Raw genomic sequence first — 287,396 nt, forward strand, 5'->3', positions numbered from 1 at the left:
TGAATCTTGACCCTCCCAGCCCTCCAAACTCTCTTTCTCTGCTCTGATCATGTTGCTACACAGCAAAACAACAGCCTGAGTCCATGAGTACAGCGTCTGATTTACTATCATGAAGCTAATCAGATGTTTCAAGTTTTTATTTGGATAAAAGTTAATGTAAAACTCGAGACCTTGAATCCTGAAGTTAGATTTTATTTTAATGCCAAAATGATGAAACCAGGATGTGTGGCCTCTTTAGGATCTATAGGCCAAAGGTTGGACTTCTATCTTCTCACTAATACTAGTTTTGGAATTTTCTAGATAGGTGGTCCCTATAGAAATACATTTATCTAAAATACTAAATGCTTAACATAATATTTTCTAGAAATGTGCCTTGTCCTACTTCAGGATATTCCTCAATACATTTCTCCTTAAATATATTTCAAGGGGTGGAGCCAAGATGGCAGCTTGGTAGCAGCAAAAGCTGGAAACTCTCCAAGGAAATCCTCTCTCTTTCTCTCTCTCTCTCCCTCTCCCTCCCTCTCTCTCTCTCTTTCTCTCTCTCTCCCACTCTCTCTCCCTCCCTATCTCTCTCTTTCTCTCTCTCTCTATCTCTCTCTCTGTCTCTCTCTCCCTCCCTCTCTGTCTCTTTCTCTGTCTCTGTCTCTGTCTCTCTTTCTCTCTCTCTGTCTCTCTCTGTCTCTCTCTCCCTCCCTCTCTCTCCCTCTCCCTCTCTGTCTCTCTCTCTCCCTCTCCCTCGCTCTCTCTCTCTTTCTCCCACTCTCTCTCTCCCTCCCTATCTCTCTCTCCCTCCCTCTCTGTCTCTCTGTCTCTCTCTCTGTCCATCTCTACATATATATATGGATATTTTAAAAATTATGTTTCCATATTTCATTTTCTCTCCCTCCCTTCTTCCCTCTCCTCTCCTGGAGCTGACAAGCAATTCCACTGGGTTATACATGTATTATCACTTGATACCTATTTCCATATTATTCATTTTTGCAATAAAGCAATCATTTCAAAACAAAACCCCAAATCACATACCCATATAAATAAAGAAGTCATGTGCTTTTCTTCTACATTTCTACTTCCACAGTTCTTTCTCTACATGTGGATAGAATTCTTTCTCATAATTCCCTTGGGATTGTCTTGCAGTAGCAAAGTCCATTACATTTGATTGTACCACAATGTATCAGTCTCTGTGTTCTCCTGGTTCTGCTCCTTTCACTCTGCATCAGTTCCTGGAGGTTCTTCCATTTCACATGGAATTCCTCCACTTTATTATTCCTTTGAGCACAATAGTATTCCATCACCAACAGATAACACAATGGGTTTATCCATTCCCCAATTGAGGAACATCCCCCCAGTTTCCAATTTTTGCCACCACAAGGAGTGCAGCTATGACTATTTTTGTACAAACATTTTCCCTTATAATCTCTCTCTCTTTTTTTTAAAAGCTTCTGTCTTGGAACCAATACCAAAGAATGGTAAGGACTAGGCAATAGGGGGCAAGTCAATTGCCCAGGGTCACATAGCTAGGAAGTGTCTGAGGCCAGATTTGAACCCAGGACCTCCTGTCTCTAGGCCTGGCTCTCAATCCATTGAGCTACCCAGCTACCCAGGTCCCCCCCCCCCTTATTATCTCTTTAGAGTACAAACCTAATAGTGGTATGGCTGGATCAAAGGTCAAGCATTCTTTTAAAGCCCTTTGGGCATAATTCCAAATTGCCTAAAAGAATGATTGGATTAATTCACAGCTCCACCAGCAGTGTATTCGTGTCCCAATTTTGCCACATCCCTTCCAACATTTATTATTTTCCTTTACTGTCATATTGGCCAATTTTCTCCTCTAAATATATTTCAAGAGATGATTATATGTCTTAGCATCCTGTTCCATCAGTGATATTGATTCTTAAAAATTTACATTGGTAGGGGCAGCCAGGTGAATGCCAGGTCACTTAAACCCCCATTGCCCAGTCCTTATTACTCTTCTGTCTTGGAACCAGTACTTAGCATTATTGATTCTAAAACAGTGTTTAAAAAAAAGGTTGTCTTGGTCTTGGGAGGAAGAATATAAGCAAGGAAATAGTAAGCCATGATTTTAAAGGCTTCTCTGGCCAGATTCTCTGAAGGGCTAAAGTATTTCCAAGGGCAGTCAGCAAGGGTCAAGATTGGCATTCTTCCTTTAGAATCGAATTGACAGCCCTAAGGAAGACATGGCTAAGAAGGGCCTCAGTCCCTTTTTTCTTTTGGTTCCAACCTGTGATTTCATCTGTTTAGGGAGCTCCTTATGTGGAAGGTCCAGCAATCCAGTAACATCATTTGAGACCATTGCCTGGGGCCATGATGGGCTGCCTTGTCCATAGTCACACAGCAAGAGCTCATCAAAGGATGAACTTCAAAATACATCTTTTCCACTCTTAGCCTGGCCCTCTCCTAATGCTAGTGTCTTCCCTGTGTTGGTTATCTCCAATTTATCCTGTACTGATCTTTTAACAGTTGTTTGCACATTGTCATTAAACTGAAAATTCCTTGATGGCAGGGACCATCTTGACTTTCTTTGTATAGAAGGAACACAGCACAGTAAATAGTACCTGATATATTTGTTGTGGTGGGTCAGTCGTGTTTCATTCTTTGAAACCCCATTTGGGGTGTTCATGGCAGAGATCTGAGGGGTTTGCCTTTCCTTCTCCAACTCATTTTGCAGATGAGGAATCTGAGATCAACAGGGTTAAATGATTGGCCCAGAATCACATGAGGATACATTTGAACTCGGGAAGACAAGTGGTTATGAAGGCCTGCAGTAGGGTAAAGTGGTGGCAATGAAGTTCTTGATGAATGCCCCATGAAGAGGAACATCTGGAGTGCCTCTTCTTTTTGTAACTTTCAAAGGACCCATTTCTTGGTATCTGAACACTGTGAATCTTAAAAATTCTCAGACTTGTGAATGTTAAAAATTCTCAGACTCCACCTTAGAACATTTGGTTAAGACCATTCCCCATTTTAAAGAATGAAGGTACTTGATCAGGAATGTGAGAATTCTAACATTACTCCACCCATACTTAAGCATACTTTAGGGGAAGATAAAGTTGTGAACTCCTTACTGAACAGTGAAAAGTATTTAACCCATACTTAAAGTGAAATAAAACCCTTAAGCTAAGTCTATTTTTAGATCTAATACAAAAAGGTGATAAGTACCTATGAAGGTCAAATTAATCACTAAAAGGTCAGTCAACTTGCAAACTTGCAAGGGACAAGCTTAACAAAAGAGGTGTGAAGTTTTCGTCTACCCAGAGAAGTTGAGAACTAAAGAAGATGTGAATTAAGAATGGTCAGTCCTGTGAAAACATCTACTGTGATTGGTAGATGTGAGAACTTAGGGGAGGTGACATAGGAGAAAATTCTCTTTAAAAGGAGGTCAAAAAGGCCTCTGAGGGTCAGCTTGCCAAAGCTGGATTGAAGGGCTCAGTGGCTGATATCAGAAGAAACCAGATCTCTCTCTTTCTCTCTCTCTCTCCTTTTCTTTCTTCCTTAATAGCTTCCTTCTTTGTAAGTAAATTACCATAAATTCCATTTACTTTAGTAATTCATTTTGGGATTTAGAAATTAAGTCCTCAGTGACCACCTATATAAATATTCAGAGTCCAACCACAATTAAATTTAACAGTATAAATATAACAATTAGTATATTGCTAGAGCCTCTTTGTTATTATTTTATTATTTTATTGCATCAATATAGAGAGACATGGGTTTGATTTGGTTTTGTTTTGTTCTGTTTGTTTTCTCTCTTTGGTTTGGGTATCAGGACAATCTTTGTCTCAGATAGTTTGGTAGCATCTTTTTTATCCTATTTTTATAAACAATTTATAAAAAATTGGAATTGTTCTTTGGATATTTAGTAAGATTCACTTATAAATCCATCTAGTCTTGTTAATTTACTTTTTAGGGTTATTTTAAGTTTTTTTTCTAAGCCTGGATTAATTATCTATTTCCTGATCTCTTAATCTGAGTATTTTAATACTCATAAATATTCATCTATTCCATCTATCATTTTTAGCATATAGTTGCATGAAAGTTTCCAATAATTTTCTTTGTTACAATTTTTTGTTTTTAATTTTTTATAGTGGCAATTTAGTTTTCCTGTCTTTTTCAGATGAGCTAAAGGTTTATCTATTAGTTTTCTTAAGGTCCTTATTTTATTTACCAATTCAACAGGATTATTGTTTTAAGTAGCCCTGATTTTCAAAATGTCTATTTTTTCATTTGGTTGAGTTTTTTGACTTGTTGTTTTTCTACTTTTTTTAATTACATGCCCAATTTATTGATCATGCTTTCTCTTTTGTAGATGAAACTGTTTAGACTGGTAAAATTTCTCCTAATGATTGATTGATCTGCATGCCCCAAATTCTACTGTGCTGTCTCATTTAGAAATATTTTCTTTAATGCATTATTTAGTTATTAAATTATAATTATTATTGGTTATTAGCTTATAATTAAACTATTTGGTTGCTATATGAATTTGAGTCCTCTCTTCAAAAATTCTTTGAGTATAATTTTATTGCTCTGCAGGCAATAAAAGACATTTAAAATACTTTTGTATTTGTTTGAGGTTTCTGTTGTCTAGTGTATTATCTTTTTTTTTTTGGTAGAGGGGCCAAACTCAGAAGAGAATTCTGTTTATTTCCTTTTAATAATTTTCACAAATGTCTTTTCCAACTTTTCTAAAATTTTATTCAAATCATTAACTTAAAAAAATTGTGTTAGATTTGTCTAGTCTGGAGGGGACAAATTGATATCAATAACTAAATTTTCCTTGTAATTAATTAGCTTTTCTTTCAAGTTCTTTGATGCTACACCATTCGGTGCACACATTAATTATTGCTATTTCATTATGGAACCCTTAAATTAATGTAGTTTCCTTGCTTATCTCTTTTAACCATATGTTTTTACTTTTGCCTTGATGATACATAGGACTACTACCTCTGGGTTTTGTTTTTGTGACTTGCATATAGCATTGATTCTACTAAAATCCATTCACTGCCTTCACCACTCCCATCCTCTCTTTATTTACTCAGCTATTTTTGTCTTTCATTTTTTGTCTTCTGTAATATTTAGTTCCAAGATTTTCTTTCCTTAAAGATAGTAGCTTGTGGAGCCTGACTGTGATTCTATGGTACTTGAACTCTTTCTGGTTGATTGCAGTATTTTTTTTTCTTTGACTAAGAACACTTTGGATTTTGACTGTACCATTCTTGGTTGTTTTCATTTTCAGGTTTCTTGCAGAAGGTTATCAATGGATTCTATTTTCTCTTTGCCCTCTAGTTCTAATGGACCTGAGTAGCCTTTCTTTTATAATTTCTTAAACTATGATGTCCAACTTTTTTCACTGATTACAGTTTTTAAGAAGTATAACAATTCTTAAATTATCTTTTACCTCTTTTTCAGGTCAGTTGTTTTTGATAGTTGTTATCTTATGTTTAAAATTTTTATTTCAGCCTTTTATCTTTGTTCTAATATTTCTTGTTGTGTCATGAATCACTAAGTTCTGATTACTTTGTTATATTTTTCAAGGAGTCTACTACTGGGTGAAGTTTTCTATCTTCTATTCTAAGCTATTTATTTTCCTTAAAAAAATGTTCCCCCATTTGTAATTTCATTATTTATCTTTTGCTTAAGTTCTTCCAAAAATTTTACCAGTCCTTGTGGTCAATGAATCTTACTTTTTAAAAGTTTTTTTTTTAATTTTTGTTGTTCAAGATTATATGTTGGTATAAATTTCAATAATTGTTTGCTTACATTTAGTGATCTATGCTCTCTCCCTTCCTTCCTCTATGCCAAGATGGCAGGTAAGATAGGTTGCACATGTAAAGATCTACATATCATTTACACCACAGGAAAATTCATGGAGGAAATAAAGTGAAGAATGGCATACTTCAGTCTACATTTAGACTTTGTCAGTTCCTTCGGTAGCCTTTTTGGTAATGAGTCCCTTGGAATTGTCCTGGATCCTTGCATTGCTAATAATAGTTAAGTCAGTCACAGTTAATCATTGTTCTTTATTTCTGTTACCGAGTACAACATTCTTTTGTATCTGTTCATTTCACTTTGCATCACTTCATAAGTCTTTTCCAGATTTTATTATTATTATTTTTTTGGTGATCATCCTGCTTGTCATTTCTCATGGTGCAAAAGTATTCCATTATAATCATATACCACAACTTGTTTGGCTATTTCCCAAATGATAGACACACCTTCAGTTTCCAATTCTTTGATACTACAAAAAGCTGCTATAAATATATTTGTTCAAATAGGTCCTTTCCCCCATATTTGATCTCTTTGATATATAGACATAGTAGAATTAGTGGGTCAAAAAGCATGCACAGTTTGATGGCACTTTTGGGCATGGTTTCAAATTGTTTTCCAGAATGGGTGTATTAGTTCACAGTTCCATCAACAGTATATTAGCATCCCAATTTCTCCACATCCCCTCCAACGTGAATCATTTTCCCTTTTTTTTTTGTCATATTAGCCAGTCTGATAGTAGATTCTTTTCTAGCTCTTTATCTTTACTTTGTGTGTCTCTATGCTTTAAATATTTTTCTTATTAATAGCATATTGTGGGATTTGGGCTTTTAATTGCCTCTGCTATCATTTTATGTTTTATGGATGAGTTCATCTCAGTCACATTCACAGTTTTCATGATTGTGCATCCCTCCATTTTATTCCCTTTCCCCCTCCATTTTTCCTTCTCTTTCTCTACTTTCCTCCTCTCCCTATTAAAAAATATTTTTGGTTCTGACTTCTGTCTATCCAAATTCTCCTACATTTTGTCCATCTCCCCACCTCTCTGCTGTTCTTGTTCTCTCTCCCCTTACTTCTGTATAGGTTACGATGGAAGTCTATAGATATATGGATGTATTCCTGCTTTGCATCATTTTTACTAAGAGTAAAATTCAAGCATTGCCTGCCAGCCCATCTTCCCTTCCATTGATTCTTATTTGTCCCTTCATATCATATAATTTATCTCCAATTTTCACTCCTTTCCCTAGTTGTAAGGAATTCAAATGAAGAGTTTGACTAAATATATGAGAATTCTAAAATAGTACTGTGGTCGCCGATTTAAAAATATCATAGCTCAAGTCAAATTGACTTTTAGTAGCTTTATTTATAAAGAGGTGGAAAGAAAGTAGAGAAATGTAAAAGAGGGTAGAGTAAAAAGTCTAGCCTATCACCCCAAGTGTTGCTCCGGTCCCTGGCTTCAACCCAGGCAGGGCTTGTTAACCCATCAGAGGATTCAGTGGTGAATTAAACAAGGGTTCAATCCACCTGGCCTCCTCAAAGAAGGGGAAGCCTTTCTGAAACTAATCTCTCCAGAAGCCAGGAAAGGAGTGTCAGCTTCTCACTCATCCAAGCCAAAGCTCCAAAGAAGCTCCAAAGTTACAGGACAGTCTTACCAAAACAGTCCAAGAGCCAGAGTCCCAGGTTGAAATCCCAAATCATAACTCCAAGCCACAGTTCCAGTTCAAGATCCTCCAAGCCCAAAATTCAAGCCAAAGACCTCTTGGACAGGAAGTTCAGGACTTTTTATAGTCCTTTTATCATGTCACTTCCTGTCCCTCCCCCAATTTACGGGGACCAATTACAGCTTCCAAATTGCCTAGCACATCCTGGGAAGGGGGGGGGGAGTATCTATGGGATCTACCTCTCGTCTTCTGAGGGTGTAAACTCTTATCAAAAATTCACACATTTCTGAAGTTGTCACCCATTTTAGTAAGTGGCTTGCAGACCTCCCCTATTTAGTGTAAAGTAGGGGTGTTTTCAGTTTTTGTTGATTAATTTAAAAATAGGCATGGGGAGAGTTATTCCTATCTTCACATAGTGTATTCTTTTATTATCCCTTGGCTTTGTTTTGTTTTGCTTTTGGGGGGGGGGCTACCATCCCATCATATTCAACTTAAATCCCTGCTATGTATGCTTATATTTATTGCCTTGATAGTGATAAAGTTCTTAAGTATCTTTCATAACAAGTATCCAAAGTAAGTTAGGTGCCTAAGGTACTTCAAGTATTAAAGACATCTTAACAATTTTAGTTATCACCTTATGTAGTAAATCATTTTAACCCCATTGTTTCTCTTGATTACTTTAAGTATCTCAAGAACCTTAAATATCTCTTATATTGTAGATATTTTAAGTATCTTAATTATTGCCTTATGTAATAATACCATCAGTTTAACCCCATTGTTTCTTTTGATTACCTTAAGTATTTTAAGTATCACTTGTAATCATAGATATTTTAAATATCTTAGTGAACACTTTTACATGTTGGAATATGATCAATATAACCCATTGAGTCCCTTGAGTTTTATACTGTTGTATGTCAAGTTTGATCATTCAATTTTCTTTCCAGTTCTGATCATTTCACTAGGAATGCCTGGAAATGATTAATTTTATTAAATGTGTATTTTTTCCACTGGAGTAATATGCTCAGGTTCATGGGGTAAGTGATTCTCAGTTGTCATAGATCCTCTGCCTTTTGGAATATCATATTCCATACCTTTCAGTCTTTTTATGTTGAAGCTGCTAAGTCCTGTGTAATCTTGATTATGACTCCACAATATCAGAATTGTTTTTGTTGGGGTTTTTTTCTGTTTGCAGTATTTCCTCTTTGGCCTGGGAGTTCTGGAATTTGGCCATAACAGTCCTGAATCATTAAATTTGGGATCTCTTTCAGGTGGTGATTGATGAATTCTTTCCATTTCTATTTTTCCCTCTTGTTTGAGAACATTAGGTCAGTTCTCCTTGATAATTTCTTACAATGTGGTTTCCAGGCTCTTCTTTTGCCCAAACCCTTGTCACTAAATTCATTGAAGATCACATGTTGCCTTACAAGTCTTTTCTGCCTTTTTGCCTTCATTAATTGTCACATAGATGATGATGGATGGACTTCATCAAAACTTGTTACAATTGTATACAACCTTTAGAGAATTTAATGAGCTAAGAATTTAAATTGTAATTTTAAGGGGTCTTCAGAAATAATTTTAGATAACTAGCAGTTTCTGAATGGATGATATTTATATATCTATATATCTGTATCTATATCTATATCTATCTATCTACATATGTTAGATATAGAATGATGTATTTAAGGTAGAGAACCAAATAGAAGTTCCTGCCAGAGAAAAAGTGTTTATATAAAAGCAGGAAGCCAAAAAGAGCTTCTGCATAACTCTTCAGTTTAAATTTACTTCCACCAGAACAATCTAGATTTCTTGGTGATATTATAGACCCCAAATAGATTTCCCTCAACAATAAAGAGGTTTGGTTTTTTTCTAGACTCTTCTGTCAAATTTTGAGATAATGGATAATGGCAGGGATATACTTTCTTTAAAAATATATATTTGCCAAGATTGAAAGAATTGCTACATCTGTAAAAATTGTGACAAATATCCATCAGTTCATAGGTTTTTAAGAATGTCACACAGAAACTCCTGTGAAATATGATAGTGGGTTTGTTTGCTATTGTAATTAACTGGGTTATGGGGAATTGTGGGAATTTTGGTACAGTCTTTGAATGTGTATTATCTACTGTATTACTGTTTTACTGTGAAAATCATGTGCACTCACACTGTAGTTCTTGACCAAGTTAAAAAGGAAATGGATCTCATTTTTGGGTGAGAAACCTTTGTATTCTATCTCTCCTTGGTTGACACAGTGTGTCATTGATTGTAAGCTATATATTTTTGGTTTTTAAAACATTTTTATTATTGTTTTTTCTTGCATGTTGTTACATTTAAAAGAGTGGTTGGCATAAACCGTGACCGCGGAAATATGGTTTCAAATCAAAAATATAGTGGTCGCCATGGGAAAATTCCCAAATATGAAATACCCAAGTCAGCTGGGTTTTTATGGAGATTTTAATTAATACAAATTAAGGAATTAATGAAAGGGAGAGAGTAAGAGGAAATAATGAGAAAAGGGCTAGGCCAGACTAGGCCAGCCTAGGCTTAAGCCTTAAGAGAGAGATCAGGCAGTCTTTTATCAACTCACCACAAGATCCTTCCAAGCAAAACTCTAGTGTTTAGAGAGACCCTCCAGTATAGCTCCTGAGCTCCACATCAGCTTCCAAGGCTGAATTACCTTTCAGCCACCGAGATAGAGACAAGCCTCCAATTCAGCTCCATAGATGAATATCCTTCAGAGGCCTTTTTGACCTTCTTTTAAAGAGAATTTTCTCCTATGTCACGTCTCCTAAGTTTTCACATGCAGCAATCACAGTAGACATTTTCACAGGACTGACCATTCTTAATCCACACCTTGTTATCACCTTCTCTGGGTAGACTAAAACCTCACACCTCTTGCTAAGCTTGTTTTAACTTTTAGTGATTAATTTGACCTTCATAGGTACTTAGCACCTTTTTGTATTAGATCTAAAAATAGACTTAGCTTAAGGGTTTTAGCTTTACTTTAAGTATGGGTTAAGTACTTTTCATTGTTCAGTAAGGAGTTTACAACTTTATCTTCCCCTAAAGTATGCTTAAGTATGGGTGGAGTAATGTTAGAGTTCTCACATTCCTGATCAAGTACCTTCATTGTTTAAAATGGGTTTAGCTTAATCAAATCTTCTCAAGTAGAGTCTGAGAATTTTTAAGATTCACAATTCTGAGAAATTTTAAGATTCATAATCCCCCTGATGATCATTGGGAGACTAGTCTCCCTATTGATCATTTAACATAGTCCTAAACACACTTCTAACTACAGATTCATACAATATTCAATTTTCTAAGAGGAAATTACAGTAGTGAGGGAGGAATAGAAAAGAAAGAAAACAAAACCAATGTTTTGCTAGGCGCATTGACAGAAAGCCAAATTAGGGGCAGACCCTTTTGGCATAAATGTGTACATTTACAATAAATTTTCAATCAAACTTCAGTTCAATCAACCACACTCAAAGTTCATTCTTGATACTCTTGATGTAGTGTGGATTTTCTGGCTTCTTTCTGCAACAGTTAATTCTCTGGATTCAGGAGTTAGTAAGCTTTTTCCTTGAAGATCTTTTCTCAAACAAAATCAAAATCTTGGATTTTTATAAAAATACAATCTCAAACAAAAAATAAAAAATCTTGCATTTTAAATTAAAATACAATGTGGAATATAGTATTTAAGTTTTTTCTCTCCTTTTTGTATTTGAAACACATGTAAACAGTATTGAGATTTTAACTTTTTAAAAATTTTGCAGTAATGTAAGTTTAAAATACATTTGTTCTAATATTAATGCATACCCCCCCCCCAAGCTTTAGACTATAAAATGATTGTTTAAAAAATTATGGGACTTTGCTTAATGATTCTATCTGATTCCAGAAGAAGGGAATACAAAGAGAGCCACTGTACAGTGCTAACGAAGCACAAAACTACCTGCATAATGCCTATCGAGCACAAGGTCAAAGAGACCAATCCCAGTGGGTTGATGTAATTTTGAGCCAAGACAAGAGGACTTGAACTTGTTTGGGGTTCAAGGTTGAGGCTGTTTTGACATATGCAGAGGCCAAACTTTCTCTGAACCACATTCTATAAAGTATCTCACTTTGGCTCCTATAATCTGGTTCCAGTTCCGGTTCCTTTCTGTCTTTCATAGCGTGGCAAACTTTCTGTGGTCCTAGCTACTGATTGGGTTAAGTGCATAATTGCTTAAATCATTTTAATTGGGCCCTGATTCAAGGATCTGTTATAGATTTGTTTTTCCTTTCCTTAGAATTTTTTAGACCTAAGTCTTTGATATTTTGTTTTTTATCCACAAGTTATTTTTTCTCTTTTATTTGGATTTTTTGATGTTTTTGATTTTCTTTTGCAAATTGATTCATATACCTCATGGCTCAGTCATGCATCCCAGAGTGATCCCTATGTTTGTTATTATCCACCTCAGGGAGGACTATGTTATTGTTGTGAACTCTGATTTGAATTTGAGCACTTTTAGGATAAGAAACTTGCTACTTTCCAGAATCCAGAATGCCCCATGAAGATAGATGCCTGCAGAGACCACATGCTGCATCAAAAGATCCAGAGTGAACTTTGGGATGTGAATTCAACTATGGGGGATTAAAATGCTTTTGTTTTATGCCAAAGGGGGCTGCCCCCAAATTGGCTCTTTGTCAACCTAGTAATCATTGGTTTTGTTCTCTTTTCCTTTTATCCACAAATTATTGCAATTTATAAATTAGTTTTGTTTCCATGATCCTTTTGGGGAGACTGGTCTCCCTATAGGATCACAGGGGGAAATGTATAGTTGGAAATTCTTGAACCCCTAAAAACATTAACCAAAATTCCATTCTGTATTACCTAGAATCCTTTTCCCTTTCCATGTGTCCTCACATTTGCGTGCTTGGTTATAAGTTGGTTGTAACTCCTCCCTCTTTCTCTTTTTTTTCTTGTGACCAGGCTGGGTTCAGGTAGTTCTTTTACTTTAATTAGTATTAATAAAACTTTAAAAATATACTTAGTTACGGATATTAATTTTAATCTTTACACACATTAACTAGAAATGAAATCAAAGTGTGGATGAGCAGAACTACCTCCAAATTGATCACAGGGCTTTTCATTTATTTAGCTGTGTGAAGTGTAGTTGGCATAAACCCTACCTCTGAATGATTATACATGCATACCCAAGACTTCTACAATTTTGGTGGGGGTGGGAAGCACCTCCGATGTTGGTTGCAAATCTTCTAAAATTTCTACTTTAGAATTCTTCTCATGGACCAGAGCGGTTAAGAGACTTGCATGTGCTTATGCCAAAGGCCATGTCTGAAGGTGTGAGGTCATTTGGTCCAGCATTCTTTCCATTACAATGCATCTCACCGCACAGAAAGATTTTTTTAAGTCAGTGCTGAATCGTTGGGCTGTGGTCTACACAGAAAATGACATTTTTAGTTTCTTACTATATTCTTTATATAGGTTATAAACATTAAGTAAAATGAAAGATGAAACTATGGGAACTGGCATTTTTAATGATCTTTTGCCTTGTTCCTTTTCCATAAGACGTAGGTATTATTTTTATTGATTTTTTTAAGTTTGCAAAACATCATCATTTTATTTTTATTTTGACAATTTCTTCTCTTTTGGATCGATGCGGCTCTCTTGTTGTTTCCATAGGTTGGGATGAACTTCTCCTAACCCACAAAAATCTAAAGCTATATTTTCTTACCACACCAAGAAATCTTTCCTTATGCAGTAGGTATACCCATCCTTATTTTACAGATGTCAAAATCGAAGTCAACAAAAGTTGATTGATTTGTTTGGGGCCCTCAACTAGTCAGTTATAGAGACAGAAGTAGGATCCATGTCTCCTGAGCCCCAGGTCCGAATCAACAATTTATTCATCCATTTTACAGATGTCTAAACTGCATAACAACAATTAAATGACCTTTCAAGAAGTAAGCACAAGCACATCTTGTATGTAAAAATAATTAAGAGTTCCATAACGGTATTCCTATTTCACAGCTGACATTTACCGGCCTCGTATTCTATTACAGAAGACTGTAATAGAGTTCTGCCGTACTAGTTGATAAATATAGTTTTTCAAGGACCAGTGCTGCCCTATTAAACTAGGTTGAATATATTTAATGCCTGTTTTAAATAAAAGTACCTTTTAAATATGTACCTATTTATAAGTTTTAAGCAAATCTACAGATAAGTTATAGTTGGTAAACCTATCCAATATTTCAAAATTCTGTTTTATATTCTATTTTATAGAGATATAAAATTATCTTTATTATTGTCTTATTAACATTAATTTAAGCATTAATATATTATATATTTTTGCATAAGCATATGTTCATAGAATGTATATAGTCTCATTTTATTTTATACATAACATATTATTGCTTTTCTTTCTCTCTGGTTCCTGTAATATAAAAATAAATGCCAAATATTGCTTTAAAGGTCTTTCTGATTCAAAAATTATTTCAATATCTAGACTAATGATATTTTTACATTTTAAGAATACTGCTTTTTTTTTTTGTAACCCACACCTTCTGTCTTAGAATCAATACTAAGTACTGGTTCCAAGGCAGAACAGCAGTAAAGGTTAGGCCATGCGGGTGAAGTGACTTGCCCTGGGTCACACGGCTAGGACGTGTATCAGGTCACATTTGAACCCAGGACCTCCCTTCTCTAGGGCTGGCTTTCCATCCACTGAGCCACCTAACGACGCCCTGCCCCCGCCATTCGAATTTTTTAATTGATTAAGAAAAACTAAATACTGTGATGTTTTATAGAAATCATTTAATGTTGCTATAGCAAAGGCTTATTTACAATTGCTTGATGTTATTACAAATTGGGAAGAAAATATTATCTAATTTTAAAATGGAAACTATGCCCTAGTCTACTCCCCAAATAAGACCAATCGCCCTATTTAAATATATTACATACACACATAAATATATTTAAACCAACAATATACAGTAGCTAAAAGGGAGCTTGAACCAGAGAAGTGATTTGTTGCTTGGCAGACATTCACAGTGACTCATCGGCCGAGCTCGGCGCTTCCCAGGCTGGCCCTCAGGACATGAGCGAGTACACGCAGTTGTAGATCCACTCCTGCCGCTCGTTCAGAGGCATCACGTGCTGGCAGACCTGCAAGGGGGCGGCCGACAATCAGAACTGGGCTCAGGCCTTCTTTCTGGGCCACTGGAGGAGCCGAGAGCCAGGAAGGGGTGGAGAACAGGCGCTTCTGTGCGCCGACTCCCAATGAACTAAGCCCGCTCCAGTGGGGCCGTGCCCTGAGCCCTGGGAGAAGGCAAGAGAGGGGAGAAGCCACCCTCGCCTCCCCTTCCTCCTCGAGGCTGGCGCTGCACGGATCGAGGAAGCCCTGAGAAAGTGGGGCCAGGGAGGGGGGATCGGTGAACCCCATTCTTTTTTCTCTTTCCCTGGCCACAATCATGGAGGGTCAGCCTGGCTCCGGGCCTCAACTTCCATCTGAATCTGAATCCAGGACCCTGCTTGGGCTGGAGCTGGGACCCAGACCTCGGCAGACTTCAGGAACCCTGAAATCACAGGTTTCTGGATGAAAGATACCTGACAGATGACCTTGTGTAGTCAAAAGAGGGAAGGCTTTGGGACAAGAGGTGAGTTTGGATGGAAATTGTAAAAGATTAAAATTTGGGGGATACTGAGGCATGTAGAAATTAGTTTCTCTCTGCAAAGAGTATTATATTTTTAGAGGCTTATTAAAGGTTGAGACTTTAAGAAAAATACAAGCAAGAGAAGCACATGCTAGGTGGGCCATGAGGCCCACCCAAATTTCACTCACATCATGAGATGCGTCTGTTTGCCAGCAGAGCCAGGAAGAGAAGCGGCCCACCGTGGCGGAGACACTTTAAATAATGATTTTGTTCTCGACCCAGGTGAGAATTCAGTGATATTACAAAGCATTTTGGGAAAGTGGAGCAAGGACTTCTGGGGATTGAAGTCCTGGATTTGAGGCCATTTTTACATAACTTTGAAGGGGCAAATGGGTGGCTCAGCAAACTGAGAGCCAGGCCTAAAGACATGCGGTCCTGGGTTAAAATCTGGCCTCAGATACTTCCCAGCTGTGGGGCCCTGGATGGGTCCTTTAACCCCCATTGCTTAGCCCTTACCACTCTGCCTTCCAACAATAGGCATCTAAATGGATAATTAATAATTAAAAAAACACACCTAAGGAACTTTAAAGACTGATGGTTATATATTTTAAGGGATTTCAGACTCCAATGGTTTATTAAAAAAAAATCTCTGTATTTCTATTGCATTTTCCTGATTCTTTTGTTTAAGATATAACTTTGTGATTTTAAGTTCATATATTACTGGATTCAATATTATTCTGTTATACTGTTCATTTAATGTACTGAGTTTTAAAATTCTGTTGCTTTTCCCCTATAACCATATATTGAAAAAAATATCATTGTAATTAATCCCATATATGGAAAAACAGCTTTTCTATTTTTGCCTTTGTAAATTGTCACATAGAGGATAGATGGACTTCAGAACTGGTTACAATTACTATAACAACCTTTGGAAAATTTACTGTGCTAAATATCTCAACTGATTTAAGGGTTTTTTAAACATGATTTTTGGAATTTTTTTTAACAATCTCTGGTCATTTTTGCCTGCCCCTACCACGAGGTGTAAGGCCAATTCTAGCTGAAGTGAAATACATTTTATAACCCCCAACCTTCCCACATTTCTAAATATGTGAATGGAAGTTGGGGCAGTAAATCTCAGGGCATTTGTACCCCTAAAAAGCCTCCAAAATAGGAGCATCTCTCATTTATACCCTTCAGCTCACTATTTTACTTACACCAGAATGATAGATTTCTTCATGATGTTGTAAACCCAAAATGAGTTTTACTTTGTTTTAAAAATATGTTTATTCGCCAAGGTTGAAAGATTGCTACATTTGTAAAAACTTGTGACAAATATCCATCAGTTCATAGGTTTTAAAAAATGCCATACAGCAACTTATGTGAAATATGATAGTGTGGTTGTTTGCTATTGTAATTAATTGGGCTATTGAGAATTTGGGGGATATTGATATCTACATGTTTGTACTACTGTTCTTTAAGAATGAAAAATGTGGACTTCCAGTCAAGATGGTGGCTTAGAGAAAGCTAAAGTTCAGATCTCCAGAAACCCTTCCCTACTGAACTCAAACTATATGTTCCTAGGGCACCGAAATTCAAAACAATCAACAGCATAGACCTCGGGAATCCTCCTCCTGGACCTGGATCAAAAGGCAGGGCCCCCCCAAAAGCCAGAACCCGAGATCACTCGGACCTAAGGGATAGGCAGAAGGAAGGTCCCAGGATCCATCCCCCCCAACCCAGAGCACCGAATCCAAGGCAGCAGAGGAAACCTCAGAGTCTCAGGGCCAGCTATTCTGAAGGCCGCTTCCTGAAAACAACCTGACCTAGTCGCGGGGACACCCAGACAGCAGGGAAACAGAGAGAGACGGGGGGATCCTGTAACCCCCTGGCTGGATCCTTCCATCTGAGTCTCACGGAAGGGCCCTGCCTCAGGGCATACTCAGTTCAACCCAGCGAAAGCTAATTTTATCAGGAGCCCTTGGAGCTCCAGGAAGCCATGGCCCCTCCCCCTCAGAGTGCAGCCTCGGCTGGCCGGCAAAGGCAGTGAAACACCTTGCAGAGAGTGCCAAGCCAGGCTCAAAGCGTGGAAGTAAGGCAACGGAGAAGCATCGGGAGGGAACCGAGAAGGGCAGTAACATGGAAACACTAGCAATTCCTGGCTTCCCCGGGAAGACAGAACAACAACTGCATAGAACAGACAATCTGCCTAGGGCTAAAACCTCTGAACACCAGACAGAAATAAGAAAAGCTAGTCCTCCCCACTCAGATAGAGATGGCAAACTCCACAGAAACACAAAAGCCCCAAAATTCCAAGAAAAACAAGAAGAAGGGGGTGACTTTGGATACATTTTATGGAGCAAAAATACAAAATACAGAGGGGATAGAAGAGGAAACACAAGCAAATGCTCTGAAACCTTCCAAAGGAAATGGAAACTCTCCACAAACCCATGAAGAATTTAATCGGAAAGGATCAAAAAGATGGAAGCCCTCTGGGAGGAAAAGTGGGAAATAATGCAAAAGAAATTCACACATCTACAAAACCAGTTTTACCAAAGTGAAAAGGAAAACCAGGCTTTAAAAGTCAGAATCAGACAACTCGAAGACAACGAGCAAGAATTAATAAAGCAAAGCCAAAAGACCAAGAAATTAGAAGAGAACATAAAATATCTCACTGACAAGGTGACAGACTTGGAAAATAGAGGAAGAAGAGATAATTTAAGAATAATTGGACTTCCAGAAAAGCCAGAAATAAACCGCAAACTCGACATTGTAATACAAGATATAATCAAAGAAAATTGCCCAGAGATTCTAGATCAAGGGGGCAATACAGCCACTGACAGAGCTCACAGAACACCCTCTACACTAAATCCCCAAAAGACAACTCCCAGGAATGTAACTGCCAAATTCCAAAGCTTTCAAACAAAAGAAAAAATCCTACAAGAAGCTAGAAAAAGACAATTTAGATATAAAGGAATGCCAATCGGGGTCACACAAGACCTTGCAAGTTCCACTCTGAATGATCTTAAGGCATGGAACATGATTTTCAGAAAGGCAAGAGAGCTGGGTCTTCAACCAAGAATCAGCTATCCATCAAAACTGACTATATACTTCCAAGGAAAAGTATGGGCATTCAACAAAATAGAAGATTTCCAAGTTTTTGCAAAGAAAAGACCAGAGCTCTGTGGAAAGTTCGATATCAAAAAACAAAGAGCATGGAACACCTGAAAAGGTAAATATGAAGGAAAGGGAAAAGGAGAAAAATGTTATCTTTTTCTTTTACCCAAACTCTCTTCTATAAGGACTACATTTATAGCAATCTATGTATACTAACATGTGGGGAAAATGTAATGTGTAAATAGGGGGAAAAGAAAGACCAAATAGAATAATCTTTCTCACACAAAGATTCACACGGGAAGGGGAGGGGAAGAAAAATCCTGTAAGAAGGAGAGGAAGAGAGTTTTTACTTAAACCTTACTCTCAGGGAAATCAACTCTGAGAGGGAAGAACATCCAGATCCATTGGGATCTTGAATTCTATCTTACCCAACAAGGGAAGGGAGAAGGGGGGTTGGGGGGAGGGAACACAAAAAAGGGAGGGAAGAAGAGGGGGAGGGGGAGGGAACAAAAAGGGAGGGACTAGAAAGGGAAACATATCAAGGGAGGGGACAAGGGGGACTGATTTAAAGTAAATCACTGGACTAAAAGGGAAAGCTGAAGAAGAAAGGTTAGAATTAGGTAAGGATATCAAAATGCCAGGGAGTACACAAGTGACAGTCATAACTTTGAACGTGAATGGGATGAACTCACCCATAAAACGTAGACGAATAGCAGAATGGATTAGAATCTAAAAATGAAAAATGTTACCTTGTTCAATTCATTTGCTCATACTTATGAAGAGGAAATGGACCTCATTTTTGGTAAGAAAGCCTTGCATTCTATATTTTCTTAGCTGACACAGAGTGTCAATGATTATAAGCTATATTTTTGAATTTTTTAAAGACTTTTATTATTATATTTTTCTTGCATGTGCAATACACTTTTTCAGGTTTTTTAATTTTTCTCTCCTTTTTTATAATAGAAGCACATGTCACCAGCATTAAGATTTTCTTTAACCTTTTGATTTTTCAGTACTATAAGTTTAAGATACATTTGTCAATGCATACCCCAAAAGCTAGAGACTATAAGAATGATGCCACTTATTTAAAAAATTATGGGACTTTGCTTAATGATTCTGTCTGATTCCAGGACAAGATATACAGAAAAGAGCCATTGCACAGTGCCAAAGAAGCACAAAGCTAACTGCATAGAGCCAATCGAGCACAAGGTCAAAGAGACCAACCAATCCTGGTGGGATTGATGTAATTTTGAGCCTAGACAAAGAGGACTTGAATGTGTTTGGGGTTCGAGATTGCAGCTGTTTAACATGTGTTAAAGGCAGGTCTTCCTTGTTCCACATTCTACCAAGTATCTCAACTTGGCTCCTATAATCTGGTCCCTTTTCTGCCTTTCATAGTGTGGTACCTTTCTGGAGTCCTGGCTACTGACTGGGTAAATGCATCATTGCTTAGATCATTTTAATTGGGTCCTGATTCAAGGACCTGTTATATATTTATTTTTCCTTTACTTAGAATTTTTACCCATAAGATACCAAGTGGAATTGCACGTCAGCTGTGGGAGAGGTTGTGGGAGGGGGGGAGGGAAGAAAAGAAAATGATCTTTGTTTCCAATGAATAATGTTTGGAAATGACCAAATAAAAATTAAAGAAAAAAGAATTTTTACACATAAGACTTTGATAGTCTATATTTTCATCCAGTATTTTCTTTTTTATTTGGATTTTTCTGATATCTTTTTAATATCTCTTGCCAATTGATTCATATGCCTCATACCTCAGCCATGCATCCCTAAGTGATCCTGTATTTTCAATCACCCTCTTAACAGGGGAATATAGAAAATATCATTATTTAAATTACAAAGTTTAAATTCCTTTTGAGAAGAATTTTAGGTAAAGAAAGATGATACCTCTCTGAATCCAGAAACTGAACTGTTGGAGAAGACACCATGAAGATGCCTCCAGACCACAAGCTGCACAAAAATGAACTTTGGGTGTGGTTGATTGAACATTTATTTGTATGTATACTTTCATGCCAAAAGGGACTGCCCCCTAACTGGCTTTTTGTCAATGAGTCCAGCAATTATTGGTTTTGTTTTTTTTCCTCTTATCCTCAAATTATTGTAATCTTTAAATTGATTATGTTTTTATGATCCTTTGGGGAAGTCCTTCTTCCCAAGAGGATCAAATGGAGGGATGTAAAAATGGCCTCGAATCCAGGACTTCAATCCCCAGAAGTCCTTGCTCTATTTCCCCAAAATGCTTTGTAATATCACTGAATTCTCACCTGGGCCGAGAGCAAAATCATTATTTAAAGTGTCTCCACCCACAGCGGGCCGCTTCTCTTCCTGGCTCCGCTGGCAAACAGACACGTCTCATGATGTGAGTGAAATTTGGGTGGGCCTCATGACCCACCTAGCACGTGCTTCTCTTGCTTGTATTTTTCTTAAATTCTCAACCTTTAATAAACCTCTAAAAATATAATACTCCTTGCAGAGAGAAACTAATTTCTACATGCCTCAGTATCCCCCAAATTTTAATCTTTACAAAGCTTCACCCCCTCCTTGTATACAAGGCACTTCCCTCGAGGGGCCTCAGTTTCCCCATCTGCCATGAGGACATCCTCAAACCCGCGCTATTTATTTCATAGCGTTGTAGTGAGGGGAAGGTCGTAAGACGAGGGACTGATATTGACTTCATCTATTGTGAGTTTCCAGGCTGGCCAATGAGGGCTGGGTTAGGTTTGACCTGTTTTACAAATTACAAAAGGGGTGGAGAGGACGGCGGAGTCTTGCCTTGCGTGTTACACACCAGACTGCTGGCAGAGCAGAGGGGCGTTAATTGTTGGGATTATAATAGGAAGTCTTTTCTTTCCAGTCTGCGTGTTTACTAGAACACAGCAGGATTAAGACACCCTGAAACGTTTTTGAGAAAAGAGCATCAACAGAGGCAGCTCGCTGGCACCGTGGATAGAACACGTCGTCTAGAGATGGGAGGTCCTGGGTTCAAATGTGGTCTCACACACTTCCTAGCTGTGTGGCCCTGGGCAAGTCACTGAACCCCCACTGCCTGGCCCTAGCTCTTCTGCTTAGCACGGATCCTGAGGCCAGTAAAGGGGTTTTTAAGAAAGAAAGGAGCAGCAATTACCATGGTCGACTTGGGAGCCACTTCCACAGCAAAGATGTTGAGACTTCGATTGTTGACACAGTTTTTACTCAGTTCGTTGTTGACATGAATAATCACTTTGTTTTCTGACTATAAAAAAAATAACATTTTTAGTCCGTACTTGTAAGTCATAAACTCGGGGACGACCATGAAATCTGGGGCCCCACAGCCTAGTCCCAGCAGGCTCCTTCGGCCTCTTTCCCTTCCCGGCTCCCCTAACACCAGCCCTTCCATCCTTGCAGTCTCCCACGCAGGGCTTCCCTGGCCCGCCCTGTGCTTTCTTCTCCATTGAACCAAATCTACTCATTCCTTCAGGCCGCCCCGACTCCTCGTCCACCCGGCCCTGTTCCTGCCGTCCTAATGCTCTTCGCAGAAATACCTTCCATCCAAGGAGACTGCTGGATGCCCCTCCTGTGACCCCACCAAGTCCAGCACATTCCAGAGGAACATCTGGAGACCCAAATGAATGTGTGACTGACCAGTTACTGTTGTAAATCATTTACGAATTTAGGACAAAAAGCTACGTTCGAGCAAGGCCACCCAAGAACCTAAAGCAATCAGCCAATAGGCCAGAGTTCGATCCATCATCTCCGCAGAACACAGCCAAAGTCCTCGAAAGTGGTTTGAAAAGCACACGTTTTCCACTGAAAAACAGTGGCTGGGGGGGAGGTGTAGAGTGGGGGGTGAGGAGGGGCAGAGAAAACTCGTCCTCTAGATCAGTGAAGGGCGATGAGTCCTCGCAGGAGATGAGATACAAGAAAAGGGGCAGAAGGCGGACTGGTGGCTTGAGATGCTTAGACCGCCATATGCAGAGTACAGAGAACCAGAATAAAGCAGAGAGCAGGGAAACTCAACTTCACCGAGACACGGATGTCCGTCCAAGTCAGGCCTGCTCATTGTAGGTTCCCCTCGGGGCTCTGCTCTGGGTCCTCTTCTCTCTTCCCTCTAGACTGCTTTCCTTGGGGACCTCATCCGCTCCCATGGACTGAACGGCCACATCTATGCTCTCACATCTGCCTTTTCTGCCCCAATCTCTCTGCTGACCTCCCATCACATCTCCACCTGCTATCCAGAATCTCAAACTGGATATCTGGTAGATATCTGGGACTCAGTATGTACAAAGCAGAGCTCTTTATCCTTCCTCTACCCCCGCCCCCCCCCCCCCAAGCTTCCTCATTACTACCCAGGGTAGTACTCAGCACTCAGCCTGGCCATCGTCCTAGATTCTCACTGTTCCTCACCCTCTATAATTTCCAAGCTGCTGCCAAGGTCTGTCTCTTTACTTTTGCAACATCTCTCCAATACCCCCTTTTTCCCCCTTTACTGCCCCCACCCTGGTGCAGACCCCCATCACCTCATACCTTCCTCGACTCCCACTAGTCTTTCACTCAGCCACTGGAGTAACTTTCCTAAAATACAGACTACATCCCCCCCCCCCAATAAATTCCCATAGCTCTCTATCCTCTCAGGATTGGCCTTCAAAGCTCCTCTATAGCCTTGTACCCAGCTTCTCAGAATTCTAAACACCTCACCCTTGACCTATCCCTCTTTGCCCCTGTAAAATTGAAAATCTGTTACCCTAAAAAAAAAACTACATTTCCCAGGAGCCCCCTGACTTCCTGTCATTACATACTTCCTGTAGATAGGGGATATTAGGCAGGGATGCGGAAGGTCCCACTTCTTTACTTCCTGTCTCAAGTTTGGTGGTGGTAAGGCGAGCATTTGAACTGACTGATCAGCCATGGGCACATTGTCTTTATTTTGTATCTTTATTCCTTGATTTCTAATGATCATTTAATAAGCCTCTAAAATAGGCAAATTGAAAGACTGTGATTGGTTCCTGTAAAGTGGGGAAGGGACAGGAAGCAACGTGGAAAAAGAACTATGACAAGTCCTGAACTTTCTGTCCAAGGGGCTTCTCCTTTGAACTTCTTCTCCTTGGGAGTTCATCTTTGGACACTGCTGGACTGAAGGAGGAGACACTCCCCAGATCCTGTGTCGGCTTGTTGGGGGAGTGGCTGGCCTTCCTTTCGTGGAAGAGGCTTGTGTTGGTGGAACCCTGGCTGAAGAGAGACCACCGCGACTCCCCGAGGAGATCAGGGACGGGAGAGCCCTTGCCGGGTGGGCATCTAGCCAGGCAATACTTCCTGCTTCCCTCCTACATTTCTCTCTTTTACTCTGTCTCTACTAAACTAAACTGTTAAGAGTGGCTAACAGACTCGTGACTTCAGTTATTTTTTAAATCAGTGACCACAACATTACTTTAGAACTTTCATATTTAGCATAAAAACTTAAATTTCATTTCTGACAATAGAGCGCTCACTCCTGAAGCAGGCCACCCTGCTTTGATAGAGGGAGGCTTCCTTCTTTTTATAATGAAGAGGGTTGGATGATTGGCTCCCTGGTTGGGATGTAGTACCAGTGGAGGGCCAAGTGGTCAGGGAAATATTTAGGTAAACCCTGTTGACGGAGGGAAGATGGCAGGATCTCTCCTTTCCTCGGGTGAAATGGAGCAGGGGTTGGAGACAAGCTCCAGAGACAAAGAAGGACGGCTTTCCCTCTCTCCTTTCTCAAGGGATATGTGGCAGACTAAAGCCCTCGAGTTGCTCAGAGACAAAAGCTGAGGGGAAGAGAGTTCCCCCGTCAGCAACTTCTGAGTGAAGTTTTTAATCCACCTCCTCAGTGGAGAATGTGTGGCCGACCTAGTCTGGTCTTGCCACAGAAAGGGCCTGGCCTCAAGCTTGGAGTCCTGTCCCCAATTGCCCAACACTCTTCTTGTTGTAGATCGGCCAAACCCAAATCTGACTTCCAAGGAAGGATTTATTGAAGGGATGGGGAAAAATAAGGTTGAAGGAGAATGAGAGGAGGACGCCCTGTCAAGTTAAACCTGCAGCAGCTGGATCAAGAGGCTGGAGCCAAGCCCAGTGCCTTTCCCAACTGCCTGCTCCCCTATTGATCTCCAAGCTAGTATATCCTAAAAACGAAATCTGACATCAGTTCAGGGAAGGCCAAGAAGAAGAATCAGGAGGGCTGGGCTCTGAGTTTTGGGGTCTGTGAATCTTGGAAACAGGTGGAGGAAACAGTAGAATGGATTTCTTTGGAGAATACAGCTTCAAGAATGAAAGGCAGGACATCTGGGTCTTCTCTCATGGCTTTGGGGTCCCTTCAGCCACTCAGAACTGAACCGATCAGCTTTCAGTCCTGAAAACAAAGACCTAAGGGCTCTTCCCAAAGCCCCCAGCCAACGGTTCTCTCCCATAATCCCTTGCTGTCCAAACTGTCACTCCAGCTCCTGTCCACCAAACGCAGGATTCCAAAGCCTTCCTTGCCAATCCCAACACCGACTTGTATCTAAGAACTACCAGGATTTGGAGCCAGAAGGACCTGAGTGAAAATCCTGTCTCAGACACCGGCTGTGTTGACTCTGGGCAAGTCACTCTATCTCTGTCTCAAGTTTCCTCATCTGAAAAGTGGAGACAAAAGTCAGACCATTCTCCATGAGGCAGACTTGAGGACGGCCATGACAGCTTCCTTCACAAGTTTCCTCCTCTTGTCTCCTTCATCGTCCTGTACAATGGGACAATAGGAGCCTCTCCCTCCCACGGTCAAGTGAGATCATCCTTAATGGCTGCTGATTTAAAGCTGTGTCTGGCACAGGTAGGCGCCATACAAGCACTTCCTCCCTCCCTTTTGAGACAGAGAGCTGGCTGCTGGAATAGCTAAGAACTCTCTTGGGCCTGCTACAACCTGCAGGTCCCCTTTAATTTTCATGTTGACTGGAATAACTTCTAGAAATTCGTCTCTAAATCGACCGAATGATTCTGTTCCAGTCCAGCTGGACAATCTATCAAGTTAAGCATCGAGGAAAGTGGCCAATCCATCCATTGCTCCTCTCTCCAATTTTGGACGATAAGTTTTCTGAACAAGGCAAAAGTAACTCTAAATAACCGAGACCTCAGCATTCCTCGAGACATCGGAGTCCTACAGGATGAATCTCATGGAACAAGAAAGGGGGGAAAGAGCTTTCTTGTTTAGAGGCGTAGCCAGGTGGCTCAGTGGAGCGAGAGCCAGGCCTAGAGCCAAGAGGTTCTGGGCTCCATCTAGCCTTGGATGCTTCCTTGCCGTGTGACCCTGGTTAAGTCACTTCACCCCCATGGCCTAGCCCTTACCACTCTTCTGCCTTGGAGTCAGGACTCAGTATTGATTCTAAGCAAAAGGTGAGTGTCTGTTTGTTTGTTTTTAAATAAAAATCATAAATAAGTCATAAAATAAAAATGAACATACTGAATACCAGAAAGCTTCACTCGTCTGCCCAGCCCATTGAGGAAATGGCACCTAAAGAACACCGCTACGGAGAGCCAAGGCCTAACTAATACCTTATTGTCCAGAACTGACGTGACCCGGAAATCGCTCTTGTAGGTGTGGAGGAAGACATTCTCGTGGCTGTCGATCGCTTTGCTGCTGCCTTTGCTCATGACAGACTTGCAGATGATCTTGTCCAGCTGGCCGTTGTTGGACTCCATCTGGAGAGCCTTAATTTTGGGCCGGCACTTATCGGCGTAGACGTCGATGACGAATGGGCACGCCTGTGGGGAGAACCGTGAGTCCGTGACGTGTCTAGCTTTGTGCACATCACTTCCCTGCCTGGCTCGGTCCATGAAAATTAGGTTGTTTATTCATATTACATTGCTTTGGGGACACATTCCTAGACTTTCCTTTTTGATGACCAACTCCTTGAAAAGGGAAGTCTTGTCCTTATTTGTGCCCAGTGTTTGCTCCTGTCCCCTGCATTTAGTAGATGCTCGATTAAGGCTTTTCAAGGAAATGGGAATATGATAACCCTGAGTAATATAAGCCTTGGACTTTGAGGGGGCAGCTAGGTGGGAAAGTGGATCGAGAGTCACTAGAGACGAGAGGTCCTGGGTTCAAATCTGGCCTCTGACATGTCCTAACGGTGTGACCTTGGACAAGTCACTTAACTCCATCTGCTTAACCCTTGCCTTTCTGTCTTGGAGTTGTTAGTAAAAAAAAAAAAAGCCTTGAATTTTTGGCCTTTTTGAAAGGGTACCTATACAGAGAAGAAGGACAAAGACCAGAATCTGGAGCTCTTGGAGGGAGGAAAGCTTCTTTCCATCACAATACTTGTTTCCTTTGGGTCAAAGGCCATTGTCATAAAATCTCATGACATTTTCTCTTGTAGAAAGATTGGCCACACATCTCTAAACACAATTAAATTTGCCATCTAAAGAGAAGAGGGAGCAGAGGCCAAGAAGGGAGCTCGGGCAGAGGATGCCGAACAGCCGGAGGCTAGAGCTGAGACTACTCGGCAGAGGGCCATGAGCAGGGTCAGGGTCACTGGTGCCCTCCCCTGGGAGGATGGGCCGGACAACACACTGGAGGGCCGAAGGAGAGAGCACAAGGAGGATGCCCGAGGCCCTGCAAGAGAAGGTGGGATGGAGGAAGGAGGGGCTGTTGGTTCATTTGTTTTGAAACCTTTGCCTTCCGTCTTAGAATTCATACTGTGCACTGGTGCCAAAGCAGGGCTGGGCAATGGGGTTAAATGACTTGCCCAGGGTGAGCCAGCTAGGAAGGGTCTGATTTGAATCCAGGACCTCCCATTTCTAGATCTGGCTCCACTGAGCCACCAGTTCAGTTTTGTTTTGCTTTTTTTCCAAGTCTGGGTGGGGAGGGCTCACGAACAGAATTACTCCCCTGACAGATCAATGGAGTCTCACAAAAAGTCTCCCTAGATTTTAACTGAGCTCTCAACAGGCTGCAGCCGTGGAGAAGCCAGGGAGGCGTGGGGTAAGTGAGAGCAGCCAGAACGGTTTGAAGCTTGTTGGTTGGATGGACTCGGGGATCAGTTATTAATGGCTTGGTCTCCGACGAATGCGTTTGGGCACAAGGTGAGAGTCTGGGAGCTCGGTCTGAAATTCGCGCCAATCATAAAAAGCTCCTCTAAGCAGGCTGCTAGTTGTGCAGGCAAAAAGACAGAAGGACGTAAACTAAAGATACAGGCAAAGCTTGAGTGCTTTTTACCTCGACCATTTCCAGGGCTTTATTGTAACCCATCGAGTGCAGAGTTACCCAGAGGTCACTGGGATCTCCATCGCGATCACTGGCTTCCATCAGATTGAGATCCATAAATCCCTGTCTGGTTAGTTCATTCTTCTTTGTATCAAAATTCTCTGTTTTTTAGGGAAAAGAAGGGTTCTGTTATTGGACTAGTTTTCAAATATTTATGTAAACCTGGAGGATATAAATGCGCGTTTGTCAATGGCGTAACTGGCGATTCTGAATGTGCCAAGACTCCCCTGAAAAGCCAGACCAACAGCTCTGGACCACTCTCCCTCCTCAGAGGCAGCTCCCTGCCCATCCTCCCCATCGAGTGGTTTCCTCTTCGTGGGAAGCATCTCTAATGCCTTTAGCCATTCTGCTACCAAATGAACTCAAGGTCTTTCAGCCCCAGAGTCAGTGAACACTTATGAAGGGGTTGCCAGAGGCCAAGCACTGAGCTAAGCACTGGGGCCACAAGTCAGGAAAAGAAAGGCAGTCCTTGCCCTTGAGGAGCCTGTGACGGAAAATGGAAAATTACCTGGAAATGTGTTCTAAGTTCCCCTAAAGGAAGGCTCTGGGCAGGGGGGGGGGGGACACTAATCTGCCGCCCTTCTGTGAGAGGGTTGGGTGCCAGAAGCTGAGTCTATCTGCACGACAAAGAGATTTCAGCCCAGCTCTTCCTTCTACCTTGGGGTTACTTTCTATGGCATCTAACCTGGCACATCGCAGCCTAATTCCTTCCCTTCCCTGTCAGTCCAAAGCTCTTTCATCAGATCTGCAGGAATCCCTGGCAAATACATCCTTACCTCTCTTTGTTAGGCTGCCAGTCATGGCTGGCTAAGAGCTCTCATTCTTAGAGTTAAACGATGGTCTGGAAATCAAAATCTGATTCTCAGACATCTTAATCCCGCTCATTTCCCAAACTGATCTTTCAATCCTGTTTTTGTTTCTGCTTCAGTTAGTCTTCAGTTGGCAGCGATGAAGAAAACAGCCCTCATTGTCAGGCCTTACGGACCTCAGTTTCTTCTGAGATAGTAATTCTCTATTTCTTCTGGGTGTCCCCATTTGAATCATCAGACACGAGAGGGTCCTTCTCTGCCCTGGGAAGGTAGCAGATCTCCCCATTGTTGTTTCCATGCCAAAGAGCTCTGTCAGCATCCGTCAGGAGTAGTCACCAACTATCCGCACCAGGAAGCACTAAAGGAAACAGACTGCTGAGCCTGGAGTCTGAAAGATCGAGCCTCAGAGCCTTTCTTAACTGTGTGACCCTGGATGAGTCACTTAACCTCTGTCCACTTCAGTTTCTTCAGCTGTAAAATGGGAATAATGATAGCACCCAGGTCACCGTTTGTTGTGCCATCAAAGGAAGGAGTCTTCGTAAAGGGCTTCGCACAGAGCCTGGTACGTAGTGGTGGCTTAAATGCCATCCTTGTTCCTTTCCCCTCCATCCCTTTCTTCTAGCCCTTTCGGGGTGATCTCTCACAATGAAGCCAGAATGACTTTTGCCACTAACAGGTCTAACAGCTGCCATTAATTCTATATCAACGTAATCAGAAGTTGCCATTATTAATTAAGCGCTAAGAAACTGTCATTTCTAAAAGGATGACCCTGAGCAATCTGTGCCTACTACCTTGCTCCTTCCACCCCATGGTTATGTAGAGAAACCCCAATGGGATCTGGACAGCTCCGCTGGCTTCCCTCCATCCAGCTGAGGCAGCAAGGACCTGGCCCACATGAGCTGCGTCCCTGTCCATGCTCTCCAGACTTGGCTACACCCTGCCTCCCAATCGTATCAGCGTTCTCCTTCTCATTGCTGCTCTGGCCCCGGGCGCTGCTTCTTCCAACATCTCAGTCTCTGAACTCCTAAAGCTCTATTGAGCTCCATTCCATCACCCGCCTCACAGAAAGAATGTCACCCGCTGGATGACGCCATTAGCCATGAGGGTTCTGCCACTCCACTGACAGAAAACTCTGGCATCCCTCCAGCTGGTGTTAACGTTCTACCGTCCAGCCTCTTCTTGTGCCGCCCCCCCCCCCCCCCATTCTTGGTTCTCAGCCAAATTTGGATTGCTTCTGTCTCTCCATATTCTCACAGCCACGCTCTGACTCGGCGTGTCTGTCTCCCCACTCCTGCCACTCTCATTAGCCACTTCAACTCAAAGCCATCTTCCATTTATCTCCACTCATTCCTTTGCAAAGCCCAATCCTGGATTGTCTCCACAATCTGCCTCCTTCCAACTCCCGTGAGGCCTAATTGTGCAGAACAATGCCTGGGTATAAACAGATAAAGACTCACTGATTAGTTTAAACATAACTAGAACTTCCCCAAACACCTTTTTCACCTCCCTTTGCAGCCAGAGAGCCATTCAGTCTAAAGAGACTAAGAAAAAGGACAAATCAAGGTTTTTTAAGACGCTCAGAGTCCATGGCTGGATAAAGAACAAAAATGTTCTTTTATTTATTTTTGGCTTTTTATTATTTTTTTTAAAATAATTACCTTCCATCTTGGAATCAATACTGTGTATTGGCTCCAAGGCAGAAGAGTGGTAAGGGCTAAGCAACTGGATTAAGTAACTTGTCCAGGGTCACACAGCTGGGAAGTGTCTGCAGCCAGATTTGAACTCAGGACCTCCCATCTCTAGGCCTGGATCTCTTTTTCTGATATGGGGTTGTTTAGGTAATTTATTTCTTCCTCTTTTATTCTAGGCAATTTATATTTTTGTAAGTATTCATCTATATCACCTAGACTGCCATATTTGTTGCCATATAATTAGGCATAGTAGTTTTTAATGATTGCCTTAATTTTCTCTTCATTAGAGGTGAGGTCTCCCATTTCATCTTGGGATACTGTCAATTTGGTTTTTTTCTTTCCTTTTTTTAATTAGACTGACTAATACTTTGTCTATTTTATTTGCTTTTTCAAAGTACCAGCTTCTAGTCTTATTTATTAAATCAATAGTTTTTTGACTTTCAATTTTATTAATTTCTCCTTTGATTTTTAGGATCTCTAATTTAGTCTTCATCTGAGGATTTTTAATTTGTTTGCTTTCTAGTTTTTTAATTTGCATGCCCAATTCACTGACCTCTGCCTTTCTTAATTTGTTAATATATGAACTCAAGGATATAAATTTCCCCGAGTACTGCTTTGGCTGCATTCCATAGGTTTTGAAAGGATGTCTCACCATTGTCATTTTCTTCAATGAAGTTATTAATTGTTTCTATGATTTGTTCTTTAACCGGTTTTTGGAGAATCGTATTGTTTAATTTCCAATTAATTTTTTATTTACCTCTCCATGTACACTTGCTAATTATTATTTTCATTACATTGTGGTCTGAGAAGGTTGTATTTATTATTTCTGTCCTTTTGCACTTGTTTGCAATGTTTTTTATGCCCTAATACATGGTCAATTTTTGTGAATGTACCATGTGCTGCTGAAAAGAAGGTATATTTTTGTCCCTATTTATTTTTCTCCACATGTCTACTAACTCTAATTTTTCTAAGATTTCATTCACTTCTTTACCTCTTGCTTATTTTTTGGTTTGATTTATCTAGTTCTGATAGAGGAAGGTTCAGGTCTCCCACTAGTATAGTTTTTCTATTGATTTCATCCTTGAGCTCCTCTAGTTTCTCCTTTAGAAATTTGGATGCTATGCCATTTGGTGCATACATGTTGAGTACAGATATTTCCTCATTATCTATACTTCCTTTTATCAGTATGTAATTACCTTCCCTATATCTTTTAACTAGATTTATTTTTACTTTGGCTTTGTCAGATATCATGATTGCGACTCCTGCCTTCTTTTTATCATTTGATGCCCAATAGATTTGGCTCCATCCTCTTACTTTCACCCTATGCATATCTACCTTCCTCATGTGTATTTCTTGCAGACAGCATATGGGTTTTGGATTCTAATCCACTCTGCTATTTGCTTGTGTTTTATGGGTGAGTTCATTCCATTCACATTCAGAGTTATGATTACTAGCTGTGCATCTCTCAACATTTTGATTTCTACTCCTGGTCCTGCCTTTTCTTCTTTCACTATTTCCTTCTACACCAATGTTTGTTTTTAATAAGTCCCCCTAGTTCCCACACTTATTTTATTTCCCTTTCTACCCCCCTCCTTTCTTATTCCCCCCCTTATTTTCCCTGTAGTCTTCCTAAAATTACCCCCCCACCCTCTCCCTCCTTTGTACTGCTTCCCTCCCTACCAGCCTATTTGTTACCCTTCTACTCCCCTATAGGGTACAAATCCATTCTCTGCCCCAATGGATTGGATTGTTCTTCCCTCTTTGGGTCAATTTCAAAGCACGTAAGAGTTGAGTATTTCCTATCTCCGACCTCTTTACCCTTCCAGTGTATTGATGTTCTCCCCCCTCCCGCCATGAGCTTCTTTGTGACATATAAATTTACCACCATTTGTTTCTTTTCCCATTTCTTTTAGTATTAACCTCTTTTTTTAGCTCTAGTAGTGTGTATATATATGTAAATAAATATATATATATATACACACACACACGTACATGTATTTATGAATGCATATATCTATATACCTATTTATGTCTTGTCCTTTCATTCTATACAGTTTGTCACTGTTCCCTCTAAGTGTAATTCTTCTAGCTACCCAGGTGATAACAACAGTTTTTTAGAGTTACCAATGACTTTTCTTATAGGGATACATATCATTTTAACCTATTGAGTCTCTTAAAATTTTTTTTGTGTTGTTTTGTTTATCTTTTTTCCCTCTTTTTAAATTACCTTTTGATGATTCTCTTGAGTTCTGTGCTTGGACATCAAATTTTCTGTTCAGGTCTGGTCTTTTCTTTACAAATTCTTGGAATTCTTCTATTTTGTTGAATGACCATACTTTCCCCTGTAAGAATATAGTCAGTTTTGCTGGATAGTTGATTCTTGGTTGTAGACCTAGTTCCCTTGCTTTCCAGAATATCATATTCCATGCCTTTCGGTCTTTCAGTGTGGATGCAGCCAAATCCTGTGTTATCCTCACTGTGGTTCCATGGTATCTGAATGACTTCTTCTTGGCAGCTTGCAATATCTTTTCTTTGGTCTGATAGTTCTTGAATTTGGCTATAACATTCCTGGGTGTTGTCAGTTGGGGATTAAGTACAAGAGGTGATTTGTGGATTCTTTAAATCTCCACTTTTCCCTTTTGTTCTAGGATGTCGGGGCAGTTTTCTTGAATAATTTCCTGTAGTATTATGTCCAGGCTTTTTCCTTTTGTTGTGGTCTTCTGGTAGACCAATGATTCTTAAATTGTCTCTTCTCTAATGATTTTCTAAATCATCTGTTTTATGAATGAGATGCTTCATATTTTCCTCAATTTTTTCATTCTTTTCATTTTGTTTTATAGGGTCCTGCTGCCTTGTGAGGTCACTTAATTCCAGTTGTTGTATTCCGGTTCTTAAAAACTGGATTTCATCCCTGGCTTTTTGGTCATCCTTTTCCTTCTGGTCTGATTTTCTTTGGAGGTTATCTTTCATCCTCTTTACCTCGTCTTTCACCTTAGGCCTGGATCTCAATCCACTGAGTCACCCAGCTGCCCCCCTCCCCAAAATGTTCTTTTAATCCAATTTAACTCTTGACCTGTCACTCTGGAACAAAGGAAAATGCCTGGCTGGTTGGATTTGTGACTAACATTCTACTTTAAGAAGCCAAAAGCATGTTTACCTTTACATATGGCCCACGCTTCATCATCACATTTCTCACCACTGGTCCTCATTTCAAAAAAGTTATATTCTTCCAGGCTAAGAAGCCCATTTCCATCTAGATCAATGATCTCAAATATATCCGACAAAGCAGCTCTGAAACAAATACACAAAAAGAAGAAAGGGAACATCGTCATGTCGTATATCTAAAAAAGTAAACTGAAAAAATTACTTGTAAACTTAAATAGAAAAATCTGGATTTACAACCAAACCTCCAACCTGTTTTCATCAGTTAAACATTTCATCTATTTGCCCCAACCCAGACTCAGAAGCCCTCAGAGCCAGAAGGGCCTCTGAGCTCCCTGAGTGACCTGGGATAACACCCATCTGTAGCACTAAAGCATATTAAAGCGAGCCTTGTTAGGACGACAGCAGACTCGTTTGTCATCGCCAGAAGGGGCTCTAAAAGTGAAAGAACTTGGCCTTCTTAACAGCGGTTTCGGCCGTTCGGAGAGGCACACAAGGAGCCAGGGACACCCGCGCCTGCCCGAGCCCCCAAGCCTCCGTGCCAGGTTCATCGGAGAGGAAGCATCCCGGGGCCTCCCTCCCCACAGCTGGGTCTCGGGCGGCAGAGGCCGTGGCCAGAGAGGCTGCTGGTGAATCTGTCACTGGACGTGTCTGGCTCCATGTTATTGTTCATCAGCAGCCTGTCCTGCACCCGAGGAAGGGAGGAAGGTAAGAATTTGAGGTTTGGGGAAGACTCTGAACTAAGGAAAGCCGCGTAAAGGGGGGCCACGGTACAGAAGGGCTTTGGCCACCCAGGCGCCGTCTGAGGGCCACACGCACGGCCGGGGCGGCCCTCTGCAGCGTGACGGCAAGCCTGGCCCCTTCTCGTGGGAGTCATGGTGGGCATGAGCCGGGGAAGGGACGGACGTTTTCAGACACGGCCTGGGTTTGCCTGCGTGAGGAAGCATGTGGAGGGCTCCCCGGGGATGACAGCCAGGGTGACAAAAGGGTGCATTATCTGTGTCCAGGGAGGGGACTGCCTCACAGTGATGCCAGGCTTCTCCTGGGAGCTGAGGCCCCTCGATCGGCCACCCCCGTCTCCAGGGATGCTCTGGGGCAACAAGGCCAGGAAGCCAGAAGGGAAAGGGGGGTGCAGGTGGGTGTGACTCAGGCTGACCCCCACCTCAGTGAAGGAGTCACAGGAGGAGCCACAGAAGGGGCACTGCCGGCGGGAGCAGACAGAATGCACCCCTCAGGCCCCTCGGCGGGGCTCCGAGCCGGGCCATGGAAGGGAAGGCTGGCCGGGCCCTGGAACGCACGGGCAGCCGAGCAGGTTTGGCCAAAGGGGCCGACAGAGGCGCCCCTGGTTCCGGGAGCTCCGGCCCTGCAGAAACAAGGCTTACCTAAATTTCTTTGTAAGAAACAATTCTCCCTTTTCGCCTCTCCCCACGAGCTTGGCTTCTTCGGTCACGTGCTTTTTGTCCTTCTTCAGACGACAGCCAGTGGTGAAAGGGATCAGACAATAGACTCCCGGGCCCAGCTCGCCGCTCCATCCGTAGATCTATGAGCGAGAAGAGGAGGGAACTGAACGCCTGAGGTCTGCTTCAAACCAGACGCCCCGTCACTTACTGCTTCGTAAAAGGCAGAAGTGGAACCAAGCCCGAATCTCCCAACCCACCCCCTCGTTTTACAGGTAAGAGAACTAGCCGGGGCCCAGGCCGGGGAAGCAGCTTGCCCGGGATCACCCAGGGATCCATTCTGGTAAAGCCACAACTCAGAACCAAGTCCAAAGTTCCCGACTTCGTCACTGCAATGATGCAGATTACAAGCTCCTCAGGAATGGCTATGGCCCCCATCCCAGTCAGCGCCTAGAGTCGACAGTGACAGGATGTTTAGGGATTCATCGAGTCTTCTCCTGCAGTATGTTGGATTTAACCCTCTGGCAAAGGGCCTCTCGGGATCTTCCGAGGCTGATCCCCAGACAACAGATGCAGGGCTCTTAAATGGCCCAGACTCTGCGGCGGCTTTCTTTCTTTCCTCTTTTTCGTTAATTTTATCTTTCCCCACTTACATGCGAAAAGTTTCCAACATTTTTCAAAGAATGATGAGTGTAGAATTCTTCCCTTCCCTCCCTCCACACCCCTCTTGAGATATAGCGTAAGTAATCTCAGAGATGTTATATGTGCCATCATGTAAACCATGCTGCCATAGTCATCCTTTTGTGGAAGGAAACTCAAATAGAAAAAAAATTAAGAAAGTGAAAAAGCTTTACTTTGGTTTGGACTCGGGCTCTATCAGCTCTTTTTCTCTGGAAGCAGGTGGCAGGTTTTATCATGAATCCATTGGGATCGTTTTGGATCATTGTATTGCTGAGAATAGCTAAGTCACTTCCAGTCGTTCGTTGTACCGTATTCCTGTCTCTGTGTTTAATGTTCTCCTGGTTCTGCTTATTTTATTCCGCTTCAGTGAGTCGTTGCAGGTTTTTCGGAGTGCCTCCTGCTTGTCATTTCTTACAGCACAACAGGATTTCCCCAACTGATGGATATCCCTTCACTTTCCAATTCATTGTCCCCACAACAAGAGCTGCTTTACATATTTTTGTTCGTATAAGTTCTTTTTTTTAAATCTCTTTGGGATGCATTAGCAATGGTATTGCCAGGTAAAAAGGTATATACAGTTTTATATTCTTTTGGGCATAGGTCCAAAGTGTTTTCCTGAATGATTCAATCAGTTCCCAACTCCCCCAGCAGTGCATTCATCTCTCAATATCCCCTCCACGTCCCCTCCATTTTCTTTTTTTGTCATAATTTTTGTCATTTTCCTTTTCTGTCTTACTAGCAAATCTGATAGGTGTGGAGTGATACCTCCAAGTTGTTCTAATGTCTATTTCTCTAGTTAATAGAGTACTTTTTTCGTGACTCTAGAAAGTTTTAATTACTTTGTAATTTTTAAAAGATGTACAGTCTAGGGGGCAGCTGGGTGGCTCAGTGGATTGAAAGCCAGGCCTAGAGATGGGAGGTCCTAGGTTCAAATCTGGCCTCAGACACTTCCCAGCTGGGTGACCCTGGGCAAGTCACTTGACCCCCATGGCCTAGCCCTTACCACTCTTCTGCCTTCGAGCCAATACACAGTATTGACTCCAAGACAGAAGGTGAGGGTTTAAAAAAAAAGATGTACATTTTTATATATTCAAATTATTTCTCTATGTTTTTGAGAAATAAGGCCTTTATTAAAGAGATTTTTAAGAAAATTTTTGCACCATTATGATTACTGTGTATTACTCTTTATCCTGTTTTCCTATTTAGTTTCTGATCTTCCCTCTCCCAATTTGCTCTCTTTTCTATGAGCTTCACTCTCCTTCTCTTTTTCCCTTCCTCTCCTACTTTTCCAAAGGGTAAGAAATCTTTCTATATCCTATTGATTGTGTATGTTCTTCCATCATTGAGCCAGTTCTGATGAAAGTAAGGTTCACATCCTCTTCTCCCCGCTCCCACATCTTCTCCCCCTACACTGTAAAAGCTCTTTCATGCCCCTTTCATGTGAGATAATTTACCCCATTCTATTTTTCCCTCCCAATGCATTCCTCTTTCTCATGCCTTGATTTTATTTTATTTTTTATTACCAGTCCATCATATTCAAGTCACATCCTGGCTCTCTGTACATATACTCCTTTTAACTGCCCTAATAATGACAAAGTTCTTGGGACTTACAAAAATCATCTACCTATTTTGGGGTGAACACAGTTTAACCTTATTGAATTTTTTTCTTATTTCTCTTTCTTGTTTACCTTTTGAAGATGCTTTTGAGTCTTATATTTGAGAGTCAAAATTTCCATTCAGCTCTGGTCTTTTCATCAGGAATGTTTGAAAGTCCTCTATTTCATTGAATACCTATTTTCCCCCCTGAAGGATTAAGCTCAGTTTTGCTGAGAAAGTGATTCTTGTTTCTAGATCCTTTGCCCTCTGGAATATCAGATTTCAGGCCTTCTAATCCTTTAATGTAGAAGCTGCTAAATCTTGTGTTATCCTGACTATGGCTCCATGAGAGTTGAATTGTTTCATTTTGGCTACTTGTAATATCTTCTCCTTGGCCTGGGAGTTTAGAAATTTGGCTAAAGTTTCCCTGGCAGTTATCTGTTTGAAATCACTTTCAGGAGGTGATGGTGGTTTCTTTGCATTTCTATTTTGCCTTGTGGTTCTAGAATATCAGGACAGTTTTCCTTGATAATTTCTTTTTTATTTTTTGTCATGCAAAATATATTTTCATATTGGTTATTGTTGTAAGAGTAAACTCATACATAACTGAAACCCAAAAATAAAACCAGAAATATACAGATGTGAAAGAAAATTCCAATTTTTTTCTCTGGAGGTGGATAGCTTCCCCTGTCCATAATAATTTCTTGAAAGATAATGTCTAAGTTCTTTTTTTTTAAATCATGGCTTTCAGGTAGTCCAATAGTTCTTCGGTTATCTCTCCTGGATTTATTTTCTAAGTCAGTTGTTTTCCTAATGATATTGTGATATTTTCTTCTATTTTTTTCAATCTTTTGACTTTGATTGTTTCTTGATATCTTGTGGAGTTAGCTTCCACTTGCCCAGCTCTGATTTTTAAGGCATGGCTTCCTTGAGTGAGCTTTTGGCTAATTTTATTTTGCAAAAGAGTTCTTTTTCTCAGTGAATTTTTGTACCTCTTTTTCCAAAAGGTCAATTCTGCTTTTTTCAAGAAGTTTTTCTCATCAGTGCATTTTTATATATATTTTTCCAATTGGCCAATTCTACTTTTTAAAGAGTTTTTCCTCTTCATTAGATTTTTGTGCCCCTTTTACCAGTTGGCCAGTTCTTCATTTTAAGATATTAATTTCTTCAGAATTTGGCAGGAAGGGCCCTTTACTAAGCTGTTGACTCTTTTTTCATGATTTTTCTGTATCACTCTCATTTCTTTTCCCAATTTTTCTTCTACCCTTCTTATTCAATTTAAAATCCCTTCTGAACTCCTCCATTAATTCTTTTGGGGCTCTAGAGCAATTCATATTTTTCTTTGAGGTTTTGGGTGTAGCAGTATTGACTTACTTGCCTTCTTCTGAGTTTGCATTTTGATCCTGTCTGTTACCAAAATAACTTTTGTTGTTGGCTGATTTTCCAGCCTTTTCCTTTTCTTTTAATTTTAAAAGAACGTCAAAGTTGGGCTCTGTACCTGCGGTGAAAGGCGCATTGCTCCAAGCTTTAGGTTTTTTTGTGCATCTGCCCTTAGAGCTGGCTCTGGGGATCTGCTTTTTGATCTTCCAAGGTGGTATGATATAAGGAGAGATGTGTTTAATATTCTCCCAGCTTGTGCTCTGGTCTATGAATATGAGCAGTCTTCTCCCTCTGGGAACTATGACAAGGGTCCCCTGCTCCCCTGTAGCTATAAGCTTTGGTGTGTTCTGGTGCTTCTTCTCACCCTGAGATCACATCCTGGACTGTGACCTGATTCTGTATATGGGCAATATGTCAAGAAGTCTTGTACCCAGAGCCAGCTAAGGGACCCCTGTAATCTCCCCAACCCCCACTGACTATCTGTAGCTAAGAGATCTGGAAGCCTTTACTACTGTTTCAGCTGCTCCCAAGGCCTGTTGCTGGTTAGGGCCTACCCTGGCATGCTACTTTGCACTCCACTTCCACTCTGGTGCACTAGCTCCCTCTTGCCAGCCTTCTGAGTTGTTTTGGGCTGAAAAATTTTTTCACCTCTTCTTTCTGTGGGTTATGTTACTCCAGAATTCATTTTGAGGCATTATACCATTGTTTTTTGGAGGGTAATTTGGTAGAGATCAAATGGGTCCATTTACCTTCTCCGCCATCTTGGCTCGGCTCTCCACCTGGCAGAGACTCTCTGCCAGAGCTAGCTATTGCTGGGACAGCTTCAAGACCCCAGGTCATCACCATGTGATGTAGGTGAAGTAGGAGGACAACTTTTCTGTGAAGGCCTCCACATTTGCTTCCTTTAAACATGGAACTTCAAGGATGGCATCACTGGAAGGGGTCTTCTCCTCATTTTGGAGACCCATTATATCTATCCCAGGTACAGCACCTCTCTGTCAGAATTGTGGTCAGGTCAAATGAGAGAATGCTCATAAAGTGCTTAGCACAGTGCCTGACACACAGTAGATGATTAATAAATGCTTGTTCTCCTTTCCCACATAACAGAGGAAAAGTTGAGAGGTTTAATCATGCTTGTGGTGCTAATCAAGTGAAGTAGAATGAGCTGTCCTTTCCATAGAGTGCTGATTCTTAAACAAAAAGCTCTATTTTTACTTCACGAATAATCCACATTATTCCTGGAAAAACAGTAAATGCCTTTCTCTTGAGCCTTCCGCTTCTTCTTGTGGTATGTGAAGGTGCTGCCGTAACCCCCAAAGTCCCTCTCCAATGCTCTGCCGAGTCTCTGAGCTGTTCTGTACCAAGTGAGAAGGGCTCCGAGTCACTCCAGCATGGGGATGCAATGTGGTGGCTGCCTATGGTGGAAAGCTGACCAGGAGGGGTTGAATTCTCTGACAACAGAGACCCACAAAGAGGTATCTGGTCCCCCTGGAAGAGGTCCTCCACTGTACACGATCCTATCCTACTACAAGATTTAGAGCTGTTGAGTATTTCAGAGTTTTAGCCTGACCCTCATGGTCTGTGTAGGCACAGAATCCACCTTATATCTTGTACCAAAGTCTCCAATCTGTGTATGGGCTTGATGGCCCCAGACATGGAATATATAACAGGGCACAAGGTGAGAAAGGGACTCTGTGGAGATGAGGCTAATTAGAAACAACAATGAGCAAAAGACAACTCTCTACAGAAGGAACAGACCCAAAGGGATGATGAACAACTATGCTGCTGGTGATACAAAGGTATCTTCCTTCTTGAAAAGAAGAGAAAAGCATAATTAACAGAAGCTCTGGAGCATTACATCCGAGATAATCCTGCCACAATGAGAGGGTGAAGGGTGGTCAGCTTCATGGAGAGTTGAAGAGTGAACCTCTCAGGATGATGGAGAGGCTGATCTGACTTGGGACAAATGGTATTTTTGGGAATAGCCTGGGACAACGTGGTACAGGAGACAGACTTCTGAAACTGGAGTCTGAGGTCCTGGTTTTGAATCTTGGCCGATGTGACACCTTGGGCAAGATGCTTACTTTCTTTGAGATGATCTTCTGCCTCTGCATCTATGATTTGATAATATTTCCTGAAGTAAAGGAGGACAATTCATTAGCCTTGATGAAAATATCCTTTATAAAAATTCACCTCTCCTTTTTCCTGATTCTATACTTACCAAACAACTTTCTGATTTTGTCATTTGACTTCCTGAGTGGGCCTACCCACCAGAAGGAAGGAGCTTCAGCAGATGGGACTGATTGATTGCCTGACCAGCGCCATCTTCCTTTGTCAATGATTAAGTCGGCGTGGTTTGTAAATTGTCTTCTGTTTGCTCTCTTAGTGTGACTTCATTGGTTAGATCGATTCCCACTGAAAATAGCCTTTTTTTTTTGAGCCTACAAAGGTCCTACCACAAAGGTGCTGACGTTCTCCTCTGGGTCTCCTTCCCTTGTGCCTGTACAGCAAAGTAAGAGTGAGGTTCCAGATCAGTTGTACAGCCAGTTTGGAAACCACCTCAACAAAGGATGCCTTGGCCTGAGGGAGGGAAGCTTATTCCTGGGAACTGCTTCCAGCAAGCCCTTGGCTCTCTGGGCATCTCTATGGAGCTGAAGGGTTCTTGGGGGGCCCAGCGTCCCCTGGGCCAGCAGTTGGTATCAGTACCTGCACTCTGTGGCAGTACGCAGGAGCTAAGCTGAGCCCCATCTGTCTTCTGCCCATACTAAGTGTTTCATAAATATGATCTCCTATCAACAACGCTGGGAGGTCAATGATGTTATCATCCCTATTTTGCAGCAGAGGCAACTGAAGCACAAAGTTGGGTCATTTGTCCAGGGCCACACAAGCAAGGCAGGGCCTGGGGCCAAACTTGAACTTGGGTCTTCTTGATTTTAGGCCTCTCACTCTGCCCTCCACCTACCAAAGCCCAGAGAATCTCCATTGGCAGCGTTGGGATTTCTTCCAGTTTGGAAAGATAAACAGTCTGTTCTCAGACCTAAAATAAAGTAAGCTTGACCCTTGAGTTGGGCCCTGGCCAGTCTCACTCATGGAAGCTCTGAGTAACCTCAGCCTCATTTTAGCGGGGATCCTGGATTCGAATGTGGCTCAACAAGGAATTCCAAATTCCCAGGCTCCTTCAGACCAACAAAGGTTGGCCAGGTCTAAGCAGACTTGAGTTTATGGGCAACTGAGAGTGGGAGAAAAGACCTGTGAGCTGCCTCCCTGTCTCGTGGTCTCTATCTTCTCACGGTCTCTCCTCTGTACCCGACCCTCAATGCCATTGTAGAAAGCAACAAGGAAAAAAAAATCAAGTTTCGGAGTTACTAAACTCTCTTCAAAGAAAGTCATTCTGAAACTAAAACTCAAAAAAGCCACCTTTGTAAATATGACAAATGATAGCTCCTTCACACAAACAGCAATGTGGACAATAAAAGGGCAAGCAGAATCTCATTCAAACTTTATTACAGGCTTTCTGATAGACTAACATTTTACAGAGAAGCAATCTCATATGAAAGTCATTTTACCCAAAACAAAATGGAAAAAGCTATTGTTTTGGACGATGCTTTATCTGGAACTTAACTTGGTAGTCAGCTCTGAAGAAGAGTTTGGCCAAAACATTAACTTCCGTCATTTGCTATTTTCCTGTCTAGGACTACACTTGTCTGTGAGGAGGCCTACAATAAAGACTTTTATATAACATTACATCAGGGAAATATTTGCCTGTCGTTGGGCCTATATAAAGATTAAATATGATATTGCAGTAAGTCCTTGAATAGTATTATTTCTGGTATGTAGCAGATGTATTTTGTGGCTCTCATAAAATAAATGGCCACATTTATGTATCTGCCTCACATAGCTGGCCTCTGAGTAAATATATAATTAGAAAAAATCAGGACAATTCCACGAGCAAAACAGAGGTGTTTAAAAACCTGTTTTGTCCGATCAATATCGTTTTGAACCCTGCAAATAGAAATCAAGCCTCAAGAAAATGAATGCAGTATTTTTCTCTTTTTTAGTCAGACAATTGAGAAAAACAGCTGAACTAACTTTTCCAAAGCCTTAGATGCTGTTCATTTACAAAACATTCCCTTCATCAATCATTTTTCCTGGGAGCCCTGAATGTTGTCCACGTGAGAATATTCTAGCACTGCTGCTGTACTAAGGAAGCTTCATACTGATTAAAATTTTATAACACAATCTAATATACCAATATTAGATTAGGTCCCAACGAGACCTAAAGGGAAAAGGTGAAGAAAGAAAGAAAGATAGAGAGAAAGAGAGAGAGAGAGAGAGAGAGAAAGAAAGAGAGAGAGAAAGAAAGAGAGAGAGAGAAGGAAGGAAGGAAGGAAGGAAGGAAGGAAGGAAGGAAGGAAGGAAGGAAGGAAGGAAGGAAGGAAGGAAGGAAGGAAGGAAGGGAGGGAGGGAGGGAGGGAGGGAGGGAGGGAGGGAGGGAGGGAGGGAGGGAGGGAGGGAGGGAGGGAGGGAGGGAGGGAAGGAAGGAAGGAAGGAAGGAAGGAAGGAAGGAAGGAAGGAAGGAAGGAAGGAAGGAAGGAAGGAAGGAAGGAAGGAAGGAAGGAAGGAAGGAAGGAAGGAAGGAAGGAAGGAAGGAAGGAAGGAAGGAAGGAAGGAAGGAAGGAAGGAAGGAAGGAAGGAAGGAAGGAAGGAAGGAAGAAAGAAAGAAAGAAAGAAAGAAAGAAAGAAAGAAAGAAAGAAAGAAAGAAAGAAAGAAAGAAAGAAAGAAAGAAAGAAAGAAAGAAAGAAAGAAAGAAAGAAAGAAAGAAAGAAGCCTTCTGGTATTTGGGCTGTTCCACTGGGAATTTTCACTTTTATTCAATAAGAATTCATTCAATGCCTTGATATGCCTGGTATCATGCTATACCCTGAGCCCTGCCAGAACCTGTCCCTGAAGACGTGGCTCCTAGAGTTCTGCCGAGCTCAAGAATCAACCCCAGGAAAGTCTGAAGCAGCCTCAGTTTGCCCCAAGGACCTGCTCTGCCTCTGGGCTTGGGCCCCTTGTGCTCTGCTTCTTTCTTTCTTCTCTTTGTCCTTTCTTCCACTGTTGCGCTCCACACTTCATCTCACTGTCTCGGACACAGTCATTACTGCTGTTCCCAACCAAAACCTCATTCTGTATTTATTTCTCTCTGTGTGCCCGTGCTGTTCCCCCTTGAAGCTCCCTGTGTGCTTTGTCTTTCTCTCTCTGTCCGAGCACTTGGCACAGTCCCCTGGACGGTGGAGAACGTTCCTGTCTGCTGAATGGAATCTGAATCTTGGAGCTTGGCTTCAGAAACCCTGGACTCTGGACCTTCACTTTCAGAGTTGGGGAAACTGAGGCACAAGACGATTCAGGGTTGGTTGAGAGGCCCATTCAGGCACTCATCCCAGCCTCCTGGTCATCGGTCCATCCCTCATCCTTCTACAAGCTTCTCCATGAGCCTTGGGAGAAGGCTGGCCCCCCTGAAGCACGTTCCCGGGCTCTGGGCGTACTTGAAGCCAGAAAGAAACCGGAAAGGAGGGAAAGGTCTAAAGAAGTGAACGCTGCCACCTGTCCACGGACGGCACTTACAAACTACCAGAGAAATGGAAAGAAAAAGGGTACTTCTCTGTTCCGCAGTTCGGGAAAGCACACGAGCTGCAGGTTCGGTTGACCTTCACTTTCCCTGAGAAGATAGAAAGCCGTATCCACCGTCAGCCAATGGGATAGCAGTCCTGCAAGCAAACAGAGACCCTTCAGTCCTCCTGGGGGGCTGGACTTAGGAGGCTCACTTGAGTGGCCACCCCCCCCCCATGGCCTATCCCACCCCCCATTTCAAAGGGCACCATAAACCAGTGGGTAGAAATTCTGTCCGACTTACCTTCACCAGCCCCAGAGCAGGCTGAATTGTTTCTATAAACCCCGACCTCCCATCTTAGAAGCAGGGCGGAGGAGCGGTAAGGGCTAGGCAATGGGGGCTACGTGACTGGCCCAGGGTCACCCAGCCTCAGTGAGGCTGGCTCTCACGCCACGAGGGCCTCAGAACAGTAGCCTCCTTTCGCAGTGGAGGTCTACCCCTTGAGCGGAGCCCTCAGTGGCCACAGGCAGCCCTGGGAGGCCAGGGGGGGATTCGAATGAGTGTCCTTTAACAGACGAGGAAACTGAGGCAGGCAGAGCGAGTCAGGGTGGGTCACACAGCTTCCCCACGTCTGGGGGTGTTTGGGACTCGGGTCTTCAGGATTCTGGGTCTCGTCCTCTATCTGCTACCATTCTAGCTAGCTGCCATCTTTAATCCTTGCTCAAAATGCCTGAAGAAATATAGGATCCATATTTACCTCAGTTTCCTTATCTGTAAAACAGGGTTGCTGAGAGGATCTGATGAGATCATCAAAGTACCAAGGGCTTAGCTGCGGGGCCTGGCCCACGATGGGCTTTTTAGACCGAGTTCTCCATGGAAGGAGATGCCCGGGAGCCCTCCCCAGCCCTCCTCCTGGCCCTTTTGGCTGCGGTCTCCCTCCCCAGAGATCTGCGAGCGCAGAGGCCACATCTGGCTTTCTTCTTCTTCTTTGTAGCCACAGCCCTTCGCACAGAGCCAGGCCCGGAGTAGGCTTTTATTAATGCTTAATGAATTATCGAATACAGATGCTGGTTCTCTACTTGTCTTATTATTCTCATTTATTGTGCTTAAACAAGCTCAGAAGCTGCGACTGAAAGGTTTCCAGAAGGGGTTTCCTCGAGGTGGGAGGGAGGGGGCACGTGGGGAGCCCTTTCACGGAAGGACCCCGAACTGTAAGTGGCCACAGGGGCCTGGCATGGGCTTTGCGTGGTGAAATCGGGCCGTGGCCTGAGAGTGACCCTGGCTAGCATGTCCACTTTAGGTCTTGGTCACGCGGCCGGGAGGAGACCGGAGCCCCGCCCTGGCCATGTGCCGGCTGTGGGCCAGTCAGGCGGCTGCTCGGGGCCTCTGGGCGATGCTGGAGACCGGAAGTTCCGTAGGTTAGGGTGAGCGGGAACCGGCCGCTTTAGAGTGTCGGAGAGACTTCTCGATGTGCACAAAGTCAAAGCCCACCAAACGTGTGCGCGTGAAATCACTCTAACACACGCACGCGCACCCCCACATACATGCACACCCCCCACACGCACATGCACGCACACACATGCACACACACACCCTTCTCTGCAGTGCTGCTGGACAAGGGAGGGGGCAGGGGGGGGCCCTGCGTGTGCGTGTGTGAGAGGACTGGGGAGGAGCCCACGATCACAGTCACGCCAACGGAGGGGTAACCACAGAGAGCTCTTCCCGACTGCTCTGCTGAAGGCTGTAACGGCTTACTGCGTTCGTCCATTAGACTGGATCGCACGCACCGCCTTCCCCAGGGGCCGCAGTCTCAGCCGGCTGGCCGTGGGAGGTCCCTGCAAACTAGGGAGGACCGAGTGCCCTGGGGCTCCCCCTGGGGAAGGGGGAGGGGGAGGGGGAGAATCGCCACCAGAACACCTGCAGAGGCACGAAGGGGGCATGGCGGTTAGCAAAGTCCTTCCGGGGTCGTCGGGAGGAAGGAACAAGCAGGCGGGTCACTTCCTTTCTGAAATCTGCACGGGCAGACGCTCTCGGGTTCGGGCACAGAGAGGAGGCCCGTTCGCAGGCGGAAATGACTAGCAAGAGGACATTCGTCAATCTGACCCCAGAGGCTGGCAGTCAAAAACACGGCCGTGTCCTTGTTCTGGGGCCGCCTGGGCTCGGAGAAAACATGTGCCCACACCTGTCTTCCCAGAGGCACCGGAGTGGAGGGAACGGTAGGCTTTTCAACGCTTCATGAGACCTCTTCTCAAGTTTATTCAAATGAAAACAATGAGAGGGCAGCTGGGTGGCTCCACGGATAGAGAGCCGGGCCTGGAGCTGCGAGACCCTGGGCAAAGGCACTGAACCCCCATTGCCCAGGCCTTACTGTTTTCTGCGACTCTAGGGCAGGCTTTCAGGGAAGGGCTTCTTAAAAACCGAAGGCCAGAAAACACAAAATCTAAAACGTAGTGCCTCAATACTGACTTTCTGTCCTGTGCTAACAAAGAGGCAGCCGATGTTTCTGAGCTTTTCAAGACTTGCATTTTTTAAAAGATGTCTAAGGTAATTATGCTATCCGTTCCAAGGCTCTCCTCCAGTCTTATGGCTATGGGGGTTGATTTCTCCATGAAATGGGGACATGAAATACACAGACAAACACTTGCAATGACAGCATCTGTTCACCAACCTTCTAAAAGAAAAGATGGAAACTATAAACTTGCCTTCCTCTTGACTCAGGTTCAATGGTTTAATAGTAAGAAAAACCATGGACCTCTGGGTTAGGTGGATCTTGTATTGATGACTAACAATTTCACCATTTTCTTCTAAGAAGAAACAGCCTTTTGTCTGTGCACACTGCCACTCCTGAAAACAGAAAGAAGAAGTGACGTGTGAGCCGGCCCCCGGAGGACTGGTAGAGCTTGGAGGGCCGGCAGGGTCGGGGAATCGCAAAGGGGCATCATTAACCTTGAATGGAGGAGACACGGACGACTGGGAGATTAAGCCAAAAGAGCGGTCTCCCCAGCACCCAGGCCTCAGACTGAGGAGGACTAGAACCCCAAGCTCAAGTCAGTGGGGTGGGACGAGGCTGGGAGGAGCAATGGACGCCAGGCTTGGGGCTTGGCAGGGTAGGTTCCCATAAGTCAGAGCAGGTTTTCAAAGGGAAAGAAAGCAGGGAAGCAAAGGGAGGCAGATAAGGCTGGTGCAGGCTGGATGAGAAAAGGAAGAGAAAGGAAGAGGCTGGGCCTGAGGCAGCGCGAAGGGACCAGAGAGGCGATGTGAGAGACAGACTTAATTACTGATTGGCTACCAGAAAAGGAATGGTGAAAATGATCCGGAGTCTTCAAATCTGCGTACTGAGAATTCTGTGCCCCTGATATGAATTCTTCAGAAGGGGTCTCTGCCCTGAAGAGGCTCTTGGACGGGTGTTCCAGAGTAACGTGGGATTGTGCAGTGAGCAGAAACGAACAGACAAACGCCTTTGACTCGGCACACTTCCAAGTCTGACCAAGTTGGGGCGGCACAGTTTTACCCAACTAGCAGATGGTCTCAAAGACTGGAAGAGTAATAGGGCTTTGCAGCTGCCTTTATAAAGGCCATTTGGGGCAAAAAGGCTCTGTGGGGTTAAGTAACTAAATGATAAGCAGAGGTTTTTATGGTCTTCTAATATCTGCTAAGAAAGCCAGATAACCACAAAAACATTTAACCCAGAATGGTCATTTACTCTGATTTGGACAAAGAAAGGTAAGACCTCAGATAATTGAGGTTAAATTTACTTTCAAATTATTATGGGCAAATTTTTCTAGCTTATGCTTACACATAAATTCTTCATTAGAAAATTAAAAATAGACATGTACAAAATCATGTAGCATTTTACCTTGTCTGAAAAGAACTGAATGAAAAAATGAGCAAATGAAGGTCTTGTTATCAGTAACAAACTATTAGTTTTTTAATAATTTATACTCTTTCACAAAAGGAAGGAAAAATTTAGTTTTAAATACTTAGAAATGGAGGGCAGCTGGGTAGCTCAGTGGATAGAGAGCCAGGCCTAGAGATGGGAGGTCCTAGATTCAAATCTCAGACACTTCCCAGCTGTGTGACCCTGGGCAAGTCACCTGACCCCCATTGCCTAGCCCTTACCACTCCTCTTCTGCCTTGGAGCCAATACACAGTATTGACTCCAAGACAGAAGGTAAGGTCTTAAAATAAATAAATAAATAAATACTTAGAAATGAAATAATAGAAATAATTCATAGGGGCAACTTCATTTAAGTTCTTGGTATCATAGTTCCAGAACTCTAAAGGATCTCAGCATCCAACCTTCTCATGTCCGAGAGGCCTAGGGAGAGGCACTGATTTGCCAAAGTGCTGAGTTTGAAACTGGCCCTTCTTTGCATTGCTCCCCTAGTACCCACAACAACTGTCACTATACAAGATGTGACCACAAATAATGAGGACCTTTTTCCATCTACCACAGAAAGAAATAAGTCTCATTATTTCATTGTCAGATCTTGCAAGGAAGGAAGTCCTTATCTTTCAGTTTCCTCCAAGAGAACTCAAAACACTTTTAGAGCTATCATTTTAGCAATTTTGCAAAACCCCTAGAAGGCAGGGAGAAACATAATGTCAATCACTTTAATAAATTAAAAAACAAACATAAACACTGGTTGAGTGGGTTCTAGGTTTTCAAAGGAGGTGAGAGAAGAATTAGGATTGGATTCCAAGCCTTAAGACTCCCAGAAAAGTACTATTTCCACTTGATCATTCTTCCCCTCCCCATTTTTAATATTTAATTTCCCTCAATTACTTTTTTTAGCATTCATTTAAAAGAATTACTTTGAGATCCAAATTCTCTCCCTCTTTCCTATCCTTCCTCCCATCCCTGTCCCTTTCCTGAGATCTCATAAAGATTTCACATAAATCATGTAAAATATTTTTTCATTTCAGTCATTTTGTGGAAGAGATCTCAAATGGATAAAAAGGAAGGAAGAAAGTGAAATAGAGTATGTTTCCGTCTGTATTCACTTCATCAGTTCTTTCTTGGAGGGCAAATGGCATTTTTCACCACAAGTCTCTGGGATTGGCCAAGATCTCTGGATTGCTGAGAATAACTAGGACATTCATAGTTGTTCATCAAAAATTATTGCTATCACTATATATGATGATGTTTTTCACTTCATTTGCTTTGAATCAGTTCATGTAAGTCTTTCCATCCCTTTCTGAAATCAGCTTGTCATTTCTTTTTCTTTTTTTGTATTTATAAATTGTCTTCTGTGTTTTCATTTTCCAGTTCATTGTCCAGAAGTAACATTCACAATTTATTTTTTTTAAAACCCTTACCTTCCATCTTGGAGTCAATACTGTGTATTGGCTCCAAGGCAGAAGAGTGGTCAGGGCTAGGCCATGGGGGTGAAGTGACTTAACCAGGGTCACACAGCTGGGAAGTGTCTGAGGCCAGATTTGAACCCAGGACCTTCCGTCTCTAGACCTGACTCAATCTACTGAGCCACCCAGCTGCCCCCACACAATTTATTCTTCCAGTATTAAATCTGTAGCTGTGTATACTATTCTGTTGGTTTTACTCATTCTGCTATTCAGTACCCCCTGTAGTTCTTTCCCCGTTTTTAAAAAAATTAGCTTGCTCATCATTTCTTATCTCTACCTTGAGATTTCAACCAAGAAGTTATAGGAGGAAAGGATGGAGAATGTCACAAAAACCTAGAAAGAGGAAAGGGTGACCAACAGAGTCAGATGTAGCAAATAAGTTGAGAAGGCTGAGGAATAAGAAAAGTCTGTCAGATTTGGTGATTACTGACTGTTGGTAACTTTGGAGAGGGCAGGAGAGAGAGAGACAGAGACAGAGGGAGAGACAGGGAGAGAAAGACAGAGACAGACACAGAGAAACAGAGAGAGAGGATGAAAGAGACAGAGGGAGACAGAGAGACAGAGAAGCAGAGGAAGAGAGAGAGACAGAGGGGGAGAGAGAGAGAGAGAGAGAGAGAGAGAGAGAGAGAGAGAGAGAGAGAGAGAGAGAGAGAGAGGGAGAGAGAGGAAGTTGAAGATTGGAGTGGGGGAGATGACTGAGAAGGCAATCTGCTAGAGAATATAGGGAAGGCTGGGATGGAGGGCACCTGAAGGGAGGCTGGCTTTAGTGAAGAGAAGGAACATCTCATTGTCATACTGGGGGGAAAGGAAGAAAGCATTAGGAATGAGACAGGGAGTTCTAAGATGAAGAGATTGGGAGAAAAGGGAGCTGATGTTGAAAGGCCTCAATTTTCTCAAGAAGGTAAGAAACAAGGGCCTTAGAGAAAGGTGAGGGGTTGGGGGATGTGGGAGGAAGGTGGGACAGGAGGTCTGAGGAGGGAAGAGAATGTTTGGAATGGTTTCTGTAGAACAGACAGGGAATCAATAGGGAGGAATAAAAGGATTGCCTTGCTACAGGGGGTCTTGCTAAGGTTGAATAACATGGCTTATCAAGTACCTAATCAGCATGGTTGTGAGACCTCTTCCAGCTCCATTCAGCCTCCTATGAGGAAGAGGGAGATGGTGGGAGTCAATCAGGACTGAGATGAGCTAAAGTATGACTGGTGAAAAGGACAAGGGGGCTAGATTCAAAAGCAGAGGCCAGAGTCGAGTTGAAATGGCTAACCAAAGGCCTGAGATTAAAGAATGGGAGGGGGAAGAGAAGTCAGAGGAGCCATGATGGCCCAGCAAAGGGCTCTATGGAATGAAAGCTTGGATGAGAGGCAAGAAGAAATTTAGGAAGGGGAGGCAGAGAGAGAAAGAGAGAGGAAAGAAATGGGCACATCAAGGAATGTCAGTTTCAAATAAGGAAAGAGGAACACTTGCGGGCAATGGAGAAATGAGACGACTCCTAATGGATGAAACCCTTTAGGCTCCTGATAAAGACAGTTACTGGTTTCTTCCACTCCCTGTTCCTCCCTAAAGTGCCTTCTACAAAGCCATTTCAAGACATAAGCAAGTGATCATGAGAGCAATGCTAGTATTTTTCCAGGAAGCTCTCCTTTGGAGGCTGTTGAAAACTTGGCTACAGTTTCTAGGTCAGAGAGAAGAGCTAGGAAGCTGCTGCAGGCCCTTGGATCCTGAATGTTATTCCAAAAACATTTCCTAGATAAATCTTCCTGAATTAATTTCAGGTCATTTATAATGTGATACTAAGCAATTCTCAGCAAGTACATAAAGCTGACACATCAAAAAGAAGAATAAGATGATTTCTTAAAATCTATTTCAATTCTTAAATCTAAATCCTATTTTAATCCACATTCAAAATTTTTCTTTTCTAAAAAATCATAAAAAAATACTTAGAAGCCTTCCTTCCTTCCTTCTTTCCTTCCTTCCTTCCTTCCTTCCTTCCTTCCTTTCTTTCTTTCTTTCTTTCTTTCTTTCTTTCTTTCTTTCTTTCTTTCTTTCTTTCTTTCTTTCTTTCTTTCTTTCTTTCTTTCTTTCTTTCTTTCTTTCTTTCTTTCTTTCTTTCAACTTCACCTTCCATCTTGGAGTCAATACTGTGTATTGGCTCCAAGGCAGAAGAGTGGTCAGGGCTAGGCAATGGGGGTGAAGTGACTTGCCCAGGGTCACACAGCTGGGAAATGTCTGAGATTCGAACCTAGGACCTCCCGTCTCTAGGCCTGGCTCTCAATCCACTGAGTTACCCACCCGCCCCCTCAGAAGCCTTTCTTAAGAAACTACATATTGAGTGGCCGGGTGGCTCAGTGGATTCAGAGCTAGGCCTAGAGAGGGGAGGTCCTGGGTTGAAATCTGGCCTCAGACACTTCCCAGCTATGTGACCCTAGGCAAGTCATTTGACCAACTTACCACTTTTCTGCCTTGGAACCAATATACGGTAGAGATTCCAAGATGGAAGGTGAGGGTTTTTTTAAAAAAAAAGAAACTACATAACATTTAAATTATAACTCCTTGTATTACTCATAGTTTTGAGTTAAGAGGATCTAATCAAGTTCTTCAAAGAATTTCTCAACTAGTTGATCTACAGTCATTAATATGTTCGTGGTGGTCTTTTGGCAAATATTTATAATAATGCAATATTTGAGGACTAAATATCCTGTGAAAGAATGTTTCTTGTTACCTTTCAATGTAGGATGACACCTCCTCCATCAGCGACTTTCTTTGCCTTGCAGAGAGTACCTTTAAGTCATCCTTCCACTTAGCTACAAGTTTCTTCTTCTGGTTTCATTTGTAAAAAAAGCATATCATTGCTACTCATCTCCAGATAGAGGTGATGGATTCAGGGCGCAGGGTGAGATCAACATTTGTACTTATATCTATTATGGATCCCGCTATTGTGGGAATTTCTTTTGCTTAATTATATATGCTTGTAACCGGTATTTGTTTGATTATTTCTTTTGCTTTCTTAATGAGGGGGAGGTGAGAAGGAAAGAGTTCAGAGCTGACAATAAAACTGAATTCAAAAACAAAGGGAAAAAATGTCAAGAATGATATGATTTCACCGCTTCACTAACAGAAGAATGAGGGGAAAGTTTGAGATAACTGCAATATAATTGAAGTAATTAACCAGTATCTGACAATAAAAAATGGGAAAGGGGCAAAAGAAATCACATCACCCTGGCCTGTGGCCATTTCATCTACCAGTTTAACCACCATAAATTCAGCGCCATAACAAGGAGCCCAGAAAACACCTGGCTTAACAAGCATCTTTACATGTCAATCAGAGAGAGCTACCGCAGGAAATACTATATTAGAACATAAACTTTCTTGTAGAATATTCTAAAGAAGGACGACAGACAATTATGAGCAGAAAGATCTCGTAAAGCGAAAGAAGCAGTTAAGAGAAAACCAGTTTAAAGAACACCTGGCAACACTCCCACGACTCAAAGCCATCTGAGGCGAGGTTGTGGATGAAAATAGTCAGAGGACAACAAAATAAAAAGATAAAAGATTGGCAAAAAATATTTTAATGAAAGTATTCGGATCCAGTGTTGCCCCAAATATGTCTTCTAAATAGTAGGAATGACTCTGGAGAAGAGTCCCACCTCTAATGCTTACTGCCCGTGTGGCCTTGGGCAAGTCACTTAACCTAAATGGGATCCACATTCCCATAAAATGAAAGGAGTTGACTGAGACAGCTTCAGAGCACGAGTGTGTAAGCTGAAGAACACCTGCAGATGTGCACTGGAAGATAGAGTTTCCTCGCACAAATAAAATCACAGGTCTGGACTAAAAAGAAAATTCTTGTTGAGCTGCTAGGGAAAGTATTATCAAACCCATTTTATAAAGGAGGAAAGCGAGGCCAGAGTAAACTACAGTCTCTGACCTTTCCGAGAGTCTCATCTATCTTGGCAAAGTTAGATTTAATAACCAGTCAAGGTCCTCCATTTTGTGCTGAGATCATGACTATAATTACTTTCTTTTTTATTGATATTTTCTATTTCTTACATCGACATAGTTATGCCAAGTATCCTTCTCTCCCCTTCTGGAGAGCTATCTCATATGACAAATAGCATTTTTTAGACAGGAAAAAAAATTCAGCACAACTGATCGATACATTGAGTAAGTCCAAAAGTATAATGACTTTCAAAGCAATCGCATCTCTGGGGTTTCAAGAAAGGAGGAGCATTTCAATGGGCTTGGGGTATTTCTGCAGACAATAGACTCCAGGGGAAAGTTCCTTTGCCAACTTGGTTTGGGGTGGCCTAGAGTTTCAACTTGGGCCCCGTGACAGAGTTTAATTTTAATAGTGGCCCAACAGCACCATCTCTGTTGTCCGAGAATCTGGCTTCTAATCATCGGGAGCTCGTGGGAAAGCCATTCACCATCCTCACATCTCAGACTCGCCGTTTGTGGACTGAGGACGGCAATAGGGCTTTGCAACCTTTAAAGCACCATACAAATGTCCGCCACTATTTCTATCCTAAATGTCATAAAAGCCTTCAGAACTTAAAACTGAAAGACGTCGTTCAGATGAGAAGTGGAGAGACGTGTCGAAATCCCCCAGGGCTAAGCAGGACCACGTTTAGAGGGACGTTACGGGGATCAGGGGAGCTAGGAAGACTCAAGTTCAAATTCAGCCTCCCCCCACAAGGGAGCCGTGTGATCCCTCCTGTTTCATTTTCCCTCCTCTGGAAAAGGAGGGTACCCTGACTGCTAGGGTTCCTGTGAGGATAAAAATGAGATATTTGTGGCTATGGGTGTGGAAGACGGCATGTGATGTTAAACTTTCTCAGAGAGTTGACTAGATGTGCTGATTTTGTTTTTATTTTTTCTTTAAAAAGATGGCTCTGGGTGGGGAGGGGAAAGGAGAGATAACCAGAAAAATGTTGTTGGTATCAAAATGATGTGGCTCAGTGGATAGAGTGAGGCCTAGAGATGAGAGGTCCTGGGTTCAACTCTGGCTTCAGACACTTCCTAGATGTGCATCCCAGGACAAGTCACGTAACTCCCAGTGCCTAGTCTTTACCACTCTTCTCTCTTGGAATCAATACACAGCATTGATTCTAAGATGAAGGGGAAGGGTAAAAACAACAACAATCTGTGCCATCTAACAGTATGATGGCAGAAAAGGGACGCTGTTTCAGACTGGGCACAAAATAAGGGGCAGAGCAACATCAACCACATTTCAAAGGAATACTGAGGCTGCTTTGAATAGATAGGAACGTCTCCACAAAAAGATGGCCTTTGGCCCTCTTCACAGCATCGAATGTCACTTAGATGCCTTTTAATGGTGGAACACTAATGTCTGGTTAAGCTTATGTATCTTTGCCACAAGATAAAATTAATAAGAATTAAATGGTGTGATGGAAAACTAAAATAATGCAAGTTCCCTTTTGAGTCTCCAATTGTATAAGTTATGTAATTATAAAGGCGAGGACTCACAAGGAGATTAAATGGAGCCTCTAATCCTGGATCAAACAATGAGCCAGAATGTTATAGCAAATAAAATGGGATGGATTTTTTGATTCAGTGTTAATAGTAATTTATGATATTGAGCAAGTTGTTTCTAAATCAACATGGAAGAACAAAGCAGTAGCTTGTTTTTCCTTGGAGAGGGCATAAGGTGGTGCTATACACTACCAAATCAAGTGAATTCTATAAACCCAAAGAGAATTGTTATATTATTACTTATAAGCCACAAATATCTTACTGGTCAACCTTAGCAGACAAAGCTGAAAAGAACAAATTACATTAACATAAAACTTAAAATTGTAATTACCCATATGATTAAAGGTATCAATGAGAACCCTTTCTTAGTATTAGCATTAGGACAATGCTAATAAAAGAAGCTTGTTCCTCTGGAAATTAAATTTATGGCAAGTAGCAGGAATAGTAGGTATTGGGACAAGACTAGACACATAGTGTTGCAGCTCAGATCTCAGAAAGGACCCCAATACCACATGCACACACTGAGGTCCACAAGACAACTCCTTGAAATATTTGAGAATTTTTAAAAAGGGGGGCAGCTGAGTAGCTCAGAGGATTGATAATCAGGCCTAGAGATGGGAGGTCCTAGGTTCAAATCTGGCCTCAGACACTTCCCAGCTGTGTGACCCTGGGCAAGTCACTTGACCCCCATTGCCAAGCCCTGACCACTCTTCTGCCTTAGACTCTAAGATGGAAGGTAAGGATTTAAAAAAAAAAAGGAAGAAAAGAAAACAGCTAGTTGTATGTTTGTTAACAGCTCAGGCAGAGTCTGAAAAAATGGATTGGGATTCAGGAGGCTGGGTTCAACTAGCAAGCTCTCCGTGTGCCCCTGAATTCCATTCATTTCATTGTGCCCCAGTTTTGTCATATGTAAGCAGAAGGGGAGGATAACTATTATCTTTAAGGTTCCTCCCCACTAAAAGTTCTGATTCTGTGACTTAAATTGAGGAACATTAGCATATCTTTAATCTATTTGTCAGGCAAAAAAAATCCAGTATAAAATTCTTATTTGTACTCTTCAGGAAGGAGTTACACTGGCTCAATCTGTGTTATTCTGGAGGATCTGTGATCCAGTCAGTGGGGGTATATCCATATACCCCTGCCTCCACTATCCACATTGCCCATCCCTTAGACCACGTCATTTCAACATATTCACCACAGATGGCCCATCCAACATGCCTGGGAGCCATCACCAACAGTATCAGTTGGGAAGCCAATTTTCTGTTAATGTTCTTAAATCAGAAATAAAATAGCTACCTCTTGGGCCGCTACAGAAATCTTACTAACTGATTATCATTCGATTCACCAAAACGTGGTCTCCAGTAGATAACGGACTTACTGGGTAACCTGGGAATCTGCAGCTCTTGAGCTTAATCAGTGACGTTCTTTGGGGCCACGTCCTCGAGTAATTTCTTGCTTAGAATTCTGAACTGGCCCCTGCCCATGCACAGAAACTGGCATTAGAGGTTCAGCCACAGCCCCATGAGGCATGAGGCCTACACAGAGAAAGGGGCGCAGTGGTTCGGGGGCCTCAGGAGAGGGCTTTGCCTGTCCTTAACTGAGCCATATCGACAAGTCTAATGATTACCAGGGGCCGCCCCATCCCCTTTCTGCCTCCCCTTTCCCTGCTGTCTTCCCCATGAGAGTGGAGACCCCCTTGTTTTCCTGCTTCTGGGTTCCCCAAGCTTAACACAGAGCTATAACAGTAGGAGCTTAATAAATGTTCTATTGATCGATAGATTGATCTAATAGTCTGGCTAACCCTGAGAGCAGTCATTTTGTAACCTCCAAAAGGCCACTTTCTCTCTGTCTGAATGACTCATTTCTTTGCTTCAGAAATATCTGCTTGGGGTCAACCAACCAGCCAAACCAATAAGCATTTATTGGGCATCTACGATTTGTTAGGCATTCTGAGAGGCCTTAAAAGATGTGACTCTAAGAGAAACCATTTTGGTGAGGTTCCTCTAGAACAGAACGTTACTGCTATTCTATCTGACTCGTAAACACATTTCAGAAGCCTCTGAAAATGCTGACTGTCCTAAACCCTTGGGGTTTGTGGTCCAGAGGCTTCAAGCTGGACCGGATCCCCTCTCAGGTCTTTCCAACTCAGGAACCCTATTGGTTCAACGGAATTCACTTCTCCCCATCCCAATCTCCTCACTAGTAAAATGTTCATGTTAATAATGTATAAAGATGTGGTTCTCCCTGTTGTGATGAGAACTTAAAAAGCATTTAAAAATAGACACGAAATACTTCATTCTGTTCATTAAGTTACTTAGAAGATTTTTTTGAAATTCTTTTAGCACATCAAAAAATATAGGTAAGACAACGGACACGTGTTTCCTTGTAAATATGAAGGCATTAAAAGGGTCAAAAAGTTTGGGGGTAATAAAAAAGGGGCAGTGAGGAGGAAATGAAGTGAAATGGGAAGTTAGAAGGAGCGACAGATCAAACATGCCAGAATCAATGAAGTGTATGTGAAGGCCACAGAGAATTCAAACAACATCAATAACTTTCAAGTGAACCAGGGCTCTGCTTCAGGAGAGTATTCCATCTGGATCGTTCACTGGATTTGCTGTCCTTTGGCTAAGGTCTAAATCTCAGCCTTGGTGGGCCTCCGTCTCTGCATCTGTATTTTGGGGTCCTGCACTAGGGAAGCACCAAGGCCCAAGCCACCATGACCCCTTCCTGCTCTCTCCTTGCATCCCTAGCACTTAGCACAGGCCTGGGGCAGAGGAAGAGCTTAATAAAGACTTGTGCATAGATGGAGTCATTTGTCAGTCCAGGTCCTTCAGGTGTTCAGGACGTTGAAAGTGCTTTAGACAGTCTCCAAGCATTTATATACTCAGAACTCTCCACTTTTCTGAGCTTCACACAGTTTCAGAAAAAACAAAAACAAAACGAGTTGCACTGAGTAGTCTTACATGGACCTGAGACTCATGGGAAAGCCATCTCAAGAGGGAATAAGGGGCCACAAATAAAATAATTTTGATTTTTCAGTCATGAATGAGCCTGATGAAACATAAGAGGGTAAAACCTTGATAAAAGCAGATGTAGCTACACAGGGAGCTCTCTAATTCTTTCAGATTTACCAGGGCCAAGCTCCAAGATAGAATAACTAATGACCAATATATCAAAAACAAGCACAAAGTTATACAGCCCAGAAAGAACCCAGGCTGGGGAAAAAAGCTGAAAACAACAAAGAGGGCTTGCACAAGTTGGGAAGAGAGAAAAAAAAGAAGAGCTGACAATCCTCAAAACAGAAAAGATGGAATCAAAAGAGTGGAAGGAACTAAGCCCAAGATAAAATGTAACAAGACACCTCCTAGCTGACCTTAACCTTTACTCTGGTTAAAGAAAAATAGTGCATAATGTAGGTTAGGAGAAGTACAAATACTGAGTGGCTGATATGAAAAAGGCGGCAGAACTGCACGGTTGTGTGCTGGGAGTGTTGAATAAAGTTAATGTGCTCTGAGGTTGCATGAACAGAGTCAGAAGGTTCATGGGGAGGCAGGGGAGAGTTCTTTTGATTCATGCCTGGGAAAGCCATTTTAGCCTGTGGCAAGTTGGATGGAGTTGGAAAGCCAGGGTGGGAGAGGATGGGCCATTGTGCCCTGCAAAGACCTCAAGGAGCAGGAGATAGCCTGTAGAAGCTCGGGGATTTGGGCGATTTGTCTTCAAACATTTAGAGTTGTCACATAGAAACATTAGACTTCTGCTTGACCCCGGAGTGACAATTTGGAACAACGGATGGGAGGTGGAGTCAAGATGGAAGCTTAGAAGCAGGAAAAGTTGACTCCTCTGTGAAAACCCTTCCACACCAATCAAAAACAAAGTGCTTTAAGGGGAACAGAAAACCAAATCCAACAAGAAGACAGAGCTGCGGGACCCTCTGCTTGTCAACTTAAAAGATATGCAGAGAAGGTTGAATTCTTGGGTTTAAGGAAAAGAAGGAAGGAAGATCCCAGGGCCCTTCCCTCACCTACTGTGCTGAGACTCGGGCGGTCAGTGGGATCCCAGGGCGAGGGCTCCAGCCGGGACGGAGTGCCTTGCTACGACAGCTGCGCGGGGCCCAGGGCTCTGACCACAGCTGACAAGGAGGCAGCTGGAGGAGAGAAGCAGAGAAGAGGGCAGGCTGGTCTTAGCCTTCAGTCACCACACCTCCACCTTGGGCCTCTGCCTCTGGAAGTTTTGGCCTCAGGGTACAGTCAGCTCTGCAGATCAGCTCAATTGGCTTAATCCAGTTAATAGTGCAGAGAAGAAACCTCTGGAGGGCAGAAAATCCCAAACGCACAGAGCTAACAAAAAACCAGGAGAGCAAGTATACAAAATAGACAGAAAGCCAAACTCAACAACAAGACAGAGCCACAGGTCTCTCCTACACAATTCAAACTGAAAGGTACATAAAGTCGAATTCTCAGGTACAAGAGTACCTGCTCCTCCCCCACCTACTGCACTGAGACCTAGGGTAGGAATCTGACTGCCTGGGATCCTGGGGCAAAGGCTGCAACCGTAACAGTGTACCTTGGTACCACCATGGGAAGCTCAGGGCTCTGACCAGGAAGCTGGCAGGGAGGCAGTGGGAAGAAAGGAGTAGAGAGGAGGAAGAGGGTAACTACCTTCAGCCTCCACACCTTCACTTTCACCTTCAGCCTCTGCTGGCAGCTAGGGAAGATCTGGTCTCAGGGCACATTAATAACAATATCTTAGCTGCATCAGTCTAATCCAGTTAATCTCATCAGAGCAGAGAAGAACCCCCTGTAGGGCAGGAAATCCCAAACTCAAGGACCCAGCAAACAAACAGAAGAGCAAGAACACAGCTCATAAGGAAGAGCAAAGAAGGAAAAAATACAAGTAAGCAACAGAAAAAGAAAAAAGAAATTATAATTGACAGCTTCTATTCAGGTAATGAACAAAGAACAAATGGAACAGAGGAGGACCAAGGAACACCAAGAAAATGCCAGTGACTCAGGCTTTGGAAGAACTCAAAATACAATTCAAAAAACAATTAAGAGAGGTTGAAGAAAATTGGGAAAAGAACTTAAAAACAAAATAGGTCATCTGGAAACAGAGGCACATGAACTAAAACAAGAAAATAGTGTCTCAAAAGCCAGAATTGGCCAGCTTGAAAACGAGGCAAAGAAAATAAAAGATAAAAACAATGACTTACAAAGAAAAATAGATCAAAAGGAAAAGGAGGATCAAAAAGGCAGGGATGCAATTCAGTCTTTAAAAATTAGAACTGAACAATTAGAAGTGAATGACTTCATAAGGCAGCAAGAATCTATAAAATAAAATCAAAGAATGAAAAAATTGAGGAATATATGAAACACCTCATTGATAAAACAATAGACCTGGAAAATAGATCAAGGAGAGACAATTTAAGAATTACTGGACCACCTAAAAATCATGACCAAAGAAAAAGCCTGGACATCATCCTGCAGAAAATTATCCAAGGAAACCCTCCTGATATTCTTGAACAAGAGAGTAAAGTAGAGATTGAAAGAATCCACAGATCACCTCCTGCATTAAATCCCCAATTGACAATGCCCAGGAAAATTATGGCCAAGTTCAAGAATTTTCAGACCATGGAAAAGAAACTACAAGCTGCTAAAAAGAAACAATTTAGATATCATGGAGCCACAGTCAGGATTATGTAGGACCTGGCTGCATCCATACTGAAGGACCAGAAGACATGTAATATGATATTCCAGAAAGAAAGGGAACTGGGTCTACGACCAAGAATCAACTACCCAGCAAAACTGACTATATTCTTGCAATGAAAAGTATGGTCATTTAATAGAATAAAAGATTTCCAACCATTCCTGAAGAAAAGACTGGACTTAAACAGAAAATTTGATGCCCAAATATAGAATTCAAGAGAAATACCAAAAGGTAATTAAGAAAGGGGAAAAATGAACTTTAAGGGACGCAAAAAGTTCAAATGATTTGTATTCCTATATGAAAAGTTGATATTACTAACTCTTAAAAGTGTTATTATCATCGAGGTAATTAGATGAATATCTAGAGGTTGTACAGTGATAAACTGTATAGGATAATATGTCAAAAAACTAGGGGTAAAAATGAGGATAATACTAAGAGAAATGAGAAAAGAGATAAAATGGGGTAAATATATATTTCATAAAGAAACTCATGGGGGAATGGAGGAGAAGATCAATACAATAGAAGGATGGAAGAGGTTGGCAACAGGTAATACTCAAATCTTATGCTCATTGGAATTGGCTCAGAGAGTAAAGAACAGTCAGATCCATTGTGGCAGAGAATTGTAGCGTGCCCTTTAGAGAAGTATATGGGTAATAAATGGTCTGGTGGAGAGGGGAGCAATACAAGGGAGAGAGTGGGGGTCGTTTAAAAGACACTATAGTAAGAGGAGAATAATAAGAAGGGAGGGGGTGGGAAGGGGAGTGACATTAGGGAAGGGAAAGAGGGGAAAGACTGACCAAAAGTGAAAAGTTGGAGGGGAGGGGGTAAGAGGGATAAGAGAAAAGGCAGAATTGAAGAATTAAGTCAAAATGGAGGGGAATACACAGTCAATAATCATAACTGTGAATGTGAATGGGATGAACTCACCAATAAAAAGGAAGCATAATGGATTAAAAACCAGAATCCTACCATGTGTTGTCTATGAGAAACACGCCTGAGGCAGGTAGACATATACAAGGTAAAGATAAGAGGGTGGATCAGAGTTTACTGGGCTGCAACTGAGACAAAGAAGGCAGGAGTAGCAATTATGATCTCAGACAAAGCTACAGCAAAAATAGATCTGATTAAAAGAGGTAAGGAAGGTATTTACATTTTGATGAAAGGCAGTATATAAATAATGGAACAATGGATGTGAGATAAGTAAGCAATTAAGGATTATTGGAAAAGGAATTGGGTAACCCCAGCATGTTGGGTTTTCCTAGCACTGGAGGTCTCAGCTGAATGTGTCATAAGCACCTGCCATGGAAGTTTTACAGGAAAACTATACCTGAAGGAACCCTAACACTGGGATATTGGAATTCTATGGATTCCATGTATTTTAAAGGATCTTTGAATTTTAAAAATTAATTGATAGGGCACCTGGGAGGCTCAATAGATTGCATTTCAGGACCAGAGACAGGAGGTCCTGGGTTCAAATGTGGCCTTAGTCACTTCCTGGCTGTGTGACCCTGGACAAGTCACTTAACCCCCACTGTCCAGCCCTTACATCTCTTTGGAACCAATACACAGTATTGATTCTAGGATGGAAAGTAAGGGTTTAAAAAAATTAGTTGAGTCTAATGGGTTTGCACTATATTAATTTGATGTTTGGGGAGTGGGGTATGGTCTTATCATTTCTGTTTTCCATCCTTCTACAATATCTTAACAAAGTCTGGCATCATAACTTCCTTTCTTTGGTATTTCCCCACAAATATTCAAACAGTATGATGAATAGACAAACTCACTGAATGGATAGAGGTAGCTTCACCACAGGACCACCTACAATGTTGTAGAATCTAGTCTGATCTTGGTCTTTCTTGGTCTCTGTTTGGGAAATGTAGCTAAAACAAGTCCTACATGACTCAATTATGTCACTGGAAAATAGACCCAAATAGCTAGATGACTCAGTGGACAAAGAGCCAGGCCTCGACATAAAGTCCTATATCCAAATATGGTCTCAGGACCTTCTTAGATGTGTGGCCCTGGGCAAGTCATTTAACTCCAACTTCCTGGCCCTTATTGCTTTTGATTAGAATGCGCAGTACTCTGAGACAGAAGGTAATTTTTTTTAAAAAAGTAACTGCAAATAGAGGTAAAGAACATTAGGTTCAAATCCTCGCTCTTTGAAAAGTAAAATCTTCTTTTGAAGGCAATGGATTGTCAACAGTGTGGCCCAGATCATGTTTTTATAACAAAATGACAGAGAGGAAAAATTCTTATTAGTATTTACAAAGGGCATGCTGTCCAGATTTTTTCCATTTCCATGCTGTGACTAATTACAAATTTCGTTATTTATTTATTAGACATAGCTCATCTTTGAGAGTATTAGGACCTCTTTTTTTTAACACTTCAAGTTGGAGAAACAGAAAAAAGCTCCAGTGGTGGAAAAAAATCATCTTGTTGGCCACTAAATATCATGTTTGAACATGGTGGGCATGCACACTAAATTGCTTGGGGGATATGGATTCCTAAACAGACTGAAAACAATTCCCTGGAGATAATGTTTTAAAATTTTAATATAGAACAAATGTCACTGTCTAGCCATTTAAAGATATAAGGGACTTCAGAGTTCAATAACAAATACAGAGTTGTTATTTGAACCAAAATGTAGCTCCGGAGAACAATCAGTTCAGTTTTCTACCAGCGGTTATACTATGTGGTCATAACCATTTTTCCCCCTTTAACAGAGGTCTCAAGGTGCACATTTTTAATGTATCCTAGCAGTTTCCAGTTAATGTTTTATATTTCTGTAGCTATTATTTTCTGTTGAAAGAAAGCTAGTAAAGGTTGAGTCAAGAAAGGGAAAACAAAGGAAAAAGATCAATATTAACACTCTACAAATATTGCCTTAGCAAAGTGACTTTGTTGTCTTTTTCCCATAGGAACTGATATTGAATGAGTGATTTACTTAAAAGAGAGGACTTAGATCAATTATGTGTTAAATAAAATTGAGTATGATAGGGTTAATACTGCATTGATCTAGATAATCAGGTAAAAGAACTCAAAGTAAATCATAACATCCTTAAAGTTCTCATCAAAATATCCCTTTCCATTTCAAACCCAGAAAAGTTGTTTTAAACAGAGGGTGCAAATGCTGATGCCTTTCCAAAACTCTCAGAGAACTAACTTGAATACTTTGCTGAATGACTATGAAACACTGAAAATGGTTCCAATATGACCAAAGATCAGCCCCAAATCTCCCAATTACTGAGTTAAAATCGTCTACCTTTAATGAGTTGGGCTCCAGCAGCTTTGAGGTTCTAAAACTGTTAGCCGGCATGCTGATATTAAAAGAAGTGGATGATCTGTACTTCCGGGGTGCCAATGGTAGAGAATTCCGGCCATCACCTATAACAAATTTTCAATAATTGTTAAAATCTTTTTTTCTCCATGTTACTTAATGGCTATCAAGATTAATCTTATTTCTAATGCACAAATAAAATAAAAGACTCAACTGAGAAATGCCTTCTCCTTGTGGATTCCCTCTAGAAAATAAGCAGAGAATTAGGCAATTACTGTCTAAAGTGGGGTCATGGGACTCTAGACTGCACATGGGACCATAGCATAGGCATAGGAGAAAGGATCTTCAAAACCATCACTTTACAAATGTAGAAACTGAGGCATAGACAGAATAAGTGACTTGCCCAGAAATGTAGAACTGTCTATACAACCAGGCTCCATGGATATTCATCTATGCCTTTGCTAGACTCTCATTTTATAGTCAGTTATTTGGTCCCAAGAGAAACTATTGCAACTTAACTAGGTTCTATCATTAAGTTTACATTTGTGGAATTCTGATTATACCTAATAGTATCTATAAATGGTAGCAACAACAAAGAATCACCTTCAAATTTAATAGAAAACTATTGATGTAATTAATTAAAAAAATTGTATTTGAAGTCCAACCTTCTCTCTTCAGCAGAAGTTGCTGGCCAGAAAAGTAAATACCTCTGTTGAGCATGGTTTCCTGATCAGTCTTCTTAATGATTCTCGGCGATGGTTTGGATAATGGTGTTGTGCCACTCTCTGAAGATCCTTCCAGGTGACTTCCTAATTGCTGAAGCCTCATTTTACTATCAATTTCCAGTTTTTCTAGTGCAGTCTTGAGACACTGCTCATTGGTTGTCACATACAATTTACAAAACTATAGAAAATAAAAAAGTAATCCAGTGGGCAAAATGTTCAGTCATCCATTTTGGCAAGGGGGGAGGGAGAAATGTGCATTAGTAGGCAAGGGATAGACTGATAGATGGAAGACGTTTTCAATGGAACCCGGTTACTCATTTTATTTTCTTGGATCAGATTGACCACCCTCAAGTGACCGGGTGAAATGCAGCCATGATTCAACGAGGAGGTCACACTGAGTGAAAATAAAATGCGGTACACCCTGAGAGAGGTGATTTATTATTTTTTATAAGACATGTGCAGACTCGGGTTTGTTCTAAATAATTCCTATGGTTTTATTTTCTGGAGAAGCTGCATTTCTGATAAGTTTCTGTAGGATTCTAGAATGCTTACTGCTTCTTTTTTAAATACAATTATTGTACCAGAGTATGATTTGAAATAATCTGAAACGGAAGAAATGTTCAACTTCAAACAGATCGGTTGAGAACGTATAGCAGGTTGTTGTAAACTTTCAGAGGCTACCTACCTTTTTACCATATCCTTTTCTCCCCGACACTGCAAGGTTGATATCCAAGTAAGCTTAACACATACCTTATTGTAGTCAAGTTTGCCATCAGCATTGATATCAGCCAAGTTGATTATCACATGCATTTCCTCTGCTGTCATTTTCTCACCTCTCTGTGAAAACAAATTTCATTTCAAAATGCGTACAATTTTTTAAAAATCTAGCTTAAAAGATATCATTTTAAAGCTCTGCTGTGTGTCTAGGTAGCCATACAAAGAAGAGCAATAAAGAATTTGGGGAACTTGTTCGTCAGAGGACAGGAGCCAGTTAGAAGACGTCTTCCACATACAAAGGCTGTTCTGCTGTTAGCAAACACTTAGCAACACTATCGAATTCTCTGCAGTTGTGTTCAATTTCTGTTTACAAATTACAATTGAATATTATAGATCAAATAAAATACAACATTGCACCGAGAGTAATGAGACTTCCTAACACTACAGTCCAGAACAAAATGACTTCTCATTCCCATTTATATGTTCACTGTTTCTCCTTCCCACATGGATCTGTCACTGACGTACGGAGAGCTGTGGCGCAAAGACTTCTCAGGGGCACAAAGCAACCGCGCCGTGGGCCCAAGTGAATACTTTAGCTTTCATTTACAAAACACCTTTCATTCAGAAAGATCCCAAAGCACTTTCGAAATGACAGCTACGTGATTCATTTCTCTTACCGCTCAAGTGTGGTTAGTTCTGATATGGATTGCAAATGGTCAACAAAGCTGAATTTCAAATTTTTTTTCACTAGACAGGGACCTATTTGACCCATTTCTCCTGAAATAAATTAGGGGGGGAATATTTCAGAGGACTTACCTTTGTAAGAATTTTATACAGGTCAGTGTGTAAAATATAGCCATCGTTATTTACATCTATTTTCTTAAATGCTTTTAACAGTTCTGATTTTGAAGTAGGTTTTTCCTTCTTTAAAATTGCACAAAAATCATCAAAATTCAGCTTGGCAGTTTGAGGAGTCCAGTACTTATCAATTGTCTTTTGAGATGGATTTCTTCCTGCCTTTTGAAGTGCTGCCCAGTAAGAAAAAAAATTACACATTTTGTCAACTTTATATTAGGTCTTCAATTAACTTCCCCCTCAAGTTATGTTTACTCTTTTTTTTTAAGCCCTGACCTTCCGTCTTGGAATCAATACTGTGTATTGGTTCCAAGGCAGAAGAGTGGTGAGGGCTAGGCAAGGGGGGTCAAGTGACTTGCCCAGGGTCACACAGCTGGGAAGTGTCTGAGGCCAGATTTGAACCTAGTACTTCCCCTCTCTAGGCCTAGCTCTCAATCCACTGAGCCACAAGCCGCCCCCTGTTTACTCTTTTTTTATATAAAGTTGTACAAATGTATAAACATATATATTTAAAATGTTAAGATAACAACTATTATTATTGCATATTCAATTATTCATTCTTTCAAAAAACACAAATGAAAAATCCCCAAAATTCATGACCGTCCATTAAAATTGTTTAAAAACTAAGCAGATCAATTTTGATATCTCAATTTGCAACATGATGGTTTTTCAAATTTATTGAGGACTCAAACTCAAAAGATACCAGAAAAAAACCTCTGAGCCTTGGAAATAAAAGGGTAGATACATAAAAAGACAGCGTCCTTTTCTTACCAAGTTCAACAAATGCTCTTGACATGTTTAGGATGCCAAATAAGGAGTTAAATTTCTAAATCATTAGATCGAGGATAATAGTGTCAATGTGGGAATAATCTGTTTTCCAGTTACTGTTGGACAAGTCTCCGAAATGTCTTCAGGGGTGACAACGTGTATGCTACATTCTAGCCCATGTACAGAAAAGTGTTCAGCTTTAGAGTTGGAGGTCATGAAGTCTAAAGCATAGACAACCTATTCAAAATTAAAAACCATTAGAGGCTAGTCAGAAACATCTGAAATACGTTAGCCAGATGGCCAAAACACTTTGAAATACGATTAATTATGGCTCTGAGTAGTCTTCAATATAGTCTATGAATGGGCCAACTGATCATGTCCTCATTCTCTGATATGGGCCATATAACACAAACCCCAAAGGGAAATACTGCTGAAAACATTGGGGTCTGATTGTTTAACATAGTCACTATGTTGTATGTCTGATCTTGGTAGCCAGCCTCAGTCAGAAAAAGGAACAGCACACTTGTCCTCCCTCAAGACTCTCCTGTCTAGTATACAATCTCATTTCCAGTTGAATTCAACAAACACCAGATGATCACCCCTATAATTGTGCAGACACAAAAATGAAAAGGAACAGCGCACTAGCTAAGCGAGGCGATCTGGGGAGGTAACTTCACAATTTGCTCTGAGTGACTAAATCTAAAGTGATCTGACATCCCAAGAGATGTTCTCGGTACACATAAGCACACTAGCTAGATTCAGGGTAGCACACCGAGACGGTTATAGGTAACATTTTAATTCTTCACCAATTGTGCAAAATCTCTTATGATATGCTTTGGGGAAATAATAGAAAATGGGAAAAAACAGTGATTTACTATAAGATTCTAGATAAGAGAGAAAGACAAAACAAATATATAAACTTAACACCTACTTCCAGAAACGCTGAGGACAAGGTCTAGCCTGTATTGGATTTGCCTGGATTAAAGGCTTTTTCAGTCACAGGACCAGAAAAAAAACCTAATCTGGCTAATTCACCATTTATTCAGGTACGTTTAATACCTGTCAACAGGCAATCTGGGTATCTGATTGTGGGTGACCCAAATACACACAATTACTAAAGTTAGAGCAGCCCCAACAGTGAATAAAATGGACCACGTGGATAGATAGGAAAGAGAACTCGCCTCTCTTGGAAAGAGGCATATTACAACTACATTACAAGAGGTACACAAAGGTTTAAAAATTACATTTTTACAAAGGTTAAAAAAAAAAAGAGACCAATATAATCAAGAAATTTAGCTGCGAAGTGGCACTATAAATAGAATCCTGGATCTGAAGGCAAGAAAATGAATCTTCCCGAGTCCAAATCTGGCCTCGGAAACTTCCTAGTTAGGTAACCAAATCACTTAACCCTGCTTGCCTCAGTTTCCTCATCTATAAAATGAACTGGAGAAGGAAACAGCAAACCATTCCACTAACTCTGCCAAGAAAACGTTAAATGGGTCATGGAGAATAGGATACAACTGAACAGCAAGAAGTAACTGCACAACTCCTTTGGTATGCATTTAAAAAATAATGGAACTGTTCACTTCCTCTCTTTGAAAATCAGAATATGGGAAAACAGTAATGATAAAACAGAATAGCTAACAAAGTGAATTCTCTCTGTCTTGCTCTTCTTCCTCTTCTCTCTCCACATAGGTCCATATATATATATATCATATATATACACACATTCTTTATTCAAGCATTCCTATTTTTATGAACTAGGTTTTATATAGGTTTTATAACCTATTTTTAAAAATCCATGTTAAAAACTCATTGGAAGGGGTAGCGAGATGGCTCAGGGGATTGAGATCCAGGTCTAGAAATGGGCGATCCTGAGTTCAAATCTGGCCTCAAACACTTCCTAGCTGTGTGACCCTGGGCAAGTCATTGAATCCCTATTGCCTAGCCCTTACTACTCTTCTGCCTTGGGACCAATACATGATATTGGTTCTAAGATGGAAAGGTTAAAAAAAATTCATTGGAGCCTGTTATGTTGGAGGAGTAACTGAAAGAACAACATCATTTAACTAATAATACAAACATAATGTAATTCTAGATACTTAAAGACTGACATCACAGACAGTCACAGTTTACTTTAAGCACTGCCATGAACCTATGGCCATTGTATTATCATAAGTTAAAAAATGTTCACGTCAAGCTCAGATAATTGTTCGTTTTATTTGCTCTTGACATGGAAATGCCAGCGAGCACCTCTGGAACGTGTCAAATGGACAAGATGAAGCCACGGGATACGCAAAAGCATTCCTGCCCGCTCCCTGTCCTCCTGTGTGCATAGTCGGAGGGTCTGAAGTAAGTGGCTGGGAAGTGCAAGGGGGAAGATAAATGAGAAAATGTAACTTTAAATCCCTGCAGGTAGGCCTTTAGAACGGATATCCCAATAGCACACAGTCACTGGTTCGCCAAATAAACGCCCCCAAAAGGGAAGGGTGTATGTAAACGACAAACAGAAGCTCAGTAACTAGGCATCCGAAGAAATACCTGCCCCTATTTATGTAATACCCTGAAATGTGCTCAAGTCTGAGAAATGACAGGGCCAGGCTGGGATCCTCCTCATCGGTGGGATAGAAGAGGCCCTTCGGGAGGTAGCAATGGGCTTGGGCCGCTTTCTGGGAGCTGGGTGCTTGGGGATGTTACCTGGAGGCTGCATCCAAAATGAAGACTGAGTCAGGAGGCTAGGGAAATCAGTCAATAAACATTTATTAAGGGCCTACTGGGCACTGCTTTGGACTTCTGTGGCGGGGAGCCTCCCCGCAGCAATGTTGGCTAAAACTCTAAAGCAGAATAGGGGAGTTTACAATCCTTGAGTTTCCAGCAGGGATGCTGAGATGGCCATTTCTAGCTTTGGAGGCTACCTTGTAAGCTGGAAAGCGCCCAGACTCCTGACTCGGTGCAGGCTGCCCATTGGGAAGGATTTCCCACAAGTGGAGCACTTTTCAGGGAAGACTCATTGATAGGATCATCCTGAACCTCAAGGGACCAAAGCGTCAATCTAGCCAAAAGATCTGGACTCTGGGCATTGCTCAGATGGTAGAAGTCCAGACAAAAGTGAACTGCCTGCTCAGGGGTGCCCCAAAGTTGTCTTTACCTCTCAAGGGAGTAGAGTAAGTATAAGAGGTCATTGTTGTCTGGTTTAAGTAAGTGGTGATGTGCGCTGATGAGTCTTTGTATTTTAAACATCACTTTTGTAGCTGAGGAAATAAAAAGGTGTCCTACAGCCAACATCTATTTTGGATGGTGAATACTTTTTCTAAAAGCTACCTTATTCCCTTCGGGTGAGCCTGTTTTCTAAGAGATTGCACTGATGGATCATACAAACAACTGTTTATAACAGTTTCTAAAGCTTCAATATTGAACAATTCAAAATGGAGGTAACTGGTTGATATCAGAGTTTACTGATCATGTACAAGACATCCTGCGTCGTCTCTCTCAGTGCCTTTGCAGACACTCTCTCCCACGGGAACTCCTCCTCCCCTCATTTCCTAGAGTCCTTGGTTTCCCCTGAAGTGCACATCAGAAGCCACTTCCCAAAGGAAACTGACTCCAATCTTCCCCAATTCCTATTTCCCTTTTCCCCAGAAATTACTTTCTATTTTGTTTATTTCTCTGAGAACCACACTAGAAGAAGAGAATAGTACTGATCCCTTCACTCCCTGGTCAGGTCTGTTAAAATTTCCCAAGGCTTGTCAAGAACTACTACCCATTTCTGGCCATCGAAATTAGCTTCCAAAAGAAGCTAAAAGGCATTGCCAAAGATTAAAGTCTGGGAAGTTAACTAAGTCCAGAGGGAAATGGGTGATATTTTTATTACTGTCTATCAAAGGCAAAAGGCACAGAAGACACAGCAGACTTGGGAGGTGATTTACCAGCTGAAAAGATGGTGTGTGAAAGTGGGATTTGGGTTTCTGGACCACCCATTAAAACACAGAAATGAAAAGTTTCTGAGACAGAATGTATCAAACAAGAGCGAAGAATATATTTACCTGGAGTCGAAGGGAACTTTAAAGTAAAAAAAGGATGGAGAAGAAGAGAGAAAACTCTAAGCATATCCACTAAACTACATCTTGGAGAGAGTTATAATGTGGAAAGCAGGTTAAAGCACCCAGAAATTCAATGGGGAAAAAAAGTCCAAGAAAAAAGACAGTACTCTGCTCCAGGTCCTCCGGTATCCCTATACAAATGCCCACAGTTTAAGCAACAAGCAATAGGAACTAGCGGTTCTAATTGAAGAAGCAAACTTGACCTTATAGGTATCACTGAGCCTTGTTTGGACAGGTTTCGTGACCACCATTTGGCTTGAACAGGTACAACTCATTCAAAAGAAACAGGCTGAGTACAAATGGTAGAAGAGTATCATGTTACGGGCATTTCTCTGTGAGGAAGGAGACATGGTGGAACACGTCTGGGTAAAGACCACGGAGGCGGAACCAGAAATGGTATTGTCGCGGGTGTACACTAGAGAGAGGAAGTAGAAGAGTTCAAGAAATCAGTCGCTAATCTGCTGCAGTCACGAAGAAAGTCGTTGCGGAGACTTCAGCTACAACAGCTAGGTAGCACTGAGACGGAGCTTTGTGGCTTGCAGTTTACATCCGCTCTCCCGGGGGTCCTCACGACCACCCTGGAAGGGAGGTGCTACTAGATCCCCATTCTACAGAGGAGGACACTCAGGCAACAGGCCAGACTAGAAGGTGAGTCTCTCCACCAGACCTCTTTCGCTTCTTCCCAGTGGTCAAGACATGTCACTTGTGTCCATCAAAAGAGGAACTTCAGGAACTTCAACTGAGAATGAACTTTCATTCAGTCAGCCTACAGGAAACGAACAGACTGCCTGTGGATATGACAGAGCAGATTCCAGACTCACCAGCGTGTCCGCAATACTTATTGTATGCGAGACCAAGTGACAGACTCGTCTTCGGCTCACTCCAAAACCCAGAGAAGGGCTGTGGAGGTGGCGCAGCCTCTTTAAGTTGATCTCGGCCTCTCTCCTTCCCTCTCCCCAAGCTGGGCCAGTTGGGTCTAACTGGTACCTCCATTGGGTTGGACATGAGCCCTGGATTTAGGGAAAAGAGATTTCAAAGGGTCCAGAGTGAGATGAGTAGCATCGTATTGACTGAAACTCATCAGAAATTGGTCCAGGAAGGATGAGAAAACTCTCAAGAATGAACTTCTCAAGACACAGAGACAATTCTGAAAATGAAAAAAAAAAAGCTGTCTGAAGAGACCAGCAGGAATGTACACGTAACTTAGCCACTGTCTCATATCTGGGGGGATGGGGGGGAAGAAGATGCGCAGGGGCCAAAGAAAGGGGCTGAATGCCACACTCTGGCCCAAGAATAGGGGGGAAATGTCAAGAGTAGTGGAGCCCCCGAGGAGCTGGAGCTTCTCCAAATGACATGGAAGAGAAGGGGAGGATCGACAGAAAGGCAGGAGCCAGAGACGACTGACAAAACAGAAGGCTGGGCTGCTTGGTTCTTGAACCTGCCCCGAAAAGGATGGAACAAAAGGAACCAACGGGGAGCCGATGCCCAAGATAAGACAGCGAGAGAGTCCTCAGAGACCCGGATGAACTCTGTTCTCGGGCAGATGGGATGGCTTCCCCCTGCTGGAGATGGATCAAAGACCACAGAGAGCTGGAGAGGCACCAAAGGGCAAGAGAAAAGAAAAGAGTCTCATTTTTTAAAAGGGGAATTTAATGAGATTAAAGCAAGAAGCTTAACTTCCATTCTTGGTAAAATTCTTGAATATGAGATGGTTAGCGATCAGAAGGGCCAGCAAACCTTAAGAATGAGTCACAGAGGCAGCTAGGTGGTTCAGTGGATAGAGCCAGGCCTTCTGAGGGAAGGTCCTGGGTTCAAATACAGCCTCAGATACTTCCTAGCTGGGTGTCCCTGGGCAAGTCACTTAATCCTCTTTGCCTAGCCCTCACTGCTCTCCTGCCGTGGAATGGGTACGTAATACTGATTCTACGATGGATAAGGTAAGGGTTTAAAAAAAGAAGCAATCGCCCCGTTCTGATGTCTGCCTCTAACACAGAAGGTAGCTGGCACATCACGGAACAGTGCTGTTTCCTGGACTCTAGCAAAGTCTTCTTGTGGAAGAGGTGGAGACAAGAAGTGAATGAGTCTGGAGGGGATGGAAGCATAACTCCTGCCCAGGAGAGGCTTGACCCAGCCACTGTGATGCCAGCTTGGAGGAGGTCCCTTGGTGAGTTCTGGCGGGCCCTGAGCTCAGCCTGGGCCGAGGGCCCTCTGAGCAGTGCCTCAGACAGAGGGCACAGATGGCACAAAAGTGCCAATGCTACAGGCTGAGAGGCAGAGGCGAGGACCAGGCAACCTCAGGATCCCCGGAGATCTGGATACACGACAGCAACAGTTCGTTATCTTGTGTCCAAGGTCTGGGGAAGCCGACTCAGAAGCAGGTCTTTAAATGCATAAATAAGATAGCCAAGAGGACAAAGGAAGACAATTACAATGAAATGTGGTTATCAAAAGTTCTGTCCCCGGACTCCTGAGGGCCCCCCAAGTTAGGAAGCGACGTGCAGTGTAGCCTTCAAGAAGGTCACTTTAGCAAAGAAATGGAGGATGGCCCGGAGTGGAAAAGAGACCTGAGAAAGGGAGACCAACCAGAAGGGAGGGAGCTAGTGCCATGGATAGAACACTGGGCCTGGAGTCAGAAGACCCGAGTTCAAATCCTGATTCAGACACTCACTAGCTCTATGACCCTGGGCAAGTCAATGAACTTTGATTTCTTCATCTGTAAAATGGGGATTATAATAGTACCAACCTCTCAGGGCGATTGTGAGTCAAATAATATTTGTAAAGTACTCTGTAAAACTTGAATCTCCATAAATGACAGCTATTCTTGTTTTAATTAATAATGATAATGATATGGGGCAGTGTGGTGGCTCGGTGGAGAGCGCACCCTGGAGGTAGAAGGCCCTGCATTCAAATCTGGTCTCAAGACACTTCCTAGCTGTGTGATCCTGGACAAATCACTACACCCACGCTGCCTAGCCCTTACCATCCTTCTTTCTTGGAATTAAAATACAGTATTGAGTCTAAGATGGAAAAAAAGGGATTTAAACATTTTTTTTTAAAGTAACAATAGGGTAGGCATGAGGTAATGAGGGCTGGCACCAGCTGCCCTCTTCTTGCCTGGGGGATCCAGCATGCTCCCTCCTCCCTGGCTCTCTTGGCATGCACACCCATCTCTGAGATGTGCAGTAATTGGCCCCAGAGCCCCAGATATGCTGGCCTCCTGCCTGGTTCTGGTCCTTCTACCTTTCCCCATGGCACCAGCTCCTGCTCCTCTTGACCACCAAGCCTAGAATGACTGCCTTCTTTCCTGGGGGTTCCCTTCCATCCCTGCACAGTTCACACTGTACCACGCTACCCCCAGCCCTCGCCCACCCTCTGATGTGGGGGGTCAAGAGGGCCTGACTGCTGTAGAGTCTTTCACTGACCATCCTCGCAGGATGCCACCACTGAAGGTCTGAGGGCCGGGGCCACGCGTCTTTTCATCTTTCGCGCCCCTGGGACTAGTACAACAGTGTGCGTATAGTGGGCATTTGGGAACTGCTTCAGGAATTTTCACCCCATTTGGCCCCAAAACAGAAATGTATAACCGGAGCTCTTTGAAGGGGAGGACAAGATCCCCTTCCGCAACTCCGGCAATATGCCAGAGTCCTGTCTGAAAGAAATGACTTGTTAAGTCAAGAAAGAGCTTGGTTCCTTTGTTTATCACTTGTCATCATGTCCAAACGATCAGAAATCTTACCAGAACATTAATAACAGTAATGTTGCCACCTTACTGACCACCAGGCACCAGGATGACGGCCTTTTTTTTTCATTTTGACCTAGATGGGGTAGCCCATGTTCTGAGACTTCCTAGGACTAGTCATTAGCGGAATGTAATGAGTGACAAGGGAAAGAAGCAACAACAAAACTAAAATTATCCTTCCTGTTTTTCTTTCCTTTTCTTCTTGTCTTTTCATCCTGCTCTCCATTTTCCCTTCTTTCAGGTCAAGTCCGTACTCATTTACATAACTCTGACTTCATCCTTCCCATCCTGGGGCTCAGCCATCCTAATGATGGAAAATTTCTGGATTTTAAAATTAATTTATTAATTAATAGGCAAGACATGCTAATCTGGTCAAATGAGTCTCTCAGCCAACAAAAGACCCCGACCCCCTTGGCCCAGGTCCCTATATACACACTCATTATTCAGTTCCTCCCTTGAATATCCCAAGACATGTCTAATTGGTAAATAGCTAATTAGGAGGTGGTCTATTAAACTCTCAACTCTTCCCCATGCCCAGAGGTGATAGGGGTCACACAGGCAGGAAGAGAATCATCGTCTCCTTTACCTATTACCCAGGTTTTGTTAAAAGGAAAACATTCAGGGGCAGCTGGGTGGCTCAGTGGATTGAAAGCCAGGTCTAGAAAAATAGGGGGCAACTGGGTAGCTCAGTGGATGGAGAACCAGGCCTAGAGATGGGAGGTCCTAGGTTCAAATTTGGCCTCAGCCACTTCCTAGCTGTGTGACCCTGGGCAAGTCACTTCACCTACATTGCCTAGCTCTTACCACTCTTCTGCCTTGGAGCCAATACACAGTATTGGCTCCAAGACAGAAGGTAAGGGTTTAAAAAAAAAAAAAGGTCCTGGGTTCAAATACTTCCTGGCTGTGTGACCCTGGGCAAGTCACCTAACCTCTATTTCCTACCTGTTAACACTCTTCTACCTTGGAACCAATATATAGACTATACTTTGTCTTCCTATTCTATCCAGTTGCCTACCTAATCCATCTTGCCATTTACTTGCTATGTCTTGCTTCTGTTTACCTGAACCATCGCCCTCTGCACTGGCCTCCAGAATCCAACTCCCCAGTACGTAGGTAAATTCATTCATTCATTTTTGGAAGTCCTGCCCTAGAGTCCAAACATCTTAACTGGTGTCTAAGTGAGTAAACTGAGCTCACCCACTTCATCTAACTGACCTCAGACCCTAGGCCAGATCATCCTTTACCTTCACATTCCACTTGGCTGTCCACCTAAGCCATCTTGGCTGCTGAGAGTTGCGGCCCATCTTTCATCCTCTTTCTCTGGACACAGCCTTCAAGTCAACAAGACCACTGCTTCTGTTTAGGGTGTGCCTATCCATCAAATCTCCATCCCTGTAACATCCCAGGGAACCACTCTCTCATTTGGGTTTGCTAAGTGCTAAATGTCCCAAAGTAAGAGTTAATCAATTCTTTTTCATTCATTACCTAAATTTACTCTACAAATTACTCTAACTCAAACTTACTTAGAATGAAAAAACTCCTACCTACATCACTATGAATTACTAATCCCTACATAATGACAGCTTAAAATATGCTAAAAATAAAACAAAAGTTTTAACTACATGATATTGTTTATATTTTACAATCTTGGAGCTTTATTTTGTAGCATACAGTCATCTAAAAAGAGTATGATTTTTTATTAGTCAAGCTTTATTAAGAAATAAAGGTCATTTAGGATTGAAATACTAAATCTTATCTTTTTGCTTATTTCAATTTACAAATGAAAATAAACACATATGCTAAAAATGAAAAGACTATTTACCTATGCAAAGTTGATCTCTTGACATAATACTTTCTAAACTGCTTTTAAAAACAGTTAGATAGGCAGCTCTACAATTCATATAAAATAGTTCCTCTTCAGTGACCTGTAATTTCTTTGATCGAGAACATTCCCAAAGTGGAGATTTTTGGCTGGATAAAGATGCGTGACCTCCTGGACTGCTGGCCATTCTTCTATTAAAAAAAAATGTTAAAATGGTCAGTTAGATTCCTTAATAATCTAAAGATAATATCTACCTTGCTTCTCAAGTCAGAGGGGCAAAGTAATTTAAGTACATTTAAATGTTCGTATTTATAAGAACATCCACACATAAAGAAAAATGTTATGCACAGTAGGAATGGCAGCAATTAAAATAAAGCAAATAAAACAAAATTAAATAAATCTTTTGTTGGTGTTTCTCCCTCCTCTAAAAAGGAATCCCAATTATGTAATAATCACCGATTTCAGTTAGTAACAGAGGAATTCTTTTATAGAAGCCAAGTATCAAGGAGGGGTAAATGACAAAGTACCCTACTGTGCACTGACTCATTTGTGCGATTTCAGCCTTTTTCTAGATTAATTTTAATGCTACACTGTTCAAAAGGAATATATTCAAAATGTTACCCACTAAAATGTTTACAACTTCATGCTTTGCTCAAAACTTTAGTGGTTAAATTTTGAGACAGAATATTATGATTAAAATGTGGAAACAAATGAGAAATTAGTGATTTTTTAAAAAATGCACATCTTCATGTTGAAAATGAAAATAGATAATTTTATGGTGAACCTAAATTATGTCCTTGAGAAAAGAGAGGTAGTTGTTTGGATAGTAAACAAAACATCACCCATGTTATAAAGTGGATACAGTTTTTTAAGATGATACATGATAGAAGTCCTTGGAGGGGAGAAAATCAGGTCATACCCTCCAACTTCCTAATCCCACCATTAAAAATATCTCCCAGGAAATAAATAATTTAAAAAATTTAAAAAGACACTCTGTACTAAAATATTTATGGTTTGACTATACTTAGTAGTGGAAAAAAACTAAAAAAAAAAACCAGATGCCTAAAGCTGAGAAATGGCTAGGCAGATGGGTGCATGAGATTTGCTGTACAATAGGAGTTAGCACACCAGGGTCCCAACACATCCTACTGCCTGTGAACTAAGACTAGCTTTTACAATTTTAAATGGTTGAAAAAAGATTGAATGGAGACTAAGATACATGAGAGACTAGGAGCTCCTGAGCAGGGAAGATTTCTTTTCTAGCTCTATTTCCCCAGCACCTAGGACAGTTCAGGATCATACTTAATAAATGTGAGTGGATTAAATCAGATTACCATAGAGAATTACAAATTTGAACTGCAGGAAAATATGAAAAGGTCTAGATGAAGACAGCTGAATTGCAGGGTAATGTATACAGATTTCAAATACATAAAATGGGGGTCCACTTAAAGGACAGGAAAGGGTTCGAGTTAACCAGGCATTTTTCAAGTTATGTCAGCTGATATGCTTGCTTTTTATTGAAAAGTTAATTTAACAAATTATATAATCCCAACAAAGGCATGTTGATTATATGAAAACTGCCTTAGCCTATGGAGCAGGAGCCCTGGTTTAGATGGCAAGCTCCATATTGTAGATGGTAAAAGCACTGATTTTGTGGCTGGGACCATGCTGGAGCTGAGTTCAAATCCTAGCTCTATTGCTGTTGTCTGTCCTTTGTTTTCAAAGAGGACTAATGACATCACAGGATGATGTCTGGAATTGGACATGAACTGGATTTAAGTGAGTAGACAAAATTGCCAACCTCACTCTCTTCCAGAGCCCCTGAAGTTCAGTGGCAGGACAAAAGTCAAGATGGCTAGTGATGGCCCAGAATGTAGTGGATGGCCTTGGCATCTTTGATGTCTGACCAAGCTCTAAGCATTCCATAGCACCTGTTTCAGCTGCCTTCTTGGCATTTGTTCTCATCTGCCCAGTGAACTGGGGGAAGTCTTCAGGTACTTGGGGTAGCCTCCCCCTAACTCAATGATGGGTCTGAAGCCTGTTTGGTTACCCTCCTCTGAGATGGTCCATTAGGGCATGGCTGCTGTGCATGCCACTGTCTCTTGGAACCTCAAGGGAGAGATGAGTGCCTGCAGCCCTGAAAAGGTCTCAGTAAGCCTCCTATCGGAGTGCCAGTCCTTCCTGGATACCCCATACACCCCTAATTCTGAGACTGGGCCACCTTAGAAAAATGCCTTAACCTCTCTGGGATAGTTTTCCCATGTAATAAATGAGGGGGGTTGGCTCTTAAGAAAATCTTTCAGTTCTATTTCCTTGCCAAAAAATGAACATGAAAATACTTGTCCTTTAAGAAACTAAAACAAGATGTGTGAAAATCTTTTTCAGCTGTTACAAGGAGAGATGCTATATCAACTCAAAATATTATTAGTAGTAAAAAGCTAGTACACTTTGGCGGTGACTTCCTTCTTTATCATCCCTGATGAAGGCTTTCTGGAAGGCCATCACTGTGGGACACTAAATCTTGCTGTTGCTTTAATAGCTTCCAACATTATTTTATTCAGCATTGACTTGTGCGAATATATTCAACTTAATAAATTGGATATTTCAAGTTCAACAACAAGGCAATACAAGTAGTAGGGTCCCCTTCAGGACTCATTGGATCTTTACTCAGGGGGCCTAAATGATTTGCACCTTCTTGAAGCATATAGGCCTTTTACACTTGGGAAAGAAAGATAATAATCACTTCTCATGGATGAAGTACCCTATTTATAATACATAGACGGCTTGGCTGACACTTTCCTATTACACCAGATTTTGAAGGACCCCATAGGGATGTAGTGTCACAGTCTAGTTACTGCAAATTGGGGTCACTATAATTAAGAGTCTGTGCTTTAAACACAGAGGCTTCTAAATGGTGAAGAGAAACCATGAATACCAAGAAAGAGAGAAAACAAATGTCCAATTCCCAACAAGCAATTACGAGACAGAGCTTGTCCCACTCAATACCAGCATCTTCCTTCTGCTGATTATCCCTCATTGATCCTGTCTGCATTTTGTTTGCTCAGACACCACTGTTCTCATGTTATCTCCATCATAAAACTGTGAGCTCTGTCAGGGAAGACATCATATTTTGCCTCTTTGTACGGTCAATGCTTGGCATAGAACCTGGCACAAAAGTAGGCACTGAAGAAATGCTCAGTGACTAATGCTTCTGCCCTGGGTAGATGGAAATCAGATTTCAGGACATAGAATCACAGAACCTCAGAGGACACCTAGTTCAATCCCCACAATAACACACCCATGTCTTTATTAGTCAGTTAATTCATCAATAGGAACTTATGAAGCACCCACTATGTGCAAGCCCCAGGAAAAAAAGCTGGGGATCTAAAGAAGGGCAAAGGGCAGTCCCTGTCCTCAAGGAGCTTCCAGTTTAAAGGGAGAAGAATGCAGACCAAATAGGACTTCCTCCCAAGAGGGAAGGGGTTAGAATGATGGGGTAAGAGGAAGAGAAAAGCTTCCTCTAGGAGGAGGTAGCTTAGCTTGGGCTTGAAGTAAACCAGGGAAGCAGGAGGCAGAGATGAGGAGAGGGTTCCAGGGAAGGGGCTGAGAGGTGAAGAATCAGAAAGAGGTTGATAGAGAATGTCAAAAGAAAGGACAAGAGGCCTGAGGAAAGGTTACTAGGTTTGACAATCTGACTAGTAATGTTGGGGTTAGCAGTTTGGACTGAATTATGAGGCTGGATGACTATTTTAAGTGGCTAAGAAGATAGTGAAGAGGAGAGAGGGTGGAGGTGTCACCTCTTGGAGGATGGGGAGACGTGTCCATTTTATAAGAGAAGGGAAGCAGTCAGTTGTCAGTGTGAGACCGAAGACTGGTGAGAGATCACACTGTAAACTCCTTGTCCTAGAGTTTCGCCCAGCACCTGGCCCACAGTAGGTGCTTAATACATGTTTACTGGGTCGGTCATCTCCTAGGAGAGAAGAGAATGGGATGGAAGAGGAAAAGAGAAGGGCCACCTCTTCTCTTGAGCCAAGAGAAAGGGCGGAATTAGCAGTATAAGGCTGTGATGATCTAGAAAAAGAGGAGAGAGCTCTTCTAATGGCATCAGGGGCACCAGGCTGTGGGTCCAGAAGAAGGCAAAGGGCGGTCCCTGCCCTCAAGGAGCTCCCTGTCCAATGGGGGAGACAGGACACCAACAGTAGGAACAAATAAGGTGAATACCGGGCGGCAATAACAGCATTTAAGGGGGTGAGGTGAGGCTTCTTGCCCAAGGCAGGATCTTAGCTGAAGGAAGCCAGAGGCATGGGAACCATGGAGGGAGCCAGGGCCCGGACCCGTGGGGGCAGAGGCTGACCAACACCTTTGGCAGCATTGATGCATCACACTGTTCCCGTGACATCTACAAGGGAGGGCCCCAGACAGCGCCTCCAGGGGGGCTTCAGGTTGGCCTTCCCCAGTTACACCCCAGCCTGCAGAGACCAGGCCACGTGCTCCTCTTCTTCCACAACGAAGAGGATTCTTGGAGTGACTCGGGGAATCCCCCGCTGCCATCGCCCTCTCTCTGGGCTGGGAAGTACCCCTGAGTGTGAAACCCACAAAGGAGAAGGATCCGACCTCACCCTCACGACAGCGAAGATAAGGACAGGAAGAACTGCACAAAGCGCGACCCCCGCCCCGGGCCCCGCCCCCGCATACAACAAGCGCCTAATCCAGGCCGATGATTGACAGGAGACCCGCCCCTCCCGGGTCTCAGGCCTGGCAGTCTTTGGAGCTGCGGAAAAAGGGGGGCGTTCTCCTCCCCAATCCAGGGAGACACACCCCCTTCCCTACTCCGGAGGACCCCCGTGCAGGGCGACAGGCAGAGGCTGGCGCCGGCTTCCTACCTAGCTCGAGGTCACAAGCGAGGATGAGGCGCCACAGCCGATTCGTTTCACTTCAGGGTCTCAAGCTTCCCCCTTAGTCCCAGATCCCAAACGCCCCCGGCCTTCTTCCCGTTACCCAGGCAACAGCCGCCACCGGAAGTCGGAAGTGGCCACGGGGTGGGGGGAGGGGGCGTGTAGGCGCATTGATGTTGGTGGCGTAGGGCTGGGCCGGGCTGGGCTGGGCGGGCAGGAGACGGCTGAAGCTCTGTGCGCGCATGCGCCGAACCCTAAAGAAGGAGGCCCTAGTTTCTGGCGCACCAGGAGCCAAAGAATTGCCCAGGCGTGGGGTGGGGCGAGAGCCACCTCGGAGTCGGCGGCGGTTGTTCCGGTTCCGGTGGTGTCGAAATGCCGTACGTATCCCTAGAGTCCCCCAAGGTTTAATCCTGCCCCGATCACCAAGGAGGCCGTTTAGACACCCCCTTTTACAGATGTAGAAACCGAGGCTCAGAGGACGACGCGCTTTGGGCGCCTCAGAGGTCTTGTGGTCAGCCCAACCCGGTCTACCCCCATGTCTATGTACCGTAGCAGCCCGCAGGGATGACGGGCAGCTCTGCTTGGGCGGGACGTGAGATTTGCCCCTCCCCCAGCATCTCCACGTGGGCTCCTTATCCTGTGCTCACAGCCAAGTGATAGGTGGCCATAGCAGTATTTTCCCCTATAGTCTATCCTTTCATCCCCAGGTTAGGCTCCCTCCTGTTTGATTTGACTCAGATTCAGAAAACCTCCAATAATTCTGCATTTCCTGGAAAATGAAATAAAGTTATCAAACTTAATATTTATTTAGTGCTGTAAGGGTTTGTAGAGCACTAGCGAGTCCTGGAAGGTGGAGGCTATTATCCCATTTTACAGATGCGAATACTGAGGCAGACAAGAGTTTCAATGACTTGCCTAGCATCACGCAATAAGTGTCTGAAGTGAGATTTGAACTCCAGGCTTCCCAACTCCAGATCCAGGACTTTCAACCCATTGCGCTACCTAACAGCATTTAGTAGGCGTTTAAATGTTTAAGGAATCCAGGTACCCAGTCACACAAATGATTTATTTCCAAATTCAACATTCTTTCCGCTATGATGCTTATAATGCTGTCTCAGGAAGGAGCTATTAGTTCAGGTTGGTTGGAATGTGGAGAGGAGAATCCAAAAAAAAAACCTGTGGGAAGTAACATTTGATTTGGGCTTTGATGAATGTATGGAGATAATAGATTTGAAGCCATGGATGTTGCTAAGAGATAGAATACATAGAGTTGGATGGTAGGACCAGGGATAAAAATATAATGCCAGTATAAAATTATTTAAGAGACGCCTACTTCAGAGGGAAAGAAGGGGCTGGAATTAATGAACTAGGTGTCCAACCCTATCCTAAAAAACTAACAAATCAATACAAAGCATTTCCCTTTTTAGTCAATTTTTATTGTTCTCTCACAATTCCCTTTTTGTTTCTCGTCTCCTAAATTTATATTTTTTAAGTTCAATGTAGCTCTAGATTTCATGAGAAATGTTTAAAAATTCTCCTTATTTCACTGAGTCTAATTTTTTTAAATTTGTGTAGGATTATATTCAGTTTTGTTGGGTAAATTATTCTTGGTTGTGCTACCTATATCTTTTGCCTTCTGGAATATTGTATTTTAAACTCTCTTACTCCTTTCTAGCAGTGGTTGCTAAATCTTGTATGATAATGACTATCAAATCTCAATCCTTGAATTCTTTTTTCCCTATTGTCTGCCGTATTTTTTCTTTGACCTGGAACCTCTGCATTTGGATATCTTGTTTGTGGGAATTTTCATTTTGAAGTTTCTTTCAGAAGGTGATTGCTGGGTTCTTTCACTTTGTTCAGTGGTTCTAAGAAATTTGGTTAATTTTCTTTTGATTTCTTGGTGTCTAGGCTCTCTCTTTTTGGTCATGGCTTCCAGGTAATATGATGATTCTTAAATTCTTTTTCCATTAGTTTTTCAGCTTAGTTGTTTTCAGTATGAGATATTTTGACTTTCTTCTGTTTTTCTTAGACTTTTAACTAAGTCTTTTGACTTTATTTTATCATTTCTTCTTATTTCACGTATTCATTGACTTCTGTTGGATCCTTGCTACTTTTCAAGGAGTCTCATGCCAAGCTGTTAATTCTTTCTACTTCTTTCTTTATAACTTTCATTTCTTCTTCATATTTTCCCCAGGCCCCTCATTTCATTTCCAATTGTTTCTTCTAGTTCATTTCTTTCATTTATCGAATCTTTTTTTGCTGCTTTTTTATTTTTTAACTCATGTTTCAGATCTTTCAGGAATTGTACTTGAACTTATATTCATTCTATATTTTTCTTTGAGACTTTGCTTAAATGTTTTGGAGTCATTTTCTTCTGTATTTCTGTCTTGAATATTCTGATCCTCATATGGCCCCTTCCTCTAATATACATCCTCCATGGATGCTCCTTTCCCTGCACCACCAGCCCTATCCACTGGCCCCCTCTTCTATCCAAACTGGATATGTGAGCCAGAGCTAGGAGTAAGTTTACTCTTCTCACACACAAAGTCAGGCCCCTTCCACCAGTTCTGGAACCCTTTTCTTCCACTGGTGTTCTCCTTGAGTAGACCTCAGTGTCCAAAGAACTCCCTGTCTGTTTCCCTTTGCTGACTGGTGCTTTATGTCCTGGTGAAGGCTCAGGCTGAAAGGTTTTCCAGATCTTTGTAGGTAGCTGTCTGGGAGAGCTTGACTGGACTCTTTCTGCTGCTCTGGCTTATTTGTCATTTTTTGGCCTATTACTTCAAATCTCTGACTTTTCTGCCCACCTTATTCTCCTACCACACTTAAGATAAACATCCTTATGAGAACTAGCCAGTTTAAAAAAAAATGGTTGAGGCATAATTTTTTGGTTTTGATTGTAAAATACAGATGAATTATGGGTAATTGTAATCCATCTCTTGTTTTAACCTTTAATTACATTGATACTGTCCAATTTCTGCTTTCAGTTCCTGGATCTTGTTAGGAGGGAACTTCTAGATCTGTAATATGTGACCATTTAAGAGACAAACATGACTTAGATATATCCAGAAACAAAGAAAGGATGGTTTAAAGAAGGCTGCATATCCATAATTGGAGTGAATTGTGTTGACTCAATAAGAATGCTGCCTCTGTCATTCTGGAAATTTATTGACCTTGTTAAGGAAATATCTACCAAGCATAGCATGACTTTGCTATGCACTTTGTTCATCTTGATGCTATTTCACCCGTGTTCTTTGGTTTTAGGTAGCATTCTAATTATTCGAGCTATACCTTTAAATCACCATCACCCTATCCCATGCTTTTGTTTCATTTCTTTGTGTTGTTTTTCTTTGATTCATTAATTTTTTAATCTTGGATTTCCATTTTTCCACTTTATGGGTGACTGGGTCAGTTTGCATAAAGCTCTTTACTTCTTTATTCCCACTTTCCCAAGATATGCTCCCTTTACCCCAGAGGTCTCCCCAGCAGTGATTGTATATTAGCTCTTACTGATGGCTTGAGATTCCACATGTGTGAAGCTGAGCTAGGTCCTGCCCTAGTATGAGTCCCGGAGCCTTTTTCTGTGTTGTAGCCTCCTGTCAGCCAGCCTTCTTGAAAGAAGTTGCTCTTGTTTATTATAGATAATGGGAGAGAGTAGATTATAGATTAGAAGAAATCCATTCTCACTGACAAAGAATTCAAAGTCCAGCCCTTCTCGATCATGGATCAAGTAACAAATATCTCTCAGGTACCTCCTTTTGGAAAGGTGAGGTAGTAGAAGATGTAGGAACTATAGAGTATGGGCTCTTAAGTATCAGAGCTCTGACTGGGACATTTCCCTACAATCTTTTATATTTATCAGTATCAAAGGGATCCAGACTGAAAAATAATAGACTGGCTAGACTTTGCTTCATGGCTGGACTAAGATGTGAGCTAGACTTGCAAAGATAATTAGATTCTAGGAAAAGGGAGATATGTTGTCCTTGACTGTGACTTGAAGGACTGCATATGTTTGGGGAATATAGGGTGGGTCTTCAAGTAATCTACCAATTATGTAGTATTTTTCAGTTAGCCAAAATAAGGGAAGTTATTGATTTTAAATGATTGAGTCAGATTTTAAAGGTAGTGAGGTTGCCTTAGGCATTTGTGTTATCTTGAGCTGGGTGATGACCGGCATACACAGGTAGGAAGGAGTATGAAAAAGATCAATTTACATTGTTTCTCTAGTAAACAGCCCCCAAATTACAGAATTAGAAAGGACCTTAGTGGCTATCTAGTCTAACTTGTGTCTGAACGGAGTTTCTATTAAAACATAATTGAAAATTCGGCTTTCAACCTCTTCAAGGGAGACCTCTAGTGAAGGGTAACTCACCACCTTAAAGGACAACTGATTGTTCTTTTGGACAATTCCCATTTCTTTGTACCTTCTACTCAATCAAGAAGCACATTTCACTTGTTATGGTTGCATATCAGAGTATTGGACATTAATTTAAATTCTATAATACCAAAGATCTGCCTTGTAAGAGAAGCTACCATATGAAGTCTTTTTGAAACTCATAACTAAACTTCCTAGAAAGATGTAGCATAGACAGTAATTGATGCATCTATGAGGAAAGATAGTTCTGTTTTGGACATGTTGAGTTAGGGAATCGAATGCACTCAACTTTGGTGGTGTCAAACTCAAATAGATATAGAGGCCGCTAGACCACAAATAAGGTTCTCTGAGGGTGTGTATTGACTTAGAAAGTCACATAATAACATTATCCATGTTTTATTATGTTTCTTTTTTAATATTATATTTAACAAATACGTATTTGTTAAAGAGTCTCCAAATCTGGTTTTGGTTGAATCCAGGAGTATTGCAGGCTACATGTTTGACATTCCTGACCTTGGCACAAAAAAAATGAGAGAAATTCACCTGATCAGGGAAACTCCATTTAGGACAGAAGGCCCCTACAGTGACCTGATAGAGAAAATTAAAGCGTGAGAGGGAGGGAGAAAAGTGCTAATGCCCCAACCAGTGTTGAAAGACCAGGGCATCGCCCTAACCTAGGGGAATTTTAGCTGCAAGGCTCTCGTGGAGGTTTTGAAATTTCCTAGTTCTCTGAGCCCGGAAACACAAGTGAAGTGGAAGCCAGCTTTTACAAGAGTCCAGGAAAGATAGGTGAGGACCATTGAAGAGTATGTGGAATATCTCAGACACTAGGATTCCCAAACCAAGAACAGAAATAAAAGCTAGGAGCAGATAAAATGTTGAACATTTTATGAAGAAAAATGAAGAACTGTGGATCAATAATTATCCAAGAGGAAATCCCAGAAAAAATAACTCCAGAACTACCAACAAAGCCTCAGAGGAAAAAACAGACAAACTTGAAAGTATCATCTATAAAACAGCTGGAAAAAATGAGGCCAAGGATAAAAAATACAAAAGACTTCTGGAGGAGAAAATTGAAGGGAGAATAAATAGCTTAGAACAGAAAATGGGAAACCTTACTCAAGGAGCAGGCACTTTGAATTTTAGAGTAGATCAAACAAAACTTAATGAGACTATAAGAAATGTTGGAACAAAATTCAAATATTAAAAAAAATTAAAGAAAATGTAAGACATCTATTCTAAAAGAAAATTGATATGGAAAACAAGCCCAGAGGGGAGAGTCTTTGTACTCCTTGAGAATTATAATACTCCTTACCCCCAGACTCTTAGAAAAGTAAGTTTCAAGAAGTAATAAAACCTCTCAGAAGCCTAAATGAAAATAGAATTCACTGATCACTTCCTGAAAGTATGACATGAAAACACTCAGGAATGTCATAGCCAAAATCCAGAGTTCACAGATCAAAGGGAAAGTACCACAAGCAGCCAGAAAGAAAAGATTCAAGTACCAAGGTGTCACACAAGACCTAGTAGCCACTACTGGAAATACATAATCTGGGAATATCCCACATTTCAATAAAAATCTTACAACTAAAATAACTTACCCTGAAAGATATATTCTAATCCTCCAGGGGGAACAAATGACTATTTAGTAAAATAGGGGGCTTTCAGTGTTTCTGTTATAAAGACCAGAGCTTAGTAGAAACTTGTAAATACAAACACAAGTCAAAAGTATCCTAGAAAGATAACTACAGTACGGAAGAAGACTTAACATTCCCTTCAGAATCTCATGACCTCAAGGATTACAGAAGAAATTAAATAAGACAAATGGACTGGGGACAGATTTGTTCTGTTTTGATGATCTTCAGAGAGGAAAGGAAAAGGAATACTTGTAGAAAGAAATGAAGAAGGTGGAGTTCACTTTTTTTTTTAAACTGGGGTGTATGAGAAGAGTGTGCAAAGATGGAGGCAAGGTGTGAGGGCATCAAGTGTCACCTACACTGTGTGCTCTCATCTGAACCACAGAAAGGAGGATTGAAAGCACGGACACACACAAATAGACAAATAAGCACCACATTGGTGAAAGGCAGGTTAGGGAAAGGGGAAGATGGGTTAAGAGGGATGGTAGAGTTGAAGAGAAAATCCAGAGGATGAAAAGCAAAGAAGACCTTTGTAGAAACCAGAAATAGGGGAGGTAGACAGGTGCAGGAGAGTGGGAGCAGATCACTTCAGGGGCAGATTACTAGTCTTGTTTCCCTGGATGGGGGTGAAGGGTGGCAAAGAGGAAAAAATGTAAAGGGATGTGAATGAATAGCAGCTGTCATGCCAGTTAGGAATTTTTTGATGTATATAATTGAGAGTACATGTTAAGCCTGAAACAATTTTATAGTACTTTATTATTTTACTAGTCGCTTAAGTATTGCATTTAAAATTCCCACCCTTTAGAATATATATATTTCTAAACGTGTCCATGTCTACAGTATGTCTTACTATAAATGATGCCTCTGATCACCTTTGGACAAATTTTTGAAAACATAGCAAACAGTAAGCATATTGTGCGAATGGTAAATATTTGTTGGTGCTTTTGCCAGCGTGTGCTGAAGAAAAGTAATCTCAGTGCATGCTGAGAGAGCTGTCATATTGCTGTATGGGATGAGGAGAGATATGAGAGTCCCCTCTCTCCTTCCTACCTGTGTATGCGCCATGCTTTTACATGTTTGGTCATCACCCAGCTCATGTCAAAGGGATATGTGAAGGGATGAAAGGGAGAATGCCGAAGGGATTGATAGAGCCTCTCCTTCCTTCTTTGCTCATTCCCTAGTAAGGATGGAAAATAAATCATTTTTAATATCTTGATTTACATACAAGGAGTCACGTGGGACATGAATTTGGTCATTGCCTTTCATCAAAGGATTTCTAATCATCTCACAAGCACACTCAGTGATCCTCTAAACACCACTGTGCAGTTGGTGGCTGGCAATATTTTCATCCCCATTATAGTAGAGAATAAATGGAAGCATAGAGATACTAAGTGATATTTTTATCTTCCATTCAGAGATTTCATAGTACTTTACAGGCCAGTGTTATTATCAATTCTATGAAGCTTAGTGAGATTATGTGATTTGCCCAACCTTCGGGGAAGAATTTGGCATAGCATAAAGGATCCCAAAGTTGTATCCACTTGACTGCATTTCTTCTTCATGCCACTGTCACCCCCATATTCTATTCCGTGTTCGATCCCTGTTTTTAGAAGTCCCATGACAAAGCCTTTAGTTTGTACATTTTTAGAATACCAGTCTAGGCTTATACCCTCATTAGCTTCAATTCACATTCTTTTCTTAAGCCTCTGTGGAGCATTCCTATCTCATATTAAGTAGCTTGGGAAATGTTCAGAAAGCATGGAGGAGAGCTCAAGCCATGCCCACCATTAGTTCTACTTATTTGGGAATAACTTCTTGAGGTTTATCACTAGTGATATTCTACATTAGTATAGAATCAAACCCCACCTGATTTTTGTGATGTAATGAATCAGATTTTTAAGCAAAATAAGTCAGATTGTGATAGCAAGAGAGAATATTATTGTTAACATCAATGAATTAATAAACTTTTAAAATTACCTACTACATACTAGGCACTTTGAGAGGGCAAATCTAATGGTATTATGGGCCCTGAGGAATCCATTGATGATGTAGTCATTTTTTTTTAACCCCTACTTTCTGTCTTAGAATTGATACTAAATATAGGTTCCAAGGTAGGAGAGCAATAAGAGCTAGGCAGTGGGGGTTGTAACTTGCCCAGGATCACAGGACTAGGAAATGTCTGGGGAAGATTTGAACCCGGGACTCTGGCTCTGTATCCACTGAGCTACCCAGCTATCCCTGTTATCCTCTTGTATATGTGGACTAAACTTCTAAATTTTCAGAATTCAAAGAATTCCATATTTTTACCCCCAGTTAATCTTGAGGCCAGGATCTATGCCTTGTTTCTATCTTTCTGGCCTCGCATTATATCTTGTCTATAATAGACATCCAAGATCTCTGTTATATACATACATAAATACAAGAATTTACTTGAAGATGTTTTTGAGAGTTGTGAATTTTTAGAACATTATACTGTACAATCTGCTTATTTTAAACCAAAGTAAATTGGTTTTTTTTTTATCAGTTTGGGGCTACTCATTGCCATTATTTTCTGAATGCTTGGTTGAGAGTATATAATCATTTGATTTAAAATAAGTTCCGAAGGATCTTTTTTTAATATTTATTTTAAATGACTTCATATATTTCATAAAAATAATTTTGTGGATTAGGATAACATCACATTAACAATGGCAGTAATTGCGTACTGAAGTTGGATATGTCTTTAATTTTGGGATCTCTAATGATTACTCAGGAATTTGTTTTGGTCATCTTGAATCCCTTTCCTGGGGTTGCCAACAACCTTGAGATAAGGCGGGCAGTAACTGAACAAGGATGCATTTTTCTGTCGTTTTCTTTTTGCTTGCAGAAGAGATTTCTCAGAAGCTCCTGCTTCCATGAACTTTTGTAGTGTTTCTAACTTGTTTTCTGCTTTAGTTTTTATGTAACTAGTTTCTATTTTTTTCCAAGGATCAGGGAGATGCTCTAAAGCTACATTTGTCACTGGGAAAACTAGGCCTAATTTATGTTGACCTTTTTCTCCTTGGAGTATTTAGTCTGCATTCAATAAAAATTTGATGACTGCTCTTTAGAAGACAGCTGCACGAAATAAAGTCTTATAAATATTCTGCTTTTCCTTTCTGAGTATTTCCACGAACAGCTGGCCATCCAGTTCAGCAGAGCAGATTTTGCACATGGAGAAATGGGAAGGTGCCTGATTCAGTTTAGTAAAGAAGACCAAAATTTAAAAAAAGAGAGTTTCTTAGGGTTTGGGGACTTGTAAAGCCAAGGAGCATCTGTTCCCTAGTTAAGCCAGAGCCTGGTAACACTGAATCATGGTAAGAGCTCAAAGGATGGAAGGAACAACTTTTTTTCACCTTGCCTCTCACAGTATTTTAATGCTTAATGCATGATTTTTTTCTACTAATGATAAGTTACTTTCAATACCCACATTAAAGGTATGTACGTGATTCTAGTAAAAAGTTAGGTTTGGTAGGGGGATTTTTCTGGGGAGGTAGCAAGTAGGGTATGTTTAGAAGGCTGGTGCATTTAAAAATGCTCTTGTGATTAGTTTGGCATGTCAGGTAGCTGTAAAGTGTTTTTAAAATAGAGACATTTATGGAGCTAATGCCATTTCTGAAGGTGGGCCATCTTTCATATATTATTAAAAACACATAACAAGGTACAATAAACTGCCTCATGTGAGAGTTGCTTCTCCTAATATAGATCATCTTCCAGTTTTGTAAAATACATGAAATTGAGGTGCAAAATTGACTCTAAAAACTTTGCATATGTGTATTGCCTATGAAAATGTGGTTTCTTCAGGCTTGTAAAATTTAAGATCTCTTTCAATATTTTGTTTACAGTGTTAAAAGATCCCTGAAGTTGGATGTCTTGTTACAGGAAAATGTAAGTATCTAATTTGTGTATTTTAACTATATGTGGGAAAATTATATGGATTAGACCTTTGAAAATTCCATTTATTTCTTTAAAAGCTTTCTTACTAAGCAAAGGAGAGAATTTATTTTAGTGATCTGTTATTTTTGGCAAGTCCTTATCTCATGTTGATTACTACTTTTTTGTTAATTTTTTAAAAATAAAGTAGAAATGATTAATCAGTCTTATTAATACCTACTGTTACCTTAGGAGGAAAATGTGAACTACAGACCTTAATGAGACAACGTATTAGAAATTAGTGTATTGCAGAAGTGAATGTTCTGCCACAAAAAGTACAAATAGTTGGAATTATAAGAATATTTTCATCAATATATTGTGTAGATGATTGTGCAAATGTTGAAGAAGAAGCATTAGCATTTTTATGTCAAAGCTCTAATGACCTCTGTCAGCTCATCTGGTTTGATTAAACAATACAATAGCAACACTACCATGAATTTCAGCACCGTTATCACAATAAAAATAGAATTGTACTCTTGCCATCCCTTTTTGTAAATCTACTTGGTACATTCTTAGCGCCAACATGGCAAGACATATGTCACTTTCTTATGTTCTCATACCAACAGTGGGTGTTGCTGTAAACCTTAATGCTGGGACATTCACAGAGGTAGTAAGATGAGAGGGAAGTCGATTCCTGTGGAAGTAAATTAAAACAAAGCCTGGTCAGTAAATGAGCTTCTACTCTTTCCCATATGGCAATGTCATTTTAGAGAAATGTGTTTATGTATAATTCCTCTTTGGATGTCTCTCTGGTATTTAGCAAAACAGAAACTTGAAATTTTTAAAATCTCCGAGATACTTTTCTTTTATTTAAACAAAGGTGGCAAAATACTGCAATGGCACTAAAAAGATCATTAGCAATTTAATTAGCAGTTTAGTGGACCATTATCCAACTTGTTGGGTTCAGGATGCAGCTGTGACTGTAATTCTGCATCTGTTTCTTGAGTTAGAGTAGGATTTTGGAGAGGAGTAGTCCAGCCAGAAATTAAATGCAGTTCTTTTCTGCCCCAAAGCTCTTCTTTGGGAAATAGGAACATAGTTATTTGAGCTGAAAAGAATTGTTTTTGAGTTCATTCTTTTTGTGCAGTACTGTGTACACAGTGGCAAACTTGCTGTCCATTTTCCTTTAGAGTAGGATGGGTCAGAATGGCCAAAAGAGAATGTGACCCTTCAGTACAACCATTAGAGTACCTGATGACTCCTCAGTATAGTTGGAGAACTTTTTGGTAAAATATTTTGTTCAGATTTTTTTTTAGATAATGACGTTATTCATTAAATATTTCTTAAGTCTTGAAGTGGAAATCACCTCATTTTTTTCCTAGAAACACCAGAAATATGGAGAGAAAATAACTCGGGCAGAATAAGAGTCTTGAAAATTACAGTTTTAAAAAGCAGCCTTTAGGATTTCATGATAGTGAATAAAAGGCAAAGTGAAAACAATCAGGAGCTCTTCCCCCAAGTTGAGGAAGGACAGTTAGTTTGCAAATACAAAGGAAGTAACTTGGAGCTATAATAATCTTGTTTACTTTTCCTGTCCAACTTAAAAAGGCCACAGATGCAGCCTTTGACTAAATAATAATTTTTTTAAAACTAGTATGATGATGATGAATAATGTTTTAAAAACTAGTATGATGATGATGATGATGATGATGATGATGATGATGACGATGACGACGACAGCGGCAGCAGCAGCTAGCATTTCTGCAGGACTTGCTAAGGCCAGGCACCATGCTAAGTACTTTACAATGATTATTTCAGTTGATCCTCACAATAACCCTGGAGGATAGATGTTCTTAATATCCCCATTCCACAGAGGAGGGAACTGAAGCAGACAGGAGAAGTGACTTGCCCAAGGTCACACAACTAATATGTCTCTGAGGCCTGATTTCAACTCAAATCTTCCTGAGGTCAGACCCAGTGCTCTAGCCACTGTGCCAGCTAGCTGCCTCAACTAAGGAAGCTTATCCCTTTATACATGCACATCATTATTAAAGATCTGTAAACATTAAATTCCTGTTAAGAGAATTCTTAGTAGAACAAAAAAGAAGCTGGCTTCCATTTCTACCCTTTTGTTGTTTGGGAATCACAGTTTATTTTCAAACTGAAACCAACAATTCAGTGTATTTTGTTGTTGTTTTTAAGATAGCAAAAAATAAATGATAAAAAAAGATATTTTTTGTGGGATAGAAACTCGTATCCAAGGGGAAATGTGTGACATAGTTGTAGTTTAGACACTTGGCAATTGGATAAAATAATTTTTGGTGCAACTAGGAAAACAGATCAACACAATTGTCCATTAGGGAGTAGTGGATTTCATTTCTGGGCCACAGCCTATGAAATAGTTCTGGCCAATCAATTCCTGGAAAAGTAGGGCAGGGACTGGATAAATGTCAGCTTGATGCCTGAACTCAGAGCACCAAGTGAACTCGAAATGGATAGGCCAGAGCATGACTTGGGAGTCAGAACGTTTATTTTCTGATGTGGGAAACTTGGGAGATAGCATTGGGAAGCTAAAATTTGGGATGTTCTCCAATGCTTTAAAAGTTTGAACCACAACTATAAAGAAGGACTTTACTGTAGGGCATTTGGTGTCACAGAGATTCTGGAATGGAGACCAAGATGAGTGGGAAGGGGGCAGTGAATACAGAGCCAGGGCTGGAGACAGGAGATCCTGGGTTCAAATGTGCGAGGCTCAAACACTTACTAGCTGCATGACCCTAAGCAAGTCCTTTCACCTTGATTCTCTAGCCCTCACCTTCTTTCTGCCTTAGAAGCAATACTTCCTTTTGATTCTAAGACAGAATGTGAAGGTTTAAACAAAAAGCTTAGTAGAAAAGTGATCGTGTTTGAGATTTCTGAAACGTGTGCCTAAAACTAAAGAATGGTTCAGCATGAAGCGATTCTTCAAATTGGGGCTCCAGACCGGAGCTGTTGCTCCCCCGCATCTGGCCTCCGTCTTTCCCTGTTCTGGACAGGCGAGCAGAATCTCAGACAGTTGTTGGGGCTAAAGAAAGGCCTGGGGGGACTAGAAGAGATCGCCAAGAGGGACAGCCAAGGAATGGCTGAGGAACCATGAGAGTGCAGCCACAGGGGCCGAGAGGATCAGGACTCACCGGATACTGTCCTGTAGCAGTGGAGGCAGATGGGTACAAAGAGGCCCTTCACAGGCCTCCGATTCCTGCAGGAAGAGAGCAGATTGACTGGAAACAGCCTTGGGGGCCAGGCCATCCCCTGACATCTCTCGTCTCTGGGAGGCTGGCACTGGCCACTAGGGGGAACTTGTGCTCAGGTCTCCTGCTCTCCTCCTCTTCCATTCTGGGATCCCTGGCCTTGGACTAAGCCTCTCTTGGAAAACACTGGGTGACAAGGAGCTCACTCCCTGTTAAAGCAACAGTTCTGCTTTTGGATGCCATTGGCCCCCAGCCTCTTCCGGGCTTCTAACTCACGATTTCCCCCCTTCCAAATACTTGGTATTTCTTCTCTTTGCCTTTTGTCCCTATAGACGGTGATGTGCCTGAGCTCTCCCCTAGGCCTGGCACGCTTGTCGCTTCGTGCTGCCTGACACTGGCCCTCCTTGCCCGGCCAGCCCTGCAGTCTTTCTCTAATAGATTCGGGAGTGACCAGGGTGGCTAGAAGTGGCCGTTCCGTCCGCTTCCCAGAGAAACGTTTAGGTTTACAAACGAGGTGGTCTGGCTTCCAGGATTAAGGCCTGAACACCCTGCTCACCTGCTCAGGCCAGGCTGGGGAGGAGCTGCTGAAGAGGAGCAGCCGGCCCAGTGCTGGGTTCGACGGCAGAACTGCAGCTCCTCAGCATTCTTGAGCTGAGCGGAGATGCCTCGTCAGCCCGGGAGGGAGCGGAGGGAGAGGCTGAGATCCGGAAAGAGCGAGGGAGGGTGGATGCTCGGGACGGATTTGTGCTTCGGTCCCATCTCGGTATTTCTCTGAAAACTGCGATCTCTTCTAGTCCCCCCAGGCCTGCCGGAGCCGAGGGCAGTTGGTGGCATCGTATTCCCCGACCACAGGAACGCGGGAGATCAGCCCCTCATCGTCTCCCCAGACTCATGGCGGCTGGGAGCTCGGGCGCTGCCCTTGGCATGGTGAGTGATGCTGCTTCTCCTCTTCCATAGAATTCTTCTCATTACTGGCTAACCCGAAGCTTCGAACACAGACCCAGCAGTCAGAGTGTGGATGCTGGACGGGAACCTAAACACAGAGCTCTTCTCTCTTCTCTTCAAGTACCATCACAGAATCTGTTCCTTCCCATCCGCCGTGTTAGGTAGAAATGATGCTCTGCTCGCCTTCCACTCCCAACTGAATTATAGCTGATGAGGATGCTGGCAGTGAACAAGCTGCTGGGTTTGCCCGATCCAAGCAAGCGCTGCCATTCCCAGACTTGGGAAGTGCTTCTACATGCTCTCCGCTTTTACCTATGTCATCTACTTCCTGTTAGCTAGACTGCTTGACGTCAAGAGGGCCCGAGTCCCAGTCCAGCCTCAGATAAGTACTTTGCTCTGTAACCTGGGGCATATCACTTAGCCACCCTTTGTGTCAGTGTTCTCCTCTGTAGAATGGGGATGATACGAACACCAACCTCCCAGGATTGTGGTAGGGATCAAGCCTGCTCATTCCTCTAAAGCACTTAGCACAGTGCATTGCCTGGAACATAGTATGGACGAGGTAAATGCTAGCCATTTTTATTATTGCTTCAAAATCACACATTGTATATATTTTGTATTATTTCTACTTTATAACTTATGCCTTGGTCACATCAAATCCCCAAACACTACTTCCCCCTGGAAATTCTCTCTTGTAACAAAGAAAAGTGTTAGCAAAACCCACTGTCCAAGCACTTCTTCTGATCCAATGGTGTGTTTGTATAATTTTGGAGCTGCTTTTAACCTGGCTTAAGTTTCTACCAAAGAAGAACTCGTGTGAAAATGAAAAGGCTTTCTTTTTAGTACTTTGAGTTTGATTTTACTTACACATAGTTTTTACAGTTCTTTTAGAATATATTGGGTTAATATATTGGGTTTTATGTTTGTTTTTAAACTCTTAACCTAGCATCTTGAAATCAATTCTGTTCCCTAGTTCCAAGGCAGAAGAATGGTAAAAGCTAGGCAGTAGGGATTAAGTGACTTGCCCAGGGTCATACAGCTAGGAAGGGTCTGAAGCCAGATTTGAACCTAGAACCTCCCATCTCTGGACCTGGCTCTCAATCCACTGAGTCACCTCTCTGACTCCTTGTCATGCATTTATTTTAACTGCCTAATTAGGTTGCAAATAGAAATTCTTTTTTGCTTTGATTCTAGCCCATTGTCATTTTTATCCTGTAACTATTTTGGGTAGGATTATACTCAAAAAGCATGAAATGGAATATATATTTTTTAAAAGAGTTCAATGGTATTTTGTGCTCATATGATAATCATGTTAAAGTAGACATGAATATCTTACAGGCTGAATATATGTGTGTTTGTGTGTGTACGTATGTATAGGAATGTCTGCTCATCCAGATACACTGAGCTATGAATGGCTCTGAAAGGCACACATGCTGTATTTCCTTACCGAGTGTACACATAAACTCAAAGGAAAGTCCTTTCTGCTCATAAAAAGACTGCTTCCATGCTCACATTTGACATTTAGGTAGATAATTATTCCAATACATAGCCGTGAGCTCTTTTCCTAGACTCCTACAGATTCAAAATGGCGGCACTGATTCTCTACTAGATGATGGCTTTGTCCTTTGTGATCAACCCCAGTCCTCCACTTTTCCTCATTTTAATTCTGCTCATTACAAAATCTGTGAAAACCCAACTGCTGGTTTGAATTATCCATAAATCTATCACATGAATGAATCATTTTCCTTTTTTAATATTAAAGAAAAAGTCTTAAAAGAATTAAAGAAATTGCATTTTAAAAAGTAAGCTCAGGGGCAAAGAGGTGGCTTCAGTGAATATAGAGCCAGAGCTTGAGACAGGAGATCCTAGATTCAAATGTGGCCTCAGATACTTGAGCTGTGTGACCTTGGACAAGTCATATAACCTTGTTTGCATCAATTTCCTCATCTATCAAATGAGCTAGAGAAAGAAATGGCAAACCACTCCAGTATCTTTGCCAGGAAATCCCCAAAAGGGGTCACAGATATTTGGACATGACTGAAAAACAACTGAACAACAACGTCAACAAAAACCTGTGTTTATTTGATGTTGTCACTATCTGACCAAACCTTCCGGGGCAAAGCATCATCCCTGTAGGCTCTGATAGTCTCAAGAGCTAACTGATAGGTACAGGATTTCTAATGAGTATCTTCCACAAGCTACCACTTTAATTTGCAAACAATTTGGCTTTTAAAGAATTTCTTCTTCATCATAAATAGCTACTCTAAATGAGGTTCAAGGAATCTTTGCTGGCCTGGCTCCTTTTTTTAGCCTGTTGAGGTTTAAGACCTCTGGACACAAAGGCAGCCTTCCCCCAGGACCTGAACATGTAAAAGGCTCGGTTTGGCCCTGTCCAGCACGTCTGGGTTCCCAGAGTTCAACATTTGCACATCAGAATCATGTTCTGTGTAGCATGGGCCCTTATTGAGCTCTCCAGTCATCACAAATTGGTACTGATTATGTTGTCTTTAAAATGTGACAAGCACAATACTTTAGAAGAGGTGATTATTTTTATCCCTCATCATTAGGTGATGCTTATAAGAAATAGGGGGATTTTTATCTTGGCATCTGCAAAAATATATTGAACACCTACCTACAGGAGTAAGGTACCGAAACATTTCAGAAACAAGCTTACATCCTAAAATTTAGGATTTTAATATCATTTGGCGTTCGAAATCTGTTAACCAGACTCTGGAAAATAGAATCTTAATTTTAATTCACTTAATTTTTACAAATTGGACAGACATTAATGGTTTAATTACTTATGGCTTATTAATTTGCTTAAGAGCTTATTGCTTTCCTAGTGTGTTCCATGAATATGAATAAAACCCTTAATTTTATATACAATTATATCCCACTTTCCATGTTTACAGAAGGAAGAAAAATTTTCTAACCCTGTCCATTAGTCTCCTTGCTCAGAGTCACTATGGGCCAGGGATAGCCAAGATGGTCAGATTTCTCCAGCATGTCCTGGGGACAGTTCTATAGGGTGGGAGCCGCCTGCCGCGCCCCTCTGCTTTAGAGTAAAGGCCAAGCCTTTTCCTCCCCAGAAAACACATTTCCTAGTTGGGTTTGGTTTTGGGCAGTGCAGATGAATGTCTCGAGAGTGTGCCTTCAGCATCAGTGAGAGGAGAACGGACAATGTCTGTGGAAGTCGCGGGGAGCCATGGTTTCCCTCTTAAAATAGTAACATGTATTTTACTACAAATGTTGTTGACATTGTGTGAAGATTTGAAGGACTAGCATGTGGAGGAGGGACTCAGCCTGTTGTGGTTGCTGCTGGGAGCACTCAGAACTTGGCAAGTGGTAGAAAGGGAGGTTTAGGATTGTAAGGGTCAGAAATATAAGGGGTTAAAAGGAAGGTTTGGACTCGATTTATCTGAGTGTGGTCGCCAGGAATGAATGAATTCCAAATGATTTTTTTTTTGTAATTTATAAACTATAGAAAGAGTGAAAGTAGAAAAATGAAAAAGAGGGCAGAGTAAGAAATCTAGCTTAACAAGCTAGACTATTTGCTCAAGCCCTGGCGTTACTCTGGCAAGGCTCCAGAAGCCCCAGCCGGAGGGCCCAGGGGTCAACTAAACGAGGGTTTTAGTGGAGGCTAGTACCTCTCAGAGCAAGCTAGGGACAGGACTCAGCCTTTCTCACTCACCCACGTGGTAGTCCTAACAGAAGCTGTCCTCAGCCAGAGCTTCTCCACGGTCAAGTTGAAGGCGGACGACCTCGTCACAGGAAGTTCGTGGCATCTTTAAAGACCCCGCCTTGTCGTCACTTCCTGGGCCTTCCTTCCACTTGACATGGACCAATTACAGCTAAAGCTTTGCGTAGGACCGCCCAGGGGGCAGTCAGTGGGTTTTGATTCATCGCCCACTTTCACACACGTGGGTCACAGACCTCCCCCACTTAAGGATAATTGGGATGTCTACACTTCTGGTAATTCATTCTAAAAAATGGGCAGGGGAGAGTTAATCCCATCTTCACAGGATCGGCCAGACAACATGGTGACCGCCCCTTCCATCTTAGGGTCACGACAGAGTGCTGGTTCCAAGCAGCCGAGCAGGAAGGCCTGGCCAGTGTGACCAGCCCGGGGTCCACTAGCTAGGACGTGTCTGCCAGCCTTGAACGCAGCACCTCCCACCTCTGGTCTGGCTCTCCCTCCTCTGAGCCCCCTGCTGCCCCCTTCACGTGTTTGAGTGGGCTTATATTGACGGAAGGTTGTTAGGAAGAGATGGGTTAGATGGTCTCTTGGGAAAAGATTCAATTCTTAAGTGTTTAATAGCCCACAGCTTTGTTCGTGTATTAGACCCCAGTGAGACTAACGTGTGATCTTCACACGGCGCCTCAGTCACCATTGATTAAGCGCCTGCTGTGTGCCGAGTGTTCTGCTAAGCGGCAGGAGATACCAGAAAGACAGTCTGTGCGCTGGAGGAGAGGAGCAGCAGAGGAGCAGGCCCCACCGGTGTGGCGGCCCTGGCTGTGCTGCCCAGCTCGGGGGACAGGGAGCACCAGGCGGTGGAGTCTGAGCCCTGCCAGAGAGGACCGAGGACAGCGGAGGCACTGACGGGCCACCCCACGGCCGACCCTCGGGCCGCAGGAGAGGAAAAGCAACCAGGAGGGGCCCAAGCTGAGGCTCCAGACCCGGCCGAGGCTAGGCGTGGTGTTGGTTTTCTCCTGAGGTTTTTTCTTTTCTGCGAGGGAGAAAGAGAAACAGAAGATCCTCTCTTGGGGCCGCTTTTCCATCATCCGACGTTGGTCAGCACGTGCCATGGGCCCTCGTTGGGCCAAACGCTGTGGGGACGGAAAGACCCAAACAGGAAACACCTCCGCGGCCCTGAGAGCCCTTTGGAGGAGAGGCTTGTCTCCTGCCAAGGCGAAGCAGAGTCAATTAAAACATCAATGGAGGGCTCTGAGAAGGGGTCAGTGCCAGCCAGGGAGGGGGCCTGCCTGGAAAGGCTTCACATGAAGCAGGCAGTTGGCGAGCCCAGGGAGGATGGGGATTCTCCTGGGGGAGGAGCGGGAAGGAGGCCCAGAAGACTGAGCAGAAGGTCCGGGGCTTATCCATCCGTGCTGGGGGGAGCTTAGACAGACCCTTTGGGACTGCTTTACTGTAGAGGCACCCCCTGAACAGGGGACTGACCTCACCAGGCCCATAGTAGGGAAAATCACCTGTGCAGCTCTGTGGAGGGAGACACTTAAAGCATGTGCACGGGTGCGAGAAGGGAGCTTCTACTGGTTGCTTCAGGGGCCCTCAGGAGACCCACTGAGTCCACAAGCCCTGAGAGGGTGTGAGTCCATGTTCCCCTGGAGAGCCTCCTGTGACGAAGTGTCAGAGTCCTAGAAACGGTTAATACTGGCAAATCGGGAGTTAGGACATCTTCCATGGAGGGAGGGTCTTTATCTGTCTGCCCTGCTCAGAAGAGCCCCACAGGTTTATTTTCTTTTCTAAAATGAAGCGAAAGTGATTTTTTTCTGTTACAAAAGTTTTTAGCTAATAAAAATTAATAAATATTGTCTTATATCTTAAGACCTTTTAAAAAAGAAACATTATGGGGGCAGCCGGGTAGCTCAGTGGATGGAGAGCCAGGCCTAGAGATGGGAGGTCTTGGGTTCAAATACAGCCTCAGACACTTCCCAGCTGTGTGACCCTGGACAAGTCACTTGACCCTCATTGCCTAGCCCTTACCACTCTTCTGCCTTGGAACCAATACACAGTATTGATTCTAAGACAGAAGGTGAGGGCTTAAAAAAAATTATAATTTTCAAAATATGGTAAATAAATGCTTGCCTTAAGAAGCCAGCAGTTTGACCTCTGCTCAGCACCAGTTATACCCTGGTTAATCTTGACAACCATCTATTATCAATGCCTCTTTTATTTAATTAAAAATGTCTCTTTTAAAAATTAAAAATAATCCTATCAATATCAAGTTATTCTTTAAAAACAGAATTTGAGAGAAAGCGTATAGGCCAGAGGGCTTAATGGAGAAGTAGGCTTATTGTGACTGACTTCCGTGAGGGAGTTTGAGGGCCCAGCTGTGCTGTTTATTGCTTTTCTGGGCCTTGTTTATAAAGGGTGGGAGCATGTCAGTCTCTCCTCCTTGCCCAGGGACGGAGCAGAGCCCAAGCCGTGGCTGGTGGGGGATGGTGCCTGTGGGAAAACCTGCCTCTTCCTCATCTCCAGCAAGGACCAGTTCCCTGAGGTCTACGTCCCCACCGCCTTTACCTAGCTGGCACGGAAGTGGACAGCAAGCAGGTGGAGCTGCCATTGTGGGACACAGCTGGGCAGGAAGACTACGACCGCCTCCAGCCGTCATCCTCGTGTGCTTCTCCGTCGATAGCCTTGAGAACATCCCTGAGAAGTGGATGCCAGAAGTAGAGCATTTCTGCCCCAAAGTCCCCATCATCCTCGCGGGCGACAAGAAGGACCTGAGGCAGGACGAGCCACGTGCAGAACCCGTGAGGTCAGAGGAGGGCCGGGACACGGCCAATCGGATCAGCACCTTTGGCTACCTTGAGTGTTCTGCCAAGACCAAGGAGGGGGTCTGAGAAGCGTTTGAGATGGCCACTTGGCCTGGCCGCAGGTCCAAAAGAACAAGTAGCGATGGGGCTGCCCTCTGCACCGAGCTCCCCCATCGGAGGCCCACGCACCGGACTCCATGGTGCTAGTTCTTGAACCCTTCCTGCCCAAGGCTGGGTGTGTTCTAATCCTGCCCCCTGCCCTTGGTCCTTCGGGGAAGCTCCTCATGGGGGCTAAAGCTTAGATGGCAGCCTGGGCTTTCCCCAATCATGGAGCAGGGGGAGGGGGGAGGGGGAGAGGTCATGACTGTTTCTCCCGCCCTAGGGGTCGCCCACCAGCATTTTTTATATAACTACTTCTGGAGCCTCCTCTCTCAGATGCCTCCCAGGAAGCGAGGATTCTCCCCCCACCCACTGAAGGTTATTTCTCATCGAGGAAGACACAATACAAGTCTGTGGGGACTCTGAAAAAAAAATGAGGGGAGAGGATGACTCAAGGATCTCTTATGGCCCTGCCTAGTCCTTCAGGATTCTTGGGTGGTCTCGGTCCAGCGCAGTCTATGTGTGCTCCCAAATAGGTTTCTTTGATTTTTCTCTTTAATGAATATCCTAGTGGAAATTTCATAGGAAAGGTCCTTGGTATCTCTTTAAAAGAACAGGTCATTTCGGGCATAAATAAAAGGAGAATGGCGGTCAGGTGAGTTACTGATGCTTAAAAAAGTTCCCCTTCTTCCCTGAGGAAATTTCAACTTCTTTTTGAGAGGTGTTGAAACTCCCAATTTCTCCTGGCATTTCCCTTCCAATTTGTGATCTTTATATTTCCACCTTGTCCCAAAGACAGAATGGAACTTGGTCCTAGCCCGGGATTCCCCAGAAGAGGGCAGCCTCGCGTGGAAAACCAAGATGAGTAAGTCGGCTCTCCCCTCTCTCCTCTCTTTCTCTGGGAAGACTTAATGTTGTTGAAATGGGCATTTAAAAGAAATCGTTTCCTTCCAGGCCTTTCAGTTTTCTTAGCAAAATGTAGTCCTTAGAAAAGAAAAACACCGTGACCGTTCCCTGTCTTGATAGGCTCATACACTAGTGTATAGTATGCTGTACGCGGGAGGTTCACCAAACCCAGATTTCCGTCCCGCGGTGTGTAGGTGTCCACTGGCCCGAGGAAGAGCCTTGGAAGGGAAGGAGCGAATACGCTGTAGAAATAGTGAGGCCCGTCAGTGGGCGGGACAGCTGAGCCGCTGCAGACGGGGGTTCAATCTAGCCTCAGAGACTTCCTTGCTGCTTAGCCCCTACCATTCCTCCGCCTTGGAACCAGTACACAGTATTGATGCTAAGATGGAAGATGAGGGCTTAAAAAAATAAATAAATGAGTGAATGAATGAATGAATGAAGCCTCAATTAAGGTCTTACTCTGTGCAGACCACTGTGTTAAGTGCTGGGGATACAAGTAAAAAAGTAAAGACAGTCTCTGCTCTTAAGGGCCTCTAATCCTCATGAGAGTGACACCACCTACGGAAGGTTTCAGCTGTAAGCCACTGTCAGGTCTCTGCACTCCTGGCATTGCCCCATAAACTCTTTGCAGTCTCCGATGTTGAACCCTTGGCCAGGGCCTTGAGTGTCATGACTTCTGTCCTGGGTCCCCCGCAGCCACGTCAGCCTTCTCAATTGTGTGGTTTGCTCTGTTTGCCAGCTGTTGGGTTTTATCCCTCTTAAGTGGCCTCTTCTTTGGTTCCAGCGCCTGAGGTTCCCCCTTGGCCGGATCTCTTTGGATCTGGATTCAGTCCTCCTGATCCAAAGTGCTGTAAAGAGCCCAGGACCGAGCACCTATCCCTGAAGAATTCCATTAAAGACCTTCTCCTGGCTGGCATTTAACCCTTTGCGACCCACATTGGCCCTTCAGCCACGTCCAAATTCACCTGATTTTCTCCCAAGAATCTCTGTTGGAAGGACAGTGCTCAGGCCGGCCTGCGTTTCCGTTCTTCTCCAGGCTCCCCCCCTGCCCTGCTCCCAAGCAAATACCTTCCCCCTCCCTCCCTCCCTCCCTCGCTTCCCCTCAGCTCCCCACTTTGAGTCTCCTCCTGCTTTCCTCCGCGGGCTGCACGCAGCGTCCCCCGTGAGAACATCTCCCTCTCTGTCGAATTTGTATCTTCAGAGCTTAGCACAGACTCGCCCGTCGGAAGGGCTTACTAAATGCTTGTTCCTTCCTTCAGCAGAGAGACAAGCGGGAATGGGGCGGAGAGGACCAAGTCCAAATCCCACCATGGCGGGTTCCCCAGTAATGGAGGAATGCGGTCACGGGCTAGCCTGACGTGTAGGAAGCGCTTAATAAGTGGTTATTAGCCGATGGCTCAGTGGATAGAGCGCTGGGCCTGGAGTCAGGAAGACCCCAGTTCAAATTTGGCCTCAGACACTTGTTAGCTGTGTGACCCTGGGCAAGTCATTTAACCCATTTGTCTTAATCCACTGGAGAAGAACCCCAGAATTTTTGCCAAGAAAACCTCGTAGATAATATTGGTGTGATACGGTCCTCGGGATCACAGAGTCGGGCACAACTGAACGACTGAACCTGTCTGACTGACTGAATAGGGGAAAATCTTCCGTCTCCGTTGTCCCCAATCTGTTTTCCTCGCTAATCCGGTGTATTTTAGTCATTGAGTACATGACTCCGACTAGGCTTCACCAGGCGAGAGCTCGAGAGCGCCACAACTCCGAGAAGCCTTAAAGCTTCCATGTGAAGCAGGAGCGAAACATTGTTTTGAAAAGATTTCTTCAGCAGAGTGTCTGTCATCCAAATCAAAATTGCCCCAAACTTCAGCCTTTAAGAGCATGACTCTGAGGCTTCCCCAGGCTGCCCAAGCGGGCCTCCTTTTGACTGTAGTGCCGAGCTGGGCAAAGGGGCCTGCAGAGTATACTTGCCAGATTATAGCCAGTGAGAATGAGGGGGTGAGTGATGGGCCCGCATAGGGACCCCCCACCCCCCGGAAGCAGATTGTGCTACCTAATGGAGAAGTGCAATTCTTATTTAGAATGTGAGCTCAGAGAGGGCCGGGGAGCAGAGGTTCATAATGACTCCTGATGGTCAGAGTAAATCCCAAATCAGTCCAGCTGGTTTTACTCAAGAAAATGGATCTCCCTCCTGTTTTAAGTATGGCCCCTAGGTGAGAACGGATCCACGGAGGTCTGAGGAGAGAGAAGGCTCTTTTAGGCCCATTTTATACGTGAGAAAATGAAGGCCGGAGGGAGTTCAGTCTTGCTTGTGGTCGCGTGGCCATCGACGGCTCCATGTCGGAGATGTACTTACTCATGTCACGTCAGAGTGTCGAGGTGGGCCAGCCTGTGCTTCCTTTATTTTCACCTTGAGTTTTCGGGTTCTCTCACATCTCCACGTCCTCTCCCCACTCTCGGTTTCACAGACACGTTGGCTCATGCTTCCTGTGGGCCTTCGAGCCGCTCACACCCGAAGAGTGCGGGGAACAAGCGGTGGCAGGACGGGCCTGGCCGCCCCCATCGTCTTCACACAGAGCGGTCCCAGCCTTGTACTTGTTAGAGGACTGACAGATTTTCCAAAGGCAGGCCTTTAGCTACACGCCAATAAAGCGCATTTACAAACAAACACCTACACACTCATATTTTATGTGATCTTCCATACACTTTATGTTCTGAGAGCAAAATGGATTACGGAACGCGCCACCCCTGGCATTCCTCCTCTGGCACCATCTGCCGCTGCCGCCATCGTCACGGTGACTTTGCATTTTCTCCGACTCGGTTTAATACCGATTTCTGCCACGGTCGGGGCCTTTTGGGGTCTAAAGACTGTCGTCTCACTGACGTCCAGAGGACACAAAGCCCAGCTCTGCAAACCCCCTAGGAGAGATGTGCGGTCACAGGCCAAAGCGGATCTCAGTTGTGCAACGCTCGGCTCAGGGTGCTTCTTTTTCAGTCCTGGGGCAGACGGGTGGTGCCCGAGGGCGGGCAGTGAGGTAGAAGGCCGCCACAGACCTCGGTAGCATTTCAGATTGAAACGGTAACGCCTGGCGCCCTCGGATGGGCTCCGGCGCTCCGGCTTCCTTTGCCAGCCTTTTAGGGGGCTCCTGGGGATGCTCTTGCTGCATCCTCAGAAAAGGTCAGTTTTGCTCTCAGCCTAACGGGCCTCTGTGGCGCCTCTCCCGACCCCTCTTCCTGCCGGGCGTTCCCTGCGCTCAGGGCTTCCTTGTGTAGCTGGCACCGGCGCCAGTCCGTTAGACTGCAAACTGTCTGCGGGCAGCTTTTCTCTGTCCCCCCAGCATGTAGCAGGTGGCCGGCACAGGGCAGGGGCTCGGTCAGTGGGACGAGCACAGGCGCCCCGGAGGCCCTTGCACCCTGTCCAGGGGGACAGCACTTACATCCATAACTAGAGGCAAAATTAATCGGAGGTAAACTTTTAGAGGAAAGCCCCCGGAACCGCAGCGGCCAGGCAGGCTGCTTGGCGGAGCTGGAAAGACGGGCAGGAGGGGGGGGGTCACAGGGGAGGACCCTTGGGAAGGCGGGGGGGGGGGAGCAGGGAGGGTCGAGTTCACTGGGTGAGGGCAGTCCCGCAGCAGCCTCTGTTAGATGGCTGCCGTCCGGTTTGGGGAGGTAGAGACAAAGCAGGCCGGAGGGAAGGAGGGCCTGGCTCAGCAGCTGGCAGCTCAGAGAAGGAAAGAGGCCATGCACAGGCCTTGGGTGACTAGGAGGAGAGGCAGAAATGGGAAGAAGTCAGGGTCTGAGGGGCTGAGTTTGAGATGCTGCAGGGCAGAGTCACAAAGAGCTGGAATTCAGAGAGATGCGCAAGGGAGAGAGACCAGAAAGAGAAGAGCCTGGCTTGGACCAGCCTTGGGGATGCGCCCCAGTTAGGGAACAGGATGAAGAAGCCCGAGGAGGAGGAGGCAGTGAAGTCATCAAGACTACATTGTAGGGGCCACTACAGGGCTCCGTGGATGGAGAGCCGGCCTCACAGATGGGACGTCCTGGGTTCAAATCTGACCTCGGGTACATCTTAGGTGTGTGGCCCTGGCCAAGTCACTTAACCCCCATTGCCTTCCCTTACTCTCCTCTTCCTGGAGTCTTGACATTTTTCATGAAATCCCCCCAAAGCTCTCAGGAGGAGCCTTCAACCATAGTTTTAGCTCTCAGTAGAGTGGGTGGTGCTGGTGATGGCAGCACATCCAGGCTCTGGACCCTCAGCCATCTGCTAAGCATCAGAAGCTTTAGGAGGACGGAATTGCAGATGGCATTGCTGGACTGACTGTGTGAGGGTATTCACAAGAGAGGATGGGGTCTGCATGAAGGCACAGACACAGCCTGAAGCACAAGAGAAAGGAGCCAGAAGGGCCACTGAGCCAGTGTTTAGTCAGTCAGTGAACAGCATTTATTAGGCTCTTACTGTTTTCCAGTTGGCATTCTAAATGCTAGGCAGACAGAGAAAGACAAAACAAGTTCCTGTTAATTAGAGTTCTAATAGAGGAGACAACTTGCAAAAAAATTTACATACAAAATACTGAAAATATTGGCAGTTTTTAAAACCCTGACCTGTTGTCTTAGAACCAATATGAGTAGTGATTCTAAGGGCAGAATAGTGTTAAGGGCTAGGTAGTGAGAGTTAAGTGACTTGCCCAGGATCACACAGCTAGGAAGTATCTGAGGCCATTTGAATCCAGGAGCTCCTGTCTCCAGGTCTGAGTCTATCCCCTGAGCTACCTGACTCCTCCCAAAATATAGGCATTGATTTTTTTTAATTAAATTTTTTTATTTAGAATATTTTTCCGTGGTTCCATGATTCATGTTCTTTCCCTCTCCCCTTCCAGAGCTCGCAAGCAATTCCACGGCATTATACATGTGTCATAAATACACGTATTATTTATGGAGAATGCTGTTACAGGGAAGACCTCTTGCAGAAAGCAGGATTTTTAGCTGAGTTCTGGAGAAACTGAGGGAAGTCAGGAGGTAGAAGGAAGCATTCTAGGCCTGGATGTCAGCCAATGTGGGCAGATTGCAGGGAATGTAGAGGTGGGGAGGACAGGGAGAAAGAGGCCAGGATGAAAAGGGCTTTAAGAGCCAAATTTGGAACCACTTGGGCTTAGGCTCCCAATGAGGCCCTGTGCTTCAAGGTCTAACATGGCTAAAGGCTGAGCAGGGCACCCAAGAAGGGGCAGCCAAATAGGCAGGCCAAGCAGCAGGACCAAGGGGGCCAAGAGATAGGGCAGTGGCAGTGGTGGAGGCCAAAGAGGAGGCCTGAGACACAAGACCTGAAGCAAGACAGTGGATTTGGTCCCTTTGGAGAGAATTCTCCAGCTCTGCTTAGAAGCATTCAGTTAGAGTGGAAGGACTCAAAGTAACCTAAATTTGGCATTTGACAATCATGATTGGCAATTAGACACAGGTGTGAGGGCCTGCAGGGAAAGAGAGGAGCCTAGCCAGAGCCCCAATGTCACCAAAGGGGATCACGAGGAAAGTTGGAATGAAATGATCAGATAAAGGCATTCTGGAGTAGATGAATACCTGTGGGTGATGGCAGTGGGGACAGAAGGGAAGATCACTGAGCTGTCAGACAGAGGGAGGCCTGGAATTTTCTGAGGAAGCAGAGATGTCTAGGAATGACAAGCACTTACGTAGAGACTGCTGTGTGCCAGGCAGGGGCAAAGGGCTTTACAAATGTTTACTTCAGATCCTTACAACAACCTGTGATGTGAAGTTCCCATTTTCCAGTTGGGGAAACTGAAACAAACAGCGGTTCAGTGATTTGCTTAGGGTCACATAACTAGGAGGTGTTGAAGTCTGAACTCAGATCTTCTTGATTCTAGGCTTACTCACAATGCCATCAGGCTTGGCTGCTATCTTACAGAACTTCCAGCATCTTGATGCAGAAAGGGCGAGTGATTAAGAGTAAAAAATAAACTTGAATATGGAGGAATGTGCACACAAAAAAATTAGGAAGCAAAATCTAGTATCATTTCTAAAGATGGATGACTAAAAGTTCTGAAAATGGCTTCAGATGTTTAAATATATAATCCTGCTCCATGTAATTTTTGTGGTTTTGTTTCTCTTTTGCAGCATCATGATGTTACTCTATAAAATTGACAAATCCTTAGAAAAATTCACAGAAACATGGCAAAGTTTAAAACATTTAAAGGTTTGTCTTTTTTTTATTGATTATCACTTTTTCCTATTTCAATTTGATCCTAATGTACTAAGAGCAGAAATCTTATCAGAATTAGAACAAAATCTAGCCGTTTTAGGAATAAGAATTCATATCACTGTTTATATTTCATTATGTTTGATAATGGCAACTTCATTTTATCTTAATTGTATTTTTAAACAATTCTGTTAAACTTATTTCATTTCCTGGATTCCCCCCCCCCTTAAAAATGAACTTTATGAAAATTTAAATGAAATTCAACAACATTTAAACTAGCTTTAGATGGCAGTTTTCTGATCTTTCCTTCTCCTGACCTCCCATAGTTAAATATTTTGCCTTTCTTTTAAGAACTTATTTATATAGATAGGTTTTCTAGTAGTTATTTGTATGTCTATTGTATCCTGCTATAAGATGTGACCGCTGCAGGAACAGGAATTCCACTGTAACATGCATGCATTTATTCCCTTGTGTTTGGCAATGATTACTTGTTTTAAAGCAGCCCTGTGGTTCTGTCAGTGCTGCGAACTCCTGCAGAGCAGAGGCCTTTCTTCATTGCCCATGGTGTCATAGGTCCTAGAGATAGTTCCCTTTTTCACACTGGAGAGCTTAGGCTTTTGTTCTAGAATGTTGGGGCAGTTTTCTTGGATAATTTCCTGTAGGATGATGTCCAGGCTTTTTCTTTTGTCATGGTCTTCTGGTAGACCAATGATTCTTGAGTTGTCTCTCCTGGAACATTTTCTAAATCTTCTGTTTTGTCAATGAGGTGTTTCATATTTTCCTCAATTTTTTCATTCTTTTGACTTTGTTTTATAGTTTCCTGCTGCCTTGTGAAGTCTCTTGCTTCTAATTGTTGTATTCTGGTTTTAAAAGACTGAATTTCATCCCTGGATTTTTGGTCATCCTTCTCCTTCTGGTCTGATTTTCTTTGGAGATCATCTTTCATCTTTTTTTGCCTCATCTTTCATCTTCTTTGCATCATCTCTCATCTCCTTTGCTTCATTTTCAAGCTGATTAATTTTGGCTTTCAAGACACTATTTTCTGTTTTCAGATGACTTATCTTGCTTTTTAAGTTCTTTTCCCAGTTGTCTTCAACCTCTCTTAATTGTGTTTTGAATTGTATTTTGAGTTCTTCCAAAGCCTGTGTCCAATTTGCTGGAGTTTCTGTGTTTTTGCTTGGTGTTCCTTGATCCTCCTCTGTTGCATTTGCTCTTTGTTCATTGCCTGGATAGAAGCTGTCGATTGTAATTTCTTTTTTCTTTTTCTATTGTTTGCTCATATTTGCCCCTTCTTTTCCCCCTGTAGTTGCCTGCACTTTTGCTCCTCTCATTATGTGTTGGATCTGTGTGTTTGGGCTTTTCTGTCAATCCCTTGGAGCAAGGCTCTCAGAGCAGTCTGGGAGGAAGGGGTGTTGGAACTTGGGCTTCCCTACCCATTGAAGGCTTGATAAGATTAAGCCCATGGGAGTTGAACTTGCTGAGCAGGATGTGCCCTGAGGCTAAAACCTCAGGGGCGGGGCAATATGGAGTGTCTGCTGCTGTGACTAGGCTGCCTGCTCTGTGCTTCTTCTCCAACTGCTTCCCCGTCACCTGTGTTCAGAGCCCTGAGCTTGACACAGCTTTGCCTGCAAGGTACTCCCTCCAGACCAGCACCTTTGCCCGCCCAGAGGTTCCAGCCACTGCTGGAGACTCAGAGCCCCTCAGACCCCATTGTTCTCGAATTCAGGCTTTTTGGGGGGGCGAACCTTTTAAGTGGAGTCCAGTAGAAGGGTTCCTTGGCTCTGTCCTGTTGTTAGGAAGGGTTTTCAGAGGTCTGAACTTTTGCTGCCTCTAAGCCACCATCTTGACTCTGCCCCTCAGAGAGCTTAGGCTTTTGAATGAAGAATGGAAAGGGACGTTTTGTTTGGACCAGCATAACATGGGGTATGATGTGTCCCCACACATTGTGTGGGGTGATCGTGATCTTATTAACAGAATTCTAACTTCCGCCCCCTTTGTTTTAGGCTTTGATGGGCCGGCCAGAGCTGGAAAATCTCATTGGTGTTTCCCAGACGTCCCTGGACTTGAAAAGCGAGGTCCAAAAAGCCAGAGAACTGAGTAATGACACTTTAGAAGTTCTCATGAGTATTTTTCATTACACTTTCTGCACTTTTCAAAATTATCTCTTAAGTTTTGCAGTTTGTGCCAAAGAAGTGTTATATGAACTTGCATCTATAATTAGCCATTGGGGGCAAGATTTAATATTTCCTGAACTGATAAAATCCTTAAATGTGTCCAACATGGTTGATGCCGTTACTATGTTATTCGGAATCCAGTTAAAATGAGAGGAAGTCACTTAATGACCTGCTCAGTAGAGGCATGGCATTTCGTAAAAGTAAAACAGAAAACATTGCCCTAGGCTTTTGGGTTGTGAATGTCATTTCTCCTGGAATGGCAACTTGCTAAATGTTTGGAATATTACTCTTTGGGGGGACCACAGCATTTCTGAAACTGTAGGCAGCTCTGAGCATAGAAGACCCCTGGATATTGTCCTGCCTCATGCACATGGGTCACAGAAGCTCTCTGAGCCTCAGTTTCCCTCTCTGTGGGATTGGGAAAGTAACACTCATCTCACAGCATCATTCTGAGGATTAAGGAATAGAATGGGGGACAGCTGGGTGGCTCAGTGGATTGAGACTCAGGCCTAGAGATGGGAGGTCCTACATTCAAATCTGGCCTCAGACTCTTCCCAGCAGGGTGACCCTGGGCAAGTCACTTCACCCACATTGCCTAGCCCTTACCACTCTTCTGCCTTGGAGCCAATACACAGTACTGACTCCAAGACAGAAGGAGAGGGTTAAAAAAAAAGAGAGAGAATAAATATAAAGCAAATTGTAAGCCTGGAGGTGCTTTGTAGATTAATATTGTTCTGTGAATGGGGTTCCATGACAGAATTTCAGTGCCAGGGATGTTTTCCCACCTGAAATACTAAATATGTAGTTATTAGAAATCACTTGTTTCATGCAGCCCTTTTTCAGAATAATTCCCTCAACTCGTCTTCCTCCAGGGAGGATTCCCAAACCACCCAGGGTCTGGGCTCCTCAGGAGGTTCCAATGCCCAGAGGGACCCAGGCTCAGCTCAGTTTAGGGAAGCCTGATGTTACATGGATTAAGGTTACGTAGCTTAGACCTTATGCCTCTAGTTCCATAGGGTTTCTCATTCTTTTCCTCTTGTTTCTGTATGGGGTTACCTGAAAACTGGGGATATTAACTTTGAAATGTGTTTGGTTTTTTTAAGTGATAAAAGTAAGAAAACAGGAACAGCCAAGACAGAAAACACGAGAGCATTCCACGGGAGGTAAGGGCCTTGGGAACGCCCCTCATTGATTGACTCCCAGGGGGGGCCGCTCGCCAGGACTGGCGTGCTTTGGGGTGGGGGGCTTGGGAAGGCCTGTGAACTTCATATACGGGACCGCAGAGAGGCAGAGGCCTGAGACCTGCCCCCTCTGGCGATGCCTTTGGCATTCGAGGTTGTCCTGTTCTTTTTGGAGGCCGATCCGAGCCACCAGGGCCCGTGTCTGTTGGAGTTGGCAAGTCAGCCCCAGGAGAGAGGGGCTCCCCAGAGTCCAGAGAAGCCACTGTGTGAGCAGCGGGGGGGACCTCAGAGTCGGGATGACATTTCATCAACTGGACGCCCCCAGCCTGAGGCAGCGCAACACCGGATTTTCTTAGCTCCCCTCTCACTGTCCCTGCTACCTCAGGGGATCGCAGATTCGGTTTTCTTATAAGTACTGTCTTGGGTCCACTGGTGCCTTTTCTAATGAGCTCGAGTCCGCTTTCTAGTGTGTTAAGTGAGGGTGTCATAGGCTTAGTGGATTCTTTCCCTGAGACGGAGCTGTGCTAGTTGTTCATCGGGGAACGTGGTGGCTTTCAAGCCAGGAGGTCCTGGGTTCAGATTTCTCCTCTACGTACTGGTTTTGCGGCCAGAGGCAAGTCAGTTAGCTCTGCGGATATTTTGTAAGCCTGGAAGTCATCAATTGCTGTCCGCTTGTGGGGAGGATATTTTCACACGTATAAATGACACCCCACAACAGGGCTGCTGAGGAGCCATAATTAAAGATCTCCGTGTGGATTTGTTGTGTAGGACGGGTCCAAAGATCCGTTCTAGGCCCTCCCCTGTAGGCTCTCAAAGAGAAGCAGCCCCTTCCCGTCCGGCGCGCGCACGCCGCCTCTCCCTGCATTGTCAGCTGCTTTCTGCAGGGGCTGCAGGCTTGCTTCTTTCAGCGTGCTGCCCCCTGGGAAACAGTTCATGAAGTACTCCTGGCGATCCCCGCCTCTTTCTTGGGGTGCTCTTGCTGGGAGGTCTTCCCGCTGGAGTGGGGAGCGAAGGAGCAGCTAGCGTGCCCGCCAGGCTTGGTGGCAGCCTTTTCCTGGGCTCTTGGGGTCGGACGTCCGCCCGAACCAAAGAAGGGAGGGGAGGGGAGGCTTCTTCCTTTTCCCTTCTTAAGCCGTCTTAGAAGCGATCGTCAGTATGGCTTCCAAGGCCACAGGGTGGCACGGGCACGAGGCTGCTCCGAGGAGTCATCAGAAGAGTCTCAGCTTGGCCCTTGTTCCAACCTCTTTATTTCCCATGTTTTTCCTATTATGCCCCCTGAGGATGTCAGGGCTCGCACAGGAAACAGCCTCATTTTGTTTTATTCCTCGAGTCTTGGGAGTATTGGCAATTCTTGCGAGACTTGCTGGGTCTTGCCATTTGACATCACTGTGACGTTCCAGATGAGCACGTGATGGTTTTCAGGGTTCAGGACGGTCCGAGAAGGGTCGGGTTTTCATGGGCTTCTGGAGGGCACGTAGAGCACGGACGGAAGTGGCAGCATCTGGGGGCTTCGTGCCCGGCCCCCGACTTCTCCGTTTCAGGGCTGACTTTGCTTTGTTCCGCGGGAGTCGCATTTCTCCCGTCAGCAATAAGCAGACGTGTGGAAATGAGACGCTGCTTCACACTTCGTCCAGCTGAAGCGCATCCACTGGGCAGCGGGAAGGGGCAGCTCCATGGCTCAAGTGGATTCAGTTGGGGCAGAATGGGGGGTGCGGGCAGAGTGCCCAGCGGATGAGGGATTCAGAGGAGAACCTCGTAGCAAAGAAGACTCGTTTCTCTGTCTCTAAAAAGCGAAGTCGTTGGAAGGTTCCCGAAGACTGTGAACTTGGTGGCCGCCGAGTACACCGTGTAATCGAAGGTTCTTTTTCCGTTGGGGATTTTCATCGTTATTTTTAATTCGTTCTGCTGAAGATTTAAAAATGTGGCCATTCTGTGGGTTCGTGCAGATGGAATGTCACATTTTCATCACATGGGAAGACGCGAAATTTATTTACTTTACATAAACAGCCTCGACTTCAGACATCTCGATGGGAAACATTCCTTCGTCAATGGGCAGCATTCTTCGGCATTTGGTATGGTCGGTTTTGTTAGGGACATAAGAAATAGCTTCATTGTTTGTCCATGCCGAGCACTTAGAGGAAACAAAATGTTTTTGATGAAAGTGTAAGCAGAAGGCCCAGGGTGTGCCAAGAGATGAAGTCTAGGTGGAGAGCTTCAGTCCAAAACACATTTTGTCTGTGCTCAGAAGAAGTGTGTAGGTTGGGTTATGCATATCTTAAATAAAAATGTGAGGCCAGACTTTGTGTAGTGACAGCAAACAGTCTTCCAGAAAACTCACTGTTTCAGCTGTTTACTAGAGAAAATATTTCAGAATTTCCAAGTCTATGCTGGAAAACAATTTAAGATGGAACCAAAATTTCTGCATTATTTTTTAACAGTCAGCTATGTTCTTTTTACATATAAAGAGGGGCCTGGTCAAAGGATTTTAAAATGACCAAATTCTTCCCGTTATTCTCAGACTGTATCATAGATTGAATATTGCCTTTTCTTTCCACCACCCACTGGCTTAGGGCTCCCCTGCCCCAACTTAAATATGTGCATCTCTCTCCCACTCAGCCCCTTCCTTGAGGAAAAAAAAAACGGCCTCCGTGCTCTACTTTTATTCCCGTGAGATAACTCTTTGTTTCTTTTTTTTGTGTACATTAGTCTACATCTTTTTTCCGGGGATGTGCTTCAATTGAAAAAAGCCTTGTTTTGAAGTTTCAAAGATGAATTTTGGGGGAATAACCACAAAAAATATCCTGCTCTAATGCTGTTACATTCAGTGCTCTTGGAGTAGAGAAATGAAAGTCTTCCTTTTCTGACACTTAAATATACATTAATGTACATCTGCTGGCCTCCGCCAGACCTGCAGAGAGGCCCAGCTGGCAGCTCCCGTACGGACCACGGACAGTCGAGATTGTTAGGCTTCCAATTTTTGTGCAATTTACCAAGGTTTTTCTAACAGATGTACAGATTATTTTTAAAAATGACCATTTTGGACCTGGCCAAGGATTTAATGAAGTCCTTAAAGTGGCCTGTTAATATTCAGGCCCACTCCATCATTCCTACCGTATTCAAAATGTCCTTACTCCCAAAGGAATAACAGTTGACCATTTAAATAATGAGTAAATAATTTTTAAAAGTACTGTCGGCTCGGAGTCACTTAGCAGCAATTATGTGGGAGAGAGGCCTGAAGCAAGTTCTCCGCAGACATTGCAGAAATCCAGGTGCTCCGTATGTGCTGATGACAACAAAATGAAAAAGAAAGACTGTAATAATTCTGACTGGTTTTCTCTGCAGAAGGTATTGATTATTTGTGTGTGGTGAGAGATTTGGAAAATTCAATTAAAGGACTTGTGCAAAGCTTTCATAAATTCTCCTCCTCGAGCGTGTACACAGACATTGTACGTCTTAAATCAATGCATCACTTCACAATATATTTTCTTTGAAACATAAAAATAAATAACATTTAAACAGTTCTGCTTACTACAGAAACAAATTTGGTTCTGTGAGAAGCATTTCGTCATGTGCAATCACTGACTCACACACATTTGCCAGCGCTAACAAATTTTACAGACATTTTCTCCAGAGACATAGCTCAGATCCTATGAATGTTTAAATGAGCAGATGGGCAAGAAGGGATGTCAGCAATATAAAAATTGATCAGTTAAAAGATAAAAGCATAAGTAAAGAGATTTGTATGGTAGTCTTAATAGGTTTTATTAAATAAAAATACTATAAAAAGACAGTAATGAATAGACCGAAGGCTTTAACTGTGCTTGAGGTGGAGAAAATTATTCTGGTACATTTAGGAGAAGATTGGTTTTATATCACCCGACAGGTGAACATTTTTTTTCCTGTTTTAGCTCTGTAAATGTTATAGAGTACTAGAATTTGGCCTCCCTCTGTCCCCTCCCTCACCTGCCCCTCAGAATAAAAAAAAAGATTCCAGAACTTTTCAGGGTTGGTGCTATATAGATCTATGAAAGGTACGTAATTACACGGGCGGTTTGCATACTAATTACTAGTAGGGAGAGGAACAGAGGAGACAAGATCATTGGTTTCAGGCCTCACATTGAAGAAAAAAATTGTTTTTATTCAGCTCAAGGGAGGGGAATGAATCCAAAGGATACCAGAATGTTCACATTAGTGGTTTTTTAGATTAAATTCAACTATGATGTAGTAGAAAGCAGAGACACAACTTTGCAAGTGGCTGTGCTGTTGTCATTGTTAGGCCGAGTTTAGGGAGGCACCTTCCCCCTTCACCAAAATGAAGATTTCTAAGAAACTCTGAGAAGAGCTTTTTGCTGTGCTTATGCAGAACCCTATTTAATTTGCCATCAGTTCCCATACAAAGAGCTGTCCAGGCGAGGCTTTTCCGTGCCTGGGAGTCATCCCACCAACAGGCCAATGAAGAACTAAGCTTAGACAGAATTGATGGACCTTACATTAAAACCTTCCTCGATGGGGCTGGATCCCCCCAAGTTGTTTCCCTTCCAGGCTGAAGAAGGTGTATTTTCCTGTTTCACGTGTGGGATGAAATGGAATCCCCCAAAAGGCGACGTTAATCATCACTGATTTTTATCATATTAAATGATTATGGAATGTCTGTGTCACAGGCGCTGCCTTAAGCAATACAGCTCTGGAATATAATCAAAAATCTAAACAACCGATTTCAGTTGGTCTTTTGTACTTAAAACAACCTCGTGGGTTCAGAAATCGGATGAGTTTGCAGACCTCTGAAACAGCATTTCCTTGTGATAAAAACAATTCATTTCATTTCAGTGAGCATCTGTATACGCTGACAGTTTATGGCCTTCGTGCTGCTGATTGCACTTATAATACGTATTCCCAATAGCATTACTTTTGGATGTTCAGGCCTTCGGGAGCTTCTTAGTCTAGGCACAGTGTTGTCCTTACCCTGGAAAACAGCTGACGCGCCTGCCTGCCCTCGTTCTGTGCCAGCTCCGCGAGTCAGGTGCGGACAGCAGGAGGCAGGGCTGCCCCCTCCACTGGTTCTCCGGATCCGTGAGCTCCTCATAGGGTGCTGCTTTCTTCTCGTGAGGCCCGCCAGGGGAGGGAGGGACCTCCTGGATACCAGTCATGTCTTGGGGGGTCGTGGTGGCGGGCCATGAGGCGCTGCCCTGGAGCAGTGCCAGCAGAAAGAGGTGAGCTTCCTCTCTGCCTCCCTCTCGGGCTCTCTCCAATCGGTCGTGTCCCTGGTGTTTGTATCACAGTTGTCAGCCCTCCTCCCGCCAGCCTCTTGTTGCTGGGAATAGAAGAGGCACTTAAAGGCTCTTTTCTTTTTTAACCCTTATCTTCCCTCTGAGCCTTGAGACTGAGGAGTGGTTCTGAGGCTGAAGAGGGCTGCACAATTGAGGATAAGGGACTGGCCCAGGGTCATGCAGCTAGGAAGTGCCCAGGCCAGCTTTGACCCTGACGGCCTGGCGCTCTATCCTCTGAGACACCAAACTGTACCTTGATAAATGCTTATTAGCTAATTTACTATCTTACAGTGGACATGTGACGGGTACATTTAGCAGGCCTGGTGGTATAGGTTATTTTCATTGTAATTTAACTCGAAATGTTTGCTTCTGGTGTTTGACAAATCATTTTTAAAGCACTAATTTTTTTTCCCCACAGATTTTGGACATCTCAACAGCTACGAATTCCTCAAATCTATTATGACCTGAGGTAACATTTTGGTTTTATGGCTAAATTCTGCAAAATTTCCTTGTCTTTGGATGAATGGGAAAATGTTTAATTATTTTTGTTTTCTGTTAGAAAATACAAAATTGTCCTTTCATCTATCTAGTGCTAATCTATGGAGATCTGTGTAAGGAATTATGGCAGGGGGTAGCTAGGTGGCTCAGTGGATTGAGGACCAGGCCTACAAGACAGGAGGTCCTGGGTTCAAATCTGGCCTCAGATACTTCCTCGCTGTGTGACCCTGGGCAAGTCACTTAACCCCCATTGCTCAGCCCTGACCAATCTTCTGCCTTGGAGCCAATTTCCAGTATTGGTTTTAAGACAAGGAAAGTGGTTGTTTTTGTTTTGTTCCCAAATTATGGTAGGAGCTCGCCTTTGACAGAGAGAATACCCTTGGGACACCGGAGCAGCTTCAGAAATGCCGCTTTCTCATGAATAATTCTAAAGGGATTCTGGAATTGTTACCAGTCAAATCTTAGTTGTGAGTGGCGAGGGTGCTGGCAGGATCCAGACTAACCAGAGAGGAGGGGAGTGATTGGGGCCATCTGAGGAGGTCCCAGGGCCCCCGGCCTCGAGTGACAACCAACTCTGCGAGAGCTGATGAGATGGCCACAAGCCGTCGTGTAGAGGGGAAGGAGAGGGCCCGAGATGAAGGTCCAGCACGCAACTGAGCAGCAAGCAGTGAGGCCGGAAAACCAAGAAGAGAGCCCACCAAGAGAGAGGAGTCCGCCACGAGAGGGGAGCCCACCATGAGAGGGGAGCCCGCCAAGAGAGGGGAGCCCACCAAGAGAGGGGAGCCCACCACGAGAGGGGCTCACTGCCTCAAGCGGCAGAGACCAGGAAGCAGCAGGACTGAGAAAAGGCTATCTGCTGTGTCCATGGAGGGGCCAAGAATGAAGTAAGAAGCGGACTGTGGAGCACAGGGGGAAGGAAGGACTGTCCCAGGAGGGAGGAGAGATGTGGGGATAAGTCGGGATGGATCGATGGATGAATGGATGGGAGCATCCAGGAGATGGGACAAGAGGGGTGTCTCCTCTGCTGCAGAGGGGATGGAGTGAGATCATTTGTGCAGTCTTGAGCAGGAAGAGGGTCTCCTCTACGTCTGAGACAGAAGGGAAGGAAGAAATCATGGCAGGAGGCATCTGGGCAATGGGGCATGAGGAGGGGAGGAACTCGATGAATGGCCTCCATGTTTTTCAGTAAAACGTGAAGCAACATTCTTAGCCGAGAGGTTATGTGGGCACAAAATTGTTAATGGGCATCCCAATACTAAATAAACAGTTTTTGTCACTAGTAAGGCTGTAGCAGCTACTCCTCTAAGACATGGTGGTGCTCTTGATGCTACTGGGTCCAGTTGGGCAGAATAATAGGCAATTGGGCGCTGAGAAGGTCCCAAAGTCTGAGTTAAAACACTTGAAGCTACCCCTCTTCGCTCATGTACAAAGTAAATGGCTTGTTGTAATCTGGGATGCCTAGAGCGGGGACAGACAGGATAGCCTTTTTTAGATCTGATAGAGCTGACAGGTGTTCTGGTTCTAATTTGAGGGGTTCAGGGACCGAATCCCTTGTTAGTGCTATGAGGGGTTTAGTAATTTCCCCATAGCAAGGAATCCATTGTCTACAAAACCCGGTTGCTCCCAAAATTGCTCTCAACTGTTTCTTAGTGGTAGGAGCACCTAAATTTTGAATATTCTCAATTTGTTTGGGAGAAATCAAGCGGGCACCTGCAGTTAGGATGAACCCCAAATATTCTACTTTAGGGAGGCACCACTGAACCTTATCCTTTGAGATCTTATGACCTCTTTTGTGCAATTCCAAAAGAAGGTGCTTGCTATCTTCCTGACATGTTTCCACATCTGTTGAAGCCAAGAGTAGGTCATCTACATACTTGATTAATTTGCTGTTTTTAAATTTTATATTATCTGTATCTTGGCTCAAAATTTGCTCAAATAAGCTCAGGCTGTCTACGAAACCTTGTGGCAAATGACTCCAGCAGTATTGTCGGCCCTGCCAGGTAAAAGCAAAGATATGCCTCGAGTTCTCATGTATGGGTATGGAAAAGAAGGCTGAGCACAAGTCTACTACTGTAAAGTATGTAGCTGTGCTAGGAATAGAAGAAATAATAGCATTATTATTGGAAACTACGGAGTGTCTCTTTATAACATGATTGTTCACAGCCCTCAAATCCTGCATGAATCTATAGAGATGTTTGCCATCGGGCCCTCTTTTTGGTTTTTTAACAGGCAGGATGGGCGTGTTGTATTCAGATTTACAAGGGATTATGATTCCCTGTGCAATTAATGAGTTAATTACTGGGGTAATTCCCTCAATTGCATCTTTTGAGAGGGGAAACTGAGGAATGGAAGGAGGTGGGCTAGATTTAGTTTTTATCTGCACAGGAACAGCTGACTTAAGTAAGCCTACATCGGAAGAAGATGTGGCCCAAAGAGACTCTGGTATATCTTCAGGTATTGCAAAGGTGGGATGCTCTTTTTTTCTCCTGACTCTCTGAGAGAATTACAGGGAGTAAATTTAAAGATTCCTCCGGTACTTCCAATGATAAAGAACCATCTGGGGAGCAGGTTATTGTGGCTCTGAGTTTGCATAGAAGGTCCCTCCCCAGCAAATTTAAAGGGGAGTCAGGCATCAAAAGGAAGGAATGTTGTACCTCTAGGGGCCTTACAGACACCATTCTAGGAGGAAGTCTTTTAACTCTTTGGGTTATTCCTGATACTCCCATTACATTTTCTGAGCCAACAGAATAACATTGTAAATCAGGTGTTCTCTTTAATACAGACCAGGAAGCTCCAGTATCTAATAGACAATCATAATAGGTGTTACCCACCTTTAAAGTAACATGGGGTTCATTAGTATGGGGGGGTAGTAGATAGGGACAACGGGTAGTAGGACATCAGAGTTTCCTGTGCCCCAGCACCCCCCCTGGACACCTTCATTGTGTTTGGGAAGTTCCTTGGGCACCCCCCTGAAGGGCATCCCCCTGAGGGGCATTTGCGCCTCGAGTATTTTTTGGACGAGCACCATTTTTTATATTTTGTTGTGGAGTTATTTCATTTGAGTTATTTTCCCAATATCCATTCCTATAGTCATCATTCCTAAAGTTGTGGTTTTCATTGTCATAATTATATTTATTTCTATAATTATCACTTTTGTAGTTGTTATTAAACTGAGTATTCCTTCCTATAATCTTGAGAAAAGCTCTACACTGTACCTTATTGTGGCCCTTCTTCCCACAGAAGTGGCAGGTAATGGATTGATAATTAGATTTCTGGAGAGAGGCAAGTGTCGTTGGTTCATTATCATGCCCACTTTCTAATTTAGTTATCCTATCTATTACACATCTCATTTTTTCCTTCATTTCCTCCATGTCATCATTATTTTCTTCCTCCTTTTCTTTGTTTCCCTTTAAAACATATATAGCTGTTTTTCGCAATTCTTCAAGGTCCATATCTGACCGTCTTGGGCATTATGTTCTAGAATAATTCTTAATTGCTTTGCAAGAGTTATTGACAAAGATCCTTCTAACTTGTCTTAAGCTATTCTCTTTAGTTAGGTCCCAATCCAAGTATCTGTCCCCAAACTCGATTATTCTATCCATGAATCTGGAGGGTGTTTCTTCCTCCTTTTGCTTAATTTTTTCAAGTTCCATCCACTTATCTGTACTGTCTGCACATTCCTTCATTGTCATAAGGATGGCCTCTCTACAATGGTATAGTTGTAGATAATCCTCAGGATTGTTATAGTCCCATTCGGGATCCTGAGATGGCCAATGAGCTGCATTACGCCCCCGGGTTTTGTTGACATGAGCAATTATTTTATTTTTCTCACGTTCAGTTAAAAAAGCCTGTAGCAAGTTCTCAACATCCTTGTAAGATGGAATATACTGAAAAAATATGTCTCCCATCTTTTTTGTTACTAGAAAGGGATCTTGTTCATATGTGGGGATATTTCGTATAAATTCATTTATTTCTTGGGGAGTAAACGGTATCCTATGTCTTAAAGTCACCACATCCCCATTCCGTCCTATTTCAGGTACTTCTCTTAGAGGAAACAGGCCTCTAGTTGAATTTTGTATCTATGGGTCAGTTTGACAAGGACAGGTTTCTCTAGGATGAGATCTCCTTTGCATTGGAATTTGGTTTTCGGTTGGAGAGGGAACATGAGAAACTGGGATTGCAGGGGAAGGGTTTTGGGGATGAAATTCAGTCAAAATTTGCACTACATGAGAGAAGCAGTCTGTTAACTGAGCTATAGGGAAGGTTTTTTCCATCTCTATTTCAGGGAAGGAAATTTCCTCATTCAAAGGTTCAGAAACAGGTCTGTTTCTGGTAGAGTGGGTGTTTTCCAATTGATCCTGTAAGAAACATTTTAGATCTTCTAATTGGGCTTGCATTTTATCCTCAATTTTTTTTCATTTTAGCATCTCTAAATACAGTATTGAGGAGTACAAAAATGACATCACATATTAATATAAAATATAAAAAATTGGAGGTATCCTGCATTCCTCAATGCCCCTAATTCTTCAACTGCCATATAAATGTCAAAGAATGTAGTATTCATTTATATATATATATATATATACATATATCTATCTATATCTATCTATCTATCTATCTATCTATATATATATATATATATATATAGTAATTATTTTTCTAACAGTCTTCACAAAACACGTGGGGAGCAGGACAAAGCAAAAAACTTTCCACAGGGTTTTTTGTTTATTTTCTCCTAATCTAGGTAGTTGTTCCTTAAGGGAAAGGATATTTAGAAACAGCTCTCCCAGCCAGGACTTTAGGGTCCTGTTGCTAAGATTTAAAACAGCTGTTTTCTATCTAACTATCAGAGTCACACAGCTGGAAAGTATCTGAGGTCTGATTTGAATCTAGGACCTTCTGTCTCTAGGCCTGGCTCTCAATCCACTGAGCCACCCAGCTGCCCCTTAAGATTAAAGGGAAGAAAAGAAAAAACTGCTGATTCCAATTTAACTTAAAGAGAAGAGAGAAGAAGTTTTTTATACTCACTTGTTCTAAATGCTGTGTCTTTAAGCCGAGTTAGCTGTTAATAAGGACTAAGTGGTGAGAAGGTAGAGTAAAAAGGCAAGAAAATTCAGGAAGTTTATTGAGGGAATTCACTAGACTCCCGTGGTCAGCCACAATGTGATATGGAAATCACTTTAAAAAACTGATATATATTAATTTAAGGTCGCCAAGGAATTCAGCTATGTAATTCCTAAATGAAAACTTAAGTCAGCTGTTAACCTTTTTATGGTGTTTTAATTACAAACAAGAGGAAGAAAAGTATTAGAGAGAGAGAGGGGGGGGGGAAAGGGAGAGAAGGAAATAGGGCTTAAATACCCATTCTGCTTAAGCTGAGCCAAAGGCCCAAGGCCCTAGATAGCCGAGGCAAAGAAAAGAGATCAGTCCCTATCACTCACATGACCGAAATGGAGAAACAGTCTGAGGGCTCCTCCACTCCAAACACCAGGCTCCAACCCCCACCCTCTCCCTCCACACAGGAAGTCCCCAGAACTCCTGAGCTGTCCTCTACCTCACTTCCTGTCTCTCACCTGTGCCAATGGTGGCTCTAGCCTAACCCAGGACCGCCCAGAGGTCTGTCCCCTTTGCACATGTCTGTTGAAGGCCATATTCTCAAATAATTAAATCTTGAGCTTTGCTGCAGCCCTTCCTAAATCCTGTTACCCTGAGTAGGGTGGAGATTGTATAGTTTCCAAGACCTGATTCTGTCATCCCAAGTATCTCTATTGTTATTGATCAGGAAATAGCCAAATCCCATCTTCTAAAGAATGGTTTGAACAGGGTTGAGTAGTTTTGAAATTCACAAGGGGGAGCCATGGAAGGTTCCAGGAGGGAGGAAGAGGTTTGGAAGAGCTGCGGTGGGGATCGAGAGAGTCAATTAGGAAGGTGTCAAAAGACTCCCTTGCAGAAGGGGAGGCCTGTTTAAGGTTCTGTAAGAAATGGACAGTGGATCTAGTCGGTCCAGGTGACGTCAGCCAGAGGATCCTAACATGCTTATTAACAAGCCTATCGACACGATGCCCAAAGCCAAAATGGCAGCATCGTTCCCACCGATGGTGGCCCCTTAGGCAGCAGCTTGTGGAGGGGGAGGCAGAGGCCTTTCCACATTCATCCTCGCACTCTGTTCTGTCCATGCCCCACTTGAGCCTTCCTGGGGTCTCCCGGCTCCACCAGATGATGTGGCCAATTTTCACACCAACCACCGAGGCCCATGACAGCTTCGCTTCTGCTTCTTCACGAGGAACCTCTCTGTAAAGGCCCAGCCCAGAGGAGGCCGGAGCTCCGCATCCCTAAGGGGGCTCGTGGTGGGAGTCTCATGTCCCCCATTTCTGCTCTGTGGGCGCGTTCTCATCGGCCCATGAAAAAGCTGAGCACAGCTGCATCATGGCGGAGCGAAGCACGTTTTCTCCACTTCACTTTGGGATTCGTATCTCGTTTGTATTACGATGTTTGCTTTATAACTGTCTGTTCTCCTGGTTTTAGCTCACTCCAGTTACTGCTATAAGCAATAAAAACTCCTGTGTCTGTCTTTGGAACCCTCCGTCCCTAGGGACCCCCCCCACCTCGGGACCCCCCCACCTCTCGGCCTGGCCTCCCTTCTGGGCCCCCCGAGCCCCCATGGATCTCCTCCACCTTGTTAGCCTGCGGGCCGGTCGGCAGGCTCCTCGGCCTCTCCCGGCTGCCTGGCACCTTGCGGGGAGTCAGCGCTGTGCAGCTGCCCTCCTGGTACTGAGGCTGCCGCTGCTCCCCAAGGCAGCCCCGAGGATGCTGAGTACCCCCGCATGGGAGACGTTCTTCTGGCTTCGACCTCCCGGCTGTGCCCGTGCAGACACTTGGACCTTCCGTTGGCGGCGTCTCAGGGCTTCCCGGGATGGCCTTTCGCTCTGTCCATGTCCTGGACGATCGCGGTGGGAAGGGACCTCCTGAGTCGTTTGGCCTTTCTTCGTGTGGCCTGGAGCCTCACTGGCTCCCTTACGGTCCTCGGGAGGGCCTCCCTCTCCTCTGACCCCGTGCGGAGCTCCTGCCGTCGGTCAGGCCCTCCCGGAGGCCCAGCTTGCTCTGACCTCCTCCACCATTAGCAAAGGGATGTGGATAAGTTGGGGTTCGGTCAGCCAAAGCTGCCGGCTGTCCCCAGGCCTGAGATCCAGGGCCTAGGAGGGGGGGCTGCTGTTTTTAGTCGATAACGCCCGGATTTAGAATCATCGGCGATCTTTGCCTGAAGGTCGGTCCGTGTTCGTGCGGTTTGTCCGGGGTGACGTCAGAGCACCTGTCCGAGGAGAGGTCGGCTGCGCCTCCTGAACCGAAGGCTCTTGGGATGGGGCCAGAACTGGACTTTCCGGGGCCTCAGAGAAATGCTGAGTGCCGGCCCCATGCCTGAACTCCTCTGCTGGCCTGGAAAGGCTATTTGTGAAGTGGAGCCTGGGGGCGGGGGGCGGGGGGCTCAGCCGATGTTCACTTGGGCCCAGTGACTTCCTGACCATCTTTTCTGTCCTGCAGGCATTGGGAGAAACACTCGCTACCCAGAGCAGCTCCGACAGCCGCCCGGCCAGATCTAAAGGGACCCAAGAAACGCTCGTCAGTCAGGCTGGCCGACAAAGACCCGTTCGGGAGGCTCCCGGAACCAGGCCGGTGCACAGGAAGAGCATGTTTCCTGCATCTCATTTAAACTTTACTCCACACACGAGCAGATCATCTCAGTGTAAATAATGCATTTCTTCATGACTCTTTTATGAAAGCTTGTATGCGAGAGGAGCCTGATTTATGATTCTGTAGCACAGACCATTTTTTATACTTTAAGTACAGTTTCCTCTGTGCAGGTTTAATAAAGCAGACAATGGCATACTTGATGGAATTCTATTGTTTTCTGGTTTTAGAAAAGCATTACATTTCCCAAATCGGATCTGATTCCCAGATAAAAAGACAGAAAACAGACTGCTGTGGCCGGGTGGGAATCGCCAACATAACCATTTAATGTATAAAAAAAAAAAATCCTCTTTTAAAAAATGTAACCCACAAGATATTGTCAAGAAGAGGTGCCCGTCGTGCTTGGTTTTTCTTCCTCTTTCTGCATGCGTGCATGGATGCACCTATTAAGGGAACAGGCCTTTGGGTAGGGTCTGCCATGTTCCAGCTCCTATGCTGAGAGTTAGTTCGAAATAACTCAGATAATGTAGATGCAGACACAAGAGAGCCTGGGGTTCTTGTGGACCACAAGCCCAAGAAGGCGAGGATCTCTTCCCAGCAGCCCTGGAGTACTGTAAGGGGAAAAAGGGTTACTTATAAAAAAGTTGGGCTAGATTATTCAAAATTAGGGTCACCAGGAATTTAATTCCAAAAAGATTTATTTACAATTTATTTACAAAATATAGAGTGAAGTTAGAAAATCAGAGAGAGGATAGGGTAAGATATCTAGCCCAAGTACCAAGTATTTTGCTCCAACCCCTGGCTCGGCCCTTGTAGCCAAGGACCTGGGGATGCAAGGTAGGTCTCCTGAGGCTAGTCCCTTCAGAAAATCCAGGAAAGGAGTCAGCCTTTTTCATTCACCTTGTGTCAGTCTAAAGGAAGAGATTCAAGGACAGTCTCACTAGGAAAGGTCTCAGGTTCAGTCAGTGGATTATTCACCAACCTCCAACTCGAACTCAGAACTCCAGAAGAAGCTGAAGTTCTTTCTGAAAATCTTTCCGAAGATCTCTGAAGATCTCCCCACAGGAAGTTGTAACTCCCTTTTAAAGACACTTTCTTTTACATCACTTCCTGTGCCTTCCTCCACTTTCATGTCTACCAATTACAGTTGAAGCTTTGCTTAGGCCTGCCCAGGGAGCAGTCAGTTTGATTCTGATTCGTCACCCACAATTGCACACGTGGGTCACAGACCTTCCCCTACTCAATGATTAAGTGAGATGTTTACACTTTTGGTGATTATATCTAAAAATGGGCAGGGGAGTTAATTTAATCTTCACAATCCAGGGAGAGTTAATTTCATTTTCACAAATCAGGGGAGAGTTAAATTTAATCTTTACAGTACTTTGTGCCACCACAGGGTTCAATGACATCAAGATAAGCCACAGCAACCAGAGAAGGGCTAGGGCAGTTCTGGAGTGTGGAATGGGAGTAAGCTGTGTCCTGGGGGCCCCCCAATGGAGTGGCGATGGGCTCTTCCTTCTTGGAGGCCATGGAGGCTGCCAGGCCCGTGTGGGATGGGCAGAAAGCTTTCTCGGAATATGGGTGGCTCCTCTCGCTCCATGCAAACTCAGATTGTGGTGTGATTGCCAGTAAAGCTTGTGCAGTGCTGGCTGCACCAAGAGGACCCTGTGAGGCTGGTTTGGCCACCCTGGTTTGGGCCTGACAGCTCCTCCTCTGCTCCGCCCCTTTGCCAGTGAAGCTGCCTCCAGTCCCACTTACGCAGCCCTTGCCTCCTGCCTGTCCCCCATTCCTTCAGCCTCGCACATCCCCAGGGGAGCCCAGGAAGGGCTTCATCTCCCCTAGATTGTAGGTGCCTTCTGGGCAGGGGCTGCCTTTGCTGAATCCTGGGATTACCCTCATGCTGGGCAGTGTCAGAGCCCCAGGAGCCGCTTGATAAAAGGATGTGGTACACGTTACAAAGCACTGCAGAGACACAAGCCAGGTTGGCAATGGTGAAAAGGCCTAGAGGGTAAAAGCGAGTATCCCTTGGAGCATTCTCTGCCAAAACAACTCAAGAAACAACACACACATAACTCAGCTTTAAATAATTGGGGAAATACGGTTTGTGGATGGGCAGAGCCAATATAAAAATGCGAAGCTCCCTCATCTCCTTGTTCAGGGTCGCAGGAATGACCACAAGATTATTCTCTTGGGCTAGAAAAAATGAAATTCATTTGGAGAGACAAAAGGTCAAGAATATCAAAAGAATGAATGAATGAATGAATGAATGAATGAATGAATGAATGAATGAATGAATAGAAAATGCAAAGAAAGGAGGTCCAGCAGGAGCAGAGCTTCAGCTCTGTTCTAAAGCAGTTGTTTTCAGCATTATCAGGCACTGGCTAAGAAATAGAAAAGGAGAACAGAGCAGACGTACAATACACAGCAGACATACAGTACACGGCAGTAAATGACTATAGCAATTTTGTTTAACAAATGTAAAGATTGAAGCGTTGGAGTAAGAGTTGTTGGGGAAAGCTAGAACACATTCTGGCAGAAACTAGATGTGGGCCGGACCTCAGACCATTAACCAAGCTAAGATCAAGGAGGCAGGACCTCTAGGCATGAGAAAACTAGAAGAACACAGAACATACCACCTACCACATTTATGGATAGGAGAATGATGAATAAGCAAGAGACAGGGCACTGCCATGTAAAAATAAATTGGATTACATTTAAAAGGTTCTTATATAAATAAAACCAACGTGACCAAGATGAGAAAGAAAGCAGAAAATTGGGGAGGACATTTTATAGACAGTTTCTCAGACGTCTCATATCTAAAATATATAGAAAACTTTGTCAAATGTATAAGATACGAGGTATTCCCCAATTGATAAATAGTCAAAGGATAGGAACAGTTTGGGGATGAAATCAAAGCTATATGTATAGTCATATGAAAAAGTGTTCTGAATAATTATTGATTAGAGAAATGCAAATTAAGGTGTCTCACACAGCTCCGATTGGCTAAAATGAAAGGCACAATGCCAAATGCTGAAGGGGATGGGAACACTCATACACTGCTGGTGGAACAGAACACACCCAACCATTTTGGAGGGCAATCTGGAATTCTGCCCAAAGACTTCTCAAACTGCTTCCTATACTCACAACCCAGCAATAACGCTGTATGATCTGCCTTCCGGATGATCAGGGGAAGGAAAAGAACCCTTGAGGCTCTCCAACAAACAGCTTTTTTTTGGTGGCCACGAATTGGCCATTGAAGGTAAACCCAATTGGGGAATGGCCAAATAGGTGGCCTACAACTGGGATGGAAAGCTAAGCCATAAGAAATGAGAAAAAAAGCTGATTTTAGAAAACCCTGCATGAAATACTGAAGACTGAAACAAGCAGCACCAAGACATTCTATACAGCAACGAAGACGGTTGAGTGACTAAATGTTGTAATTGAAAATTTGTTACCCTAAAAAAGAACCCACTGACTTCCTGTCATTACATACTTCCTGTAGACAGAGGATATTAGCAAGTGGGTGGCCCTCTTGGGCCTCTTTTCTTGGGCTTGTAGCCAGCATGGTGGGGGTGGTAAGCTAGGTGCAGGGATTTTAAATGGGCTAATCAGCCACAGACACATGGTTATTTTGTATCCTCTTTATTCCTTTATTTCTAATGATCATTAATAAATCCCTTAAAATATAATATTTTATTATTGAGATTTAAATTTAATTTTTAAAGTTTTTGTCAACAAGATGAGAAAAACACTCAATTTTTTTTAAGATAACCTAGATAAATTTTTAAGCCACATTTCTCCTGCCAAGGCTTTTTGCCCACCCCACCCACCCACCCATCCAGCCTCGCAAACTCCAAGAGAACTCTGAAGCTCCTGCCTTACTTCTTCAGTCCCTACTTTTTGCCTGGTCACCCTCCCTATGGGCCTGGCTGTTTTCAGTTTGAGGACTCTTGCCCATCTGCTTGAGCCCATGTTCATATTCCTCATTCCTCACTTCTGCCTTTGGTTGCTGCTGCCTATCTTGCTTGCTCCTAGTCCTGCTCCTGCTCCTCTATTCTGACTTTGGCCCCAGACCCAACTTCGTTCCTGCTGGTAACTGCCGCTATATCTTTGGAACTCACAAACTTGGAGCATGCCTCTCAAGGCAACTGGTAAAAACTGGGGTGTATTTTCCTTAGACAACAATTAGCCTAACTCCCTCTCCACATGGCCGGGGAACCAAACTGCTCCCTAGCATTTTTCCTCAGGGGGGAAGGGAAAGGGAAGTTTTTTACTCTTCCAAACAGGAAGTAAAAATTACAAGCATAGGGTATTCTATGAGAGAGTAGTACCTTGCCTATTTCAGCTTCTACTACCACTCGTGAGTGCACTGATCCTTTCACTTATCTTGCCTGAGATCTAGGGGAGAAATTCATCTCCCTACAACCCTTTGACATTTGGACCTGCCCGATCTCTTAAGATTCATCCAGTTTGGGATTCCTCAAACCCATGTTCTCCCTCACTATGGGAGATCCCAGGGAAGGAACTTTTAAAGAGACTGGAAGTGAACATTTTAAGCCTTTTCAGACTCCACTGTTTATGAAAGGCTCTGTATTTTATTGTATTTTGCTGATTGTCTGCTTTAAGATTTAATTCTGTTGTTTTAAGTTCATATATTAATGTGTTCAATACTATTCTGTTACGGAATCAATTTAATCTACTCTGTTTTAACTATTAGTTATATTCTATTACCTTTCCCCTATAACTATACTGAACAAATACTATTGAATAAGCCCATAAAAGCACAGAGGAAGGATGGACTTCATCAAAACTGGTTACAATTGTATAACAACTTTTGGAAAATTTGATGAGCTAATATCTCAAATTGATTTTAAGGGGTTTTCAGACATGAATTTTAGATTTTTTTTTCAACAACTGACTGATCATTTTACCTGCCTCTGAGTTATTTGTAACAAGAGGTAAGGTCCATTTTAGCAGCTGAAGTAAAGTATAATTATAATCCCCACCTCCCACATTTGTAAAAATGTGAATGGATGGAACATAACAGTCTCATACCAAAGGAGCTACGAAGTTGATCCCAGGGCACGGTACCCCTGGATGGCTCCCAAGAGTGAGCATCTCTCATTTGTAACTCTTCTGCTTATTCTACCCTTCCACCAGAATGATCTAGATTCTTGGTGACATTTTCTTAGACCCAACATCAACAGTACAGAGGTTTGGTTTTTCCTAGACTCCTCCCACATTTTTGTAATGATGGCAGTAATAAAAATTTAAATATATCTCAGCCAAGGTGGAAACATTGCTACACCTGAAAAACATGTGACAAGTACCCATTAGTTTTAAATGTCACACAGCATTCTCATGTGAATCCTGATGATAGTGGGTTTGTTTGCTATTGTCATTAAATGGGCTATTATAACTTTGGGGATTTTGATACTTCTTGAATCTGCATTATCTGTTGTACTATTGTTCTTTATAAAAACTGTTACTTTGTAAACATATAATCATGGCCAAGTTTGAAAAGGAAATGGATTTCATTTTGGGAGGGGGGAAGAAACCTTTTTATTCTATCTTCCCTTAGCTGACACAGTGTGTCAGTGATTGTAAGCGACTTTTTTTTATTTTTAAAACTTTTATTATTGTTTTTGCTTGCATGTGCAATATAGTATTTCAGTTTTATTCTCTCCTTTTTGTATTTGAAGCTCATCACCAGTATTGAGATTTTCTTAAACTTTTTTTTATTTTTTAGTAATATAAGTTTAAAATACATTTGCCCTGATGTCAATGCATAATCAAAAAGCTTTAGACTATAAAAACAATCCATTTATTGTTTAAAAACATTTTTATGGAACTTGCTTAATGATTCTGTCTGATTCCAGAAGGGAATACAAAGAGAGCCATTGCACAGTTCCAAAGAAGCACAAAGTTACTTACATCAAGGAGACCAAACCAATTCTATGTGGATTGATGATATTCTGCACAAAAAGCTCAAGGACTTAATCATGTGTGACTTGAGGTTGTGGCTGTTTTCCATGTGTTAAATGTAGGTGTTCTTTGTACCACACACTTTATATAAAATACATGACTTTGATTATTCTGGATCCATCCTGGCTCCCATTTGCTCCTAGAAGCTAGTCCCTTTTCTTTCTTATAGTATGGCAACTTCCTGTAGTCTTGCCTGCAAATGGGTAAGTGAAATATTACTGCATTTTGTCCTACAGACTTGTGGGATAAGAAATTAATTTAATTGGACGCTGATTCAAAGACCTGTTATAAACCATTTTTCTTTTAATTAGAATTTTTACACTTTGATAATTTATATTTCATCCAGAAGTTATCTTTTCTTTTATTTGGATTTTTTTTTGATGTTTTTTATTTCTCTTGCCAATTGATTCATATACCTCATAACTCAGCCACGCATCCCTAAGTGATCCCTGTGTTTTTCAACACCCTCTTCGGGGGGGAGGGGGGTAATATAATTATTTTTATTCTAAAATGCAAAGTTTAAATTCCTTTTGAGTGTGATTCCGGAACATGAACTGTTTGGAGAAGGCACCATGAAGATGCCTGCACAGACCACAAGCTGCACCAGAAGATCCAGAGAGAACTTTGGGATGTGGTGATTTGAACTGTGTGGGGTTGAATGCATTTGTTTTGTATGTATACTCTTATGCCGAAGGGGACGGCCCCCTAACTGGCTTTTTGTCAATGCGCCTAGCAATCACTGCTTTTGTTCTCTTTTCCTTTTATCCCCACATTATTGTAATAATTTGGTTGTAAACCAAAGTTGGTTATGTTTACAGATCCATTGGGGAGACTAGTCTTCCACGGATCTCAGTGGGGTGATGTATAATTAAAAATCTGTTACCCTAAAAAAGAACTACATTTCCTGGGAGCTGTCATTACGTACTTCCTGTAGATGGAGGATATTAGCGAGTGGGCGGTCCTCTTGGGCTGGCAGCCAGCATGGTGGCGGTGGTAAGCTAAGCGCAGGAATTTTAAATGGGCTCATCAGCCATGGGCGCGTGGTCTTTATCTTTGAACCCTCCTTATTCCTTGATTTCTAATGATCATTAATAAATCCCTCAAAATATATTTTTATTACTGAGATCTAATTTTAACTTTTACAACGTCCACCTCCAGAGAAAGAACCAACGGATGGAAGTCTGCATGGTGTGGTCCAGCATCTGTGGACATCCTGTGCCTCCTGCAGGAGAGTCCAACGCAGGGACAGAGCACTCGGGATACAAGTGCCGGCCAGTGAGGCCGTTGCTCTCCTGGGCAGCAGACTGGGAAGGCCGGCTGGGAATGAAGGGAGTGGGCCTGCGGCCCTTCAGCAGTCACTGTCCCGGCAGGGGATTTGCCTTTAACGGACAAGGAGGCAAGAACTCTCCCGTCAGCAAGTTTCGCTCCACATACGAATGACTTTTCCTGAGGCTTGTAGGCAGCTTCCCAAGTCTTAAGCCTGCCTGAGTAGATTCACCGGCACCTCCTGGAGGACAAGTTTTCAGGGGAAACAAGGGGTTCCCATCATTGTTTCAAGCTGAGGAGGCATGTGCTGGGCACCCAGGGCTCTGAACAGCTGGTCAGCGGGGCGCCATTCCCCGCGTGGCTCTCACTTCATCACCCCTGGAGGCCACATGAAGGACAAAAGCAAAGACACACTCACACTCACACACACACACATACTCACATTCTCACACACACACACATTCTCACACACATTCACATACATTCACACACACACATACATTCTCACACACTCACATTCTCACACACGCACACACATTCACACTCACACATTCTCACACACATTCTCACACACATTCACACACTCACATTCACACACACATGCACACACTCACATTCTCACACACTCACGCACATTCACACACACACGCACACACACATTCACACACGCACACACACATTCACACTCACACACACTCACACACACATTCACACACATACATTCTCACACACACACATTCACACACACACACATTCACACACGCACACTCACACACACACACTCACACACAATGAGTGATTTCACACAGGGAGGAACAGTCACAGAAAAGTGACCGATCCAGACTGGAAACCACTGTGCTCCCCTGGGTCGTCCTCGGGCTGCCCCCATCCATCTCCCCATTGTCCGTCCCATCAGCCCGAGCCTCCGACCTGCGGTCCGCCCACCTTTCTCCCCATCCGCCAGAGGCCCGGGACGCGGGGATGCACGACACACGAGCAGGCCTCCGAGGAGGGTTGCGGCATTTCGGACGCGGCCCCTCGAAGGAGGGCCATTCAATGGCGGAGCGGCACCCCTGCCCCAGGGAATCCTCGGGGACTTCGGGGACCCCACCTTCCAGCCAGCCGCTTTGGGCATGGTACCGCCTGACCAGCACCGCCCGGCACGAAGCCGGAGGTGACTCGGCTCGCCAGCTGTGCTGATGCATGAAAAGCAGAGGAACGGAGAGCCCGAAGGCCGCCCACCCTGGGCCAGGCGCATTCGGCGGGGGCCCAGGTGACCCTCGGGCTGACCGGGCACGCCGGGAGCTTTCGGGGAGGCGGCGCGCTGCCTGGGTCACGTGGCTTCATCGGTGGTTTTCTGCCCGACTCACGGAAGCCGCTGCAAATACTACTTGGGCTTCGCAGGCCCCGCTCTGTCGCCTCATCCGTCTTGTCTCGGGGCCTGTCGTGCGTGAAGCACAGATGCGGTGCTCGGGCCGTCCGGGGAGGGGGAGGCTCTGCCGGCGATTACGGATGGCGGCCGTGGGGCGCGGAGATCCTGCTGATGCGGCAGGCAGGCAGGCAGACGTTCAAGGCTGCTCGTCTCCGCTGGCCGTGCGCGCCGGCCGAGAAGAAACGCTGCGTGATTTCTGACGTGCCCCCCGGCCCCCCTCGGCCGGACGCTCGCCCCCACGTGGTGCCGCCATCAGGCTGGCCATCAACGCTTCCAGAGCCATTTTTATTCCGTGACCCCAAGAATTCGGAGCCCCTTTTAGGGGCCGCCAGACGTGACGGCTCTGTTTCAGCGGCAGGGACGCGAGGCCGCCCTGCACGAGGGCGGGACCCGCTCAAAACCCACCCGAGCCTTTAAACGTGCGCGTGCGGATGGGCGCGCGGACGGGCGCGCGGACGTGTCCAGGGACGGACGTGCGCAGAAGTCACACCATTTTCTCTTTATTTGTCAAACCAGCCAATCTTTGACGTTCTCAGATGAGCTAAAACTCGTCTCGCAGACAAAACCAGGTCAATTTGGGGGAAGGACCTGCCTGGTGTCAGCGGGGAGCCCCCACGCGCGTCCTCGGTCACAGGCGCCACATCCCGCCCCGAGCTCCAGGCACGGGCGACGGCGACCGGACGTGGGCGGCCAGGGGGGTGGTTGGGGGGGGGCGGCCTCCAGCGTGGGCCTGGCGACGCCGGCGGAGCGCGGCCAACTGCGGCAGAGTCTGCGGGGGGGGGGGGGGGGGGGGACAGGCATGGCGTCGGCAGCAGCCCCCGCGGCCCCTCTGGCTGGGCTGCGCCGCGGAGGACGGTCAGTCCATCTTCTGGCTTCTCCCGTCTCTGTGATCCCATATGATGATGACGTTGAAGTAGATCCAGAAGAGCAGAAAATGCAGGAAGGAAACGCAGCACACGAGCACCGAGAAGAGGTCGGGCAGCGCGGCGGGAGGGTCCACAGTGACGCTGACGAGGGTCAGAAGGCCCATGACTAGCGCCGAGCTCCGGAACTGCAGAGAGAAGCCGGGGTCGGGGCCGGGCGGGGGCCGTGCCAGGCCCGCGGGGCTCGGGGGGTCTCCCCCCCTCTCTGTCTCCCGCCCCAAAAGGAGGTTCGCTCCAGACCGGGCTCCACAGAACCCTGGCCAGGGGCTTCTGGGCCCAGAACTACAGAACTACCTCTGGCTGCAGAGGGACCACTTGCTGGAGCGTCTACACTGAGAAGCGTCTACACCTCAGTGACCAGGGCTGCCCGCCAGGCCCGGCCAGAGAGGAGCACGGAGGACGCAGGGCTGCCCCTCTCTCTGCCGCTGGTCGTGGCGGCAGAGGGGGTGGGGGGGGGGGGGGGCCACGTCTGCCCTTCGCAGGGAGGCCATCACAGCACCTCCGGCCTACGGCGGGGCCCTGCAGGGCGTTCTCGCGCCGCCTCCTCCCCACACTGCAGCGGGCTCCGACCAGATGAAGGAGTAACTTTGGGGGGGAAAACGAGTAATTCTGGCCTCGGGAAAACCTAAACCTTCTGGAGCAAAACCCAGCAGTGTGCAGCGGGACGACTGCGGGGGCCAAGGCCACCCCTGCACGCCCTTCTGCGAGGACGCGGCGCCAATGACCGAAGAGCGAAGCCCCGTCACCTCCCCCGCGGGCGCCTGCCGGCTCTCCATCAGTGACCCTGGCAATGGGCGGCCATGTGAGGAGCCACTGTGTGGGCAAGAGGGGGGGGGAGGGGGGGAGGGAGAGGGGGAGGAAGAGGAGGGAGGGAGGGAGAGAGGGGGAGCAGCAAGGGGGGAGCAGGGAGGAAGAGAGGGAGGGAGGGGGGAGCAGGGAGGGAGAGAGAGGGAGGGAGAGAGGGGGGAGCAGGGAGGAAGAGAGGGAGGGAGGGGGGAGCAGGGAGGGAGGGGGGGGGGAGCAGCAAGGGGGGAGCAGCGATGGGGGGAGCAGGGAGGGAGGGGGGAGCAGGGAGGGAGAGAGGGGGAGGGAGGGAGGGGGAGCAGCGAGGGGGGGGAGCAGGGAGGGGGGGGAGCAGGGAGAGAGGGAGGGAGGGGGGAGCAGGGAGGGGTACTCCACCAGCTCCCCAGAGGGCCTCACTGGGCACAGACAGTTTCTGGAGCCAAGGCGGGCTGACCAGGAGAGCCGCGTCTGGTGGCGGTTCTTACCCAGCTCAGGAGCGTCTCGGCGGGCACCTTGAAGGCCGGGAGGAGCCTGCGCACACAGAGCGCGAAGGAGGTCAGCTGGAGCTCGTCCTCGGACAGCGTCCCCGACACGGCGAACAAGGCTCGGGCGGCCAGCAGGAAGGCCAGCGTGGTCACGACGGCGGCCATGGCCAGGCCGTCCTTGAGCAGCAGAGGCAGCATGCTGGGGAGGGAGCGGCCGGACAAGCGCGTGAGGCCCGGAGCTCCGCTCGGGGAGCGCCCCACGCGGCCCGCGGGCGGGGGTGACTCACCTGAAAGTGGACACGAGTAAGAACCACACGGACACGAAGGGCGCTTCGCTGAGGACGAGGCAGACGGGCCTGAAAGGAGAAGCAGCCGTGTGGGCGGCCCGAGGGGGAGCTCGTCCTGGGCTCGGCTCTGGGCACAGGCGGCTCCGTGAAACAGAAGCACCTTCTCGGCCCCCCCCACGCAAACAGAGCACCCAAGGAAGGGTCCAAACAGAGGCCCCGCAGGCTCCCCGAACTAGCTGATGGAGTCCCGGGAGGGGTCGCGGCTCACGGCTCCGCGTTCCAGGCAGCAGAGATGGGCTCGGGCCATGCCAGGCTCCTCCCAACAGGCTGTGTGGCCTCTCGGAGCAGTGGAAAAGGAACTACTCGGGGAGGGGTGCGGGGGGCTCCCTTTATTCTCTCCTCCTGAGTCCCCCTGAGCTCCCCTGAAGAAGTACATTCTTCGGGGGGTCTTCGGTGCTTTTCACCCTAAAATGCCACCATCATCAGTCCAGATCCCCAAAGAAGAGAAAGTCAGTGGAGGAGAAGACCGACAGGGACAAAAGGCCTGGACAGCAGAAAAGAGGAATGAAGACATGGGGGGCCATGACTGCACCCCCCCGGGTGTCCGTGCCCAGCGTGTGCTCGGTGACCCGTCTGGAGCTCCTCATCGGAGGACGATCGGGGGGTCCCAAGGCCTCAACCACACAACCCTTAGACTACAGGAAGATCCAGAATGAACCTTGAGCATGCGGTTGATTGAACCTTTACTCTGAATGTACATTTTTATGCCAAAGGGGACTGCCCCCTAATTGGCTTTTGTCAATGTGCCTAGCGAACATTGGTTTTTGCTGTCTCTCTCTTCTATTTCCCCCTTATCTCTAACTATTGTAATTTTCTTCTTAGAGGATAAAATTTTGTATACACCAGCAGTTAGAAATTTTGGGGTGCAGGACACTTATGTTTACTGATCAATTGGGGAGACTAGTCCCCAATAATCATCAGGGGGGATTGTGATCTTTAGATTTTCTCCATCTTCTTGGTCTAGCACCCAGGAATGTGCACACCCACACTACACGGGCATGTGCTAGCAAATGACAAATCAGAAACAACTAACTGCCCCCCTGGGCTGTCCTAAGCCAAGCTTGAGCCACCATTGGCACATGTGAGAAGCAGAAGTGAGGTAGAGAACTGCCTCTGGAGTTCTCATGATTTCCTGTGGAGAGGGCTGAGCGCGAGTTAGATCCTAGAACTCGAGCTTGGAGGAGGCCCCTCAGACAGCTTTCCTTCAATCGGTCATGTGGGTGAGTGATAAAGACTGACTCCCCTTTCCCTTGGCTCTCAGGGGAAGGCTACCCTTGGCTAAAAACCTTGAATTCCTGCCTGGCTCAGCCTGAGCTGGAGCAGTTGAGTTAACTCTCTCACTCTCTCACTCTCACACTCTGTCTCTCTCTTCTTAATTTCTTCCTATTGTAATTTAAATCACCATAAAATTCCATTCTGACTTAAGTGTTTCATTTAGGATTTAGGAAATGAAATCCTTGGTGACCAATAATATTTATATTCAGTCTCAACCATAATTTTAACCTTTACATTGGTTTCAACTTCCTTTCTCTTTGGTTTCTCTCTACTTGTACATCTCAATGGTAAAAGACTTCCAGGTCACTGATTGATGATGTCAAAAAAAAAAGCAACATAATGGGGAGGGAAATTCCCTCCCCACAATCCCCCTTGTGATTCTATTGGGAGACAAGCATGTTGAAATTTCCCCAATTGAGAGTTTGGGGAAATTAACATGCCTAATCTCCCCAATGAATCATTTCAAATAACTACCTTATACCTCTAAAGATTCTCTTACTATAAGGTGTATAGACCATTGCACTTTACCTAGAGGAAATTACAAAGAGAAAGAAAACAGAAGCAATGGTTGACAGAAGCACTGACAAAAAGCCAATTAGGGAGCAATTTTTTCTAGATTTCTCATTAGCTCATTCCATTCTACAAACATGTATTAAGCACTGACTATACATGGAACACTATTATATTTGCAAATGTTGTTTACTACAGTTCTAAATGCAGACTTCTGTGCAAAATAAAGTCTACATTTGCACCTGTAAAAGCACAGATTTGTTCTCTACATGTAGCAATGTTGTACTTACAACGAGGCCAGAAGAATGGATTTTTCATGTACTTGGAAGGAGAATAAGAAGAATGACAATGCACAGCTAACCTTTATAGGAGGGGAAAAATGAAAATGAGACATTGAATCAATACCTATAAAATGTACATAGTAATAATTTAAGTATGATTTCTTCGGTAAGGCATGCTTAATACGATTTGAATAAGATCAATTCTAATATCTGCCCTAAACACTTATAAGCAACATTATTATTCAAAAGCTAGAACAGTTTACAATGTGTTCTTTTCAGAAGATCTCGGAGGGCAACAACTACACCTTCCTATTCCATTGACAAGGCTGAAATTTTGAAAAGAGAAGTCAGAAAGGGTAATAACTTCCCAATTACACTCATTTCCCAAATCTCTCTGTATTCTAAAAATGTGCTTCTGGAAATGGGACCATCGGCTGAAATTTATCATTTGGTTTCATGGAAAGATTCTGGAGAAATGTTTTTCAGCACAGAAGTTTTTATTCTTAAAAAACGACCCCTAATACCAGGAGTCACCCGCAGGGACTTCTAAAGAACTGATGGATCCTCTGTACTCTAACTAGAGAATGAAATTCCACTTAAAGAGAAGAACCGCTTCCATGATCACAATGAGAATCTTGAAGCTAAGAAACACTGAGCTTCCCTTTAGCACATCTGTTCTCCTGAAGATATGGGCAAGGAAGGAATGACTGCTGGGGCAAACGTCTGACTGATGTGGACGGGAAGGGCAGAAAGGGCCCAAGGGGAAAGGCCGCCTCCTCCTCAAAGGCCAGAATGCAGGAGAAGCCTGATGGGAAGGCTAGATCTCAGGTTTACAACATGGTCTCCATCACGACTAGAAAACATTGATTGATGGGCCGCTGGGAGCCCCAACCAGAGAAGGATTAGACCCAGAACTTAATCATGACATCCTGTGGTAGAAGACACAGGATGTCCATTATTGCATATTGTTCACAAGACCAGAATCCCCACGTTAACCCCCTCCCTGCTCTTGGAAAGCCCCCAGGCCTGAAGAGGCTACATGACGTCACCTCTAAATACCACCAAAGGAATCCCCAGGAACATCGAACAGGAAGGTCACGGAGGGAAGGCTGCCCCTCCTCCATTTTGCACATTACAAATGCTTTGAAAGTTTTTCAATGTCGGTTTTTCCCCTCAACACAAAACCCAAACCACTGGGGGTGGTGAGGGGGCACGTGGGCGCCAGGGAGGGGCGGAAAATTGGGATCCAGTAGTTTGTAACTGTAGTTCCCATCCAGATCCACTAGGCCACACTGTTTCCATAAAATAAAGTCTGCATTTGATGAGAAAAGCTCCCATGGACAAGAGCAGGACCCCAACGAGACTTGGAAGAGCGTGAGGGCCACAAAAGGGGCTCCTCTTTCCCGAACAAGTCGTACTCTGCCCATCTGCGCCGATCCCATCCACGGCCCAAGAGCAGGAACTGGAGAACGTATAGCCGACTTACCAGGGCGTACTTGAAGCTTCGGAGGCTGGGCTGGAGGGTTAACTTGATACACGCAGGAAGCAGGCTCAGGAACGTGAAGGTGAAGCTAAAAGACGTGCAAGGCCTGTTTCAGCAGCCTTCTCCTTCCTCCCATCCCTTGGCCTCCCCCTCCAGCCTCCTCCTTGGGGCCTCCCACTTCACTCTCTCATCTTTCTTATGCAGATACGCATTAGAGACGTGTCGTCCCATCTGCCCCCAACTGCACCCACTCTTGTGCTGGTACCCCTAATAGGGAGCACTGGCCCCCCCAAAAGCATCCTATTTCTATTATAAGCCTCTTATCTGTGGGTCTAAAAATCCAGTTTAAAATCATGAACACAACAATAATGTCAACAGTAACAGATGGCTGCAGCCCCGGAAGAGTCATTTTGCTGCTGTCTACCTTGGTTTGCCTACCTGTAAAATGGGAATAAAAGCAGCCCTTGCCTCACAGGCTGCCTGACACGCGGCGGGCATGTCTGCTGCTGCAGTCATCATCACCCCCCGCTTATCCCCTCTGCGCTCGGTGGGGAGGCAGACCCGGGGCCCTGAGGACCTCCCCATCTCTTGGGCCACTCCCAGGCCATGCGCTGCCTCCGGGCCCAGCCAGGCCCCTCCAAATCAAGTCCACGTCCTTATTTTTCAAGGCAAACAGCCCACTCCAGAAATCCTCTCACCCAAGTGGCTGCCCCCAAACGCTGGCGGGCCTCCGGAGGGCGTCCCTACCTGCACATCAGCTGAGTGTGCGGCGTGAGGCGGCTCTTGATCTTCAGGAGGACGTGGAGGCTACACCAAACGTTGGCCACTTTGTCCTGGAAACAGAATTGTTCACTTTAGATCGGGGCGGACTCGGAGAAGGTGCCGGGAAATGTGGCGAAGCCCCTCCCCGTCGCTAGGCGCGCGGGGGCCGAGGGCGACCTCGAGCTCCCCCTGGCAGTGCAAGTTCAGGAAAGTCTCCCTCACTGGGCGAGGATTCCTGGCCCGGCCTCCTGGGGTGGCCGACGTGGGCAAGTTTTTCCCTGTACGGTTTCGGCCTTTAAATGGCGTCCCTTCAGCTTCCTTTTTCTGCCACAGAAGGCGTCGCCTCGACTCGCTGGCGAGCTTCACGGCAGTGAAGACCTTTTAAGGGATTATTGATTGCTTTATCTTATTAGTCTCTTTCTGGTCTAACCTAATTACTGAGCTTTGCTTCTAATAAGCGAACGAGGGCCGAACTCCGTCAAGAAGGCTCTGACGCCGCCGCCCAGAAGCGTCGGCCCGCCCTTTCGGAGGTGCTCCAAGGGACCTCCTTAGGCGGATGGGCCTGGGCGGAGGAGCCGCCAACTTCACAGCTGCCCTTCAGACACCGTCACTGCCACTCGTGTCGGTGGAACAGGGCAGGCCCGGCACAGGGGCCTCTCGAGGGCCTCCGTGCTCTTCTCAGAACGCCCAGGAAGAGGCCAGCTGAGCTCGGGGCCACATCCCGGATCGGGGGACCGGCCGGGAGGGGTGCGGGCGGGGGGCGTCTGAAAGGTCACGGGGGGCTCCCGAGGGAGGAGCTGGGAGGGCCGGGAGGTAAACCTGCCTCGAACAGGCCTCGGTCCACCGGGAAGAGTCTTCTTAGCACCTGCCCGGCGCGTTCCACGTCAGTAAGGAACGGCAGCCAGCAGAGAGCGAAGGCAGCGGCCACGGTCAAGCCGAGTTTCAGGAGCAGCAACAACCTGGAGCGGAAGAGGGGGGTGAGAGGCGGCTCTTCTGGCCATTTCCCACCACTGACCGCCTCCGCGCCACAGCGGCCGTCCAGGGCCAGAACGGGAACGCAGAGGAGCGCTGGCCAATGGCATTCGGGGGAGCGACAGGGCCCTGACTGCAGCCGGAAGAAATCCTGGCTCCGACCTAAAAGCAAGTGATCAAATTCAAACACGGGCACCGCGGAGGGCCTGCGACTCGAGCGGTCGAGGGGACCTCCCAGGTGAGGAAATGCCCTCCCCCGGAGCCTGGCGCCGCCCAGCTGGCGGGGGTCGAAGGAGGGCCTGGAGCAGCCCCTGTGCGCTGCCCGGCCGGCGCTCCCGCTCAGACACGCCAGGAACAAAGCCGGGCCACCAGAGGGGGCTGGGAAACGCCAGGGCAGCGCCGGGCCCAGCTCCAACTCCGGCGCGAATGCAGGGCGCCCTCATCTGCCAAAGAGAAGGGCCTGGAAGGGGAGGCCCACCGAGGCCGAGGGCAAACCCGCCAGGGAAGGGCCAGCGCACGGATCACCCGCCGGAGCGAGGCCGGGCCTCGGCTCCCTTCGGCGCTGGGCGGGCAGACCGGCTTTCGGGGGCCCCTTCTCTCTCCACGGCACAGGAAGAAGGCCGACGGAACGGCAGCGCCGGGGAGAGCGCCATCCCGAGGCGACGCTGCGGATTCTCCCGCCCTGCTTGCAGGCTGTCGGGCCGCCTGTGAGAGCAGACTAGCCGGGCCCGCGGCTGCCCCGAGCCCCTCCCTAAAGCCCCGGCACACGCCTGCCGCTGACGGAACCTTCGGCCGGCCTCCGATGAAGGCCCTGGACGGGGCTCCCGTGGGCCCTCCGAACCCTCCTCTCTCTCGCGCCCCACCCTGGCCCCGTGCCTCGGGCCATCCCCGGATTCGCTCCCTCCTCCCAGCATCCCCGGCGGCCCCTAACCCTAGGCAGCCCCTGTGGCCGGGATCCCAAAGCCGAGCCCGAGCAGTCAGCACGGCATCATGAACCTGGTGACTGAAGAGACCCGGCCCGGCCCTGCTTCCACCGCGCAGCGCAGACCCGCAGCGAGGCGCCGAGGCTCGGGGACTAGAGGGAGGAGGACGGTGGGTCAGTGGTTCCGGTAAAGCCTGTGGCCAGCGCCCAGAGGAAGGCCGTGCTTGCCAGGGAGCAGCGGGGCACGAGCTGGGCTCAGGCCCCCGGGAGCCAGCCTCGACCTTGGGCCAGGCCACGAAGCGCTCCTGAGGCGTGAAGATGCTGCCGGGCCGCGGAGCGGGGAGGAGTCCTGAGGTCGTGTCACTGGACAAAGGGCCGACGCAGGCGGATCTCGGGCTGCTCGAGAGGTTGCCATGGGAGAGAGCGACAACATTCTAGAGAGCTTCGGGCACAGGCTGGCCGGAGCGGGAGGAGGGCGTGGCCCACCGGCTGGCCTGGATGACCGGCACGACCGTCCGCAGCGAGGCCAGATGCCTTCAAACACAGTCATGGCCCTCGTGCTGTCGTCAGGGGAAGCCTCGGCTCCTCTCAACACGGAGGAGTCGGCGGTCCCAGCGCGGACCCGGGCCAAGGGACGGGGTAGGAGGAAGGGCCAGGACGGCTCCTGCCCGCGAGGAGCTCCCCGTCTGGGGGGACACAGCACGGCACGACGGTCCCCCAAAGGAAGCGGGCCTGGGCAGGCTTCCTCGTACAAGGTGCGACTTTCCTAGCTGGCCCTGCAGGAAGCCGGGACGAGGTGAGGAGGGACGGGACCGGCGGGGGCCCCAAACACCGCATTCCCTACTGGATCTTGGAAGGAGGCGCTGGGCAGGGCGGCGGCCCGAGCCCACCCCCTTTGGGAAGCTCGAGACAGTCGCTGCCTCGATGCCCGACACGGAAAGGCCAGCTGGGGACGTGGACGGGATCGTCGCGGACCGAGACTCCCAGCGCGACGGGGGGACGCGGAGCCCCGACTGGGGAGCTGACGTACACTCACCCCTTTCCTGTGAAGCCCTGCTTGAAGCATTTGCCCAGCAAGAAGCAGAAGAAGGGCAAGGAGTGGTAGAGCTCCATCTGTTTATAATTCAGGGCCAGGCAAAAGGCCAGCGAGCCGAGGATGTCCCGGTCATGAGACAGGCCGAGAACACCCCACAGAGCCAAGCCGAGACTCACGGAATTGTATCTGTTTCTTCATCAAGGAAAAGCGCCACCGAAAGCCCCAGAGCCCACCATCCTAAAGAGAAAGTTAGAGCAGCAGCGGCGACGACTGAGAGCCGAGACGAAGGCTGGAAGGGCTCACACGTGGCCAGGAGGCCCCCCAACCACGGAGCTCCCCTCAAAGCCTGAGCTCGGCCGGCAGCCGCTCCAGACACGCCACGAAGCTCCCACCGGGACAGCCTCCCTCCAGCAGATGAACAAGAGGCTTCGATGGGCAAAACTCACGGGAAAACCGTCCTCGGAAGGCCTCCTAGTCTGGTGGTATCTCGATGTGTGCCACAAATCAGTTTATGTGCAAAATACGCACCGCAGCGCTCCCCCACGTGAGCCGCCTTGGGGAGAGGTGGGCCGCCCGCCTCGGAGCCCGAGCCCCGAAGGCCGGGCCGCTCACACCACCGGGACGTCGGCCGGGGCGCCACCGGGCCTCACGCCCTCCCTGGTCAGGGACCACCTTCCGGCCACTCGCCCCGGCACCCGAGGAAGGCCGCCGTTGTTCCTGGGCGAGGGGTGAGGCCAGGCTCGTCTCCCCGGGGGCCCCGCGAGCCCGGCCCGAGGCAGAGCCCGACAGCTACAGCTGCTTCAGTGCGGTGCCGCGCGGCGCTGAGCGCAGGGTGGACGCGCACCGCACGTGTGGAGCACGCGCGCACCGCTAGCCTGGCAGAGTTCAGACACACAGAAGGATCCCAGAAGGCATATAGGACAAAGACACCAAAAATGAGCCGGATAGGATGGACAGGGAGGGACGGAGGAGGAGGGGAAGGACGGAGGGAGGGAGGGAAGAAGGGGGGAGGACAAAAGAGGGAGGAGGGGGAAAGAAAGGAAGGAGGGGAAGGGGAAAGGCAGGAAGGAGGAAGGTAAGAGGGAGGAGAGAGGGGGAGGGAGGGAAAAGGGAAAAGGGAGGAGGGAGAAGGGAGGGGGAGGGAGGGAAGAAGAGAGGGAGGAAGGGAAAAGGGGACAAAGGGATAGGGAGGGAAAGAGGAAGAGGGAAGGGACAGAGGAAAGGAGAAGGAGGGGGAGGAAGGGAACAAGAGGGAAGGAGGGAGTGCGGGAAGAGGGAGAGAGTGAAAGGCGGAGGGAGGAGTGAGGGAGGAAGTTGGGAGGGGGAGGAAGAGAAGGGGAAATTGAAGGAGAGGGGGGAAAAGGGGGAGGAGGAGGGAGGGAACAGGAGGGAAGCAAGGAGGGGGAAGGGAAGGAGGGGAAGGGAAGGGTGAATGAGGGAGGAGGGAGAGAGGGATGAAGGGAAAAGGGGACACTGGGATAGGGAGGGAAGGAGGGAGGGGGAACGGAAGAAGGGAGGAGGCAGAAGGAGGGAGGGACAAAGGCGGGAGGGGGAGGAACAGGACGGAGGGAGGGAGTGAAGGAGAAAGTTGGGAGTGGGAGGAAGAGAAGGGGGAAAGTGGAGAGGAGGGGGAGGAGGGGGAGGAAACAGGAGGGAAGCAGGGTTGGGGAAGGGAAGAAGGGAGGAGGAAAGGAGGGAGGAAGGAAGGAAGGAGGGAGGGAGGGGGGAAGAAAGAAGGTGGGAGGGGGAGGAAGGGAAGGGTGAATGAGGGAGGAGGGAGAGAGGGAGGAAGGGAAAAGGGGACAATGGGATAAGGAGGGAGGGGGAAGGGAAGAAGGGAGGAGGAGGGAAGGAGGGAGGGACTAAGGTGGGAGGGGGAGGGATGGAGGGAGGGAGGGAGGAAGTTGGGAGGGAGAGGAAGAGAAGGGGAAAGTGGAGGGGAGGGGTAGGGGGAGAGAGGGAACAGGAGGGAAGCAGGGAGGGGGAAGGGAAGAAGGGAGGAGGAGGGAAGGAGAAAGGGGAGATGGGAAGGAAGGGAAGGGTGAAGGAGGGAGGAGGGAGAGAGGGAGGAAGGGAAAAGGGGACAATGGGATAAGGAGGGAAGGAGGGAGGGGGAAGGGAAGAAGGGAGGAGGAGGGAAGGACTAAGGTGGGAGGGGGAGGGAGGGAGGGAAGGAGGAAGTTGGGAGGGGGAGGAAGAGAAGGGGAAAATGGAGGGGAGGGGTAGGGGGAGAGAGGGAGGAAGGGAAAAGGGGACAATGGGATAAGGAGGGAAGGAGGGAGGGGGAACGGAAGAAGGGAGGAGGAGGGAAGCAGGGAAGGACTAAGGTGGGAGGGGGAGGGAGGGAGGGAAGGAGGAAGTTGGGAGGGGGAGGAAGAGAAGGGGAAAATGGAGGGGAGGGGTAGGGGGAGAGAGGGAACAGGAGGGAAGCAGGGAGGGGGAAGGGAAGAAGGGAGGAGGAGGGAAGTAGGGAGGGACTAAGGTGGGAGGGATGGAAGGAGGGAGTGAGGGAGGAAGTTGGGAGGGGGAGGAAGAGAAGGGGGAAAGTGGAGGGGAAGGGAAGGAGGAGGGAAGGAACAGGAGGGAAGCAGGGAGGGGAGAAGGGAAGAAGGGAGGAGGAGGGAAGGAGGGAGGGAGGACGGAAATAGGGAGGGAAGAAGTGGAGGGAATGAGGGAGGGAGGAGGGAAGAAGGGAAGGAGGAAGGCGGGAGGGGGAGGAAGGGAAGGGTGAATAAGGGAGGAGGAATAGAGGGAGGAAGGGAAAAGGGGACAATGGGATAGGGAGGGAAGGAGGGAGGGGAAAGGAAGAAGGGAGGAGGAAGGAAGGAGGGTGGGACTAAGGTGGGAGGGGGAGGAACGGAGGGGAGCCAGGGAGGAAGTTGGAGGGGGAGGAAGAGAAGGGGGAAAGTGGAGGGGAGGGGGAGTAGGAGGGAGGGAACAGGAGGGAAGCAGGGAGGGGAGAAGGGAAGAAGGGAGGAGGAGGGAAGGAGGGAGGGAAAAAGGGAGGGAGGGAGGGAAAAAGGGAGGGAGGGAGAGGCAAAGGAGGGAGGGGGAGGAAGAGATGGGTGAATGAGGGAAGAGGGAGAGAGGGAGGAAGGGAAAAGGGGACAATGAGATAGGGAGGGATGGAGGGGGAGGCGGAATGGAAGAAGAGGGAAGGAGGGAGGGACTAAGGTGGGAAGGGGAGGGATGGAGGGAGCGAGGGAGGAAGTTGGGAGGGGGAGGAAGAGAAGGGGGAAACTGGAGGGGAGGGGAAGGAGGGAGGGAGGGAACAGGAGGGAATCAGGGAGGGGAGAAGGGAAAAAGGGAGGATGAAGGAAGGAGGGAGGAAGGATGGAAGGAAGGAGGGAGGAGGGAAGGAGGAAGTCGGGAGGAAGAGGGAAGGAGGGTGGGAGGAGGGGAGGAGGGGAGAGGGGGATGGGGGAGAGAAGGAGCAAGGGAGGAGGGAAGGAAGAAGAAGGGAGGGGGAGGAAGGGAAGGGTGAATGAGGGAGGAGGGAGAGAGGGAAGAAGGGAAAAGGGGACAGTGGGATAGGGAAGGAAGGAGGGAGCGGGAAGGAAGAAGGGAGGAGGAGGGATGGAGGGAGGGACTAAGTTGGGAGGGGGAGGGATGGCGGGAGGGAGGAAGGGAGTGAGGGAGGAAGTTGGGAGGGGAGGAAGAGAAGGGGGAAAGTGGAGGGAGGGAACAGGAGGGAAATAGGGAGGGGAGAAAGAAGAAGGGAGTAGGAGGAAGGAGGGAGGGGGAGGGAGGGAGGGAGGAGGGAAGGAGGGAGGGAGAGAGGAGGGAAAGAGGGAGGAAAGAAGGGAAGGGAGGGAAGGAGGGAGGGAGGGAAGGAGGAAGGGAAGGAGGGAGGGGGAGGAAAGGAGGGAGGGAAGCAGTGGAGGGAGGGAAGGAGCGGGAGGAAGGGAATGGTGAATGAGGGAGGAGGGAGATAGGGAGGAAGGGAAAAGGGGACAAAGGGATAGGGAGGGAAGGAGGTGGAATGGAAGAAGGGAGGGGGAGGGAAGGAGGGTGGGACTAAGGTGGGAAGGGGAGGGATGGAGGGAGCCAGGGAGGAAGTTGGGAGGGGGAGGAAGAGAAGGGGGAAATTGGAGGGGAGGGGGAGGAAGAGGGAGGGAACAGGAGGGAAGCAGGGAGGGGAGAAGGGAAGAAGGGAGGAGGAGGGAAGGAGGGAGGGAAAAAGGGAGGGAGGGAGGGGCAAAGAAGGGACGGGGAGGAAGGGATGGGTGAATGAGGGGAGAGGGAGGAAGGGAAAAGGGGACAATGAGATAGGGAGGGAAGGAGGGAGAGGGAATGGAAGAAGGGAGGGCCTAAGGTGGGAGGGATGGATGGAGGGATGGAGGGAGGGAGGGAGGGAGGGAGGGAGGGAGGGAAGAAGGGGAGGGAAAGTGGGAGGGAAGAAGGAAGGAGGGGAGGGAGGGAGGGAGGGGGGAAGAAGGGAGGGAAGGAGGGAGGGGGAAGATGGGGAGGGAAGGAGGGAGGGGGAGGAAGGGAAGGGTGAATGAGGGAGGAGGAATAGAGGGAGGAAGGGAAAAGGGGACAATGGGATAGGGAGGGAAGGAGGGAGGGGAAGGGAAGAAGGGAGGAGGAATGTGGGAGGGAGAGGAAGGGAAGGGTGAAGGAGGGAGGGACGAGATAGAGGAAGGGAAAAGGGGACAAAGGGATAAGGAGGGATGGAGGGAGGCAGAATGGAAGAAGAGAGGAGGGAAGGAGGGAGGGACTAAGGTAGGAGGGGGAGGGAGGGAGGGAGCGAGGAGGGAGTTGGGAAGGGGAGGAAGAGAAGGGGGAAAGTGGAAGGGATGGGGAAGAGGAGGGAAGGAACAGGAGGGAAGCAGGGAGGGGAGAAGGGAAGAAGGGAGGAGGAAGGAAGGAGGGAGGGAGGATGGAAGGAGGGAGGGAAGAGGGAAGGAGGAAGTCGGGAGGAGGAGGGAAGGAGGGTGGGAGGAGGGGAGAGGGGGAGAGAAGGAGCAAGGGAGGAAGGAAGGAAGAAGGGGGAGGGGGAGGAAGGGAAGGGTGAATGAGGGAGGAGGGAGAGGGGAGGAAGGGAAAAGGGGACAATGGGATAGGGAGGGAAGGAGGGGGAATGGAAGGTGGGAGGGAGGAGGGAAGGAGGGAGGAAAGAAGGGAAGGGAGGATGGGAGGGAGGGGGAGGAAAGGAGGGAGGGAAGCAGGGGAGGGAAGGAGGGAGGGATGGAGGGGGAAGGAGGGAGGGGAAGGGAAGGGTGAATGAGGGAGGAGGGAGAGAGGGAGGAAGGGAAAAGGGGACAATGGGATAGGGAAGGAGGGGGGGAAGGGAAGAAGGGAGGAAGAGGGAAGGAGGCAGGGACTAAGGTGGGAGGGGGAGGGATGGAGGGAGGGAGGGAGGGAGGAAGTTGGGAGGGGGAGTAAGAGAAGGGGGAAACTGGAGGGGAGGGGAAGGAGGAGGGAGGGAATAGGAGGGAAGCAGGGAGGGGAGAAGGGAAGAATGGAGTAGGAGGGAGGGAGGATGGAAGGAGGGAGGAAGAGAGGATTGAAGGAGGGAGGGAGGAGGGAAGGAAGCAGGAGGGAAGCAGGAAGGTGGGAGGGGGAGGGAAGGAGGGAGGGAGGAGGGAAGGAGGGAGGGAAGAGGGGGAGGGAAGGAGAGGGAGGAAAGAAAGAGGGAGGGAGGAAGGAAGGAGGGAGGCGGGAGCGGGAGGAAGGGAAGGGTGAATGATGGAGCAGGCAGAGAGGGAGGAAGGGAAAAGGGGACAATGGGATAGGGACTGAAGGAGGGAGGGGGAAGGGAAGAAGGGAGGAGGAGGGAAGGAGGGAGGGAGGAAGGTGGGTTGGGGAGGAAGGGAAGGGTAAAGGAGGGAGGGAAGAGAGAGGAAGGAAGGGAAAAAGGGACAAAGGGATAGGGAGGGAAGGAGGTGGAATGGAAGAAGGGAGGAGGAGGGATGGAGGGTGGGACTAAAGTGGGAGGGGGAGGGACGGAGGGAGCCAGGGAGGAAGTTGGGAGGGGGAGGAAGAGAAGGGGGAAATTGGAGGGGAGAGGGAGGAGGAGGGAGGGAACAGGAGGGAAGCAGGGAGGGAGGAGGGAAGGAGGGAGGGAAGAAGGGGAGGTAAGTAGGGAGGGAGGGAGGGGCAAAGGAGGGAGGGGGAGGAAGGGAAGGGTGAATGAGGGAAGAGGGAGAGAGGGAGGAAGGGAAAAGGGGACAATGGGATAGGGAGGGAAGGAGGGGGAATGGAAGAAGGGAGGAGGAGGGAAGGAGGAAGGGAGGAGGGAAGAAGGGAGGGCCTAAGGTGGGAGGGATGGATGGAGGGAGGGATGGATGGAGGGATGGAAGGAGGGAGGAGGAAGGGAAGAAGGGGAGGGGAAAGTGGGAGGGAGGGAGGGGGGAAGAAGGGAGGGAAGAAGGGGAGGGAGGGGTGGAAGGGAAGGGTGAATGAAGGAGGAAGAGAGGGAGGAAGGGAAAAGGGGACAAATGAATAGGGAGGGAAGGGGAGGGGAAAGTGAAGAAGGGAGGAGGAGAGGAGAGACTGATGAAGGTGGGAGGGGGAGGGATGGAGGGAGGAGTGAGGGTGGAAGTTGGGAGGGATAGGAAGAGAACAGGGAGGGAGGTTACAGGAGGGAAGCAGGGAAGGGGGAAAGTAAGAAGGGAGGAGAAGGGAAGGAGGAAGGGGAGATGGGAAAGAAGGGAAGGGTGGAGGGAGGAGGGAGAGAGGGAGGAAGGGAAAAGGGGACAATGGGATTGGGAGGGAAGGAGGGAGGGGGAAAGGAAGAAGGGAGGAGGAGGGAAGGAGGGAGGGAGGAGGGCAGGAGGAAGAGAAAAGGGGACAATGGGATAGGGAGGGAAGGAGGAAGGGGGAAGGGAAGAAGGGAGGAGGAAGAATGGAGGGAGAGACCACGGTAGGAAGGGGAGGGATGGAGGGAGTGAAGAAGTTGGGAGTGGGTGGAAGAGAAGGGGAAGAAGGAAAGAGGAAGGAAGGAGTGGAGGGATGGAAGGAGACAGGAGGGAAAGTGGAGGAGGTAGGGGTAGAGGAAGGGAGAAGGATGGAGGGAGGGGGAGGAGGAAGGAAACAGGAGGGAAGGAGAGAGGGGGAAGAGGGAGGGAGTGGAAATGGAGGAGGGAAGGAGAGTAAGGGAACAAGAGGAGGGAGGAGGAGGGAAGGAGGCAGGGAGGATGGAAGGAGGAAGGCGGGAGGGGGAGGAAGGGAAGGGTGAATGAGGGAGGAGGGAGAGAGGGAGGAAGGGAAAAGGGGACAGTGGGATAGGGAGGGAAAGAGGGAGGGGGAAGGGAAGAATGGAGGAGGAGGGAAGGAGGGAGGGATGAAGGCGGGGGGGGGAGTCAGAGGGAGGGAGAAAGGAAGTTGGGAGGGGTAGGAAGAGAAGGGGAAGAAGGAAAGGAGGAAGGAGGGAGGGGGAGGGATTGAGGGAGGGGGCAGAGGAAGGGAGGAGGGAGGGAGGGGATGGGGAAGTAAGGAAACAGGAGGGAGGGGGGAAGGAAGAAAGAAGGAGGAGGGAAGAGGGAGGGAGTGAAATGGAGGAGGGAGGAAAGTAAGGGAACAAGGAAAGAAGGGAAGGGAGGAGGAGGGAGAGAGGAGGGAAGGAGGAAGGCAGGAGTGGGAGGAAGGGAAGGGTGAAGTTGGGAGGGAGGAAGGGAAAAGGGGACAGTGGGATAGGGAGGGAAGGTGGGAGGGGGAAGGGAAGAAGGGAAGAGGAAGGAAGGAGGAAGTAGGGAGGGACGGAGGGAGGAGGGAGGTAGGAAGTTGGGAGGGGGAAGAAGAGAAGTGGGAAAGTGAAGGAGAAGGGAGGAGAGGGGGGAGAGTAAAAGGTGGGAAGGGGAAGGAGGGACAAAGGAAGGGGAAGGAGGTATGAGAGGGAAGGAGGAAGGGAGCCGGAAGGAAAGAGGGAGGAAGGGAGGAGAAAGAAAAGCGGGAGAGGGGAGCAGGGATGGAAGGGGGAAAGAATGGGAAGTGGAAGGGAGGAAAGGAAGGTGGGAGGGGGAGGTAGGGAATAGGAGGATGGAGGGAGGAAGAGAGGGTGGAAGGTAGGAGAGGGATGAATGAAGGCAGGAGGGGGAAGTAGGGAGGAGGTAGGGAAGGAGGAAGGAGGAAGGGTGAGGGAGGGAGGACAAGGGAGAGGGAAGGAAGTAGAGGGAGGGGGAAGGAGGGAGGAGGGAGGGAAGGCAGGAAAGGCCAGGCATGAGCCTTAGGAACTTCTCTCTGCCTCTGCCAGGCACCACCAGCTCTCTCGTGGGAGGAATGGGTGCAGACATGGCCTTCCTACAATGGCACGGGCACAGCCTGCAGTGGACGAGACAATTCTCTGGTCGTTAGAGCTCAGCATGTGCCAGGCAGGTAGAAAAGCTTCACTTTTACCTAATCCAAACCCTAGATCAGCAGATTCTGGAAAATCTGCCGTCTGGGTGTCTGGGACCCATTTCTTTCAGCCCTCGACGCTCCTGGAGTCTACTGTCCAGGAGACGCAAACACTCCGTTTGGGAGCTACAAAGGATACTGGAAGTGTCCGTAGTCGATCAGGAGGAGGCCAGGGTACAGCAGGATGCAGAAGGCGCTGGCGATCTAGAAGCAGAAACGGGGGCGATGAATCTCGGGCCTCGGGGAGGCAGGGTGGCCCATAACTGGCATCGAGCCCCCGAGAGGCTCTTTTCTCTCTGGGTATCCAAAGCTGCTTCTCTCCCTAAATTATAAGGAAGCCCCTGAATTCCTGGGGCTGCCCAGTAACACCATTTTCCGATGGACAGGACAGGCACCCGGGCAGAGCCTCTGGGGTCCTCTACAGGGCCTGGCCAGCCCACTGTCCTGGGGGAGGGGTACCAGGATCAGCGTCTCCCCACCCCCCAGCTCCTCCAGCCTCTGCATTCAGCATTGCAGCAGCTCCCTAACAGAGCAATGGCACGGGTGGCTTAAGTCAAGCTCACTTCCCCAAAATTCAGCTCATCGAGTTATTCTCTGGGAGGGCATGAAAATAAAGCCTAAAACAACCAAGCTGACAAATCCTGAATAGGAGACCTGCTTGTCTTCCACAGAGTGGCACGCCTCTGTGGAAGGGATCACTGCAGCCTGTGAGCAGGTCTGGACCTGAAGAGAAGCAGAAGCCAGCCACTGGGGTACTTGCCTTCTTTTGGCTCGAAGCTTCTTTCAACCAGTAGCAGTACAGCACCACGGCAGGCACGTAAATCACCAAATCGGCTACAAAGACTGAAAGACAAAAGGTGGGAGGCCTGTGAGCATTCTCGAGGGTCCTCAATGCCCTTCCCACTGCCCCACAGTGCCAGGCAGTGTGAACGAGTGGATCAGAAAACATAATCAAGTTAACGATAATGACAACGTGATAACATACCAAAATTTGTGGGATGAAAAAACTGTATCTCTAAATGCTTACATCAATAAAAGAGAGAAAGAGCAGATCACTGAATTGAGCACGTGGTTTAGAAAGACCAGAAAAAGAACAGATTTTAAATTCACAAACACCAAAATAGAAATCTGAAAAATCAAAGGCAAGATTAACAAAGTGAAAGTTAAAAAACCATTAAACTAATAAAACAAGGAGATAGTTTTAGGGGAAAAAAAGAAATGATGGGTTATTTTGACTTCTTAAGAAAGAGAAGAAAACCAAACTACCAGTATCAAAAATGAAAAAGGTGGCTGTATCACTAATGAAGAGGAAATTAAAATAATTGTTAGGAAATGGTGTCACCAACTACATTCCAATAAAACCGATCATGTAAGTGAAATGGATGAATACTTGTAAAAATACAAGTTGTCCACATTAACGAGAGGACATAGAATGCCTAAATAACCCTATCTTAGAAAGAGAAGTTGAGTAAGTCATCAATGAGCCCTCTAAGAAAAAAATCCCAGTGATTTCCATTACAAGTGAATTCTACCAAGTATTTACAAGAACAACTAATTCCAATTCTACAGAAACTATTTGAAAAAATTAGTAAAGAAAAAGTCTGCCAAATTTCTTCTACATCATACATACGGTCTTGACAACTAAATCATTTTTTGATTTGGGGTCACCGCAACATGAGGAACTGTATTTCGGGGTCACAGCATTAGAAAGGTTGAGAACCACTGGGCTAGGCAATGGGGGTCAAGTGACTTGCCCAGGGTCACACAGCTAGGAAGTGTCTGAGGCCAGATTTGAACCTAGGACCTCCCGTCTCTGGGCCTGGCTCTCCATCCACTGAGCTATCCAGCTGCCCCCTACAATTGTATTTTGATAAAATTAAATACAATTACAAACACTAGAAGTATAGGAATAATGGAGCTTTTCTTATAAGTAGTATCCATCTAAAACTAAGAACAAGCATTATCTTAAACTAGAAGCCTTCCCAATGAGACCAAGGGAAAAGCAAGGATGTCCATTATGGTAATAAGACAAGAAAAGGAAATGGAAGGAATCAGAATAGGCAACAAGGAAACAAAATTCTCATGCTCTATAGATGATATAATGGTTTACTTAAACAAACCTAGAGAATCAACTAAAAGATTATATGAAACAACAAGCAACTTTTGCAGAGTTGCAGGATATAAAGTTAATCCATGTAAATCTCCAGCATTTCTATATCTTACCAACAAAATCCAGCAGAAGAAAAAAAGAAATTCTATGTAAAATTTCCACAAATGAGGGTAGCTGGGTAGCTCAGTGGATAGAGAGCCAGGCTCAGAGACCGGAAGCCCTGGGTTCAAATTTGACCTCAGCCACTTCCTAGTTGTGTGACCCTGGGCAAGTCAATTAATCCCCACTGCCTAGCCCTTACCATTCTTCTGCCTTAGAACCAGTACTTGAGTGTTAATTCTAAGATGCTAGATGATGGGTTTGAAAGAAAACTAAAACACTGCAGACACACTTAAGATTCTTGGTAGCTGCCAAGACAAATCCAGGAGCTATATTAACATAATTATCAAATGCTTTTCAGCCAAATAAAGACAGCCTAAACATTGAAGAACTGGAGAAATATTATTACTTGCTCATGGGCAGGCTGAGCCAACACAACAAAAACGACAATTCTACCTAAAGTAGTTTACTGGTTCAATGCTACCCCCAAACAAATTACCTGCAAATTATTTCAGAGCCAGAAAAAATAACAAAATTCATCTGTGAGAACAAAAGGATGTTCTCGGGGAGGCAGCCTGGCAGCAGCGGTCTCACTCCATAACAACATGGTGATCCTCATCAGAACAATGCGGTCCTGGCTAGGACACAAAGAGGGGGAGGGGTGGCACAGAGCAGGGACCAAGAAACATGGAGAAGGATCTGCCATCCGGGGTTTGAGAGACCTGAAGATCCAGGACTGGACAGAACCAGCGAGGACAGCAGGAAAGCAGCTAGGCAGAGGTTGGGGCAGCCGGGCCAGAAGGAACAGCAGGCCTGGGGACCAGACAGTTTGGGGCAGAAAGAGAAGTCGGTGCCGTGAGCCCAAGAGGACAAGCTGGTTCTACAGGAAGATGGGGACTCTAAGCCTGCAGCCGTGGACTCTCCTGGGTCTGAGCTCCAGGGGATCAGAGAAAAGCGGGGAGACCTGCTTCTACTAGAAATCCTGGCTGAGGCTGGGTGGCCAAAGCATGGGCCCTGGGGGGACGCTCATCCTGGGGATAGCTGACAGCTCGAGTCCTGAAGGAGGCCGGCTGCGCTGGGAGACATTTGAGATTCGGGAAACCGCCAAGACTGACCGGAGCAGGAGAGCCTCCCCAGGGCCACAGGGAGTGGAGGAAGATCCAGGGCACCTGCAGAGTCAGCATCCCGGCTCCTCCGGGCTCTGCCTCCCCAGGATTGGACTTGGGAGAATGCCGGGGATGGCCCCATGGGCCTCCCAAGCGCAGGCCCTCGTCTGGGCAGTGCTAACAGGGCTCCCTGCCCAGGAAGAAGGCAGCTGTGGCTGTGGCAGCACCGGCAGGACCTGAGCCTGGACCCCCCAATCCTTCCTTTTGTTCTCCGCCTGCCAAGGGCTTGGCCAATAGTCAAGCAGGAAGGAGATCTGATTACTTCCTAGGAACCCCGCCAGGGTCATGTGCTCCGAGCAGACCCCCACTGCGAGGCGCCATAACCTTCTCTTTAAACCACGGAAACAGCCCTGGTTCCACCCTTGGGCTTCTCATCACGTGTTCTTTTTATTTGACGCCCTTTCCGGAAAGCCATCCAGGGGAGAGGAGGGGGAGGGGTTTGGAGGCTTCCTGGAAGCCCAGCATCCTATCAGAGAGCAGCCCAGCTTCTGGAGCTCAGCAGGGCCGGAGGGGGCGGGGCGAGGGAGGGGGCGGGGCAAAGGAAAGTCTGGCCCTACACCTTCTCCTCCTCCTGCACTGCCTATAGAATGCAGCTCTGGAGAAAGGCATGACTTGCCTTTGCAATAAACCGTGTGGAACTAGATTGGCAGCGAGGTAGTATGTGCGATAGATGCCGGGTCACGGGAAGGCCTGAGTTCAAATCCAAACTGCTGGGTGACCCTGACCAAGTCACTTCACTATTTGCCTCCGTTTCCTCAACTGTAAATTGGGGGAAGACAGAACTGGAAGCACCCCTGGGAGGTTTGTCAGGTGCTGGGCACAGAGCCTGGCACCCCGCAGCTACCCTGAAGTGCTTTGTCCCCTCCTACCTGTTGCTCGCATGAATAACTTGTGTCCAGGGCTCTCATAGCCCCGGGATGTGTGGAGGGCCACCCAGGCCGGATCCAAGAGCTCCGCCCTGGAAGAGAACACAGGGCACAGGCTTGAGGGGAGGGGCCCGGCTTCCGACTCCCCCATTCCTGCCTGGCTCAGGCTGCTCTCCTGCACTTGTGAGAACCTCAGCAGTACAACCACTAACTAAACCACAGGGCCCGACTGGAGGAAGAAGGCAGCGTCTGAACCCAGTCCAGAAGAGGCTCTTCTCACTTTGCTTTTTTCATTTGATTTCCTCCCACAAAGGGGTGACATGGCGGCTGCTGGTGCAAAGGTGATGACATCATAGCCATCTCCCCCAGTGGTGGATGAGGGAAGGGAAGGGGGGGGAGGGTGAGAATTCGGGACTCTGAAAGCGAGGTTCTCAGGGTCGACATGGTTTTGTCTGGCTCTGAGAGGGGTACTTAAAGAGAAAGCTGCACCCCCCTACCCCCAGGAGGATCCACCTCTGTGACAGGCAGGCCAGACAATGAAGACTTCCTGTTCCACATGAGCCCCTGCCAGGGCAGGAGTTATCCTCTGAGGGGCCAGGCAGACTGGCTCCCTCGGCTTGCTTTTCATCTAGATTTCTCTCAGCTGTGGGGGTGGCTGGGGAGAAGGGGGAGGGGGCGTTGGACAGACACCTGGAGGGTCTCAGCAACAGCCTCACCATGTTCTAGGTCATACTGCCTCGGAGTCAGGCTCCCGGAGGCCTCCGTGAACTTCATTTCACACTGTGCATGAGTTGGCAGCAGGGCTGATTAATTCAATAGTTGTTTTACTTTTGGTTTTATTAATTTCTCCTTTAATTTTTAGGATCTCTAATTTAGTTTTCATCTGTGGGTTTTTAATTTGTTCACTTTCCAATTTTTTCATTTGCATGCCCAATTCATTGACCTCTGCTCTCCCTAATTTGTTAATATATGAACTCAAGGACATAAATTCCCCCGAGTGCTGCTTTGGCTGCATCCCATTGATTCTGATATAATGTCTCATCATTGTCGTTCTCTTCAATGAAATTGTTTCTATGATTTGTTCTTTAACCAATTTTGGAGAATCATATTATTTAATTCCCAATTAATTTTTGGTTTGCCTTTCCATGTACCCTTGCTAATTATTATTTTTATTGCATTATTATCTGAAATGGTTGGGGTTATTATTTCTGCTCTTTTGTACTTGTTTACAATGTTTTTATGACCCAGTACATGGTCAGTCTTTGTGAATGTGCTGCTGAAAAGGTGTATTCCTTTTTGTCCCTATTTATTTTTCTTCATAGATCTATTAACTCTAATTTTTCCTAAGATTTCATTACTTCTCTTACCTCTTTCTTATTTATTTTTTGGTTTGATTTATCTAGATGTGATAGAGGAAGGTTCAGGTCTCCCACTAGTATAGTTTTACTATCTATTTCATCCTTGTGCTCCACTAGTTTCTCCTTTAGAAATATGGATGCGATGCCATTTGGTGCATACATGTTGAATACTGATATTTCCTCATTGTCTATACTGCCTTTTATCAGGATGTAATTACCTTTCCTATCTCTTTTGATCAGATCTATTTTTACTATGGCTTTGTCAGATATCATGATTGTGACTCCTGCCTGGCACCATCCTCAGCATCAATCCTAGGCCAGAAGGAAGGGTTCAAACACAGTGAGGGCGCTCTGGTAGATCCAGATTCCATCCAGGTGGCTGAGTCAGCCGGAGTGAACATGCCCCAGACTGCCTGGCCCAACGCACAGCCCCAACATTCTGACCACCTGCTGTCTGGCAGACATCAGGGTCCGAATGGTGCATCCATGGTGGACACACATTAGCATTTGTCAGAGCCTGTGTGCTGAGAGCACAGGGTCTTCCCAGAGCAAATGCACCTCTGTGAAGCCGAACTGCCCATCCTTCCCTCCATCGTTACCCTGGGGAATGGAAGAATGACTAGACTAAGGCCTCTCTCCCAAGCCTGAAAGCTGGGGCACCCAAGGCTGTCCTCGTCCACAACAAAATGGTGGCTCCTCTTCTAAGAAGCATGGGGCCTTTATATGGCACCACAGCACACAAAGCTGAGCCTAGAGGCAGGAAGCCAAGAGATCAAATTTGACTTCAGACCCTCCCCAAGTGGGTGACCCTGGATGCGCCCCTTACTTGCCATCTGCCTCAGTTTTCTCATCTATCAAATGGGATAGTGGCTACCACCTCAGGCCGTCTGGGGACCAAATGAGAGAATAAAAGCAGGGCGGGTAGCCCCGGGCAAGCTCATACTTACACAAAGGCACACAGGAGGCTGTGGTAGGCTGTCAGGGGCGGGTAGTCCAGGCCCCAGTACTGTAGGTCGTTGTCACTGCTATTGACATACCTGAAAAGGAAGAGACATCGTTCTCACTCACCCACACTCGGAGTTAGTGCCCCAGCCATCCCTCGAGGCAACCACCAGCGCTCAGCACTGCCTGCCACAAACTTCTCCCTAAAGCCCCCTTAAATGATGTTGGCAACAGGCACTGGAGGGTCCCCTGCACCCCATCGATAGAGCTCTAAGTAGCCCCTCCTGCCAGCAGGCCCTGGACAAAGTTAGGAGCTCCCAGAAGAGGCAGAAGACCATCTCTGCCCTGGGGGAGCCCCCATGCTAATGGCTTAAGTCCATCCTACATAGGAGGAATTCACAGGGGGAAGAGCTGAAGTTGGGGGTTTGGGGGGAGGCTCTGAGTCAGTTTTGAGAAAGCTGGGGGTCAGGAGTGAACACTACAGGCCTCAGAGAAGGCCTGGCAGATACAGAGCATTTGTAGAGGAGGCCTGCTGCACTGCCTCCCAGGAAGGCTACAAAGGTGGGAGGCCGCCAGTCAGTGGAGGACAGTGGCTCCCAGAGGTCCTTGGCAGCTGAATGACAGGAGTGGGAGAAGACCAAGCGACACAGGGTCCAAGAGGGAGCTGATACATGAAGAGAGAAGGAGACACCCAACAGGGGTGAGGCTGGCCAGCCTTGGCCCCAGTTAGGACATGGAGGCCAGGATGACTCCTGGCAGCCCGGGCTCTGGACAGATGCTGCGGAAGACCTACAGGTTAGAGAGCTTCCACCAGAGTCAGGAGAACCAGAGTTCCAATCTGGCTTGGGATGCTTGTGGCTGTGCATCCCTGGGCATCTGTGCCCCAGTTTCCCCATCTGTAATAGAGGGCTAATAGTAACACCCATTTCTGAGGGTGTGAGAATCCTGAGCGGTTTGTAAGGCAAACCTAAAACCACCCAATAAAGGCATTGTCGTTGCCTTCACTGCAGTATCCTGGCAGTGGCCTGAACGAAGACCTCCCTCCATACCCTAAATGAGGAGACAGAGGTCCACAGAGTCTCCTTCCAGGGCAGGATTTGGTCCTGAGTTCTCCAAATCCAGAGTCTGCATGCCACCCACTACACTGTCCTGCACACAAGGCAATGTGGATGAAGGAGAAACAATATCAGGGAGACCAAGCTCGAGGACATTTCAAGCACCAATCACCTCTGAATAACCCTGCCAGTCCAACTTATTTCATAAAGTATTTGCAAAAACTCGTGTTTAGCGGGACAACAGGGTGGAGATCCAGGCCTAGAAACAGGAGGTCCTGGGTTCAAATCTGGCCTCCGATACTTCCTAACACTCTGACCCTGGGCAAGTCACTTAATCCCATTGCCCAGCCCTAACCACACTTCTGCCTTAAAGCTGATGCCAAGACAGAAGGGGAAGATTTTAAAAATGGATGTTTACCAATAGAGGGAAGGAAACAAATCCCCTATCTAGAATGCTTGCAGCACTGACATCCTCTTTACCAATGATAAGGGGAACTTCTTAAGGATGATTTTTGAGCATTTAAAATAAAGTTGCAATAGTACAAAAAGCAAGTTTTGGGGGTTTTGGTTTCTAGGAGATTACTCGCTTACAAAAATGAGCAACATAGAAATGTGTTTGGGTGGTGACACTTGTAGAACCCAGGCCCAGGCTTGTCAGCTCCAGGAGGGGAAGAAGATAACATGGATCCTAGAGCTTTGAAAAAACTAACATGGAAGTTTGTTATCAAAATAAAACTTAAAAATTAATAAATATAAAATAAAACAAAGTTGTCTCTTCTAGATGAAAGGAAGACCTATTTTCCAGAAAATGGGTCACCAAAATCATGATTGGCCCACACTAAAGAGCTTTCCCAATCCCTGCTTAAGCCTTTTCCACCTGGATAAAGACAACTGGACATGGATTTGTTATATTGAAAATTAATATCAACCAGTCCTTATTTTCCACCAAGCTTATTAATAATCACTTGAGATAGAAAAAGGTAGGTAAGCATAGATTTAAAGTCTATTCCTTACTCTAAGTTTGACCACATGTAGCCATCCTACAGGAAAATCTCCCTCTCTCCCTCACCTGTCTGCTCCAGCCTGCAGTCAATGCCAAAAAGACCCCAGTGGGCTCTGCCCACCTCCCAAAGCGAATACACCTCCATGAAGCCGAACTGCCCATCCTTCCCTCCATCGCTACCCTGGTAAATGGAGAAATGACCAGACTAAGGCCTCTCTCCCCAGCCTAGAAGCTAGGACACCCAGGGCTGTCCTTGTCCACAACAAAATGGCGGCTCCTCTTCTAAGAAGCACATAACCTCTAGATGGCATCACAGCCATCTAGAAAAATGTTGATGAACTGGGTTGGCAACTCAGGAGGGGGAGGAGATGAAATTCCCTCTACACAGATTACATTTATTATTTCCTGAATTCATCGAATGGACATGGGTCAACATTTCCCTTGGCCCCATCTATCTGTTGCTGAGCTCCCGTTTGAAGCTATTTGCTCTCTCGAATGGCCTTTCACATGCTGCAGATCCCCCAGACTCCCTCTTACTTCACCAAACAGCTCTTGTTGCTATCAGACAAAATGGCACCAGTGTGAAGAGCAGCAGAGGCTGTAGCTGGGGCAAACGTCCCATAGGCGGCCTAAGGTGTTGGGATGACCAGGAATTCGGGGCCCTCTCTGGGCCACACACTGCCATGAGCTCTAGAGGTCCCCGAGAGGCCTTGACAAGCATCCCCTAACAGAGATGATCCCTAGAGGCTGAGAAGTGGGACCCAAGCTGACGCTGCTTCTCGGGGTGGTTTCCAGAGAGAACGTGCCACCTATCTGGGTCGTGCCAGGACTTGGAGGCGCCACATTTCTTTTCCAGGATCCTGAGATGCATCAGGGGTTATTTCTGGGGCTGCAGGGGCCTGAGGCTAGGCATGGCACTTCCCTGCCTACCCCTGCCAGCTGGTTGGATGGAGGAGGCCATTCCTCCTGATGATGTCTGAGGGGTGCCATCAGGTCTGGGGGTGTTGGGGCTGTAGCTTGAACTATCTCTACCGAGCGAGTCACGGTTTGCCCTGCCAGGCCCACGTCGGCTCCTGTGTCTCCTCCTGGGTGCTCAGCGGCTGGTCTGCCCATTTGGGGTCAGCTGGTCAGCTCTGGTCCAGCAATGCTAGGTGAGGGCAGAGCCTCTGGGGCGGGGGCCAGGCCCGAAGCCCCCCCTCCGGAGTCTCAGAAAGAACCGAGGAGACCATTTCACTTGCCTGGCGCCTGAGTCCTTGGAGACAGGCAGAGGAAGGGGACTTGTGACTGCCGGGCGCAGGGCCCGTGGAGTGGGTGAGCAGCTCCTGGAGCAGAGGACAGACCAGCAGCCACCCAGCCCACAGCTGGATTCAGTGAGCCTGGAAGAGAAGGGAGCCCCGACACCATAACGCGGGCCTTCCGAGGCCATCTGCAAAAGGCAGCCCTCCTCCCGTCAGGCCCTCAGAGCCTGCTGGCCCTGCCAGACTCTCAGAGGCCCTGCTGGCCCCGCGCTCGGCTCTCTCAGCTCCTCCGGGCTATTCCTCCATCACGGCGTCTGTTCTCTCCTGCACCTTCTGGCTCGGTGGGAATCTGGCCTCTGAGGGAGAAAATCCATTTTCTCCCATGTGAACTCTTTCTACTTTGGATGACCGATTGTTAGAAACACCAGGACTCGGCCCCCAGCCCTGGGGGAAGGGGAGAGGCTGGCTCAGGCCATGGTCCTCCATTCTGGCTCTGCCTCACACAGTCGGCAGCTCCAGGCACCGCCAGGCTGCCCCTCACAGCGTCTGCTGCCAGGTGCACACTCACATCGTCGAGGGTCTCAGTGAGCCTCCAAAGGCCAGCTGCCTTGCTTGGTATCAGCTGGTGGAGGGCCCAGAGAGATGGAGAGGGGACAAGGGAAGCCACCACTGCCTCCCTGACCCCCTTCCCGAGTGGAGGGCTAAGAGCTCGGGCACGATGAGGGAGGAGAGTCTGCAGGAGGCAGGGAGACCCAAGAAGATGGCCATCAAGGAAGGTCCATCAGACCTGCTGGTGCCCCTGGAGAAGGCGGGACCCAGGCCCAAGGGGACACCTGGCTTTCTTCCTAGGCATGGGGCCATGTCTGGATGCTGGTCTGAAGGGGAAGGAAAAAGCATCCATCCGGCCCCACTCCGGTGCCAGGCGCTGTGCCAATGCTGCTGACAAGGGGGTCCTGGGAGCCGGGGCTGCAGTCACTCTCACCCAGAGATCTCGGGACACACTTGTGGGCATCGGGAAGAGCCAACATCTGGGGAGAGGCTGACAGCCTCCCAAAGCACATGGAGGAGCCTGGAATAAAGGAGAGAGGCCCCGGGGGGAATCTGGGGGGGCCTGGGACAAAGAGACGGAGAAGAGCCCCCAAAGGAAGGCGGTTCTGTGGGAGGTGGGACGAGGGGTCTGTGGAGAGGCCGTGGAACCCCCAGTGACCTCAGATCCACTCCCTCAGCTCTGGCCAAGGGCAGGAGCCGAGGAAGCCAAGGCTGGGAGCTACCAAAAACCCACTTCCCAGCTCACCATGAAGCCCGGTGGCTCCTCCTGACCGGCTCCCCCCAGCCCCAGGCTCAGCACATTGGGAGGGGCGGCCCATGCCCTGTAAAGGTTGGGATTTGGAATCAGAGGCCCTGAGTTCGACTCCCGGTTCTGCCACTTAAGCCCTCTGTGACTGCTGGCTGGTCATTCTGGCTTTCACTTCCCCGATTCCCCTCACGACCTCTTGAGTGACAAGAGAGCCGGCCTGTACACACGCGGGGCTCTGTGGCTGGACGCTCGGCTCACACCCCGTTCTCCCGTCCTTGGGCCCATTTTACAGGTGAGGAAGCCGCGGCTAGAAGAGCCCGGGGCCTCAGTGGCTCCAGGATTCCCTCCCTGTGCAGACCCGCCACCACAGCACAGTTACGGAGGCGGCGCTGCCGCGGTGGGCGTTTTGGCCCCTGACGCTGGCGACGTCTCTGCCCTGAGCCTGGCCTCGGCAGAGCCTCAGCCCCGGCCCCGCGCACGGGGCGACCGAGGCCCGACCGTGCGCCGGAGGAGAGCCCCTCCCCGCTCGGTGCGCGTCCCCCGACGTCTGCGGAGCCACTTGGGGAACCAATGGCTCCTGATTCCCAGATGAATCATGAAAGGGGGCGCAGGGTGGCCGGGTGACCCTCCCCTCCCCCTCCCGGTGGCAGGCTGGACGGCCCGCGGGCTGAGAACCAAGAGTGAGAGCCTGAAGTCGATGCTGATCCCCCTTTTCCGCTAATGAACTTCATGAAACACAACGGCTGGTAGGTACTCGCTTGAGTTACAACAGCCGGACAGCGGGCCGGAGGCCGAGAACACGCCGACGGACAGCGGCCAGCAGCCCCGGCCCTGGGACGAGAGCAAGGCAGGGAGCCGGAGCTGGGCCGGGGAGGGAGGAGGCCCCCAGGAAAGGGGCCACTCCAGAGAGCTCCAGGAGGAAGAGACGGGAAGGAGGACGGAGCTAAGAGCTGACCAGGGCAGGCGGACCTCGGGATCCCCTCGGGGTCGTGGGGAGAAGCAGGGGCCTGGCAGGGAGCAGAGCCGGGATGCAAACCCGGCCCGGCTCTTTCCAGGGTGCCACCAAGGGCTCCGGCTCCTCTTCTAGCCCAGCTGGCCCTGCAACTCGCCCTCTGCCCGAAGCGATCCCTCGTCCTCCGTCACTTCTCGGGCGCCACCACCAGCTCCTCACCCCGACTTCCCGGCCACCCTGGCCCAGGTTCCCAAGCCTCTGCTTCAGCCCTGGGGGACTCCTCCCCGCCCTCCCCAGCCAAGTGGGGAGAAGCCGCCCCACAGGGCTAAAGGGCCTCCCCCAAAGATCAGTCACTGCCCTGCTGCCCCAAGCACACCCTCCCCGCCAGCCCAAATGATCCGCAGCCTCCTGCCCCGGGCCGGCCTCCCCCAGCGTTCTCTTCTCTCCTCCTCTCCACGCCCCTCGTCCCCCTGCTCAGCGGAGGGCCAGAACCCGAACCCAGGACTTCCTCCCTCCCGTCTCTGACAAGGAAGTGCCTCCCTCTCTGCCGAGCCAAGCCCTGGAGCCCATCCTGCCAGCTTCTCCAGCACCAGCGCCCGAGATTTCTGATCAGGGGTCCCGCCTAGGAGTGCGGCCTTCAGACACGCCTGGGCCCCCCCCCCCCCCCCCGTTCTGAGCTCTGCCTCCCCTTCGGGCTGGGGAGGGGGCCGGCGGCACGCACGTACCACTGCTTGGCCGGCAAGTTCCAGGTGATCTCCTGCCAGTGTCTCTGAGCTTCGTAGTCTCCAAACATGGGCGGCTTTCCGGCTCCTGGGGAGAGAGGGAGGAGGAGAGGCAGCCGAGGGCTCGGCCCCTGGGCTCCTTTGCTTTGAGGAGCTGCTCTGGGCCAGCCCCCCCCCCCCCCCCCCGCAGGACGTCCGAGCCCGGCCTGGCCGTGCCCCAACCAGCCCTGGCACGTCCCCGGGCGCCCTGGGAGCCTCCTTCCGGCTCTGATAACCCTCAGTTCCTGTCCTCGGCCTCAGGGAGTGGGAGAGGCCACACTGGAAGCCAGGCCCCGCCAGCTCCAGGCAGGGAGCCCCCCAGCCCCCCGCCAGCGAGGGGCCTCTCGCCACGGTCCTTTTGGGCGCCGCCTTCCTGGATTTATCTCCTCATTTATGAGTTTGTTCCACTCAGAGCGGAAGCCCCAAACGAGGTCCTGCTTGTTTCTAGCCAGAGGTTCAGGACTCCCCTCCCCCAGGGGGCAAAGCACTCTGGGGGTTGTTGCTCCCCAAGCTCGTGCGTGCCTCAGGATCTCGGAGTCGGGGGTCCTGGGGGGCCGCCTCAGCCGCCCCTCCCCCGGCCCGAGGGGCCCCTTTGGTCCTACTGTCTGTCCCGAGATGCTCCCGCCCTTCTGTCTGGGCCCAGAGAAGGGCAGCGACACGGGCTCCCTCTGGGCCAGGCACGGGGAAGCCCTCCAAAGACCAACCCTGAAGCGAAGGGCTGGGAGGATTCCCCTGTACACTTGAGGAAATGGAGGCAAAACATGCCCAGAGCTGTCCAGTGTCTAAGGCCAAATCTGAACGCGGCCCCGCGCTCTGGCCACCCAACACTGCACAGAGGGGTGCAGACACCCAGAGCTGGGCTCCTCCCGCCTCTGCATGTGTAGACACACGCGCTTCCACACGCCTGCGCCCTGCCTGCTGCCTTTGTACATGCGCTCACATGTGGACTTCCACGCGCACACGTAAATCGAAATACGCCCCCCCGACCCCCCCAAACGTGTGACTGTCTTTCCGGCCCGGCCGGAGCAGAAATCCGGCTCCCTCACCAGGTGGGGGGGGCTCAGAGACGTTCTTTCGGCCTTGATGGGGAGAAGAAGCTCTGCTGAATTAGGAGCCCCCCCACCCCCCCTCGTTGGGCCGTCTTTCCGGCTCTCCTTCAGGACTCTTCAGAGGGACAAACACAACAGCGGTCTGTCGGGAGGACACAAAAGGGAAACTGAGGCTGTGGGCGGACGGCTGGGCCTGTTTCAGCGTCAGGAAGTCTTCGCTTTCCTCCCTCCAGACTGTCGTCAGAGAGAACCCAATTCAGCCCCTTCGGGCCGGAGTCCCTCCGTGGCGCCGCCGTGTCCTATCAGGGGACGACGAGGCATCATCCCGAGGGGTCCGTGACGTGGGGAGATGCCGCCAGCTCCCCCTGGGCAGGGCCACATCCGGGCACTGGTGAGGCAGACACGCGTTCCTGCTCCAGTCTGACTGGGGGGGGGGGGGGGGCAGCCCTCAGCTTCCGCCAGGTCAGCGAGCTTGGAGAACGGCTTCCGGTACGTGCTCGCTGCGCAGGACACACACACAGGCCTTCCCAAGGGGCCTCCCTGAGCCCTAAATGCATGTGGTGTCTCCCACGGTGCTGCTCTCCTTCTGCCCCTTGGGGGGGCCTCGGCTGCTTCCCAGAAGTCTTCCTTGGGTCCGGCTGCCTCCCGTCCCGGCCAGGACTCTCCAGTCCCTTGGATGGACTCCGGTGAGGCAGACGCTGGCCCTTCCTCACCCCCTTCTCCAAGAGCAGCCGCTGATGGGCGGGTGGGAACCTGGAGAAGGATGTCGCCTCGTCGCCGGCTGAAGCGATGGCCTAAATCTACTCCCAGGAAACCCGGAACAAGAAGCGCCCTGGATTCAAAAGAGGAGCCGCCTGACTAGCCGCCACGGGGCAGAAGGACGCTTTTATGACTTTGCAGGGCGGCGACTGACGGACAAAAGAGCACTAGCGAAGGCTGGGCTTTGGCTTCTTCTGAGTCCTTGCCGAAGAACAGACTCGCTCTTGGAGGGCGGCTCATGAAACTCCTCCCCACTGCCCAGGGAGAGGCGAAGGTCCTGTCAGGCAGCTGTCCCTTCCCAGCTCTCCTGTGAGAAGCTGTGCGATGATGTACTTCTTTGCTTCCTGTCCCTTCTGGCCGTCTGAATTCTCGGCCCTCAGGCCAAGCAGAGGCGCCTGGCCGCCGGGGAGCTGACTCGGAGCGTCCTGTTTCAGGGTACTGATCTGAGCCGCCCCAGGACGTCCCGGAGCCCCTCCCCCTCTCCCAGAAATCCCCTTTCACGAACAGAGTATCTTCCGGAAGAGGAGAAAACAGCTGCAGGGGACCCCAGCCCAGCCGGCCCAGAAGTCCATCTTCCATGGAAACGGACTTCTTCAGATGCTGTTTTGTGCCTTGCTGGATGGCCTCTGGTGCTGGGGATGAAGCCTGTCACTTTACAAGCGTATACGAACGAGACTCCCCTGGAGACCACCCAGATCGTCGCTGGGGTTTTCAGGGTGCCGAGACCTCCTGACCGCTGCCCTGCCGGGGCTCTGGCCACAACGATCAAACTGTGAAACAGACTGCAGAGATGGTCCTCCTCGAGGGTCAGACATTTCTTCCGCTAGATCAAGTGATGTCAAAACCATTTCAGTGTATTGTTCTCCTTTCTAAGCCAGTCCTGCTCCTGGCCCTGATGCCCTGCCCTGCCTCGCCTCGCCCCTTCCACCTTTCCCATCTCTCCCCCATTGACACCAATCCTTCCATTTCTCCTGCCATCCCCTCAGGCTCCTTGTGGCTCAGGGGCGGGATGGAAGCCACCACATCTGGCCTGGGAGATACCAGGGTCCCTTTGGCCTTGGGAAGCCCTGATGAGGCCAAGCTTACCGACTCGCACCCGACTCTTGTTATGGCTGGGTGTTTATGGTGACCCGAGGCCTGGGCGCTTCCCCTGACTTTTGTGTCCGGCCATCTCCCGAGGTCTCCAATGCTCCTTTCTTTCAAAAGCAGGCCCGCTCTTGAGCTTGGTGCACCTCCAGGGAGGAGACTTCCCACCTTCTCCTTTCAGCACACATCTCAGCTCTTGCTTTCTTGCCCCGCTGGTTTTACTTCACAGTCCCAAAATCCCAGCCCCACTCACGGGTCCATCTTCTTCGCCTCACCTTCTGTCTTAGAATTGATACTGAGTATTGGTTCCAAGGCAGAAGAGAGGTAAGGGCTGGGCAACGAGGGTGAAGTGACTTGGCCAGGGCCACACAGCTAAGAAGTAACTGAAGTCACATTTAAACCCAGGACCTCTGGTGTCCAGACCTGGCTCTCTATCCACTGAGCTACCCAGCTCCTCCACCACCACCTTCTGGCCCCTCTAAAAGCTCCTCAATCATGCTAGCCTGAGCCAATCTTCCCCAAGAATTCTGGCCAAAACAAGCGCCTCCTCCTCACACTTCACTGCATTTACTGTCTTTAACACGCACTTTGGTACTTAGGTGGCTTAGTATTTTCTTTTAAATAGTTCACACAGTTCTGTGACGCAGATAAAAGTTTCTTTAGGGCTCTGCATTTTCCTTCACACATAAGAGCACTAAAGGACTCGGCGCTGAAAACCAGTGACCAAAGCAGACCATTGCTAGCTGCGTCGTCCCTCCGCTACCTGGCGAGCTGCCTGTCCGGCATTTTACAGAACTGAAGCCAGCCATTAGCAATGTACGTGAAACGGTTTCTCCGTCCATTTCTGTCTCCAGGCCGGAGCCTGCGGAGGTCAAAGCAGATCTCACACAATTTCCTGCCCCCGAAACCCCACAGATCCAGCCTGTCCCCAATTGCTCTAGACTTGTGGTCAGTGTGGAGGAATTTATCACCATTCTCTACCAAATAGAAGAATGGATAATGACTCTCTTTAGGCTTGAGAAACAAGTTTCTATCCCGAGTCTGACCTAGTTCAATAAATTCAGCTGACACCGGCTATGAAATTAGTACTTAAGTTTTTCTAAACTGCTAAAGTGCCCTTAAACCACCCCAGAAGGACAACCCAACTGTACCTAAGGGAGCTTCACTTGGGAAGGGCAAAAAGGATTCCCTCCACTGTGATTAATTCCACAAATTCATTTACACTCCATGCAGAATCAGACAAAGAAAATCTATTATTGAACTCTGAAAGAGCTTCAACTCGGTGGTCTGATTCTCAAGAAATCGGCGCTGTTCAGCACCCTTTTCATATTTGTTTTCTACACAATTATGCCAAAATTCAGGAGGAAAAGACTTCCTTTGGCCACGTACACTACATAGGACTATGCCTTAGAAGGGAAACCCTCTGTCCTTTCGGACAGCTAAAATCATGTACAACACAAACTTTGTCAGGGAGGGGGGACCACGGCAAACTACAACGTGGACATGGAAGGGGATTGATAATCAGCCGAGCATTGCCTAGCCTACTTCTAACACCATCTATGCTGCAGAAGGCTACAAGACCAGGGTCGGAAGGTCTGGGCCCCAAGGCAGGAAGCCTGGAGTATAAATACAGTCTCTCACTAGCTCTGTGACTCTGCTCAAGTCACTCAACCTGCCTGCCTCAGTTTCCTCATCTGTACAATGGGGATAATGATACCTCACAAGGTTGTAAGGATCAAATGGGATAATATTTATAAAGTATTATATATAGCACATTAGCTGGCACATAGCAGTTGTTTAATCAGTGCTCATTTCCTTCCTTCCTAATTTTTTTTTAAATGGTAAGTACCGAGCAATGGTCATTATGTACCTTTTTTCTTACAGGAAACTAAAAAGCCAGGAGAGATTATCTCAAGTCTTTCCTTCCTTCTTTTTTTTTTAAAGCCCTTACTTTCTGTCTTAGTAACAACTCTGAGACAGAAGGGCAAAGGCTGGGGAGTTGGGGTTATGTGACTTGTCCAGTGTCACACAACTAGGAAGTATCTGAGGCCAGATTTGAATCCAGGTCCTCTTGACTCCAGGCCTGGCACTCTAACCACTGTGCCACCTCGCTGTCCCTCAGGTCTTTTCAGTATGCACCTATAGGATCCACTCAGCAGGCTTCAGCGATGGTATTCTTTGACTAAGAAGCCCTGGGTGCCAATTGTGGCCTTGCCCCTAAGGCTTGTTGAACATGATGGAATGCTGGTACCCTTCCAGCACCTTGTTCAGGAACTCTGGTCAGTTTGCTCTCTGTGATGAGGGCCAAAACAGACGATTCATCAATGGGCAATTGTTTGGCAAGGGGAGGATAACTGTCAAATGGTATATTAACATCCGAAATGTAAAGAGAGAAAATGACGAGGAAATCTACACTATGTGCTAATGTCAGCCTTTGCAGGAGGCGTATCCAAGTTAAGAGAAGGAGGAGCACTTCCTGGTCATCCCCTGGAAAGGTGGCAAAGGGGAAACTCACCAAAGCATCAGTTACAGGGACTAAAAGCCTGGAAGCTTCTACACTCACACGCCCAAACAAGAAGGGCTCTGACTTTCTAACTGTGCGTTAATCGTCAAGATGTTCTCTTAACAGCTTGTTGGCTAATAAAGGGAGCAGCGGGCCTCGTGCCAAGCACAGGCTCCTGCGGAGTCAGCGAACAGGACCTATGACATGGGAGGAAGCACCAAAGGGCACAGAAGTCCCCCTCCCCAGAGGTGTCAAGAGTTTAAAATGTGCCTAATGATGAGGGAGAAGCTCTCATTGATGGACTGCTCAGCAAGGCTCGGCAGATTTTATTTTTTCTTGTTCTCAGGTACACGACCTGGGAAAGAAGCAGCAGCCTGCACAGATGGCACATCCCCGGCAGTCACGTCCTCCTGGGCCACCCGCAGATGCCCTTCTCCTTGTGCTCCAGGAGGAAGGGAACAGCCATTCCCTGAGGGAGCTGGGATGGGCAGAAGAGCACAGAAAACTGCAGGGAAAGAAGGCCCTGAATCCCACTGCTGGGAAAGCCCAGAAGTTAGAGAGAAAGAGACTTTTCTGGGGAAGGAATCTTTGCAGAACGCAGGGGGAAAGGGGCTCCAGCTCCAGCTGCCTCCTTCTTGAGGCTTCATTCCATGGGCCACAGGGAACTGGAACCCTTTCTCCCTCTGATTCTGGGCCTTTATAAAAACACCCCCACAGGCTTTTTTCTACTTTGGAAAAAAATGCTTTGTTTTTCCAATAAAAAATGAAAATATGCTAAAAAAAATGTTTTTAGTAAAAAATACCCCCCCACCCCCCAGCCCACAGTAAAATTGCTCCTGACAACATGAGAAGGAAAAAGGAAACCTCGAGCCTGCCGGGCAACATTACAAACAAGCCCAACCCTTGAACAGAAAAAAGAGAGCTGATGGCCCAATGGAGCAGCTGCGAGGACCAGCGCAGGGCATTTGTACGGAGGAAACACCCCCGTGAGAAGGCAGCTTATCTGAAGCTTTCCAAAGTCTGGTTTACAACTCGTGCCGACGTTCACGTCGGAGGTGGTCGGACAGGGAAAGGGACTAAGCCAGTCTGACTGTGCTGGCTGGCATTCAAAGGGGTTTAATAAGAGCTGAGTCTTTAGAGATGTACCCGAGCCCCTGCGTGCTCCTTTAGGGGTGCTCCATAGTCCAGGGATGCTTCTACTTAGCATGAACCACCTTAGGAATTCCTTCAAAGCCTCACCCGTGTGGTTATTAAGAACAAAGTACCTCATGGCACGCTGAGGAAGTGCCTCTCCTAGAGGAGCCGGTTGAACCCTCCCCGGCGTGAGGAGAGAAGACGGGCGATCAGCCTCCTTATTTAACCGATGAGGACACAGTCCGAGAGCCGACGCTGCGCCTTTGAGAACAAGCGGCAGCCCGCCCGTCTTCACCAGACTTGGCTCCAACCAAGCCTTTTATTCCCCCCAAATCCAACGTGCTCCAAAGCCTGAAAATGATGTCCAGCGAGGCTGTCCGGAGAAGGGGTGCTCGGGCCGTGTCCGCAGGGCTCTGGACGGCGGCACGGGGGCTCACAGATGTCTGCAGAGGACCTTCGGCCTCTCCAAGCTGGGCCCGGTCCGGCGCCGTGCCCAAGGGCTGAGAGGAGAGGCGGACTCCGGGCCAGGCCAGGCGGGGTTCTGTCTTGTTTTTTACAAACAGGATCTCGTCAGATCCATGCCGCCTCTTGGGGCTGTGCAGGGACCGTCCCCATCCTGAAAGGAGGGAAGCGGGGCCGACGGAGCAGAAGGGCCTGCTCTGAGCCCGGACTTGAACTCACAACACCGGGCCTCTCAGCTTGGGAAGACTGGCGGGAACGGACGCAGGCGGAGGGGAGCGGCAGCAGGACGACGGGACGATGTACGCCGCCATGATGACGGCAGCCATAAGCGACGTGGGTGCGAGAAGCTCAAGGGCAGGCCAGGCCGGGGGCGGCGTGCGCTCATCTCCAGAGGGGAAGGCCTGCTTCGGGGGACGAGAGGGAGGAAAAGCATGGCCGAAACCCTCGGGAAACAGAAGCGAGTCGAGGACGGGGCACAGACACGTGTCTGAGAACGGGGAGGGGGCGCAGGGGCCCAGGGGCAGCCCTGCTGAGCGCAGGAGGGGGGCAAGTCTGCCTCTGGGCCGGCACTGGGATGCCCCCAGCCTCAGGAGAAGCTTCGGGAAAGCAGGCCCGTCTGCCTGGGAGCTCACTCTGTGGGAGCGCAGGGGGAGCGCCAGGCAGCCTCTTCCATCTGCTCCCGAGGCCTGCAGGGCCCCTCCGGGCCAGGCACTCTGGGCGCGCCCAGGGGCACACTCTGATAAAGTCTGGAGGAGGCAGAGAAAGGGGAGCAAAGGAAGGGAGTCTCCAAGCCCAAGCCAGCCCAGTGGATGCCCCCCACCCAGAGGGCAGCCAGAGAGGGGCCCCCCCGGAGGAGGGCCACCGACAAGCAGCAGAGGGACAAACAGCCAGGAGGGGGAGGCCAGGCTGCCCTGGGCGCTGGAGCACCCGAGGTCCACAATGCCGGAGGGTCGCCTCCAGAAAGGGCCCGGTCACCTCCGGCTGGACAGAAGCAGGAAAGCCCCCTCGCCCCCCAGGTCATCCAGCGGCCCTGGGTGGGGGGCCTCCTTCCCGGCTTCCCCCGATGGACCTGCTTTACCCTGAGCGAGGAAGCCCCTGAAAACAGGCAGCCGGCGGCCATTCGACGTAGCCCCTGAAGCCGAGGGCCAGGGAGGCCCGCGGGAGGACGCCGTACCTGAGTAGGACTGCAGAGACACCGTCCAGCGGACCGTGAGGCCCACGAGGACCGCCAGGGCCATCCAGGGCCAGTCGTCCATGGCCTCCGAGCACGAGCCGGCCGCGGACACGTCCCCGACGTCCCCCCGCTTCAAAGAGGAAGCCCGCCGTCGGCTCGGAGCCTCCTTTCCCGGCTGCACGTGCCTCCTGGGCGGGGACAGGCTCGGGCCATCCGCCGGGGCAGCGGCTCCTCGTGGCCTGAGGGGGGAAAAGGAAATTCGGTGACTGCAAATGTCAGACGGACGGCACCGCGACCCTAATCCCCCGAGACACTGCCTGGAAAGGGGGGAGGAGGGCCCGGCTCCACCCCCAGCTCCGCTCAGGACGGCCTGGGAGCGCTCGGCGCCGGCGCCTGAGCCGTGCGGGCCTCCGTGCCCTCGGCGGGGGCGGAGGGTCTCCTCCCGCTCGGAGCGCCGCGCGACCCAGCCAGGGGTGCCCACTGGAGGCGGAAGGGGAGGACAGACGGCGAGACGCCGCCCGGCTCTGGCACACGCATCGCCACACGGGCGCCTCTTGGCTCGAGCACAGCGAGAGCCCCGCGGCTGGCCGAGATGGGCTAAAAATGGCGCCTGGCCGCTCCTCCGTCCTCGCTCTCGTCCCGGCCCGATCCGGCACCTCGGGGCCTCGGAGGGCAGGGAGCGGCGAGACCCTGTCGGGGCGGCGGGGTTTGGGCGGGAATGGACAAAAGGGCATCTTCCCACGCGCGCCTCAGCGCAGGCCAAGCCGTGACTCGGGGACGCTCCACGCTGGGAAGGCGGCTCGGCCGGCCTCTTCCCGGACGTCCGTCGTTGTCCTCTTTCCTGCTCCGACGCCGGGTTCCGCTCGGCAGGCCGGGACCAGAGGGCGTGCTGAGAGGGGCCTTGCGGGGAGTCTAGTCCAAGGGAGGGAGCCACCCGGGCTGCTCTGGGGCCGGCTCCTTCTGCGGTGAAGGTCCCGCCGGCCTCCGCTCCTTCCTGCCCAAGACAGAGCCCGTCTGCCGACCAAGGCAGCAGCACGCAACAGATCCTCCAGGAAAGAGGAAATGCAGGGGGAGAGCAGCTCGCCGGGCCCGCAGGAGGCAGCCCCAAGGAGCCCCCGAGCAGGGCAGCGAGCAGAGCCTGCCCACAAGCCCGGGCAGCCCAGCCGGCAGTGCCAGCGCGGAGGGCAGGAGCTGGCAGCACCCGGCAGCCTGGAGAGAAGCTCCCCGTCGCAGAAGGAAAGCGTCAAAGGACCAGGCCGAAGGCGGCCCAACAACAAGGAAACGCTCTCCCCGGGGCGTCCCGCGCGAGCCTCGAGGAAGGGGCTCGCCCACAAAGACTTAGCATTTCTAGAAGACACCCCAAAGGGCTCATCAATGAAACGCACTCTCAGAGGGAAGAACTAATCCCGGTTTACGACATCCCTCACTGAAAAATGGTCCAAAGCCTGGAACAGGCAGTTCTCAGATGAAGAAATTAAAACTTTTTAGTCACATGAAAAAAGGTTCCAGATCACCACGGATCAGAGAATGCGGACTGGAACGCGGAGGGGCCACCTGACACCGGTCAGAGGGTCTAATAAGACAAAAAAGGGAAATGCTCAATGTTGAGATGTGGGAAAGCGGGGACACGCGCACGCCGGGGGGGGAGCGGGCCCAAACGGCGCCCTTCAAGCATCTGTGTCCCAGAGATCGCAGGCAGAGGGAAAGGACCGGCGTGCACACAGGCATTTCGAGCAGCTCTTCGTGGGGCAGAGAACTGGGAGCGGAAGGGCCGTCCATCCGCCGGGGAGTGGCCGCACCGGCTGTGCGACGACGCGGCGGAATGCTGTCGTGCCGTGAGCAATAACAGGATTATCATTAAAAACCCTGGAAAGGCTTCTATGAACCGATGCAAAGTGAACCGGGCAGAACCAGGACGACGCTGGACACGGCCACAGCCATCGCGTACGAGGATCAGCCGGGAAGGACCAGACTGTTGTCGGCCGTGCAGGGATCCGGGCTGGCTCCAATGAGACGTGTGAGAAAGGCGGCCCTGTGGAGAGGCTGATGGCGTCGGAATGCAGACTGAAGAGCATTTTCCACCTTATTTCCTTTATGAGTTTTTTCTCATATACATCACGTGTCTTTTTTCACAAAGCAATGAACATGGGAACATGTATTGTACGATAGCACATGCATAACATATACGTGCCCATCAGCTCAGGGAGAGGGAGGAGAAGGAGGAAGGGAGAGAACATGAATCACAAAACGTTTCAAAAAATGATGATTAAAAATTGTATTAACATGTAAAAAATTAAATTTTTAAAAGTTTAGCAGAGGTGTAAAATCTTACACAAGTAAAAGGCTTCCTGAAAACTAGAAAGGACAAACAAAATAAATGACTCCATGAAACAAGAAGTATTAAAACAAAATTGAAATACTAAAAAAAAAAAGTTAAAATTGTCTCCTATTTTAAAAAATCTAGAAAATAGATCAAGGAGCAATAATCTAAGAATCATGATCACTACAAGAATACTAAAAATGTTTTTAAGCCTCAATACCACAAGAAATCATAAATGAAAACTACCTAGATATATTAGAACCAAAGGGCAAGGTAAAAATAGAAAGAATGCATCACTTATCTCCTGAAAGAAGGCCTAAAATGAAAACGCTCTGGAATGTCATTGCTAAATCCAAAGCTTCCTGGGTAAAAAACAAAACAAAAAGGCCAACAAGCCAAGTGAAAGAGTCCATGTAGGAAGGAGCCAGTCAGGATCCCACAAGACTTGGTAGCTATCACAGTAGACAACAGGAGAACTTGGAATGTATTTCAAAAGATGAAAGCTTAAACCAAGCATAATTGGCTTGGCAAAACTGAAGACCATCCCATGGGGGAGAAATAGATCTTAAATGAAATTAAGGAATTCTAAGCATTACAGAAGAATGAACAGAATTTCTGAAATGCAAATACAAATCGTCAACCCAAACCTAGAAAGAGAACGACCTTAAGGTAATTATTAGAAGGCACAACACAGAATGAGGAAGAAAAAATAAACTCCCTCTAGGGCCCCAGGGTCTTCACGGGTCATTGAGAACCAAAGGGTGACTTTGTTCTGTTTTTATTATTTTAAGCAAAGATAGAAAAGGGAAGGAAAAAGGAGAAATTGTGGAGCAGAAAGGAAGTGGATAGAACTTACCCTTTCATATAACAGGGGAGCACCGGAAGCAGTTACACAAAGATGAAGACGAGAGGAGGAAGTCGCCCTCCCATGAACCTCACTTTCTTCAGAACAGAACAAAGAAGGTGGAGTTTGGTGTGGGATCAGGAAGAGGGATGAGGAGTGGTGGGGAAGGGTCAGAAAGAAGCGAACAGCGGCCAGCCCTGGAGAGTTCATCCAGAAGGGATTTCCCCTGGAGATCCCAGAAAGGCACTCAGAAATAACAGGCCCCCAAGCCCTTGGGGACAGGCAGAGCAAACTGCAGTCCATAGTGAAACAGGGCTGAGCCATAAAGAATGAAAAAAGGGAGGACTTGTAAGAACTAACACAAGGCGAGCAGCACCCCAGAGCAACAAGTGCAGAGAAGAGCAGCCTGAAAGGCTCAAGAACCCTGATCCAGGCGGAGACCTTTCCAGGCTCCCTTCACTTCCCTCTTTCTCTCCTCCTGGAACACTTCCGAGCATGTCCCCGCTGACTCTCCCGGAGCCCCCCAGTACTTCCTGCCCTCCACAGGGCCCGACTCAGCCACCCAACTAGCTCTGCTGCTCTTCTTCACATCGGACACTGCATGTCCTGTGCCCCAGGCCTTTGCACAGGCTGTGCCTCCTGCCTGGAATGCTCTCCCTCCTTGCGGCCCATTTTGGAATCTCCGGCTTCTTACCAAACCCGGATGAAGATTCACTTGGTACAAAAGGTCCTTCCCAGAAGCCTCCTCCCACAGAACAACCACCGAGAATCCTGTCAGTGTCAGCTGCCACTCTGACCAGTGACCTCATCCAATGACGTCACGCCGCTCTTCACGTGATCCCTGCCTGGGGTCTTCCCGAGGCAACCACTGGCCTAAAGTGGTCCATATGGTTATTTAGTAATAGCGTTGGCAGACACACAGCCAAAGCAACCAGGCTGCTGTGAACAGACGGACACGAGCCAGTACCCAGCGCGGGTTCTCAGCCGACGCCTAGTAGAAACGCAGGATCCCTACAAGAGGCGGCCACAGTGGCTGGGGGGAGGGGAGGCGGGAAAGCGCCTGAGAGTAGGGCAGGCCCCTCCCCCACACTCCCTCACACAAAACATGCATGCACTCACACACGCACATGTGCTCCCATACACATGCTCACAAGCGCACACATATGCACTCTCACACACTTTCACAGTAAGATCACACTCAGACACATTCACACAGAGCCTGTTCCTGTTATTTAAGAGGATTTAGAGTGGTAGACGGAGCCCCAGAGCTGCAGTGAGTAAGCTTTGGGTTCAAATCTTGCCTCCCTGGCAGCTGGGAACCCTCATCTGTAGGGAGATCGCAGATGGAGGGAGGAGCTGGGAAACAGAAGGCCTGGAGGTGGCCAAGGCAGAGGCTCGGAGGTGGGAAGGAGCACGCAGCGCATGCGCCCTGAGCCCGCCCTGCCACGGCCCAAGGCCACGACATCCCCTGCGCCTCGGACGGCTCTAAGAAGGTCGACTGTCCCCGCTCTCCTCCCCGCTTCTGGCCGCCAGGGGCCTCGCGAGCCTGCCACCCTCCTTCACAGTCCCGACTCTTACCCCTGCAGCTCTCGCTAACCCCGCAGACCCTCGGGGTTCCCGCCTGCAGCCACCTTCCGCGTGTGCGCCTGCGCTCTGGTCCCGCCCCCGAAGCACGGGGAGGAAGAGGGAATGGACACGCGCCCGCACGCAGGAGCGAGCACGCAGAACGTCCCTTAGGAGTGGGCGGGGGTGGGAGGAGAGTAGCGGAGAGGGCGGGGCCTAGAGGCGGAGGGGGCAGCGATCTCGCAGATTGTTTCTTCGGAGCGGGCGGGGGAGGGAGGAGAGGAGCTGAGAGGCAGAGAGGGTGGGGCCTGGAAGCTGAGGACGCTGCGGGGTGAGCCCAGGGGCAGGTGGAAATCCCCCGGTTCGGCTTTCCCGGGAGCCCAGCCAGAGCCTAGGGAGCAGCTCTGCATTCCAGCTCGGGGCTGACCTGAGGCGATCCGGGAATCCCCGTCCCTGAGGACTCCCACTGCCAGACCTGGCCGACCGGGAACCAGGGCTCGACGCGGCCTTCAATGCCCTGTATGGGGGCCTCCGCGCACGCCCCATCCCCAGCCAGGGCTAAACTGTCCTGGAACATGAGGCCACAACTGGTTATTTTGTTTCCATGAGCATCCCCTAGACACTGTATCATCCACAGATGGAGAGCCTGGCGGCTCAGAGCTATCACTATCCCCACGTTACAGATGGGGACACTGAGGCTGGCAGGGATTCAGGAACTTGCCCAGCTTCACCCAGCTCGGAAGTGTCCAAAGGCCAAGTTTGAGACTCCAGGCCCAGCGGTCAATCAGCACCTCTCTAGATCGAGGACAGATAATGGAAACGGATGGAGGGATGGAGGGATGGAGGGATGGAGGGATGGATGGAGGGATGGAGGGATGGAGGGATGGATGGATGGATGGATGGATGGATGGATGGATGGATGGATGGAGGGATGGATGGATGGAGGGATGGAGGGATGGATGGATGGCTAAATACTGTCCACTAGGTTTCTATTATATACTAGTTACACCTGAAATGTATGTGTATGTGTAATAGAATCATGAATGACTTACACGGAGACCTCCATCGGCTAGTTCTGGGTACAGAAGCGGATGGAGGCAGGCTCGGAGGCAGAGCTAGCATTGCGGAGGCATAGAAGGGGCGCTAGCTGAGACAGCCCGAGATGGTGGCTTCCCCCAAAAGTCAATGGGCCCCCTTTCTCTCTGGCCCTGCCATCCTTGGCACATACAACTCTTCCTTCAGCTGCCCCTCGATTAGAGCCTTTGGGACCCTGCACCGAAGCCACCCCCCACTAGTGTTCTATCCTCCATCTCCGGGTTAGACTGGGATCTCCTGGAGATGGATGGAGCTGCTCACTTTTCTATTTGCATCCTCAGCACCTAGTAGGGGGCTTTGAAAAAAAGGACTTCATGAAGCTTCTATTCAGCCATTGGAAACGTGCCCCAAATGAATGCAGTTTAGTGGAAGTGAGGGCAGATCATTATAGTCCAGCTGATTTGGGAGGATCATCTCTTGGGCTCCTGAGCCTACCAAGAGAAACCTTACCTGCCTTTCCTTAACACAAGACCACCCCCAGGGTTCTGACTACGTTCCTATACTTTAAAATCTCTCTTCAGGGGGGCAGCTGGGTGGCTCAGTGGATTGAGTGCCAGGCCCAGAGATGGGAGGTCCTGGGTTCAAATCTGTCTGGCCTCAGACACTTCCCAGCTATGTGACCCTGGGCAAGTCACTTAACCCCCATTGCCTAGCCCTCACCATTCTTCTGCCTTAAAACCAATATCCAGTATTGATTCTAAGACAGAAGGTAAGGGTTTAAAACATAAAAAATAAAATAAAATCTCTCCATTCTTGTATCCAACATCTTTGTTCATTTGAGTCTTGCCTCTCCTTCAAGCTCTGCTTCCTGTGGTGAACTAAAAAGAACACTGAACCAGGAGTCTAGAGTCTTGGGTTAAAATCCTGCCTTTGCCACTCACTGGTTCTGTGGTCCTTGGAAAAGTCACTTCACCTTCTCTGGACCTGTTTCCTCACCTATAAATGATAGGACTGAACTAGGTGATTTTTTAAGTCCTTCCCAGCTCTGAAATTCTGGTCCTTTCATTCCATGTCCAATTCTTTTTCTTTAGCATATCTTTGTTTCTTTTTTTACACACCAATACAATTTTTTAAAAAAGCTCCTTAGAATCAACACTATTGGTTCCAAGGCAGAAGTGGGTAAGGGCTAGGCAACTGCAAACACAGTTAAGTGACTTGCTCAGGGTCACCTAGCTAGGAAGTATCTGAGGCCAGACTTGAACCCCCAGGACTTCACGTCTACAAGTCTGGGTCTCTATCTACTAAGCCACCTAGCTGGCCCCAATACAATTTTTAATAATCATTTTCTGACATTTTGCCATCTGGGATCTCTCCTAGCCTCCTTCTCCTCTCTACTCCCTGTTAAATTTAATTGTGGTTGGACTCGATATATATTAGATGGTCACCAGGGATTTAATTCTAAATCCCAAAATGAATTTACTAAAGTAAATGGAATTTATGGTAGTTTATTTACAATATTTACAATAGAAGGAAGCTATTAAGAAATGAGAGAGAGAGAACTCTGGCTTCTTCTTATACCAGTTAGAATTTCTAAATCACAGCCAGGGGAAGAGAGTCTCAAGAAGATGGGCCTTACCTGGAGGCTTCAGGACTCCAGAAAGGCAGGGTCACTAAGTCAGCTTTTCACTCACCAACAGTAACAGTCTAAAAGAAGTCTGGGTGTTGGTCTTCCAGTTGCTCCTCCATCCTTCACTCCAACCCTGGGTAACTGACTCTCTAAATGTCCATCTTTTCTTCAGCTCCAAGTGACTGATCCTTCACTCCAAGCCAGGGGTGACTGACCCTCACCTGAGTCTTTTTTCCCTCTATTTAAAGATCTTTTTCTCTTGTGTCACCTCCTCTAAATTTTCATGTCTACTAATCACAGCAGACACTTTTTCCAGGACTGCCCACTCTTTAGTTCTCACCTTCTTTGGTTAGATTATATCTTTTTTATTTACTTAACACCTCTTTTGGTAAGTTCACCTTTTGTAGTTACTTAACACCGTTTTGTGGTTAAAATCTAAAAATAGATTGTAGCTTACAATTCTAGCTTCACTATAAAGGAAGAGCTAAGGACCTTCATTGTTACAATCAGGGGATTACAATTTAATCTTCACAATAAAGGAAGAGCTAAATACTTTCATTATTACAATCAGGAGATAGCTAAATCCAGTCTTCACATCCCTGAGGTAGCAGATAATATGATCCAGGTTCTAAATGTGCCATCATGCAATATGTACCTCCATGTTCATCATGTTGTGAAAGAAGACACATATTACATATATAAGAAAAACAAAAACCTTCTGCAGGAGATAAAATAAAGAATGCTGTGCTTCAATCCATGCTCAGAGTCCAGCAGGTTAGTGGTGAGTTCCTTGGAATTGGCTTGGGTCCTTGCATTGTGTCATTGCCCACTGCTCATCCTTCCAGCACTGCCATTACTGTGGATCTCCTACTCCTGGTTCTGCTCACTTTGCTTTGCATCACTTCATAGAAGTCTTTGCAAGCTTTTCACCATCATTTTGTTCATCATTTCTTCTGGCATGTTCAATTCTAACAAATATTGTTGAACTCTTGTTATTGTGAAGAATCAAGAGACCTAGGAGTCAGAGCCCTTGGGCTTGAATTCAAATTCTGCTCATTAGTACCCAAGTGACCTTGGGAAATTCAATCATTCAGGTGGTCAACAAATGTTGATTGAGACCCTGTTCTAACCCTTATGGCTATAAGAAAGGCAAATATACAGTCAGTCTCTCCTGTCAAGGAGTTAAGAGTTTAATGGGGGCAAGTTATCTCCTCTCTCGGGGTTTAGGTTCTCTTCTGTAAAGTGAGAAGCTGGGAGCAGATGCTCCCGAGGGTACCATCCAGCCCCAAAGCTCCACTGCTATGAACTAGCCACGTAACTCTGAACAAAATTGGTTCCTTGGGGGTCTCAGTCTCCTCACCTATAAAACAAGAGTCAGATTTCAATGTAAAATTCTAGGATTCTACTGTTTGCGAACCACTGTGCAGGGGTCACGGGAAGCCGGGGCATACGGAAGCACATGGGAAAGACTTCAAGGGAGCACATTCTAGGCGCCAAGTGAACAGGAGTAGAGATGATCTTTTCTGGAGGAGTCAAGGGGCAAACTTCAAGATGAGGGAGCCAACTTTGGGACTAGGAAGGAAGCACAACTGGGTGGGAAATGAAGTGATGGTGTCAGATCAAGTCAGAAAGTTCCAAATTCAAATTCTGCCTCAGCCAATGTCCAACTATGGGGCCCTGAGCAAGCCTCTGTGCCTCAGTTTCCTCAACTGTAAAACAGGAACCCAGTAGCATTCAAGGTTGTTGTGAGTACCAAATAAGATACTAATTGTATATCAACAAGGAGATGTGGGAGGGAAGAAATTGTCGCCATTGTTTATTTTTTTATTTAATTATTTTTAAATTGTCCCCATGGTTTAGACAGTAGGCCAGGGGGACTTAGTTGTGCTACAGTGACAAATGAGAATAGAAAGGAATGAATGACTGCAAGAGACACCCACTGAAAAGAGGAATCAATAATGTTGGGGGGGGGTGACTGAATGTGGAAGGATAAAACCTAAAAGAGAGATGAATGGTGGTCCTAGTGCTCAGAAGTAGAGAGTTTGGAGGAGCTGGACTGTAAATAAAGAGAAGACACATTGAGCTGCTCGTAGAACTTCCAGGAAGAAATGTCCAGCAGGAAATGAGGTCTATATGTACAAACAGTCACAATATGAGGCAACATGGGCTAAGGAAGGACCTTACAAAACACATTATAAGACAGTTTCTGGCTTCTGGCTGAAGTGGTAAGAGAAGAAAGACTCTAAGGGCAAGTTGGCATCTTGACTGAACCTTAAATGGTGGAGATGTCAGGGATATGAATTTTAATATTATATTATTATTAATATTAATTATTACTAATATCAGATATTAATATATTTTGCATTGTCCTTTAAGATTTTCAAAGTGCTTTGCAAATGACATCTCATTTTTACTTCATAACCACTGTGGGAGGTAGATATTAATATTAATAAATACATTTATAGTTGAGGAAACTGAGGAGAGCTGAAGTTAAGTGACTTGTCCAAGATCACACAGCTAGTATGTTTCTGAGGCTGGACTTGAATTCAGGTTTTCCTGTCTCCAGGTCCATAGTTCTACCCACTTACCATGTGGGTGTCCAGATATTCCAGGGAGAGGGTTGGATTTTAGAAAAATATTAAGGTAGCAAAGGAAAAATAGGAAAGAATAATTAATCCATATGAGTGGAGTGTGGAAATCATATAGAGAAATGACGGAAGATAAAGCTAAAAAGGTTGGTTTGGGCCAGATTGGAAAAGGCCAGGCTCAGGAATTTGGGCTTACCTCGGTGGGCAATAGTGAGCCAAGGCAGGCTTAAAAAAAATCCTTGGGGGCAGCTAGGTAGCTCAGTGAATTGAGAGCCAGGCCTAGAGATGGGAGGTCCTAGGTTCAAATCTGGCCTCAGACACTTCCCAGCTGTGTGACCCTGGGCAAGTCACTTGACCTCCATTGCCTAGCCCTTACCACTCTTCTGTCTTGGAGCCAATACACAGTATTGATTCCAAGATGGAAGGTAAGGGTTTAAAAAAAAATCCTTGCCCTCTGTATTAGAATCAATATTATGTATTGATTCTAGGGCAGAAAAGCAGTAAGGGCTAGGCAGTGAGAGTTTGTGGGATTTGTCCAGGGTGCCACAACTAAAAAAAGGGCCAGATTTGAAGCCAGAACATCCCATCTCCAGGCTCAGCTCTCTATGCCCTGAATCACCTAGCTTCCAGCCACGGTAGGCCTGGAATTAGGAGAGTGACAGGATCAGGATCCTACAGTATGAAGGAAGATGATCTGGCAGCAGGAGTCAGCATGGAGGAGACAGCAGAGGTGGTGAAGTCACTTCATAGATTAGTTCGGTAATAAAGGCATGTACTGATAGAGGGCAATGAAAACAGGAAGAGAGGGCTGCATGGCATTGACGTTGCACAGGGAAAATGGACAAGGCTTGGGAAGAATAACAAAACTAGAAAACATTTTATGAGACAAGAGGCCATGAAGGTGCTAAATAAGCACAGGAGACACAAAACTCTTTTCCGGTTTCAGATTATATTCTATGCTATACTTTGGGCTTCATTTTGCAGATTATGACTCCTGAATGAGGACCGGAAATGAACGGTGGATGGTCACTCTGCCTTTGCTCCATATTGCACTAGTGAGGTAAGGACGGGGAGGACTTTAGTTATCAATAACAGCACATGCGCTACCAGATTTTTCAACGTGTCAATTGGGTTGAATTGTGGCTTTTTTTTTCTTTTAAAATATTTGTTACGAAGGAGGACTCCCTGGGCACAGACAGACAATTTGGCTTTTCTGTAGGCCTCGTCCCTCCAGCTGTTCTTGTGCTTTCACTTGGAAGGACTTTTTTTAGGGTTTGTTGTTGTTTGGGGGAGGAGTGGCAGGCCAGAGAGGGAACACAGGATTACCCAGTAAAGCTAGCATACGTAGTTTTCTTGGAATGCAGATTTCGTCCAGAATTCATTTGGTAAAGTTGAATTTGCTTAAGTCACATAACTAAAGAACTGTTTTTTGTTTGGTTTGTTTTTAAGATCAGTGATTTTCTCAGTGCAAATATCCTGGCCATCAATGCTGAGACTAGTCACCCTCTCCTGATCTTCATGAATTGCTGAGCCTAAAAGAAAAAAATATCATCCTGTGGTTAATCTTTTCATGATGGCCCTCTTCAAGTTGAAAGAGGCTATTCCTTGGGCAGACGCACGCTCTGTTACCCATCAGGCATCAGAGCCTTCCCAGTGGGTTGGGACGTGCTAAAGCTGATGTCGATTCTATTCTCTGTCAGTCTTTAAGAACACAAGATCCCCTCCCTGGGCTTTGCAGAATGTTAGTCAAGAAATAGTCAAGAGAGGGCAGTTTGGTGTCTAAATGGATAGAAAGCTAGGCTTAGAGACCCTGGGCAAGTCATTTAACCCCAAATCACCTAATCCTTATTCTTCTTCTGCCTTGAAATATAAAACTGAATGAATATAAAAATGAAAAATAAAACATAGAATGTCAGAATTGGAAGGAATCTGAGAAACTTTCTGATCGAATCCCTAGAGTATTTTCTTTTCTTTTTTGAAACCCTTCCCTTCTGTCTTAGAATGGGTGCTAAGTATTCACTCTAAGACAGAAGAGGGTAAAGGCAAGACAATTGGGATTAAGTGATGAGGATGAGGAAACTGAGGCAAATGTGTTAAGTGACTTGTCTAGATCACACAGCTAGTAAGTTTCTAGGGCTGGATTTGAACTCAAGTCTTCCTGGCCCCAGGTCCAGCTCTCTCTGTGTATAGGGATATCCTGCAGGTCCTCTATGAAGCTTTGCCTGACTTGCGTATTCACCCCATCTTCCCGAATGCCCTTTCTTTTCGTAGTCTGCATTCTTCAATGGCTAACATGCTGGCATTTTTGCCGACTGTCTCATCCTCAAGGACTTGACAAGATCCATTCGGCAGTCTTCGTCATCTTACAGATCTTCAGCTCTGGTCTCACACACCCCGCAGCTGGCATGGGAGATATTTTCAAGAGTTGATCCATTTCTGCATCCCGAGTTCATAGACTTCTTCCCAATGATACAGGCCCATCATACTCCACAGAGCTCTTGAGGGTCTTCACAAACCATCAGAGACAATCATCACACACTGACTTCTGAGGTCGTTCAAATGCAGCACCTCCGAGATTTTGTTCATCTCAAATTTTGAGGTTCAAGAAAAACATCAAACGACCAGAGGCTCTTAACGAAGTGGAAACCGTGCCCTTTTTATTGGATGGTTAATACCCAGGTCCCCCCTCCATCCATCTCTCCTCTTCATAAACTCAAGCACAGTGCACAGAGTCAGGAAGACGTGAGTTCAAATCCAGCCACAGACACTTATTAGCTGTGTGTCTCTGGGCAAGTCACTTCACCCTGGTTGCTTCTGTTTACTCATCTGTAAAATGACTCGGAGAAGGAAATAGCAAACCACTCTAATATTTTTGCCAAGAAAACCCCAAATGGAGTGAGAAAGAATGGGACACAATGATAAAAGGACTAAACAACAACAACAAAATAGAGATAATAATTATTGCACCAACCTTGCAAAACTGCTGTGAGGATAAAAGGAGATGTAGATCCTTTGTAGATGGCTTTGCTAACTTTAAAGCTCCATATAAATTCTATGTAATATTATTATTGCCAACATATTTGATCTGAACCCAGGACTTCCCATCTCCTATTTTATCACTGAAGGGCTTTGAAAGGCAAACAGAGGGCTGTGTGTTTTATTCTAGCAACAAGAGGAAGCCATCGCATCTCCTTGTGCAGGGAGGTGGAATTGTCAGATCCGAGCTTTAGAAATATCCATTTGACAGCTCGGAGGAGATGGATTGGAGATGGGAGAAACTGGATGCAGGGAGACCAATTAAATGGTTATTGTAATAGTCCAAGTGAGAGATGATAAGAGCCTCTGCATTTGGCTGGTGGCCACATGAAGAGAGAAAAGGAAATGTGGATCAGAGTCATGTTGTGGAGGTAGAATTAGCAAGGATTGGTGCCAGCTTGGATGTGGGATGTGAAGGAGAGGAAAGCACACAGGTGGCAAGCCAGCGGGACTGGGAAAAATAAAGAGGAACAGCTGGGTGGCTCAAGGGATGGAGAGCCAGACTGAAGAATGGAGGTTCTGGATTCCAACCTGACCTCAGTGTCTTCCTAGCTGGGTGACCTTGGGCAAGTCACTTACCCCCAATGGTCTACCCTTACTGCTCTTCTGCCTTGGAAACAATACCTAGTATTGAGTCTAAGAGGGATGTAGGGAAAGGGTTTGCTGCTGTTGTTTTAAGAGAGAAGTTGGGTGTTTCAGATTTGGCAGGAAGGATAATGGATTTTATTTCTGGCTTGCTGAACTTGCGCTCCCAAGGGACATCCAATTGGAGCTGGCCAACAAGCAGATGCTGATAAATGACTAGAATTCAGAGGAGAGTCGGGCTGGAGTCATGCACAGAGAAAAGCCACTTGAACCAGCAGGAGCTGGTGAGATCACCCTGAGAGAAAGCATTAAGAGACTTATCCAAGATCATACAAAATAGAGGCAAAGCTAAGATTCGAACCCAGACCTCCTTATTCCCAGCCTGAGGATCTTTCTCTCAAAAATAACAATAAAAAGGGCAGGGGGTGGGGTGGACAGTTGGACTAATTGAACTTTTCAGCTTCCACAAGTGTTGTGTGTGGAGGCATAGTAAGAGGCATTATGTATCTATAGAGTGATGCTAGAAGGTAGCAAAGGCTTCATGAAGGACAAGTTACAAGCAGACTTTGCTGTTGTTGAGCTGTTTCAGTCACGTCTGATTCTTTGTGACCCCATTTGCAGTTTTCTTGGCAAGGATACTGGAGTGGTTTGTCATTTCCTTCTGCAGCTCATATCACAGGTGAGAAGACTGAGGCAAACAGGGTTAAGTGACTTGCCCAAGGTCACACTGCTAAGATACTGGAGTAGTTTATTATTTCATTCTTCAGCTTGTTTCACAAAGTGAGGCAAACAGGGTTAAGTGACTTGCCCAGGATCACACTACTAGGAAGTGCCTGAGGTAGAATTTGAACTCAGGAAGATGGGGCTTTCTGATTCTAAACCCAGTGCTCTACTCTCGCTGTGCTGCCCCTGCTGGGGGCTTCCTCATTTGTCTCACTGCTTTAGGGTCTTTTCAATCCAATCCATCTGTCTATTTGCTTAGGGCATCACTGCCCTCTCAATAAATTCCAATGGCTTCCTAACCCTTTAGGACTAAATATAAACAGATTTTAGAAAGAGAGAATGCCATGGTCTTGGGCTTCTTGTCTCTCAAGCACTCGGGTGTCATGGCTTTTGCCAGGAGTCTGCTGAAGCTTGCTTAAACTCAGCCAATTGTTACATTTTCCCTGGGAGCATTTACACCTCTAAAAAAAGCAAACATTACAAAGCCCAGCTTGATTGATTGTTTTGTTGATTCTCTAGACTTCAGAAAGTAATGAAGATAATAATTAATGATGCAGATTAAAAGTGAAATTGTGTCATTGAGAATACTTTCCCCCAGAGAGCTGGTTGTTAAATATTTACCAGCATGATACTGCCTTCTTCCCACTCTCAGTGGTAACAGAGTGAAAATCAGGAGTCGGGGCTCAAAAGTTTAGGATTACTTTTGTCTGTGGTGTGACATTCAGGAACAGCCTCAGAACACATTTCTTTATGCGCTTTAGTTGTAAATTGTCAACCTCCTCTAATTCTCACATGTAGCTCCTACAGTAGGCAAAGTACTGCGCTAAGTGCTAGGGGAAGTGCTAGGGGAAGAGATAGGATGGGAGAAGGAATGACGGGGATAACACAAGACAAATTCCTGTCCTAGAAAAGCTTATGATCCAGGAGAAATTAAGCTATACATATAACTAAGTTCAGGGTACTTAGTTTTCTCTCTCTCTCTCTCTCTCTCTCTCTCTCTCTCTCTCTCTCTCTCTCTCTCTCTCTCTCTCTCTCTTCCTCTCTCTCTGTCTCTGTCTCTGTCTCTGTCTCTTTCTTTCTCTGTCTCTCTCTGTCTCTCTCTCTCTGTGTGTGTGTCTCTCTTTCCCTCCCTCTCTCTGTCTCTGCCTCTGTCTCTTTCTCTGTGTGTGTCTCTGTCTCTCTGTCTCTGTCTCTGTCTCTGTCTCTCTCTTTCTCTGTCTCTCTCTCTCTCTCTCTCTCTCTCTCTGTGTGTGTGTCTCTTTCCCTCCCTCTCTCTGTCTCTGCCTCTGTCTCTTTCTCTGTGTGTGTCTCTGTCTCTGCCTCTGTCTCTTTCTCTGTGTGTGTCTGTCTCTCTGTCTCTGTCTCTCTGTCTCTGCCTCTGTCTCTGTCTCTTTCTCTGTGTGTGTCTCTGTCTCTCTGTCTCTGTCTCTGTGTCTCTCTCTTTCTCTGTCTTTCTCTCTGTCTCTCTCTCTCTCTGTGTGTCTCTCTCTCCCTCCCTCTCTCTGTCTCTGCCTCTGTCTCTTTCTCTGTGTGTGTCTCTGTCTCTGCCTCTGTCTCTTTCTCTGTGTGTGTCTCTGTCTCTGCCTCTGTCTCTTTCTCTGTGTGTGTCTCTGTCTCTCTGTCTCTGTCTCTCTCTCTGTCTCTTTCTCTCTCTGTCTCTCTCTCTGTCTCTGCCTCTGTCTCTGTCTCTTTCTCTGTGTGTGTCTCTGTCTCTGTCTCTCTCTGTCTCTGTCTCTGTCTCTCTCTGTCTGTCTCTGTCTCTGTCGGTCTCTGTCTCTCTCTCTCTGTCTCTCTGTGTGTGTCTCTCTCTGCCTCTCTCTCTCTGTCTCTCTCTCTCTCTCTGTCTCTCTCTCTCTCTCTCTCTCTCTGTCTCTCTGTCTCTCTCTCTCTGTCTCTCCTCTCTCTCTCTCTCTCTCTCTCTCTCTCTCTCTCTCTCTCTCTCTCTCTCTCTCTCTGTCTCTCTGTCTCTCTCTCTGTCTCTCCTCTCTCTCTCTCTCTCTCTCTCTCTCTCTCTCTGTCTCTCTCTCTGTCTCTCTCTCTCTGTCTCTCTCTCTCTCTTTCTCTCTCTAATGGATGAAACTCTGGTGAAACTTATGAACACCTTCTCAGAATCATGTTTTTAGATAACAAAAAACCACTAAATTTCAATTCGAGATCAGTGAAAATCAAAATGTATTTCCTCCCACCCAGGATCATGGACTCCCTGAAATTTACCCACAGTCTGTTTGGTGGATGTTTGGTTAAGACTCCATAAACGAAAGTCCAAATAACCTTTGTTCTCACCATAGCCTGAAAGAAAGCAGCGCAAGTGTAAGATCTTTATTTAGAAGATGAAACTAATGGTGAGGTTTGAACTTGTCCAGGTCCACACAGCTAGTAGGAATCAGAGCCGCCTTCAGCCTCACACCCCAAAGTCAGCTGAACTAGCTTGTTCATTTCTCTAAATAGTAACCCCTCAGTCTTTCTGGTAAAGGCACAAGAAGTACTCTCGACATCCAGACAGGAGCATTTGAAGCAGGGAGTCCGAAATTAAAGCTTATTTTCTGTCTTGCTATAAGTCCATTCTCTTGTTCCCTGGAGTTTCTCTATGCAGCTGTGCTTGGGATCTATGAGCTTGCCTCATGGATAGAAGTCCCTTTCATAACTCCGATAAATAACATCCCTGACTCCCACCCCAGGAGATACAAAATGAATCTACCTTATACTGATTTCTCTCTCCTATCAATAGTTATAGGAAGTGAAGAATTCCCCCTGCCCCCGGCAGAATGGGTGGATGAGAACAATTTGCTCCCGCGGCCATGAAGACAGCTGAAGCAGGCACTGTGAAGTGCTTAGAGCTTGGGCAGACTTTGAAGACGCCAAGGTCACCCACTGTATCCTGATCCATCACCAGTTGTCCTGACTTTTGTCTTGCCACTGGACTTTAATGACTCTGAGAGAGAGCAAGGCTGATGATGTTGTGCAACTCTGCCTCCCTTAAATCCAGCTCACACACAAGTCAAGACATCACCTGGGATGTCATTGATCCTCTTTGGAAATGAAACAACAACAACAAGGAAGCGGCCGGGGCATTTCATTTTCCGTGGTTCAGTATATTGATATCCCAGAATAGCAGCCCTTCCGTATATGATGATGCTCGTGTTTTTAATGGCATATGTCTTTTGATAACATTTTCTAATCACATTTTCAGATAATTCACAGAGATAGAAGCCAGAAAGACAGAGGTTCAAAGCCCACCTCTTACACAAGCTAGTTGAACAATTGGTGAAATTGTTGAAGACTGTAGACTGCAGAAGTGCTGACCTGCATTAGTAGAAAGACCTTCTTCTTCGGGGAGTATAATAGAAAATATATAATATAATATATATAATATTTAAAAATAGATATTTTATATTTTATTATTTATATGTATATATAAATAATATTTATATTATTTTAGATTATATATATATATATATAAATAAAGAGTTACATTGGTGTGGACCATTAACCAACTACTTTGTGTAGATGTATATCGAGGTGTAACTATCTGCCTTGAAATGTTACAATATTACTATTTTAGCAACATCTATAACTAATCCCCAACCTGGAATCTCCTCTCCCACAATATATTTATATTGTTTCTTGATGATTTCCAGAAAGACATAAACAAGGCCAAAAGTTGCTCTAAAAAAACTCAGTATGTTTAGTGAGATACGGGAATCAAGTTCCCTATAAAATCCTAAGACTTTAATGCTCTATTTTTAAAAGTTATTTAAACTCTAGAGCGGTGCTTAGATCTTCAGAGAAAAAAGACTACTTTAATGTAGCAATATAATCTATTCATAGGTTCATGGACCTAAAAACCTTCAGGGAGTGCCACAAATGCATATCTCTCCGCTTAAGATTTTGAGTTTTAAATTAAATATGTTATTTATGCTGGAGACTAATCCAGAATGTTGGGGAACTTTCTAAATGGGGAATTTACAAAGAATTTACATCATTAGGTCAATTTTCCTTCCTGAAGACCCTTAAAAAGCAATGTGATAATACAAATGCTGCCTTCCCTACTTTATCTCCTGTGTCTTTCACAATTGAATGAATTGTCACACTCCATTATGTGTCATGAAGATCCTTTGGCTTAGCAATATTACTATACTTCTCAAAAATGGCCTTTGAAAATGAAAATTTGGTTTAAATATAAAGGAAGCACCCTGCTAATGAGAGCAATTCTGTGGTCAAAATCTTTTCCCAAAGGAAAGGGTGAAAACTCCATTTAAGACATACACAATCTCACAGACACACACACAACCCAGAAAAAAGGCTCCATATTCACTATCATTTGGGCGGTGTTTATACAGAATTAGTACCAAAGATGGGGCAGCCATTTGAACAGTTTCTTACACATTTCAATTTTGGTTTGGCCTTTGTGAGGATCTCCCAATGTGCGCAGTCTCTCCACTGAGTCAGATTGGTAACTCATTGCTACTTAGAGAATTTTAAAAGGTGCCAAAAGATTGTGGCTTGCCCATAGTCACTCAACTAGTATGGATTCCTGCCAAGACTTGAATGGAGATCTTCCTTCCTCGATGGCTAGCGCTCTTTTGCTACATTCCATAGTTTGTCTCTTGGCATATCAAGGCTCCCAATAATCTTTATTGAATTGTTATATCAATGAACAAAAAAATTGTTTTCTAGGAAATTACATTCCTTGCTATTTAATTTGATAAAATTGATGTTTATTAGATTATGAGTTCTATAGATTATTATTTATCATTAACTATATTGATGATATTCTTTAATCAATATAATATCATCAACAAATTATACAAGGAGAGAAGATGGACCAGATACAAGGCAAGATGCCAGATGAATGACCACAGTGCTACACTACACTCTACTGCGACAATATTGGGAGAAAGTAAAAAAGCTTTCAGAATACAGGCTGTTCTTCCTAGAGTGAATTTTTGAGAGAATACAGACAAGAGCAGGGGTGACAACTGGCTCTCTGAAGCACCCAACATTTAAATTTATCCTATATTATTAATGTAAGTTGAGTCCCAAAGTACATTGGTACGGGACTTTCTCCTCATTGGTTATCAATGCTCTAGATCTGCATGAAGGGCAGAGTGGAGTTAATGAGAGGTCCAGGAGAGTCACTGTCTCTCTTTGGACTCTCTTCAAGGCACTTGGGAGTCTCTTCAGTTTCTTGGAGCTCTTCAGTTTCTTCAGACTTCAAAAGCTTCCATCTTTGAAAGTGAAGATGGATGGAAGATGCCAATCTCATTTCAAATGGGAAGAAGTCAGCATAAGAGGAGATAGCAGTCTTCATCATATCCCTGTCCCCAGCTTGCTACCTTAGAGATTCTGAGGAGTTTCCCTTAGAGAGAGATCTAGGACTCTATTGAGCTCAATTATCTCACCCCCAATGGGAAAGCTCTTTCATTCTGGATTGTCTGATATAAATTCTCCCATGTCTAGCTTCTCCAGTTTCTGTTTTGCTACTGACTTGGAGAAATAGGTCTTTAGGTTCCGTGCTATGTGCGTTCATTGAGCAAATGCTATTTTGTGGGAAGGGCGTCAAGCCTTCGATGTAAAATTTGGAGTCCTCCTTTTCCCATCAATGAACTATGATCAAGAGTTTCGCTTGAACTTGAAAAATCATATCTTCCAGACTAACAGTTTTTAAAATATTTTATTTGATCATTTCCAAGCATTATTCACTAAAGACATAGATCATTTTCTTTTCCTCCCCCCCACCCCCATAGCCGACGCGTAAATCCACTGGGCATTACATGTTTTCTTGATTTGAACCCATTGCTATGTTGATAATATTTGCATTAGAGTGTTCATTTAGAGTCTCTCCTCTGTCATGTCCCCTCAACCGCTGTAGTCAGGCAGTTGCTTTTCCTGGGTGTTTCTACTCCCACAGTTTATCCTCTGCTTATGAATGGTGTTTTTTTCTCCTAGATCCCTGCAAATTGTTCAGGGACATTACACCGCCACGAATGGCAGACTAACAGTTTTTAAGGGATCAGATAGACATCATCCCAGCACAGTACCCCACCAATTCCTCATGAAGAGAGCAGAGCAGTCAGCTTCGAGCTCCTGGCTTCAATCTCTACTTCCCCTTCCAGCAGGAAGTAGTCTTCCTTAGAGAAGCTCAAGATGCTTGTTTTAACTCTCATGGAATCATACAGACACTCCCATGCTACAGAAAGAGGATAACCCTCACTACATTAATATTTTTTGCACTACTTAAGTCTAGACAATCCACAAAACAGTCAGTCAAGTCCTACAGCTCTAATTTGTTTGCTGATTTCTGAGTTGTAAATGTCCACACTGAAAATTTAACAATCACTCAAGCAAATCAATTCCAGCATACTCCTAGACAAGTGTCGCACAAGATTGACAGGAATGGATAGGTTGTGATCTGAGTTATCTGAAGGAACTCCTGAGTCAGTAGTATCACAGATCTGTTCGAGTATTTTGCTTCTTTAGAGCTAAGGAATAAAGTCAGCTTTAGAGACCACTGGGCAAAGCCTCAGGAGAGAACTAGTCTTCCCTTGTATTTATAGTAACCAGCAGGTGGCTCTATCAAGAGGGTTTGGAAGTGAGTTTAGAAAACTCCCACACCCCCTTGATAGTCTTCAGGCTTGGCCTAGATTCTAGCGAGAGACCCCTCTTCCCAGTCCACATCTTCCTTCTCCCAAGAGGTGACCTCAGGACTACAATCTCCTCTTGGTCCAAGGTCTAGACTCTGCCCTTCACTTTGGAGGCTGCAACGTTCACTAACCTACATGCCCAACTCTAAACCATTGAATTCAGGTTCCTAATGGCTTAATTGTCTAGGGGTTAACGATTCCAATCAAGGTATGTCTATCCCTGCAATTGGAGAGCCTACAAGAGTAGCATATAAAACCAACTTTTTCATCTCGTGAGACTTAATTACAGTCTGAACTGCTTTGGTCTGGCCCCTTTTTCTCCAGTTGGCATAAATGCCAAGTAGAGCTTTTATTGAGGTTTGAGATCCCAGATGTCCATCTCGGATTTTGGAAAGGTTGCGTCCTTAATACAAGTCCCCACTCATTCGGGCCGGGTTCATAATGCACATCAAACCAACAGCCAAAATCAATAAGTGAACCCGTTTTCTTTTGGCCCAGCCTCTAGTGAAGAGATTGGGATGGGGATTCCTTTTCCTGCCACCCTAATAGTGAGACAGAGATTTGCCCTCTGGGCCTCTTGATTTCTGTACCACTACTATTCCCTGACTTCCTCCACTGTAATCCTCTTAAGCAAACCGTTAATAGATGAAAAACCCAAAGAGATGATGATTGCTTCGCCCTGACCACTCTTCTGCCTTGGAACCAATACACTGTATTAATTTCAAGACAGAAGGTAAGAGTTAAAAAGAGAGATGATGATCGGTCATAGTTTTATATGAAACAAATTATGAATTAAAGACAGCTTTTAAAAAAGAGGGAAACATTGTATAAATAGTGCCTACTTGATGCCAAGAAAGTGTCAGGTGTAAAGTGAGTTAAACTTTGACTGTCCTTCCATTGATTTCAAAGAAGATCAATAACTAGCACCCTTAGTCCATTGTGCCCAAGCCCATGGTGGGGAGGGGGTTTTAATGAGTGGAAGTCTTAGTCTCCAGAGCAAAGCCTACAATACCCAAACTTTGTCTCTGAATGATATCACATGACTGCAGGAATTTCTTTCCCTTTCATCTGCTACCATTACTGCTTTTCCTTCCAGTTCCAAGACCAAACTCCTAGTAAACTTCATGCATCTAATTGACTTGGGCTCTTCTCCTTTCTAAACTGATGTATTTTAACCTATCAACAAATATTTATTAAGTACAAGGCACAAAGTTAAACTCTGGGAATAGAAAAAGAGACAAAAAGTTGTGTGTGTGTGTGTGTGTGTGTGTGTGTGTGTGTGTGTGTGTGTGTGTGTTGGGGGGGGGAGACTGGGTAGCTCAGTGGATGGAGAGCCAGGCCTAGGGATGGGAGGTCCTAGGTTCAAATTTCGCCTCACACACTTCCCAGCTGTGTTACCCTGGGCAAGTCACTTAACCCCCATTACCTGGCCCTTACCACTCTTCTGCCTTGGAACCGATACACTGTATTGATTTCAAGACAGAAGATAAGGCTTAAAAAAAATAAAAAAGTAGTCGGTTTCCTCTAGGAGCTTTGAATCTAATGCAATTAGATTGTAATTACAATCTCTGTAAACAGCACTCCCACAAGAAGTGCTCTTACTTGGCAAAATGGTAAATGGAAACAATCTTGTCTATCTGGGACTACACTTCCCAGAATTCATATCGGGAGATTTCAGAGCCTTTCTTTACCCACAAAGTCAGTTTGAGTATCTAGTTATCTTACCCACAGTGGGAATTATTGCTTTTCTCCTTCTTTGTTTTTCCAGCCCATTGTAAAGGGCTTTGATTAAGGAAAGCAGTGGGGCACACATTGGAGAGACATGGTTTTCTTTTATTTTTAACTGTGAAGGAGCAGACAAGGTAATAAAGGGGAATGAAGTATAGTCTTGCAAATATTTTTAACAGCTGAATTGAGGTAGCCTTAGAAGTCAGCAACTAATATGTAACCAATAATACAAAACACGTATCTACAGAAAAAAATCTCATGAGATGAGAAAAGGCCAGCAAGGCAGAGTATGGGGATAAAGAAGCTGGCCATCTCTAGATGGAAAAGAGGAAAAAAGGGAAATAATGTGAAGGAAACGGATTCCTTAGAAATCCCTTTCTTTGAGGGAGGAGGAAGTGGGGAAGCTTTGTTTTACCTTTCAATTATAGACACACAGGAAGCAATCAGAGACGAGTTACTGAAACCAACAAAAGTATTGAGAAGGAGAAGAAGGACTTAAAGGAACAGAAAATGAGTGAAATGTTCATAAGGTCTTTTAGCTGTAGTACCAGTACCATTTGCCTTTGTTTGTTTGTTTGTTTTAAACCCTTACCTTCTGCCTTGGAGTCAATAGGCAATGGGGGTTAAGTGACTTGCCCAGGGTCACACAGCTGGGAAGTGAGTGATGCCAAATTTGAACCTAGGACCTCCCATCTCTAGACCTGGCTCTCAATTCACTGTGCTACCCAGTTACCCCTGAATTTACCTTTCATTCATCACATACCCTTATATTCCTTGGGATCCTGGATTTCCTCACCAATAAGAAAGTTGTGGCCTAGAAAGGGTAGATAATTTTCTCAAGGTCAAACAGTTAGTGAGGGGCAGGGCAAGACAAGAATGAGGATCCTCTGATTCTAGCAAGATCTGGCTTCTTTTGTACATCCTGGACGCCTTGGGCAGTTGGGTGAAACCGCTGGATCCCTTTTCAGAATCCTTTTTTTAAAATAGTTGAAGGAAATGAACATTTCAGTTATAGTAAAAATAAAGATATAATTTTTTCCCATTCTAGTTCTCAGACTCCTAGAGACTCCAAGTTAAGAACTCCTGAGGACTAAGAAGAAAGAGAATCAGGAAACATTATGTTCTTTTTAAAATAAGAGAAAGTGAAAATGCTAAAGGAATTTTTTTTAGGTAGTAGTCATTTACTTCACAGAGTTTTAACATTTCTTTCAAGTAGGGACTTACTGGGATTTGGTCAAAATGCACTGATGGAGGAAGAGATTTCAGCTCCACTTAGAGGCTCGTTCTCTGCAGGATGCTCTAGACAAAGAAGAGAAGGACCAAGAGTGCCCTGCTGCTCATCCCAATGTTCCCTGAAGGCTTATGGAAGTAGTGCCCCTCACCTGTTCATTCCTGCAGTATACATCTCATTTTCTTTAGCCTTTTCCTGTCCTGGGACTTAATTGCTTTCTAGACTGCTTGGTTCTGGCCCCTTTTCTCCATTTGGCCCCAATCCCAAGTACTGGCTTTACTGAGTTTTGAGATCAGAGATGCCCATCTCCGATTTTGGAAAGGTTCACGGTCGTAATAAAGTTCCCCACTCACTCAGCTTTCATCTCCACATTGTATTAATAAAGTTTGGTTAGTTGTTTAACTAGATTAAATGTTACACTTTCAATAGAAAGGGAAGGCGCTACCTTACTGACCTATTTTTCATCTGTGATTTAGAAAAAGGCAAGATTAGCATGGATATTGCATTTTCAAGGACCTCACCACTATTAAATAGACTGTTAAGTGCATTTTATGGCTGAAGAGTCTGTTCCCAGTTCAGTCTAGGAGACGTGCTAAGTTCATCTCTACCTGCTACATTGAACATTCACTGACTAAAATACTTTCTGTGGATGTAATACCTATGCTCTGTATCTTTTAAGTACATAATGCTAAATGTTTTAGGACTACTAAAATGTAACTCAATAAAAGTCCCCAGGTGTTGTCCTTTAAGAAAAATATAGTTTTCATGTTTATGTGATGGCATGTGTCTTTTGCTTCATTAACACACGTGCACCGAGGGGGACTAGATTTGGGGGGGAGCAAAACCAAACAAATCTTTCAGAAAATAAGGTCAAGAGATAAGAGGGGAGGAGCTGAGATGGCAGAGTAGAGGCAGAGAAAGCTCAACTTCTCTGAAAATCCTCTCCAACCAACCCTAAAATAATGTTTTAAAATGAATACTGGAGTAATAGAACCAACAAGGAGACAGAGTGAAGCAATTTTCTTGCATAAAGAGGCCTGGAAATTCAACAGAAGAGTCTGGTTCACTGAGGTAAGAGGGAAGCAAAGCCCATAGTAAGACCTTATGAAGGAGTTCAAGCACAAGCCAACAGACACTCCCACCTCCACTGCTCAAGGTTCAGAACCTGGGCCCAAACCAACTTTGAGATCCCAAGATCCCGCCTAAGTCAACAGCAGGGCACCCCACAACCTTGTTGAAGTTTCGAGCCCTAGCACAAGCTTCCAGTGAGGTCCCAAAACCTAGTTCAAGGCAATCTGCAGTGCATCCAGCCAGGAACCCCTGCCCAAGCCTGCAGTGAAGACCAGAACCCGAGCTCAAGGCAGACAACAGATCATCTGACCAGTGTAAACCCAGACCCCTGCCCAAGTCTAAGGAGAGGTCCTGAGCCCCAGCACAAGGTAGCTCACAGTGCTCTAAGTCTTGTAAGCCATCAGCAGTCCCTGAAAGAGACTGAATCAACAGTGGGAAGTGGTTTTCAAGGCCTTTAGCCCACATGCTCTCATCTCACCTTGGAAGAACTGGAACTTGCAGAAAACCAGAACTAGAGCTGATGATAGAGGCAAGGAAATACCAAAGTTTAAGAGGATGCCTTGTCTACCCTGAGAAGAGAGCCCACCTTTAAGAGAAAAATAAGTGTCAAGAAAAAGGCTAGGAAAATGAGCAAACATAACACCACCACCCCCACTCCATAAAACCAAAGAAAATTATTATAGAAACAAAGAAGAGCAAGACACAGATTCAGAAGGTGATGGTGAGATCAAAGCAGCTACATGCAAAACTTCATAGGAAAATGGGAATTGGTCTCAGACTTTAGAAGAACTCAAAAAGGATTTCAAAATTCAAATGAGAAGCAAAGGAAAAATGAGAAAAAGAAATAAAAGTGATACCAGAAGAAAATGAAAACTTAAAAAGCAGAATTGGCTGAATGGAAATAGGGGTACAAAAAAAATTGAAGAAAAGAATTTCCTACAGAGTAGAATTGGCCAATTGGAAAAGGAGGTTCAAAAGCCCAAAGAAGAAAATAATTTCTTAAAAATTAGAATTGGACAAATAGAAGCTAATGACTTCATGAGACATCAAGAAATAATAAAACAAAATGAAAAGAATTAAAAACTATATCTCATTGAAAAAACAACTGACGTAGAAAATAGATCTAGGAGAGACCATTTAAAATTATTGGACTACCTGAAAGCCACGATTAAAAAAAAAAGCCTCCATAGTGTATTACAAGAAATTATCAAAGAAAACTATCCTGATATTCTTGAAGAAGAGAGCAATTAGAAATTGAAATAATCCACTGGTCACCCCTGAAATAAATCCTCAAAAGACAATTCTCAGGAATGCTATCGCTAAGTTCAAGAGCTCTCTGGTCAAGGACAAAATACTGTAAGCAGCCATAAAGAAATAATTAAGATATTATGGAGCCCCTGTCAGAATTATACAGGATCTAGCAGCTTCTTCACTGAAGGATGAGAAGGCTTGGAATATGATATTCCAGAAAGCAAAGGAACTAGGTTATAACCAAGAATCACCTGCACAGCAAAACTGAGTATATACTTCAGGGAGAAAGATTGTCATTTAATAAAATAGCATATTACTGAACATTCCTGATTAAAAAAAAAAGATCAGACCCCAAGCAGAAAATTTGATGTCCAAATGGTATTTGGACAATATTGTATGACTTTACAGGAGCATAAAAAGGTAACAAGAAAGGAAATTTAAGGGATTCAATAAGGTCACACTGTGTATATTCCTACATGTAAAGATGATACTGATAACTCAGATTTTTAATTATTAGCACAATTAGAAGGAGTATGAATAGACATAGGGTGCAAGAGTAAGTTGATTAGAACAACATGATATGTGGATAAAATCAAGAGGTAAAAAAGAGGATTGCATGTAGTGGACTTTGCTACTAGTAGTAATGGAACAAACCAGAATATTCCTGAAGGATTTATGGGAAAGAATGCTAACCACATTGAGAGAAAGAACTATGGGAGTAGAAATGCAAAAGCAAAACATATGACATCACTTATCACATGTATATATAGGTATGTGATTTGGGGTTTAGGCTTTAAAAGTTTGCTCTATAGTAAGAATGAATAATATGGAAATAGGTATCAAGTGATAACATTTATATAACCCAGTAGAATGGCTTGTCAGCTCTGGGAATGGGGAGGGAAGAGGGGAGGGAAAGAAAATGAATCATGTAAGCATGAAAAAATATTTTAAAAAGAAGAAAGGGGATTGAACTGAGAGAAAAGAGAAGGGAGAAGTAGAATTGGGTAAATTATGTCACCTACAGACATTTGAAAAAAAAAATCTATTATAGTAGATGGGAGGATGAGAGTCATAACAGGCAATGCTTAAGCCTTACTCTCATCAGAACTGGCTCAGAGAGGAAATAATAGCCATATTCATTTGAGTAAAGAATCCTATCTTACCTGATAAAGAAGCAAGAGGGGAATAAGACAGGGGAGGGACAATAGAAGAGTAGGAATAGTGAGGGTGGTGATTTAAACCAAGACACTTGTGAGGACGGACAGAGTGAAAGGAGAAAGAGCAAAATCAAAAGGGAAAAACAAAATGAAGGGGAATACATAGATGGTAATCATAACCATGAATGTGAGTGATTTTTACTCATCCATAAATTGGAAGCAGATAGCAGAGTAGATTGACAAATAGAATCCTATATGTTGTTTACAAGAAACACATTTGAGGCAGGGAGACATAGAGTAAAAGTAAGGAGATGGAACAGAATTTATTGTGCTTTAGCTAAAGTAAAAAAAGCAGGAGTAGCAATCATTATCTCAGAGAAAGCTAAAGGAAAAATAGATCTAATTAAAATAGATAAAGGAAATTACATCTTGATAAAAGGTACCATATATAATGAAGATCAGTACTAAATATATATGCACCAAATGGTATGACCTCCAAATTTTAAAAGGAGAAATTAAATGAGTTTCAGTAGGAAATAAACAGTAAAACTATACTAGTGGGGGACCTCAACTTTCCCCTCTCAGAGCTAGATAAATCTAAACAAAAAAATAAACAAGAGGTGAAGAAATTTTAGAAAAATTAGATTTACCAGATCTCTGGAGAAAATTGAATGAAAATAGAAAGGAATATATCTTGTTTTCAGCAGTATATGGCACAAAAAATTGAGCATGTATTAAAGAATTAAAACCTTCACAAGCAAATTCAGAAAAGCAGAAATAATAAGTGAATCCTTATTTTCAGATCATAGGGTCCATGAACAAACAAATTAAAAATCAATTGGAAACTAAATAACCTAGTTCTAAAAAAGGGTGGGTCAAAGAATAAATTATAGAAACAGTCAATAATTGCATTCGAAATGAGGAGACAACATATCAGCATTTATGGCATATAGCCAAAGCAGTACTTTCAGGGAAATTTATGTCTCTAGAATAAAAGAGAGAAAAGGCAAATCAATGAATTGGGCATGCAACTAAAAAAAAAAACTAGAAAAAGAACAAATTAAAAATCCCCAACTAAAGAATAAATTGAAAATACTAAAAAATTAAAGGAGAAATTAATAAAATTGAAAGTGAGTCATTGAACTAATAATAAAGAAGACAGAGTTGATTTTATTGGAGTGGAGGCAAATTAGATAAAGCACTGGTTATTTTGATTAAAAAAAGGAAAGAAGAAAACCAAATTACAAGAGCCAAACATTTAAAAAGTGAGTTCTCCACCAATGAAAAAAGAAATTAAAGCAACCATTAGGAACTATTTTGCCAAGTTATAGGCCAATAAATCCAACATTCTACATGAGGTGGATAAATATTTACAAAAATATAAATTGCCCAGATTAACAAGAGGAAATAGAATGCTTAATCCCATCTCAGAAAAAAGAAATTGAACAAACCATCCATGAAGCCCCTAAGAAAAATTCTCCTGGGTCAGATGGATTCAGCAGTAAATTCTATCAAACATTTAAACAGTTTCCTTAATGAAAATAAAGCACTAGCAAGGAGACTACAACAATATTTCACAAAGATCATCCCCTGTGCCCAGGTGGAATTTAGTTTCACATTTTATTTTATTTTTTACCAATTACATGTATTAACAAATTTCCACACAAGTTTTCCCAAGTTATATGATTGAACTTATCTCCCTTCCAGTGTAGGCAGGTGGTATGATCTGGGCTATATATGTATTAGCATGCAAACATATTTCTATACCATTCATTTTTGTAAGTAATCTTATAAAACCAAAGCAAATCCAAATAAACAATTGAAAAATCATATGCTTTCATAAGCATTCTAGTTCTTTCTCTGGAGGTGGATAGCATTCTTTGTCATAAACCCCTCAAAATTGTCCTGGATCTTTGCATTGCTAATAATAGCTAAGTCTATCAGAGTTGATCATTCCATGATATTGCTATTACAGCATATGGTGTTTTCCTAGTTCTGATTATTTTGCTCTGCATCAGTCTTTCCAACTCTTTCTGAAATCATCCTGTTTATCACTCTTTACAGCACAATAGTGTTCAATTTGTTCAGCCATTCCTCAATTGATGGACATCTCTTTAATTTCCAAGTGGAATTTGGATCAGGAATATAAGACTAGTTTAATATTATGAAAACTATCAGCAAAATTGACCACATCAATAACAAAACTAATAGAAATCACATAGTTATCTCAAAAGATACAGAAAGTCCTTTGATAAAATACCACACCCTTCCTATTCAAAACATCAGAAAAAATAGAAATAAATGGGCCTTTCCTTAAAATTGGTATCTATCTAAAAGCATTATGAAGTATCATTTCCAATGGGGATAGGTTAGAAGCCTTCCCAATAAGATCAGGGATTAATTAGTCAATTAATTAATTAATTAATTAGTTATTTAATTAATTGGTTAATTAATTTAAAAGGATGCCTATATTCAATATTGTACTAGAAACGCTAGCTTTAGCAATGAGAGAAGAAAAAGAAATTGAGGAATTAAAGTAGGCAATGAGGAAACTAAACTATCATTCTTTGCTGATCATATGATGGTATACTTAGTGAATCCTAGAGAATCACCTAAAAAACAAGTTGAAATAAATAACTTTAGCAAAATTGCAGGATACAAAATAAATGCACATATATCATTAACATTTCTATATATTACCAGCAAGAGAAAGAAAGAGAAATTCCATTTAAAATAACTACAGAAAACACAACATACCTGGGAATCTATTTGCCAAGACAAAGATAGGAATTATGTGAACACAATTACAAAAACACTTTTCACACAAGTAAAGTCAGATCTCAACAACTGGGAAAATATTTATTGCTTGTGCATTGGCTGAACTAATATAATAAAAATGACAATTTTACCTAAATTAATTTGCTTATTCAGTGCCATACCAAACTACCAAAAATTATTTTATAGAACTAGAGAAAATAATAACAAAATTCATCTGGAAGAAGAAAAAAATCAAGAATATCCAGGGAACAAATGAAAAAAAAAACAACGTGAAGGAAGGAGGCCTGGTAGTACCAGATCTCAAACTGTACTATAAAGTAGTAATCCTCAAAACAATATGGTACTGGCTAAGAAATAGAATGGTAGATCAATGGAATAAATTAAATATACAATATTACAGCAGTAAATGATCCTAGGAATCTAATGTTTGATAAATCCAAAGGCTCCAACTTTTGGGATAAGAACTCACTATTTGACTGCCAGGAGAACTGGAAAATACTATGGCAGAAGCTGGGTATAGACCAATATCTCATATCCTATATCAAGATGAGTTCAAAATGGGTATATGATTTAAACATAAATGTTGATATTACAAGTAAATTAGGGGAACATACCTATTAGATCTATGGAAAAGGGAAGAATTTATGATCAAATAAGAGATAGAGAACATTACAAGGTGTAAAGAGTAACTTTGATAATATTAAATTTAAAAGGTTTTGAACAAACAAAACCAGCATCACCAAGATGGGAAGGGAATCAACAAACGGGGAAATTTTTATAACAAATTTCTCTGATAAAGGTCTTATTTCTCAAATATATAGAGAACTCAGTCAAATGTATAAGAATACAATTCATTCCCTAATTGACAAATGGTCAGAGGAGTTTTCAGATGAAGAAATCAAAGTTATCAATAAACATATAAAAATATTCTAAATCATTGTTGATTAGTGAGATGCAAATTAAAACAATGCCTAGGTACCACTTCACGCATATTAGATTGGCCAATAATGACAGTAAAGGAAAGTGATAAATGTTGAAGGAGATATGGCAAAATTGGGACACTAATACATTGTTGGTGGAGTTGTGAACTAATCCAACCATTCTGGGGTGCAATTTGGGACTATGTCTAAAAGGCTATAAAAATTATGTATGCCCTTTGATCCTGTAATACCATTACTAGGTCTGTATCTCAGAGGTTTTTTAAAAGGGGAGAAAAGACATATTTGTACAAAAATAGTTTTAGCAGCTCTTTTTGTGGTGGCAAAGAATTGGAAATTGAGGGGAATGTCCATCAACTGGGGAATGGCTGAACAAATTGTGGTATATCATGGTGAAGGAATACTATTATGTATGATGAGCAAGATGATTTGAGAAAAAAATGGAAAGATCTACCTGAACTGATGCAGAGTGAAAACAAGCAGAACCAGGAGAACATTGTACACAGAAACAGTAATATTGCATGATGATCAACTGTGAAAGATTTAGGTACTCACAGCAATATGAGGATCTGGGACAATTTTGAAGGACTTATGACAAAGAATGTGATTCACCTCCAGGGAAAGAATTGTTGAAGTTGAAATGTAGATCAAAGCATATTATTTTTCCTTTTGTTTATTTATGTTTTTATTTGGAGGTTTTGGTTTTATATAAGTATGCTCTTATTATAGTGACCAACATGTATATCTTGTGTGATAATACATGTATAATCCAGATCAAATTGCTCTCCTGATTTGGAAAGGGAGAGGGAAGGGAGGGAGACAATTTGGATCTTATAATTTCAGAAAATGTGTGTGGAAAATTGGCAATACATGTAACTGGAAAAACAAAATATCATTAAAAAAAAGAAATGCTACTTGAATTAAACTGAAAAGGTAAGAAAGTCACAGGTCTGAGTTACACAAACAAAGGAGAGATAAAGAGTTAAAATTCATCATGGAATCCATTTAACAGATTCTCAGAATTACAAGGCTCTAGATGGAGGATGTTTTGGTGATGTGCACTACCCTGGTCAAAAACAGAAGTTTTACTTCTCAATCTCTTTGTGATTTTACCTAACTGCTCCCTTTAGAAGGTGCTTTTACTTAGATATGTACTTTTTATTTTGGGTTTAGGGGGAGGGGATTGCTTTTATTGAGCAGAGAGAACAATAGTGGAAAAACCAAAGACAACTGGATCAACCAATTAGAGACTATGATACGAATCAATTAAGAAGCCAATTCTCAATATTCTCCTTTGTGCCATCAAGATATTTCATGTTTGTGAATCATGTGACCATGGAAAAATATTCTAAATTAATTAATTAAATACAAAATTTTCAATTAAAAAATATTTCGTGTTTGCCTTCATGTGATCCTCTGCTTTCTATGAATGAAATCAATAAAAATACTTACATCTTCTGTCTTCAGAGTTGAAGCATAAATATGGTGTGATGATTAACTGTTGAAAGGCTTCGCTTCTCTCAGCAACACAACGATCCAGGACAATTCTGAAGGACTTGGAACAAAGAATGCTCTTCACTATTGGAGTCAGAAGGCAGATCAGCACAGACTAGCTTTCACATGAATTTATTCAGTTCTACTTTGGGATTTGCAACAAAAAGGCAAGTAAAAACGAGTCTACGTCAAAGAGCACATGCGAGATACTATAGAAGTCATTTCATAGAAAGGAGACCCTTCTGAAACCTCAACTAGGAATGTAAGCAGAGCTGTCTGTGCGTATAAACTAATGAAGAGTATATTGATAACTAGAACATGAAAAGTTGGTTTGTACCTGGTCACCAGACAGTCGTGTGAGAACACATCCCTGTTCTTTGATGCCAATGAAAATGTTAAATTCCATCAAGCACCTAGTTAGCAGGAATATAATTTCACAGAATTTAAGACTTGGAAAGAACCTCAGCAGTCATCTAGTCCAAGACATACATCAAGAAAATCCCTACCAAAACGTATTCCACTCTTAAAATCCGGGTGGCCTGGACAGAACACAGTAATTCAGATGATAGCTGCCAGAGGAAGAATACAGCAGGTTGACCATTTCTTCCTTCCTGGAAGATATTCCTGTATTAATGGAACTCAGGATTTGCATTCGCTTTCTTGGCTACCACATCCCATTACTGACTGGGATTGAACTTGTGGTCCACTCAGAATCCCAGATCTTATCTGGAACAGCTGCTGTCCAACTATGTCGTCCTCATCTTGTACGCCCGTGAAGTTCATTTTTTTTTTTTGCATCTGAATATGACTTCACTTTGATCTCCACTGAATTTTGTCTTATTTGCTTTAGCCCAATGCTTTAACATTTCAAGACAATGTTGGATCCTAGTTCTGCCATCTGGTACTTTAGCTATTACTCTTACCTCTGTGTCATCTGAAAATGTGATGAGCCTACCATCTGTGCCATCATCCTAGTCTTTGAGAAAACGTTTAAACACAGAACCTCAGGGCTCTCCACTGAAGACTCGTGGATATGAAGTGTTATTATCAGCTACTTTCTGAACTGTATGTTCTAACCAATTCTGACTCGATCTATTTTTATTATCTTCTACTCCATGTCTTTCTATCTTCTCCACAAAAATAGGAAATGCTCCGTTAAAAGCCTTGCTAAAATTATCGGCAAGGGGGCAACTGGGTAGCTCAGTGGATGGAGAGCCAGACCTAGAAACGGGAGGTCCTAGGTTCAAATATGATCTCATAAACTTCTCAGCTGTGTGACCCTGGGCAAGTCACTTGACCCCCATTGCCTAGCCCTTACCACTCTTCTGCCTTGGAACTGTTACACAGTATTGACTCCAAGATGGAAGGTAAGGGTTAAAAATAAAATTATGGGCAGCGTTGCTCTTATCTCTCACTTTAGTCCTTCACATAGTCAAAAAGGGAATGAGGTTGGGATGGCATGACTGATTCTGGGTAAAGCTTCATTGGCTCTTTGGAACTATTGTCCTACTTAGATGGCCATCGATAGTCTTTAATGACAGATTTTCCCCAGGAATCCAAGTCAAGCTCATAGGTCTGCAGTTTGCAAACGTTATTCTCTTTCTCATTTCGGAGCTCCCTGAGGGCAGGGACTGTTCCATTTTATTTGTACCCCTAGTGCCTAGTTTTTATTAGGGGTTTAATCAATGCTTATTGAGTTGACACTCCCTTAAAGCCTTGATTTAGTGGCACAGTACATCCCAACTCTAATTAAACAGCTCAAAGAGTTGTAGAATTCTAGGATTAAAAGGGACCGTAGAGATCCCTGAATCCAACCTTCAATCAAGTGCAAATAAAACACTTGCCTTCCCACCTATGGAATTACAGTATTAGTAGGGGGTTCTGTCTTAAAGCCCCTTGGCGGGGTGCTATCCCCGGTCAAGCCACCAGGTGGTGCCCCAAGCTCAAGCTGTACCATCTTGCTCAAATGGGCATGTCTGAGTGCATCTGGCTTCAGCTACCAGTTTACTTTCTCTCTCTACGCCCAGAAAACACCAGACATCCAGACCATTACATGTTCCCTTTTCCTCCAAGGTTTCCATCTGGGAATATGGATTTGTCATTCAGTTATTTCAGGCCTGTCTGATTCTTCATGACCCCAACTAGGGTTTTCTTGGCAAAGATCCTGAACTGGCTTGCCATTTCCTTCTCCAGCTCATTTGACAGGGGAGGAAACTGAGGCAGCAGTTAGGTGACTTGTGGAAGATCACACAATTACTAAGTGTCCAAAGTCAGATTTGAACTCATAAAGATGAGTCTTCTTGATTCCAAGCAGAGTGCTCCAGAGTTGCACCATTAGGATATGGGTAATCCCAAAGGAATCCGTAAGTCACTTGAGTGATTATCCCCATTCTTGCTGCCTTGTGATGACTCCAAAGAATTCCTTGATTGTTAGTTACAGTAAAATCTATATAGCTACAATGAAAACTAAAGCTACTTCCTACCTGAGCAAGTAATTTCATGCACATTGCCTAGCCCTTGCTGTTCTTCTGTCTTAGAATTAATACTAATACAGGAGGTAAGGGTTCTTTTTTTTTTTAATGAAATACTTAAAGATCAGGCAATTCAGAATGATGCAAAGCATTTTCTCTGACCTTTTACTTTTGAGATTTTAGTTATTTTTGGAATCTCGTCCAGGAAGGAAATACAGTGGACCAAATCCCAATACTGATCCCCAAAACAAGAATTAACCCATTTTGTTTTACTGACCTAGGACAATTTGTCCCTCCCTACAAGGTCTAGAGGCCCCCTCCCCTTAATCCTAGAACCATAGAACCCCTCCCCTTAACCTAGAACCATATCACATTGGTAGCGATTAGCAAATTGGCTTTAGTCCTAGAACAGCAGCTCAGAACTCAAGAACACAAGTGATCTACCGCCTTAGTCTCCTCTAACAGGGATAAGAGGCATGTACCACCTTATCCATTTCCTCTTCTCTTTTAAAGATCCCACCGGAGTTGCTGACCTCGTATATTCCTGATAGTTGCTCTTTATGCCACTTCCCCCTGCTCTCCTAGCTATTCAACTCTATACTGTGGATACTCATTGGCTCAGAAACTACCTGGTGCCTAGTTTTGGGTTTCTACAAAGGAATCTCCTCCACCACATCTCCTCATCTGCTTAAACACATTTAGAAATGGGAAACTCATTACCTTTTTTCAGAATCTCTCAGTTCCCCCTCTGTTGCCCTGCAAAAAGATTTCAAGACTTTATATGAGCCTTGAGAAATTTTTTTTCTAACTTCTCTTGTCAATGTGGCACCTAGAATTGTTCCTGACACACAATAAGTGTCTAATACATGCTTATTGATGGATGTATTGATTAATACTTAGCAGAGGCATAACGATATTAGCAATAGATAACAGCAGACTGAAGAACTACCCATGCTTAAATATTGAAGGGGACTGGGGGGGGGGAGGGAAGAGAGGTATTCTAATTCCCTTTGGGAGAGTTGTTCACTGATCCAACTATTTTGGAAAACCATTTAGAAACTCTGCTAGAAAGTCCACTAAATTGTGCAAACCCTCTGACCCAGGAATGCCCACTAGTAGGCATATTCCCAAAGGAGATCAAGGTCAGAGGGAAAGTTCCCACATGTCCACAGTGTCTGTAGCTGCCTGTTTCATGGCAGCAAAAACTGGAGAGAAAATGAGTGCTCATCCATGAGGAAATAGCTGCGTGTAATGAACTCCGATCATGTCACAAAAAATGACAGATATGAAGAATTCAGAGAAACTAGGAAGACCTGAAGAAGTAGAGGGAAGCAAGCCAACTGACCATACCAGTAGTCCAACAGTGATGATAACTGTGCAAAGGGAATCACCATGGAAAAGCACCCAAACTCTGATTGGTGCAATGAATAGCCCTGCCTGGAGAGGACAGATGTTGGAAAAACTCTTCCCCTTCCTGGGGGGGTGGTGTGTGGAAGACTGGTATGGAATGAGGTACAGGTTATTAGCACCACAATTGTGTTGGCTCTATTAAATTTTGTTTCTAGGGAGAATTCTATGATGGATGGGGAGAGATATCATTGTGAAATGATAACAATGTGAAGAAAAAATGAAAACAACAACTATAAAATATATTTGATATAAAATAGAAATATAAAAATGATTTTAAATGCTAATTTATTAATCTTCCAACTAATTTATTTCAGTTGTGAGCTTATTAGGAACTATTTTTAAAATATAGGGTTGGAATTTTTTAAACTGACATTTAAATTATTTTTACAATTTTAATAAATTAATTAAAATTTCAAATACATTTTCATTTTAAAATTTTAAAAAATCAAATTCTGCTTTGGAGACTGTGAAAACAGAGTCTTTCCTGTTGGTTAACTAATTTTTACTCATTTCGTTAAAATTTCTTTTTGAACCCTTATCTTCTGTCTTAGAATCAAGGTCTAAGACAGAAGAGAGGCAAAAGGATTAAGTGACTTGCCCTGGGTCACATAGATAGAAAGTATTTTAGGTCAGATTTGAACTTAGGGCCTTATATTTCAGACCTGATGATCTATCTACTATGCTACTGAGCTGCCCCCTAACTAATTTTTATTCAACATTTGCTATATGCTCAGTACTGTGCAAGAAAACTGGGAGAATACAAGATGACTATAAGATACTATCTCTGACCTCAAGGACATTGTTGTCTCCTTAGAGAGACAAGAGCCTGAAATAATTATAGAATAAGAAAAAGTCAGAAGATAATTAATTAGCTGCTCAGTAGAAGGCACCAAATAAAATAAAGCTTGTAAAGTATCTTACAAATCTTAACATGTAATTTAAATGTCAATTGTTGTTGTTGACATTGTTATTCTCATCATATAATGGATGGAATTCTGATAGAAATTATCCTGGGACACTATGTTACTGTCACCCTTTTATGTTTGATGATCAAGAGGCTATTGAGAAAGTGGATGAAGTGATTTCTTTCTGCCTATAATTGAATGATTAGGAATAAGTTTACTTCTGCAGGTTCACTGAAAGCATCTTGCGGAAACTATAATGGCAATGATAGACACTTCTGTCTGAACCTATGAATTTTTATTTTTTTCAGTTAGGTCTCTATATTTTGAGAGCTTTACATTCCATGTAGATTGGTTAAGAGTGTTCAGTGTTCAAATATCAATTTAAAAGATTCGTGATTTTCTTTTGGACAATGTTATGGCTATTGTGGATGACAGTTTATTCTGTGGCAATGCCCTATTCCCAGTATTGTGTATTTGTTGAGTTCTCAAGGACCTTTGGGGGTTGATGTTGGTACAATGAGAATTTATCTTTTATTAGTTTATGCAAGATGGCAAACTCCTGGTGTCTGATTCTGGTCATGTGACCATGTCTTCTGAGGTATTCAGTAGGCATGAAATGTTTGCAACCTGAAGTTATGGGCTGCACAATTTCCATCAATCACTGCCAAATTTATCGATCACTAAAGACTGGTCTTAAGGACCTCTTTCCTATAAGCAAAAACTTGGTCTTATGTTGATATCATAATCCTCTCTATTCCATTTCTGTAAACAAATCTATATGCTTCAGTCATTTCAGCATTATTCATCTATTTATTTTTATTACAAAGACATTTTATTTTACCCATTTTGAGTATTATAATTATTATATTGCAAACAAACAGTATGGGAGTTCAGAAAAGGGAGAGCCTGGGGGCAGGTTGGGAAAACCTCTAGACATCACCTAAAATAGGACTTAGAAATGTTTACATGGAAAAATGTTAAACAAGCAAAAGAATAAGCCCAGCTAAAGTGTCACCTTCTACAAGAAACCTTCCCAGATCTCCATTCATTCTAGTGCCTTTCCTTTGTGGATTATCTCCTCTGTAGCTTATTTGTACATAGCTGTTAGCATGTTGGCTCCCTCCTTAGACTGTGGATTCTTTAAGGACAGAGATTATCTTTTGCATTTCTTTGTATCCCCAAAGTTTAGCACAATGCCTGGCACATAGTAGGTGCTTAATAAATATTAATCGACTGACTCCAACCTTTTCCAAGCCTCCCCAAAGATCCAAAGAGAAGGGAATAGAACTGGCATTTAATCTTGATTAGGTCCTTTATTTTCTGTTTAAATTGTTTCAATTATTATGTGAATATATGGCACAGAAAAATGCCAAAGGGGATTCCACTTCTCTCCAGATTTTCACAGCAACTGTAAAAGGGAAGATGAGGTGAGGGAAAGAGTTAAAAAATATTAGATCCTTTGTAAGGACTGAACAGTAGATGGCCCATGTGAAGACAATAAGTTAATTAACTTTTTTTTGAGAAGGGAAGGAAGAAGCAAAGCACAGTTGGAAATGTTTACTTACAAAGATAGGGACTGTGCACTCAGATTATTTATTGGGTCCTGTATTTAGTTCTGGCTAACTGCTAGAATTGGGCAACTAGGTGGTACTGTGCATAGAGAGCTAGGCTTGGAATTCATCTTCCTGAGTTCAAATCTGGCCTCAGGTGCTAGCCATGTGATCCTGGGCAAGTCACTTAGCCCCATTTGCCTCAGTTTCTTCACTTGTAAAATGAGCTGCTGGAGAAGGAAATAGCAAATTACTAGAGTGTCTTTGCCAAGAAAATTTCTAATGGAGTCATGAAGAATTGGACATAACTGAGAAATGACTGAACAACAAAGCTGCCAGCTAGAAGTAAAATATTGATAAGTTTTTTAAAAAGCCTTATATATAGCAACCTGGAGGTTACCCAGAAAACACTCTGTTTCCTATCAGGGAGATTTCAGAGATGGGAAGATCAAGAGGACATTCTTACCCCAGTGGCACTCCCAAACCTGAAGTGTTTTGCTGGAAGTCATTTTTTCATTCAAGGTCAAGTACAAATAAGTTCTATTCTTCCTACATCCCTTAAATACAACATTAGCTGACAGTTGTCCAGCACTTTACAAATCATCTTCACAAGTGCCATTTTATTTGATCATTATGCCACTCTTGAGAGGTAGATGGGGGGGGGGACATTATTATCTTATTTTACAAGGGTGAAAACTGAGGCTCAAAGCCATGAAGTGACTTACCCAGTGTTACACAGCTAATTTATCATTAAGAATCCATGGGGTAAGCAACGTCATCTTCAGCTGCCTCAGTTTCCTTAACTGTAAAATGGAGATAAAAATAGCACCTACCTCCTAGGATTCTTGTGAAGAGCAAATGGGATAATAAATGTGAAGTGTTTAGTACATGGCTTGGCACACAGTAAGTGCTTAATAAACACTTGTTTCCTTCCTTCTTTATCTTCAAAGGTCAATGGTCTTTCTACTTCACCACAGAGAGAAACTCCCTTAACCTAAAGCAGTCTCTGTGAGGGAGCTGGACAGTAGAACTGAACAAGATTACTCAAGGAGTTCAAGAAGAAATACTACTTGAATTTAGATCCAATTTACTCTGCCTTCCCCGTCAAAAACCCTAGTGTCTCTTTTGTATATACCAATATCCCATGTATGCTGTCCCGCCAAGTAATTGGAACCTCCCCCCAGAGAGGGATTGTTTTACTGTCGTCTTTGTTTCCAGAGCCAGGCAGTAGAAAATAGGCACTTGATTATTTGTTAATCAATTGATGATCAATCAATTCTCCAAGTGTGATTATTGGAAGAATTTAGACAATAATAATAATAATAAGCTCATCAAGAGTAGAACCTCTCAAAGAGTTATTGAGATTAGCATTCCTGATCTCAGGAAAGCTCTATCACTTTCCTTATGATGATTGTCAGGGTCTTTCATCACAAGACTGAAAAATTCACTATAAGCTAAAAATGGATTTACCAGGTGTCAATGAGGAGTAAATTGTTTCACATTTAAGTTGCAAGAACAGAGAAAACTCAAGCAAAAAGGATGGTAGTTTTTTAGAAACTTCTTTCTGAGTCTGAAATGTGCAAACTACTAGAATATGAAGCGAGGCAAAGATAAAAGTAATCGCATCATCATTTGTCCTAAATGACTTAAATGTCATAGTTCTGGGGTTCAAGAGAAGGTTCTTATCTTCAAGAAGGTTCATAACATATATATATATAAAACATATGCAAACATACATGTGGAACATGCAAAATTACTAAAACATGGTGACATGGTAAATGTTGGTGGGGATATGTAGGTAGTGTTAATGGAATTTAGAAGAATCAAGCACCAATTTATTTTGGAGTAATCAGAGAAGTCTTTAGGGATGAGCTGTGATTTAAACTGGAACTTGCTAGAGATGGAAAGTCTTGGGTTCAAATGTGACCTCAAACACTTCTTAGCTCTATAACCCAGGGCAAGTCACTTAACCTCCATTGCCTCATCCTTACTGCTTTTCTACCTTGGAACAAGTGCACTGTATTGATTCTAAGATGGAAGGCAAGATTTTAAAAAAAAATAAATAAAATGGGGCTTGAGGAAAGATAGTACTACGAAAGACACAAGAAAGGCAAAGGTCTGAAGGTGGGAATATACACAATTTTTTTTTCAGAAACAATGATTGAAAACAAAAAGAATACTATAATCTGAATGCCATATAATTATAATGACCAGTCTTGGTCCCTGGAGAAGAGATGAGAAAATGCATCTTCCTTATTTCATTGGAGAAGTGGAATATTACAGTTATACAATGTTGTACTTGCTGTCAGACTCAGTGTATATATCCAATGAACCATCCCCCTCCCTTTTTTTTTTCACAAGGGAAAACTCACAGGGAGGGAGAAGCAAGGAGGAAAAGGAAGGACAAGAAGAAGGGGAAGTGCATGTGATCTAACAAAAAAAATGCATAAAGAAAACATTAAAATATTAAATGAAATATAATTTTATGTTGTGTAGGAGAACAGAGAAAGAAATGGTTGCATATATATACAGTGTAGGTTTATGGTCTGGAGGGCCTTGAAGATCAAAGCTAAGGAGTTCCAATTTTACGATATTATTTTTTGGCTTCCACATAGATTTGGTCAATTATTACAGCATCAGAGGTGTCATAGTAATCTCTTTTTTTTAAACCCTTACATTCCACCTTAGAATCAATACAGTGTATTGGTTCCAAGATTAGGCAATGGGGATTAAGTGACTTGTCCAGGATCATACAACTAGGAAGTATCTGAGGTAAGATTTGAACACAGGACCTCTCATTTCTGGACCTGGCTCTCAATCCAATAAGCCACCTAGCTGCCCCTATCTCATGATAACCTAATTACTTTCAACTTATTTCTAGGGTAAGTCAAGATATTTTGGAGTGACCAAGTGACCTCTACTAGCCACAGGAACATAGAATGTTAGAGTTGGAAAGGAGAATATAGATTATCCAGAGTACTACTTCATTTTCTGGATGGGGACACTGAGACCCAAGATGTCAAGGACCTTGCCCAAGTTTCGTGATGGTAATTCACCAAGCTGGAACTTGAACTGGACATCAGATGATGCCAAATGCAGAGTTCTTTTTTGATCACACCACACTATGGGGAATATACAGAAGAAAGCAGACAACATTGCTATCCCTTGATGAGCAAACGGTCTAGCTGTAGAATGAAGATATATACAAGCATAACAAATAGAAGAGCAATTAAGTGACAAGATAATGACTAATTCAATGGAGTATAAATTAAATCTGGTGCATATATTAAACTCTAGTAAAGCTGCCCAGGAAAGATGAGCTTTGAGTAACAGATTACTTGAACAAAATTTGCAAGGCAAAGTAGAGTGAGAATTATAAAAATTGTCAAGGGATCTTAATAGGTTTTTCAAAAGTAGCAAATGTCTTAAAGCATGTAGGAATGCTTTGCTTTATTCCCAGTCTTCTCTGATATTTTTTTCCCTTTAAACCAAGAGAGGTTTAATTCTTTATTAATTTCTCAGAAGTGGTCTTTGCTCACCAGTGGTAAAAACAATTGAGTACAATTATTAATATTGCCACTGATACTCTGTATTTAATCTGAGCCCTTTTTGATACTGTTTACATTTACAACAACATAGCTGTATAGGTAAGGGACAGCTAGGTCTTGGAGTAGATAAGAGTATTGGCCTGGAGTCAGGAAGATCTGAGTTCAAATTTGGCTTCCCACATTAGCGGTCTGATCTTGGGCAAGTCACTTAACTTCTATTTGTCTCAGTTCCTCATCTTTAAAATGAGGACCCATTGGAGAAGGAAATGGCGAACAACTCCAGTGTCCTTGCAAAGAAAACTCCACGGATCTGTCAGACACGAGTGAACAATAAACGTGTTGTCCTGGGTCTTCATCCTGCACTGTGCATGGCTTTGTGTCAGACTTTCCATTTCATAATTTCTGATTTTTGTGCAAAGATGGATGGACCATCTGTAAGGCATGCTCATTTGAGTTGCTTTCATATTAGTGGCGATAGTTGTACCAATCCACTCACCATCTTTTAGTCTCCTTCCCTCATGACCAACACTTACATCTGTGGTAGGATGCAATCAGAGAGAGGGCTTGAAGGTACAATCTCTAATAGAAAGAAAGAACCCACGTATTTAGGACATGGGAATGGAACTTCTGTGCTAGTATTCCTTTGCCTCAATATTTGATATCAGGATATAATATATATTATATAACAGGAGCCAGGACAAAGCCTGTGTCTGCTTTAGGCTTCCTTAGCTTAAAAGAGGACTTTACTAGGATTAAAGAATGACCCCACTTGTTCTGAAATTCCTTGTAGAAATGCCTAAATGGCCTAATTTTGTCTTAGATCAACTCATCCTGGAAAGAAGTCACTCATAGTTATGCTGTTAAACTTTGGGGATTTTATATATGTATATTTAAATGATCGTTTATTGGTTTGACAGGTTCCTTCATTCCCTACCTTTTTGGTGGTCCTCCGGATGCCTGCTTGCCTTGCCTGTACCCTTAGTACCAGCTCTAAGTCAAATTGCCTGAGAATAGGTCACAAAAATATACATTTAAGCATCTACCATAAAAGAGCATTATCTTGCTTTTACAACTGAGCATAATAATGAAAGGGTCTGGATTTTTTCCTTTTTCCTTTTATATTCAATATCAATGCATTCTCCCAAAGCCCCATTTGAATAGCACCTTTCCCTGAAGTCCTCCATGTATTCACGCATGTTCTCTAGCTGATAAAGTCACTGCCTTTGGAAAGACTGGGCAATGTTTTCCATGTCAGGTCACTGGGCAACATGCTTCCAGAGAGCAACTGATAGATCCATTAGGCTTCATAAAATGACAATACCGTTTCTCTGGATCAAATTCGAGAACTACAGGAAAAGGAATGTGGGCAGGGGAAGCTAGGGGTTTGGGCGGTCCCTGGATCTGGTAGAATCAGCTCCCTTCTGGTAGGGGACAATTTTCTTTTTAGGAAGTCTGACCCTGACTTTTGGATAGAGACAAGAAAAGATGAGTGACTTGCCTAGGGTCACACAGCCCAGACGATAAACCAATTCACTTCAATAAACAATTCAAAGCACTGTGCTAGGTGCTAGAAATACAAAGACAAAACAAAACAAAATGACACTGTCCTTCTCTTTGAGGGATTTCTAGCCTATTAGGGGTTTCTGCAAATTTTCAGACAAGCTTACTAGAAGGAAGATTGTGATCAGGCTGAAAAAGAGATCCAGATGTATAGTGATCAAAGAAAATGTGAGGAAGGAGACAATCCTTGGGGGAGAGTTGATACTGATAGGAGATTATGAAAGGGGCGACACTTGAGCTAAGCACTGAAGGAAAAGAATAATTTTGATAGTTTGAGATGAATTGGTCTCCTTTTAACTCATGGCAAAATGGATCATGGCTTCTTTAAAAGCTGTCTCCTCTCCCCAATCCAATTTCCCATGCCTTCAGTGAGCTTGCTCAACTAGGTTTAAGGTACAAAGCAGTCTGATAAGCTGACTAAAGTAATTTACCCTGAGGTTGTGAGGGTTAACTCACTCCAAAAGGAAACATTTGCATTTTAAAAGAAGAGCTGCAGATGAATCCCTAATTGTAGGACTAGGTGTCTGTTGGAGCAGGCTGGAGGGGGTGGGGGGGGGGGGAGAGTTTTAGTTTGCTCGAAATTTTAAGATTTTATGATTCAAATACAGAACATATATTTTCTAAAGGGTTAGAATTTGCTTGATTCACATAAGGTGGAACTGTTTGTTTTTTTTGACGTCTAGAAAATCAAAAGTAGTTTCTGATCTTCTTTGAAGCTCAAATGTACACAGAAGGACCTTAAGATGAGAATACTTTCTCAAGATTCCAGGAGAGGATTTTATTTGGATTTCAGAGCTTACTAGGATGAACTATTTCAGTGTGACTCTAGAAGTAGCAACTACATTGTGAATCTCTAGAAGTCAGGAACCTGGGAAATGAAAGAAAGAAAGAAAGAAAGAAAGAAAGAAAGAAAGAAAGAAAGAAAGAAAGAAAGAAAGAAAGAAAGAAAGAAAGAAAGAAAGAAAGAAAGAAAGAAAGAAAGAAAGAAAGAAAGAAAGAAAAGGAGGGAAGGAGGGAAGGAGGGAGGAAGGGAGAAAAAGAAAGAAAAGTGGGTGCTATAGTTGTAAGTTTTGTGGAGAAAGCTATCCTACTCTTCTTTCAATTGCTCTGATGCCCCTTTCCTTCAGGATTATAGGAAGAAAAAGAGGGAAGAATAAAGGTCAAGGACCAGGGACTTCTGGATGACCTGGGCTCCAATTCCAGAAGGCAAAGACTCATTCTAAGAAAACATCTGCAGTCAATTTTTGCTGGGAAAGACGACTTCGTGTGAAATCTCAATTTATCTTGTGGACAAAACTGCACCTCATTTTCCATTTATCTTTTGGACAAAACGAAGGGAGGGGGAATCCTGTTCTTAAGCCTAATGGACAATGCGGATCCATCACCAGTAGTCACAGGAAAAAGCTGATAAAAAATACATGACCTTATTAAAATGGGAGCCGCTGGAGCTGGGAATGAATGACAGGAGGTGAATTCTTCCCTGTGCGTCAGACTCTTCCCAGACCTTTCCTCCAAGCAGCCTGGGCCCAGGATGTAATTCAGGGATGTAATTCAGGGATGGAAGCTCAGAGGACAAGTCTGTATGAAGAGAAGGAGGGAGCTCTCTTGAGTGTCACACGTTTCCTACTGTTGTCTAACTCTAATGAGCGTAACAAACTTACTAATTGTTTGCTTGCAGTTAAAAGGATAAATGTGTTTAGGCAGCCTATATTTTATTCACAGGCGATTTATTCCCAATCTTGGTCTTTCCTCTTGAGACAGGGAAAAAGAGAAGCATCAGAGGGTGTCTTCATTGTTGGCAGTAACCTGTACTGGGAGTCTGTCCCTTCGCCCACATCACTCTCCATCTGCTTCTTGTTTCCTGGCAGCAAGGTTCAACTTCTAGTTCTCAATCGTTAACATTTCCCAACCCAATTTGATCTTCTTCTGTCTGACCTTCAGAACTCTCTTCCACTTACTTAAAGGCAGTGGTGATGGGGGAAGTGTGTGTGTGTGGGGGGGGGGGGTCTTGATTGTGAAAGGATCTGATCAGAGGCAGACTTTCAAAACTAAAAAGTTGAGAGAGAAGGGAGAGGAAGAGTTTCATTGGGTACCTCCAACATTTGTTATTATAAACAAATTTGATGAGTATGACGAAATTGGAGAGCTAGAGAGACAAGAGAATTTACCTTTCTTTCTTTTTCCGTTGTAAGAACTTGGACAATTCAAAGATGATCAGCCCAATCCTTTGGTTTGGAGTAAGGAGGACACTTTTTATTAGGAAAGAAAATATAAAAGTCTTAGGGCGTGAGGGACAGGAGGAGAAAAAACAAAGAAATAACTTTCTTCCTACACCAAGGTCTGCTATCTGAGCCCAGGCAATCTGTTCAAAGATGGGGCCTTGGCCAGGGTTTTTATTTTATTTTATTTTATTTTTTCTTTATTTCTCTGTCATCTCTCCATTGCCTTTCTTCCCTTCTTCATCTTTACTCCACCCAATTCATCCTTCCTTCCTTCCTTCCTTCCTTCCTTCCTTCCTCCTTCCTTCCTTCCTTCTTCCTTCCTTCCTTCCTTCCTTCCTTCCTTCCTTCCTTCCTCCTCCCTTTCTTCCTCCCTCCCTTTCTTCCTCCCTCCCTCCCTCCCTTCCTCCCTTCCTCCCTTCCTCCCTTCCTTCCTTCCTTCCTTCCTTCCTTCCTTCCTTCCTTCCTTCCTTCCTTCCTTCCTTCCTTCCTTCCTTCCTTTCTTTCTTTTCTTCCTTCCTTCCTTTCTTTCTTTCTTTCTTTCTTTCTTTCTTTCTTTCTTTCTTTCTTTCTTTCTTTCTTTCTTTCTTTCTTTCTTTCTTTTCTTTCTTTCTTCTTTCTTTCTTTCTTTCTTTCTTTTCTTTCTTTCTTTCTTTCTTTCTTTCTTTCTTTCTTTCTTTCTTTCTTTCTTCTTCTTTCTTTCTTTCTTCTTCTCCTAGTAAAACCAGAGGGGTATGTGTGTGAAGATTTGGGAACATGGATTTTACATTTATCTTATGAGTTGTATAGAAAGCAAAGAGAATATCACATTTCCTTAAGGAATTAAAAAGAACTAATCTTAGATGAACAATGATGGGGGAGGGAAGAATTGTTTTAGTATTTGCTTTATATTGACACGTGAGGGACTTCCTAGCTCATTTCTTGCTTTTTTTTTTTTTTGCAAAAAAATGCTTATCAAAAGCAAATCTGCTGGGAAACCAGAAACAACAAAAGGCGATTCTTCTTCCAGACAAACGACTTGGAGTATTTTTTTTTCAAAGATTACAAGTGACATTTGTAATTCTTTCCTCCCCCCATTCTAGCCTCCCCTCCCCCCCCCCCATTTTATCAGGAGGGAACGAAGAATCCTTGGGCAATATCTTTAAACACCCAGAGTAAAGAAACACCAAATGGGGGAGGGGGAGGAAGGAAAGTTGACTCCAAGTATAAATGTGCCAACTGTTTGAGGAGCGGTTGAGATATGGTCATTTTACCAATGTTTCAGATCTGGTTACCTTTAATACACCCCAGAGGCCAGCATGCAATGTCTTACACTAATAGGCATCTGTCAACAAGGGTGTCAGATTCTCCCACATGCGTTGGACAGTACGTAGAAGCAAAGGGGAAAAACAGCAAATCAGTCTTTTCTAGCCTGGTTAAGCCACCCTCAGAAGAAATCTGCCCAGATCTCTTGGAATAGCTGTGTAGGGTGCAGGGAAGCAGGTGGGCGAGAGTCTTCTCCAGCCACACGCTGGGGGCGGGGGATGGGAATGGAGTAGGAGAGGGAGTAGAGTTTCTCCATATTTCAAATGCCCTCTCCCTCACCCGGAATTCCTGCGTTTTGCTCCATAATTGAGAGCAGTGGAGTAGGGTGGCTTTAGCCAGATCCTGGCTGGTCCTCTCAGGACGGATCTCTTCCTTTTAATTAAGCGGATTTTTACTAATTGAGTTGGCTTTGTTCTGAATTTCAGGAAGCATCTGGATAGTGTGCTAGAGCGCGCTTTGCCCAGGACTTTCGAGGTGTCCCCCAAGCACCAGAGGCTTGTGGGTCGGAGAAATGATTCCATTCCCTCTTGTGTACACAGAGTAATTATCTGTGCCATTTGTCCGGGTATGTTTGGAGGAATACTGTAGAGAGCGCAGGGCACATTTGTATCGACAGGCTTCTGCATACTGCCCAGGCTGGAGAGAGAAGAGTTGCCTTCCAGTTCCCAGAGGCAGACCTAGTAGCAAAATGCACACCAGGCTTTTCGGGTTTTCCCAATTACACGAAAGCTCTCCCTCTAAACTATGTAAAATAAATGACCTCAAATATAACCACTAATTGCCTCAGAGTCAATGTTTTCTCATCACTCAACTTTATTGCCTCCCAATCTCTAAGCACTACTCCCTTGGGAACACTGCTCCCTCCCAAGGGAGAGGACTGGAAAAAGGACACTCACACGTCGTCTGAACCTACGTGGGCTCAAGCGGAGATGGCGAGGGAGTAGGAAGGGCCCCCCAGGAAGAAAACAGACGAGGGAAGTAGAGGAAGCTAAGGGTCTCACCCTGGATATCCTAAAGACAAACCGGGAAAAGGACTATCTACCTATCGCCCCCTGCAGGTCCTTATCCGTCATTACCATTGCAGCCTTCTCCGAGCCCCCAAGTGGGACCCATCTGCTCCTCCGTTTGCTTTGCCTCCCAATTCGTTCTTATTTCACTTAATGGCCCCTACTAGCCTCCATCTCCGTCTATTCTAATTAAATGGAGAAGAACCGCGGATCTGGGTCTCTTTCCTATTCAGTGCAGGAGCGACAGCAGGTCCGGGAATAGGAAATGACTAAAAATAATAAATAAAATAAAAACAGGGGGGGGGAAAGAGGAAATATAAAGTGAAAAAAGTCTGGAGTCTGGGAGTGGGAGCCGGAGAAACGAAAATCCTTCCCTTAACGCTCTCCGCTTTCTCCCTTTAGTCAAAGCAAAAACGGATCTCGTCTCATTAAAAAACGTCGTTTCGCCACTTGGTTTCAGAGCTTCTCCTTGTTTGTGCCTGCGTTCAGGAGAATCAGATTTGATTTTCATGCCTCCCCCTGTGCTCACATTGAATAATAGAGTGTTACTCTCCACCCCGCCATAAAATTAGGCAAAGATACATGACCCCTAAAGAGGGACTCTCCACTGAGGCTGCGAGCACCCACTCTCCCTGCTGCGCCCCCCCCCAACTTGAAACGACCGCGGTGACTCGGCTCGGTCTGTTTTCGGGGGACCCCGAACCCTCATCGAAAGAAAGGCAGACCCGGCTTTGAGGTCTCGATTTCTAGGACGAGAGCTAGTTGGAAAGAAAGTTGCGAGTGGATTTCGCCGCCTCCACACCCCGCGGTCTAATAAATAGCTCGACCAAAGCCGTGGCAAGTCCGAGCCGCTGGTAGCGGGCGGCGGGCTCTGAACCAGGCCAGCAGCGGCCCCAGAAGCAGCGGCGGCGGTGGCGGCGGCGGCGGCGGCGGCGGCGGCGGCTGCAGGGCTCTAAGGTATGGCTGCTATGTACGGAAATATGAGTGAGTAATTTTATAAGTAACAAAGGATCAGGGGTGGAATGAGGCCCCTGTTATCCAATGTCATTTAGAAGCCTAGGATCAGCAGCTTCTTGAGCCTAAAAGTGAATTCAAGAAGGTCTTCCTTTCCCTTTTCCCAGGGGTATCAGCTAAATATAGAAATAACCTCTGTGTGTTTGCACAAATCTTGTACCATTTGCTGTTGTGTAAAAACCGATTAGCTAGACACAACTGTGAAACAACTTGTTACTTTTATAGCTGCACCACGCAAACAAATTTAGATCCGTTTAGTTTTCCTTGTAAAAGGAGATTAGGAGGGTCTCCATTTAGGGACCCGCCTGGAGACCTCAGGAGACATAATCTCTCCTCGCTCGGTTAAGGTGACTGCGGCGGTCTCTTTTCGCGGCTGCTGATTATCGGGTCCTTATTTATCAAGGTCAAACTCGCTCTTCGCCCGGCAGCTTGTTTTATTTTCGTATAGCTCGCTCCGGAGGTCTAAATGTTTACTTAGGGCTCAATAATATTTATTTGTTTCCCAGGAAAAGAAACGCTGGGTGTCTGAAAGGGCGTTTCTTTTAAGGCAGCAGCAGACCTACGCTCTAGTCTCTCTTGACAGCCCAGAAACCAGCGTCGGAGGCGACAGTGTAGAAGTAACTCAGGAAAGCTAGTATACGACGAGGGTGGCTGCGGTGGCCTTAACGCGATGAATTTACTGCCCTTTGCAAACAGGACAAGACCCTGGAATAGGGGCATCTCTTCTGTTACGTTTAGAATTTTACCGTTTTCAAAGGAATGTCCACCCCCTTCCCGAGCTTCCTCGTCCATTCTATCAACAACTGAGCTAGTTATGAAATAACTAGACTGAAAAAACGCCACTGTTTGGAACGGGGTGGAGAGCTCGGAGGATATAAATACGGCCCGAGCCGCACCTGCCTTCTTCATTCCACCTTCATACTAGGAGTTGTTGTTGTTGTTTTGAAGGCCCAAAGCAATGAAACGAACATTCTGGGAAATTCTCGAGCTGATTTTTGACAGCATCCCCCAGTCCCGGCTTACAAGCCTTTACCATCGCAGCCCCTTACCCGACGTACAAAGAACAAAAGATATTTAAGAACAGGTCTCATTGAATCTGTCTTTAAAAGGTTATTCAAGCTCTGTAATGAGACATGCTTTTAACAACCTTAACGCAGGGCGAGGCAATTATAGGGAGCCTTCAGAAATCCGGTTATTATGTGGCTTCGTAGATGACCTTATTTAGAGTTGATGGGAAATCTGATGAACTGAAGAATCATTTCAGCTCCACTGCAAAATTAATTACAACTCTTTTTAAATGCAGTAAAGTAATTTGAGAGTAATTTATTTACCAGCTCTGCTTATCACTCCAACACAGATGGGACAAGATAAGGAATTCAAAATAATTTTTAAAAATATCAGCCATATTCTAAAATGACGAAGACATTTGCATTCCCTTGAAAGGGTAATTTGGAATGATGAAAAGCTAAAGTTCTCATTTGGAAAGGCAAAGCTGATCTTTAAAAAAAGGGGGGGGAGTTATTGTTTGAATTAAGGTGGATTTTAAAAATAAAACGGAATTAATCTGCCGACCCCTTAGCCGTTTAGGTTTTTACGGGCTGAAATGCACAAATCTAGGCATCTCCATCCTGCCTTTATGGCAAAAAAAGGTCCCCCCAAATGTCGATGTCTCTATTTATACTTGCCCAGATTTAAATTTCTCTTGCAAGGCAAATTATAAATAACAAAGTTTGAAAAGGTTGTTACTTGAAACAACCCGAATTTATGAGAAAGCTAAAATATAAATGCTATTTTAAAATCCTGTCATGTAGGTCAGGTAACTAAATAAAACACTAGGGTCAGCATTTTAAAAATTTATTTACAAAGTTGTGTACGACACGATGGAATAACATTTAGAATAACATATATATTCATTCATATATAAACAGACTTCTATAATAGAATGACACTTTTTTCGCCTTTTTGAAAATTTTTTTTTTATATTTAAAATTTCCCAACGATTTTATACACTTTTTTTTTTCTCAGATAAAACTGCGGAGAGTGAACCTTCCAAAAAACGAAAGTTCAGAGCTCTAAATCTACCGGATTTGTTTTTCTTAAAAAAATAAAAACCCCAAAAGGAAAGTCAATAATTTTTATACAAATATGTACAAATGATTCCTCCCCGCGGTATTGGGTGCTGTCGCCTTCGGGACTTTTGGTTATTCGGAGTTGGTTTGTTTTTACCTGTACAGAAAGCACTCCTGTCATCTTCGTGTTTGCTCAGATCAAGTGGGTTTGTGGGTGCCAGGAGTGGGGAGGGGAGGAGCGAGGTCAGGCTCCCTTGGCTGCCCCTCTGACAGCCCCGCGTTGATCGGAAATGGGGGGGGGGCTCGGGATGCGCTGGTCCGGAGGAGGCTGGGGGGGGGGGGCTCTGCTCCGGGTGCGGGGCGAGTGGGCAGGATTGGGGAGGAGGATTCCGCTGGGTGAGTGAGTGGGACGGGGGGGGGGGGGTGGGGAGTCAGGGCGTGGCAGGGCCCTGGGACGGGCCAAGGGGAGGCCGAAGCTGGAGCTCAAGTTCTCCGGCCTCAGGGCCGGGGCCGGGGCTACTATTGAGCCGGCCACTTGGCCTGTCCCGCGGCGGCCGCCGAAGCCGCGGGCTGCAGGAACTGTCCGGAGAGGGGCACGCTCAAGATGGGCGCGATGGCTGCCGTGGTCCGGCTCAGCGAGAGCGGCTGGTGTGTGGCCATGAGAGCCGCAGACTGCACGGACACTGGCGGCCGCAGGAAAGTCTGCGCCGCCGCCGCCGCCGCCGCCGCAGCAGCCGCGACGCCGCCGCCCGCCCCGGCGCCCGGGCCGCCCGCCCCAGCGCCCGCTCCCCCACCGCCCGGGCCCCCGCCACCTGGGCCGCCGCCACCTGGGCCGCCTCCGGCCGGGCTTCCGCCCCCGGCAGAGCCACTAGCCGCTGCCGACACGCCGATGATGTTCTCGATGCTGAAGGAGGGCCGACTGCTAGGCTCGGCCTTGATGAGTGACGAGGTGGCGGCGGCCGCAGCGGCCGCGGCGCCCAGGCTGTTGAGCTGCAGCTGCAGACCCGGGCTGAGTGGAGAGCTGCCGAAGGCGGCCGTCTTGCGGCCCAGCTCCCCCGAAGGCAGCAGTGGCACGGCGGGCGGCAGCATGGGCCCCACGGGCGGGATGTAGGGGTACTGCAGCGCTGCAGCCGCCGCGGCCGCCGCCGCGGCCGCCGGGTGCGGGTAGGCGCTGGCCGGGGGCAGCCCGTAGGGGCGGCCGTAGGGGCCGGCAGCGGCGGCCAGGCTGTAGGCGCCGAAGCTCTGCATCATGAGCGCCGTCTGCTCGCGCAAGTGCTCCTGCTGGTGCCGCTTGAAGCGCTTCCGCCGCCGCAGGAAGCTGCCGTTGTCGAACATGTCCTCGGACTGTGGGTCCAGCGTCCAGTAGTTGCCCTTGCCGGGGTTGCCGGGCTCCCGGGGGATCTTGACGAAGCAGTCGTTGAGCGAGAGGTTGTGGCGGATGCTGTTCTGCCAGGCGGGGAACTTCTCCCGGTAGTAGGGGAAGCGGTTGCTGATGAACTCGCAGATGCCGCTCAGGGTCAGCTTCTTCTGCGGGCTCTGCAGGATGGCCATGGTGATGAGCGCGATGTAAGAGTAGGGCGGCTTTACCAGGCTGTTCTTGGGTTTGCTTGGGGCCAGGCCGCCCGCCGTCCCGCTGCCCCCGCCGCCGCTGCAGCCGCCACCGCTCTCGTCCCCTCCTCCTCCGCCTGCGCCTCCTCCCCCTCCGCCTTTGCCGTCCGCCTCGGCCGGACTGCCGCCGCTGGGGTCTCCCCCCGCCGCCGGGGCCGCCTCCTTGGGGAGGCACAGGGGCTGCTGCTGCTGCTGCTGCTGCTGCTGCTGGAGCTGCGGCTGCTGCGGCTGTTGCTCGTCCGCCTCGTCCAGGCGCAGCTCCGGGGGCGGCCCCGCTGGGCTTTCGCAGCCACAGCCGTCGCTGTCCTTCTCCTCCAGCCCCTCGTCCCCTTCGCCCACTACATCGATGTCCACGTCCTCGGCCGTCAGCACCGTCTGGCCGGACATGTCGCTGGCGCTGCCGCCGCCGGAGAGGGTCATACCTTCTCGGAGTTTAGTGGCGGCCGCGGCGGCCGCGGCGGTGGCGGTGGTGGGGAGGGAGTGGTGGCTGGGGGGAGGAAAGGACTGGAGGGAGGAGGTGTGAGTGTAGGCTAAGTTAGGGGGCTGGCTGGGATGGGCTGGCCGGAGCCGAGGAAGGGGGGGCTCTGCTCTGTCCCAAAAGATGGGGAAATTGGGAGAGGGAGAGTAGGAGAGGTGAGGCCTGGGGGGTGGGGAAAGAGGGGGAAGGGAGGAAGGGAGGAGGGGGTTGCAGGTGGCTCCCCGGCTGCCTTCGGCTCAAACTCCACGGCTTTCGGTGCTTCTCATCTGAGCAGCTGCAGGTGATTCCGTTGTCCTTCCTGGCTCGTTCTCAGCTCTTCTTGCTTTTTGGAAGGGGCTCCCCTGTTTTCACTCGGCTTTCAGTGGCTTCCAGATTTTGCCCCTTTACTTCTCTCTCTCTCTCTCTTCCTGTCTTCCTCCCTCTCCTTCTCTCTCTCCCTCTCTCCCCCTGGATGTGGGGGGGGGGGAGGAGGAGGAGGAGGAGAGGTGCTGGCTGGCGGTGGTGGGGTGTGGGATGGATATCTCCAAGTGGCTGTAGAAGGAGAGAGTAGGGGGGGAAAGCTAAAGGGGGAGGGGGTGGCACAAGGACTCAAAAGCCCCCTTAGTTGAAAGTCCCGTTTTAAAGACTGGGCTGATAGATTACTTTCCACTTAAAGATATAGCAGGAGGCGGGGCCACGTGACTGCCCGTGACGTCAGGGGCCCCACTGCTAAGCCATGCAAAACTCAAGTTGTTTCATGGAATTGTCAACAAAGAGACAAGAGTAGCACAACTTATCATCATATCCAAGCATCATTTCAGCCCACAGCCTTCCTTCACGCTAGCTGGGGACTATATCAATGGGAAGCCCATTAGTCTGCCTTTACCTAAAGATTACACATTACAGGCAGTTCATTTCATTACATTGGAAGCAAAAGGGGTGTGGGTGTGTGCGCACGCTCGCGTGTTTTCTCCTCTCCCCTCTCCCTCTTCCCTTTCTCTGTCTTCCCCTTTCCCCCCTCCTCCCCAGTTTCTCAATCCCAACAGTTATAAAGCTGGGAGTCTCGGAGCAGTTAACGACACCTTGATCCGAGTTTTTCCCCCTTCAATTTTTCCCCCCTAGAAAAGTTAATCGCTCTGCGTTTTCAAAATGCAATAAAGCCCGAGTAAGGCAGACGTGCCCAACTCTGCTACTATTGCCAGGGCGCTCGCAGTAAGACTCCACCTCTCTTGACCTTAATGCACATTAAACGGATGCAGCAGCCCAGTCTAGCTGGGGCTGGGGGCGGGGGGAGGGGGGGAGACAACTAAAAAAGCAAACAACTTTGGCTCGGCAAACACTTCTGTCCCTGAGTGTATGTATACAAAGGTAGGTATGCATATATATGTATATATTATACTTTTTACCCTAGCCAAGCATCAGCTGGGTTACTGATGATCAGAAAATGACTATTGATTAACCTATTAGATTAGTTGCAGAGAGAAATAAAAAGACGTAAAATAACAAAGAGAAACTATAAATAAGGAAGCTTTAACCGGCTCCTCAGAGGTGTTAACGACTTAATCATTGCAAGAGTTAGCATACGAAAAAGTAGGAAATGAGGGGAGTTGAATGTGAAGACTCTATTCAGCCAGCCCAAGGTAAGACTGCTCCCTGCAAAGGATGCTTCAACTTGTCGACTCATTTTGTTCTCTTGGAGCCCAGGGCCTTGTTCAAACTAAGAATAACCCAGCTGGGAAGCCAAGGTCGGAAGCGGGTTCGTTCCGTTGTTTTCCTCCCTGGGGTTTGGTGGGGGGTCTGAGCTATGTGTATTCTTACCTGCATGCGTTGCCGTGTGTATTCTGGGCTGGGGGTGGGGGGGGGGGACAGCGAAATCAAAGCTATAAATAGAAACGATCGACAGAAGGAGGATGTCGGTTTCCATCCCGCAGATGCTGGTCGTAAATGCAAATGACATTTCCTTTGGAATGGAAGGCGTATATAAAATACAGACTATTCGCTTGGGCTGAATATAGGTGTTGAAAAAGAACTTAAGACAACTCCAGGGCCACTACGACTGCGCTTCAGTTGGCAGGACTTTTTACCTTTTGCCGCAAAGGAATATAGATCTCGGCGATTGTCAGTGGGAACCAGTAATTCGTCTCTTCCCCCTTATCTCCGAACATATAGAGAGAGCATGAGGACGGCTGTCACTAAGTGGCGACAGCCCCTGAGCTGGTTGCCTCAGCTCGAACCCCATCTCTGACGGCGGGCGCCTGGAAAGGAGATGCAAGTGGGGCTTCCGCTGCTCGCTTCCCTCTTCTAGCCCTCCCGGGCAGAGCTAGGCTCGGGCAGGGAAGGGACAATGAATGCCAAGGGCCAAGAACTGATGAGAGACTGGGAGAGAAGAAGCTGAGCAAAAGGATTGATTTATTTCAGGGTCGGGTACTGAGCTGCTGGTGTTACCTACCTCCACCCCTCAAGCCTTACCCGTCCCCCCAAACTCAGACTCCCGTCTCTTTCTGTCTTTTAGCCTATAAACTCTGCAAAGGAAGTCGACTCAAACTTGGTTCAATATAGGCTATCTATACACTCATGGATTTGCAGTAATTGCCCTTAAAGCCTGCGATGGAACCCGAGCCGCTGATTCTACCCGGGACTCAGGTTTTTTGTTTTGTTTTGTTTTTCCCCCTCGCCCGGAGCTTGGAACTGGGATCGGGGAGGGGTAGGGTAGGGTGAGATGGGGTGGAGGAGGCCAGCGATCCTCTCTCTGAGGCTGCCACTCATTTCCAGGATTTATCTCTGTCCAAAATCAAGCTCCGGGGGGCAGCTGAGCCAAGGAAATGCGCCAGGGGCTGGATTTTCGCAGCTGCAACACTGAACGCTCCCTGCTCCAAACCGTTTAAAAATGCTATTTGTAAGGTGTGGAGTCTTTGCGCAGGGGGCGAGGGGGTGGGGTGGTGGGAACAAAACAACCCTTCAGTAATCAGAGAATGGCCAGCTTTGAGGGGAGAAGAGAGTCTAGGGCGCACCCTGACGCGCACTAGCCGGAGAAAATTGCGGGACGGTAGCCTGAAGAGCTATTCGAGGATTCCCTCACTTCCCCCAATTATTCCCCCTCCCCCAAATAAATCTTCAAGATGTTTGCAAAGCGCCAAACGGAGCGCTATACGGGTCGGGCCGCAGTCCCAGCTCCTGGCTGCCTGACTCTCCAGTCTTGGGTCCAGGCCACCACCAGGCGGTATGTGCAGGTGCGGGGCGCTTGGGTGCGCGCGCTTTATCGATCGATCGCTGCCTTGTGTCTTCCTGGCTTCCCCTCCAAACGATCCTAATTTCTTTTTGGCCATCTGGACTGCCAACAAAGCTGGTAGATTTGAGGGGGCGCGGAAAGGACAGAGGCCGTTCCCTAGGAGGACTAGTTGTTCCACTTCTTTTCCATCTCCAGCATCTCTCTGTTTCTCTCTGTCTCTCTGTCTATCTCTGTCTCTATCTCTCTCTGTCTCTGTCTCCTCTGTCTCTGTCTCTCTGTCTCTCTGTCTCTCTCCATCTCTCCTTTCCACTGGGGAGAGATGATCCCTTTCGTTTCTCCAGTGTCTCTCTGAAATCTCCCGGGGAAAAGAGGGGCAGAGGGGGAGGGAGAATGATCAACTCCTCACCGGGTTTTTCATTTGTTGCGCTTTTTTCTTCGACACAATAAAAGTCAAATTAATTGATTCATACCATTAATTACGGTCCTTAGCGTGAAAAGCAACGCTTCCCCTCGATTAGAGATCTATTGTGCTAATCTCTTGTTCAATCAGTGTTACCATCTGATGCGCGGACCAGCCCCTTACAGAAACTTTTCGACTCGATTAGCTAAATTATTAGACGTGCCGGACCCACTGCGCCGCAGCCCTGACGCCCAGCTCCTGTGTCTGCCCGGCTGTTTAAAATCGATTTAGATCAAAGGGAGGTGGTTTCCAATCGGACACGCTCTGCTCGGCGGACCCTGCTTCGGCTGTAGCCTGCCCAAGTCCTCACTCTCCCCGGATCTCTGCTCCCAGGAATGGCTTCACCTGCACACCGGGGTGGAAATGAGCGTTCTCTCTCCTGGGGACTTGAGGGAGGGTTGGAAGGTGGGCACGGGAATACTTCCTTCCCAGTAGGATTCTCTATGTAGGAGATGGGCTCTGTTTAAGAAAAGTGCAGCAACTAAGCCAAGGAAAGCAAGAAGCCGGGGTATAAACGCAGTATTCGGGCGCGCTGGTAGCTTTCAGACAGTTTGAGTGTTAACTAGAATCTGGTTTAAGCCTCGTCGTAGTTTGCTGCTAAACCCCGCTTGTCTAAGTGAACATAACATTCTATTTATCTTTTATTGTTGTATATTGTAAGAAAAGAGGTGGAAGAAGAAGAGGAGAAGGAGGAGGAAGAGAAGAAAAGAAGAGGAAGAGAAGAAAAGAAGAGGAAGAGGAGGCAGAAAAATGAAAGAGGAGAGGGGGAAAAGAGCAAGAGAAGGAAAGAGAACAGGAGAGATGAGAGGCGATTAAAAAAGGAAAGGTGAAAGAAAGGGAAGGAATGGAAGGAAAGGAGGGGAGAGAAAGGAGAGAAAGAGAGAGAGAGAGAGAGAGAGAGAGAGAGAGAGAGAGAGAGAGAGAGAGAGAGAGAGAGAGAGAGAGAGAGAGATTGAGAATTTTTATCTAATAGTCAAACTTTACAGGATGGATTGGATAAAAGGGGTAGCATCCGGCCACCTATCTGCTGAGGCTTTTTTTTTTTTAAGCATCTCTCCCCTAGACAAGGGGTGGAGTGATGGGAGGGGTGGAAATCGGGAAAGATGGATTGGAAAAGAGAATGAATTTAAGGATCTTCCCCTTCCCTTGCCTCTGTGCAGTCCCAGAATTCTTTGAAATGGAAGTCAGTGGAACCCACCGGGTCCACAGAGAAGAAAGAAAGGGGGGAAGGGCAGGAGGGGGCAGTTTAGGGGATCTGGGAGCCTCAAGTACTGATGTTTCAGTAACCCAACAACAAAGTAAACTAGTCAAGATCGATAGAAATGGAATTAAGACGTCACCTAGGGAGAGGAGGGTTTTTTTGTTTTGGGTTTTTGTTGTTTGTTTTTGATAATGGTGGGAAGAGAACTAGATGTAATAACATGATGGAGAAGGAAAATTTAATTGGTTACAGCTCAATTTGGTTCTACAACAGCAAACGCAGATTTCTGGTTGAGAATAGAGGTCCAGCAAAGGCGGGAAGTCCTCCTGCCCAGCCAGCTGAAAGACTAGGGGAAGAAGGAAGTAGAGTACCAAGGTATTCTCTTTCCCTATGCAGTAAGCTGATGCTTTTTTAAAGATTTAGAGAAATTTGAGGCCCTGGTCCGGAATAGGATATTTTCTATGAATGTTTGTGTGTAAATTTCTGATTAAAGGGGGAAATCAGACCAAGATTTGGAAGAATGACAGGCAGGTCTGGGTGTTTTCTATCCATCTCTCCATCTTAAGTTATCCTCCTATATATGTATATATATTAACCAAAATTCCTTTAAAAAAACCCTTGGACTTTGGGTCAAGAGTTGACAGGTCCCTTCATTTCTAATTTTAAAATTATAAATAAAAAGTGTTTTTGATCACTTTCTGGAGATTTGCTGCAGCTTATGGGAGTGGAAAGGACTGGCTGCTAGGAGATCCCCAAATCCAACCACTGCATTTCCCCCCTCCCTGCACACAGTGGGTGGGACCTGAAGGGCCCCCTCCCTCCCAATTTCTCCTTCCCTCCTCCTCACCGTGCTTCTCTCTTATCTTGTAGAAAAAGAGCTGGGTTTATGTTCGTTTGTGGACCTGCATCTAAAAAACTTCGTTTATTTTCTCAGTCTTCCCCCATTCCCCTACAATTGACTGCCTATAAAAAACTGGAGACTACCATAGGATGGAGAAAAAAGAGAGAGAGAGAGAGAGAGAGAGAGAGAGAGAGAGAGAGAGAGAGAGAGAGAGAGAGAGAGAAGAGAGAAGAGAGAAGAGAAGAGAAGAGAGGGAGAAGAGAGGGAACAGTAGTTTTGGATTTATTTATATTGGAAATGTATAAACATCCATTCTGTAAAAGGCAACACGTTTAATTAACGATGAGAGAGCAGTTAGGGGCAGAAAGCTAGTAAAATTGTGTGATAAATTTATGGCATTGTTAGCGTGCTTTTAATTATGGCTATTATGTTAATTATTTCACATTAGCATGGAGTTATCAGCAGCATGTCAGATTTAATCAAAATGAGCCTTTCTCTAGAAAATTGTTCTTTTCATCCTCGAGGAGAAAGGTCCGGAGCTGGATCGGGGCTCAGAAATGACTTCGCTGTGAAAGCCCGGGTGTTTTGGACCTGATCTGGCATCGAATGGGCTTTCACAGTATCTCTCCAGGCTAGAGACGGGAGCAGAGGGCTTATTTTTTAGGAATTCACCATCTTCACCCCCTCCCGAGCCGCCACTTTATCATCTTGGATCATTCTGTCAAACAATATGATGTTGCTCATTTTTATCTGTCCCATTTTACAAAACCCCCATTCACCGGGGGAAGGCAGAGCCCGTTGGCTCTGCAACAAAAGAATGAACAGAGGAGACGGACAGTGGGTTGGGCTGGCTGCAGGCTGCACGCGGCCGGCCTCCTCAGGCCTCCTAAGCTGGAGAAATATAAAGGAAATAGGGCCAAGGAGAAGGAAGGAAGGAAGGCGGATAATGCAGGAGGGATGGAGGAGAGCAAAGGATTGCTGTTAAAAAACGGAAGTTTTAGATGGCACGGTAGAGTTGGGTGCCCGGGATGGTGCGTGAACCTTGCTAACAGAGCCTAAGAGAAAGCTTGAGTTTCTCAATCAGCCACCACTATTTCCCTGACTGTCTTCCTGTGCACTTCTCTGAGGTGTGGCAGCCTGAAGGGCAAGAGCCACAGCTTACTCAGTTCTCTGGTGGTCGGTGCAACATCTGTTCAGGTACCTGCCTCTCGGGGCCTTAGAACTCCAGGGGGAAGATGATTCGGACTGGGAGACTGGGTGCACTTCCCCTATCCCATCCCCATTCGAAAGCCCTCCCTCTTTGGCCTTCTCAACCTACGCTACCTAGTCCGTGGGGAAGGCAGGGAGGGGCTGCCACACCCTTTCCCCTTCTTGCTGCTCCGGGGTCTTGTGGCTATCCCTTACCCCCAATTCCGCCCCCCCGCCGCCCCCGCGCGTCTGCATTTCCTCACGCAGGAAGGCTGACGAGTCCACCTCTCCACCGCCACTATATCGGGATCAGAGGCCACCTATTTATTGGTGATAAATAAAGGGCCCGCTTTGGAAATCTTTCAATTATTTACTCTGTGTCTTGCCCTTTGCTATAGGTGTCCCGAGTTTGTGCCCGGGGACCCTACACCCATCAACAAAACAGCACACGCACAACTCTGGGTCTGGGGATGGAACAACGTGTGTTTGTGTGTTGGGGGGAGGAGGGTAGTCAGCTGGAAAGACACGCAGGCTATGATTGGGGAGGTGGAGGGGGGAGAGGAAGGGGACGGGGAATTGCCTGTGGCATTTACAACGAAATGGGTTGGTTTGCAGGTGGTGAGCAGAAAGGCCAGAGCCCTAACTCTCCCACGGGGAGTCGTATGCTGTTTCTCTCTCTCTCTCTCTCTCTCTCTCTCTCTCTCTCTCTCTCTCTCTCTCTCTCTCTCTCTCTCTCTCTCTCTCTCATCTCAAAAAGATGGTTTTTCTCTTTCTGTCTCTCTGTCTCTGTCTCTTTCTCTGTCTCTGCCTCTGTCTCTGTCTCTGCCTCTCTGTCTCTGTCTCTGTCTCTCCTCTTCTCTTCTCTCCTCTCCTTTTCCCTCTCCTTCCCCTCCTTCCCCCCTCCCCTTTTCCCTCTCCCTCTCTCAATGTTGAGGGAGAGAAGAAAAAGACAGAAAGAAGAAAGCAACACACAAGAATATGTGTGTGTGTGTGTGTGTGTGTGTGTGTGTGTGTGTGTGTGTGTGTGAAGACTTAAGAAAGGGGCTCCTGGACAAACTACCCTGTCGAACTCCTGCAGGGCACGTACTATTTTGCCTGTCTTTGCCCAGTCCCCAACTGAGTGCTTGGTACATAGTGGGCACTTAATAATAAATGCTTCTTGACTTCACTTCTGACTAATCTCTTTTCCCAAGAGACTTCTTTCCTTCCCTTCAGAAACAGGAACCCCGACTTTTCCACCACGTGGCCATTAGGAGAGAGGAAGGAAGGAGGTAAATGGAACTTGGGCTTGACCCTCTGAGGCCCTTTTTAGGTCTGGGAAGATGTGATTCTGGTACAATCCCCACCTGTCCTTTCCTCGTCCCATCTTTAAAACCAGCAAAATGATTTTCCTAAGGTAGCACAGGGGCATGTCGGGGAGCCTCCTTCACCCCAGTAGCTCAGCTCTGTCCCATGTTCCTTGACCTGCAGGGCAGCTTCTTTAGGCTGGGCAGTTTAAGTCCCTAGCCAGCCTGAGGCCTGGGGGGAATCAGGTTGCGCCATCACCATCCCTCACCCCTCTGTTGGTTGGTTCAGCTGTCCTGGAAGAGCTAGGACCCATTTATCCTAGCCAAGAGATGGTTGAATCCTTCCCTAGCCTCCTCACTCCCCACCCTTTCATTCTCCCTTCCCTACCCCTAGCCCTGGGCCTTTTTTTTTTTTTAATCCTGTCAGGCGGAGGGCTGTGGACTTGGCAGCTGTTGACTTATTTTTAGCATCATTCCATTCCGAGGGTTATATTTAACTCGATTCACTCTTCCGACCAGTCCAATCCGACCCGAATTCTCCACATCCCAGTTTTGAGTGGCCTTTTCTCCAGACCCACTCCCTCCCCGGCTAGTTTGGAAAATCCCCTCTTTGGAATCTTTGGCCTTTTCAGAGACGAATAAAGCTGAGGAAAGAGTCGTTGCATTGTTCCTACGACCCTCAGCATCGACCCTGTCTCATGGAGACAGGTGGCATCCACTGGGCAGAGGAGACTAGGTGTTTGGAGAGAGAAGGGAAGAGGAATAAGATCTACCATTTCCTAAAATCCTTTAAGGGTCTGAAAGCATTTTGTTTGCCACAAAAAGTATCACCACCATTTTACAGAGGAGGAAACGGATACCCCATAGATTGTGATTGACCAGTCAGAACTGGAACAAAATCAGATCTGCTGACTCTACTCAGATTCAAGACTGCAACTCCCTGACTGCTTTTGCAGGCTCAGGAGTTCAACTCTCTTTGGGTTCTGTTGCCTGAATCCAAAAGTCTAACCTCACCCTGCCTCAATGACAAACCACCACCACCAAGGCTTTGGCTCATCTCAGAGTAAAGAGAGATTTATCAATCACTGATCAAAAATCAAGTATTTAGTAACCCTCTCTGGTGTTCAGAAACAACTAAGCCCTGGGGGTAGAAAGGCAAAAGTGAAGCAGTCCCTGCCCTCAAGGAGATTATATTCGAATGAAAAGAAAACACTCATAAAAGGGAGTTGAGGGGGCAGCTGAGTAGCTCAGTGGATTGAGAACCAGGCCCAGAGATGGGAGGTCCTTGGTTCAAATTTGATCTCAGACACTTCCTTGCTGTGTGACCCTGGGCAAGTCACTTAACCCCCATTGCTTAGCCCTTGCCACTCTTCTGCCTTGGAGCCAGACGGAAGGTAAGGGTTAAAAAAAAAAGGGGGGGGGAGTTGAAAAATGAAGCAATGGAGAATGCTAGAGAGAGTTCAGGGTTAAGAGGGGAACCTGGAAAAGGAGGAAGACTTGGCTGGAGTTGGAGTCAGGAATACTTACATTCAAATCTTGTCTGATACTACTAGATATCTGATGGAAACAAAGTCCCTAAAGCTCTCCGAGTCTGTTTTCTCCTCTGTAGAATAAGGATAATACACCTGGGCTACCAACCTCAAAGGGCTGTCATGGGGCAATGTACATAAGACATCTCACACACTTGCAAGGTCTATATGAATGTTAGCTTTAATTGCCAACCAGAAAATGAAGGCACTGAATTAGACAATCTCTAAGATTACATCTATGGGGGCAGCTGGGTAGCTGAGTGGATTGAAAGTCAAGCCTAGAGAGGGAGGTCCTGGGTTCAAATCTGGCCTCAGACACTTCCCAGCTGTGTGACCCTGGGCAAGTCACTTAACCTCCATTGCCTAGCTCTTACCACTCTTCTGACTTGGAACCAATACACAGTAGTGATTCCAAGACAAAAGGTCAGGGTTAAAAAAAAAAAAAAGATTACATTTAGCTTTAAGTTGAATTCTTTGTTCAAAGAGACTCCATCCAAAAGTAACACAGGAAGAGACTTCCTTCCTCTGGTCACAATTCCTACATACACTTGAGCACTTTAAAATATGCCTCTGAATCTAAAGATCTACAACACAACCAGGAATATCATAGAGTATTTCCTTGGTTGTGTTCCCTACCATAGGAACAGGCTTTCCAGAAGAAAATGTCTATGTCAAACATATTGTCTTAATAAAATACAAGATATGTAGTTATACATGTAATAAAATTCATCCTGAAGACAGCAATTTCTTGACTTAATTTCTTCTACCTTGCTCCAACTTTTTATGACTCTCTTCCCTTTCAACTTTCATATTTTCTATAGCAACATTCATTGAAAAAATCTCAAGAGTTGTACAGAACCTCAGAGGCATAATAATAATAATAATAATAACTAATGTTGATTTGCTGCTTACTTTGTGATGGGCATGTTATGATTATTATCTCATTTGATCTTCCCAACAACCTTGTGAGATAGATGCTATAACAATCCTAATTTTACAGATAACAAAATGGAGGCAGAAAGGTTAAATGACTTTCTCAGAATTACAAAGGAAGTCTGAGGTCAAATTTGAACTCAAGTCTTCTTGACTGTACCATTTCTACCATAAAGCCCAAACTCTTTTTTTTTTAACTCTTACCTTCTGCATTAGTATCAATTTTAAGACAGAAGAGGGAGAAAGGCTAGGCAATCAGGGTTTAGTAACTTGCACAGAATCACACAGCTAGGAAGTGTTTGAGTTCAGATTTGAATCCAGGTCTTCTCCACTTCAGGCCCGGCACTCTATTCACCGTTCTACTGAGCTGCCTTCCAACCACTTCTTCAACAAGAATATATCTGCTCTATGATATACCTGAGAAGCAGTCATCTAATTAATTACCAATTCAATGGAAGCTAGGTGGCGTAATAGATAGAGCATTGGACCTGAAGTCATTAAGACCTGAGTTCAGATTTGATACTAGCTTTGTGACTCTGGGCAAGTCACTTAACCTCAATCTGTCTCTTAGTTTCCTCATCTGTAAAATGGGGATGATAATAATGCTCCCCTTCCAAAGTTGTTGAGGACCAAATGTAAATGGCCTTGCAAATCTTAAAGCACTATATAAATGCTAGTTAAAATAGTTGATCCTTGTTCATCTTCTGTGGAGGGAAATCCATCACTTTCTTAGGGGCTCATTCCATTTTGGAACAGCTCCAATTTGGCACTTTATCTTCACATGAGCTCAAACCTGCCTCTCAGGTTTCATAAAATTCTAAAATCTCCCTGTTGGAAAGGAGCACCTACCTTGCTTGTTAACATTTCATCCACTTTGTATGTATGTGTACAAGCAAGTGCTTTTCCCTTTGCTGGAAGGTCTTTGCACAGGTTGTTTCTCAGGCATGGGACACTTCCTTCTCATACTCCCCAGATAGCTCTTAGAATCTTTATTTTCCTTGAGCTCAGCTCAAGCAACAACTCCTACATGGAGCTTTCCTGATTCTTATACGTGTATATATAAGTGTCTTCTCCAACTGAATGGAAGTTTCTTGAAGGCAAAGATTATTTCATTTTTTGACTGTTTCCCATCGCCAGCACCAACATAGAGTGAATATATGATAAATGCTTGTTGATTGATGTATGCATAGGTAACCCACTGTCATTTTTTCTATTGCCAAAAATATTTGATTTTTAATTAAAATTTTTATTATTTTCAGTTACATGTAGAAGCAATTTTGGGTAATTGTTTTCTGACATTTTAGGATTCAGAATTTCTCCGTCCCTCCTTGAGGTAGTAAATGGTCTGATATAAATTATAGCAGTGCTTTCACACTATACATATTTCCATATTGCTCATGTTGTGATATAAGACACATCACACACATAATAAAAAAATTACTGAAGGAAACAAAGTGGAAGATGGCATGCTTTGATCTGCAGTCAGGCTCCATCTATTTCTTCTTTGGTTGAAGATAATAATTTCACCTTGAGTCCCTTGTGGTTATTTTGAAAACTTACTTTGCTAATAATGATTTAATCCTTCACAGTTGATCATCACATAAATATTTCTGTTACTACATACAATATTCTCCTGGTTCTGCTCATTTCACTTTGCATCAGTTTATAAAAGTCTTTCCAAGATTTTCTGAAACCATCCTGCTTATCACTTCTCATGGTGCAACAGTATTCCATCACAACCACATGCCACAACTTGTTCATCTATTTCCCAGGTGATGGACAACCTTTTACTTTCCAACTCTTTGCCACCACAAAAAGAGCTGCTAAACATATTTTTACACAAGTAGATCATTTTCCTTTAACTCTGAACTCTTTGGGATACAAATGGTAGTGGTATGGCTGGATCAAGAGGTATGCACAGTTTCATGGCCCTTTTAACCTGATTCCGTATTGTTCTCCAGAATGGTTGTATCAGTTCACAATTCCACCAACAACAAAGTAGTGTCCCAGTATTCCCACATTCCCTCCAACATTTATGATTTTCCGTTTTGATCATGTTAGTCATTCTAATAGGTGAAAGATGGTACTGCAGAATTGTTTTAATTTGCATTTTTTTCTAATCAATAGTCATTTGAAGCATCTTTTCATATTTTTAGATAGTTTTAATTTCTTCCTATAAGGATTGCCTGTTAATATTCTTTGACCATTTTTCAATTGGAGAATTCTTTGTATTCTTATAAATTTGACTCCATTTTCTACATATTTGAGAAATGAGGCCTTTGTCAGATAACTCACTGTCTTCTAAACTTTTCTGATTCTCAAGAAGTTTCCCTTCTGCAGTGGCCTTAAATCCCCCTCTTTGAAACTTCCATCCATTGCTGGAAGTTTTGCTCTTTGGGGCCAAGCAGGACAAATCTAATCCCTTCAGGGGGCTTCCATTCTTTTGGAGGCAGAGTGCTAAGTACAGAGGACAACTCTGAGAGGCCAGGGCTTTTCCTGGGAAAATTACAATATGATATATTAAAAGGACTTTTATGGAATGCTTGAGAGAATTTCATTTGAGGACCTGTAGGAAGAATAAAGCAATAACGATAATATCTAGCATTTATGTAGCATCTTCTAGGTGTCAGGAACTGTGCTGAGAAATATTTAATTAAATTATATATATTTGCAGATACATATATAATATAGGTGTGCATATAAATATGCATTTAGATTTGCAACTATATATGATTCTCAAAACAACCCTGAGAGGTTATCTTCATTTTTCAGTTGAGGAAATAGAGGCAAATGGCAAATAAGTGACTTTCCCAAGGGTACACAGGTAAATGTTTTAAGTTCTGATTTGAACTCAGGACTTCCTTATTTCAGAACTACTGCTCTAGCCACATTGTCACCAGCTACCTAAAGGGTGTACAGTATTGGAAAATATTGAGCTCTCCTAAAGGTCCCCCAGCTGCTTGCATTTTCTCAAAGACCAGGGAATTTCCCTACTCTATCCCAGTAATACTATTACCAGCCTGTTTGTTTTATAATGGCGCACCCTGATTGCCTCCTCCTGAAAATTCCTTTACAGCCAAAGGAATGAATTTGCCTCCTCTTTTCTCAGGGGACCAATGGAAAAAGGAAAGAAAAAGACTCTCTGAGGTCAGAACCACTGGGCAAGCTGGACAGACATTTCTGTTCACATCAAAGGTAAGGAGGAAGAAGGGAGGAGAACTCAAGCTTCTTGGAACAAGCTGGGGGTTGTAGATGGACAAGTCTAGGACCTCCACCCAATTCCTGGTTTGGTTGCTCATTATCTATGCTACTTGCAGAAAAGTATTTCCCTTTGGGTCTTAGTTTCTTCAACATTAGCTGCAGGGGTTGGATTAAATGGACTTTAAAGACCTTTTCAGCTCAGTCTAGGTCTAGACCCCAAGGCACCATGGGTAGAGAGTCATGAGCATTTTTTCCTCGTTTTTAAAAGGTTTTGTGCTGATGACCTCTTGACTTCTACCATTTGAAAAGGGACAAACTACTGGGTTGGTGGGACCTGTAAAGAGCAGGCGAAGGTTCAAGGACACAGGGTCTTGGGCTCCCAAAGGACCATGGACATCATAGTTCCACCTCCAGGACAATCAACCAAAATGTGGAGCTAGTGGAAGGGTGGCTAAGGAAGGCAAAATCATAATAGTTCACATTTATAGAACCATTACTACATGCCAGGCACAGAGCTAAGTGCTGCACAATTATTATCTCAGTTGATCCCATTACAACCTTGGGAGGTAGGTGCTATTATCATTCCTATTTTACAGATGAGGAAAACTGAGGCAAATAGAGGTGAAGTGATTTGTGTGGGGCCACATAACTAGTCAGTGTCTGAGGTCAAATTGAAACTTGGGTCTTCCTGACTCCAGGCTTGGCACTCTCTCCAAAGACTGCTTACTATGGACTGGGCACTGTAATGCATCCTGGGGATAAAAAGAAAGGAAACGAAAGAAACACAACAATCTGATCCCAGCCCTCAAAGGGCTCCCAGTTTAATTGGGCCTAGATTCAGAAGGGCTCTATGAACGCTAGGTATCTTTAGCAAAAGGTGGGATTTGTGCAGAGTACTTGGAAGAGGGTCATGTGGGAGGAAAATGGAGAAGATCAGTGTTATAATTGCTTCCAGCAGTGCAGACTGGCTCAGTAACTTATGGTCTTAGACAATTGCCTAAGGGCATCGAGGTCAGTGACTTACCCAGGGTCACACAGCCAGACTAAGTCAGAGACAAGACTTGAAACCAGGCTTTCCTGATTGAGGTCAGCTCCCTCCCCTCTTATGCTTCACAGCACAAGAATATTGTTCTATTACCTTATTTAAAAAATGTTTAAAACTCTTACCTGCCACCTTAGAATCAAATACTAAATCCAAAGCAGAAGAGCTGTAAGGAACAGGCAATTGGGGTTAAGTGACTTGCCCAGGATCACACAGCTAGGAAGTATCTGAACCCAGGACCTCTTGCCTTTAAGCCTGGCTTTCTATCCACTGAGCCACCTCAGTGCCCCAATATTACTTTTTATAAATGCATATATGCTGCCAAATGGCATTTTTTTCTGGCACTGGAGTATTCAAGCTCTTCAAGTTGCAGGTTTCAGTAACACAGGAAGCCCAAATTTCCAAGGCAAAAAGCTTCAACTTTCCAACCTTTCTTAGGACACACAAGACACCATGTACTTGTACTGTCCTTTCCTTTCCCAAATCCTAGAGTTCCTTTCATAGGTAGGTTGAGGATGCAAGACAGGTAGTGATTAAAGGAGCCAGGAAGGCGTATTGCCTTCATCTATTCCTCCTAGACTGAAATTCCGCTAAGAGATTGATTTGAATTAGTCTATCTCCTCTTTTAAGATGTAAATATTTTGGAAGGGCACCTCCCTCCCCACCAAGCAATCAATACTTTGCACCCAGGTGTCAAGAAGTTTAAGCTCATCACTTTCCCCTAAACACCTGCTGGAAATCTCCGCCCTTAGAGTTGAAAGGGCTGGATTCCAAACCCCTCCCAGTGTCTCAGCACCCGGACCCTGGGGAGGTAGTTCATGGGACCTAAAGACTTGAAGCTGGTAAGAGTTTTCTTGCTATATTTTTATCTTGGGTTTCAAGTATTTTTAGTGATCAATTTTTGGTTTATTCCTTTCCAGATCAAAACAAATCCCAAGTCACTTAGCTAACCCCCATTGCCTGCTGTTACTGCTCTTCTTTCTAGGAATCAATTGATCCTAAGACGGAAGATAAGGGTTAAGAAACAAATAAACCCTCAAGGAGTGCCCCGTCCTCTTTGCTGAACTTTTATACTTGAGGTTTGAGCCTTAATCCCCGGGACCAACTAAATCTCAAGGATGGTTTCATGAGCTTCCTTCAGAAAATGCCCCCTGGACGTGGCTAAGAGTGGGTGTGGCAGATGGTGGAGCCCCTTAGCAACTAACCTTCTCACATAAACCTCAACCCAGTTGCCAATCGCTGATTTATAGCACTTTGGTAAGAATCCTGCTGTCTCTGATAGGAATCATCATCAACAGATCTTGTAAATGCCAAGTGATATTTCATTTGTTCTTTTAAATGTTTGCATTGATAACTTTTGTCTTGACCTTACTGCTAGGACCCAACAAATACTCACGAGAGATGTGGTCATTGGCTTCAAGCATCCTAAAGACTGTGTTGTAGAAGAGGGATGAGCATCAATCGGCTTGGATCCAGAGGGCAGCAGAGATAGACAAAAGGAGTGAAGTCAAGAGGCTAATTTAGGCTGAATGTCTGGAAAAACTTCTTGACAGTGAGAGTCATCCAAGAGTGGAGTTCTCCTTCTTGGAGGACTTCAAGCAGAGACTGGATGACCACCTCTCAGGTAGGTATATTCTGGTAGAGACTGTTATTGATATGGGCTGGACTAGGTAGACCTTGGGATCTCTTTCAGCTCTCAGGAGTCTGTGATCTGGAGGCATTCTCTGACAAACAGCTACCTACTGTTCATTGGGATAGCTGGCAGATAGACTCACCTCCCTGAGTTCAAATATGGCCTCAGACATTGACTAGCTGTATGACCCTGGGCAAATCACTTCAGTTTTCTCATCTATTAAATAGGGATAATAATAGCATCTATCTCCCAGGATTGTTGAGGATCAAATGAGATGATATTTATAAAATGCCTATTAGCACATAGTAGGTGCTTCATAAATGCTTGGTCTCTTACTCTTCTCTACTGTTAATGGCAAGGAGGTTTGTGTCCCTTGACAGTGACAATTTCTTATTGAAATGGTCCACAGTTCAAACAACTCTTTCGTGGAACAAAAAGTTGGTAGGATTATTGATCTAGAATTAGGGAGGGGTCTCAGACACCAGTTAGTCCAACTGCTTCATTTTACAAATGAGAAAACCAAGGCCCAGAGAGAGGAAATTACTAGGACCAAAGATCTGGAGTTGAAGTGACTTTCTCATGAGCCCAATGCCAGTAGGTAAGAGGGGAAGGAAGTCATCCTAGGCTTGAAGAGCCCAAAGCAAGTCTTCTGTCTCAAAATCTCATAGCCTTTCATGGAGATCTCATTTGTTGTTATTCAGATGTATCAGTCATGACTGACTCTCTGTGACCCCATTTGGAGTTTTCTTGCCAAAGTTACTGGAGTAGCTTGCTGTTTCTTTCTCCAGCTCATTTTACAGATGAGGAAACTGAGGCAAACAAGGTGAAGTCCCTTGCCCAGCACCACACAGCTAGTAAATGCCTGAGGCCAGGTTTGAACTCTGGGAGATAAATCTTCCAGATTTCAGTCCTGGCACTCTATCCACTAAGCTATCCAGCCACCCACCTGGGATTTTATAAGTGATATTTATTTGTTGAGTACATAACAGTTCAAAGCCTATTATTATGTTTGACTTCTATGTCATTCAGGAGCTTTTTTGACTGCCTGAGCATACTCCAAATTAGACAGTGATTTCAACACATTGAACATGCTCAGTTGAAGCCAACCAGGCTTTCTTAAGGGACCAGTGAGGGGCTGGTAGTGATAATTTTAGACCTGAATGCATGACCTATTCTAGAATCACAGGCATTACAGAATGGGAGTACACCTAGCCTGCAGGGCAGCTTGCCTGCAGGCAACTAATCTACTGGTGGGGGAATCAGTCTTGGAGAGGTGGCATGATTCAGCAGAAATAATACAAGCTCAGGATTCAGAAGACCTGGGTTCAAATCCTACACCTGACATTTAATATGGGTCACCTTGGGCAAGCCAATTAAAACCCTATATTCTCTTCTCCTTAAAACACCTAACTTCCTTTCTTTATGATATTAGGAGGTTGGACCAGGTATCCTCTAATGGTTCTTGCAACTCTTGGTCTCTGATTTAACAAGATGTGGCTACACAAGAAGTGGCTCTTTCATCTGACTACTTTTCTTGAGGGCATGGAGAACTTTCAGTGCAATTTGAAAACATTGTTATGCTTTTCATTGGTATGACACCATTTCCTCTCCCTGAGTTAGATGGGTTCAAATGTAGCACCCATTGGGGCCAGTTCCCTAATGTACACTCATATTTATAGTTTGGATCCCAAGAAGATGGTTGATTAACTTTCTCAGGGTTCTAAGTAATCCTAAGGGGCAAGATTTCTCCCCAGTCTTCACTGGGGCACTGACGAATTGGGTTCCCAGAAAGTGATCGCTTCTTGCTCTCCTCAGGATTCTGTGGGTAGCCCTAAGATGCTAGACTAGTACTACTGTTCACAAGCCCCTGTTGGTGTGATTCCCATTTACAATCAGCAGATTCAATTTGTTTTTAGAAAAGGTATTTACTGAGAAGAGAGCAAGAAGAGTAATTACAAAGTAATTACAAAAACAATTCTTGCATGGAGAGAACTCTTCTTGTCCATATATAAGAGCAAGCTCAAATGTAAAGCACAGGGATAATGAAGTACACGTGTAAAGAACACATATTGCAGACAAAGAGAAGTGCATTACTGCTGGTCACTGGAATTGCTTTCCCCTTCTCCCCCTTTCACTGAGTCATAAAAAACGGTCCCCTTCAGTGTATTTCTCTGCTAGGCTCTGAGGGTCAGTGTTTTTGCACAATCTAGCTGATGCATCTTTCTTTCTTGAGGGTCACACTCCTTAAAGCTGCCTTTCCTCATTTGCCTCGTTGGTCCTTGATGAGTCTCTCAGCCCCTGATTCAAATGATACCATTGGCTACCAACGCACTGGGGACCCTACCACTGATGCTGATGGGAACTCCAAATCTTCTGACCATTTCAAGTTCACAAGGTCATCATCTAGCCAATGGAGAATGGGGCTTGAGATGGATTGAGGAGGTAAAGAGCCAACTCCCTCCCTGAAGTCCTTTCCCATTGGCGTGTCTTGCTAACAAACTGCTATTTTAAAATGTCCAAGAAGAACACTTGATTTTCTCAGCCAATCACATGGTGTCTTTTGTGTAGCATTTTCTGTCTTTTATCCAATGATCCAAATTCCTTTCAAATTAATTCATCTTGTCCACAAACTCTGAAGAGGTTATAGGAAAATTTCCAAATACCTCATTTACTCTGTTGTTTGCTCACTTAATTGGGGAAGGGGCTAAAACTACCTGGTGTGATGTTCATCCTACATGGATTCCTCCAACAATCATCTAGTCCTCTCTTAAAAACCTGTGTTGAGGGGGCAGTTGGGTGGCTCAGTGGATTGAGAGCCAGGCCTAGAGACATGAGGTCCTGGGTTCAAATCTGGCCTCAGACACTTCCCAGCTATGTGACCCTGGGCAAGTCACTTGACCCCCATTGCCTAGCCCTGACCACTCTTCTGCCTTGGAGCCAAGGTAAGGATTTATTTTAAAAAAAAAAAAAACCAAACCTGTGTTGATTTTGGATGTCACTACTTCTGGAAACTTACTCCATTTTTGTACAACTCTAATTTTCCCTTATCATAAGTTAAATCTGGATCTCCCCAGCTTCTACCTGCCTTCTGACACCAAGTATGGAAAGTATGAACTCTCTTCTGTATGTCATATTGCTCATCCTTTGCTCAGAAATCTGCATTGGTTCTCTCTTATCTTTAGATTAACGTTTAGACTTCTTTGCTTATCATTCTTTTTATTTAGTAATATTTTATTTCCCCACTTATATGTAGAAACTATTTAAATATTAATTTTTTCACATTTTGAGTTCCAAATTCTCTCCTGCCTTCCCTCCTCTCCCTGCTTCCCTATGTGTAGTTTATTATTCAAAGTCCACCACCATCTTACCAGATTTATTGCTTATTACTTCTTACCAAAAGCTGCTGTACCATCTAACTAAACTGGGTACTTCCTGTCGTGAGGAAATCCTGATCTTTCCCATCTTCTACACTGGCTTACACTGTTCCAGTAATGACATCCTTATTTTCTTTGCCTTTTGAGTTTCTTACTCATGGTTTAAAAATCAAATAAAAAATAATGTGTCCACAGAGTCTTCTCTGATTGTCCTTGTTGATAAGGACCCTTTCTTTCCCCTTTTCCTACCCCACATAGCACCTTAATGTCCTGAGTAATGGAGCATTTATATAGTGCTTTAGGGTTTGCAAAAACACTTTACAGATATTATTTGATTCTCACCATAACCCTGGGGAAGCAGGTGCTATTGTTATTTTTGTTTCTTTTTCTTTAATTGAAAATTTTTATTTAATTAATTAATTAAGAACATTTTTCCGTGGTTACATGATTCATGTTCTTTCCCTCTCCTCCCTCCCCCCTCCCCGTTAGCCAATGCACAATTGCACTGGGTTTTACGTGTATCGTTGATCAAGACCTATTTTCCTATTATTGATAATTGCACCAGGGTGATCATTTAGAATCTACACCCCCAGTCCTATCCCCATTGACCCATGTGATCAAGCAGTTGTTTTCTTCTGTGTTTCTACTCCCACAGTTCTTTCTCTGGATGTGGATAGCTTTTTTCTCATAAGTCCCTCAGAATTGTCCTGGATCATTGCATTGATGCTAGTAGAGGAGCCCATTACATTTGATTGTGCCACAATGTACACAGTCTCTGTGTAGAATGTTCTCCTGGTTCTGCTGCAGGTGCTATTATTATCATCCCCATTTTACAGATGACAAAGACAAGGCAAAGAGATGTTAACTTACTGGTCCAAGGTCACATAGCTAATAAGTGCTTAATAACTACTTGTTCCTCTATGCCCAAAGGGCGACAAAAGAATGTCTACCCTTTGATCCAGCCATAGCACTGCTGGGTTTGTACCCCAAAGAGACAATGGACAAAAAGACTTGTACAAAAATATTCATAGCTGCGCTCTTTGTGGTGGCCAAAAACTGGAAAGCGAGGGGATGCCCTTCAATTGGGGAATGGCTGAGCAAATTGTGGTATATGTTGGTGATGGAATACTATTGTGCTCAAAGGAATAATAAAGTGGAGGAATTCCATGGAGACTGGAACAACCTCCAGGAAGTGATACAGAGCGAGAGGAGCAGAACCAGGAGAACATTGTACACAGAGACTAATACACTGTGGTATAATCGAATGTAATGGACTTCTCCATTGGTGGTGGTGTAATGGCTGGGAACAATCTGCAGGGATCTAGGAGAAAAAACACTATCCATAAGCAGAGGACAAACTGGGAGTAGAAACACCGAGGAAAAGCAACTGCCCAACTATAGCGGTTGAGGGGACATGACAGAGGAGAGACTCTAAACGAAACTCTAATGCAAATATTGACAACATAGAAATGGGTTGGAATCAAGAACACATGTGACACCCAGTGGAATCACGCGTCGGCTATGGGGGGTGGGGGGGGAAGAAAAGGATCTTTGTCTTTAATGAATAATGCTTGGAAATGATCAAATAAAATATTATTTAAAAAAATAGAAGGACCTTTCCTAAGAATAAAAAAAAAATAACTACTTGTTCCTTCCCACTTCCTCCCCTCCTACTAAATCAGGTGCACTGTGTCACCAAACTGGCTGCATGGCTGAGTTTCATAATTGTTTGTGTTTTCCTTCAACTTGATTGTAAACTTCCCAAAGTCAAAGACAAGGCCACACAAGGAGTAAAAAGTAGAGACAGAATTTGAACCCAAGTTGTCATGGATGCTCTTCTGTTTTCTTAACAAATGAATGAGATGTTACAGTCACCAAGGACTTTGCTTGAATCATTTCCTTGGATCCTTATGGCTAACTAGTCTAAGAAGGTAGTTCAGGGGTTATTATTTTATAAGAAGAAGAAGAGCTGAGAGTTAGAGTCTCTTCCAAGGTCACAGACCTAATAAATAGTGTCAGACATTGACTCCAGAACTGATCCTAGAGGATCCAGAAACTGATCTTTCTACTATCTAAAAGAATTTCTGATAGATTATATAAACATTTGTTTGTTAATACCTATCTGATTATATAGGAGCATAACTTTCAGAACTGGGAGAGACCAAAAAGGTCATCTAATCTAGCCCCCTCTCTTTTGCAGGTAAGGAAACAGAAGCCCAGAAAGATGAAGGCTTCACCAGAGTCACACAAGTAGTAAATGCCAAAACTGGGACTTGGAACTCTAGTTCTCTGACTAAATCCAGGATGCTTTCTGCTATATCTGGCCCAGAACTTTGAAATTCTGAACTTGGCCAAAAATTTGAAGAGACTTAAAAAAACATTTCTTTCTTTACTTTATTCTAGCAACAAATTTACTCATAAATTTTCTAAAGTTACATTCATGTTGCCTCCTTCCCCTCTTTCCTCCCTCTTGCTCTAGAGTTGACTAGCAATTCTACTGGATTATATTTGTATTATCACTCAAAACCTATTTCCATATTATTGACTATTTGTAAGAGAGTAATCTTATAGAACCAAAACCCCCCATAGGGGCTTATAACCCATATAACAAGTGATAAATCAGATGTTTTCTTCTGCATTTCTACTCCAACAATTCTTTCTCTAGCTGTGGATAGCATTCTTTTCATAAGTCCTTTATAATTGTCTTGGATCATTGTATTGCTGTTAGTAGCAAAGTCTATTACATTTGATCACCCCATAATGTTTCAGTTACTGAATATAATGTTCTCCTGTTTCTGCTTATTTCACTCTGCATCCATTCATGTAGTTTTTTTTCAGTTCTTTCTGAAATCATTCAGTTCATCATTCCTTATAGGACAATAGTATTCCATCACCATCATATACCACAATTTGTTCAGCCATTTCGCCCAATCGAGGGACATCCCTTCAGTTTCCATTTTTTTTTCCACTACAAAAAGTGTGGCTGTAAATATTTTTGTACAAATAGGTCCGTCCCCATTTTTCTTTAACTCTTTGGGATACAGACCTCTTAGAGGTATTGCTGTATCAAAAGGCAGGCAATTTTTAAAAGTCCTTTGGGCTTTTTTTCTAAATTGTTTTTTCTTCCAAATTGCCTTCTAGAATGGTTGGATCAATTCACAACTCCACCAGCAATGCATTAGTGTCCCAATTTTGCCACATCCCCTCCAACATTTATCATAAAAAGTTTGAAGAAAATAAAAAAAGAGATAGAAACCAAGGAGGAATCATGTAGATCATAATGTCACTAAGAATGCCTTTTAGGTGCTTTGAGCATAACATTGAAAAGATATCCTTTCATGTTCAGATCAAAAGCTCCTGTTTTCCTTTCGAGGACTGGGTGATTTTCTTCATCTTAAGCTTTCTACCTTCTTTGTGGAACCTTCTTGGATGATTTTGAAATTTAAACATGGTGCTTGACTAGGTTTGATTTGTGGTATCTCCCTCTATTTCTTTCATTGTGGACTTCTGCAATGTCTCTACAACACTGAATATCACAGGAGACAAAGCAGTCAATTATATTAACAATCAATTCTTAAATTTTTCTGTTGTGGATTTTTATGCATTTTTTTCATTGTCATGTTTTTAAAGGGAGTTAACTTTGGAACCAAGATGACCTGGGTCCTGTCCCTAAACCACTCTTTGTGTCTGGGCAAAATCTGGATGATTTCATGCCTTTTAAAAGTTGTACCTTGGAGAGAAGGTGCCAACCTCCAACGGTAGAGCTTCCTCATGAAGCCATTTTCTGTGCTAACAAAATGATGGGTTTGGTGTCTATCCCTGTAGCAGAAAATGCTCCTTGTGGTTATGGACATTTAGCAGGAGCATGCTGGGGCCAGCTCATATTAGCAAGAATTGATTATTAACTTTCAATGAGAAATTATTGTTATATTTTTCAGTGAGAGCATTTATGCCTTAGAGATCCTCAAATGCTACACATCAGGCTTTGATTTTCAATTTTGTTGATTACCTAGATTTGAGATAGTGATGGAGAGAAATGTGAATAATGTATATTAAACTTTGTGTCTCTTAAATTTTTTCCTTCCAGAAGGCTGATTGCAAAACATTCACCTGTATATCCTCGGGTATAAGGTAGATCTTGGATCAAATTGTAAAATGCACACAAAATCCCTATAGAAAACTTAATGGAAATTTCTTTATTGTCATCATCATTATTTTTGCTTTTCTATGTTCTAGTCAGAGTAACATTCCTGGGGGTGGGGGGAGGTAGCTGGGTGGATCAGTGGATTGAGAACTAGGCCTAGAGATGGGAGGTCCTGGGTTCAAATATGAACTCAAACACTTCCTAGCTGTGTGACCCTGGGCAAGTCCTGTAACCCTCATTGCCTAGCTCTTACTGTCATTCTGCCTTAGAATCGATAACATTCCTGGAAAGAAAACTGGATTTGAATCCTGACCCTGACAACTACTTGTATAATCCTGGACAAATTACTGCCTCTCTGGGCCTCAGTTTCCACATTTGTTAAAAGAAGGGATGGGGGGGCATAGTTAGGTAGCTCAGTGGATAGAGAGTCAGGCTTAGACAAGGAAGTCCTGGGTTCCAATGTGACCTCAGATAATTCCTAGCTGTGTGATCTTAGGCAAGTCACTGAAACCCAATTACCTAGACTTTACTGCTGTTCTGCCTTGGAACCAATACACTGTATTGATTTAGAGATGGAAAGGAAGGTGAGAGATTTTTTTTTTGTTGTTGTTTTTCTTTAAGACGTTGGACTGACACATGTAATACCCAGTGGAATTGCACATCAGCTATGGGAAGGGTGGGGGAAGGGGAGGGAGGGATAGAATATGATTCTTGTAACCAAGGAATAATGTTTGAAATTGACCAAATAAAAATAAAATAAAATTAAATTAAATTTAAAAAAAGAAGTTGGACTGAAAGGTTCTTTTCAGCTCTAAAGCTAGGAACCTATGCTTTTAATGCCTAATAAAAATTAGATATATGCATTTAACTTAATTTCTTTTATGTTCCTTGTCCATTATTTTCCTTTAAAAGCATTTTTGCTTCCTTTTTTGTGTGTCTCTTCCTCCCATTCTCTTTTTTCTAGATTCTCTTGAAAGGTTGTTACAGAAATTAAGTGGGTTGAAACTTATGGTTCATGGGCATTGTCTAGTTTTCATTTTCTCTTTGAATGTTTTGGCCTTTTTAAAAATATTAGCAGTGCAAAAAACAGAGGAATTCTCTCTTTTGTATGCGCTCTTGTTCTCCTGGAATGCAAAGTAGGCTTTGTTTGTTTTTCAGAAGAAGATTTTGGAGGCTGTTGGTGCATGTGTGGACTAAACTCTTGAATTCTTTTCAAACTTGTCTCTTTTCATTTAGAAAATGTTCCTACTGTGCAGGACTGGAACCACATTTTTAGCATGATCCCTTCCCCACACACTGATGAACACTCCATTTAGAACTGTCTACTTTACCATATTTGCAGCCTAAACAGATAGTGCCTAAGCAGAAAAAACAGAGGAAGGAATTGATCTGAATGTGGAGCATTAAACTAATCGGTCCAGCCCATCTAGATCCCCCAGCACAGAGGAAGTCTAATCTAAAGTCGTGTATTCAAACATCACCAAGTCTCTTGTGAGCTCCGATGGAACATTAAAAAAAAAACTCATTTAAAGTGATTTTTATTTTCCGGAAAAAGTCAAGAATCATAAAACCTTCAGTGTTTATTTAAATAAGTTTGAAATTCAGATTCCCCCTTTGTTAGTCCCCCCCTCCCTTAATTACTTTGCATTTCCTATGTGTATATTTTGTATTGACTTAGCTGAGTATGCATAGTTTCCTCCACAGTAGAATATACACTCCTTGAGGGAAGGGATTGTCTTTGGATCCTTGGCATGGAGCACCCATTGGGTGCTTTAGCTGCATTCTTCCCCTCATTAAGTTACCCATATTGTCAGATGCCTGATCCTTACTTCTCAAACTCATCTGGCCACCCTTAATGTCTAGACAGGGCTAGAAAAGTAATTAATGCCAGCCCTGCTTCCCACCCCTCAATTAAGGCTACAAGAAGAGACAGTAATTGACTTTCCTTTGTACTTTCTTTCCTACAGTAGTAGGTGAGCACCCAGAAAGCAGGAGATATTTTCTGGTTTTTTTCTTTGTACCCCAACAACCTACCTGGCACATAGTAGGTGTTGAAGAACTGCTCCTTGAACACATGTAAAACCCAGTGGAATTGCAAGTGGGCTATGGGAAAGGGTGGGGGATGGAAGGGGAAAGAATATGATTCTTGTAACCAAGGAATAATCTTCTAAATTGACTAATTAAATAAAATTTTCAAAAAAAATTAGAAAAAGAAATGCTCCTTGAATTTCATATATTCTCTCCTAAGAAATGTTTCCAGGAGATTTTGCCTTTATCTGGGGGGTTTAGATGCCTTTAGGAGACAGTATTGATTTCACTGGGATTTGTGGGTTGTTGAATGTAGATGATGCTATTTAGTGGGGGGCTGGGTGTGACTTGGAGAATGAATAGTTACTTGCATTGAGCGGAAGGTTGGACTAGTAGACTGCTAAGGTCTCTTCCCCTCTCCAAGATTCTGGGATTCACAGACTCTATTCCTGCTGATAAGCCCTACTTTTCTTTTGTTAGGAACTTGGCTATCTTTGAACATGTGGGTCTTAAAGATGACAATGGGTTCTTAGCAGGTAGTGGTATATGCATGCAGAATTCCCCCCACCCCCAAGAGCGCCAGCACCTGGGGGGGGACCTTCCTTTTTTTTTTTTTGCATATTTGGTTCTTAATGTTTTAATTACTTAGGGGGAAAACTACAACCCTGCCTCTTTTCTCTTGCTAATCTTGTTTACACCCAGATGGGAAATGTTTATATAGGTGACTTCTGACTTGTAGAAGCATTTGCCCAAGAAGAAAAAAAAAATCAGCCATCCCTCTGCTCCAGTATTTACAATGTGAAAGTGAAATCTGTTTGGGGAATCTTGCTAAAATATTGCACCATGGGAAATTTCAATAAGGACGTTGAAATGCATTCTAAGGAACCGGACAGAAAGGAAATATGTCACTGTGGGTCTGAAACATTTATCTTCCTGGGCGGAAGATGGGGGAATAAAAAGCTTTGGATGATAGATGGTCTGGGAGAGAATCCACATTTATCTGTGGTTTAATGTGTGCCCCAAATGTCTTAATTGTTTTTAAAGCCATGTAAGTAAATAACATTCAGAAGATCCGCGGTATGTTTGCTCAGGAATTCATCTTGCTTAGAAAAAGCCACTCACATCTAGAAGTATTCTTTTCACGCTGCACCCTCCTCTCCAGCTGGTGAGCCACTCTCCTGGCTAGCTGTGATTTACAGCGTGGACTTGACCAACCTGGAGGGTGCAGAAACTTGAAGCCCACCAACTGGCGATTACAGTCATTTCAAGTTAGGAATTCAGCCTGGGAACGGAGCCTGTTGCTGTGCTGGGACAGCCTATGAAACACAGGGCTCTATTTATGAACATGGCATTGACTGTGGATAGAGAGATGACAAAAAGGATTCTTCCAAATTAGTGGTCGTTCTCCCAATTAAAAAGGAACCCCAACAACCCAGGGAAGCCCACTCACCCCCTCTCACCATGCTCAAAAACCCCTAACATTTTGGAAATAATCAATTCAGGCCAAGAAACATTTATTAAATGCACAGATCACTCTGCTGGAGGTTGAGGGGGAAGCATAGCTTAGCTCTGTTAACAATGGGCCTTATGTGAATCATAAAGGCAAACCCACTGGCCCCTATAAACTGGCAAAGCCCAGAGACCCAAACAGAGCTATTGTCTGGCTTGTAAGGCTTTCCACACCAAGAGAATATTCTGTTTTAAATATCGGAATGCAAGTAAACAAAAATCTGGAGAGATTCTTTCAGAACACCATGTTGTGGCTTTGATTCGAGTCAGCTCCCCTTGATTAAGACCCTACTACGCGCCACGCTCTGGGCTAGGTATGAGGAATACAAAGACAAAAATGAAATGATGCCTGAAATCAAGAAGTTTGTGTTCTGTCAATCGATGGATCAAAATGAGTTACTGTTTGTAAATCACTTTGCAAACCTTGAAAGTCCCTACTATGTGCCAGGCACATGGAATACAGAGACAAAAAAAATAGAAAGAACAACAGTCCCCACCCTCAAGGATCTTACTGGAGATTTGAACAGAGTAAAAAACAAACACACAATGATGTAAGCAGAAAATATAAAGTCGAAGAAGCTAGGTGGTGCAATGGTTAGACCCTTGGAGTAGGAGACAAGACTAAATGAGATAATGGAAGTAAAGTAGTATAGCTATCTATGTCTCTATCTATGTGTATACATACATACATGTGTAATATAATATATACACACAAGTATATGTGTACATAGATATATATGTGTGTATACACACATACATGTATAAAACACATACAAAATAATTCAAAGTGAGGCAGAAAAAATACAAAATGTTTGATACATTCCCATGTCTTTGAGGAGGTGGCATAGTTTTTCCTTCTACTTACTCTTCCAATATTATTTCAATGGAGATCATAGGTAAGAATTGCAAAACACTTAGCACAGTGCCTGGCACCTAGTAGGTATAATATAAATGCTAGCTCCTATTATTCCTTCCTTTATCTGTAAAGTGGACTCTAAGGGTCCTTCCAGCTCTGAATCTCTGATTCTATGAAATGGAGGCACCAAGTAGGAGATTGATTTGGTCAAAGTTTCCCCCCAATAAGGAGCTGAGCAAAGATACAGCTATGGGGTCTGACTTCACCTGAGTCAGAGCAGCTGCCTCTCTATGGAATTTAGCAGATATTTCTTGAGTATCAGTAATGTTTAGAAAAAGATTTCTATTTAGCCTAGAGGAGGAAATACCTGAAGTCTTTGAAGAGCCATCCGAGGACAGATTCGTTTTGTATTGTTTCACCCCAAAGGGTGGACTCTGGGAATGAGAGGAAGTGGGGAAGAGCAGATGAGTTCTGTTAGGTCAAACTTCCCGAAAGGGAGGGCTCTCCAGCGGTGCTCTGGGGGCTGTCTCTCCACGGTCTTTGAGCGTGAATGACTGCTTGGTAGTTGGAGGTATCTTTAGTCAAATGTCATTGGACCCAAGGATGTCCAACTCAGAAATTCTGTGATCCAGAGATTCACCTGCTAAAGGTAAGGCATAAGGCAGTGTACCCATTGTGGCAGATAGCAAGGAAGAGGATTGGGCTACAGGTCAGAAGAGATCATTTAGAATCCCATCATCCCACTTAGGAGTATGACATTACCCTGGATACTTAATATCTTCCAGTCTCAAATAAATATAATTGTATCTGTACAAATGATTATTATGAGGATGAGATGAGATAGTGTATTTCAAAGGGCTTTGTAAATTGTAAACACTCTCTGTCTTCATATATATATGTATGTATGTCTGTGTAAAGATGGGAAGAATGAATCTCTGTCTCTGTCTCTATCTCTGTCTCGGTCTCTGTCTCTCCCTAGCAGAGTCCAGATTGAAACAGACCTGGGTCAGTTATTCCCAGTATGATCTCCTCTATTATTCAATTTCTCTTTACCTCCTGGCTTCTTTTATGCTGCCTACAAACATTCTCAAGTCTCTTCCATCCCTAAAAAGAACTTTCCTAGATTCTGTCATTCCCACAAGCTATTATTTTATATCTCAGTTTCATTTCACTCCCAAGCTTCTTGAAAAAGCCATCTACACTTAGTCCCCTCTTCCCTTTGTACTTTTTTCTAAAAACGCCCCAATAATGCTTCCAAATTTATTACTCAACAAAAACTGATCCTCCAAAGTCACCAAAGATCTTGTGTGATGGCCAGTCTCTTTCTTTACCTTTTTTGACCTCTATTCAGCTTTTGACATTGGACTTTGTGGGCAACAGTATGTTATATAGTAATGGACTAATTCCAATATTATTTAATGACTGAGTACTTGGAGATATTTTGAGATCTTATTTGTAATCTTCTGGAGATTTATGCTATGGAAAGCAGCACTCTTCTGATCTATAGCAATAGTCACCAGGTTGTATTTTTCAAGGTTTGAAATTTTTACAGTTTGATTTTAATAGTGCTAGTGGCAAGAATTTGGCCCTGAATTGCTGTCAGAAAGCATTGTTTCCAAAACTTAATCATTCATTCAGGGTTTCTTTGATAACATCATGTTTGCTGAGCTCATATGGATGTCACCCATGGAGGGCTTTTGGATTCCATTCCTGGATCTTCATTTGATTGGTTCACTCCACAAGTAATTACACTGGAAAAATTCAGTGGTACAGATCTATTTTCTTTTTTTTTTTAACCCCTTACCTTCAGTCTTGGAATCAATACTGCATATTAGGAGTTGTAAGGGCTAGGCAATGGAGGTCAAGTGACTTGCCTAGAGTCACACAGCTAGGAAGAGTCTGAGGTCACATTGGAACCCAGGACTTCCTGTCTCTGGGTCTGACTCTTAATCCACTGAGCCACCCAGCTTCCCCCATATCTATTTTTTTAAAACCCTTACCTTCCATCTTGGAATCAATACTGTGTATTGGTTCCAAGGCAGAAGAGTGGTAAGGGCTAGGCAATGGGGGTCAAATGACTTGCCCAGGGTCAAACAACTGGGAAGTGTCTGAGGTCAAATTTGAACCCAGGACCTCCCATCTCTAGGTCTGGCTCTCAATCCACTGAGCTACCTAGCTGCCCCCCCCCCCCATCTATTTTCAATGTTTGTTATTGCTCAGTAAAATGTTCCAAAATATTTCTGTGGGTTTTTGACCCATTAGTCATATCCTTTAAGCATGTGCATCAATTGTATTCCTCCTTTTTTGTGCAGATGTTTTCATATTATTACAAAATAGTCAGAGAAGGTAAGATGTGGTAAGAAATAATCGTGGGGTATATAGTGGAAGATAACATTGGATTTAGAGAGGGCCTGGATTTTGAGCATGTGTGTGTGTGTGTGTGTGTGTGTGTGTGTGTGTGTGTGTGTGTGTGTCCATCCCTGGGAAGTCTTTTTACTCTGGGTTTCAGTTTTTTTATGTGGAAAAAAATATAGAGAGAATTGCAGCAGATGATCTACTTGCTTTCTACCTTTGGATCCTAAGATCACAAAAATTAAAATATCCCAAGTGCCATAGGAGGCTTTCAAAAAGTGAAACCAAAGTGCTGGGACTCAGAGGAGGGAAGGATCAATTGTATTTTAGGGGGAACAAGGAGGGCTTCATGGAGGACGGAGAATGTGGACTGGGTCTGAGATAAAAATGATAGAATTTTTACAGGGAGAGGCAAGGGTATGGCAATAAATGTTTAACTTTTTTGTGAAAATATACATAGGACATGCTTTTTTTTTTTTTTAAACCCTTACCTTCGTCTTGCAACAGCAGAAGAGTGGTAAGGGCTAGGCAATGGAAGTTAAGTGACTTGCCCAGGGTCACACAGCTGGGAAGTGTCTGAGGCCACATTTGAACCTAGAACCTCCCATTTCTAGGCCTGGCTCTCCATCCACTGAGCCACCCAGCTGCCCCTAGGACACTTTTAAATTTAATTTTCATTATCAATATTATGTCCTTCACTTTCTAGAGTCTAGGCAAATAAAACAATTAATGAAGCCCAGATTTGTAGCACTGATGATTTCTGAGGTGTAGATGCTCAGACTGAAATTTTAATAATTATCTTTCAAACTGATTCCTGCATTCCTGGGTGAAGGCAAAGAAATGGCATCTTTGGTGAAAAGGATCATGAATGTTTGAGATTGCCTGGCTTGTGTTGTGAAAATTGAAGAAATGGAGAAGAGACTGGAGAGGCAAATCAAAGATGGAGGATCAAGCAGTGTGAACCACTGTAGATTTTTAAGTCCAGGAATTCTGTCATGGTCAAAGCTGTATGTTAGGAAAAGCAGTGTAGACGATGGATAGGAGGAGGGAGACCCAAGTCCTAGAGTCCTGTTAGGAGGTAATTACAATGGAATAGACAAGGATGAATAGCACCAAGGAAACAAGACCTAGGAAGAGGTTCTTCACCTTTTTTTGGGGGGGGTCATGGACCCCTATGGCAGTCTGGTGAAGCCTTGAGACCTCTTTTCAGAATCATATTGCTAACAAAATACATAGTAATGTCAGTGAAATAAAATGATTACGATATTTTTAGAAATCACCCCAAACCCATTGGGCTTTGGTTAGGAACCCCAGCTATAGGTGATTGGAATCAGGAGACCACTCTTCACCCTAGCCCTCTGCCACTATCAGTGGTGTTACTCCTTGACCTTTTGTTCCTCAGGATAACTTTCTAGGATCATTGATGAAGAAATGAAGCAAGCCAGGATTAGAGGAGTGGTCTAGATATCTAAGCAATGTAATTATTTTAAATTGACAATTTTTATTTAATTAATTAATTTAGAATATTTTTCCATGGTTACATGATTCATGTTCTTTCCCTCCCCTCTTCCCATCCTCTGCTGGGTTTTACATGTGTCATTGATCAAGACCTATTTCCCTATTATTGATATTTGCACCAGGATGATCGCTTAGAGTCTGCATCCCCAATCCTATCCCCATCGAATCATGTGATCAAGCAGTTGTTTTTCTTCAGAGTTTCCACTCCCACAGTTCTTTCTCTGGATGTGGAGAGCATCTTTCTCATAACTCTTTTAGAATTGTCCTGGATCATTGCATTGCTGCTGTTAGAGAAGTCCATTACATTCAGATATCTAAGCAATTTAAAAAGAATCAACATTCTCTTTCTGTGTGTATGTAACCATCCATCCATTGGGCAGGTAGGTGGTGCCATGGTGCATGGAGAGCCAGGTTTGGAGTCACAAAGACTCATTTTTCTGAGTTCAAATCTGGCCTCAGACACTAACTAGCTATGTGATCCTGGGTGAGTCACTTAACCCTGCTTGCCTCAATTCCTCATTTGTAAAATGAGTTGGTGAGGAAAATGGTCTCCAGGATCTTTGCTCTTCACTCATTCACTTATTCATTCATTCACTCACTCATTCACCAAGAACTTATCATGTGTCCAGGACTCAAATGCTAGGCTTGACCTGTAATTTCTTTTAACAGTTCTCTTTTTGACCAGGTCAGTTCTCCTTAACTTATATCTTTGGTTCTTAGAGAGCTGCCCTAGCCAAATGTGTGACATTTCAGTCCAGTTGATGAGAAAGAAATCCTGTTTGAGTCACGAGTGAAAATGAGCTTGTTTGTCTCGGTGTGGTCCATTCCACTCTCCAGATCTTGAGTCTGATATGATTGTCAGTAGCCCCTTGGGAGTCGTCCAAGACTGAAATAGCCAGGATGTTATGTGGCGGCTCTGGAATCCTCAGCTAGAGCTCTGGAAGAAATTACACGGAGCTTCAGCTGGTCCTGTTTGCTCTCTCCTTTCTCAGGCTTTCCCATGTGTCTGTCCAGTTCGTAATACAAAATAAGACAGAGGAATCATGGCAGTGGAAGAGTGTCAGTGGGGGTTTCAGGGACCTCTAACTTTAGTCTTGACTAACACGAGCTACCATCTTTTCCTAAGGAGAAGAACTAACTTTAATATAGCACTTACTACATGCCAGGCAATGTGCGAAAGCACTTTTCAGTGATCTCCTTTAACTCCTTTAACTTTCACAACAGCCCTGGGAGGCAGGGGCTGTTATTATCCCTATTGTAGAGATAGGAAAACTGAGGCAGACAGAGGTTAAATGACTTGCACAGGGTCATCTAGCTAGTTAGCATCAGATTTGAACTCAGATGTTCCTGACTCTAGTTCCATTCTTGTCTGGGTCCTTCTACAAGTTCACCATAGGAGGTCTCCCAAACTTGCTAGGACCCTTCCTTGGGGTAGAATCTGAGGATAGTAGAAGCTCGCTTCCTTTATCCATCAGAACCATTTGGAAATTATTTCGACTGTTCTCGAAAATTCACCCTCAAAAGATGAAGAATTTTCACAATCTGGAAAAACCAAAAGACTGATGCAGGCTTTGAAGAGGGCAAAACCCACTTCCCCAGAAGAACCCAGCCATGTAGCCTTTGATAGTGGCCATGACGAGCCTTATTCATGTTGGCTTGCTTCTGCTGCTACAGCTTTAATGTTCTGCTTTGGCTAGTTAAAACACAAGTTCCACATTCTCTGGGCTAGAGTCGGGGTGCCTAACATTATTCCCAGAAGAAACACTATTGAGTTAAGTGGTGCAAATGACACAAAGTAGGGAGGGCCAGTCAGTAAACTGGATAATAGACAGCATTCAGAAAGATATTGACAGGCTAGAGCACCAATTGGAATCAAGTAAGAGAATATTTATTTTTGTTTGCTTATTTATTTATTAAAACCCTTACCTTCCCTGTTAGAATCAATACTGTGTATTGGCCTCAGATACTTCCCAGCTGTGTGACCCTGGGCAAGTCTTCTGCCTTGGAGCCAATACACAGTATTGACTCTAAGATGGAAGCTAAGGGTTTAAAAAAATACTGTGTATTGGCTCCAAGGCAGAAGAGTGGTCAGGGCTAGGCAATGGGGGTCAAATGACTTGTCCAGGCTCACATAGCTGGAAAATGTCTGAGACCAGATTTGAACCTAGGACCTTCCATCTCTGTGCCTGGCTCTCAGTCCACTGAGCCACCCCGCTTTCCCCTAAGATAATATTTAATAGAGATACACTTAAAGTTCTACTTGGGTTAAAAAAAAAACCCTTCACAAATATAAGATAGGAGAGATAGCTAAGTAACAATTTCTCTGAAAAAGATCCTGGGGTTTTAGTGGACCATAAGTTCAGTATGATTCAAGAATGGGATTATCATTCAATTAAATGAAATCTTAGACTGCATTAAGAGAGACACATATCCAGGGATAAGGCTGTAGCAGTCACAACATGTTCTGTCTTATCTGGTCACAGATGGAGTATTGGATTCAGTTCTGCATGTCACATTTTAGGAAAGATAATTCTGAGAGTGTACAGAGAAAGGTGATCAAGATGGTAAAGGGTTCTACAAGGAACCTGTGGACATATGAGGTTCATGCCACATGTTTAAGGAATTGGGAATGTTTGACCTAGGGGAGAGGCGTTTTAGAGGAAACATGAAAGTGATCTTCACGTATCTGAAGGGCTTGGAAGTGGTCTTAGACTAGCTTTGTTTGGCCCCAAAGGAAGAAGCAGTAGGAACATAGAAATAGCAGAGAGGACGATTTGGACAGCCAAGTGAGGAAGAGAACTCTTTACCATTTACAGCTGCCTCAATGTGGAATCGCTCTGTTGGGAGGTAGTGAGTCCCCCATCATTAGAGGGTTCCAAGCAGAAGCTGGAAGACCATTTGTCAGCAGGTTATAGAGGGAATTCTTGTTAGGCTTAGATTGTACCATTGAAGTCCTTACCTACTCTGAATGCTGTTGTCTGGATTCTACAGGCGATATCTTTCCTATCCGATGAAAGCTGAGAACATGGCGCCATCTTTACCTTGGCTTGCCTTGACAGCATCTCTTCAAATAGCTTCATCCATTCAGTGGCTAAACCTTGACTTGAGTTTCGACAATGGCAGCTGATTTTATGGATGTGTTTACAGAATTTACCAGCCCACAAGCAACGTTGGAGCTAATATGAGAATAGATCATTTTGAATTCATGTAATTAAATCTTGTTTCTCATCTCCCAGCCTTTCATTTCTAAAATATTTATTTATCGTAAAGGATAACCTTTGATAAACATTCCATTGAGCTCATTAGTAACTGGCTGTTTGATCTGAGTGTTGCCCATTTAAAATAATAGAATTAAGTTCGGAAAGCTTTTTATTATTTAAGTGCTGAGATGGAATGATTTCTCATGTTCATCAAGGTGAGAAATGATGATGATGAAGGTAATAATAATAATTAGAGTGTGCTTTTCATTGGAAAGCTTAGGCAATGCGGAGACTGATGGCATTTTTTCTATCTCTTCTCTGGGTAGTCCTGTGTGTGTGTGTGTGGGCTTTTTTTATTTAATGTGTCTTCATTTCTGGGTGAAACCTGACCTAGAGCTGTGGTCATTCCTGTGTCAAAGTTGCAACAACTGTGGTCACTGAACAATTACAGTGGCAGTCTGAACGGTCCTAAAGGGACAGATGTGTGAGTGTGTGCTTTATTCCAAGTCCTAAAATACTCTGCGGCTGGGGAATGGGCTGAGATTTCAAACTGTAATACAATTTGATCTCATGTCAGGAGTTAACTCAAAGAACAAACTCTTCAAGCAAACAATTCACTCTTCCAAAGGATAAGACTCCTGTGTTTACGAGACTATAGGATTGAGACTAGGCAGAGACCTCAGAGATTCTGTAGGCTAATGCTCCCTCTCCCCCTTCCACCTTAGATACTTGGATCCTAGATCCAGGGCTGGAAGGAACTCAAGGAAAACTGAGGTCAACCTTCCCCCCCTTTTGACAAATAAGGAAACGGAGGCCCAGAGAAATAAAATACAATAGCTTGCCCAATATGATACAAGCAACACATCTGAGATGATGGGGAAAGGGTTTCCTTCTAAGCCGCCATCTTGACCCCAGATTTTGGAAAGGGTTTCCTTAAAAGAATTTTTAAAAAGTTAACTGTTGGCTTTTCTTTTCTATTGTATTCATGGCCAGGCTGGACTATTTAGTGTCCTTGGAATGCACATCACCCCTCGTTTTAGGGTATTTTCCTCTGCCAAGGATCATACCTCTCCTCGTCTCAGCTCTTTGACCAGTTGCTATCTATGCTCAAACAGGACCCCCTTCATGAAGTCTTCCCTGTTTCCATACACAGATGAAATCATTCCTCCTCCTCCTAACTCACAGCACTTTGTATCCATTTTTTTTACTGTATATATAATGTATATTATATAGAAAACTATATCTATCTATCTATCTATCTATCTATCTATCTATCTATCTATCTATTTATCTATCTATCTATCTATCTATTCATCCATCCATCTATCATCTATCTATCCATCCATCTATCTATCTATCTATCATCTATCTATCTATCCATCCATCCATCTATCATCTATCTATCCATCCATCTATCTATCTATCATCTATCTATCTATATCCATCCATCTATCCATCTATCCATCTATCCATCTTTCTTTCTTTCTTTCTTTCTTTCTTTCTTTCTTTCTTTCTTTCTTTCTTTCTTTCTTTCTTTCTTTCTTTCTTTCTTTCTTTCTTTCTTTCTTTCTTTCTTTCTCTCTCTCTCTCTCTCTCTCTCTCTCTCTCTTTCTTTCTTTCTTTCTTTCTTTCCTTCTTTCTTTCTTTCTTTCTTTCTTTCTTTCTTTCTTTCTTTCTTTCTTTCTTTCTTTCTTTCTTTCTTTCTTTCTTTCTTTCTTTCTTTCTTTCTTTCTTTCTTTCTTTCTTTCTTTCTTTCTTTCTTTCTTTCTTTCTTTCTTTCTTTCTTTCTTTCTTTCTTTCTTTCTTTCTTTCTTTCTTTCTTTCTTTCTTTCTTTCTTTCTTTCTTTCTTTCTTTCTTTCTTTCTTTCTCTCTTTCTGCCTTGTAACATAATAGCCCATGGTGCATGCTCCCCTTTTAGAATACAAGCACCTAGGGGGCAGTTGGGTGTCTCAGTGGATTGAGAGTCAAGCATTCAAATATGGCCTTAGACACTTCTTAGCTCTGTGACCCTGGGCAAGTCACTTGACCCCCATTGCCTACTTAAAAAAAATAATAAAAAAATAAAGAATACGAGCACCTTCAGTGAAGACGTCTTCTTCTTTGTAGCTCCATGGTACTGCCTTGCCCACAGTAGACCCACAGGAGATGTTTTTGGAATGGATAAATGAGAATGAATTCTACAGGGCTGGCAATATTGTAAGTAAGAGTTGTGGTGTTAGAACCTTCCGCTATAGTCTTACCTATATGTAGCTCATGTGGACTTACTTAAAGATTCCTTTTATCCCCATTCGAATGTCATCGCTGTGAGGGCAGAAGCTGCTTAGAATTTTATTTACATCTCCAGAACTTAGTACAGCATCTGGCATATACCAAGCATTTCATACATAAATACTTGTTGATTGCTCAAGTCATAAATATGTTTCCTGTATGGTATCATATGACTAATTAGAAAAATGCCTTTTTTAGGGCTGTCTCACACTTATTTTGAACATTCCTCATTGTTGATGAATGTTGATGAATGATTGTTGATGAATACCTTCTGAAAAATTTAAACATATTTTTTGTTTTGTTTTGTTTTGGACCATCATGTCCATGTACAACCCTCCCCTCCCCAGAAAGCCATGCCTCATCACTAAGAATCAGAAGGAACAGGGAAAACGTAGTTGGCAAAACCAACACACCAAGCGCGACAGCACCATTTACGTGATGTTCCACATCCACGGTTCCCACTGCTACAAAGAAAGGAGGAAGGGATTGAATTGTTCTTTTTCTTTGTCACTTTATTAACTTTCATGTTTTCAATGGACAAAAATGGATTTTTTCTCCCACGTTCCATCCTTATTTGAAAAAAGAAAAAGATAAACCTTGTAACAAATATATGTAATCAAACAAAACAAATTCACATATTGTTCCTGTCCAAAAAAAATATGGTGGGAAGTCCCAGGACTGAGCTTCTTTGTGTCTTCCCAGATTAATCTTCCTACCTTGATTAAAGACCCTTATTATAACTTTAGAAAAAGGCAAGTAATAACACGTCCCCACGAGGGTTGTTGTGATGAACAAATAAAGTAGTATTTGTGACGCACCTTGCAAACCTTAAAGCACTAAACAAACGTTATTACTGTTGTTGGTAGTCGCTGTGGTGGTCCTTTTTGTCATCATCATCGCCATTGTCTTATTCTGCATCCTGAGTCCGGTACCTCTGACTGAGGAGATGGGTAAAATGCCTCATCATCAGTCTTCTGAAATCGTAGTTGGTCATGGCATTAAATCAGAGTTCTTAAGTGTATCAAAGATGCTCGTTTTTACAGGTCTGATATTGTCACATACTTTGGTGTCTTGGTTCTGTTCACTTCATCTTACACCAATTCATGCGAGCCTTCCCAGGATTTACTGCGTCCAAATGAACTATATTTTCTCATTTTTTCTTTGGGATCAAAATGGGTCATTATCATTACAAAGAGTTTAGGTTTTTCTTTTTTTTGCTCATTTACATTGTTTTAGTCATTATATATGTTGTTTTTCTGGTCCTTCTAACTTCATTTTTTTCTAAAACCCTCACCTTCCACCTTAGAATCAATATACAGTATTGATTCCAAGGCAGAAGAGTGGTAAGGGTTAGGCAATGGCAGTTAAGTGACTTGCCCAGGGTCACACAGCTGGTAAGTATCAGGTCAGATTTGAACCTGGTACCTCCCATCTCTAGGCCTGGCTCTCAATCCATTGAGCTACCCAACTGTCCCCTTTTGGGTTTGTTTTATTATTTTTATTTTATTTCATTTTTTCTTTCTTTCTTAAAAAGTATTTCACATTTAAAAAATTAATTTATAATATTTTTTCATGGTTACATGATTCATGTTCTTTCTCTCCCCTTTTTCTACCCCCTTCCATAGCCAATTTGGGTTTGTTTTAAAAAATAAATATAAAATTGAAAACAGACTAGATGTTTAACAGAAGCAACTTTGAAAGGCAAAAGAGAGCCTCAGAAACACTAGGTAAGAGATGCCCATCACTATTCATAAAGGTGACCCAGATGGCTCATTCCCTGGCGATTAATTTGTTTTTACCAGAGTGTGGGATGTGTTCCACTGACCAGGCCAGACTCCCTCCCTCAGGCTTCTTTGACTATGAGCTGGCTGGCTGGGGTGTGGTCTGTTATCAAACAGAGACTCCAATTTTTATCCATTTGGGGTGACTGTTGCCGCTTTCATTACTCATTTCTTTCATGATCCTCTGTTCCGGAGCCAACAAAAAGATGAAATGACTGAAGAAACAAAGACTTGATCTTCTGAGTATATCGATTTATTAAGAAATACGTGCCAATTACCCATCAAATTGGGACCAAACCCCTTCTTTAGTTTAGGGCAGGACCATGAATAAAGGGGGAGACACTGTGATGTAAAACCAATTCATCAAATAAGAACAATGAATTAAAAGAGAACATCAGAACATTAGGCAACCTGATTCCTAAGTAGGTGAAAGATTAAGGACTTTCCAAGTTGGGAGGGGGAGAACGAACAGGTGCAATTCCCTGAATTCAGGGCAAGAGGTGTCCCACTCCCCTCCAAGTATCTGTAAACAGTCAAAGGAACATGGAAACCATAACTGATTGATCCAAGATTGGGTCAATTTTCAGATAAGACATATGGGCTGCTTCAGATGTATAATTTTGAGAAAATTCCATATATCATCAGTCTTGGGATCTGACTGTGTCACCCTTGCCTAGGTTCTTCGTTAAGGTTCTCTACCCAGTGAGTGTCAAGCGACCCATTTTTCTAGCCACACAGGGCTAGTTTCAAACATTGCAATGAGGGTTTCTCCCAATTCCCACAACTGAATAAACTTTTCTCCCAAGACAGAATTTGAACCATAATTGAATAGAAAGGGAACAAAACCAACTCCATAACTATCACAAGATGGAGTCAGTGGGGTTCACTCAATTCCCACAACTAACCACCTGCAGTCCTAATCCCTTCCACCATTTTCTCCCAATCCCTCCTTTCTTAGTTTTGATTGATAGTTTCTGTCCTCAACTTCCCAATTTTCCTTTGAACTTTTCATTATCTGGCCAGGAGGATACCTGAAGATGTTCCCTTGTTTTCCTCAAGCTGAAATGACTCAATGACAATAAGATGCCCCAAAGTGTCATGTCATTTATTATCCAAGCTCCATTTGTGTCCTACAATTAAATTCAACAATTGCATAGGCATTCCCTGAGCACCTACTATGTGCCATTCCTGCTAGGAATTTAAATGATACTAGGGGGAAGCAAGTTAGTTGATGAGCAAAGCATTTTTGAGGCAGTGGGGAGGACAGGATTTGTTACCAATTAGGGAGAACTTAAAAAGGTGTTATATAGGAGGAAGCACTTGAACTGAACCTTGATTGGAGTTTGGAATTCCAAGAGTCAGACATGAGGAAGGAGAACCCTATTCTAGGTAAATTCTGTGCAAAGATCCAGTGGCAAGAGAAAATTTGACTGGAACACAAATAGCATAAAGGGGAATCAGCTTGGACAGATAGATGGGAAGCAGGCTGTGAAGGACTTTAAAATGATGACTAGAATGCCCAGGAACACACTCTCCTTATGTTGGTAAGAATTGCTTTGGTGAAAGCATTCATGGCTCTCTATGGAGGCCACTAAGTGGTTCAGTGGATAAAGTGCTGGGTCTGGAGTTCAAATTTGACTTCGGACACTAGCTGTATGACCCTGGGCAAGTTACTTAAACTTGTTTGTCTTAATCTATTGGAGAAGGAAATGGCAAACAGATATTCCAGTGTCTTGTGCTATAGTCCATGGGGGATACAAAGCATTGAACACAACTGGAGGATTCAACAATAAATGGCTTTTTACTGAGTTTCCATACTTTAGTTGTGAGATTGATTAGACTTTAGTACTTTGAAGGACCCAAAGAATTTATGATCTCCTCAATGTGACCATTCTTTTCAATGATGCAAATTTTGGTGTTCCATAATTTTTCATCCTGTGTGTTTCCTTTCCATCAATTTTCTGCAGGCGATTTCTCCAAAGTTAGGAGCCCCCTTTATATATTAGGTCCCTAATATTGTTCTGGTATCTAAATATATAGGGACCTCCTTCTAGCATCCTTGACACTCTTTACTAAATATTTGGATTTTGAACATGTCTTTTTTTGGAGGAAAATATTATGATTTCATCTAAGCACATAATGTTGTATCTCTAGGAATTATGGACAAGAAGATTTGGACTTAGTTTTCTTTTAATAATTTTTTATTCTGAATTTAAACACAGCAGAACACAACAAGATGATTCTTTATGAAGTTAGGAATCTCATATAATTTAATACTGATTGCTTTTTTTTTAAACCCTTCCCTTCCATCTTAGAGTCAATACTGTGTATTGGCTCCAAGGCAGAAGAGTGGTAAGGGCTAGGCAATGGGGGTCAAGTGACTTGCCCAGGGTCCCACAGCTGGGAAGTGTCTGAGGCCACATTTGAACCTAGGACCTCCCATCTCTAGGGCTGGCTCTCAATCCACTGAGCTACCCAGCTGCCCCCTACTTTTTTAAAGTATAAAATAAATTTTACATGTTACTTTCAAAAATGTCTTACTCATCTGTGCTTCCTCTTGTTCTTATCTATGTAGACTAAAAATCTAACAATGATCTAACCCCCTCCCCACCTTCCTAGTCCCCCAAATGAAAACTGAGAGAGAAAAAAAAGCATGGTGATCAAAATGATTCCACAGAGTCTCCATGTCTAAAAATGTATGCTCTTTTTTGCACCTTCTAACCATCACTTCTCTACAAAGAGGTAGATAATCTGCTTCATCTCCTCTAGCGACATGGTTGGTCATTGCTTTCATCAGCTTTCTTAAGTCTTCCAAAGCTGTTTTTCTTCACAGTGTTATTAGTTCTTGTATAAATTGTTCTTCTGATTCTGCTCACTTCACTCTGCATCAGTTCAAAAAGCCTTCTCAGGTTTTTCTGAAATTGCATCTTTTGTCATTCTTAGTACAATAGTACTCCATTATGTTCATATAACAACACAATTTGTTCAGCTATTCCCTAATTTATTAAGAGGCCATCTTGTGTCTTTAAATTCCATTTCTTTTCTCTACCACTTTTCTTTAATTCCTTCTTTAGAATTAGGAAGTGATTGGGGGCAGCTGGGTAGCTCAGTGGATGGAGAGCCAGTCCTAGAGACAGGAGGTTCTAGGTTCAAATCTGGCCTCAGACACTTCCCAGCTGTGTGACCCTGGGCAAGTCACTTGACCCCCATTGCCTACCCTTACCACTCTTCTGCCTTGGAGCCAATACATGGTATTGACTCCAAGACGGAAGGTAAGGGTTTAAAAAAAAAAAGAATTAGGAAGTGATTATTTCCTTTCCTATATTCTCCTGTCTTAACCTCTCCCACCATCCCAACTTATTTCCCTGTTGAGTTTCATATATTTCTTTAAAAAAAAAACAAACAATCTTACCTTCTGTCTTAGAATTGATATAAAGTATTGGTTCTAAGTCAGAAGAGAAATAAAGACTAGATAATGGAGGTTAAGTGATTTGCCCAGGGTCACATATCTAGGAATTGCCTGAGATTACATTTGAACCCAAGGCTTTCCATCTCCAGGTCTGGCTCTCCATCTTGTGAGCCACCCAGATGCCTTCTAAATATGTTCAGTTGTATTCCACTCTTTGTGACTCCATCTGAGGTTTTGTTGGCAAAGTTTTGGAGCACTTAGCCATTTCCTTCTCCAGCTGATTTGACATATGAGGAAACTGAGGTAAACAAGGTTAAATGACTTACCCAGGGTCACATTGCTAGTAAGTGTCTGAACAGGATTTGAACTCATAAAGAGTGAATCTTCCTGATTCTAAGTCTATCTACTGTACTACCTCTCTACCCAATGAGTTTTATGTATTTCTTCATCAAAATTGGGGAGTGTATGTGCATTCAACTCTCCTTTGTCCATTACAGGTAAGAGTGAGGTTCTTCTGATGCCTTCTTTCCTCGCTCTAACTCCCTCTGGTTTTATTATCAGAAATACTTGAAAGTCTTCTATTACATGAAGGATTATTTATTTCTCCTTTAGATTATCTTCAACTTTACAGGAGGTTTTGCTAGTATATCTTTTGCTTTGTTATATCTTTGCCTGTTAGTATATCTTTTAGTTTTGGGAATATTTTATTCCAATATCTCCTCTTATTTTATTAGAAGCTCCCGGTCTTATGTAAACCAGACTATAATTCCTTGATGCTTGACCATCTTCTTTCTAGACACTTGTAGTATTTTTCTTTGACAAGAATGTTCTAGATTTTACCTATGACATGCCTGTGACTTTTCCTTTTGTGGTTATTTTAAGGACCTCTAGGTTGGCTTCATCCTCCAATAGGGATCTCAGAGCCCCGGACTGCCATGCCATATTGGTCTATGTGTTTAGCACTGTCAATACTCTTGGCTTCCAACATTGCCACCCTGGGACTTCCTGTTGAGCATGAGGCTTTCTGGACAAAGACTTTTGCAGAATACACATTTCTTGTTTCTGGTTACCCTAACTCTTGCTTTGCTGGAGAGGACCCTGTTTCTGTTGCCCTCAGGCTTCTGGCTATTTTTTCCAGGTGTGATATAGAGGTCACTTCTTATAGTTTCTTGATCATTATTTGGTTTGGATTGAACTTCTAGGTTTTGCTGGAGTGGGTTGGTCAAGGTCCCAGCAGGGATTTGGAATCATCCACTTGTAAACTCAATATTATATGACTCAATCCCATTATCTGACAAATAAGGACTTTATTCAGAAAGTCCCAATTAATGACATCTAAAGGAATATTCTTTCTCAAGCAGTGGACCCATAACTTCTGGTAGATGTCAGAACTGGAGAGGCAAAAGGTAGTTGATCTAGTGACCACATTCCCCTTCCTGTGAGTAGGTGGGGTCCCCATCAAGGAGAAGAACACCAGTGGCACCGCTATTTGTGCTCCTTGCTATTAGCACATAGGATCGTAGAATCAGAGATCTCTTCAAAGATCATCCAGTCCAACTCTTGTCACTTTACAGAGGAGGAAATAGAAGCCCAGGGAAGTACAATGACTTGTACCCCCAGGAAGTACATTAACAGGAATTAAGTGTCTGTGGCCAGGTCCTCTGACTCGAGAACCAGCATTCTTTGCCTTGTATCCACTGCCTGTCCTGAGGACAGAGATAATTAACAATTTGTATTAAGAATATTAATTAAATTTTATTAGTAACCCAAAATATAAAACTATGTTTGAAAGCTATTATGATGGTGACATGTAGGTAGTTAAGAAAATTTCCAAGCAATTTAAAACAAACAAAAGCCCTACTTTGGTTCATTTTAGCGATTAGGAAACTGAGGCACAAAGATGTCAGAGGACTTAATTTTCCAAAGGCATTGGCATAGACTTCACCTCTATTTATGTTTCCCTTTGAAATAGTCTCATTAAGATTCCAGTAAAGACAGTTCAGGGGCATGTGGAGCACCCAGCCAAGTCCAAGTGACCCTGGGCAAGTCACTTAACCCAAATTGCCTAGCCCATTGATACTTAGTCTGGAACAACATAAACAACTCCAAAAGGTGCAGTTATACTTAGAGCTAACCTTAGCTTCTGGGGAAAATGCAGCTTGGTAGTTAAATCATGACTAACAAATCTTGATGGCTTAAATTTTGTATTGAGTCGTTAGAGCTGTATATCTTAAGGAAGTGCATGATTAGAGAAGAAAGTGAGCCAGTTTCATAATGAAAATGAGACAACTGATATCATCACATTGATATTATTGCTGAGATCTTAAAAGAACCAGAGGGAAGCTACTAGAAAGTACATTGGGGGTTCCTTTATGGAAAGATATGGGCACAGACAGGAAGAGTTGAAATCTTCATTGGTCACATGCCTACATATCCTTCAAAGTACCTGTGAATCAGTGACATGCTATTTGAATGTCATAGGTAGATTATGTGTGCCATATTTCATAGCTTCAGTCCCCTAGAGATTACCTGTGGTGTGATAGAAAGTGTACTGGATTGGAAATTGATACCTGGGTTCAAGTTCGTGTCTCCCATAAGCTGATTGGGTCTCAGATTCTTTTTCCAACAAAGGGAGGAGGTTGGACTACAAAGTACTTGCTGGATCTGAAACTACCATCTCTCAGGATGTGTATCTTTCCTATATATTTCTTTCCACTTTTAAATTGCTTTCCTGAAGCTCTTTCCCTTTTTTTAGATCAATGATAGTTTTCAATGAACCTCCAGCAGAATCCTCTCTTGTAACAAATACATTGAAGCAAAGCAAACAAACATGGCGGACATACCAGACAACATAAACCTCATTTTGCATTTGTTGTCATCCATCATGTGTTTGCCAAGAGGCATGCTTCATCAACGGTCCTCCTAAATCTCGATTAGATACTGCACAGACAAGAGTTCTGAAGTCTTTTCATGTTGTTTTCTTTTTATTATTTTTATTTTCTCCATTTTCCAGATAAGGCAATGAAAGTCTCTTTTGCTGGATCTCTCTCCATGTTCCTCAGATCACCCTGGGTCCTCTTTTCTTCTTCTAGTGTACTGTTTTGCTTGGTAATCTCCTTAGCTCCCAAGAGTCCAATTAGCATCTCTTCCTCAATGATCCTCAAGTCTATGTTTCCTACTTTAACCTCTTTCCTGATCTCCAATCTTGACTCTCCAGCTGCCTTTTGGACACCTCACACTAGATGACCCAGCATGTCCCAAACTGGACCCCCTATCTCTGTCCCCTACCCCAAGCCCTTTCATCTTCCTAACTTTCTTATTACTGTCAAGTGGATTTCCATTCTCTTGCACCCACGTACCATTCTCAAGTCCTGACTTTTTTATTCCAATCTCTTTATCCAATTTGTTGTCAAGTCCTGTCAATTCTAACTTCATAACATCTCTTGTACATGCCCCCTTTTCTCCTCTGACACTTGCTACCCTGGTGTGGGTCCTTATCACCTCATTTCTGGACTACTGAAATAGCCTGCTGGTTGATCTCTTTGCCTCAACTCTAGCTGCACTCACCTATCAAGGTCATCTTTCTAAAGCCCCTGCCAGCCCCTGCCACTGCCCTACTCAACGAACACCAGAGGCTTCCTATTACCTCCAAAAAGAAATATGACATCTGCTGACATTCAAAGTCTTTTATAACCTGACCTCCTCTGACATTTCAAGTCTTTTCCCACCTTACTTCCTCCACATACTCTGGGGTCCATTGACATTGGTCTTCTCATTGTTCCTTGAACCATGACAGCCTATCTTTGAACTCTGGGCATTTTCAGTAGCTGTCACCCAGCCTTGGAATTTTCTCCCTCTCCACCTTTGCCTCCTGCTTTCCTTCAAGTATCAAATAAAATCGCATCTTTCCCAAGCCCTCCTTAATAATAGTCTTTCCTTTGAGATTATTTACAATTTATCCTGTAGATATTTCGTCCATACTTACTTGTCTACACATTTTCTTTCCCATTACACTGGATGCTCCTTGAGAGCAGGGATTATTTTTTGACCTTTTTTGTAGCCACATAATTTACTTCATTGCCTGGCACATGGTGGTTTGCTGTCCTTCATATTCAAAGAGGACCAATATGGCATCACTGGTAATACCCTTTGACTAAATTGGGTATAAATTGGGGCAGAGCTGCGCAATAACATTGGCATCACTCTCTCTTCCAGAGCCGTCAAAGTTCAATGGCAAGTCAAAAATCAAGATGATTGGTCATGGCTCAGGATGTAGCAGATGACCTTGGCTTCTTCAATATCTAACCAAGCTCTAAGCATCCCACAGTTCCTGTTTTAGTGGCCATCATGGCCATTGGAATGAATTGTTTTCATCTACCCTTCCACTGGAGGAAGCTGGTCGGTGCTTAATAAATGCTTCTTGACTAGACTTGACAAAACTCAGAAAGGTCAAGGGATTTGCCCAAGGGAATAGATGGAGTTGGTAACCTGTTGGCATTCTTGCCATGTCACCCTCGACTTCAGCAGTTCCCAATGTTTTTTCTTCTGTGAACATTTTTCAACACCAAAATGCATTGTGATCTGTCAGGGTAATTATAAAGTACTATGAATAAGATTCTCTTTGATATATTCATTAAGTGCTTATAATAACTACAATAATAATTTTTACCCCCAAATACTATAAAATAAAATTTGTATTACATAATTATAATAATAAAACATAAAGCTTCATTTTGTCTGTAATATGAAAACTCTAAATGTAAAATTATAAAGCTATAATTACAAAGTAATTACTAATATTCTACGTGGTACATTTTCTAAGAATTTAAAGAAATAATCCAGTAAGACCTCATATGCTTGCTATTTGCAAGACTTCATATTCAATTTCTTTATTTTTATTAATTTTGTTGAATATAAATAACACTTTAAAAGAAATAAGCTACAACTTGGAAGACATTTAACACAACATATGCAAAATTAATTTTGATGTTGGGAATTTTACATGAGCAAAATTTTTGCAATGTCTGATAACATCAGACAAACATAGTCTTAAATCTGATTCTGCATTGAGTTTATTTCTGAACTCTGATTTAAATTAACAATAAAGTAAAAATGCATGCTTTTATATAGGTATATGGTAGAAAATCTTAGGAGAACTTCACAAGGTCTCTTGCTGAAGGTCGAAAATTAATATTTTAATTTTTATCTACAAGGCCAATTGACAAAAATTAATACTTTATAAAATATTTACTTAAAAAACAATTTGTTTTTAATATTCTTCAACATTTTTGGAGTGCCAAATTCACTTCCCTCCCTTTGGGTCCTCTTCCATCTATTAAAAAGGCAAGCAATATGACATCAATTATATATATGAAGTCATGCAAAATAGATTTCCATATTAGCCATGTTGCAAAAAAAATTTATTAAATAGCAAGAAAAATGAAGAAAGGAAAAATATGCTTCAATATGCTCAAGTTCATCAGTTATCTCTCTAGAGATGGAAGGCATTTATTTATCATGGAACTTTTAAAATTGTCTTGGATCAGAGTAGCTTTCATAGTTGATCATCATTACAAAATTGCTGTTACTATGTACAGTGTTCTTCAAAATATTTACTTTTCTATTGGCTAATGACAAACTGTATTGAGTGATAAATATACTTAAAATGTAGTTGCATATATGGCTTTGTGGTTTTATTTTTTAAATAATGTTTATATGTAAACTGATCTTTGTAAGTAAATTCTCTTTATGCCCACCAGCTACACACTCAAGAGATACTTTATTGAATGCCTGTGACTGAAAAGTGTTACCAAACAGTTCACCCCAAAATCCACCTGATCAAAGAATAATAATATATGTGGAAGATGTTTGAAGCAAAAATAGACTTGATACTGCAGTGAGAAGGAATATAATATCTATTTCTACTGAAACTTTTATAACAGTCTATTATGGTTTCAAGATGGCTGGTGATGTACACTCAATAATCATGCTCTTTAAAGAGCCTGACATTGATTCTGTTAGAATGCAAACATTCAAAACATCTTGATCATGTGAACAATGATGAGCTGATCAGATGTAACTATAGAGTAATAATAGGGGCAATGAGGAAGCTACTCACATGAAGTGTATAGAATGCAAATGATCATACATGCAAGCATCTGATCACTGGGAATTGGTCTATGTTCAAATATCAAAGCCTTGTGGCAGTTTGGAAACAATTTGATGACAGGTTGAGAAATTACAAGAACATGCTTTGTCAGATGTGACCCTAGTTTGCTGTAATCACTTCATAAATACTAAATCATTGTGCCATGTGATTATGATGTTTGGAATAGCTGTAGAAACAAATCTGTGGGGCTTCAAACATGCACATGTTGTCACAGAAGAAAAATATATTTTTAACTTAATTGGGAAATTATTTATTCTTTAAGGTGTCACTAAAGAAATTATTTTGTGTGTCAACTCTTTGGATCATTGCTATCAATGCACTGGCTCCCTATTATCTTTAGGATCAAAGGTAAAGTCCTTAGTTTGGCTTTCAAAGGCGATTACCACCTAGCTCCACTTTCCTTCAACTTTCCTTACTTCCATGTACCATTTAGCTACCCTGGCCTACTTGTTGTTTCTTGCACATGACACTTCCTCTTCCATTTGGGTCTTTGTGTTATCTGTTCCATACCTTGGCACTTTCCCTTCCCTCCTTAGCTTCTAGATTTCCTTGACTTCCTTCAAGACTCTGCTTGAAACTCATATTCTGCAAGAAATTTTTCCCAATGTCCACTCCCTTCTGCCCCTGTCCAGAAGCTTTTTTTCTATCATATTATCTACAATTTATTGCCTATGTTAACATACTACTTTGCATATTATATTGCATATTTGCATATTGCTTCCCCCCCTTAAATTGGGAGCTCCTTGAGAATAGGTTTTCTACCTGTTTTTGGAGCCCAAGTGCTTAGCATACTGCCTAGTCCATACCATATGTTAATCAATAGTTATTGACCTGACTTTTTGGCCAGTCTAGGCTGCTTAACAAATAAGTGAGGGCTAGAGGTGACAGGATTTCATACCACTTCTCCTTGACTTATCAAATGCTCTTTGACCCCTGGCCAACTCATCCAGTTGCTTGGGTGACTGACTCCTCTATAAAGCCACTTACAGATATCAAATGTTTTATGTTTTCTAGAAAATGACCATTATTGATGGAGCCATTTTTCATACTCTTTTTAAAGGCTTCCTTGTTGTTTCCTACTAGATAAGTAGAAAGAGGGAAGAGAAAGAAACTCATAGGACCATAAAAAACCCAAACCGAACCAAAACAAAGCAGGAACATTTGGGGAAATGTAGAGCTGCCGGAAACATGAATCAAGGGAGCACAATAAGTAATTTTGAACTGTAAAACACAACCCTTCTGGGTGCTGGCTGTTTTAAAAATGTACAATAATTCTTGTCCACAGTCATATCAACAGATCAACAATCATTTATTAAGTTCCTATAGTGTGTCAGGCACTGTGCTAGGGATCGGGGGATACAAAGAAAGTGAATGAAATAATCTTTTCTTTCAAGTAGCTTACATTCTAATGAGGAGAACAACTTCTATATATGCAAGTACAAAATAGTTTGGGAGGGAGAACACTATCAGGGGAGAATATCCAGAAAGGTTTCAGGCAGTAGGTTGTACGTGAGCTTTGTTCTGGTACCAGGCAGCAATAGACCTGGGACAAAATCCTTGTTTGACTATAAGGAAGGACAGCGCTTGGGCATCAATCTGATAGGGACTTAGACATTAATTTCTATCCACTTGCTGCTATGTTGAAAGCAGAGACTCCCCAAAACATTTGATCTGAGAAGGGTTTTTCATCATTTCTTTGGGATCTCTCCTGGAAGGGGGGGGGGGCTGGTCAACAGCCTCTTAGAGGAAGGGGGAATGGTTGCAGCTGCCAATAATGCTTCCTTTGGCTGGCCCATGTGGGATGGAGGTACAAAGGGGCAGGAAATGATCCAGAAGCAAGAAGGAAAAGGAAAAAAGAAGTCACAGGGAGAAAATTAAAAGAGAGGGAAAGGAAGAAGAGAACAAGAGAGAAGAGAAGAGAGGTGTTTAAAGAGGGGAGTGCTAGAATGTATGCTCATATGTGTATATATTGTCCACAGTCATATCAAGACATACACACGTAGATATGTATATGTTCTCTTTTTCTTTCTTTTGGAGTTTGTAGACAAGTCTTTAATGAAGCTGGCAAAATCTCGATTGGTCTGTCCTATCCTCCCACATCACATAATCTTAGGACCCAGCAGCTTCATCTCTCAGTTACCAGTTCATCAGGGACACCCTCTTTAGTCTAATGAACCCTAATTTCAGACGAAGGTAACTGCCACCTTTTGTTTCAGCCCAAGCTTTTATTTTTCAAATACCAGAGCTGACCCCTGACCTCAATCTGCACTTGCCTATTGATGCATAAATATCTATAATATCACAGTAAATTAAATTCCATTTTAAAAGGGTTTCTATTTAACAATCTGTCAGAACTTTCCACCGATCGTTTGATTTCTGGTCTCCTCTGTCCACTGACAGGTTTATCTCAATAAGGCTTGATTAATGAAACCCTTGATTTGGGGGTAAGCACATGTCCTCTTGCTCTCCTCCCTTAATGCTTGCTTGGGGAACATTGGAGTTTGGCTGCAGGGGTTCCCCAAACTTCTAACCTCTTTTTCTGTACCAAGACGCAGAGTGAAATGAATAGGCTGAGCCCCTGGGGTTCTGCCAGGATGGGTGCCATTATCATGCTGCTTTCAGCTCAGTGGTGGAGCTCTCTAGAGTCAGAGGGGCCCCGGGCCCAACCAGTTTCTAACCTTTGGGGTTTAGAAAAATGGTTCAGAGTTAGGACAAACAAACAGCAATTGGTTTTCCTTTTAATGGCCAGCCAGGCATGGGGAGGGGGCGTGGCAGCAAGCTCCCCCAGGAGCAGAGGAATTGTCAAGTGCCTAGTGAAGGGAGGGGCAAGAGAAAGAGAGAAGGGGACAACATATGGGAGGAGGCTGTTCATGAAGCCAAAGGGCTGTGTGCTAATAGCTCTTTAGGAAACGTAATTTATTTTATTAACAGATACCCTGCAAGCAGCCCATATAGGAAAATAAGAAAGCACAACTGCACTGTATGTCATTTCTGACAAGCATGATGCTCATGTTGCAGCATCTCCTCCTGGTCCCACCTGCCAGGGAAATACTTAGAAAGCAGAACATCCTGTACCGGACCAAGCCCGGATGTGATCCAATCCTTCTGTTTTAGTTTCATCTTAAATATTTTTAGTCCAACTGCAGAAACAAAAACCAACCAACAAATGATTGAAAATCTTCCAGGTGCTTAAAAGGTTGGTTCCTTCTCTTAGAATTTACCATTTTGGTTTTCAAGAAAACAACGCTAGGACGCATTCTCTCTCTTCCATTGTACTGCTGAACCTTGCCTTTTCCCCCTCAAGCCTCTAGAGTTTCTCTGATGCCTGGGAACAGCCAGATTTTTGCCTTAAATTCGCTTTTTTTTTTTTTTGTGGTTACAGGCTACCAGAAGTTCACACTGGAACTGTTTGTAATGTGGGCTTTTTTTTTTTTAATAAAAAGTTCTCAAGGTCAAGGGCCAGACTAGTAATAAAAGATCATAAAAAAGAAACTGGCCATTTTGCTGATAAAAAAGAAAGATCATTATGATAATTAATAGTCCTAGTTAAGTTCTGAAGATTCAAGAAGCCTTCAGAAACGTTAGAAAATTTATTTTACTTACCTGTGAAACCTTCTGAACATCATCGATAATTTGTTTTACTTCAAATACAACCTGTTATCATAGTATATATGTTTAAATGTAATCTAAACCAGAGATAACGTGAAACATTTTCCCCTTTGCAGATGAAATAAAATTAGTGACACCATTAAAAAGCCATTGGAAATAGTTTTATAAAAAGAAACTGTGCTTTTGGTTTCTCTAATCATTTGAACTTTAATTGGATTAATTAAAATCACACCAAAGATTTAAAATGAAATAAAAATAATTCATCTCTGTTTTCCCACTGTGCAGATGCACCTAAAGGACATCTGTGAATTCAAGTAAGTAGTTAGGGAATGAGTTTAATATAAAGTGATGCCGGCAATCAATTAATCAAATATTGTTCAATAAAATAGTTAAGCACCAATATGGACTTTCTGTTCTATTAAAAATGGATACGGATGCTACGCTTTTCTTGATGAAAATATTCTTTGGTGAGAAAATACTGAAAATCCTTAATGAGATGCTGGTTGAAATATTATTACCATTCTTCAGCATGTTTCAGACTTTTTTTAGGGTTTATTTCACACCATGCTTTTTAACCTTCAACAACAAATATTGTTGTACCATGAAGACAGCAAATCCAAACAATTACATATGTAGTCCAAAGGCATACACAAGAAAATCAATATTTGACATCTTTGCAACTCCCTCCTTGCAGCCTCGCTCAATAGTTCTTATTCATTACACACTTATATCTCTTTCAGAGTCGCCTTTGTCACTAGAAACCCATTTTTTTTTCTCCTTTGACTTCCACATAACTTCTTTGCCCTGTACTTTTACAGATGCCTTCTGGCTATAAATACTAATGAAATCTCTTTGCTTAATTCAATTTTGCTGGTACACTTACAGTTATGACCTAACTTTCCCACGAGAGAGAGACTGATTGAACATTCCAGTACCTTATGGATGGGAGCAAACACTCTACAGAACTGGACTGACAATTTCCATAATTATAGAATTCACAGCCTAATGACCTTAAAAAACAATAAAAAGATCTCTTGTTAATTCCATTTCTGTTACTGACATTCAAGATATTTCATTTTTCACAGGACAACAAATTTACTTTTTTATTTTCCAAAGAGCAGTCTATCCTTTCCCCCTAGATTAAATTTTCTGAATATTGAAGGATTCCATTGAATATTTAGCATTTCTTTGTCTTTTAAAAGTTAGAATATTTATGATCCTTAGAATGCTTTTGACTGATTTATAGCAATCAATTATAAGAGTGCGTTTTCAAATAGCCCTTTTAAAAATGAAGAATAGAATAATTAAAAAGATCACAAGTCCTCCCTTGCATATAATTATTTCATCATTTCATTACAGTGCAGAAATTGTTTTTGCTGACTGTGAATAATTTTAATTGAGGAGATCCATGTTAATATATGATAGTGAACAGTTCTTCCTAAGAAATAAGATCACTAATTGCCTAAATTTTTATTCAGGACAGCCAGTCTTATGAGTCACATTGCAATATAAGTCTGATCACTAAGCGGGGTGGCTACAAAACCTTTTTTGGAGTGAAGATATTCTAAGAGCATAACCTGCCTGTACAGCTAATTTATTCCTTCAACAGGTTATTGCTTTATTAAACATTTGTTTGGTTGACAATTCATGATCTATTCACAGCAAAAGCTGTGTTAATGAAACATTAAAATCGAGAATTAAAGCGACAACAGTCAACGGCACTCACGATTCTTTCTAAATATTAAAATTCTCATTGTTGAAATATGTCCCCAGGAAGGGGAGGATTTGTTCAGCAAATATGGGCTGTATACTGGGAAGTGGAAAATATCTTGAATGGAGCTACAGGACTGGTTATGAAGTGAAATTAACTTACATCTTAATCATAGCCATTTCCTTGCAAAAATGTAGCATCCCTCATAACTAGACCACAGTACGTACGGTTGGGAGAGAGGTAAGATATTGTGTCCCCAGTAAATATTTTATGTAAATACATTGTGTTTGTAACAATGTGGAGAAAGAATATGATGTCAACACAAAGCCAATCATTGTTACTTTTGTAATGTCCATCTGTTTATGTTGATTATGGGCATTTAAAGAGGCATCTGCATGTGTAGCTTCATTTTTAAAAGGCTGCTGAGAAATTGGGCAAAATGTAATATTCAGATGTGAAAACAAACTATGGAAAAGTTACTACCATTTACTAGAAGCCATTATGACGAAATCCGATTGGAGCTCCGGATTATTTCATGCTGAGGCCACCACATTTTGGTTTCTTTTATTTCCACTGAAAATATACTTCATCCTCTCACAAAGTGAATGCTTCTGTCCTCTCATTGATCAGCCTGGCTTTCAGCTGCTTGGATCTCTGGGCTGAAAACACTGACGTCTTTGCCTTTCACTTGGTGGATGTTGGAGATTTAAAGATATCAGCAAGAAATGGGCTATTTGGGCACCTCTTCAAGATGGGCTTTCTTTGTATTCCAGTCCCTCCCATTCCAAAAGGACAGATTCCTATTCATTAGCCATTTGTCTGAAGCTGAGAGCTGCGTGTGGTCTGCAGGCGAAAGTCAAACCCCAACTTTCTGAAGGGTTTCCTAAGGCCAAGATGTGATTTCAAAGGATTTTTAACTTCAGGCTAGTTGAGTGGAATGGGGACATTGGGGCTCTGCCTCCTTTTCCTGCTTTGAGATTCTGGACAATCCCTGTAGCTTCTTTGGGTCTCAGTTATCGTTAGTTGGAGAATTGAGTGTAATTACTCACTTTTCAGAGTCATTGAAATGTTAAATTCACTCCCTTTCCCTTAAAACCGGAGGCTTAGATCCCAAGAACTTTATTTTCTGCTAGCACTAACAAGTGAAGTTCTAAGGTCCCTACAGATCTAAAGGTTCTAAGCTCTCTCTCCCCCTTCCCTCCCCAGCATCATATATTCAATATTGCAACTTATAGTCTATAGGACAAGGTTCCATATTGTAACCTTGTCTAATATTCTATTTCTTTGGTTCCTTCCAGTTCAAATTTGTGTGTGTGTGTGTGTGTTTGTGGTTCTATGATTCTACAATAAAACAATATGTGGAAATAGCCTTTCAAAAAACACTAGAGAAATATGCAATATTATTCCTCAATATGGCCTCAGACTGTGTGATAGCCTGAAACATGGACGTTACCAATATACATGATTTAATAGTCACATCATGTGCCTTGCTTTGCACATAGTAGGTATTTAAGTTCTCACCCCTCACCCACCAAGACTGTGATTTCATTTATGTAGGGAGTGACTAGATGAGGGAGCGCTCTCTACAAATTCAGGTCTGCTACAAATAAAAGTCTTGTTTATTGAAATGAATTGAATTTGTAAGACCTCGGAGGAAGCAATGCATTTCCTAGAACAAGGTGTAATATAAGAAGGCATGAAATTGGGCACATGGGAAGGAAAATGAGAGAGGAAAAGAGCTACAAAGGAAAGGAGTAGGCAGCAAATCAGACACTAAACACAGTCTACAGCTTAGTCTCTGGGGAGAGGCAAGGCAGGGCAATGATAGTAGTAGTAGATCTGGATTCTAGTCCTGGCTCCTTCCCTGATTGGCTGGGTGATTAATCAAGTCACTAGTTCCTTTGAGACACAGGCACTTTTCAACTGATGGTAGACAAGTAACAGAAAATGGGCTAGGTTTAGAGGCAGAGGTTCTGAGTTCAAATCCTAGATTTGATTCAGGATTAGGGTAGCCTATTTCTTCCTGAAGTTTATTTCATACATAACTTGTTTCTAAGTAGTTGCTTGTATATGGTCTCTCCCATTATAACATGAGCTTTCTGAGAGCATGAACTTAAAAACATTTTTTTTTTCTTTATGCCCCAGTGCTTAGCACAATGCCCGGCACATAGTAGGTACTTAATTAATGTTTGTTGACTTGACTGGCTATACCAACGTATATGACCTCAATCAATCTGATTCACCTTTGTGAGCCTCAGTTCCCTTATAAATTAGTCACAGTTTAACTGAGAAGACAAACAAAAATCAACTATGTCCATACAAATACGTTTTAAACAGAATAAACTGGAGATAATGACAGAGAGAGGCCACTAACATTAAGGAAGATGGAAGAAGACTTCTAGCAGGTCGACTTTCAACTGGAACTTGAATAAAGCTGGGGGAGTTGATCTTCACTTTCCACATTTGCAAAATGAAGGCTTGAATGTGATGACTTTTGAGATTGCTTCCAGCTGCATACTAAAGGTAAGTAGCTCACTTAAGGTCATGTATCCAGTAAGTGCCAGAGCAGAGATTCGAATCCAGGTTTTACTCTCTGATGGCCAGTGCTTCTGGTTACACCTGCCCTTTCTAAAGAACATTTATTATACTGTATGATCCTTATTTGAGCCTCCCAACAACCCTATAAATTATGATAATTTCCATTTCACAAGTGGGAAAACTGAGGCTTTGAGAGGCTGCCCAAAGTCACAAAGTTGATAAATAAGGTAGAACTTTGAGCCCAGGTCTTCCTTGCTCAGATTCAATACTGTGTCCATCATATCATGTTGTCTCTCTAAAATCAAAATTGTTCTGGTCTTAGAGTCAATCCTAACTTACTTACTAGCTCTGTGGCTTTGGGCAACCTCTCTAAGCCTCAATTTCCCCATTTGTAAAATGGAAATTATCATTTTTAATAGGGTAATGTTGGGAGACTCAAATGAGGGGCTATATGGTAAAAGAAAAAAATGGTCCAGTTTGAGAGTCCAAGGACTTGGGTTCGATTTCCACTTACTAGCTGTGACCTTGAAAGTGCTCTTTATGCTTTAGGACTATGTGAAGCATTTTGTAAAAAATGGAAACCCTCTAACAATGGCAGTCTCTGCTGCTACTGTCTTGAAAATATCTGGGTGTGGGTAGCATCCCCAGGGAATCTCAAAGAAGGATTTAAGAGGAGTCAGTTTGCCATTGTAGACATGAGTATTCTGGAAATGCAGATTTAGTGATGGCAGAAATGCTTGCTGCAGGGGACATCTGGAGTATGTCTGATCTCTGTCACTCTTGAATTGCCAATGGGAGCAGAGGGAGGCAGTGAAAGGTAGCTACTGATGTTTTCTGAATGAGATTCATTCAGCTATGAGTCTCCCCCAACCCCCACTTTACAATTAAGCAATATCAGGGCTTGACTAAAGCTTGACAAAATAAGGAAGTTCAAAGTTCAGGTTAAAACTCAAGGCTAGAGTATCAGGCGGCACCCACAGGTGCAACCAACTGACCTCAGTGGGAGTTGGGAACAGGGGTCTCCTCGGGATTTCCCAAATTCAATGGATCTGGGATGCAAATTCTTCTTCTTCTTTTAGTACAATCAGAAAATGAAAAGAATAACATAAGAATAAGAAATAAAGTATCCCATTTTCCCTCAAGCCAAATTCCACCTTAAAGGCACTTCTAACAAGGTGTCTCCCATGCTCCCATCAAAATCATTCAAGATTCTTTGGAAGGTAAAATAACAACAGCCTTGTTCTATGACCCTTCATGACTAACATCTGCTAAGGCGTTAAAAAGGCAATGTGTCCTCAAAAGTGTTGGCCATCATCGATGGAGATCTAGCACAGTAGCCAAATTGGAGAAGGATCCCTCTGGGTGACAAGGTCCTCCTGATGCTCCTGCTTGGAGATGCCATCATGTTGATTCCACCAAGTCCCATAACATTGCCAGGCCTCATGGATGAGATCCATGCAAAATCTTTGCATGCAAAAAATAAACAAACAAACCAAAAAATCCCATGCAAAAATCTTTGACCTAACCATCCACACAAGGAAAACAAAGTGGAACAAAAAATGCCTATCGTCCATATTACAGCATGACTATATTATGACATGAACAGCCAGTAGAGTTTTCTGATTGTATGACAATTGAGTTGTATTCTACTGGGGGACTATCACTTGCAAAAGTCCACTAATAACACTTGCATTGGGGAATGACCTGGATTGGTATATAGATAATTCTTATGACGATGTTCCTTAATTGAGAAATGTAGATAAAACAATGGATATGTACACGGTCCTTTAAGGCCTCCAAAATGCTCTACATAGATTATTTTCTAGAATTCCAATAATCTTCGTGAGGCATTATTATTATCCTCATTTTAAGGATGATGAAGTTGAAGCTCAAGGTGATTAAGGGAATTGTCCATGGTCAGAAGGCTACTGAGTGTGAGAGGTAGTCTTTCCTGGTTTTTTTTTTTTTTTTGCATCGACTACACCATGCCAAGGTTCCTCCCAGCTCTAAATCTTACGACATATACATAAATAACTATAATACAAAACATTCCCTCATGACTGCATAATTAGAACTTTAAATATAAGTGTTAGAATGCAAGGAATGATCAGTTTCTCTGAATGGCACTGAGGGGTGGGAAAGTGAATTTAGAGTGGAAGAATAATGATTGACATGAGATGCCAGTCCTTCTAATTATACCAACTTCTTTTTTTTTAAACAAATATCTTGTTAACAGAACAATTTGACTATTCTTTCTACTGATAGGATTTAAAGGGAGATTTTTTAGAAGTTCAGAATGTGTTGCCCATTTACAAATTAACTAATTATGATGAAAGATTTGTTGGTTGTTGATTTAATCAAGGAGGGGTGGGGGGTGGGAGGAAGCATAAGCCACACCATAAGAGAGGGTGGGGAATCTGGGCTCAGTGCCCAGGGTTTTTCTTTGCTATTTGACCACTGTGTTTGCTGGAATATTTAATTATTCCCTACCCTTGGATTGATGTACACTGCTGATGGCCATTGCCGAACTGAAATATTGAACCATATGTAACATTTCTTCAATAAAATTTAGATTTAAAAGTCCATAAATGATGTATGTGTTTGACAGTCTGTAATGGAAACTGATTAACAGGATTACAGGTAGAGGCTAGACAGAACAGTTATAGTCCTTTCCATCCAAGTGGAGGAAATTCAGGATCATAAAATGAAATGTAGCAAGTATTCCTAAAAATGTCCCATGGTTTCAGTCCCAGCCATGTTTCTTTCCTCCAGAGAGGGTGGAGAATTCTTCCCTTCTGCTCATGGGTTGCTGTTTTTTAAACCTTGGATCTTCCACTGTTCTCTTGGGACAGATTTCCTTGAAGTCCCTTAGGAATAATCACTTATTGAGTTGATATCTCAGCACAGGCTTGGGAAGGAATTCTGCTGCTAGTAGCAAAAACTGTGTGCTAAGGGCATGAATCCTAATATCCTGTACACTTCCCAGGCCTGGTAATTACTGTAGTTATCTTATTTACATGACTCAGAGGCCAA

At 44.5% G+C, this 287,396-nt stretch overlaps 4 protein-coding genes, 2 long non-coding RNA genes and 1 pseudogene across 15 annotated transcripts; 4 read left to right on the plus strand and 3 right to left on the minus strand.

Moving 5' to 3' along the window:
- Positions 1–14,236: 14,236 nt before the first annotated feature.
- Positions 14,237–81,349, minus strand: EFCAB7 (EF-hand calcium binding domain 7). 6 transcript variants are annotated; one of them, XM_007480471.2, is made up of 16 exons: positions 81,210–81,333; positions 80,124–80,296; positions 76,327–76,517; positions 65,859–66,070; positions 65,076–65,162; positions 64,308–64,503; positions 63,815–63,844; positions 63,586–63,707; positions 46,466–46,607; positions 43,811–43,920; positions 34,498–34,655; positions 33,111–33,244; positions 27,406–27,554; positions 25,743–25,952; positions 21,349–21,456; positions 14,237–14,604 (listed from the first exon to the last, which is right to left on the minus strand). In XM_007480471.2, exons 3-16 carry the CDS (start codon positions 76,511–76,513, stop codon positions 14,530–14,532), a joined length of 1,920 nt encoding a protein of 639 aa, XP_007480533.1. In that variant the 5' UTR covers positions 76,514–76,517; positions 80,124–80,296; positions 81,210–81,333; the 3' UTR covers positions 14,237–14,529. The 6 variants fall into 6 exon arrangements, with proteins under 6 accessions (XP_007480533.1, XP_007480534.1, XP_007480535.1 ...); XM_007480472.3 differs by lacking the exon at positions 80,124–80,296 and having other exon boundaries at positions 81,210–81,349; XM_007480473.3 differs by lacking the exons at positions 80,124–80,296; positions 81,210–81,333 and adding an exon at positions 80,548–80,702.
- Positions 34,654–52,205, plus strand: LOC103098231 (uncharacterized). Of its 2 annotated transcripts, XR_461087.3 has the most exons (3): positions 34,654–34,787; positions 44,546–47,486; positions 48,690–52,205. It is a non-coding gene; the product is annotated as an uncharacterized LOC103098231 (long non-coding RNA). The 2 variants fall into 2 exon arrangements; XR_008916019.1 differs by having other exon boundaries at positions 44,546–52,205.
- A 111-nt stretch (positions 81,350–81,460) lies between the features above and the next one.
- Positions 81,461–126,009, plus strand: ITGB3BP (integrin subunit beta 3 binding protein). Of its 4 annotated transcripts, XM_007480469.3 has the most exons (9): positions 81,461–81,598; positions 91,094–91,136; positions 95,146–95,278; positions 102,686–102,755; positions 108,914–108,992; positions 110,999–111,092; positions 112,273–112,332; positions 118,036–118,086; positions 125,655–126,009. In XM_007480469.3, exons 1-8 carry the CDS (start codon positions 81,594–81,596, stop codon positions 118,083–118,085), a joined length of 534 nt encoding a protein of 177 aa, XP_007480531.1. In that variant the 5' UTR covers positions 81,461–81,593; the 3' UTR covers position 118,086; positions 125,655–126,009. The 4 variants fall into 4 exon arrangements, with proteins under 4 accessions (XP_007480531.1, XP_007480530.1, XP_016285353.1 ...); XM_007480468.3 differs by lacking the exon at positions 118,036–118,086; XM_016429867.2 differs by lacking the exons at positions 102,686–102,755; positions 108,914–108,992.
- LOC103097429 (rho-related GTP-binding protein RhoC-like) lies at positions 100,535–102,676 on the plus strand (annotated as a pseudogene).
- A 5,593-nt stretch (positions 126,010–131,602) lies between the features above and the next one.
- On the minus strand, positions 131,603–173,842 carry ALG6 (ALG6 alpha-1,3-glucosyltransferase). The gene is made up of 14 exons (XM_056815030.1): positions 173,618–173,842; positions 165,415–165,499; positions 159,150–159,239; positions 156,848–156,936; positions 153,364–153,446; positions 152,743–152,807; positions 144,264–144,449; positions 142,157–142,292; positions 141,319–141,404; positions 140,575–140,659; positions 139,098–139,168; positions 136,963–137,031; positions 136,676–136,874; positions 131,603–135,535 (listed from the first exon to the last, which is right to left on the minus strand). Exons 1-14 carry the CDS (start codon positions 173,697–173,699, stop codon positions 135,341–135,343), a joined length of 1,521 nt encoding a protein of 506 aa, XP_056671008.1. The 5' UTR covers positions 173,700–173,842; the 3' UTR covers positions 131,603–135,340.
- LOC130457039 (uncharacterized) lies at positions 151,888–153,850 on the plus strand. The gene is made up of 3 exons (XR_008916020.1): positions 151,888–152,582; positions 152,675–152,903; positions 153,275–153,850. It is a non-coding gene; the product is annotated as an uncharacterized LOC130457039 (long non-coding RNA).
- Positions 173,843–225,736: 51,894 nt separating the features above from the next.
- FOXD3 (forkhead box D3) lies at positions 225,737–227,987 on the minus strand. The gene has a single exon (XM_056814100.1). It carries the CDS (start codon positions 227,314–227,316, stop codon positions 225,808–225,810), a length of 1,509 nt encoding a protein of 502 aa, XP_056670078.1. The 5' UTR covers positions 227,317–227,987; the 3' UTR covers positions 225,737–225,807.
- Between the last annotated feature and the right edge of the window lie 59,409 nt (positions 227,988–287,396).

The sequence above is a fragment of the Monodelphis domestica genome, chromosome 2, assembly GCF_027887165.1.
Source record: "Monodelphis domestica isolate mMonDom1 chromosome 2, mMonDom1.pri, whole genome shotgun sequence".
NCBI classification, from domain to species: domain Eukaryota; kingdom Metazoa; phylum Chordata; class Mammalia; order Didelphimorphia; family Didelphidae; genus Monodelphis; species Monodelphis domestica.

What these genes read in the sequence shown, in the direction of transcription:
- EFCAB7 (XM_007480472.3), bottom strand. Translation starts at nt 76,513, where the DNA reads ATGGCCAGCAGTCCAGGAGGTCACGCATCTTTATCCAGCCAAAAATCT. An exon ending in TGTATAAAATTCTTACAAAG is followed by an intron (nt 65,163 to 65,858) that starts GTAAGTCCTCTG and finishes TTGTTTTCACAG; the next exon opens with AGAGGTGAGAAAATGACAGC. An exon ending in CGTCAGTTCTGGACAATAAG is followed by an intron (nt 21,457 to 25,742) that starts GTATTAGTTAGG and finishes TTTTTTTTATAG; the next exon opens with TCAGAAAACAAAGTGATTAT.
- ITGB3BP (XM_016429867.2), top strand. An exon ending in ACGAGAGCATTCCACGGGAG is followed by an intron (nt 112,333 to 118,035) that starts GTAAGGGCCTTG and finishes TTTTCCCCACAG; the next exon opens with ATTTTGGACATCTCAACAGC. An exon ending in CAAATCTATTATGACCTGAG is followed by an intron (nt 118,087 to 125,654) that starts GTAACATTTTGG and finishes TCTGTCCTGCAG; the next exon opens with GCATTGGGAGAAACACTCGC.
- ALG6 (XM_056815030.1), bottom strand. Translation starts at nt 173,699, where the DNA reads ATGGACGACTGGCCCTGGATGGCCCTGGCGGTCCTCGTGGGCCTCACG. An exon ending in TGGACCGAGGCCTGTTCGAG is followed by an intron (nt 141,405 to 142,156) that starts GCAGGTTTACCT and finishes TTCTGTTTCCAG; the next exon opens with GACAAAGTGGCCAACGTTTG. An exon ending in TTACTCGTGTCCACTTTCAG is followed by an intron (nt 136,875 to 136,962) that starts GTGAGTCACCCC and finishes CTCCCTCCCCAG; the next exon opens with CATGCTGCCTCTGCTGCTCA.
- FOXD3 (XM_056814100.1), bottom strand. Translation starts at nt 227,316, where the DNA reads ATGACCCTCTCCGGCGGCGGCAGCGCCAGCGACATGTCCGGCCAGACG.